Genomic DNA, 280,851 nt, shown 5'->3' with positions numbered 1-280,851 from the left:
AGGCCTGTAAGTAGAAGAATCTTTCCAAGATGATGAGCCATGCCAGGACTTGAAGAGGAGACCATGAGTCTGTTTCTTGGGTCCTTGACATAACCTAGAAGGTCGGTCCCCCAGGGGATCTCCTGCAAGGTCCTTACTCCCCCCACCTCCCTTGGCTGCTCTTGGGAAAAGGGCCTGCTTGACAGAACCAGAGCCCGAAGAGTCCCCGGAATCCCAGGCAACCCCACCACAGCCACCAGATCGGTGAATTCTTTTCAATGGCTATTGGTGGGAAGATGGCATTTGTGAGCCCAGGGCCCCTCTGCTGCACAGAAGCACTGAGATCTGGGCCAGTTTGTCAGTTAAGATGAGGCCCTGAGCTGTCTCCCTTCCCCAGCTCGACAATGACACAAACCAGCCTCCCCAGGAACCTCCACATCAAAGGGACTGACCAGGAGGGGACTGGAGAGGAAGGAGATGGGGCCCTCTTTCTCCCTGTTTCCTCCAAAGGGGGCTGGGAAGGGGGAGATTCTGATGGATGCAGAGAGCCGTTCTCAGGAAGGAGGGGGTGTTCCAGCCCCACCTCCCAGAGCATGGTTCTGTCTGGGCTGCTGTCCTGAGCACAAGCGTGACAGGCTAACAGCAAGCCTGGCGAGTTCTCCCGGGGCAGGCGTGCTAACCGCAGTGAAGGGAGGCCCGGAGCTCAGGCAGCCTTCCCTCCCTCCCTGACGCATTGAGTCATTCAGCAAACATCTGAGCCCTACTCTATGCCAGGCACTGGGCACTCTGGACACAGTGACTGGCAAGAGCAACCTGTGCCCCTGAGGAGTTCATGGTCCAGTGGGAGTGACAGGCATTGATCTAAGAACGCCGCAGTTGCAGGTGCGACTGAGAAGAGCAGTGAGGGTCTCCTAGGTGCTGGAAGAGAAGAGAAAGCTGACCTGTCTGGGAAGGCTTGCCGAGGCTGTGACTCTTTTTTGTTGTTGCTAATCCTCACCTGAGGATATTTTTCCATTGATTTTTATTTATTTATTTATTTTTGATTTATTATTTTTAGATAGGAAGGAAGAGGGAGGAGAGAGAAAGAAACATTAATGAAAGAGAAACATTGGTTGGCTGCCTCTTGCACACCCCATACTGGGGATGGAGCCTGCAACCTGGGCATGTGCCCTGACTGGGAATCGAAGCAGGACCTCTCGGTGCATGGGATGATGCTCAATTCACTGAGCCACCCTGGCCAGGCTCCACTGACTTTTAGGTAGAATAGAAGGGAGGGAGAGAGAGAAATATCGATGTGAGAGAGACACATCTATTGGCTGCCTCCTGCATGATCCAGCTGGGGCCGGGGATCCAACCTGCAATCCAGGTACTTACCCTTGACCAGGAATTATGCCCGTGACCCTTTGGTTCATGAGCTGGACCTAAGCTTGCTCGCTCTAACTGCTGAGCCAAACCAGCCAGAGCCAGAGAGTGACTCTTAAAGTGAAAGCAAAAGGGTGCACAGCCCAAATGAAGAGGGGAGAGAGTGTTTTCTGAGTTGGGGGAACTGTATGTGCCAAGGCCCTGTGGCAGAAGAGCCTGCTCTGCATGAATGTGGGAGGAGGCCAGAGCGACTGGAATACAGAGGAAAGAGAAGCAAAGTGCTCAGTGAGGCTGGAAGGCCAGTTCAAGGGTTTGGTCTCCATCTTAAGAGTAATGGGGAGCCAATCAAGGGTTTTAAACAGGAAATGGGAAAGAATCCAATTAGCATTTTTAAAACATCCTCTGGCTGCCCTTAGAGAATAGGAGGGCCTCAGTGAAACTGTGGGAAGCAAGACAGGACGGGAAGGCAAGTTTCGCAGGAAAGAGCTGGTGCAGCTTGAGTAGTGAGAGCGCAGGGGACAGACCTGGGAGCTTCTCAGACAGTGTCCCTGGCTCCTGGGTGACCGACCACTGGGAACCAGGAGAGTCAGGAAGAAGAAAGAAGAGACAATGACCTTGAGATGAACATTATAGCTTCGATTCTTCTCCACGTATGGAGAGAAAGCCAAGCCCACCACATACGCTATATTCAAATTTGATTTTCACTCCCCTTCTTCTGTGAGAAGGTCGCTTTTGCTGACTGTCTGGCCTTCCCTTGGAGATGCACTGTCATTTATTTAACCAGCCTACCGGCCGCTGGCCATTTAGCTGTCTCTATTTTTGCCTTTGTAAACAGTGCCACCGTGGTAAAGATTTGTGCCCACACTTACACATTAAATGTGCTTGCAGACTTCCTTGTGACGGCTTTCTAAGAGTGACCTGTCTTTGTTTCAGCTGCACTTTGCCAGGGTGCCCTGCAGGGAATTTCTGCCCCTCTGCCATCAGAGGTGGGGCTGGGATAGAGAAAACCTTCCCAGCGCCCATAAGGTCAGAGCAGTGCATCTTTAATATCCGTTGCCTGAAAAAAACACCATATTGACTGAAGGCCGTTATGAATTCCACAGATCATTGAAATGAATTTGTACCTCATTTGCTCTGCGGTCTCCACACTGCCACTTGATTCAAGTGGTACCTGTCTGGGGAAAACATGTGGATCGGAGCACCCCCTTGCCTTTCTCTGAGACCCCTCCCCAGGGTCTGAGATGCTGGAGAAGTCATCTCCCACTAATCTGCTCATGCCCTGGAAGGCCCTTGCATCTGATGAGACCCAGGAGGGCTTCTGAGCTGAGGGTCCTGGGTAAGGTGGTGAGGGAAGATGTAGGGAAGTGGCCAATCCTCTGGGAGAACTGACCATGACTAAAGGCAGGGGTGCTGTCCTGGGGACCCATTCTGTGGCTATTTCCTGAATCAGATTCATCCCTTGACCACAAAACCTGGTGCAAAATGAAAATGTGGGCCCCCCTTTAAAAACTAGATAATTTCAAGATGCAACAGAGCATTATACCAAGTGCAGAGCCCTTTGAAGTGCAGGCCCCATGTGACTGCCCGGCCCACGCCCAGGAAACCCGCCTTGCTTGGCCAGTCTCTCCCTTCCAGAAAAGAGGCGTCAGGAGCACAGGGAGGCAGAGACGGGGAGGCCAGCTCAGGGGCAAGGCAGTTATGAAAGGGCCAAGGGCCAGGCAGCCCAGCCCTGGCCCATTTTTGCTGCTGCCAAGGACCCTCTGGGGCCTCGTTGAGGCTGCCTGTCAGGCTGATTAAGTGGATGGATGGGGTGGCAGAGAAAAAGATACATCCAGAGACCTGGCAGACAGGTGCACACAGAACACCTCTGTGGCCACAAGCTTTGCAGGAGAGCATGGAGGCTGAATCAGAGACATCACGGAGGGAGGTGGAAGGAGGTGGCCAAGGCTATCTTGGGGTGGGGAGGTAAGCCGCAGAGCCAGGAGAAGGAGCCTAGACTTCTTGGATTTGTACTCAAAGCCACCCCTGGAGACAGATACCAGTGTCACCCCCACTGGACAGATGAGGAAACAGACCCAGAGAGGAAAGTGGCAGAACCTAGAGGTCCTGACTCCCACTCACCTGCACTTCCTTGTCTACCTCTAGCCCCACCCTGATAGGGACAGATGGGTACAGAGGCGTGGAGCAGTGGGGAATGGCCTCTAGTGGCAAGGGGGACTCGGGGCAGGGCTCTACCTCGAAGCAATTGTCCCACACCCCCGTGGCACTCACCTCCTCCAAACTTCACCAAGGCTGTCCACTGGAGCAGGCAGGTGTGTGTGTGCGTGTGCGCGTGTGTGCGTGCGTGTGTGCGTGCGTGTCTGGGACATGCAGGGTCATCTCTTCCTAGACTCAGAGTCAAGGCCAGCTCCAGGGCCATGTCACCTCCCCTGGTCGACCCCCAGATGTTTGTCCCTGGCGCCTTGGTTACTGTTTTTGAAGCAGCCCTTCCACTCTATCTGGGTTTGATTGTCCATAAAAAAATTAATGGTCCCTGTGAATAAAGAAGCATAACAACAGAGGAAGGCTTTTTAGACAATCAATTAAAAGCCTAGGAGAGGGATTATCTCATTGAAATATCAATTTTTAATAGCACTGCATCTTTGAATTTCCTCTCAAAAAACTTTGCACAGTCCATTTGCCTGCCCTGGTTTATAACTTCATCTCTTGCTGCCTTTGACCGACCTGAGCCTCTAGACTGGCCTTGGGCCCAAAGCAGGGGCCTGACAGGGAGCACAAAAAGTCATTCATTCATTTGTTCATCCACTCAAGTCATCCATTAATTTATCGAATGCTTAGTAAGCTTTTGGTTTGTGTCAGGCATAGGTACTGGGGGCACCAAGGTGACTAAAAAGGACCAAATTCTAGCCTTCAGGGAACTCACAGACTAGCAAGGGAGAGGAGTCAGCACCAGCCAGATGAGTGCATTGGTAAAAAGGAGAAGCCGCCTGGAACAATCAAGGTCGAGGGACTGAGACGGAGGTTAACGGGTGTGCTACACTCCAAGTGCAGAGCCTCTGGGGCAGTGGTCACCAGCATCCGCTCTGGAGAGCAGCGCCCAGTTCACACCTGCTTCTCAGCTGCTGTGGGACCTCAGGGTGTGCTAAGGGTCTCAAGCTTGGTTTTCTCACCTGTAAGGTGGGATCATAATTGTAACCACCTCACTGGCTGTCATGATCATCAAAAGAAATAACAAGCAGACAACCTGGCGTGGCATCCCTTTTTTTCTTTCTGAATCTACCCCCCATTGCTTGGCAGCTTCCTCAGTTTACCCCTCAGGAACTGGGAGATCAGATAAACTTTATCTGATAAAGTATTCTCACCAGCAAATTCCCAAGGGATTTTGTTACCTACCTAACTCCAATTTATCAGCCAATAGGGTGGGTTGGCGGGGAGGAGATGGTGGTCCAGGAACACAGGTGCCTTTGATCTCCCAGTGGTACCCCCAAACCACAGTCCATCCTGCAATTAAGATACCTGGGGGAATGAGATAATCCCTCTCCCGTGGAGGCTTCTGAAACTGGACTGAGAGCAGGGAGCTGAGTGTGACTGAATGGAGGCCACACAGGCAGAGTTAGGTCTTGGACAAAGATCCGCTGTCCAGTGCGGACAGTGCACTTTTCCTGCCTGGACAACTGGTCTCCACACAGACATGACAGGCGAAGTGGACAATACTGCTGGGTGTTGACCCCCATGCTGTGGGCTTGACAAATGTCCTTTCTAATCTCCACAGCACCCTGTGTTACACACATGGAAACTGAGGCTCAGGGAGGCAGAGTTTCTTGCCTGGGTAGGGGTGAGGAAGATCTACGTGTGTTTGGTTGCTCTCTCCCTTGAGCTGTTGTAACAGAGGTCAAAGGAGTGAAGGATTAAGACCCTCTTGAAAGGAGCTGGGGCTCCCAGGACACAGTCGCCAGGTGCTCACTGGACCTCAGTGTACTCATCTAGGGAATGAGGCCCCACCTCCAACCTGCAGGAGGACAGGATCTTGCTGAGTGACCTGCAAGGAAGAGGCTGATGAGAGCGTTCTCTCCACCATCAACCACTCTTCTCTCCTTCCCTTGAACATTAAGAGCCCCTGCTCTGAGCTGGCTCAGACCTGGGTTGAGGACTGTCATGGAGAACACGTAGCCTTTGGAGTTGCCAGATTCTATCCTGGCCCTGGCATTTACCAGCCAGCCCCTTTCCTCTCTGGGCCTTGATTTCCCCATCTTGTTGTCCACCTCCCAGGCCATCATGAAGATTACAATTCAGTGGCACTACTGAGAAGCATGGGCTCTGGAGGATCTGCTCCTTTCCTGGGGACATCAACTCCTGGACCCCGGCCCCCAGAGCTTCAGGTCCAGGTGCTAGGGATGAGGCACAGCACAGTCACTGTGAAGTTGTCATCCAGTCTGATCAGGCCCCTGCTGCTCTGCGGATGGCAGACATAAGACAGCGCTGGGAAAGCCAGTGGGGCTAGGAGAGGCCATAGCAAGGGGCTGTCTGCGCTGTGGCCTTGATTAAGAGACCTGAGACCGAGGCCACGTGGAGAATGTGCTTAACAGTGAGTCTGGAGCACTCCATGCACCGGATGTGGAGTGAGACTTTATTTGCTAAGCAGTGGGAGCCTCAGCTAGTTCCTGAGTGGGGGAGGGGAGGCCAGGATGCTCCTCTGACGTGGGGGAAGCCTGGGAAATGGGAAAACCAGAAGGAGGCTTTATGTTTACACCTTTTTGTTTTAAATATGTTTTTATTGATTTTTTTTTTTTTTTTTTTTTTACAGAGAGGGCGAGAGCAATAGAAACATCGAAGAGAGAGAGAGATACATCCATTGGCTGCCTCCTGCACGCCCCCTACTGGGGATCAAGCCTGCAACCTGGGCATGTGCCTTGACCGGGAATTGAACCTGGACCAGCAGTCCATGGGACCACACTCAATCCATGTGTTTATACCTTTTTAGGACCCCTCCCTGGGGCCAGTGGGGGAGTCTGAGCACCTTGGAGAGCACCCCCAGCTGAATGTGACTGTGGAGCTTGAGAAGGACTGGGAGGCTTTCCAGGGAGACTTTGCTCTATTGGGAGGTGCCCGCCTGGGGCCTGGGAGGCAGCTGGCATCTTGTAACCCTGCAATTAGCAGGCAGAGGAAGTTGGGTGGTGATGGTGGCAGTCTGGGTGGGGGAGGGGGCAGCTGACAGCTACAGCTGGTGCTGCCTCTGCCTCCAATCCCCCCTCCCCACACTGCCCCCTAAGGGCCCAGGGGGGTTGGTGGGTCCCCAGGCAGACAGGGCACTGGGGTCTTGGGAGGGATGTAGAGCACAAGGAAAGCCAGAAAAATACTTCTAACAGTAAAGTCATAATTGGATGTAGGTTTGGACAACCCAATTGCTTTGGCTCCCATTTTACAGATCAGGAAACAAAAGCCTAGAGAGGGCCAGGAGCTTGCCAGAAGACACACAGCCAATCAGAGAGCAGCTGGGTCTACAAGCCAGGCTGGCAAGGAGCTCACTCTAGGGTATGGATTTCAGGGCAGGGAACCCCAGGGTCTGCCGGGTAGAGTCAGACTGGGCAAAAACAACCTCAGCTGGGGAGCTAGGGGAGGCCAAGCCTTTGGAGGGCAGATTCCAGGGCCTTGAGCTTCTGGATGCAGGAGGAGGGGCTGGGTGGGGCTGCATCTGGCTTAGCCGGTTCTCCAGCCAGTCCAGGCACCGTGAGGAGGCGGTACCTGCTGCCCCCCCCCCCCCCAGGCTGCTGTGGCTTTCTTGGAAGATTTAGCTGACCAACAGAAAGGCCCATACAGAACCAGTCCTGCAGGTACTGCAGTGGGACTGGAGTGGGGAGCAGGGTGAGGTGGGCTGGTTCCGGCTTTAGGTCCTTCCTTCCTTCCTTCCTTCCTTCCTTCCTTCCTTCCTTCCTTCCTTCCTTCCTTCCTTCCTTCCTTCCATCCATCCATCTTTCCTTCCTTCAAGGATGCCCACTAGGTCCGGGGCACTGTGCTGGCTGTTGGAAGGACTTTTTTGCCCTCCAGGAAGGAGAATCTGGTGGGGCAGGAGAAGCAGACAAGTACACAACCCACTAATGCTTTGAAGGGCTGTGGGACGCTCATGGGGGAGGGGCAACTCTGGGTGGCAGCCAGGGAATCCATCATAGCTGGAGCTCCAGGTCTGTAGAGTGGGGCAGGGGTCGCACACATGGGGCCTGGCCTTGGAGGGGCATCATAATCAGGAGTCTGGGTCTGGCCTTGAAGCCCAGAGCTGGAATGAGGGTGTCACCACTAACCAGTGGCCTGGGGATGGTTGCTGCTCCTCTGAGCTCTCGCACCCTCATGTGAACTGAGATGACAGTAGCACCCGCCTCCCAAGGGAAGCACATTGCATGGCTTAGTACGCTGGCTGTGACCCCGGTGGTGATGAGCAACCTGCAGGAGTAAGGTCACGAGTGACATGTGTGTCCTGACTACACTACACACTGACTTTGGCCAGTGCCTCCCTTCACTCTATTTCCTCAGCTGTTCAGAGAGACTGGACTAGGTCAGAGGAAAACCACTCACATGCTTCCAGGGGCCAGGCCGTGACATAAACGAGGTGGGTGTAGGGTGAGGCTGCAGGGAGTGGGGGCGACTGCAGCCCACTGGGGCACCTCTGTGCCCCACAGCAGGGAGCACTGGCCTCTTCGCCCAGCAGCTGTGCCCATGTGGGGTTGTGAGCTCAGTGTCACCTAAGGTGCTGACTTCTCAAGAAACCTACATTTTTATGAGTAAATCCCATTACTAATATTAGCAATGTATTAAATAGTTTTTAAAGCATCACGTGGGCCAAAGCTGACACTTCTGTTGGCAGATGCTGCCACCACCACGACCATTGGGACGGAAGGGACGCAGCAGGGAGGTAGCCTTGTCTGCTGCTGTGCCTCCCCTCCTGAGACCTGGGTTTTCCCTGGATAAAGGAGGTGGGAGGCCAGACCCTCTCCTCACTGACATTCTCAGGAGTGGTCCCGCCCACAGACAGGGGCTATAGTGGGGCCCCTGCTCAACACTATCTTGCTGGAGGTGCCAGGGAGTCTGGGGGAACCAGCCCATGGGTCTGCTCTGTGTCTGGGAATGGCATGTCTGCCCGGGGCCCTGGGGAGGCAGCTCTCAGGGCTGCTGTCAGTGAGGGCCTGGCTCTTGGCTCCCAAGGGTCAAAGGGCAGCATTTTCAGCTTCTTCTGGGGGCAACTTCCTGTTTGGGAGAGAAAACAAAGACCCTTGGCAAGTAATGGTCTTCTCCCTGCAGCCCCTTTTCCAATAGCCCTGGCTTGTGGGGAAAGACCCACTGGGGGAATCCCCATGGCTGGGTGTCCTCAACTCCATCCTCTCCCCTGGGAGCCCAGGAGGTGACAGGGGCCTCCCTGCCATGACAGAAAACCCCACCTCACGAGCACTGTTAGTTTAGGCCACAGGCAAGTGTTCAGTGCCTGCATTTACCACCCCCAGCTGGGCTCCTGGGCCTGCCTCCTCCCTCCTCTCAGCCCCCACAGCTCATGGCATCGGCTGGCTGTAGCCTCTGGGGTCCCTCAGACTGGGCCACAATAACAAAGTCCTTGAGTGCTGCTCCCCACCTCTAGCAGGGAGCCCCAGCCTCTCCTTGTACACCTCTGAACACAGGGAACTCACACCTTCCACATGTTAGCACAATTCTCACAGTGCCTCCTTTTACAGAAACCAGGCCCTGGTGCTTCACCTGAACAGGCAGGTGTCTTGAATGCTACCTTGACTTGCAAAGATTAAAAAATGTATGCTACTGTTTTTAAAAACATTTTTTTATCCTCACCTGAGGACATTTCTGCATATTTATTCAGATAGAACGGGAGGGAGAGATGGAGGAAGAGAGAGAGAGAGACATCGATGTGAGAGACACATCAAGTGGTTGCCACCCACACGACCTCAACCAGGGCCGGGGACAAACTGCAACCGAGGTACGTGCCCTTAGTGGGAACCGAACCCAGGACTCTCTGGTCTGTGGGCTGACGCTCTAACCGCTGAGCAAAACTGGCCAGGGCTATGCTACTGTTTTTAATAACATTTTCCACCAGATTTACTATAAGTCTGTTGGTTATAGAACACTTAGAGATTAAGTATCAAAAATAAAATTAAAATTACCTGTAATTCCACTTCCTAGAGCAGGGCTAGCAGAAAGATAAAAGAATTTATTTATTGTGTTTAGACCTACCTCTAGATAAACTACCAGTTGCCCGAACTTCATCCCTGTGGCAGAACCCACTTGGCAAATCCCTCCTCTCCAGGGCATTCCTTCAAGTACTTCAATAATAACTAATCTTTACTGAGCTCCAGATGAACTCATCTAATCCTCAGGATGGCTCTGTGAGACGCTTAATTTATAGGTGGAGAAACTGAGGCTCAGAGAGGGCAAGTAACTTCCCCAGAGTTGCACAGCCAATAAGGGGCAAAGCTGAGATCTGAATCAATCTGGTGCCAGACTTAAGTCTCCTCTTCTCCAGATAACACACGTACCATACTTTCTTCTTCCCCTCACAGGAGCTGAATTCCAGACCATTCAGCAGCTCAGATGTTCACTCATTCTTTCTCACATTCATTCATTTACTAAATCACTTGATGTTATTGAACTCAGGTTCGGTACCAGGTGTAGGCTGATGCTATCCCCCAAACCGCCTGCCCAGATCTGCTGCATTCTCAGGACTCCACCCCAAGAACCTCAACTTATTTATTACAAAAGACTGGATTTATCACAATTCACTATGAACAGCTCCACCCAACCCTCAAGGCTCAGAGAGGCAGCCTGGGTTGGGGACTCAACAGCCCTCTCTTGACATCCCCCTCCCCCTACATGAAAGTCCTGGGCGGGGCGGGGAGCTTAGACCAGGCCTTGGAGCAGTATTGTGTTTATAACACCAGGCATATATAGATACATAAAATCTCTCTCTCTGTAAAACATAGGCCATGGCTTCCCTTCCATGCGGAGTTGCAGGGTGAAACATGGACACCCACTCTGGGAGAGAAGGGGTCGTCTGCGGCAAGGAGGGGGTCGCTCCTAGAGCGAGCACAGGCAGCCACCTCAGTTCAAGTGGCCAGTCAGTCTGGGCACCCCGGGGCCTGTGGCCTGGGCCAGTCCTGCCAGCCCTGGGAGCTCTAGGCCACCTGGATCTGCAGGTCTTCATCCTCATCCAGGTCGCTGGCTCCATCCCCGGTTTCCTCAGTGCCAAAGCGAGCACTGCGGATCTTTCCGAAGAGGGGGGCATTCTGCTGCTGCCTGCGGAGCCTGCGAGGTGGGTGACAGCGGGGACAAGGCACAGATCTCATCAGCTGGGCTGACAGCAGAATCCCCCTGCCAGGCACCAGGTTGGGCCTTTTCCCAACATTACCTCATCACATCACCCTCCCAGAAGTCCCTGAAATGACAGAGGTGCTACTGTCACCCCCATTTTACAGACAAGGAAACCGAGGCACCAAGCAGGCGAGTAATTTGCCCAAAGTCCCGGACAGTAGGGAGTGGGCTGGCTCCGGAGTGGGTGAGTGGGCGCGGGCTTGGAGCGCTGAGCTGCTGCTCAAGATCATGCTGCTGGGATTCAAGCCCGAGCCCTGCTCTAAAGACCACAGAGAGAGAGTTTGGGGGTTAGGGGTCTGAGTCCCCACATCCCTAGTGTCAGTGAGAAAGTGTTCTGCCCTAGTCCCTCCCCACGTTAAAGTTCCTAAAGTCAAAATGTCTCGGGCAAACTTGGACCCGAGAGCCGTGGAGGAGAGGCCCCTCCCCCACAGCGGCCCTGGCGGCATCTTCCTGGAAGGCATGAATTATTAACGCGGCGGGAGGGGCGCAGGCAGGGGCCTCCATTACTGCGCTGTGATTTAGTGCGCTGTCCCCGGAACATTAAAGCACAGAAAGTTGGAAAAGAAAATGAGGCATCGGTCCTGGGCAGCCGCGCCCTCCCTGATGGAAGCGCTTGAGAGGCTGGGGAGCGCCTGCCTGTCCATTTTGGGAGTTTATGGCTCCCGAAGAATGTAGCCAAGGCGGTGGGAAAGCCCTGGGGCTAGGCGCCTTTTATGGGGTGTGTGCTGGGGCAGGGGGGCAGGGGGCGGGAGTGGGCAGAGCTGGCCAGACATGGCCTGACGTGGGCTCATGCCTGGACCCCTGCCCAACTCTTTCTGGGTACATCCCAGGCAGACAGGGAAACTAAGGCTTGTTGGCCGTCACGTGGCTGTTAGGTCTGGCTCCAGAGTGGGTAGTCTTCACAGAAACACACAGCTGCACACAGCGCATGCTCCGTAAGTAGGGCTCCAATGGCAGGCGGCCAAGGGTGAGGGGCGTGGCCGTGGAAGGACTTACCCTCCTGTGCCTTAGTTTCCTCATCTGCCAACTCCCTAGCAAGAAATCTTTGCCTCCACTTTTTACAGGAGCACAATTCTTGTAGCACAACATCTGGCCCAATATAAGTCCCCCCACTCAGGGTTAGTAATAACAGCAGCAGCTGACAGTTATTCAGCATTTATGATGTACCCGGTACTTTCAGAAACACATACCAGCTCATTTAATTCTATCAACCACCAAGAGGTAAGAACTATTATTGTCCCCATTTTACAGATGAGGAAACCAACACAGAGAAGTTCAGTGGCCCAAGACCACACGGCTTCAAGCTCAGAGCCAGGATTCCCACCACCCCGTCAGCCTGGCTGCAGAGCCCAGGCTCCCTCAAGTCCATGAAATAAGAGGATGGGAATAAGGGCTGCCCAGGGCCCAGCCCAGGAAGAGTCGGTCAGGTAGGGAGCTTGTGAAGTGGGGAGGGGTTTGGACCTGATGTTTTCTGGTTTCTCGTGGCTGTAAGGGATATCAGAGTCACAGGGTGTTGGAATGGAGAGGGGGGCAGAAGAGAGACGTAGAGTGTGCTGGTGGGTCCCCCAGAGATTCTGTGGTCCTGTCTGAGGGCTCGGGCTCATCAGGCCGGGGCTCCTCCAATTCCTCTGATCCCAGCTGACCTGGGGTCAACCCAGCCTGGGGACCCTGAGGGCTGCTTGTTTTAGTCAATGGCTTCCCAGGCCCATGGGCCCTACCTATTGCCCCAAATTGGCCCTGACCTGTTTGGCCACCCTTCCTGATCTCTGGCTATAGGAGACAATTCCAGGTTCCCGCTGGTCTCACTTCCTGCACTCCCTTCCCTGGTTTCCTGGCCCTGGCCCTTCCTGTCCGAGGGGACAGGATTTTGGCTCCAGGGAGCCCAGCCCTCTTCCTTCTCTGTCTTCTCTAGCCTGAGCTCCAATCCTACCCGGAAGGAGGGAAGTTTCCTTTGGCTGGAAGGCTCTCTGCTCTGTTTCTGTGCCCTGGCCAGGAGTCCTCACCCGGCTAGAACCCTTCCCCCCAGGGGTGCACGTGGGGGCCCACCTGGACTGCACATGCTCTAGCTGCACCTGCAGGTTCTCGCTCTGCTCCGTCTGCTCGTCCAGCGACCGCTGCAGCTTACGTGCCTGGTTGTGGGCCTCATCCAGCTGGGGGGTGAGCAGGGCCAACAGTATGGGAGTCACCTTGGGCTGGGCCAGCCTGGCCTGCCATTTGCCATTCTTCAGTGGGAATGTCTTTCCTGGAGACCAGGCCCTATCTCTCCTCTGAGGCCTAGACCAAGCCCCCCCCCCCCCCCCGCCCCCGGGAAGCATTCCTTTTGCTCCTCTCCATCCCTGTTGCCCCTCCCTTCTAAATCTTCCCATCCTCCAATGCTCCAAGCTACTGATGATCCATCAACCCACCTACCCATCTATCCCCATCAATCTGTCCATGTGACCATTCATCCATGGAAATATCCATCTGCTCTCGGAGATACCCACTTACCCACTCACTATTCATTAATCTACTTGGCCACCCGTTTACCCTATCTGTCCGCGTGTCCTTCCACTCTCCCAGACACACTTGTTTCCATCTATCCATCCTTCTGTCTTTTCCCTGCCATTTCTTCTTCCACCCACTGATCCAGTCAGCTTGTCTATCCCTCTTTCCACTGTCCACCCAGTCATCCATCTTTCCATATACTCATCCATCTATCCACCCATCCAACCATCCACCTATCAGACATCTGTTGTCATATCTCATCCATCCATCCTCCCTCCCTCATCCATCTGTCCATCCATCCATGGAGTTGTCCTTCTGTTTCCATTTAACCACCTGCACAGCTACCCACTCATCTACCCATTAATCTATTCTACCTCTCATCCACCTTATCTGTCCATTTTTCTTCCCACTCTCCTGCACACACACCTATCTACCCTCCATCCATCACCCACCCACCCACCCACCCTACCCTGTGCACATCCTGAGAGTCGGGCTCATGCCGGGGACTGGGGACTCAGCATGGAGCGACACTCCTTTCCCAGCTGAGGTCTGGAGGTCGCCCTTCGGGCCCCGGCAGGTGCTCACCTCATCCTCAGCCTGGGCCAGCTCCTTCTTGAGCTCCTCCACTCGCAGCCGCAGCTTCTTCACCTCTGCCTCGTGCTGCTCCACCCGCCGGTTGGCATGTGCCAACTCTGCCACCTTCTCCTGGAACTGTTTCTTCAGCTTGCCATGTACATGCTTCAGGTCCGCCAGCTCCTACAGTGGAGCAGAGACGAGGGGAGGGCTCAACCTCAGAGCACACCATGCTGGTGTCCCTTCTTCCCAGAATCTCTCCACCTGTTGTTGGAAATACCAGCAACAGAGGTTTGGATGAGCAGCTGGAGGCCAGAGGCGCCATCTAGTGAGGTGAGAAGGCTTGGGGGTCAATGAGGGGAGAGATCTGGGTAGGTGACTTGGTGGCTCCATTTTGAACATGTAACTTTGAGGTGCCTACCAGAAATGACATGGGATGTCCAGCAAGCTACTGGAGCTGAGTCGGGTTTTCTGGGGAGGGATGAGGTCTGGAGTCTTTGGTGTATACATGGCACTTAAAGGCCTGGGTCAGAGAATGAACTAAGCTGGGAGTGGGTGTCAAAGGAAAAGAGACCAGAAGCCAGAGTGGCTGAGAAGAGGATGAACAGCCAGGAAAGGAGATGCCCATCCCTGAGCTCTGGGATTTCTCCAAGCCTCAGTTTTCACATCTGTAAGATGGGGCTAGGCGCTGCCTAAAGGTCTCTGGAATCCATCCTCTTTGTTCCATCTCCACCAACCTTGGCCTGGCCTAGGCCTTCATCACCTCTTGCTGCCCCAGAAAAGGCAACAGCCTCCCCACAGGTCTGCCTTCCCATCCACCTTCCACACAGCAGCCAATGGGAGCTCAGAACTTGATTTACACCCATCTTGCTCTTCAGAGGTGGCCCACAGCTTCTGAACATGGCCTACACACAGTCTCAATAAACATTTGTTGCATAAATAAAAGAGCAATTGGAGAATTAAGTGATATAATGGACAAAACACTGGCACAAGGCCCACAGAAGGTGCTTAATAAATGCAGGTACTGTAGTTATCACTGAGCCTGACCCAAACTGGGTGCCCAGGAGGAGCAGCTTCTAGACAATCATCACCTAGTCCTTAGCTGTTATTTCAGGGGTCACCGGGTCCCTGTGGGCTCATACTGGACACACGGCAGCTGCTCTGCCCTGGCTGGCTGGGGAGGCAGGGCTGCCCCAGTCCTGGCCACATCACCTACTGCCCCACCTTGTTCTTCTCGAAGAGTGCAGCCTGGCTGGCCCGTAGGTCACAGTCCAGCACGCTGGCTGTTTGCCGCCGCCGCCGGGCCAGGGCCTCCTCCAGGTCCCCGACCTGTGCCCGAAGCTTCTTGTTCTCCCGCTCCAGGCCCAGCTTCTCAGTCTCCAGCCGCTCTCGGCGACCCCACTCGGCTGCATTCTCTGCCTGCAGTCGCTCCATCTGGAACAGGGCAGGATAGGGTGAGGGCCCCTGGGAAAGGAGGGCACGGAAGGGCCTGAGCTGGATGCTCCCCCCACCCCAACCCCGTCTGGAGTCATTTTTTGGCTCCAGAAAGCAGGCCCAGCTGCAGTGGCTATAATTAACCTGGGCTTATTTCACGTGTGCAGGATGTGAGGGCGCTTCTGGTCTCTGCGGGAGACTGCCTGCAGATTGGGGTACCCCCCGGAGTGTGGCTGGTCCCTCTCAGAGCACAGGGACCCTGGCTTCCCAGCCCTCCCAGGTCCCAACAACAGCCCCACCTCGCCCCTCAGCTCAGCCATCTTCCTGTCCATGCTGGACCTCGCGCCCAACTCGTCCTCCAGGTCTTCAGACATGCGGCCCAGCTCATCCTGGTGAGCCTCCTTCAGGATGCTGAGCTGCAGGGTACAGGCCAGACTGGTTATGTGAGCACCACCCAGAACCAGCTCTGGGGGTGGGCACTGGTGAGGAGTGCTCAGCGAGGAGGTGGTATCCAAATGGGCCACCGGGTATCCAGAACTGACCTTGCATCTGACCACTTGTGCCGCTTCCACCATCTCTCATTCCCTACCTCATTACCATCTAGCCTCCTCGTGTCCACTCTTAGCCCCCATCAACCCATTTTCCACAACAGTAGCCTAGAGTGAGCTGTAAAAAAGAGAAATGCAGTCATGTCCCCATCCTGGGTTCCTTAGGGTAAAGGCTGACTCCTCCCTATGGTCTCACAAAGCCCTTCCACCTCATTCCTCTTGATCACTGTGCGGCCTCCTAATCCTTAAATACACCCTGTCCACCCCAGGGCCTTTGCACATGTGGCTCCCTCTGCCTCATACACTTTTTCTGAGGTATTTTGCAGCATAGCCTCTTCTCATTCTCAAGCCTTGGCCTAAATGCTCCCTTCTCAGGAAGGCCTCTCCTGTCCTCCCCACCTGGAGGGGGTGCCTCCTCTACTTGCCATCCGACTCCCCACTAGAATGGGAGCTTGGGAGGATAGAGAGCTTGTCTGTCTGCCCATCTCTGTACCCCTGTATGTACACTGGCTAAATGCATCCAGTGGATCTGAACATGGTCTGCGTGTGGTTGCAGGGCTGACCACGTCAGAGTCGCATGGGACTTTCGACATAGTGCAGAGTGGCTGTTGACAGCAGGGAAAATCAACAAACTACTGCTCCGTGCAACGACAGGGATGGGCGTTAAATACATATGTTGAGGTCAAGAAGTCAGATACAAAAGCGAATTTTTTTTTAATTTTATTTTTTATCCTCACCCGAGGACATTTTTCCATTTTTTGTTCAGATAGAGCGGGAGGGAGAGAGAGGAAGAGAGAGAGAGAGAAACATCGATGCGAAGGGACACATCGAGTGGCTGCCACCCACACGACCAACCAGGGCCGGGGACAAACTGCAACCGAGGTACATGCCCTTAGCGGGAACCGAACCCAGGTCTCTCTGTACCGCAGGCCGACGCTCCAACCGCTGAGCCAAACCGGCCAGGGCAAAAGCGAATGTTTATAACTCTCTGTGAAACCGCACATTTGTGTTTTATTCTCTTTTCTGCAAATGATTACACTTCACAATTTGAAAAAATTAAAAAGGCCTATTACTAAACCCAAGCCCCAAAGATGATGATTCAGGAGGGTGAGGGTGGAGTCTGGGAATCTATGTTTTAGAAGCTTCCCTAAGACAAGTGTCAGTCCCTTTCAGGGCAGTTTCAGGCTCCCAGATCTGTGGTCCCACTGCCTTCTGGAAATGCAGCCAATCTAGCCAGCTTTCTTTGGGTGGCTGTGCCCCCTGGTGGCCATGGAGGCCTGCACAGGAGGCAAGAAGGGCTGCCTAGACTGACCCCCACCTGCTCTGAGTCCCCAGCACTGTGGTGGTGAAGCTGAATCCCTTCTCTGCCAGCTGGAGCCACAGTTTCCTCATTTATAAAATGAGGAAGCCTCCGCCCTGGCCGGTTTGGCTCGGGCATGTACCTCGGTTGCAGTTTGTCCCCAACCCTGTTGGGGTCGTGCGGGTGGCAACCACTCGATGTGTCTCTCTCTTCCTCCGTCTCTCCCTCCCGCTCTATCTGAAGATAAATGCAAGAAAAAAAAGTGTCCTCAGGTGAGGATAAAAAAATTAAAAAATAAAAATAAAATGAGGAAGCCTCCTGACTGCCATGAGGCTTCAAAAGATCTTGCACACACTAGGCAACCAATGAAGAAGCATCATCCAGACTCCTTCCCTTCGTCTTGGTCTACAAAGCTCTCCTTGCAACCTCAGCTCTCACTCACTACTCTCCAGCCACACTGGCTTGTTTTCTGTACACGTTAGGTTTGTTCTGGCCTCAGGACCTTTGCATTTGCAGTGCCTTTTGCTAGGAACTTTGCCATTATCTTCTCAAGGGTGGCTTCTTCTAATCCCTTTAGGTCTTGCCTCAAATGTCACCTTCTTAGAAAGGCCTTTCCTGACCTATCACCCTATCAGTCTTATAATGCTGTGACTCCTTCATAGCTTATGAATTTATTTGCCTAGTTCCTGTCGGTCTTCCCTGCATCCCCTCCCACAGGTGAACTCCTGAAGGCAGGGACATTGCTCACCCCAGTACTCAGAACAGTGTGAGGCACATGGCCAATGCTTGACAATGAATGGATTCCCTTCTTTCTTCCATTCCCACTGCTAAAATTCAGCAGCACAATGCCGCTTCCTCCAGGAAGCCCCCCCTGGTCTCCAAGACTCACTTGCTTGAGCATCTCCTGTTTTGTCTTGCTCAGCTCCTCGTACTTGATCTTCCACTGGCTGAGTTCCCCCTCTAGCTTCTCAATGTTCCTGCTCAGTGCCAGTTTATCTCTGGGGAGAGGACAAAGAGAGCCGACATGGGGATGAGCCTTCTGCTCAGAGTCCTTCTAAGCAGTCTGCACCTGTAGAACGCATGGCCAAAGTTCTTGCCTCGGCATTCAAGGCCCTAGCACCCCACACTGTGGCAGGTTTTGCATTTCTCCTGGAACTGTACCTCTCCCACAACTGCAGGTGCCTAGCTCATGGTGTGGGGAGGTGACAAGGCCTCCAGGGCACTGGCCACTCTTGGTAGGTGCTTCCCTCTCTCTGGGCCCCAGGACCATCTGCCAAATATGACCCCTGCTCCTGTTTCATGTACTGTGGTTCCCTGTAAGGCTTGGTTTGAAAACATGGTTCTGCAGTTAGAAAATACTGCCCAGTGATCCTTGGACCTAGGGGTTCCCTCTTGTCATCATCACTGGAAGAGATTCCCATGTTCTCCCATGACCCCACCCTGCACACGAATGAGGTGTCATAGGTACCAAGCAGAGCACCAGTGGCTGAATTTGGCATTCCATTCCAGCATGCTGCCCCACACCACGCCATCTCCCTTCTGCCAGTCTACCATGTCAGGCCTCTAACACAGGGTCCTCAGAGGAGACAATGCCACCCTCTAGGATGCATTTTAGAAATCTGTGAGGCCGTTTTTGGTTATCATGACAGGGTCATTTAGTGGGCAAGGACCAGGGGTACCCGGTGCCCTGCAATGCCCAGGATGGACATCCTGCCCATCCAGGAATTATCCTGCATCCCAGTTAATGTGTACATGTCCTGTTGGACATCCCTGGGGGTGAACATGCGTTGAGCCTAGAACCTCACCCCGATTTGCACATCAACAGGAAGTGCCTTTGTACTAACAGTTCTCCAGGAATGGAACTGCTGACACATTGAGGGAAGACTGCACTGTGCTGTGTTCAGAACTTTACCAAAGGCAGTTCACCGCTCAGGAAATCTCATCACCACAGTGACACCGCCGGGGCATTTGCGTTGCCAACCCCGCACACGTGCACCTGCTGCTTATCTAGACGCCCCAGCAGGTGACTTAAATGGGCAAATGCTCATAAAGCTTCAGCATATGCCCGACTCAGAGTACGTGCTCTGTTAGTACTTGTCATGGTCATCATCACTGTCATTCCACATAAAGCCACCAGATTCTCACCACCTTGTTTCTTCTAGTAGAGCTGTGCCCAAGCATTTCCATGTCATGATACAGTTGACCTTTAAACAACTAGAATGTTAACTGTGCAGGTCCACTTATATGCAAACATTTTTTCAATAAATATAAGGTTGGCCCTCCGTATCCCCAGGTTCTGTGATCTTTTTTTCTTTTCTTTATTGATTTTTTTTTTAGAGAGGAAGGGAGAGGGAGAGAGAGATAGAAACATCGATGAGAGAGAACATCAGTTGGCTACCTCCTGCATGCCCCCCACTGGGGATTTGACTCACAAACTGGGCATGTGCCCTGACTGGGAATCAAACTGGCAACCTTTTGGTGCACAGGTCAATGCTCAACCACTGAGCCACACCAGCCAGGCTCTGCAGTATTTTTGATTTGCGGTTTGGAATCTGGATGCAGAGGGCCAACTATATGCACTGTATATGACATTTTATATAAGGGACCCAAATGAGCATCTGTGGATTGTGGTGTCTGTTGGGGGAGGGGTGTCCTGGAACCAATCCCCTACAGATAACAAGAGATGACCATGGTTATGTTTTGGGGGAGTCAAAGTTCTACATGGAGTTTTTATTCCAAGGAGCTCGGCACCCCTAACTCCTGTGTTGTTCAAGGGTCAATTGTACATATATTTTATTTTAAATTCTTTTCCTTTCTGCTTTATATTTGTTAGTACATTAGGTTGATTTTTGATTTTTTAAGTGAATGTTTATTGTCCTATAGTTCTGGAGGCTAGAAGTCCAAGATCAAGGTGTGGCGGGTTGGTTCCACCTGAAGGCTGTGAGAACCTGTCCCATGCTCTCCCCTGGCTTCTGGGGTCTGCTGGCCATCTTGGTGTTCCTTGGCTTGTGCAAGCATCACCCTGATATTTGCCTTCATGGTTATACGGCAACATGTTGATTTTTAAAAAATTATAAGTAGTTAGTTTACTATGTATTTAATTTCTGGATGGAAAAGGGGGAGTTACAATATTCATTATCATCAGGCTTGTGCCCTGATGAAGGTGACCTCCATGTTCTGAATCCACTTTCCTGAGCAGCTGATCACGCCTTCTGTGAATGGCTTCTCCTGGTCTCCGTGCCTCTCCCTGGCCCCTTCTCCCACCTCCTTTGCTGCCTCCCTCTTCTATCAGGGGTGGGGAACGTCCACCGATATGAAATCAATACCACTAACATCACACATCTCACCAAGTTAGCCTGACCAAATACAGCAGGCTAATTTTTAAGTTGATAATTGTGTATGGCCTGCGAATGATATAAATATCCATATGGCCCTTGGCACAAAAAGGTTCCCCAGTAACTGATCTCTAAACTTGGTCAGCCCAGGGCTCCATCCTCTGACCTCCCGCTAACCACTCTCACCTGGCTCACAGCTTTCACTATCATCTATTCGCTGATGACTCGCAATTTTTACCTCCAGCGCGGACCTGTCTCACCAACTGCAGACTCATTCACATACCCAGCTGCCACCCTGCCATCTCAGACTCAACGCATCCAAAATCAAATTCGTAGCCGCAACCCCTCAACTTCTCTGTCCCTCCTTCTCTGCTTATATTTTTGTCCACAGCACTCTCTTGCCACTAGAACATAAGCTTCACAAAGATGGGGATTTCTGGTCTCATTTATGGCTGTGTCCTCATAGCCAAGCATAGTGCTTGACCCAGAGCACAAGCCCAGTACATATTATTTGAATTAATTTTTTAAAAAGTGCACGGGATCCTCAGGAGGAGCACTACTACTCTAATGTTGCAAGACTCGAGCCCAAGAAGTAGCATTCCCCTTCAGCGAGTCACATTCTGTGACACTGATTTTCATCCTGTGATGCTGAGGGTGCTCTGGATCGCCACCTTGCCACCTGCCTGTCTCCCAGGACTCACTCTCGTTCCTTGAGCAGCACCTTCTGGGACTCATCCAGCCGCAGCCGTAGGGCAGTCAACTTGGAGGCATCCTCCTCGATGGCAGCTGTGTCTTCCCAGGGCAGCCGGCTGCGCTCCTGGCGGCCCGAGCTGCCCCGTGGGCCCCCGGCCCCCACACTGCGTGCCTCCCAGCAGCCTTCGGGCTCCTCTGGTCTGCTCTTCAGCAGGCTCTCCACCAGCTCCAGCTCCTGCAGGGATCAAGGCACAAGTTGGACCAGTGGCTGCTGAACCCTCTTGGCCTTTGCCAGGTCCTGAGTCTGGAATCAGCTTGGTAGGTAACCTTGGGCAAGCGACACAGCCCTCTGGGCCCCAGTTCTCCGTTTTGTAGTCTGCCCCTCCATCCTAGAAAGGGAGGGACAAAGCCTCCTCTGGACCTCCCCTTTCTCCTCCTGGAACTGCACACAGAGTCAGCCTCCAAGGTCCCCTGTATCCTGGAAGATTTCCCAGGAGAAATGGTGAATTCCCTGTCACTGTAAGTATGCAAACATATGGTGGGACATTGGTGTAAATCAATGTAGAAGCAGAGGATTCCTACAATGAGTAAGAACTAAATTCCTCCTAAAGGAATTCTGGCTGTAAGATCCCCTTTTCAGGTGCAAACACTAAGGTACCAGGAAATAAGGGACATGGTAAAGGTGAATGGTAAGGCAGCCCTTTGAGCAGAACCAACTCCCAGACAGGAAGCTATGAGGGATTATTAACCCAATGCCAAGCCCCCTTTCCCTTCTTGATCCTCCCCTTCCCTCTTCTCCTCTGACCTGCCCCTGTCCACCCTCAAGGCTGCCTTGACCACAACCCGAGACACCCGGGGCCTCTGTTCCAGCTTGGCTTCCCCATGACCTTTCTTCTTTTTTTTTATCCTCACCCGAGGACACTTTTCCATCCTTCGTGCAGACAGAGTGGGAGGGAGAGAGAGGAAGAGAGAGGGAAACATCGATGTGAAAGGGACACATCGAGTGGCTGCCACCCGCACGACCAACCAGGGCCGGGGTCAAACTGCAACCAAGGTACAGGCCCTTAGTGGGAACCGAACCCGGGTCTCTCCGGACCGCAGGTGGACGCTCTAACCGCTGAGCCAAACCGGCCAGGGCCCCCATGACCTTTCCAGAGGAGTGGCTAGCCCCTTCCCTTACTGGCTTTCGGTTTCCCTGCTAGACTGGGACACTGGCTCTGAGAGCTGCCCGAGGAATAAGATTCTACTCCTCTTGTGTCTCCAAGTCTGGGTGGGGGCCTTAGGTGCCACCTGGTCCAAAGCCCCGTTTTACACATGGGGAAACAGGGAGGCAAGGGACTTGTTCTGGGTCACAGACGAAGAAGTGGCTGGGCTGGAAAGCAAACTCAGACTGCAACCCCCGGGCTCTCACTGCTGTACCTGCTACATCCTGGGCTGGACAGGAACAGACTGTGAGCAATGAATGCCACCTCCAAACACCAGGCAGGCCTGGGAAAGAGGGAGCTTCAGTTCCTAGGAGGTGGCAGTGCCTACTCTAGGCTACAGGAGTGAAGGGAGTTGGGCAGGGGAGGGGCAACCAAGAATCTTAGCTAGAGTTTGAGGATGGAGCTAGGAGCAACCAGAGCCTGGACTCTGCCCCTAGATGGCTTTCTGGTGACAGGCCTGTTGGTTCAGGGGGAGGCTGCCCTCCACACCCACCAATAATACTCTGGCCATACTGGTTATCACCAGTAAGTTGTCACCAGCTGGGAGACATTGGGACTTAACCTCTCTGTGCCTCAGTATCCTCCACAATGCAAATACCCCCTGGGGCTGTTGTGAGAATGAACGAGATAACGCACACGCAGAGCTTAGCACTCTGTGCAGATGCCCAGTGAATGAGGGGAGCTGTTATTGCCAGTGCCCAAGCTCACCAGGCGCGCTCTGCCTCTGTTTTGCGTGGGCCATTCCCATGCCTGGAGTGCCTCTCTCACTTTGCACAGCCAATTCCTCTGCATTTTCCTAGTCTCAGCTTAAAAGGAACCTCTTTCAGGAAAGCTTCTGTGAAGTCCCTCCCCAAAGCCTGGATCAGGGACTCCTTCGTGTTCCTAGTGCCCTCACAGCCTCCCACCCCTCAGTTTTGTTTTGTTTTATTTCATTTTTTGTTTGTTTGTTTCTTTAAATCCTTACCAGAGGATATTTTTCTATTTATCATCAGATAGAGTGGGAGGGAGGAAGAGACAGAGAGAGAGAAACATGGGTGTGAGAGAGACACATCGACCAGTTGCCTCTGATGAACGGCAACCGAGGTACATGCCCTCACTGAACTGAACCCGAGACTCATTGGTTTGGGGGCGATGCTCTAACTGCTGAGCCAAACCAGCCAAGGCCCACCACTCAGCTTTAATTGATGCTTGTTATATATGTTTACCTCTCCTCCCAAATTCAAGTTGAATGAATGAATGGATTCAACTCTGCTATTGATGATGCCCTTCCAGGCAAGTACTTACTTAGACCCTACTTTCACAGGAGTCGCCTAAGACCATCGGAAAACACATATTTCCAATGGCGATTCATAACAGTAGCAAAATTACAGTTATGAAGTAGCAATGAAAATAATTTTATGGTTGGGGGTCACCACAACATGAGGAACTGTATTAAAGGGTCGCGGCATTAGGAAGGTTGAGAACCACTGCTGTAAAGGGATGATTCCCTGGTTCTGTTGACTACTCAGGTGTTGGAGTGGGGACCACCAGAATCCAGGACTCTCTGTCCTAGCGGTCTCCAGAAGGGAGGTGATTTGGGGCCCTACCAGGTCCACCCATAGGAGTGAAACCCCTTAGGGAACCAGGCCCTTAGCACCCCCTTTCTGAGCCGGGCAGCTTCCACTTCTGCCCATATCAATCTGCCCCTTCCACTTTCGGACCCAAGAACTAAGGCCCTGCCCAGCAGCCCCACCTCCTCCACACACCTGGCTGCTCTGCGGTCTCTCTGCCCCGACATCGCGCACAGGCTCGTGCTCCCGCTCAGGCTCTGTCTCGGGTCCATCGGGCGTTGGGTCAGCGGTTCCCCGGGCACCCCGCAGCCGCGCCAGCTCCCGGCCCCGCGCCTCGCACTCGCCCTGTGCCTCCTGGCGCTCGCGGCGGGCGCCAGCCAGCTCCTTGGTGAGCGCGTCCAGGCGCTGGCGCAGCTGGCGCACTTCTTCACGTGCGCGGTTGCGCTCTGCGCGCACCTTGCTCCACTTCTCACGCCAGTTGGCAGTGCAGTCCGACCACCAACGCATGGTCTTCTCCATCTGCGCCGCCCGCGCGCGCGCCTCCTCCAGCTCCCGCAGCCTCAGCTCCTCGCGACTCTCCCAGTCCCCATCGGCTAGCAGCACCGGCGCCGGGGGCAGCGGCAGGCCGGGGGGCGGACCCGGGGACGGAGTGCCGCTGGGCGGCGTCGGTGGCAGTGAGTCCGCTGGCCCCATACGCTCCGGTGATGGGCTGCCTAGGATGGTCAGGAGGCTGCCTTTGGACAGCTGCGGGGACTCGGTCAGCCGGGGGCTCGGCCCATGGCTCATGGTGCAAGTGGGCTTGTGGGCGCTGGACTTGAACTTGGGCTGAACTCAGGGGCAGCGCGGGGCACTTTTGGCAGATGCGATACCACTGTGCATGATGGCCACTACCGCCACCCTCTGCTCTCCTGGCCGCTGGATGGGGGATGCCTCCTGGGACCTGTGGGAGAGTACACCATTATTAGGCTGTGGCCACCATCTGTCCGTATCAGTAAGATCAGCCTTGGGAAGGTTATAATTGGCAGGAGGCATGGGCAAAGGCAGGAGAGAAAATGGTCTGCTCCAGGAGAACCCCTCCTCCCCCCGCAGGCTGGAATGATGGGCAAGGGCCTGCAACCATTCCTCACTGGCCTCCAGACTCCCCACTCCAGTCCCTTCAATCTGCAGCAATGGCAGCTGATCTGCAACCTTGATCTGCTGTCCCCAACTTTCAGGTCCCCTCTCACACACTGAGTACTACTTCCCCATCTCCATTCTGAACACAGCATGCTTCCTGCTGACCCTCCTGTCTCTTTTTTACACTGGGCTAACTTCTCATCCTTAAAATTTATGCGATATCACCACCTCCTGGAAGTCCTCCTGGACCATCTCAGGTCAGGTGGTCAGACCCTGACTGTCTCCATCACTACACTAACTAACCTTGCTGTACCATCTATTAAACTGTTAAGAACAGATACTACACTTGGTCTTAGCCAAAAGGCCGAGAAAGTATGCTGTACCATTTATGAGTCCCTGTCTGCTCCCCATTTTCACATCAGGCTGTGAGTTTGCTGAGGGCAGAAGCTGGTTCCTGGCCAGTTTTACTTTTAGCACATGATAACAATGACAATGATATGTGTGGAGGGCCAACTACAGGCCAGGTACCATGCCTTATGTGAATTATTTCATTTATTTGCCTCAACAGACTCGAGGGAAATTACTGACATTTACTGAAGAGGAGAGGGAGGCTCAGCAGGGTTAAGACCAGGAGCTAATCCAGATATGGTATCTAGAAGTCCAAATGCAAACAGTGGGGAGGGTTTGGTGAATACATGCAAACACTGGTAGTATGATGGAAATAAACCAGTGTCTGTTAGATGGTGGGGGTGCAGTGAGGTGTCAGGATCTGCTATTCATGGGCTGTACACCCTTTAGACTAAATGAGACACATGTCCTTCTGTCCCTAACCTGCCACATTCTCTCTCCATGCAGCTTCATTCTGACCACCTCCAGCACCCCCTGGAGACATATGACCTTACTTCCCTACCAGCCCGGAGGCCAGGCCTTGGTCTCTATTCTTTCTTTTTCTGAGTAACCAACCAGAGCACTGTCTCAGTGTTGGCTGGTCCCAACACTGCCTGGCCAACCCTGTGTTCTCTCTTCACTGTCTTCCAGTCTCTAACCCTCCCACTCTTGGCAGGTGATCTATTGTCAGCATTGGCAGTGAAAAGGTAAGCCATCAGATTGGCACTCCCTCCCTGTCCTGCCCCAAGCCCCGAGGTCCTCTCTTCTCTGCCCCTAAGAGGACAGTTGCTTTAAATACAGTCTCCTGGGCCCCACCCACAGAGAGTCGAGTTCAGTAGATATGAAGCTGGGAATTATATTTTCATAGTCCAAGTTTAAGACATTTGGGTATTTGGTGATGCCTTGTCACCACCTATATGTCCAAACACACAAATGTATATGCTCAACTCCAGTAATATCTGCACAAAGGTTTGCACCCAGACACAGCCAAACAGATGTAGGTTCCATTTCCCAGAATACCACAGACTCTCCAAAGGATCCTTGGAAGGCTGAGTGCCCTCTCTGTGACTCAGTATCTCCACCTGTGCAATGAGGTAGCTGGCCTTGATCTCATGTACACTCACAGGCATCTGTGCATACCCAGGCACATTTGCAGACCCTGCCATCCCCCCCCCCCCAACCATCCCATACACATAAACACAAAGAAACACAGGCAGGCATATGTACACTCAGAGATAGACCCAATGCATGCACAACTATACAGATGCACAGAAAGGTGCTCACCTGCAGATACAGAGTCCCAGACACACCTGAAAACATACACATGCCAACACATGGATGGATACACACAGGAACATGCTAAGATACTCATCACTAAGCATATACACACACTCATACACACAAACATGCACATGGACACTCACTCTCCTCTCCCCATTTTCCTGGCTGGGCTCCACGTGGAGAAGCTCTTGGAAAAGAAAAACAATGTGAGAGCCTGAGGGGGAAGGGAAAGAGGCCGGAAATCCAAGTACCAGCCTAGCAGCCCCAGCTGTGCTCGGAATGGGGTTGGTGAGGAGGTCCTGGGACCCAGGCCCTGTCTGCTGGGCCCTTCCCAGGGCCCCTAAACTGAGAAAGTAACAGGGAGGGGGCCATGGGCACATGCTCTCTGCTTCTGGGCCTGGCATGGGCTCAGCAGGCAGGAGGCGGCCTGCTCCATCCAAAAATCCCAAGCCTGTCGCACAATGGGGCAGGGCAGGCGCCACCCAGGCCCCTAATGGCACCCATGCTAAAGGCACGAATGGGCTCCAGACTCAGCTCCTGTGCCCCTTCTCAGCAGTCTGGCCTGGCCCTTCCTGGGGGCTGGAGGAGGAGGAAGGACAGCAGAGGGGACAGAGGGGTTCTGAATGGCCCTCCTGCTTTCCCTCCAGCAGGCCCAGGGTCCCTTGAAGGGTGCGTAAGCACATGTGTGGGAATGAGTGGGGTGCAGGTCCCAAGGCTGGTTTTCTGGAGAAACCCATCTCCTAGCACACCAGGAACCCTGCACACCCACATAGATTCAACCAGACCCTGCCAAGCAATGCACACCTCTCCTCCACCCCACCCCACCTCTCTCACATAACACAGCCTTGGGGACAAAAGCTCACGCATAGCCCTCACACTCACAGAGTCAGATGTAACAGCTCCAGCTCGTGGTTATACAGACAGGCTCCAGCTGCCCTGCCCTGCTGCCCTCACCCACCAGGCTCAGTGTCTTCTTCCCATCGGGTGTACCTTTATGTGTGCAGGGTGGCTTCCTGACTCCTCCAGGGTGTCACTGCCCCCCCAAAGAGCAGGTCCAGGAGGGACCAGCCATCACAGGTGCCTCAGGGACACTTCCTCACCCCACCTTGCCCTCTCCTGCCTCCCACCAGCCAGATGGGTCTATTCCTGCTCTAACTCTCAGGGTTTCTGCTTAAGCTGCCCCCTACCCCAGACTCTGAAACTCCCCACCCATCCTTCAAGCTCAGTTTTACCACCTCAAGGAAATGCCTTCATCTCCCCAGCCCCACTGCACTACACAGGGAGCACAGCCCTAGAACCTTCCACAGCCAGCTCTGGCCAGCTGCCTTCTTGCAGCACAGGCTTCCGCCCACCCAGGCGGTACTCTCGTGCCCCCAGAACTTCCAGGACAGGCCCTGCATAGAGGATTTGCTTCAATTTGGCTGGTGGGTAGAGAGCAGAGGCTGAACTGTGACCTACCTTAGCTGGGGAGCAGAGCGGAATGGAACACAGAGCTTCTGAACCCCAGCCGCACAGCCATCCTCATGCTCCAGGCAGCTGCTGGCCCACTCTAGAACAGAAACAAGTGTGTTTCATACGGTACTTGCCTCAGGCTAGGCCGTCATCAGGTTTGCCCACAGGAAGTGACCAGTGGGTCCTGCTGCTTGTGGACCAGTCTGGAATATCTATTCCTTCTTTCTCTATCAGAAAACACATCCCTCAAGACCCACGTGGAGTCTCCAGTCTTCCCTCCTCTGGGATGCCTTTCCTGACCTCATACACAGATTATGTTAGTGCTCCCAAAGCACATTGTGAAGTCCACAAGGGCACCTTGGTCTTGCTGGCTGTCAGCACAGGGCCTAGCCTACAGCAGATGCTGCATAAATGCTTCCCGGCTATGGATGACAGGTGGACAGGTAGGGGTCCCCTTGCAAGCAGGAAGGGTTGAGCCATCCTAAGGATCAGGAGTCACTTTGTGGTCAGGCTCTGAGATAGGTAGGTGTCTTAGCCTGTCTGTGGCCAAGGTCAGGGTCAGAGGTCATCTCATGGCCAGGTCAGTGGTCAGGCCTCTTATCTGAGGAATCCTAATGAGCCCATAGAGGGACAACTTTGTGTTTTGTCTTAAGCATGTTTAGATGACTCTCAATATTCAATGAGAGGAGTAAGCAATGCTGAGGCCTGGATGGGGGCCAGCTAAAGGGATTGGGGGTGTGCCTGGTGGCCCAACTCCTCCCTCCAGCTCAGAAACCCCCGATGTCCTCCCAGAACCTTTCAGGTGGGGCTATGGGGCTGGCCCTTGGCCACAGGCCTGGCTGTGGGCAGGGAGCAGAGCCCAGCAGGAAACCGCAGAGGACAGCCTGATTGGATAAGTGCAGGGTCCAAGGCTGGTCAGCCCACAAACTGTGGGCACCTGTCTCTCTGACCTGCTGCCTGGGCTCCAGCCACTGGACCTCCAGGAGAGGACTGAGAGGGAGGAAGGATGAGAGGCAAGCTGGGCCTGCAGGCTGGACCTGAGCCCTGGGGTAGGCATCCCTGGACTGTCCCAGATACCCCCATCTCAGACAAAGCAGCCACAAAGCCTGATCACTGATTATAACTTCTTTCTTTACAAATGGCCCATCTGAGGCCCAGGGGAGCAGCACTTGCCCACATCCACATAGAGGACCAGCAGCAAAGTGGGAGGGGGCGTGTTGGGGAGGCTGGAGTGCTGGATGTTTCTCCTCTGGGTCATGTCTATTTCAGGGGCACCTCTACAATGGGGTTCTCAGGCATCTGGCCAAGTGGCCAAACATAACCGATATGGGAGAGGGTAGGAGTCCTCAGTAACTCCTTGATCTATTCATTCTCGCAAAGAAGACACCCCACTAGTCGCAGCTCTGCCACTGTTATATTGTGTGACATCTGCAAGTCCCTGTCTTCTCTGGACCTGTTTCCTTATCTTTATTGATGGAGAGAGGGACTAACAAGATTCTTGAAAGCTCTGTCCAACAAGTGGGCAGACCTAGTATCAACCTGAACCAATCCAACGCCACAACCCTGAACAACCCCCACTTAAGATAGAGAAACTGAAGCCACGGCGGGGGGGGGGGGCAAGATTGCCAGGTATCACCCGTTGATACCATCAGAATGGTGGGCAACTAGAGCACATTCCTTTGCACTTGGCCGTCGCCCCACCTACCCCAATCCCTTCCAGAAATTCGCTTTCTGTCCTTCCACGACCTGAGTCGCCTTAGCCCGCACTTCCTTGCCCCGTCCAGGGCCGCCCTGGTCCAGCGAGCCACCCCGCACCCCCTAGCGGCAGGCGGAGGGCGGCGGGGGGCTCCCGGGCCCGCGCGGCGCTGTCCCGCCTACCACACCGCGCGGTCCCCATTGGCAGCCTAGCTGGCCCGGGAGGTGAACCATGCACCGATTGGCCCGTGCCGCCCGTCCATCCCGCGCTCGCCATGGTGACTACGTTGGGTCCCCCGGGAGAGTTCCAAAATCCGCCCCCGCCCGATGCCCCCTCCCGTCCGGCCCGGCCCGCGGATTCCGTGGGGGGCCCTGTCTCCCCCGACCCCGCAGCCCCTCCACACCGGAGGCCCAGGGGCCCAGGAGGTGAGGGAGCCCGGGGAGGAGGCTAGGAAGTTCTACTCTGAGTTTGGGGGTTGCTGCGGACGCAGAAGCCCCCGCTGCTCCCCTCTCTCCAGCACGCCTCCCCCCAACTTAACTCCTTCCCTCCCGCGGAAGATTCGCGGCCTGGAGGGGATTTCAGGGACGTGGTGGCTTCCTGTCCCTCGTACTGCCGCCCCCGCTCACCTCGGCCAGGAACCCGCGGGCTCCGGACGTCCGACCCGCCGCGGCTGGGCGGAGCGGGCGCCGGGCTGGCTGTGGCCGCCGCCGGGAGGGCCGAGGGAGGGCCACGGAGTCTCCTCCTCTCTGCCGGGGGGCGGGGGGAGAGGAGCCGGCGGGGCGGGGGGCGCCCGCAAGCTGCAGCTGGGCTGTGACCCCGGCCGGCTGAGGTGCTGGGGTGAGGGCACCCGCCTAACTTCGGGGCGAGGGGCGCAGGCCTGGGCGGCTGGCTCTGCGACGGAGCGGGCGGGACCCCGACAGAAGCTCCACCCCCGCATGGGGGCCGAGGGCTGGGCGGCGAGAGGCAGAGGCTGGAGACCCCGCGGGGCTCGGCTTTCCCGCCTCAGGCTTCCCGAGTGCCAACCAAGTGCTAGGTGCCCCGCAGCAGAAGCGGGCACCGCCTGTCCCGGGCTCAGCACGTGGAGCCCTCAGGATGAAGCTCACTTTTGTTAACTGCTTCTGCCTAGTGCCAGCTCTGCTACCGAGTGGACTTGGAGCAGCAAGTCGGTGCCCCGATAGCGCCCAGACGCTTTGGGGTTTCCTGCCTTGGGAGGGGCGGGGGTCTGCGGTTTTGGCGGGAGGGGACGGGGCAGACTCTGGGAGGGCCTCTCACCAGACACTGTGCCCTAGAGGGCAGTCTGAGGTGAATACATCCAGAAAGAGGACAAACAATTCAGAAATACTGGGGGTAAACCTGGCCAGATTGAGACTTTACCTCGAAAAATAAACCAAAAATGTTGAAGATAAATTAGTTTTAACCCATGCTTAACAATGTTTAGATTATGATTGCAATCATGCACCCATTAGAACGATGGAAGAACCGGCTCTTGGCGATAAAAGGGTCATGTTTGCAAAAATATTTGAGGGTTTCGAACCCAAGGGTCACTCTGAATCCTTTAATGATCAAACAATCCTCTCTGGAAGGTCACAGTCATTTCTCTTACAGAAGTTCCCTTCCTCTGTGGTCAGTGGCTGCTCCATTTCTATGGCATTACTTCCATCAACTTCATGAAATCCCACACTTTTTTGCAAGATTTGCAGTTTCGCTCTTTTTCAGTTGCTTAGCATTTGCATGGTTAAACATTGATAAAATCTGACATCTAGAGACAGATCTTTGTGGGGATATGTGACGTGTGTGAGCAAATTAATCTGTAAATGTTGCTGCCCAGGCTCCAAGAGCAGCTTAAGGTGCACCTCAGACCTGTGAGATTCACATATAGAGTACTCAGAGCACTGGGATGTCCCCATTTTAAAGCTGGGGAAATGCTCAGGGAGGCTGTTGGCTCAGACATACCCGAAGCACCATAGCCACCAAGGGCTGCCATGGACCAAGAGCTCAGAGTTCCTTCCATAGTTTCCAGAGGTGGGGTAGGGAGGAGGTGGAAGAGGCTGAGTGGATGGTGAACCTAAGCTCCAATTATAACACCATCACAGTTGGGCCTTCCCTCTAAAGACAGGAAGAAAAATACTTGTCCTAGCAGTGTCTCTTACAGGGTGTGGGGTGGGGAGAGATACCCACTCTTGGAATTAAGGTGGGTGCTGACTGTAGACTTGGTTCACATGAATTATGTTTTACACTTACCCTGTGAGCTGGGTGTTGTTAATACCATCTCATAGTGAGAAAAGTGGGGATTGGAAGTCTAGAGGTAGGCCCAGGGTCACATAGCTGGGAGGGCTCAGAACCCAGATCTGACTCAGTTTACCATTGTCACTCTTGTTCCTAAAACCACACCTCCATGCAGCCTTCAGGACATGCTAATCTGGTGTCAGCCCCCAGTGCCCACCCCCCAGGGGTTTCTCTCCCAGTCTCGGCACAGTGGGTTTTATTTTTTGTTTGTTAATCCTTACCTGAGAATATTTTTCTATTGATTTTTTTAGATAGAGTGGAAGGGAGGGAGGGAGGGAGAGAGAGATGGATTGGTTGCCTCCTGCACAACCCTGTCAAACAGGCCAGGGATCAGCACAGTGGGGTTTATTCCCCCCCCCTTTATGATTTTAGAGAGAGGGAATGAGAGATAGAAACATTGATGATAGAGAACATCAATTGGCCACCTCCTGCATGTCCCCCACTGGGGACCTGGCCCACAACCTGGAAATGTGTCCTGACCGGGAATCAAACCGGCGACCTCTTGGTGCAAGGGTCAATGCTCAACCACTGAGCCACACCGGCTGGACCACAGTGGGGTTTTTATTGATTTTTTTAGAGAGAAAGGAAGGGAGAGAGAGAGAGAAACATCGATGTGAGAGATACATTGATAGGCTGCCTTGTGCACGCCCCCTACTGGAGACTGAGCCCGCAACCCCAGGCATGTGTCCTAAGGGGGAATGGAATGGGATCTCTCAGTCCATGGGGTGACCCTCATTCCACTGGGCCACACTGGCGGGGCCACAGTGGAGTTTTTGATTGAGGCTTGTGTCAGTATTTCTTACACTTCAGCAGTTCTCTGTCCTGTATCTCTGCTACCATTTTGCCATCAACACTTAGTGCTTGTGCCATTATTTGCTTAGCAGGTTTTTTAGAAGTCATTTTACTTTTTAGAACATACATGTATTTCAGGAATAGGAAATTTGTATCAGTTGACATAAATAGAAGAAAATCATAAAAATAAACGTCATGTAAACAAACATCTTTAATCCAGCTAGAAACTTCTTTAAAAGGGACATAATATGTACACCAATGTTCATAGCAGCATTACTGTATTCACAATTGCCAAAAGCTAGAATCAACCCAAATGTCTGTTGGTGGACACATGGAGAAATAAATATGGTCTATACATTCAAATGAATATTATTCAACCTTAAAAAGGAAGGAAATTCTGACTCATGCTACAGCATGGATTAACCGTAAAGACATGGTGCTCAATGAAATAATCCAGTTACAAGAAGACAAATACTGTATGATTTATGTGAGGTACCTAGAACAGTTATATCCATAGTGACAGGAAGTAGAATGGTGGTTGCCGGGAACTGGGGGAGGGGAATGGGGAGTTAGCGTTTAGTAGGGACAGAGTTCAGTTTGGGAAGATGGAACATTCTGGAGACGGATGGTGTGATGGTTGCACAGCAATGTGAATGTGCTTAATGCCACCGAACTGTACTTAGAAATGGTTGAAATGGTAAACTTCATGTTAAGTATATTTTGCCACAATAAAAGATCATTAAAAATAAGATATTGTGCCCTGGCCTGTTTGGCTCAGCGGTTAGGGCGTCGGCCCGCTGTCCAGAGAGACCTGGGTTCGGTTCCCGCTAAGGGCACGTACCTCGGTTGCAGTTTGTCCCTGGCCCTGGTTGGTCGTGCGGGTGGCAGCCACTCGATGTGTCCCTTTCACTTCGATGTTTCTCTCTCTCTCTTCCTCTCTCTCCCTCCCACTCCGCCTGAACAAAAAAAATGGAAAAATGTCCTCGGGTGAGGATTAAAAATAAATAAATAAATAAGATATTGTTTCTATGTCCAATAAAAAGTTGAAGAATGGGCGGGGGAAGGCATAAGGCAGTGGTAGAGACCAGTTAGAAACAAGTGAAGCCTCCATGGAGGCTTCTCCCCGATGTACGAAAAGTATATGACTTTTTCAAGATGTGACTCAGTTTATCTAATGTCCTGTCGAGGATCCTACATAGTGTCTTGTCACAGATCACCAGTGTGAGTAGCCCCCACGTGGAATGGTGTGTGGCTCTCCCAGGGTGGGGAGTGGGAGGTGGCTTGCCCTCTTCCTTGCCCTGGGCACTGAACAAGGGGCTGGCATGCCTCCTACAGCTGAAGCATCTGGAATGTTTTATGGAGGAAAGGAGGCAGGGAAGCCTTCCCAGAGGAGGCAGGCGCCCTAAGGAATGGACAGGAGCTGAGTTGCTGCACAGGTACTTGTGCATGTCACAGCTGGGACATAGCGGGGAAGTGGGTCTTGAAGCACATCCAGAACCGGGTGGCAGTAAAAGTTAGACGGGGCTAGGCCATGAGGCAGTAGGGAATGTCAATGTAAGAAACATTCAAACCCATGGAGAATTTTTGTGAGTTTATTTGAGCCAAATTGACAATTGCCAAGAAGCAAAATCTCAATGGATTGAGAAAATGTTCTGGAGAATTTGTTTGTTTTTAAATTGATTTTTAGAGAGAGGGGAAAGGAGAGGGAAGCACATCGATGTGAAAGTGCAACATTGATCGGCTGCCTCTTGCACCCCCACTGCGGGATCTGGCTGGGAACCCAGCGGGCAGCCTTGCAGTGCACAGGATGATGCCCAACCAACTGAGCCACACCGACCAGGGCTGAAGAATGGCACTTTTGCATCTTATTTTATACATCACAGTCAAAAGAGAAGACAGATGTAAGGGGGTTACATGAAATCCATTGGTGGTAGACTAGGGAGGTGGAAGAAAGCAAAGCTGGGGTGGGGGGAGGGGACTTCTGGGATTGGATAAAAAGTAAAATGATAAACATATACATCTTTTCCATAGGTGGATGCAGGAGAGTTAACAGTCAATAGTTAACTCAATAACGATGAAAGGATTTGTGGTCTCTGTTCTAGTGTGGGACCTGGGAAAAGGAAATTACTTAGACATCCCGGATGTATGTTATTGTAGATGCAAAATGACAATAGACAGGCTCAGTTAAGATAAAGATTGACTTTTATCAGGGAAGATTCCAGCCTAGTACATGACTACCTGCCATAAACTGCTTTTAGATAAAAAGTTACCATCCTTTGTAGTTACTTTAGGTCCCTGAGTTTGTAAGGCCACCACACAGGCCTCCCCTGAGCTTGTCAGGTTTAGTATGTGACTCCCTTTCATCCACAGAAGCCACTGTTGGCTTTTGAGCTGGGGAGTTTCTTGGCAGAGAATTTCAGGTACTGGAGTGCAGGCGAGGAAAGCAGCATCCCCAACTGAGGTGAGGCCCAGTGAAGCTGGCACAGATCCTGGATTGAAAAATAGAAGGGCTTCGGGCAAGCAGGACGTCCTCCGTGGCCCTGAGAACAGCCACCTGGGTGCACACACAGCTGGGGAGGAAGGCTGCTGGTGCCGGAACCTGAGGTAGCCGGGAACCTCAGAAAGGAGGTCAAAGCCAGGGTGGTGGGTGCGGAAAAGTGTAGACCAGCAGTTCTCAACCGTGACCCTTTAATACAGTTCCTCATGTTGTGGTGACCCCCAACCATAAAATTATTCTCGTTGCTACTTTATAACTGTAATTTTGCTACTGTTATGTCTTAGGCAACCCCTGTGAAAGGGTTGTTCGACCCCCAAAGGGGTCACGACCCACAGATTGAGAACTGCTGGTGTAGACCCAGCGAGGATGTGGTTGAGGGCTCAGGATACAGGTGCATAGGGGGCCCTGCAAAGCCTTTGCACTGCAGCTGGGATTGGGGGGCCTGTTCTCTCCCAGAACCTTCCTGCTCTCCAAGGAGCAGCTCCCCTCTCCCTTCCCACAGAGGCCACCTGAGCTACCTGTGGGCTGTGCTTGGGCTGATGCTAGGTCCTCGGGCAGGGGGCAGAGAAGAGACCGTGTTGGGACCTGCCTTCTTTCTCCTTGTTGCTACACCCCCCACTCCCACCCACCCCACCCTCAGGGGAAAGGGAGTACATTCCTCGTCAGAATTTTCCCAGGGAGTCTGGTTGGGGCCCAGACAAGAGAGAGCACTGTCTCCCCACCTGCACACACAGACCCCTGCCCCTGTTCCTTAGGGGCCTCTGGAGGAAATGGCTGGTGTAGGACAGGCTTGTCCAGACCCCTGGCTCAAGGAGAAGATGATCAGCCTTCCAGCCCCACTGTTCTAGCCACGTGTTCTGAGCTCTGCTCTCAGTGAGTCCCTTCCCCAGAGGGCTCTCCACCGGGTATCTGGGCCCGGCCCTTGTCCGCCCCAGGCTTCCCATCTGGGAACACTGAGTGCTTTAGGAAGCACTTTCTGTGATGTTGCAGCATTGACTCTTATAAACACACTACCCCATGAGGTGCTGCTGTCACTGTGTCCATTTTACAGGGGAAACTGAGGCTGCAGCGTCAGGTGCCCGTAGTCATCCAGCCTGTGGGCCTGGCCTTTGAACCTGGCAGTCCGACCCAGCCCTTGCCTGAGGTCCTTGTCATCATCAATCTCTTTGACTGTCAGGTCAGGCAGGGCTCCTCCTCCCTTTCATACAGATGGGAAAACCGAGGCCCAGAGAGGTGGCATCCCTTGGCCCAGGTGCAGTGCTAAGGTGGGTCTTGAGCCCTGCAGCCTTCCTCTGGCTCCATCTGGCTCCAAGCACTCCACTGCTGCAGGCCCTGGGCCTTGAGCGCAAGGCTGAGCTGGGCATGGCTGTCAGCGCACAGGAAGCAAAAGGCTCCTTTCGGTGAAAGAAGAAGTGAAATGAAAGCATGGTGTGCGGGCGTGGGGTGAAGAGGGCAGAGAGAAGTAAAGGGGTTTGCGGATGTGGGGTGAACAGAGCAGAGAGGCTGTTCCGACGCAGAGGCTCCTGACTTCTCCTTCCTCTTGCAGAAGGCAGCAGCGCAGCAGGCAGACAGCAGCAGCTTCACAGGTCAGCCCCTCCCCTGAGCCTCTCTACTCCCCATTCCCCCAGCCCTCTGTCCTCCTCTTCGGGTTCCCCAGCAGGCACTGGGCATGTCCCTACCCAGGCGGCACCAGGCTGGGGACTTCCCAGGAGCAGCAGGCTGGTACCCACCTTATTCCGTTCACCAGTTTCTGGGCTCCTAGTGGCAACTTCAAATTGTGAAGAATGTAGAGATCTATGCTCTTGAAAAAAGGCAATTTAAATTAAGGAGTCATTAGGTGCTGGGTTCAAATCTTAACTGCCCTCATGTGGCCTGGGGCAAGTTATTGGACCTTTTTTTTCTGGACCTCAGTTTCCACATCTGTAAAATGGGGCTAGTTCAGTTACCTGCACCTCAGGTGACAAGAGCAAGTGCCTGGCACAGAGTTTGTGCTGGGCAAATTGGGGCAGGGGCCGTTCTCAGAGTGACCTGGACTGGAGCCTGGGGGACAGAGTGTGTCAGGGAAACGGCTCTGGTGCTGGCTTGGTCTCAGACTCCCTGTGGGGCTTTGGCATGCCCTTGCTGTCCCTACCTATGAAATGGGCTAATAATAGCATCTGTCAGGGCTTTTCTCCTGAGACCTTGGGGTCAATGTTCACCCGGGTCAGGGTGAGGCCGGAGGTGAGGCTCCAGCCTGTGGTTGGCAGGAGCAGCTGTTTGGAAGGGACAGGTGGGGCCACTACAGGAGCATGGCTGGCTCAGCAGGCCCTGCTGCTGTTGGGGAGAGGGTGCGCTTTGGGGGTACCTGGTCAGCTCCAGGAGGAAGGCAAGGGTTCCCAAGTCTGGAGCTCAGACGTATTCCTGGCCAGGGACTTCGGATCAGACCCTATTCCTGGGCGTGTAGCTCATGGAAATGGTTGTTCGAGTCTCTCTCTCTGGGAAATACGTCTCGTTGGCCTCATTTTGCAGATGAGAAAAGCACAGAGAGGTCAAGTTACTTGCCCAGTGTCATAGTCCAGGCGCTAAACACCGGAACTGCTGATCAAATTTGCATCCTCCACAGGCTCTGTTCTGTATTCTGAAGGTCTCCTTATCTCTCTGTTGGCTAAATAGGGTCTTACTCATCCACACAGCAGCTCAGCCACTAGGCCACCATCGAGAGGCTGCCAAGTGGCAGGGACAGACTTCAGCTTGGAGCCTGGAGCCCTGGGCTGAGTCCAGCTTGGCCGCTGGACTGCTGTAGAGCCCAGGCACACGCCCTCCTGGGAGGCATTTCGTTTCCCCACAGTCCATGGGAACTGTCCTGCAGGCCAGGTCAGGGATGCCTGTTTCCCAGGGACCCTGTATTATGAATTGCAGGGTGATGAGTTGATGGAGGTGGCCAAGGGGGGGAGGGTAACGGGTGGGTGGCCTCTGGAGGGATGGAGACAGGGATGTTGGAGGCTGCAAGCAGAAGTGGAAATGGTGGTTTGCTCCTGGGAGCGGTGGAAGCCACAGCTTCTTCGTGGAGTGCTGGGGAGGTGCCACTTCTGCTTCGGCCTGATCCCCGCTGGGTGGTGAGGCCAGTCTCCCCTTCCCTCTGTGTGTGCCGGGGCCCAGCCTTACAGTCCAGAGACCCTGAAGGTTGTTTCCCCATTCATACTGTGAGAGGGTGGACAAGCTGGCCCAAGGTCTTTGCTGTAGGTCAGCTTTCTCATCTGAAACGTTTCTTTTCTTCTTTTCTTTTTTTTCTTTATTAATTTTAGAGAGAGAGGAAGGGAGAGGGAGAGAGAGATAGAAACAGCGATGAGAGAGAACAGTGATTGGCCGCCTCCTGCATGCCCCCCATTGGGGATCAGGCCCATAACCTGGGCATGTGCCCTGACCGGGAATTGAACCGGCGACCTCCTGGTGCCTGGGTCGACGCTCAACCACTGAGCCACACCGGCTGGGCTCACCTGAAACATTTCTAACCTTTCAGTGGCTTCATTGAGTGGCTTCCTTTCACCCCTTTCCCTCATCTCTTCTCTGAGGTTCTGAGAGTTAGTGAATTGCCCAAGATAACACAGCCAAATAAATAAGAGTCCAGCACGCCATGACTCAAAGTCTCGATTCTCTTTTGAAATATACATATATGTTAATAAATAACGTGAAGACAAATGAATGACCACCAGAAAAAAACACAGAATCTGTATCTTACACTGAACTCCAGGTTCAAGGTAAATGGCCTGGAGATTCTGATGTAAATAACAAAACCTTGAAAGTACTAGACAATCCCTCCACAATGTTAGAGTGGGGAAGGCCTTTATAGCTGTGATTCAAAATCCAGAAGCCAAAACAGAACATAATGATAATTTTTATTACAGCTGTTGAGAGGGTGGGGGGTGGGGTGGGGGGAGGAATGGGGGATAGAGCAAAAAAGAGGAAAAGATAAAGAAAAAGCTCAGACATGGCCAAAGAACATGATATATACTTTCACATGGCAAAAAGACCATTTGTAATGTCAAAAGACAAAAAGGACAAACTAGGATAAATATTTGCAACTCAAATAGTAAACAAAGAGCTAATTTTCCTATTAGGTAAAGATTTTCTAGGGGTTGATGAGGAAAAGTTTAGATTGATATAAAAGTGGGCAGCTCCGGCCCGGTGACTCAGTTGGTTGGAGTGTTGTCCTATATACCAAAAGGCTGTGAGTTCGATTCTTGGTCAGAGTACACACCCAGGTTGCAGGTTTGATCCCTGGTTGGGGAGCGTATGTTTCTCCCTCACGTTGATGTTTCTCTCTCTCTCCCTTCCTGTCTCTCTAACATCAAATAAAAACATATCCTTGGGTGAGTAGTAAAAAAAAAAAGGAAAGATGATGAACTTAGACATACAGGAAATTATTCAAGTACAGCTACACTGTCTGTTAGAGCAAGAGACTGGAGCCAACCCAACGGGCTCTTACCAAGGGACTGGTTAAATAAATCCTTGCTGTCCCTACAGTGCTTGGCTAGGTACTGTTATGAAAATCTCTCCAAGCTGTATTTAAAAAAAATTTTTTTAATTGATTTTAGAGAGAGACAAAGGGGGAGAGAGAGAGAGAGAGAGAGAGAGAGAGAGAGAAACATGGATGAGAGAGAACATTGATTGGCTGCCTCCTGCATGCCCCACTGGGGATCAGGCCCACTACCTTTTGTCTCTGTATGCACCCTGACCTTGACCAGGGACTGAACCCACAACCTGAGCATGTGCCCTGACTGGAAATCGAACTGGTGACCTCTGGGTGCATAGGATGATGCTCTGCCAACTGGGCCACGTGGGCCAGGGAGCTGCTGTGCTTCTCTTCTACATGGTTCTTCACATTATAATTTTAATAGTGAAATGAAAGTCCATTGCACTGTATTTTTAAAATTTTTAAATGTTGAAAAATGATGAATTCACAGAAGGTTGCAAAAAAAAGTAGTATAGAAAGGTTTCGTGTATGCTTCACCCAGTTTTCTCGAGTGGTAATATCTTGACTACCTATAGTACAATATCAAAACCAGGAAATTGACTTCAGCACAATTTACACACTTTATGTATTTATTTACTTATTTTTATCCTCACCCGAGGACACCCCCTCCACTTTCCGTTTAGATAGAGTGGGAGGGAGAGAGAGGAAGAGAGAGAGAGAGAGACATCTACGCAAAAGGGACACATCAAGAGGCCGCCACCCCCACGACCCAACCAGGGCTGGGGACAAACTGCAACCAAGGTACGTGCCCCCACCGGGAACCAAACCCGGGTCCCTCCAGACCGCAGGCCGACGCTCCAACTGCTGAGCCTAACTAGCCAGGGCTACACACTTTATTAAAATTTCATTAGTTTCATATGCATGTGTGTGTGTGTGTGTGTGTGTGTGTGAGTGTGTGTGTGTGTGTAGTTCTATGCAATTTTATGATGTGTGTAATTCTTGTAATCAAAACCGCAATCAAGATACAAAAATGTTCCATCACTACAAGGTTTCCTTTGCAGACACACACCCTTCAAACCTCCCTAACCCTTGGTGATCACTAATCTGTTCTTCTTCTCTATACTTTTGTTATTTCAAGAAAGTTATCTAACTGAAATTGAACAGTAGGCAACATTTTGAGATTGGATTTTTTGGGTGGGGGTCAGCATAACTCAATGGAGACCCATCCAAATTGTGTGTATCAATCACCCCCCACCCCCGATTGCTGAGTTGTATTTCACAGCATGGATGGACTTCAGTGTGTTTAACCATTCCCCCATTTGGGGTTATTGTGAACAAAGTGGCTATGTTCATATTGTGTGAACATTTTATTTATCTGTGATAAATGCCCAGACATGCAACAGCTGGGTCATATGGTAAGTGTATGTTTAGTTTTATAAGAAACTGCCAAACTGTTTTCCAAAGCAGCAATGAACTGTAATTTATTTAACTATTTATCTATGGATAGACATTTATGTAGTTTCCACTTTTCTTTATGATTAACAATGGTATTATAAATATCTCTCTATGTATAGATTCCCGGCTTGCCCTATTATTTCCATAGGATAAAATAGGTTTCCTAGGTCAGAGGATAATCAGAATGAAAAGTTTGTACGTGTCACCAATCCATTCCCTTGAGATGTTAGACTCTGTATTTTCACTTCCCTAAGGACTTCTCTTGGGGAGTGGAGTGCCTCTTACCAGGTGCTATCATATTTCAGATCTTTGCAAATCCAATGGTGGAAAAATTAAAGCCAATGCTTTTAATTACTTGCCTCTCCCCCACCTAAAATAGGTTTTGAGTTTTGTGGTTCTCCCTCCTTGAAGCCCCGGGAGGGGTGTGTGTGTGTGTGTGTGTGTGTGTGTGTGTGTGTAGGGAGATTAGCTCTCCTGTCTTCACCCTGCCCCCTTTCTTTTTCCTCTTCCCCGTCCTCTAGGACAGAGGTTCTCAACCTGTGGGTCGCGACCCCTTTGGGGGTCGAATGACCCTTTCACAGGGGTCACTTAAGACATAACAGTAGCAAAATTACAGTTATGAAGTAGCAACGAAAATAATTTTATGGTTGGGGGTCACCACAACATGAAGAGCTGTATTAAAGGGTCGCAGCAATAGGAAGGTTGAGAACCACTGCTCTAGTATGTTTTTGGGTTGATTTTGTAAGTTCATTTTATAGAGCTATAAATTTACATGCTATGGAAAGCATCCTTTTGGAGAGTAGTTTGACAAATGGATACAGTCATGTATATATACATAGTTATGTATCATAATCAAGATATAAAACGTTTCTTACCACTCTGAAAAGTTACCTTGTGTCCTTTGCGGTCAATACCTTCTCTTGGCAACTACTGATATGTGCTCTAACACTATAGTTTTGACTTTTCTGGAAGATCACGTAAGTGGAATCACATGCTTTGTGTCTGGGTTCTTTCACTTAGCACAATGATTTTAAGATTCATCCAGGTGTTGCCTATATCAGCTCCCCATTCTTTTAAAAATTGCTGAATGGTATTCCACTGAATGGATTAAACCACAGTTTATCTTTCACCATTTGTTGGATATTTGTATTGTTTCCAATTTTGGCTATTGTGAATAAAGCTACTATGAACATTTGCTTATAGGTTTTTGTGTGGACAGATGTTTTCATTTTTCTTGGGAAAATATCTAGAAATAGAACTGCTGGTTCTATGGGTGTATCTTTAACTTCATAAAAAATCAAAAACAAAAAAAACCCTTCCTACCAGTTGTAAAGTGGTTGTCCCATTTTGCATCCCTCCAGCAAGTGTGAGAGTCCCAGCTGTTCTATAGCCTCAACAACAGTTGGCGTTACCAGCCAGTTTTATTTATTTACTTATTTTATCCTCACCAGAGGACATTTTTCCATTTTTTGTTCAGATAGAGTGGAAAAGAGAGAGAGGAAGAAAGAGAGAGAGAAACATCCACATGAAAGGGACACATCAAGTGGCTGCCTCCCACACGACCCAATCAGGGCCGGAGACAAACTGCAACCGAGGTACATGCCCTTAGCGGGAACTGAACCCAGGTCTCTCCAGACCACAGGCCGCCGCTCTAACCAACCGAGCCACAGCAGTCAGGGCACCAGTCAGTTTTAATTTAGCCATTTAAATGCTGTGCACTGGGCCTGGCCGATGTGGCTCAGTGGTTGAGCATCGACCCATACATCAAGAGGTCATCGGTTCGATTCCCAGTCAGAGCACATGCCCAGGTTTTGGGCCAAATCCCCAGTGAGGGGCATGCAGGAGGTGGCCAATCAATGTTCTCTCTCATCGATGTTTCTCTCTCTCCCACTCCTTTCCTCTCTCTCTAAAAATCAATAAAGGGAAAAAAAAAGGTGTGCACTGGTTTTTCATTGTGGTATTTATTTGCATTTCCCTAATGACTAATGATGTTGAGCATCTTTTTATGTACTTATTTGTTATTTATATACTTTTTGCTGTAGTGATTGTTCAAGTCTTTTTCCATTTAAAAAAAAAAAGTTTGTTTGTCTTCTTATTTAGTTGTAAGAGTTCTTAATATAGTCCAGATACATGTTTGTTTAAGAAAAATCAGATATGTGTTTGTAGGTATTCTTTTCCAGTCTAGGACTTGTATTCACAATGACCTTCAAAAATCAGAAGTTTAAAATTTGATCAAAGCCAGTTTACCAATTTTTTCTTTTATGGGTTGTGATTTTGGTGTTAGATTTCTAAGAATCTTTGTCTAACCCAAAGTCAGAAAGACTTTCTCCTTTTTAGAAAAGAAGTTTCATAGTTTGTTTTGATACTTCAATCTATGATCCATTCTAAGTGAAAAAAAATTTTTTTTTGAGAGAGAGAGGTAGAAACATCGATGTGAGAGAGAAACACCAATCAGCTGCCTCCTGCACGTCCCCTACTAGGGGTTGAGCCTGCAACCTGGGCATGTGCCCTGACCAGGACTCCAACCAGGATCTCTCAGTCCATGGGACTACGCTCAGTTCATGGAGCCACACGGGCAGGGCTTGAGTTGAATTTTATCTATGCCACATGGTATGGCTGCAAGTTCTTTTAATTTTTGGCATGGAATAGCCAATTATTCCAGAACTATTTATTGGAAAGATTATACTCTCTCTATCAAATTAGCTTTGTATCTTTGTCAAAAATCAATTTATCATATTTATCTGGGTATACTTTTGGACTCTCCATTCTGTTTCATGCATCTGTACGTCTATTCTTATGCCAATAACACACTATCTTGATTACTATAGCTTTATAGTAAGCCTTGAAATCAGTAGTGTGAGTTCTCCAACTTTGTTCTTCTTTTTCAAAGTTGTTCTGGCTATTCTAGTCTTTTGCCTTTTAATGTAAATTTAGAATCAGCTTCTCAATTTCTACAAAATATCCTGCAAGGATTTAAAAAGAAAAACAACTCATCTTTATTGTTGAATGTATTACAGATGTCCCCCCTTTTTTCCCCATTGACACCCTCCTCCCTAATCCTGGCCCCCTCCAGCCTTCCCCACACTATTATTGGTGTCCATTGGTTATGCATATATACATAGTTTTTTGGTTTATCTCATCCCACCCACCCTTCCTGCTTCCCTTTGAGGTTCATCAGTCTAACAACCTATTTGTACTTCTTAATTCCTTCAGCTTTTTCACCCATCCGCCCAACTCCCGCCCATCTGGCAAGCAACAAAAAGTTCTCAGTATCTAAGAGTCTGTTTCTGTTCTGCTTGCTCATTTTGTTTGTAGATTCAATTGTTGATAGATATGTATTAATTGCCATTTTATTGTTCATATTTTTGTTCTTCTTTTTCAAGAAGACCCTTCAAAATTTCTTATAATACTGGTTTGGGGGTGATGAACTCCTTTAGTTTTTTTTTTGTCTGGAAAACTATTGATATGTCCATCAATTCCAAATAATAGCTTTGCAGGATAGAGTAATCTTGGTTGTAGGTCATTGCTTTTCATCACCTTGAAAATCTCTTATCTCTCCTTTCTGGCCTGCAAAGTTTCTTTTGCGAAATCAGCTGACAGTCTTATGGGAGTTTTTTTTGTAGATAACAAACTGCTTTTCTCTTGCTGCTCTAAGATTCTCTCTTTGTCTTTAACCTTTGGCATTTTAATGATGATGTGTCTTGGTGTGGTCCTCTTTGGGTTCATCTTGTTTGGGACTCTCTGTGCTTCCTGGACTTGTATGTCTGCTTTCTTCACCATTTTAGGGAAGTTTTCTGTCATTATTGTTTCAAATAGGTTTTCAATTTCTTGTTCTCTCTCTTCTCTTTCTGGCACCCCTATGATGTGAATGTTGGCATGCTTGACCTTGTCCCAGAGGCTCCTTACACTATCCTCATGGTTTTAGATTTTTTTTTTTTTTTTTGTCTTTTTGCTGTTCTGATTGGATATTTTTTGCTTCCTTATATTCCAAAGTGATGGTTTGCTTCTTGGCTTTACCTACTCTACTATTGAATTCCTGTAAATTATTCTTTATTTCAATTAGTGCCTCCTCCATTTCTGACTGGTCCTTTTTTATGTTGTTGATGTTCTCACTAAGTTTCTTGAATGTCTCACCAAGTTTTTTTTAACTAACCTGTGTTTTGAACTTTGCATCTGACTCATTGCTTATCTCCATTTTGTTTAATTCTTTTCCTGGAGTTTTGTTCTTTTCTTTCATTTGGGACATCTTTCTTTGTCTCTTCATTTTGGTTGCTTCCCTGTGATTGTTTCTATGTATTAGGTAGAGTTGCTATGTCTCCTAGGCTTCGTAGGGTGGCCTATTGTTGTAGGTTTCCTGTAGGATCCAGTGGCACAGCCTCCCTGATCATACCAACTGGGCCCTCGAGGTGCACCCCTAGTGTGGACTGTATACCCTTCTGTTGTAATTGAGTCTTGATTGCTTTTGGCAATGGGACGGATTAACTCAGGCTGATCAACTACAAGGACTGGCTGTGCCCATTGACCACTGGCCTCTGACTACCTTGGAGGTTCAGCTGTGCAGGGCTCACCACACAGAGCAGACTTACTTCAGCAGGGCTCTGGTACCCACTGAGTCCACTCATTGAGTGTGTCACTTGTGGAGGTGGTTGGGTGGTGGTGCTTTGATGTGGTCTGAAGCTGTCCACTGGGTGTGCTGGCTCTGGGACAAGGTCAGCCACAGCCTGTGTTCTCTCCAGGGCCACCCGGCATGAGCTACAGAGTGATCTTTCGATGGCTGCCTCTTGTGCTGGGTTTGGAGGTGTCCAGGAAAAGCCATGTGAATCAAGGCTGGCTGTTTTTAGTGCCAGGCCTGGGGCCATTTAAGGAGAGGTATGGGGCTCCCTGCGACCAGATGAACTTGTTTGAGAAATTTTAGGAAACTCTGAAGCAGGATCCAAGACAGGCCAATCCTATTGTAAAGCCTTTGGAAACAGCTTGGGTGGGCCTGAAAGTTGGGTGGGGCAGGGCCTCAGGGAATCACCAGGGCGGGGCCAACAGTGTGAGCCAGGTTGCTGGAGTTCCAGATAAGGCACCTGTCTGCTGCCCCAGGGAAGGGCTCACCAAAGGAACATTATCCTCTGCCAGCAGGTCTGTCCAGGAGAAAATCGCCTCTCCAGCCCTTGTCCTCAGGCCAAACAGCTCAGTTCTTCCCTATATGTCTCTGGTGCCCCTCAAGCTGCCTCCCCTCCAAGTTTAGAGGGAGCAAGTCTGAGTAAGTCTGTGCGCGGGCCCTTTAAGAGGAGCTGCCTGGGGCTCCAGCTGCCTCAGCCTCCCTGAGCCTCAGTTCCCACTGGTTTTACAGCCAGAAGTTTTGGGGACTTCTCTTCCTGGCACTGGAACCCTGAGCTGAGAGCCTGGTGTGGGACGGGGACCCCTCACTCCTCAGAGAGGACCTTCCCAGTGGAGATGTCCCTCCTGATTTTTATCTGCCACACGTGGGTATGGGACCAGCCTATCCGCACTGCCACCCCTCCTACCAGTCTCAGTGTGGCTGCTTCTTTAATTCCGTAGTTGTAGGACTTCCATTCAGCTTGAGGTCAGGCAGTTCTAAATGATGGTTGTATGGGTAGTTTAGTAATTTTGATGTGGTTGTGGGAGGAGGTGAGACCGTGTTTACTTACCGTGCCATCTTGATCAGAAGTCTCCTCCAGCAGGGATTTTGATTTGATTTATATTCATGAGGGGATATTGATCTGTAGTTTTCTTTTCTGGGCACTACAAAAATATTGGCATAAAATGAGTTTGGAAGCATTCCTGCCTCCTTTATTTTCTGAAGGCATAAGTTTAAGATCTTGTTACTTCTTTCTTGTTTTTTTATTTTTTGGAAGAGTTTTTGTAGAATTGGCATCATCTTTTTATTTTTATTTTTATTGTTTGGAAGTATTAACCAATGAAGCCATGTAGGCCAAATATTTTCTTTGTGGGAAAGTTTATTTTTATCTTTCAATTACAGTTGACATTCAGTATTATATTAGTTTCCCGTGTACCGCATAGTGGTTAGACACTTATATAATTCATGAAGTGTTCCCCCCAATAAGTCTAATACCCACATGGCACCATATATAGTTGTTATAATATTATTGCCTATGTTTCCTATGCTGTACTTTATATTCCTGTGTGGGAAGGCATTTAAACTATAAATTCAATTCCTTTAATAAATAATTGACTATTAATATTATCTATTTTTTCTCAAGTAAACTATAGTAGTTTGATCTTCCAAGGAATTTTCCCATTTCATCTAAGTTATATAATTTATTAGCATAATTTATTAATATGATTCCCTTATCTTTATAAATGTCAGTAGGTTCTGTAGTGAAAGCCTTTCTTTTATTGTTGATGTTGGTAATTGTGCCTTCTTTCTTTTTTTCTTGATCATTCTGGCTAGAGATTTATTAACTTGGTAATTCCAACATTTTAGCCATTTCTGGGTCTAGTTCTGTTGTCTCTTTTATCTCTTTACAATGGGTCATTTCTTTTTCTTGATTTTATGTATGTGTGATCATCTTTGATTGAATACCAGGCATTTGTGTGTAAAAGAACAGTAGTGAGTGAGGTAAATAATATTAATACCTAGAAATGAGCATATTTCTTATGTTATAGCTTTAGTACAGGCCATTGAGTCAATCTAGTCTCTAGTTGATTTGGGTTTAGGTTTTGTTGTTGCTATAGTTACAGACTTCAAGTTTCTGTAGTAGTGGACTGCCACTACTTTGTGCTTAGTGTGAGGCCTTGAGTTCTACAGGGCTTTTTCTCAGTATTTCTGCCCACTGTCAGCTTTGCAAGTATGCACCACAGAGGAAATCCTGCTTTGTGTTCTAGCCCCTCTGGCACTGGTAGACCACTGTTACTGTTACCTGGTAGAGGCCGTGGATTCATGGTTCACTTGCTCTAGCCTCGGTCTTAAGTAGCCTTGTACCTGAGCCCCAGGACTGGGGGTTTCTTAGCTTTTCTGATTCTCCTCCAGTGACTGACAACCTCTGCCTCTAATTCATAGATGCAGGCAGACTTCCTGTCCTTCATCCCCATGGGAACCAAACTCTGTCTTACATTGTTGGAGGGGTCTGGGTGTGAGTGAGGTTTCTGCCTTTTACCCAGCAGTAGCCCTCTGCTTTCTATCAGCGCAAAATACTGGGCACTAGTAGGTTTCCTGCTCCTTGCCAGCAGCACGTGGCTTTTGCCTAATGTCATTGCAGGGTCTGGGGTAGTTTTTACCCCCCTTTGCCTGGTAGCAGGTCAGAGACCCGTGGGATGAGGGTCTCACGTCAGAGGAAGGCCAGGGTGCAGATGTCTGTCTCTAGCAGCAGCCAGTCGCCACCTTGTGCGTGGCCCAGAGCTCAGACGGCTTCTCTAGGTGCTCCTGTTCCACCCTCAAGCCTTGGCAGGTCCTGCCTGCCTGTGGCACTCGGGGCTCCCTCAGCCTCTGCCCTCCTCCAGTCATTCTCATGAGCACACAGAAGAAAACTGCGGGAAGAAATGGACGCCCCTTGTATCTGAGGTTCCCAGGGGTTCTAAACTGCCACTCTTGTTCACAGACTTTGATAATTCATTAAGATATCAGTTGTTTTCTTTTGCTTTTGTGGCAACTTCCTCTCCCTTCTGTGTTCTGTAGAGGGTGAAGCAGCTCATCCTTGAAGGGCTTATTGGGCACTGGAGATCAGTTTACTTGGTTACCTTGTGACTGCAGCTCTCAAAAATTAATTCTGTACATTATTTGGCTTTCTCTCTTGTGATAGGAGCAATGCTCTCCCATGGCTCTCTACACTGTAAATGGAAGTCAAAATCATTTTAAGATGGTTTTACACAATTAAAAAAGTAAATCTTCCAGTCCATGTTTTCATTTTGACTGTATAAACTTTATTCCCGATTAAGTCAATTTGTGTAGCAAGATTACATTTTATTTCTTGTACAACTTGGTTTTTCAGAAATTAATGGCTCGCTTTTATTTTTCATTTGCAAGCTTTTTATAGGGCATGTCTCAAAATAATGTTTTAGATGTTCAAACCTGCCAGATAGTCTGTATATTCTCTTTCCCTTCTATTATTCTTCGGGACTCCCCTCCCCTGCCCCGGCCCGGAACTTTCTCGGGTCTGCTGCCCCCTGAACAGGATGTGCGCGCGTCCTGCTGCCCAGCCATCAAACTGTGCCTTCTTTTTTTTTTTTATCCTCACCGGAGGACATTTTTTGTTTAGATAGAGTGGTAGGAAGAGAGAGAGAAAGAGAGAAACATCAACGTGCAAGGGACACCTCGAGTGGCTGCCACCCGCACGACCAACCAATGCCAGGGACAAACTGCAACCGAGGCACGCGCCCTTAGCGGGAACCGAACCCGGGTCTCTCTGGACCGCGGACTGACGCTCTAACCGCTGAGCCAAACCGGCCAGGGCAGCCTGTGCCTTCTTTTCACCCAATGTCTGAGGCGTAGCCTCTTCGCTCCTCTGGTGGGCTTTCCTGTACCGTGTCTTCTTTCATGATTCACGCCCTCATTTTGTCGGAGCACATCCTCTAGCAGCTTCCCGAGAGAGTGAGTGTATGTTTTAAAAGACCTGCTGGTTCTGCCCTGGCCAGTTTGCCTCAGTGGGAGAGTGTCAGCCTGCGGACCAAAGAGTCTCGGGTTCGATTCCAGTCAAAGGCAGTACCTCTGGTTGCGGTTGGTGCTTGGCCCTGGTCGGGGTTGTGCAGGAGGCAACCAGTCGATGTGTCCTTCTCACATCAATGTTTCTCTCTCTCTCCCTCCCACTCTATCTGGAGATAAATAGAAAAATATCCTCGGGTGAGGATGAAAAGACTTACTGGTCGTTGACTGACCATTCTGGAGCACTGAAGACTTCACTGCTTGGCAGGGCCTGGTGACAGCTGAAGCTTCCGTGTAAGCTTCGTTCTGGCCATTTTATGGAGGAACACCAAAATTCAGTCACTACAGGGTACTGTTCTTGGAACGGTCAGTTCTTCGGACAACAGTTTTCTCCTGCCTTGGACATAATCGGCATGGCTGCTGCAGTCTTCTGGAAGCTGAGTGGGGATAGGGCTTCATTTTCCTGTGCCAGAGTGGCACCCCCTTGCCCTCTGATTCTCTCAGTGAGCCATCTCCAGGGAGTGAACTTGTGCTGGGGTGGGGATGAGGATGGCAGTATGGTGAGGAAGGCACCTGGACAACTCAGGTGCCAGAGAAGATCTGGGGACCAAGGTGGTCGTTTTCAAGACTCGCAACCAATAATCCCGTTTTGAGCTTCACCCTCCTTCAGAGGAGGACCTGCCTTCAGAGGTTCCCGCTGCCTCTGCTTCTCAAGTGTTTCCAAGGTTGTGAGGCTTGAGCTAGCTGGCTCCTCACTATCCCTCCCCCCCCCCCCGGCAGGCACTTGGGTTCAACATTTTATGATCAGCTAAATGTATCAGCTGCTTTGTAGCCCCTAGGTTTTGCTGGTATCACTCGTCTGCTCTTGTCTGCTTTCCCACTGTTGTGTCTACGTGGCTTGGCGTCTATTTTATTCACTTACTCTCCTTTGAGTGGAGCTTCAGCAAATAGCTGCCTTTAAGGAGAAGTTTATTAGTTCATTTCATTTTATTATTTTTAAATATGTTTTATTGATTGTTTTAGAGAGAGAGGAAGGGAGAGAGAGAGGTAGGAACATCGATGAGAGAAACATGGATCAGCTGCGTCCTGCACGCCCCCTACTGAGGATCGAGCCTGCAACTTGGGCATACGTCCTGACTGGGAATTGAACTGGGACCTCTCAGTCCATGGAACGACACTCAATCCACTGAGTCTCACCAGCCGGGCTACTAGTTTATTTTCAAACTGAGGAAAATGAGGGCAGAAAGGGCCTGATCCTTGCCCAAAGTCACATGGTGGGTCAATGACAGGGTTGGACAGGGTTACATGTTGCTTGTTCCTAAGCAACGTCCTGTGTGAGGTCAGGGCCATGGGAAAAGACCCCAGAAAGACCATATTTTGGGGAGAATGGAGTGCCGCAGGCAGAACTGCTAACAGCAGGCATCACCAGCTGCTCAAGGGTTCTGGCTCCGCAGAGACTGGCTGCCTCAAGCAAAGCTGTCTGAGCCTCGGCCTCCTTATCTGTGAAATGCAGTACTAATGAGGATCAAATAAGATGCTGTATTCCTACCCTTGGGACATACCAGACACCGAGAAGTTAGAGGTCACTCTTTGACCTTGATGGTGACAACATGACCCTTTTCCAGGCCAGGAACTGGCTCTGGAGACCTGACTCAGGACATGGATTGCCACGCAGCCCTTTTCCTGTGCCTGTGTTTTGTGACTTCTCAGAGTGGGGCAGCAGGTAAGAGGGCTCTGCTGGGCTGCCGGGGCAATTCTAGCCAGACCCCTGGCTGTGATGGGCAAGGGGAGGCCTCAAATCAAGGGAGATTGGCAGGGGGCACTCAGGTCTCCTGGGGCAGTAGCAAGGTGAACTAGCAATCTCAGGCTGGTGCACTAGCAGCCTCACACCCACAGGCTGTGGGCCGGGGGCAGCTGTGGACAGAGGCCGAGGTGAGGGTCTGACTCGCTCCCCACAGAGGCAGCCCGAGAACCCCTGCGCTGGATGGAGGAAATGGAGGTGGCGCACCGGAAACGGACCGGGACTAATTTTGCTGAGTGAGTTGAGTATCCCCCCTCGCATACCTAGAGGCAACCGTGCCCCCTACTTCCAGCTTGCACCTTGAATCAGTGGTCCAAAGTTGGTCTAGTGTAGACTCTTAATTCATTTATTCATTGTGCGTTTACTAAAGACCTACTGTGTGCCTAACACTAGGCTCTGGAGATGCAGGATAGACATGTCTCTCTGCCCTCATCATGTTTAGTGTCTGGTTGGGGGCCCTTAACCATGGATGTCTTGAAACTATGCAGAATCCTGGGTCTGTGCATATTTATTGGAAGGGGCTCCAAAACTCTGGCTGGGTTCTCCAGAGTCTGCGACCCAAAGGCCAAGCAGCTCTGGGCGAGAGGCCAATGCTGATGACTGGCCAGGGAAGCCTGGGGACTATGGGGCACTTTAATCAGTCAACAGGGAGCAGCCAAGGAAGCCTTCTTGAAGGAGGTGTCAACAAACTGGGACCTGAACAAGAGTTAATTAGGAGAAGGGGATGAGTGGGGTGGGGAGGTAAGAGTATGCCAGGGACACTGTGTTCAAAGGTCCACTGGGGGTGGTGGGGGTGGTGGTGACAGGAGTGTGGGGTGGGGGAAGCCCTACCCTCCCAGGCTGTCAGGAGCCCCTCTCACCCTACCCCCATTCCAGGATCTGGTTACCTTTCTGGCCCTCAGGCTCATCCATGCTCTGGAGAGCAGCTTGCTGAATGTCACCTTCAAGGGCTACAACGTCACCTTGCAGACACGCACCATTCAGAGCCTGGCCTTCAAGCTGGGCTGCGACTTTGCTGGCCTCTCGCTGAACAGCAATGACCTGGAGTGGGCCCCCCAGGTCAGAGATGGCCAGGAGATGGGGCGGGGCGGGGGGCAGTTCCTTCGCCACGGAAATCCTCCAGGGGTTTAAGGTCTGATCTTTCTCCAGGATCCATCCAGCCCCAGACCCACCCATTGGGGCTCTGTCCTAATAATTATGAGTTGTCTTTTCTGTAAAACAGGGCTGGTGTTCCTCATGACAGAAATGGGGATGTTTTGTGGCCCCTCTAAGTCTGTGTCTGCTTCTTGCTTTTGCAGGTGGGGTGGGGGAGGGGACAGTGGCAGCAGCAGGAGAGGCCAGGGACTCTGAGCTCCTTTGATTCCTGCTGACTGCCTAGGTGAGGGGGAGAAGCTCCGTCCTCTGGGGACCCAGTTGGGTGAGGCAAGTAACCCAAATTCAAGGCCAGGGAAGCCTGGAGGGAAGACCCAGATCCTGGGAAGTTTGGCAGGAGGTGCAGCTAGGGAGGAGGGTTCTGCAGGTGGAGGCTTCAAGGAAAGAAACGCGGGGTGAGGTCAGGAGGGCCTCACAGGGAGTGGGGCCAGGGAAGGTGCTGGGGCTGATCCGGAGGCCTCAGACACCAGGCTCAGCAGGTCTTGGCTCTCTACAGACCCGGGCCCGGCACGCCATGCAGTTCCCAGCTGAGCTGACACAGAAGGCCTGCAGGACGAGCCCCAGGGAGCTGCGGCTCATCTGCATATACTTCTTCAGAGCCCGCTTCTTCCCGGTCAGTGCATGGTGGGCCCAGGAGGATGGGCGCCGCAGGCCTTCATGCCACCACCTGGGTTCTGGGTGGGGACCAGCATCAGTGGGTCAGCCCACTGCAACCTGATTTGCCATTGCCCCTCCCGGGGCCTCAGTTTTAGCAGACGGTGGGAGGCACAATTATAATGTGCAGATGAGCCCTGGGAACCTACTTATGAATGTGCATGTCCCCAGGCAGGAGACAGACAAGGTCACAAGGTCCCTGTTCTCAGAGAACTATTAGACTAGGACCTTAGAGACTTAGCTCAAAGTTGAGTATAACCATGGAGATACAAAGTGATGAGTGAATCAGGGAGAGGTTGGGGTTGTTCCCAATGGGCAGTCCAGGAGGGCTTCTGGAGAAGGTGACTTTTAACCTTGGCATTAAAAGTTAGGACAGTGGCAAAGTGGAGGGTACAAGGCTGGGCTGCATTAAACAGAGGGGAGGTAGAGCAGGAGGGTGGTCAGAGGACAGCTTTCCAGGTGGAGGGGACAGCATGTGCAAAGGCCGGGAGGTTGGCCCATGTTGTACATGTGAAAGCATGCTGGTCTTCTTGTCCAGGGAGGAGGGCCTGGTAAGGGGGCTCTGGGACCTTGTGCAGGTCTCCTCATGTCCCCCCAGTCAACCCTTCTGTTGCCCTTCCAGAATGACAACCACTCATCTCTGCTCAATAACTATGTCCTGGGGGCCCAGCTGGGCCACGAACACGTGAACAACCTCAAGGAGCCGATCAACATCAGCTTCTGGCACAACCAAAGCCTGGTACTGTGGGGACACCCCCGTTTCCACCCCATTCTGCCCCTTTAGGACTGTCCTGTTGGACATTGGTTTGACCTAACTCAAACCTGTGGAACCAGCTTGGAAACAAACTGTTTTAAATTCATCACACCTGAGCCCTGGCCAGTTTGGCTCAGCGGTTAGAGTGTTGGACCGTGGACCAAAGGGTCGTGGGTTTGATTCTGGCCAAGGGCACGTGCCTTGGTTGCAGTTTGTCCCTGGCCTTGGTCAGGGTGATGCGGGAGACAACCAATCGATGTGTCTCTCTCACATCAATGTCCCTCCCTCCCTCCCTCCTTTCCTCCCTCCCTCCCTCTCTATCAGAAGATAAATGGAAAAATATCCTTGGGTGAGGATTAAAAAATAAATAAATCCATCACACCTTGAAAATCCCTGCCAAAGAAATAAGAGAGAGAAGCTTGTACTCATGATATTAGTCAGGATTCTTTATGTGATAGAAAACCACCTCCAGCCAAATTAAACACAAAAGAGAATTTATTGGCTCATGTAAATGAAATGTCTAGGGCTGGTCTAGCTTCAGGCATGGCTGGATCCAGGGGCTGATATGATGCCATAATGGCTTAGCCTCTCTCCATCTCTCAGCAATGATTTCCTCCCTTGGCTCTCCACTCTGTGGCAAGATGGCAGCTGAAGTCTTGGACTTTCTTCCCCTCTGCTCAGAGGGTTTTTCTTGCCAGTGCAAACCAGGGTCCCAGAATGGAGTCCTACAGGTCCAGCTGGGTAATGGTCCATCCCTGAACCATCACTGTGCCCAGGAGCATGGAATGTGTGGATTGACTAGGCCTGGATCACATGACCCAGGGACCGGGCTGAATTAATCTGACCTGCCCCTGTGGAAGGGGTGGGTTCTCAGGAGAAGTGCAGATACTGATATGGGAAGCAGAGAGTAGGCCTGCAGGGTGGGCAAGCTCTGATACCTCTGTTCTCTGTCTGGCATTCCTGAAAAGCCCAGAGCCTTTGTGCTCTGGTCCTATCTTCCCATCAGCCTCTTCTCTGCACTCTCAATTTCACCATCATCCTTCCTTTCATTCCTCTGGGCCTTTGCCCCTGTAGTTCCCTTTACCTGGAATGTTCTTGCTCCACTTTCGTTGCAATCCAACGTGTCTTCCAAGGCCTCAGTGCCCCAGCTGTCCCTTCCTTCCGCAGGACTCCTCTGCCCTTCTCCTAAGGTTTTCCACGGCACTGCCTGTGTCCTATCCCCCACCCCTCCACCCACATGGCTTGGTGTCAAGGTTGTCTGTGGATGAATCTCTCTCCACCACTGGGAAGTCTCTGGACCCCACAGGGAGGAGCTGGAAGGCGGTGGATTATAGAGCACCTACTGTATAGGCCAGAGCTGGGCACTCAAGTTTCCTCATTTGCATTTATTTTTCCACTATCCTCATGACTTGGTATAAATGATCCCATTTTATAGATGAATAAACTGAGGCTCAGAGATTCTATGTAACTTGCCCAAGTCACTCTCAGAGTCCATGGTGTAGGTGGGGCTAGAATCTGGGTCTGCCTGATGGCAAAGCCCAGTCAATGCCTGGTAAAATGTTGACAAGGGTGCAGTTGAGTCACCTTTGGCCCCCACAATTTCCAGACCCTGATCCCTCCCCTGCACCCCTTGGATGCATCCAACTCTAGCATCTCCCCTTAGGAAGGCTACATGATTACCTGTGTCTTCTGGAAGGAAGGAGCCAGCAAACGCCACTGGGGGCTCTGGAGCCCTGAGGGCTGCCACACAGAGCAGCTCTCCCCTTCCCAGGTGCTCTGCCGCTGCAACCACCTCAGCTACTTTGCTGTTCTCATGGTATGTGTGCATCCAGCTTGGGGGAAGGTAGTCAGAGCTGCAGAAGACTCCATGCTCAAGACGGAGAAGCAGGGCAAAGGCTGGTGTAAGGAATAGAAAAGCCAGTTCAAGTGAGCTTGGGAGGGGGAGGGGAGGGAAATTTATGGGTTTATGTTCTTGAAAAGGCTGGGTTAGGCTTCAGGTACAGCTTGATCCAGGGGCTCCATATCACCAAGACAGGCTTCATGTCTTACTAATGTTTAGGCCAGTGGAATGAGAGCTTCTCTCACCCAGTTCCACTAGCCAAAATCTTGCAATTGAGTCCCACCAGCCTAGAGTGTGTCACATACCTATCCCTTAACCAATCACTGTGCAGGAGGAGGACAGGCTCTGACAGGCCAGGAGTGGTGCACCTGTGCACACACAGTGGGAGAAGTGGTGGACCCACCCATGTGTACAGACAGCGAGGGAAGGGAGGCTCTCGCAGAGGCAGGGGAGGTCACACAGAGGAAGAGGAGATGGGAGTTAGTAGTGGGGAAAAGCCACTATGTCTGTCATAGCTTTTTTTTTGAGCCAGGACCATGATGAGGATCGTAGGGCAGAGGGGTTTGGAACTGGGGTCTTGGCAGATTTCTCTGATTGAGCCTGGGGGAAGCATTTCCATATGGCTGACCTCCAGTCCCCTTCCCTCCCACAGCAACTCTCCCCAGCCCCGCTCCCTGCAGAGCTGCTGGCACCTCTCACGTACATCTCCCTTGTGGGCTGTAGCATCTCCATCGTGGCTTCCCTGCTCACTATCCTGCTGCACTTCCACGCCAGGTATCCCCTGCCCCAGTGCCAGGCCTGTCTGCCCACGGCTACTCAGCACTTCTTCTTTTCCACGTGGTCCCCAGGGTGGGACGGGTTTCTCCAGAGGGCGGAGGCCGCAAGACAGGGGACCAGCCTCACTGCGTGGCTGCTGTTGGCTCCCTTTCCCCCTCGACCTGTGTCCCCGTCATTGTGTGTCTATAAGCCTGAGGGGGGTTGCTGCCTCGGTGATGTCCCCAGGCCACCAAGGGCCGTGTTCCCACCCACAGGAAGCAGAGTAACTTCACAACACGCATCCACATGAACCTGAATGCCTCCGTGCTGCTCCTAAACGTCACCTTCCTGCTGAGCCCCGCACTGGCCATGCCGGCCATGCCTGGGTCAGCGTGCGTGGCACTGGCCGCCATCCTGCACTACATGCTGCTCAGTTGCCTCACCTGGATGGCCATTGAAGGCTTCAACCTCTACCTTCTCCTGGGGCATGTCTACAACGTCTACATCCGAAGATACGTGCTCAAACTCTGTGCAGTGGGCTGGGGTAAGCCCAGCCTCCCTCACTTCTTGCTTCCTGAGACTTCCTGCTGGTCTGAGAATCTGCTCCTGACTGCCCTTTCTTTTTCACTCCTCCTTCTCATAGTGACCACTGGTCAATCATCCCTGCCAACACTCATCACCACTTCCTACATTACTATTCTTATAGTCACTGCCACCTCCAACACCACTCTGCCTCCACCCCCTCTACCTGCAACACCACCATCACCTCCATCACCATCACCACCTCCACCACCTTCACCTTTATCACCACCTCTACCTTCAACACCTCCACCACCTCCATCACTTCTATTTCCAACACCATTATCACCTCCACCACCTCTACCTCCAACACTGCCATCATATCCACCACCTTCACCTCCACCACCTCTGCCTCCACCACCTCTACTTCCAACACCACCATCACCACCACCACCTCCACCTCCAACACCACCATCACCTCCACCACCTTCACCTCCGTCATCACCTCTACCTCCACCACCTCTACCTCCAACACCTTTGCTTCCAACACCACCACCACCTCTGCCTCCACAACCTCTACCTATAACACCATGATTACTTCTACCACTACTTTAACTACATCCCACCACTACTTTCATCATGGCTACCATCCTCATCCTCGTCTTCACCACTATCTCTGGCATCACTGTCATTGTTATCTCCAGCACCATCCTAGCCCCTCTTTATTGTCTGTTTCTCAACTGTTCCTCAGCCTTCTCTCCCTTTAGCTCCCAGCCACCACCTCCCCAGTGTGACCACGACTGCTGCCACTACCATCCCACCTTAGAGCCCTCACTCACATCATCTTGGAGAACAGCCTTCTCTAAGCTGGGCTATATGACAGAGGCTGGGGCTCAGAATAGGCTCTTTCCCTACCTATCCCTTGCCCAGTGGAATTCTGTTTCAGCAGCCCCAGGGACCCACAGCCAGCCCATCCCTGGGGACTCCTGAGAGATGCTGAGCCTCTGTCCCCCTCCTCAGGGGTCCCAGCCTTCCTAGTGCTGCTCCTCCTCGCCATCAAGAGTTCAGCTTATGGACGTCACACAATCCCACTCTCTGACAGCCAGGGAAACAGCACGGGCTTCCAGAACTTGTCCATGTGAGTACACGCCGGGCTATAGCATGCTCCCTGGCCCTGGCAGAAGGACCATATGGCCATGAACAGGGTGTCCTGCAGGCAGGGCACTGGTGTAGGGCAAGGAAGGACCACTACTTAGACAAAGGGTGGTTTCCAGGGTGCTTTGTCACACCCCTTCTGCTGGGTCCTTTCGGCAGGCTTGAGTTCTATGCCAGCTAATTCTAGGATGCTGTGGCCTGGACTCCAATGTCCACTCAAGGGCCTCCAAGACCTTTGTCTCTTGGCAACACGCAGCTGCTGGCCCAGCCACCTCCAGCTCTCAGGCCTTGCTGTGGGACACAATGCTCCATAATGCCCTCCAGGTCCATCCATGTTGTCACAAGTGGCAAGACTTAGTTCTTTTTTATGACTATGTAATATTTCATTGTATACGTGTACAGTCGACCCTTGAACAACATGGGTTTGAATTGCATAGGCCAACTTATACACAGATTTTTAAAATAAGTATTGTAAATGTATTCTTTCTTTCTTATAGTTACTGTAGGAATACAGTATGTAATACATATACAAAACATGTTCATCAACAGCTATCGGTAAGGCTTTTGGTGATACGTGGGCTATTAATAGTTTAGTTTTGGGGGAGTCAAAAGTTATAAGTGGATTTTCAACTGCACAGAGGGTTGGCGCCCCAACCCCCATGTTGTTCAAGGATCAACTGCATACCACATATTCTCTTATCCATTGATCTGTCAATGGACACTTTAGTTGTTTCCATATCTTGTCTACTTTAAATAACACTGCAGTGAACATGGAGGTGCATAGATCTTTTCAAGTTCGTTCGTTCTTTCTTTCTTTCTAAAATATGTTTTTATTGACTTTGAGAGAGAGAGAGAGAGAGAGAGAGAAGCATTGATGTGGAGAGAAACATCAATTGGCTGCCTCCAGCACACCCTCTACTGGGAATCAAGCCTGCAACCCAGGCATGTGCCCTGACCAGGAATTGAACTGGGACCTCTCAGTCCATGTGATGATGCTCAATTCACTGAGCAACACCTGCTGAGCTTTAAAAAAAAACACAACAACTCAGAAGTGGAATTGCTGGATCACATGATAGTTCCATTTTTAATTTTTTGAGGAGTCTCCATACTGTTACCCATAGTGACTGCACCAATTTACACCCCCATGAACAGTGCATGAGGGTTCCCTTTTCTCCACATTCTTGCTAACTCTTGTTATTTCTTGTCTTTCTGATAATAGGCATTCTGACAGGTGTGAAGTGACATATATATGTATTCCTAGACACAAACAACAACTTAAAAAACTCTTGAAAATAACCCCTATGCCCACTGACCCGACACTAGATGAATAAATGTGGTATTATCTGGCAGTGGAAAGGAGCGGTCCATGCCACGCTCATGGACTTGGATGAAGCCCAAAAATAATGTTCAAGGACCCCTATGACTGCAGTGGCAGGAGCCCGAGCAGGTGATTGTGACAGTCAGGGGCACAGGCTCTGGGCTCAGACCATGGGGCTTCAAGTCCCACTTTTGCCTCTTACTAGTGTGTGTTCCTAAGCCAGAGCCTCAGTTTCCTCATCTGTAGAATGGGGATGATTACGTACCTGCCTCATAGGGTCATTAGGAGCTTTGAATGGGCTAATCTACTGAAAATATGTGACACTGTGTCTGACTGGGGTAAAGGCAACACCCGTTATGAAAGTGTCGTGGGGAGGCAAGGGGCTGGAAAGGGGGCACGTGAAGGTTGCAGGCAGGGGGCTGAGGTGACAGGTGGGTCCTACCATGGTGACCTGCTGGAAAGATGGGCCCAGGACATCACTTTATGTGCAGTCAGACAAAGAACAAGAGGTCTAAGTTGGGAGACCGGACTGGGTTCAAGAAGCCCAAGAGCCTATTGAGAGCCACACCGAGCCTGACACCTCGCCTCTCCCCTGCAGATGCTGGGTGCGGAGCCCTGGGGTGCACAGAGCCCTGGTCATGGGCTATGGTGGCCTCACGTCCCTTTTCAACCTAGTGGTACTGGCCTGGGCATTGCGGGCCCTGCGCAGACTGAAGGCTCGGGAGAAGGCGCCAGGCACCCGGGCCTGCAGAGACACCGTCACTGTGCTGGGCCTCACCGTGCTGCTGGGCACCACCTGGGCCTTGGCCTTCTTCTCCTTTGGCATCGTCCTGCTGCCCCAGCTCTTCCTCTTCACCATCTTTAACTCTCTCTACGGTGGGTCCTGTGGGCAAACTGAAGGAAGCTTTGGGGGTTGTGCACATCTGGTAGGTGTTACTGCTGGAAGGTTCAGGTCAGGGGGCAAGTCAGGGGTTGAAATCCAGCCCCAGGACAAGCTGGTTAGGGGCCACATTCAGAGGAAAGGGCCTTTCCTTGTAATCTGTACAAAGGCACCCTCTGGACCAGCGGTGGCCGGGTCCTCACGCTCATGCTCCACCCCTTCAGGCCTCCAGCAGTAAGAAATTCTGATAATTACTCCTGGGTCTCAGGGAGGCTCAGTTCACCCCAACCAAGGCGGTCCCTGGATTCTGGGAGAGGCTCACGATGCTCCCACGATGCTCCCACGATGCTCTCACTGATCATCCTTTGCTTGCAGGTTTCTTCCTCTTCCTGTGGTTCTGCTCCCAGAGGTGTCATTCAGAGGCAGAGGCGGAGGCAATGATGGAGACATTCAGCTCCTCTCAGATGGTGCAGTAGTTTGGACCTCCTGGCCTGAACACCTAACCTTTCTGGCTGCTTGCATCCTGAGGCCCTGGCTTTCACCAGAGCAAGTGGCAGACCAGCTGCTGGACACTGGAGGCCCAGTGCCCTCAAGGGAGGCTTTCTACCTCCATGGCTTCCCCGGACCCAGAGGGAAATGCCCAGAATGCCCTTGGCGTTCTACTGTGTCAGGTCCAACCTTACTGGGGTCAGCAAACTTTGCCCCGGTGCTTGGGCCCAGCTGGCCAGGCCTAAGGACAGAACTCTGGCCAGGGAGCCAGGAGGCCATGTTTCAAGGCCTGGCTCTAAGTCTTACTCTATGGTAAGACTAAGACTTACTCTAAGTCTTTTCTCACTGACCCTTGGTTTCCACATCTGGCATGAGGCTGACGGCTCTGGTCCTGCCTAGCCTAAGAACTTTGAGAAGCCTGAATAAGGCTGGGGAGGAAGAGGGTCATAGTGGGCCCCATTAACTCCATCTGCCTGTTGGGCTCTGCCACCTTCCTCCTGGGCACAGCCTGGCCCAGGGCCCAGGGCTTAGAGACCCACTGTCTGAGACCTCACCAGCCTGTGCCCAAGGCCGCTTATCCTTTAATTTCCCCAAAACTATGATGACCACAACTTCATGCCCACGGTTTTCAAAGATCAGAAAGTCTAGTCCTCCCCAGAGGCTCCTCCTCTTTCCAGTGCTCCCAAGTCTCCCTGGGCCATTTAGACCAGTGGCTGGGACCAAAGGGCTTCCTGGGGGTAGGAGGGGAATGCCTGTTTCCCCTCCATCTGAGCCAGCTGGGTCTCAGTGACTGGGCTCTTTAGTGACTGGGTAGATCTGAATTTCTGTTGGTAGGCATGAGGGTGTATGTTCCAAATCCAAGCTCAGGCCACAGATGCAGAGAATCACCCTTGCTCTTGACCTGTCAGACCAAATGAGAAACTCGTGAAGCCAGAGCCTTTCCCAGATTGCACACCAGGGGACGCTGTTAGCCTGTGCTCCCAGGCACCAAAACCACGTCTGGAAATGCAGTCACCTGTCTGTGAACATGACACACCAAGGAGAGGTCCTGCCTTCAGGACTGCATCTGCTCAGTGACCAGGGGGAATGTCAGCACTATTCACATAGCCATTTCTCTTTACCCAGCACCGCGGCTCGCTTGGCTCTTGGGGTCTTGTGCTCTGGGAATGCCTGACCCTAGAGCAGTGGGCTGGGACAGGCTCTCAGGGCCCTGCTCCAGGCCCTCACACAGATTTTAAGGACTGAATGGCACAGGGAAGGAATTGGAGCTGGATCCCTTTTATTTTCCCCTTTTCATTTCTTGATGCAAATAGCCCTTCAGTAGGTGGTAAGTGGCGCAGGCTCTGGCACCAGGCTGCCTGGGCTCAAATGCCAGCTCTGCTTTGTGCCTTAGTTTTCCCACCTGTAAGTAGGGAAAACAGTAGGACTTATTTTGAAGGTTAAATGAAATAATCCATAAAGAGGCTTAGCACAGGGTAAGTGCTCAGTAAGTGGTTATTATGGTTATCATTAGTATTTTTGTAGTATTATTAACAGTGTCAGTTGAATCTCAGAGGCCAACCTGTCTAAATCCCAGGCCCAGGTCCTCACCGGGCACATTCTGGGGCCCCTGGGCTTGGCCACTCCTCCCCCTTTCGCCAGAATGGCCTCGGCTATCGCCTTGCTGGCCTTTTGCTATTTTAGGGATACTCCCCACACAATGCAGCCTCCATGTTGTTTCCACATGTCCCCCACTCTTCCTTTCTCTAATCCTTTGCTCTAGTTAGATATCTGGTGGCTCATTTATTACTTCTTCCAAGGAATCTCCCCTACTGCCCCGCAGAAAGTATCTTTTCTGCTCTGACTCCGAGAGTGTATCCCCACCTCTATAGGGTGAGGTGAGCCTCCATTTGAGTCCCCCTGGTTTAGCCCAGCCTTGACTTATACAAGACCCCTAGGCCTTGGGGTGCTCCCCAATTAGGGCATCAAGGGATCATGAAAACTCCCTGCCCCCCCCTTGGGCAGCTTTGGGGGGCTGTGACTGAGGTTGGGTTGGCAACCAAGTGAAGCAAGGCTTTGACTGGGACCTCTCTTTTTACCTCCAACCTGGGCCTGGCCTCTTAGACCCTGCCAAGGGTCTAAGCCCAGGGCTACCCAAGAGGGGATATGGCCACGGTGATACGAAATGAGCCTGGTGGTTCCAGGAAACAGCCCCAGGCATGTGGTCCTGAGTCCCACTGGGGTCCAGGCTCTGGGATGGGGCCACTTCCTGGAAATGCCCCCCCCCCAGATGTAGGGGCAGGGATGAATGAATCGTATTATGTGCAACTTTACTTCAACAAAACTTTTCAACATTTTAAAAAAATGATAGAATAAAGAAAAACTGACAAATCTATCATCAACATGGGATATTCCAAATGTTTTTTTCTTAATTATTAATAGTAAAACTAAAAAAAAAATGGGACCAGTTATAGAAGATTTGAACAACGTGAGTACAAAGCTCGATCTAATGGACATTAATTGAATTCTGTGTCCCACAATCAGATTGTTCTCAAGCACTTATGGACCATTTTAAAAAACTGATTGCATAGTAGCTTCGAAAGCAAGCTCCAGAAAATTTCATAGAATAGACATTATACAGGGCTCATTCTTTGACCTCAATACAATGAAGTTAGACAATAATAACAAACAATAATTTTAAAAAACACCCTGTATATTTAGAAATTTGTTACAGGGATAAACAGATTGACCAGAGGAACAGAAAAGAGAGTCAAATAGACAGGCATGGTGGTCAGTGGTAGCTTGCAGACCGACGGGCAGGGGGACTCTTCGGTCCGCGGAGCAGGTGACATTGGTAATGCGCCGGGGAAAATGTGCACCGGAATCGCTGCTTTCCAGTGTGTCAGGAAAACACAGTGTGATGTGTGTGAACACAAATGTGGGTGCAAAAATGTCACAGTTCATTATTCATGTTTACATCACATTAGACTCTAATAACCCCCATCCCCTGCATGAGCAGGACATTCAGTGTGTCGTCCGTGGACAAGGCCCTGAGTTAAATGCCAAGCTGGGAAACTTCTGTTTCTCTTGGAAGGAATCTGGGCAAAGGGCCTGCAGTTCAATTGCAGCGCTTCAAGGTCACTGCTGATGTCCTCATATTCAAGTCCATGGGGTCGCTTATGCTGGCTCCTGCTGCCCCATCCCTGGCTGCCTGGTCCAGCGGACGTTTTGCTGAGGCTGAGGAGCTGCTTCTCAGGGACACCCCAGACTTTCCTTTCAGCTGTCCCCAACAGTGGAAGCCTCTGGTCTCACGAGGGTCCTATCTTCGTTCCCTCACCCCAGGCACCCAGGCTGTAGGAACACAAACCTCCCCAGAGCCGGAGCCTGGAGCCTGTGGGCTGCTGTTTCCTTAGGCAAGGGTGTTAGGGCAGGGGGAGGGGTGTAACGCAGCCTGGCAGGAAGGTTTCTTATAAGAGAAGACTTCTAGCTGGGACCTCAGTGTTGAATAGGATGGGACAGGAGGAGAGGGAGGGTGAGAAGTGTTTGGGCAAAGGCTTGGGGTTGGGGTGTGAAGAGGAGAGAGAGAGAGAAAGAACAAGCAAGTGGGATTTGTGGGTAGGGTGGCAGTGGGAAGGGCAAGTGAGAAACCAGAGGGTAAGAAGGGACGGAAGGAGGGTGAGGCTCCGAGAGGTGTGGGGAGGTGGAACCCACAGGACGGAATGCCTGACTGGACATCAGGTTGGAGTAGGGGAGTCATCAAAGTTGGTACTTCGGGTCCTGGGTAGTTGGGATGGCCTGTCTCTAACTTGAGTATGGAGCCCAAGAAGGAAGGACAAGTGGCCTGTATGTGGCAGTTTTATTGATGTAATTATTTACTTTTAAACATTAAAAAGATTGTGCACTATAGAGCACACACAGGATATATACACAATTGAACAAAAATGACAAAGCAAATCCTCATGTCATCACCACCCCAGAAGCCCTCAGCCTCAACCTCTATTCTGCAGCCCTTGCTCCAGAGAGGGAAACATCCTGACATTTAGAGGAACCACTTCCTCACTTTTGATGGTTTTACCACCTGAATCTTCATCGCTAAACAATAGGGTTCTGGTGTTGCCTGTTTTGGAAGATTGTGCAAACAGAACCCACCTTCCTTCAACTCACCATTCTATTTGTCGGAGTCATCTGGGTTGTCGTGTGCGGACATCGTGTATCCGTGTTCTTTGCTCTATGCTATTCCAGTAAGGACCACACTACACGTTGTGAGCCCGTCCTGCTGATGGATGTCTGGGACGTTTGCAGGTTGGGCCATTATTGGTAGCAATGCCCCATGAGCATTCTCCTACAAAAGTCATGGTACACATATAGACATATGCAGCTTTCTCCAAGCTATCATCTATCTATCTATCTATCTATCTATCTATCTATCTATCTATCTATGAGCAGAACTCCTGCGCTACAGGTTGTAGGTGTCTTTAACTTCACTGGATGATCCCAGTTTTCTGAAGTGGTAAAACAAAGTTAGAGTCCCTCCCAGCCTGTGTGACTGTTCCATGGTAATCTGCTGATTGTGTAGTGGTATCCCACTGCTATTGTAAATTGCATTTCCAAGGTAATTAACGAGAAAGAGCACCTCTTAGTTTATTTATTGGGCCATTGGATTGCCTCTTGTTTTTGAAAGTGTCTATTCAAATCTATTGCCTGTTTACTATAGGGTTCATCCTTGCGACAGATGCCTCTGGCTCCAGTGTCACTCTGGTGTCAGCCTCTGTGTGTTGGACAAACCTTCCCTTGTCAGAGAGCCAGGCTTTCTACATCCTACCCCAGGGTCTTCACCATTATTGTGAGAAGACTGGAATGGGGGTGCTGGCTGATGGAGAGGTACTCCTGCCTCCTGACCTTCATAGCAACTACTCTGGAGCTCCTCAGAGGTCATGGGGGCTGCCTTCAGCAGTGACCTTGATAGTGCACTTCTCCTGGGGTGTCTGCCTACCTGTCGAATTGTCCCCACCCCTCACCGAGGCCTCTGGCAGTTTCTTCTAGATACACTGCCGCACCCAAGTACTTATCCCAGGTTCGCTTCTCACCTTTTTCTTATTGATATTTACATATTCTGGATACTACTCCTTTGTTGGTTATATTATTGCAAATATATTCTCCCCTCGGTGATTTGTTTTTTACTTTTTTCATCCTTCAATGAATAGAAATTCTTCAGTTTAATATAGTCTAATTGATTAAACTTCTTTATAGTCAGTGTTTTTGTGTTTAAGAAATCCTTCCCTGGTTCAAGGCAGAGAGATATCTTTCTATTTGTTGCCCAGAAGTTTTTTGTTTTTTTCCTTAATCCTAACCTGAGGATATGTTTCCATTGATTTTCAAATAGAGGGATGGGGGGGGGGGGAGAGGGAGAGGGAGAGAGAGAGAGAAACATAGATGTGAGAGAGACACATTGATTGGTTGCCTCACGCATGACCCCAACCAGGGCCAGGGATTGAATCGCAACTGAGGTACATGCCATTGACCGGAATTGAACCCTTGACTCTTTGGTCCACTGGCAAAACCATCCAGGGCTTTGGCTAGAAGTTTTATAGCTTTTTACCTTCACATCTATCACTCATCTGCAATTGATTTTTGTGACTAGTATATGCTAGGATCAAATTTTGATTTTCCCATATAGATACCCAACTGTCCTAGCACCATTTACTGAAAACTCAACTCTTTCTCTAATGCTCAGAAATGCCACCTTGGTCACGAACCAGGCAACTACATAAGTGTGGGACTGTTGGTGATCACTCTAGTATATTTCTGGTTAGATTTATTTCTTATTTGGCATATTTTGAAGTATTATCAATGATGGTTGTAATGATTATCTATTGACATGTAACAAATTACCCCAAAACTTAGTGGTTAAAATAATAAACATTTATCACCTCCAGTTTTTGTGGGTCATGCACCTAACTGGGTGCCTCTGCCTTAAGGTCTTTTCACAGGTTGCGGTCAAGTTGATGGCTGGGGCTGTGTCTCACCTTAAGGCTTGACTTGTGGAAGGGACTTACAGGGCTGCCTCATGACATGGCAGCTGGCTTCCTCCAGAACAAGGGATCAGAGGCAGGGAAACAGAGCACCCAAGATGGAAGCCACAGTCTTTTAATAGCCTAATATCAGAAATGACATCTTATGATTTCTGCCATATTCTATTCATTAGAAATGAATTACTAAATACAGCCAACACAAGGGAGGGGCCTACATAAAGGCATGACCACCGGGAGGGGTGTGGGGGGGGGGCATTTGGGATAAGTTTATAGTGAATAGGACCTTTTTCAATGATTAAAATTTTTGTTATTTTCTAATTGTGCCTACTACATAGTATTGTATAATGATGTTTTAACATTGATTTTTGTATCCAACCTTAGTAAACTCTAATTAATTCTAATAGTTTATCTGTAAACTTATGTACTCATATCATTTATGAATGATGAAATTTGTGTATTCTTTCCAATTCTTGTATGTGTTATTTCTTCTCCTTTCCTTACTGTACAGGCTAGGTCTTACAGAACAATATCAAACAGCTGTAGTAAAACTAGTCTTTCTTATATAGCTACCAATTTCAAAGGGACATTTTTGATAGTTTCACCTTAAAGTATATTTGCTTAAAGTTTATTTGGAGATTATGAGTCAAGTTGCCATAAACATCCCTGACTCTTGATAACCTGCTGCTTCCCTTACTATGAAGTTCAACAAGGCATTACAATTCATCTCATCTGTTTTCTTTACTCCTGCAAAAAAGTATTGGATCCCTGAATTTTTCTCCAAATGATGAAGAAAGGTAAAAACAGGATGACATTACATGACGTGGCCAAAAGAACTTTGCAGGTGTAATTAAAGTTACAGATTTTACATAGCAATATGATTCGGGGTTATCTGTGTGTGCCCAGTCTAATCACGTGAGCACTTAAACACAGCATCTTCTCCAGCTGGACTCAGAGATGCAGAGTGTGTGAGGGACTTGACCTGCTGTTGCTAGACCGGCCGCAAGGAAAGCATGAGAAAGGACTCAGAAAGCCTCTAGGAGCAAAGACCAGCCTTGGCTGAGAGCCAGCAAGGAAATGGGACCATAGTCCTACAACAAACACATGGAACTGAATTCATCCAAGAGTTTCGATGTAGACTTGTTTCCAGAGCCTCCGGAAAGCCACGAGTCCTGCTGAGAGGTACCATGATTTCAACCTAGGCAGAGAGCCAGCTGAGCCATCCTGAGCCCAATGGACTTCAGAACTGTGAGCTGATAGATGGGCGTTGCTGGAGCCATTAAGTTGTAAGAAGAAAACGAATACAATATGTATGTGTGAAATAAACAGACTTGTACCCACTAAAGAAAACACACCCTTAATAGAAAGTGCCTTTCTATTTCTAGTTTGATAGGGTTTTAAAAAAAAAAAAAAAAAAATCATGAGTGGATATTAAATTTTGTTGAACATCTCTTTTGTATATATTTCAATGATCATTAGACTATTCACCTTTGATCTATTAATGTTGCTAATTATATTATTTTTTATAATGTTAAATAAATCTACCTTGCAAAAGTCAATTTTGATTTTTGTTGATTTTCTTTTTTTATTAATCCTCACCCAAGGATATTTTTCCATTGATTATTTTAGATAGAGTGGAAGGGAGGGAGAGAGGGGGGCGGGAGAGAGAGAGAGAGAGAGAAGCATGGATATGAGAGAGAGACACATTGATTCGTTGCCTGCCCCACAGGCTGGGGATCAAACCTACAACCCAGGTATGTGCCCTTGACCAGGAATCAAACCCACAAGCCTTTGGTCTGTGGACCCACACTCTAACTGCTAAGCCAAACCAGCCAGGGCTGATTTTTGCTGATTTTTAATTGTATATTTACTTTCTATTTTATTAATTTGTGCTATTATATTTATAATTTTTGCCTTATATTTCAAGGTTTAATTTATTCTTCTTTCTCTCTCTCCTTGAGATGGATGCTTACCTTTATTCTTTTCTAATATATTTTATATATAGTCTTATAAGTATTACTTTAGAAAAATTTACTACCGGTTTTGATAGGTGATATTTTCATTATTGTTCTGTTAGAAATATTTTTATTTTTAAATGATGATTTCTTCTGTGACCCATATGTTATTAAAAAGAGTGTCTTTACATTTTTCAAAATGTATGGGGATTTCCTAGTTATTTATTTTTTATTGATATTTTGCTTAATTACATTGTGGTGAGAGAAAAATTAAATCCCTTGAAATGTATTGAGCTTTACTTTATAGCCCAGAATATAAGCCGTTTATAAATGTCTGGGTGTGGTTGAAATGTGTATTTTACAATTGTTGTGTGCATGGTTCTGTTCATGTTTATTAAGTCTGGTTTATCTGAGTCCTTCAAGTCTGCTCTGTCCTTGCCTCCTTTCTCTATGAAATTGAAAGAGGTGTCTTAAAATCTCCTGTTATGACTTTTGATTTGTCTATTTTTCCATGTAGTCTTAGGAAGTTTTGCTTTGTGTATTTTGAGCTTATATTATTAAGTATATGCAAATTTAATATTACATCCTTCTAGTCAAATTAACCTTATCATTCATTATCTTTAATAATGATAATTTTTTTTGCCTTAAAGTCTGCTTTGTCTTTTAGGAATGTAGCTACATCAGCTTTCTCTTTACTGTTATTTCTGTAAACTTTTCTCTATTCTTATTTTAGATGGATCTGTTCACTTTCAAACAGCATAATCCCTCCCACACACACCTCTGAAATTCTTTGCCTTTTAACTGGGTAGAGCATTTAGTCCATTGACAATAAATGTAAATATATATGTACAGGTAAATGCAATGTATTTAGAATTAAATCTACCATCTTATTTATGTCACTTCTCTTATTTTAACTTTTTTCTCTTCTTTCTGAGCTTTAAAAAAATTGTCTCTGTGTATTTTATCATTTCATTTTATTCCCTTAACTAATTTGAAATGATATACTTTGTTTCTATTTACTTACTGCAGGGATTGACAAGCTTTTTCTGTAAAGGGCCAGATAATAAATATTTTTGGCTTTTTGGGCCACAGTCTGTCACACGTTCTTTGTTTGAATTTTTATAAATTTTTAAACCATTCTTAGTTTGTAGGCCATATAAAAACAGACTACAAGCTGAATTTGGTTCATGGGTCATAATGTCCTGATTCTTGTTTTAGTGTTTATCTTAAAAATTATAACATGCACACTTGATTTATTAAAGCCTAAAATTAATCAAAACCTTTTTCCCCCTGGATAATGTATTGATTTTAGAATATTTTGGTTCTATTTACTTCCCACTCCCAATTTTATGTTATGTTGTCTGGTATTTCATTAAATTTTAAATTCTACTAGACTTTTTTATTACTATTTTGTACATTCAATGTTTTATACATTTTCCCACATTTATCACTTAGTTTACTCTATTCTTTTTTTGATACCTTTAACCTTCCATCCAGATAATTTTTCTTCTGCCTTAAGTTCATGTTTTAGAATTAAAAAAAATAATAATATGTTATTTTATTTATTTTTTTAATCCTCACCCAAAGATATTTTTCCATTGATTTTCAGATAGAGTGGGAGGGAGGGAGAGACAGAGAAACATCAATGTGAGAGAGGCACATCAACTGGTTGCCTCCTGCACGACCCCAATCAGGGCCCTGGACCGAACCGCAACCAAGGTACGTGCCCTTGACTGGAATCGAATCTGCGACTCTTCCTTCTGCGGGCCTTCCCTCTAACCGCTGAGCCAAACCAGCTAGGGCTAGAATTTTCTTTAGTGATGTTTGCTGGTGATGAACTCTCTCAGTTTTTTTAATTTTTGCCAGAAAAATGTCTTTATTTTGCCTTCACTCTTTAAAGATATTTTAGCTGACTATAGATAACAGATTGGCAGTTATTTTGTTTCATAAGAGTAAAGATTTTATTCTACTGCTTTCTGGTTTCCATCCTTGCTGTTGAGAATGATCTGTAAGTCTAATTGCCATTCCTTTCAAAGTAAGTTGTCTTTTCCCTCTGGCTGGTTTTAATATTCTCTCATTGTTTTTGTCTTTCTGCTAAAAAACAATATCTTTGTATATATTCTGGTTGGGATTTTCTGGGCCATTTGAGACTCTCTTCTACTATGTCTCGTTTGCTGTTAAATGTGTCAACTGCATTTCCATTTTCATTGACAATTTTTTTTTATTTATGGAAGTTTCCTTTGGTTCTTTTTTGAAATATGCCATACCACATTTTAGAATTTACTATTCCTTGCAGATATTTTCAGCTTGTTGTTCACTTTTTAAAACATAGTAAGAATAGTTATTTTATCCTGTTTATTTGATCATTATAATATTTGCAATAACCATGGGTCTACTTATGCTGGTTCTGGTTTACATCTCCTCTTGTCTTTGTATACTTTGTCATCTTTGACCTTGTTGTGGTCATTGGCTTTGCAAACTTTCCTGTGGGTTTTTCCCCAATGTCTAAAATGGATGTGGTTCCCTTCAGCCTTGTAATTGTTTCTGATAGGCAGTTCGGTCACTTACAGGTAGAAACATTTCAGGCCAAGTTCACAGCTTGAGGTTCTTCATCTGCCTCAGAGTGTTGTACTTGGGGTGGCGATGTGCATGAGTGTCAGTGTATAGCTACCAATTCTCAGAACAGGTCCTTTCCCTTCCCCTTTGCTCCTGCTCTTCCCGGCCCCTGTGGGGTCCGAGGGAGGGGCATGGTTTAGTTCTGGTTTACCTTTTTCCTGAGGTGGGGGTCCCAATCCAAATGGAGAGGCTTTACTTTAAGACTCTCCTCCCTTGATTGGCCCTTGGCCTTCACTTCCATTATGTTTACACTGAAAACCCCCAGACCTAAGCCCAAGCATGTGGCATCTGCAAATACTCTTAATATAGAATAGCTTTGGTGGTTCTATTATTTTGCTTACATCTCTGGGTTTAGATTTTCTCCTTGAATTAGTCTGCTGTTTCTCCATGATCTTTTTAACTTTTCAACACTTTAAAATATTTTACTCAGCATTTTAAACTGTGTTCCATGGGAAAAGCAAGTCTGCCATCACTGGCAATGAAAATCTCAAGATCCATTTTAGACTCACTGAGTTTGAGGGTCTAAGGGGACAGATTAGTCAAATGGCCATATCATGTTGAGTTGCATAAAAGAAAATATTCTTCTTATAATGCTAGTTTCTACACATGTCCAACCTACAACTTAATTTATCAAAGCCCAGGAATAGGAATTTCTAGGAATCTGTGTTCTCTGAGATACTGTGAACAGAAATGAACGAGATACAGCAGGCAGAACTCAGGGAAAGTCTGAGTTCCTCCTCTCCTTGGGGAGGCAAGTGGAGTTCAACCCTCCAACTACTGGCACATCTCTCAGGGACCTTTCCTATGTCCATTTGTCTCCAAACAGTTGCCCTAAGAACCTCCTTTCTCCTTCTCCATGGATGGTTTAACTGGGGACAGTGGGGTGAGCTGGTTAAGAGCATGGATCTGAAGGCAGGCTGGCTGGGTGGAACTCCCAGCTTCCTCGTTTAGGAGTTATGCGACCCCAGGGAAGTTGCCTAACATCTCTAGGTCTCGGTTTCCAGATCTAGCTCATAGAGTTGATAGGAGAATAGAGTTAATAATTATAACACCCTTAAGAGAGCGCCTGGTGCGTAAATAAAACCTGTTTTTAAAAATGGGATTATAGCCCTGGCCAGTTTGGCTCAGCGGTTAGAGCGTCGGCCTGCGGTCTGGAGAGACCCGGGTTCGGTTCCCGCTGGGGGCACGTACTTCGGTTGCAGTTTGTCCCCGGCCCTGGTTGGTTGTGCGGGTGGCAGCCACTCGATGTGTCCCTTCACGTCGATGTTTCTCTCTCTCTCTCTCCCTCCCACTCTATCTGTACAAAAAATGGAAAAATATCCTCAGGTGAGGATAAAAAAAAAAAAAAAAAAAAATGGGATTATATAATTATCTCACGCTCCTCTTCAAGTCAACTGAAATAATGGACACAATATCACTGTTGTGCTTGCTCTTGTCATTTAATGCAGCCCTTTCTTTTTTTTATCTGAAAAATTTTTTTCTTTTTTTCTTGATATAGAGAGAGAGAGGGAAGGAGAGGGAGAGAGAGATAAAAACATCGATTGGCCGCCTCCTGCATGCTCTCAATGGGGATGAGGCCCACAACCTGGGCATGTGCCCTGACCAGGAATCGAACTGGTGACCTCTTAGTGCATGGGCTGATGCTCAACCACTGAGCCACACCTGCCGGGAAACCCTTTCATTTTATAGATGAGAAACAGACTCAGGGGGCAGGGACTCAGCCAAAGCCGCCCAGCAGGCCACTGATTCCCTGACCTAGAGAGCGGCGTTCCAGGGTTCTAGTCCCAGCTCTGCCACCACTGATTGGCTGTGTGACTGTGGCCTGGTCTGTTTCCTCTCTGGGCCTCAGTTTCCCCATTGGTGAACCAAAAGGAAGAGGCAGTCATTCTGTCTGCCTGCAGCTCTGCTTGACTTTTGCGGATGGGGGTGTTATGGCCAAGTGCCAAATTCTGTACTGGGAGGTTTAGGGTTGTGGTTGCTCAGGTTCCCCCAAAAGGGCCAAGGAACATGCAATGAAATGATGAGTTGAAGCTGCTTGCAGAACCCACAAACTGGAGGACTACGAACCCAAAACCAACTGTTGTCACACCTATAGCTCTTGAAAAGGTGTTACCCAACAGCTGGCTTGGGTGAGCAGTTTCTCATGGAAAAGGCGTGAGTAACAGCCGGGGCAGAATTAGCTGCAGCCATCTGGCTGGGTGGCCTCAGGCAGGCAGGCCTTGGTCTCTTAGCCTCTGAGCCCCGTCTCTTGCCTTCTCTGAGCTGAGGCAGGTTCTGGCCTCCAACTCTGTCTTTAAGCCAGTCCCTGTCCCATTCTAGGCCTCAGTCCCCCATTAGTGAAGTGGGGAACAGTGTAGATAGGTCTCAAGGTCCCACCTGCCCTGCCCATCAGGCAAGTGTGTGATCATCCCTCTTCGTGTGTGTGTGGGGGACGCGGGGGCCCGGATCTCCACCTCCCCCACCTCTGGGGAAAGGCAGTGCTGAGTGTTAGCGTGGAGGGCCCGGGCCCCAACCACCTACTCTTTGTCCTCTCTGAGCCTCGGTGCTTCTTCCCTGTGCGTGGAGAGCGCGGCCGTGCCCACATGCAGGACTCGGGACTGGTAGTTACAGAAGATAACCCACCCAGGGCCTGGCACAGTGGAAGTGCTCAGCAATGCAAAGAGTAATCCCCACCCACTAAAGCCTCTGCCCTGCCCCTGCCAGGCCTCAGGGGCTGGAGTCAGCTCCCAGGCCCTTCCTGGTCCTGGGTCTCCACCTCCAGAGGGAGCCTGGCTGTGATGGTTCCAGAACAGGCGCCACAGCCCCTCCTCTGTGGCCGGGGCTTCCACACACCCAAACCCTGCCTGCCTCCAAGCCACCCCCAAAGCAGTTCCCATTTAATCAGGACCACCAGCCTGCAGGCAGTTAATTGCTCTTATTAGCAAAATAGGAAGACTTTAATGAATGATTAATTAATAAAACTGGTGACTATGGAACCACTTCTTTCAGCCCATACTTTTATTAACTACTCTGTCACTCGGACGAAAGCTGGTATCTGTCCTTTGCATCCTCCAAGACCCTAGGGGAAATAAAAGGTAACTGGCTGTCATTTACAGAGAGCCAAGACTGTGCCAAGTGCAGTGGTTTACAAGTCCCATCTCACTCAGTCCTTACAATAAGGTATTATTATTCTGCCCATTTCACAGGCGAGAAAACTGAGGCTCAGAAAGGTTTTTTTTTTCTTCCCCAAGGACCCAGAGCTAAATACAAATGGATCCCAGTCTGTCCAACTCCAACGGTATTTTCACCTCGAGTGGCCCCTCAGATATTTCTTTCTTTAATGGATGGAAGGCCCCAGAACCTGTGAGCTAAGGGGCTGTTGCAGGAAGAATGGGTGAGTGTGTGGACTTAGGTCTGTTCCCAAAGGGATGCCACTGCTTTAGTGGCGAAGGAAGCCCCAGGCCCTTGGACATGCTGAGGCTGGCTTGTCCCCTCCAGATGCTCCACCATCCTTACCTTCTGGGCCCTTCCTCGCTGCTCGCTTACCTCTTCCGTATCTGTGGTTCTGCCATGAGGCAATAGCAGTGTGATATTAGGTCATACATGTAGATTAATTTTTCATTTTAGTCTCATTAGTAGCCTTTCATTAATCATGGCATGTGACCCTGGTTATTTTAACACAAAGATATTGTTTTCTTTAAAAAGCAATCATTTTGCATTTTATTTAAAAAGATCCAGAGAGCTAAAAGAACATATTAATTAAAAATTTGGCAGATATGATTTGTAGACTTGGGAAAAAAATGTGAGAACAATCTTGCCTGCCTGAAGTTGGGGAGACCTGGCCTGGGTTGCCCACTTTCTTCTAACCAAACAGGTCCAGGGAGGTGTTTTTCAGTCAGTCCCAAGAGAGAAGTCCTCTTCTGGAGGGGAAGCTGGCCTTCCCTTTCAGCCAACGGACTCGTGGCAGCCCATTTGTTTACTCCTCTGAGAAACGTTATCAATGTTCTGCATGCACACAGTTCACAAAAGAATTATGGTTGCCTGGGGCGGGAGTGGGTGGGAAGTTGACAGCTAAGGGGCACAAAGGAACTTTCTGGAAAGATAAGAATGCTGTATATCTTGATTGGGGTCTTTGTTACACAAGTGCACACATCTGTCAAGTCATCGACCTGTACACTTAAAATGTAGATATTCTACTATAGGTATAAAAAGCTTGTTTGAAAACAAAGTTAAAGCCAACACCACAAATACTTATTTACGTCAGGAGCCACTCAGATCCGCTGTCAGTTCTGAGTCCTGAGACCTGTGCTTTGCTGCCCTGTAGTATATGCTAGTTCCCATTTAGATGTCACTTCAGCTGCTCCCAAAGTCAACATTTACAGTTCTGCCATGTGCCAGTCACAATGAGGCTGCTTAAAATGTCTGACTTATATGTGGCAAAGGGACATCACAAGTCATCAAGGAAAATGATGGATTAATCAATGAATGTTGTTGGGACAATGGCTCTCCACTTAGTAGGAAGTACAATTAGATTCCTACCTCACATCCTATACATACACATGAACATTCCAGATGGATTGAAGAGGGGTGGATTAAATGTTAAACAAAACTATAGAAGTATTAAAAATATATATAAGGGATTTTAAAAATATATACCAACCAGAGAAAGCTAAGCCATGAGAACCAAAACTCATTAAGGAATGTGACATTTGACTACATAATAATGAAAAACTTTCTATGACCAAAGACACCAAGAAATTGGCTAAAAGGCATGCAATAGACCGCTGGAAAATACTCCCTCAGATGTGTTAAAGAATGGATGATTTTAGCCCTGGTCTGTTTGGCTCAGTGGACCAAGGAGTCACAGGTTCAATTCTGGTCAAGGGCACGAACCTTGGTTGTGATTCGATCCCTGGCCCTGGTTGGGGTCGTGCAGAAGGCAACCAATTGATGTGTCTCTCTCGCACTGATGTTTCTCTCTCTTTCTCTCCCTCGCCCCTCCCACTCTGACGGAAAATCAATGGAAAAGTATCCTTGGGTGAGGATTAAAAAAAAAAAAAAAGAAGGATTTTAATATGAAACAAGGTCCTATAAATCAGTAAGAAAATGAGTAAATAAGTGACCAAAAGCCAAATTAAAAATGGGTCTAAGATCTAAACATTTGTTTCACACAAGAAAAAACAAAAATGGATAAGGAAGTTATGAAAAGGTATTTGGTCTCCTTCACAATTATAAATGGGCACATTAAGACAATGACATCACTCCTCTGTAGATGAGCAAGAGTGAAAAATCAGTGGCATTGTAACAGTGGGAATTGTAACCCACCCTACCATTCTTTTGACATTGTTTCAGTAAATGCTGACTCTGACTAATATGTGGCTTATAGATGAACATCACATTTGTATAAAAATCCTAGGAACTAACTTCAGAAGGTACAGACTCCAACCTTCAGTCAACCCAGTTTCAGGAGATTTTCTGACTTTCAGATGTAGAATGAGGATGATGAAGAACTGGGATGACGAAGACCAGGATGATGAGCACCAGACCATCATTCGACCAGCTTTGAGATCCTTGCTGATCTGCATGCAGAGAACTTTTTAACCAACTCCCCTTGATTTTGTTCTGCTTTGTCTCTCCCTCTTTATAGAGACCTCAGCCTGCACTGAGATGTTGAGATGGGCTTTGGGATAAGAGTCCCCATCTCCTCAGGTGACCAGCACTTGAATACAACCTCTTTACTTTTTACCAGCATCTGTCTAACTAGTTTGGTTTTTGTGGCAGTAGGCTGAGCAGACGTTGGGTTCCAGTTAACAGTTTTGGAGAGCCAGCCAGGAGGTTGTGGAAGTCCCCTGCTCCTTGGTAAGACCCTGGACATGGGAGAGGGTTCCCCAGGCTGACTGTGGCTGACTGATCCCACGAGAAAACTTGGGAGTTCCAGCAGCCACCAAGTGATTTGGGGACTGTCCTCTCTCTCTCGGTGATGGTCACCTGCAATGCTTAGCTGGAGAAAGGAAACAGATCTTTGGGGAGTCAATGGACTCCCAAACTAGGTAGTCTCTGCTGTACACAGCAGGGAGGCCCTGCCCTGCCATTTGGGGTTCTTTGAACCATTTGGGATTCTGTAGGAAACAACAGGTGCCACAGGGCTGTAGGCATAGCTCAGTGACTAAGAAAAATCCCAGTTCCCTGGTGCGGGATTTGGTTGAAATGTTCTTTTGGTTTTGGTAGTTGGATTTTGGGGTATTGTTTGCTTTTCTTGTTGCTTGTATCTGTGGGTTGTCTTAATAGATATGTTTTTAATTTGGAATGTTGTTGCTTAGAGAAATTTTCATAGGAATCATACTGTTATATAGTTGCTTGCTTCCTGTTTGTCTAATTGTTATTACTATTTTGCAATTGGAGTTCTTTGCCAAAGTTCTGGTAAATAGGATAAGATCTCGTATGTAAAAGCTTTCATGTTGCTACATCATAAGAATTCCACTCAGAATGATCTAAATTGATAGTTCAAAGATGGAGAAAAGGTCTCACCCCCTTCCAGAGATTAAAAGAAAAATGTGATGAAATAAGTCTTTTAAATACTCTAAATCCTCCTCCTGGAGGCCCAAGATCTACAGAGGTTCCGAGAACAGTAGGGAAATTAACATCACCCCCAAACTCACCTCAATATAAAGGGAAAAAATAATACTTTATTTTATTTTTTTAATTTTTTAATCCTCACCTGAGGATATTTTTTTTCCCATTTATCTTCAGATAGAGTGTGAGGGAGAAAGAGAAAGATAGAGAGAGGAACATCAATGTGAAAGAGACACATCAATTGGTTGCCTCCCGCATGACCCTGACTGGGGCTAGGGATGGAAACTGCAAGCCAGGTATGTGCCCTTGATCCAAAATCAAACCCGAGACCCTTTGGGCCACAGGCTGACTCTCTAAACCCTGAGCCAAATGGGCCAGGGCTATTTTATTTTTAAATTTTATTTATTTATTTTATTTTTATTTTTTTTATATAGAGAGAAAGATAGAAACATCCATGTGAGAGAGAAACATTGATCGGTTGCCTCCTGCACGCCCCCTCCTGGGGATCGAGCCCACAATCCGGGCACGTGGCCTGATCCAGAATCGAACCAGGACCTCTCAGTCCGTGGGATGACGCTCATCCGCTGAGCCACACTGGCCGGGCTGGCCAGGGCTATTTCACATTTATTTTAGACAGAGAGAGAGAGAGGGAAATTGCCTGCATTTCCTTCCGTGAGAGGTCTGGATAAATAAAGTTTACACTTTGCACTGTGGAATTCCTGCTTCAGTTAGAATGAAACAGATCTCCATGCACTGGTCTGGAACAACAGCCATGCTATTTTGGCAAGAAGAAAGAAGGGACGCAGCACAAACTATGTATAGCTGGGTAACCTTATCTTTGGAAAATAATTGCGTGTATGAGTTACAGGTATATATAATAATAATGTCTCACAACTCCACATGCCAGCACCATAGGGTTATTATTATTCCTGTTCTATAGATGAAGAAACTGAGGCCCAGAGTGGCTAAGTAACTTGCCCTAGGTGGCACAGCTCATCAGTTGCAGAGCAGAGACTTGCACCCCCGCACACTGACTCCACAATGGGAACACTTGCCCTTGTTTTGGCTTCATAGGCCAGAAATATTTCTGTCAACAGTGGTGGCCTCTCAAAACACCAGAGAGACCAAAGTCACTTTTTCATAAATACTTTTAATAAAAAGATACTGATCAACCTGAGTGGTAAAAAGGACTCATCGAAAGGTCCAGTTTCCTGCAAACCCCTCCTCCGAGACAGCCACTCGAACAGTTTTAGTTCATGTGTGATTCTGTTCAGAGCAATAAATACCAGCTTCTACTACTTTTTCCTGATTTATTAACCTTGGACATCTCTGTCGACTTCTGCAAGCTCTGAGAAAAAGAGAAACCAGCTTAGGCTTTTTTGTTTTTGTTCTTTCCTTTTCCTGTTGTGCTGTTTGCCACTCTGACTCGAGGCTGGACCCTGGGCTGGGCACTTGACTGTTGTTGCTGGGACCAGGCCCACTGAGGCTCAGGCGCGAAGAGACTTGCCCAAAGTCACTGAGTTGGATGGAAGGGGGACCGGGTCCTTGGTCTGCGTGTCTCCAGGGACCAGCTGTTTCTGTGACAGCCTGTGACCCATCTCTCACTCTGGCACAGGCTCAGCGTGGCCCTGGTGGGGTGGCCCTGGCTGCATGTGCAGGGGGCTGGCCTAAGGCTTCTTGCCGCTTGGAGGCAGACAGGCCCAGACTTGGCTGCTCTGGGGCCTCTGCCTTCCGACCACCATCTCCATGTGCCCTACTCCGGGGAAAGGCTGAGCCACTGACAGAGGCCGATGGAGTGTTGGATGCCTGACCCCCAAGACCCTTGGGAAGAAAGCCCCACCGTCTGTGTTTCCTGACCCTAGAGTCACCTGGTGGGAGAAGCTTGAAACAAATGACCAAAGCTGGGCATCATTGCAAACCCTAAGTTACATTAGAAACTGTGGGGGAGGCCATGAATCCAGCGGAGAGGAGCCCAGAGAAGACAGCGGTTTGCTGGCAGCCACACAGTAACCCTGGGAGGAGGACCTGGGAGCCTGGGCCTGAAGGCCTGCTGAGCATGGAGTGAGCCCCCGAGAGGGGCCCATGAGGAAATGCAGGGCTGGGCAGGCTTTGTGGCTGTGGGCACAGGGGGAGGGAATGGCACCTGAAGGAGGTGGCAGAGCGGTGGCCCTGTCTGTGGGCTTTGGGGATGGGCTTCCTAGCAGGACCTAGCACCACAAAGACAGGGGCAGTGGGCGGGGACAGCCATGTCGGGGTCCCGGAGAGTGTTCCCGCTGAGCCCTGCCCCAGGTCACTTAATCCTCAGCAAGAGCCCCATGGTTTGGGGGGGTTGCACCCTTTCAAGGATGTGGGTGACCTTTTATGTGGCAGGGTGAAGTGTCTGAGGCAGGGCTCTGAGGGAAGGCGTGGAGGGCATGTCTTTCTGACTCACAGCAAATGGGGGCATCCCATGAGCAAACCTGGGGGAGCAGGACCCCAGAGAACAGGCAGATGTGGGGAGGGTCAGGGCTGGCACAAGGGGGCTCTCAAGTGGGCTGGGGTAGGGTCCTGGCTGGGCTCAGCCTCCCCAGGCTTGCCCTCTGTCTGTCTGTCCTCATGTCCATTGGGAGTTCCTGGGGAGCCCTGCAGCTTCCGGGGTCAAGCCCAGAGGGGCCACAGGTTGGGGAGGAGCTTGGGACACACACTTTCTGACCCCTGCTCAGTCTCAGCCTGCCCTGGCACAGGTGGGCTGAGGCACCTCCCGGGCCCCTCAAGCCCCAGACTCTCCCTGGATCCCTGGTGGGTCATCCAGGTGCCCGTGTGCCCAGGGGATATGGGTGGCCCAGTGCTGGAGATAGTAGGCACTGGAGCCTGATGGGCCTGGGTTCAGATCATGTCTCTGCCACTTTCCAGGGCAAGTAGTATCTGCTCTGAGTCTTGTGTTCTGTTTTGTTCTGACTGTGAGATGGGATAATGACAGAGCCTTCCTCATGGAGTCACGGGAAGATTCATGTGGCACCCAGAGTCCTGGGCACTCAGCAGCAAGTGCCTCCTTAAATTTTGGACCCTAGGTGCCTCCTTTGTTCCACCCTGCCCAAGACATATTCACTGGGACAGGAGCTCAGAGACAAATGGAAAAGCAGACTGGGAGGGTATGGCTGCCCCTTCGGGGTGACTTGCCTCCCGTGGGGCTGTGGCAGGGCAGGGTGAGTACTGAGGGAAATGAGCTGTCAGCCTCCAGGGGGCCTGAGTCTGCCTGTGCTGGGCTCTGTGCAGACAGACACCCTCTCTGACTCAGGAGCTATCCCACCTTCTGTTTCCTTAGCTGGAGTTCTGGCTCAGGTTTTAATTCTGATATGAGTGGGCATAACCTCAGAGGCGTCCGCTCAGCCTCCTGTCAGCTTTTCTAAAGACACAGCTCCAAGCACGGCCTGCTTCGAGGCTAGCCACGCGTCTGCGGGCAGCCCACCTCGACCCCACAGCCCTCCACGGGCTTTGAGGCCCTATTTACGTACATCACAATACTTATGGGTTTGGTTTTGTTTTGTTTTTACTGAACAAATGACATTAGAACAGTCATAATGGAAATAATTCTAAAATGGAAAGAAACGACCACATCCTACCTGCTGGCTTTGCTTTCTTTTTTTGGTTAATCCTAACTTGAGGATATTTCCCATTAATTTTTAGAAAGAGTGGAGAGGAGGGAGGAAGGAAGAGAGAGAAACATCGATGCGAAAGAGACACCTCAATTAGTTGCCTCCCACATGACCCTGGGGATCAGATCTGCAACCCAGGTACGCACCCTTGACCGAGAATTGAACCCATAACCCTTCAGTCCGAGGGCCAATGCTCTAACCACAGAGCCAAGCCAGCCAGGGCTGGCTTTGCTTGCTAAGAGCATTACTTAAGTGCTTGTTACACAGAGCCAGGTGCTGTGCTTTCTGGGGTTGATCGCACAACCCCCCAACGAGGTAGGAATAGGTTACAGATGGGGTAACTGAGGCACAGTGCCGTCAGGTCACCTCCTCAAGGTCACACAGCTGCTTTGTGGTAGAGCTAGGACTTGAACCAACTCCAGTGTCCTCAGGATGGCCTCTCCTGTTCCCACACCCCTGCCACCTTTAGGCTGGACCCAGAGACACCAAGTTGACAGCCCATTGTTACCATTTAACAGCTTGACAATGGTGAGGGGCAGGGAGCTCTGCTCTGGCCTGCACTGGAAGGAGGGGCTCAAGGCTGCAGAAGGTTGACTGGTGGATGGACAGACAGGCTGCCTGATGGATGGATGGGTGCCCGCCTTCCAGCTCTGTGGGAACCAGCTACTGTGGGTGGACTGCTGTGTCTCCGTACCGGAGGGGGTGAGAGGCCAGTCGCTCTCTGCCTGGGGGTTTTTACAGGGCTCCTGCTTGGGGCCCCGTTACCTCTGTCTATGGGACCCTGTGGTGTTAACAGCTGATTTCCTGACCAGGCCTGGCCTGTGATACAGGAGAGGCGGCTCGACCCAGCCTTGGCCACTGGCCACACTTACCAGCACTCTGAGCTCATTTCCCTCCCTGAGCCTTTGTACATGCTGTTCCTTCTGCCTGGTGTGCTGCGTCCTGAGCAAGCTTGTCCAAGTCTGGCTCCTTCTCATCCATCAGGACCTCGTTACAACTGTTGTCTCCTCCAAGAAGGCTTCCCTGATAACTGGCTGAGTGAGGCAGGTTCTCTAGTGTGTGCCGTCTTCTCCCTTTTGTTTTTTGGGTTGTTTTCTTCATTGCCCTTACATGATATGTAACTATTTGTCTTCATACTAATTGAATTACTTGATTAATTAATTACTTCAGTGATTTTTCTTTTTATCCCTCACCCTATCTAGCTATAAGCTTCATAAAGGCAGGGGTGCTACCTCGTCACAGAGCCCAATGTGAGGACTGGCACTTGTGAGCACTTTGGAAATGTTTGTTGAATCAACCAATGAAATATGTTTACTGAGAAGCTGCATAACAAAGAGACATGTCATACTCCGGCAGAGCTGTGGGCTCAGTCCTGCATCTGGCGTGTGCTGGCCACGCGCTCCGGGGCAGGTTACTACATCTCTTTGGGCCTAAATCTCCTGGTCTGCAATAATAGCACCTCTTCATGGGACTGCAGTGCAGATTAACTGAATCAATCCATGCAGAATTTAAGGAAAGGGCCTGTTACACAATGAGGGACCAAGTGTATTCTTGTAGGTAGGGAGCTGTAGGACTTCTGAGGTTCAGAGGCTGACTGCCCTTTGGGGAGGATGGGGTAACTCCAGGAGGTCTTCTTGGAAGATGGGGCATTTGAACTGGGCTACACATGGCAGAGATGGGATGGGAGATCAGGAGAGAGGGGTCACAACCTGTCCCAGGAAGAGACCTGGGGCCGGTCAGGCGTGCGCGGCTGTGACACGGTGCTCTCTCTGTTTCCGGCCTGCAGCCTCCGGTCCGGGTTTGCAGCCATTTTCTGTTCCTGTGTTTGGTTGCTACATGGGCAGCCCTGGCGCGGGAGGCACGGGGAGAATCAAATCGGCCGAGAATGCCCCGGGGGCAGTCACCCAGTTGCTCTGATAGAACCCTGGTAGAACTTAGTTGACTCGACACTAGGCAAACCTGGGAGGGCCCCCTGGGCTACACAAGGCCAGCTCCCTCCGTGTCACGAAATGCCAAGGATGTGGCCTGATGCCACTGACTAATGTGGGCGAGTCACTCTGGCTCTCTGGGGTGTCCTCCTCATCTGCAAAATGGGGAAAGACACACCTTCGGGTTGTTGAGCGGGTGAAATGAGTCCTGTGGTTGGCACAGTGCACTTCAGAGAGAGTCCCTGCCCCTCATCTCCTCGTGTGGTTCACTTGAAAACGGAGCAAGCCCTGGCTGGTTTGACTCAGCGGTTAGAGCGTCGGCCCGTGGACTGGAGAGTCCTGGGTTCGGTTACCACTAAGGGCACGTACCCTGGTTATGGTTTGTCCCCGGACCCGGTTTCTCTCTCTCTCTCTTCCCCCCTCTCTCCCTCCCACTCTGTCTGAGGATAAATGCATAAATGTCCTCTGGTGAGGATAAAAAAAAAAAAGGAAAAAGAAAACATAGCAGGATGTGTTCTCTTCTTATCCCCGTCTCACAGCTGAGGAGCTCTGAGGCTCAGCCAGGGTGCGGCAGACCCAGGGCTGGAGCCAGGTCTCCTGACCCAGACGGGGTCCAGATGGTCAGGTAAAGACAGAACCTAGAAGGTGAGTGTGACCAGTAGGCCGATGATGGAGGGAGAACTCATCGTGGGAAGCAGGGTAATGCCCCTGGCTCCCCCTCCTGCTCTTTTCTGAAGAGGGGAAGCCCATCCCAGCACAGTGAGGACGGGGGGCTGATCTAAGGGCTGGCTCCAGGGTGTGGGTTTGTATGACATCTGGCCATGGAGATCACCTTCTTCCAGATGTGGCCCATATAAAGGAAAGTTTCCCTATTGTTCTATTGGAAGGAGCAGTGACCAATTCCATTTGACAGAGAGGAACACCGAAGACCAGAGGACCTTGGAAAGATCAGTGATTTAAGTTCCTCTCTGCATTCGGGTATGGCAAACACCTGTGGAGTCCTCGCCCTGTGCCAGCCACCACTGGACACACTCAGCATTTTCTCACTTACCCTCACAACGTCATGGAGAGATACTCTATCCACCCCCATTTTGCAGGTAAGCAAACCCAGGCTAAGGAAGACAAACTTTCTGGCAAATGGAGCTGGGATCCCCATGCCCAGTCACAGCTCTGCTGCCTGCCCTGTGGGCAGTTTTGTTTTTTTTTTAAACACAAGGTCCTGGCAGCTTGTAGGTGTTCTGCAAATACCAATGAACCAATGCATGAATTAGTAAAAAATGGCCCACATGAACAGAAAGTGATTTTAGAGCCCATTCAGTCCTCCTCATGAATGTGGCAGGTGTCTTCTCTGTAATACTCTGCCTGAGCGCCTCCTTGGTTTTCCCTAGAAACAGGGAGCTCACTCCCTGATTTTGTGGGCAGACTAGCTCTCAAAGGGAACTTGGAGACTGGGCCTGAGGTCCTGCTAGATTATGCAAGGGTGGGGAACCTTTTTTCTGCCAAGGGCCATTTGGATATGTATAACATCATTCGAGGGCCATACAAAATTACCAACTTAAAAATTGGCCTGCTATATTTCGTCAGGCTAATTTGGTGAGTCGTGTGATATTAGTGGTATTGATTTCATGGGCCTCATATGGCACGCGGGCCAGACATTCCCACCTCGTGAGATGTCAGAGACAGGGGCCCTTCATGCCCCCTCCACACTTCCCTCATACCCAGATAAGGAAGGGGTCTGCATTTCCTGATGCTCCTCGCTTAGTGGGAGTGGGGGTGAGCAGATGGAGGCCTGGGTCAGATTGCCTGGGTATGACCTCAGGTGTGTTACTTAACATTCCCCGTGCCTCCCAATCCCCATCCCCACTTTTATCAGTAAAACCTGCATTAAAAAGTGGCTCCTGCCTCATATGGTGTAGTGAGGAGTCGAGGTCCTGGATGAGGGGACCTAGAGACCAAGCTCCCAGCCCCACAAATGCTCCTAAGGTACCTGCTCAGGCAGGGCACCTTCCTGACCCCACCCCATCCCTCTCTTTGCCTCTGAAAGGCAAGCAGGGCAAAGCATGTGTTTCTTAATTTAATAGATGACCTGAGGTACAGAAAGGTTAAGCAACCTTCCCAAGTACACCCAGCAAGTGAGGATTGAGCCCAGGGTTCTAGCCACAGCCCCTGCTGCTCACTTGGCAGGGCTTGGAGATTGCATCCCATGCCAGGGGCCCTGAGGGTGAAATAGGGTGGGATGGGGGATGGAGTGTGAGTGTCAGGGGTGCAGTAATCACCAATGGGTCACTGAGACTCCCCTGGTGTCCTTATCAGGGTCGATGGCATCTCTGGTGCCCTGAGTGCAGCTCTCAAGGCTCTGGAGAAACTCTGGGGTTTAGGAGGCAGGCTATCTTTCTGTTGGCCCCTTTTGCTCTCAGATACTGTCTCTCCTGGTGCCCCCTAATCTGTGCCCAACCTGTGGGAGTGGGGGGACATAGGTTCCTACCAAGCAGAGCAGAGGTAGTATCAGCAGTTAGAAATTTGCCAGGAGGAAGACAGGTGAAGGGGTGATGAGGGGATTGGAAACCCCAGTGGGTCTGGGCTAGCCTCCATTTTACGGGTCTGAGCTGTGGCCAACAGATAGACCCTGCCCTCAGGGTTGGAGCTCTCCGATGCTTCGACCTGGGTCCACCTTTGCTCCCATCTGTGCATCTACCCTTCCTTCACTTCCTTGGATCACCTCTACCTCAGTTTCTTCATTCACCTATGCCTGCCTCCTTCTTGTTTCTTAAACACACCAAGCACCTGCCCACCACAGGGCTTTTGCACATGCTGTTCCTGCTACCTGAATGCTCTTACTCCAGACATTGCAAGTCTACACCCCTTGCCACATTCAGTCTATGCTCAAGTGTCACCTTTCAGAGAGAATCTAAACTAACCTTCATCCTCCATCATTCTTTCCCTCCCCTTGCTTTATTTTGCTCCCCAGTTCTTACCAGTGGATATATTTCATATTTTTTTTTATTAATTTATTATCTGTCTCCTCCCAGCTCTAAAAGGGCAGAGATGTTTGTGTTTCATTCACTGCTGTGTCCCAAATGCCTGGCACAGAGCAGACCCTCAGTAGAGGGTCTTGCTAAATGCATGGCTGAATTCATCCACTACTATTCTTCCTTCCTCCCTTCCTCCCTTCCTCCCTTCCTCCCTCCCTCCCTCCCTCCCTCCCTCCCTCCCTCCCTCCCTCCCTTCCTGCCTTCCTCCCTTCCTTCCTTCCCTCCTTCCTTCCCTCCTTCCATACATCCATTATCCATTCCTTCTTCTTTTATTTCCGCCAGTCACCCAGAATTTCTTGGCACCAGGTCCTGTGCTGAGGTGTGGGTTTGGTGATCTGGCAGGGCACACAGATAAGAAAGAGATAATGCTGACATTGGGGGATGAGCCCCAAGTGATGAACCCAGGCAGCTACCAGAGACACATGGGGTTGGGGGAAATTTCCCAGAGCACACAGACACTCAGTGCCTCTTTGGGGCTGGCACCTGCCTGATACAGATTTTGTTGAATGAATCAACAGCTTCTTGGAAGATGCAGTGACTCAGTTGTCAATGATGGGGACACAGGGGGTGAGGGTGAAAATCAGAAGCCGCCTGGGGGAGTGGGAGCCTGGCTGTGAGAACTGAGAAGCTCCCTCAGGAGAGGTGCTGGCTGTCAAGGCCTGAAGGGTGGCGCTGGGCTAACCGGCAGAGCTGGGATCCAGTGGTCCAGCAGGAGCTGGGAGGGGTGTGGCCACTGTCTCCATGGGGACCTCTTGGGGGGGCAGAGCTTGCCTGGACCACTCCCCTTTGTACCCCCTGGGTTACCTGGAGCAGCTGGCCCCACCCCTTCTCTGCCCCCATCCTTTGTCTCTGTTCTTGCTTTGTGTCCTGCAGGAGGCTGGACGTTCTGAGAGGAGGCACTATGCCCCACTTCCCGTTCCCCATGCTGAACCCCACACCTCCTGCCTCCAGCAATCTGTGGGCTGTTGCCTTGTTTTTATTGCAGGCAGTTGAGTCTGGGCTCAGACTTCAGATGGGGGTGGGTGGCTGAGCTCAGGGAAGAGGCAGGAGGGAACTGGCAGAGTTGGTAATTACATATGGGAGCAGCACCCCCCAACTGCCCTGGGGGTGCTATTGCGGCTCAGAGACATTCAATGGTTCCACCCCCAGGCTCATCCAGGGGCCATTGAGGGGCCCATAGCCCTTGAGTCCCTGGGTGGAGGTGCCTAAAGCCCACGGGGGGCTGAGATGGGGGGTGGGAGCGTGCAGCCTCCAAGGGGCCGGGGCAGCCGCTCCATGGAAACCCAGGAGGGAGAGAGGGAGGCGGCAGCCACGCTGTGGGGCCACCCGGAAATGGTGCAAGGCGGAGCCTCACCTGCAGCCACCTGCCCCCACAAGCTCAGACTGGGAGCGGTGAGCCCTGGGAGGAGGTGGAAGGGGAGGAGCAGTTTCTGCTTAGACACAAAGGTAAGAAGCTGCTGTTCAGTGTGGGGAATGAAAGGTCAGCAGGGTGTGACTGCCCCACCTGGCCCACTTGACCTTGGCTGTCCCTAGGTCTAGTTCAATGACCTGAAGGTATGTATGAGGCCTAGCCCTGAGCCTGCTTAGGGTTCTGGGCTGATTTGGGAGCCCTGGCTGTCCTAGGGTTGCCCCTTGCTGCTCTGAGTGTGAGCTGGCTGCGCACAAGTGGTGGTCATCCTGGCCCAGGGAAGCTGGCAGGGTGTGGGGTGTGTTCTTAGTGCCCAGATAGGGGGACTGCAGGCAGTTGAGGGCCAGGGTGAGGCTGTGCACCCTGATACTTGGATAGGGAGGCAGAGCCTGTGCCTGCCTTCACCCCGGTGCCCTGTGCCTGCTGGGACCCCGCCTATGGCAAACCGGTTTGGGAGCAGGTTGGCCAGGGTTGTTTGACTTTTGACAAGGAGGAGGAAGGCAGCCTCCTGTGGCGAGCTGCGTGGAAGGGCAGGGGCCAGGCCTGGGGTTGTCTGCCCCTCTGGCCAGCCTGGGCCTTCGGCCTCTCCTGCCCTTGCTTCGAGAAGCAGGAGGTGGAAGTCAAGTTGCTTCCCAACTGGCCACTCGCCCCTCTGGCCAGGTCGCTGCAGAGACTCCTAAACCGTGAGCAAGGACACACCAGGATGGAGCCTTCATGAAGGAAAAGCCCGCCCTGCCAGCGCCTTCCGTGGGCTCCTGGGCCAGACCTTGCTTCTCTGGGCCGCTTCCGCATCTACCACGAGTGAGGTGGGCAGGGAAGTGTTCTGAAAACAGAGACTGGAGGATCAGTCCTCCACCCCCAGCCCCAGCCTTTCCCTGCCACCCCCACTCTGCAAACCCTCTCCTGGCCCCACACGTCAGCCAGACAGAGCGAGGTTGCTGGAGTCGGCGGGGCCCTGGCGCCTGACCAGCTCTGCCCCCACAGTGTGGCTCCCTGGGGTGTATGGGCAGCGAAATGGGCCCCCCACATTCCCTCTGTTAATTAGGCCACCCCTGCTGATGAGTAGCTGTCATCCTTTCTCCATTATGCCTCCTGAGCCATCTGCGCCCTAGCACTTAGTGGGAGACCCGGGCGCCCTGGCGGCTCTCCTGGCTGGCACTGTGGGTGTCTCCCAGGGCCAGGCGGGGCGCCCCGTGGGATCCCGCAAAGTATATCAACTCCAACTCTTTATTCACCAAAAGAGGAGTGGTGGCAGCCCCAGTTTTCACGTGAGGAAACTGAGGCACCCTCTTTGTGACTCCCCACCTGACCACCTGCAGCCCACACCTTTGCACAGATCTTTGCTGGGCACCAGTTGGTGTGTGTGTAGGAAGAAGGTTGGGGCACATGGGGAGGTCAAAGTCAAGATCCTGGGCCCTGCGGACCCTGCAGCAGCCCAGTGAGATGGCACACTGTTGCCCCCCAGACAAAGGCAGGCTGCCACCTCCGCACACACAGAGGGCGTCTGAAAACCTGACCGGGCCTCACCTGCCTCCCTTGGCATGGGAGGGACAGTGCCGCACTGCCCTGCCAAAGACACCTGGACCAGTCTTGGGCGTCTGAGCAGCTGCCCCCAAACCTCACGGGCCCAGGCCCAGCAAGCCGCTGACAGGCACAACTGTGGTGACCCCAGCAGCTGCTGGGTGGCCTGTCTGGGACCTCCTGGCCAGGAAGGGAGGCTCCCATGGAGAGTGAGAAGCCTTGTCCACTTCCCTATGGGGAGTTTGCATTTGAGAGAGATCCCAGGACGGTGGCGCCAAGCACCTCCACACCAGACAGGCCCCGTTCTCCATCCACACCTGCGGTGCTGAGGCCGGACAGCTCTATCTGGACAGTTTGATGCCAGTTCACATGCAGTGATATTTTAAGGGCTTTGGGGAAATGCAAGGAGAAATCTAGGTGGGATGGGGGGCAGTTTGGAGCCTCCCAATCACCAAGTCTCCCTTAGGCCTGAGCAGGGTGCCAGGAGTCCCCTTGGGAAGACCAGCCCTGCCCCATCTCCTCTGGAGGAGGGGCTGCACTCTGGCTGCAGAGGCCGAGCACCCAGCCCCAGTCTGACCCTTACAGACAGCTAGGGCCTCACCGGAGAAAGCCAGCCTCTGGGTGTGCGGCTCCGCGCCTGCTTCTCACGCAGGAGTGGCCCAGGCTGACTGCGTGGGAGCGGGGAGAGGGCTTGCGGTCCATCTTTGGTGGGCCCACCCTTGCCTTGGTCTCAGGACTTTGGAAGCCTGGGAGGCAGGAGTGTGGCTACAATGACCTTCCAGGCATGTTCTGTCTGGATCCAACCCTCCTGCCAAGTGCGTGTGTAGGGGGCTGGGCTGAGGTCAGACATTCCATCATGCCTCGGAAGAGGGGGCGGCTGCCCTGTCTACCTTCTATCTCAGGCAGCTGGACACCCAGGAGTGCCCACCTCCTGGGAAGGTCAGCAGGGGTGGCCCTGGGAGGCCAACCAGCCTGAACTCTATCTAAGGACTTGTATTCTGTAGTGCCCCCTTCCCCAGGGTAGGAATCTGGTGACTATAGTGGGGGTGACGTCTGTCTGCCTGCCTGTCTGGGCTGGCCCAAGGTCACTCTTTGTTGGCAAGTGGTCAGGATGCCACTGGAACCAGGAAGGGGGAGGAAACCAGCCTTTAAAGTCAGATCCTGGCTCAAATCCTGTGTGACCTTGGGCTGGCCCCCTCCCTCTCTGAACCTCAGTCTCTTCCTCTAGCAAATGGGGAAGGCTTCCTTGACAGGGTGTAGGATAAAATACCAAGTCATTTGCCTTTCCACAAAGTCACCCTAATTGGTGCTCATTAGGGGACAGGGTCTGAAACCTTCAGGGGAAGGGGTAGAGAGGGGTCAGTGCTGGGGACAGTTGTGGAGACAGGAGCCTGGCTGGCACCAGGGAGTGACTTTTTCTCCCACAAGCCCTAGTGCTTTTGAAACCTGATCCAGGTAAATGTGGGCGGGGCCCCTGCCTGGGCTCCACCCCAGAGGGAGCCAATGAGGTCGAACCCATCCTTGGGGCTCCAAATAAGGTCTCAGAAAACAGGCTTGAACCTGGGCCTTTGTTCCATCATTGGAGCTGCTCCAACTTCTTGTACCTCAGGCTTGAGCTTGAATCTCCATTAGACTTGTCCTGTTTTAAGGGCTGACAATTCCTCCTGCTCTCTCCACATCTTGGATTTGTCAGGCCCTGCTTCTCCTCCAGCTTGGGGTGGGGGGGGGGGGCAACGGAGTGTGGGGGAGGCAGGCCTAGGGCACAGGGCACACAGCTTCCTTTGTGACTGTGGCTGAGTCACATGGGCAATGCCATCTCCCTGGGCCCTGGGGCGGGTATGATGGGAGATGGCGTTATTGTGGGGCTGTGGCTGCCCCCATGCCTGTGGCCAGGAAGCTTTCCCATGGGAATGAAGGAGGTGGCTGGGCGCATTGGTTGAAGAGCAAGTAGTCTGGATCCCAGGATCTGGGTTCTAGTGCTGACTCTGCTGATGACGTACTGTGAAGCCTCAGGAAAGTTCTCTCTCAGCCTCAGTTTCCATCTCTGTGAAATAAGAACTGTCATCACTGTTTTGTAGATGAGCTACTGGATATGAAAGGGCTTTGTAAACGAGTGCTGGGCTTTTGGGCATTTGTGTTGACTTTTTGATAATCATAATGACATTGGCTCAACATTTGTAAGCCTCTACTGTTTGCCAAGTGTGGTGCTCAATGATTTAGAAGGCTACTCAGCTTGCAAGGAGAGAACTTGAACTTGAGCTGCTCTTGTCCATAAGAAGTCATCTCCAAGCAGGCAGTGGTTGCTCGTGACCCTTCCCACAGGTGGCACCTCTCTGCACTGTTTGCATGGCTGGCTCACACCCTGAGTGGGGGCTCAGAGACGGAGAAGGGAGAGGCCTTCAGGAACAAAGCCATGTCCTCCACTTGTCCGGCCTCTGTCACAGTGGGCACATGGGTCTCCTGTTCTCTTAGCCCTGTCCTGGCTTCACACGTGCTCCCAGATGTCCCACCTCGTTGGTGGCCCCATTTCTGCCTCCTTTGCAGGCTGCTCTGAATAATAAATCCCTTGAAGATACATCATTCATGCTCGTTCGTGCCTGGGCTGTGAGCTTTATTATTACTGGTGGTGCTGCTATTGTCCCCAGTTGAGTCACTGAGCTGGCAGAGACGGGAGCAGAAGCCACTTGGCCAGAGTCCAGAGTCGGGGCTTCCCACCTCTGAGTGGCAGCACGGCCCCTCCCCTCCGTCCTTTAACTGAAGGCCTTTCTGCACCCCCCGCCCTGCCTCTGGCCACTGTCACTTCCAGTAATTCTCATGTCCTTCTCTGGTCCTGGGTGACACCAGCCCTTCACCCCAGCCCCTGCAATGTGTTTGGAGCTGCCTGTTGGAAGGCTATACCACATGTCACAAAGTACCACCCCTCCGCTGAGCCCAAGGGCAGCCTCTTCCCTGCCTTTCAGATCTGCACCCCATCCTGTGCCCCCCCATTCTTCAGGGCACTTTATGACCTCTTTTCCTCCCACCTGCACATGTGGGATGGGGGTCCTAGCCCTGCTCTGGTTTTTTGGACCCAAAGCTTTCCCCCAACACCTCCCTCTGCTCCCATACTCCCCAGTGGCCTGGCTGGACCCTCCACCCATCCCACCCCACCATTGCTGGTACATGGCCCTGGAGTCTAGATCAGAGCATCTGCTTTGCCCAATGCCAGAGTCCCCTGGGCATGTTGTTCAAATGCATATTCTCATTCAGCAGGTCTGGGGCACACCTGAGATGCTGGATTTCCAAGTTCTCGGGCCAGGCTGTAGGTCTGTAGACCACATTTTGTGTACTAATCACACCCTCCCTACCAAACACCATCCCTGGTTTCCCAGTGCCTTGGATAAAACTCCATTAAAAGCAAACTCCATGCTTTCAAAATATTCCAAAATCTGCACCTACTCCCCTAAATAGATCCCACTTCCTTCCAAGAACGGCTCCCATGTCCCATCCTTCCTCTCTACTTCTGCTGATGTTGTTCCCTCCACCTGGAAAGCCCTTCCAGCTGGTCTCTGTTTACAGCAGTTCCTCCTGCAAGACGAGCCGGGCCCTGGCTGGTGGCTCAGTGGCTGAGTGCTGCTCCAAGCACCAAAAGGTTTTCAGTTTTGGGCTTGATCCCCAGTACGGGGAGTGCAGGAGGCAGCCAATCGATCTCTCTCCCTCCCCCTCTCACTCTCCCTTCTCTCTCTAAAGTCAATTAAAACATATTTTTTTTAAAAAAGACCCAGCTGGGGCTCTGGGGCCAACACTCTTGGTTCAAACTCGTTTCAAACCCTGGCTCTATCCCTCAAAGACACGGGCAAGCCCCTCCCCCTCTCTGTGTCTTTGTCCCTCTTCTGTGAAGTGGGGTTGTGATTGTTGTGAGACCCAGAGGAGGCGATAAATATGAAGAACCTAGAAGGACCTGGCACCTATAGGTGCCGGTTAGAGCCCACACATCGGGGGATCCAGCCACATACCAACTGTGCGACCTTGGCTACGTTACTTTGTTTCTCACATAACAGTGGGACCCTGGCCGCAGGGTTGGGAGGATGAAATTAGAATGACCCATGCAAAGCAGTGTCTTACACGGTGAACCCTGTGGACACAGCAGCTATTCTCTGTCCTGTCAGTAAGACTAATGAGGGGCAGTATTGTGATTAATAATAATTTATGGATTCTCTCCTTTGACTCCCAGAGCCTTCTGGGAACTACATGCCAATAACTAAGTCCCTGGTATCAGCCCGATGTGAGTCAGACTGGGGGCTGGGGCCTGCTCCTCACCTGTGCCCTGGAGCCTGGCACAGTAGCCAGCACATAGTAGGTTTTTGAGAAGCATGATGGTAAAAGGGCAGCCAGAGCTTGGCAAGCCAACTCCTGCGCTGGCCAGGCTGCCTCACAGGCCTGTCCTATGTGGCCAGAGCAGCAGCTGGCTCCAGGTCTCGGTGTCCCTTGTTTGGGCGTCCAGCTTGGCAGGACCCTGCCATGTGCAGAGCGTAGCACCTGCAACTCTCCACCGGTGCTCTGCTGGCCAGCACCCTCTGGGCTGTGTGTGGTTGGAGGGAGTGCTGCCCTGCGGGCCTGGATCCCAGGGAACAGCTGAGGCTGCTCCACAGCAGGTGGCCCAGCCCTGAAGGACAGACCTTGGGGTAACTGAGGCTTAGGGGTGGTGACTGTGCCTGGAGACATGGCATGTAAGGGGCTCCCCATTCTTTCCTGGATAACTCTCTTTTGCTCCCTTGTTTCCCAATCCCTCCTGCCCTAATAATGACCGAGTGCCCACTTCAGCCCTGGGAGGAAGAGCAGGCCCAGAGCCCACAGTGCCTGCCTGTCCTGGGCATCAGCGCAATGTAGACGTGAGGCTGACCACTTTGAGAGCACAGAACAGCTTTCTGGAAGCTCTGGACTGGGGGCCTCCACACAGCTTTGTTGTGATTCTTATGTCTATATTTATCTCATATATATATGAGAGAGAGAGAGAGACATGGATCAGAAGAGGAAGGGAGAGAGAAAGACAAACATCGATCGGTTTGCCTCCTGTGCGGATCCTGACCCCAGGGACTGAACCTGCAACCTGGGTATGTGCCTTGACCGGGAATTGAACCGGTGACCTTTTGGTGCACAGGACAACATTCAACCAACTGAGCCACCCTGCAGCTTGATTTATGCAGGCAGGTGAGGGGTATCCTTCACCCGCAGCAACCCCGCCCCCGGAGGCTGCCTAGAGAGTTCCATTCATGCTGCATCACGTGACTTTTCTCCTCTTTTAGAGAAGGGACCTACGTGCCCTGAGCACCCCCCCGTGTCCAGGCCCCACTCCGGAGGGTGGAGAGGCTGGATTCCTGAGTGCTCAGGAGAGCCAGTGTGGAGCCAGACCGCCGGCTCCTGTCCCAACTTCACCACTTCTACCTGTGTGACCTCAGGCAAGTTAATTCCCTTCTCTGAGCTTCATTCCCTGTCCTGTGCTCTCCCTTCCTCATCGCCACCTTCACAGCAAATATTCTTGAGCCCCCTCAAGTCCCAGGACGGGTCTGAGCGGCATGCTGTGGCGCGATGCAGTGGCATGAGGGGAAAGTCTGGAGCGCAGTGAACGGTCAGACTGTGATCATTCTTGTCATTACTGTTGTCGGCATCACTTACCCTCCGAGTGTTGTGAAATCCTTGCAGCACCTGTGACTTGGCGGTCGCTTACCCACGTCGCAGGGGTGAGGGAAGGCAGGCCGCCACACCCGCAGGGTCAGCACAGCCATTGGAGCCTCCTGACACCCAGATGCTCAGTAGTGGGAGTGAGCTGCGGACAGAGGCCAGTGACCAGAAAGGCCCTGGGGCATCGGCCCATTTCCAAATTTCTCTGTGAGCTTTCGGAGCCACCAGGAATGGTTCTTCACCTGGGCCTCAGTTTCCTCTTTGGCCTAGCAGATGAACTCATGGATGCCATTTCCAGAAGCCCCTGGTGTCTCAGAACCCAGAGCTGTCTTGAGATGTTGAAACTGTGCGCTTGGGGAACACTGAGATGAGTCCCTTTGCTGGGAGGACCGAGGCTCAGGGAGGGCTCCCGGTCAGGTGGCCAGTTGTGCACGGACTGGCTGGCTGCATGCCAGGTGCTCGACACCCGCCCCCCCCAGAGCCTTCCGCTCCGCTGCTCTGCCAGGCAGTGCAGGCTCCTGTGGGCTGCCAAGGAGGCCGGACTCTCCTTCAGGAAGGGGCAGTTGTTGTCTGGGCCTGGGGGTGGGGGAGCATCAAAGCGCCTGTTGCCCTAGCAACCCTGGCCTCCGCGGGAACTTTGGGAAGAACAGCCCTGGAGAAGCGACAGATGGAGGGCGAGGAGGCAGCGTTATCCCTGGCCTGCATCTGTCCCTGAAGCCTGGCACCTGTCTGCCCAAACGAGAGGTGAGGCTGAGGTGCCCCCTTGCCCAGTGCTGAATCATAGGCATCGTGCAGGGTCGCTTCGCTGCCTCGGCTCTCAGCCCTGCCCCCTCTCAGCCTCCCTCTGAGAAATCCATGACTCACAGTCCGTCATCCCCAGCTGAACTAGGGAGGAGGGAGGAGTCCATCTGGGGCAGGAGGAGGCACCCCCCCCAAACACATCCCAGAACTTCCCCGGGCTCCTCCTCCTGCACACTGGCTGCCGGCAGCCCTGCCCCGCGCAGGAGAGGGGCTGGGAGTCTACCGCTCACGCAGCTCCCTCCGCGGCAGGAACTGCTGGCAGGTTAAGCCTTGGAGGTGGATCTTGGAAGTTGGTTCAGCTGCCTGACCCAATGAAGGACCCTCCACCTGGCTCCAGGTACCAGATCAAAGAAGCAGGAGGGATGGGGGTGGGTGTGGCAGAGAGTGGGGTGGTGGTAGAATGGGGAATTGGGAGGTCTCGGTATCTTGGTGGGAGCTAGCCCAGAGGAGCATTGCTAGAGGGGGGTGGTCTCTAGAATCGGGGGCAGATGGGCAGGGAGATGGCTGGAAGAGGACAGGGCCCGAGAGGACGAAACCTCTCAGAACCTCTAGTCAGTGGTTAGCTGCGGAAACGGAGGCTCTGAGTAGTCTGTTCACTAGGCACAGTAAGCGGGGTCTGCTCCCTGGGCAGTAAGATTACGCTTCACTCCTGCTCCCGCTGCACAGAAGGAAGAACCCAGGTTCAGAGAGGGCAGGTGGCTCACCTGCAGTCATATGACAGGTCTGGGGTAGAGAGCCAGGGTCCAGCCTTCGGGGGGTGGGGAGTTGGGGGGGGGGGGGGCTGCTGCAGGCGGCTGGGCACCGGGCTCTTGGGGGCAGCTTCAGCTGCAGCTACCCTGGGGCTGGGTCCGGGTCCCCACGCGAGCCAGGGCAGTCTGGCTCTTCATCACACAGGTGTCCTTGGGGAGGAGGTGGTCTTGACTGTAGGGTTTGAATGCAGGGGACCTGGGGTGACAGAATGCCCTGGGAACCAGGGGCAGATAGATGGAGAAGCAGAGGCTTAGGCTGCAGAGTGCACCGCCCACTAACCACCAGACCCCAGGGCTCCCACCTGCTGGGCACCGATAGGGCCTTCCCACCCGGGGGGCTGCCCTGTTGCACCCTGGAGAAACGGCTGGTTCCGCTCCTCCCACCTCCCCCGCCAGCCTCCTTCCTGTGGTGCTGAGCTGGGGTCTCCCAGGGCCCCAGGGGAAGGGGCTGGTGCTCAATTTACTGAGGAGGGTGGGGGATATACTCCAGGCAGGGCCCCTCTTGCCCCCCCCCACTCACCCCACTCCCACCCTGCCTGGAGCAGCTCTGAGCAGCTCTGGCCTGGGGAAGGTGGGGGGGGGCGGTAAAAATAGCCTCTGTGGCTCTACAGGGCCAATGATGTTATACATGTAAGCAGTATTGAATACCTACTGTGCGTCAGGTACTGTCCCGGGGCAGAGGGGGGAGGGCACTGAATGAGCCCTGTGGGTACCCTGAGCAGAGGGTTGGATCCCTGAAGAGGAGACTGAGTGGGAAGAAGTCTGTGAGAGCCACTGGCTGCTGAGCAGGTTCCCAGAGTCCAGGGCAGGGCCTATGGAGAGGGCCCGGCACTCCAGAGGTGGCACTCGCTCTCGGGGCCAGGCCTGACCCCTTTGCTGCAGGGACTCTGAGATACGGACCCTCCTTGGTCACCTTGCCTTGCCTCTCTCTCTGAGTCTCAGTTGCCTGGCTGCTAACTGGGTGTGTAAGGTGATAATAGCTGCTCCGTGTCCTGTGGTCCCACAGAGTCAGGTCATGAAGGGAGAGGCGTGGTCTGTGAGGAGAGCCCTCGTGAGGCAGCCTGCACTGCTGCTGCCCCGGGCCACCGGGCGGTGGCCGTCGCCTGGCTGGGACACCCAGCTCCTGTCAGGGACAAACCACAAGACAGTGAGGATCTGAGGCTGAGGAGCGAGATGCACTTGCTGGTGGTGGTGGCTGGGGAGAACTTTCTGACCCGAGGAAGCCTGGGGGGCTGGGCAGAGGGCGCCAGGCTGCTGGGAACCGGTGAGGAGGGACAGAGGTTCAAGTGCGGGGGAGGGGTGGTGGGGGAGTTCCTGGCAGAGGGAGCTGCGTGGGCACAGGTTTGGGAATGGTGAGAGCCCGGGGGGAATGGGGCAGGAGCTGGTACTGGAGACCTGGCACAGGTCATTTCATGGGGACTGGAGTGCCACTGGGCAGTTCTAATCTGCTCTGTGGGGAAGGGGTGGTAGGACCACTTGGGCAGCACTGTAGACAGGGCCGGGCTGTGGCCCAGCAGGATGGGGGGCAGGGTTTGTGGTGTGGGGCTCAAGGCTCGTGCTTGGGAGACAGTGTGTGGGTGATGAGGGCTGTGCCCATTTCAAGGATGTGGGTGGGCTCCTACATGGCAAGGGTGAAGAGTCAGGGGCAGAGCTGGTGGGGGAGTGAGGGGATGTGGCCACATAGCCCCAAACCTTGGTATCACCTCACTCCCAGAGCTTGAGCAGGACCTGCACCCCTGACCCCAACTGGGGTGGCTCTGTGAACCCCTTCCTTCTGACTCACCGCAGATGGGGACATCACGTGAGCAAACCTGGCAGCTGGGGGAGCAGGACCTCAGGGAAGAGGCAGAGGGTGGGTGGGGGGAGTAGGGTTGGCATAAAGAACCCTCTCAAACAGGGTAGGCGGGTCCCTGGCTGGGCTCAGCCTCTTCAGGCTTGCTCTCTGCTCGCTGGTCCTCATGCCCCGTGGTGAGTTCCGAGGTACCTGGGGAGCCCTGCAAATTCTGAGGTCAGGCCCGGGCTGCTGGGCAGAAGGGCCACAGGTAGGGGAGGAGCTTGGGACACACAATATCTGACCCCTGCTCAATTCCAGCCTTCCCCGGGCACAGATGGGCTGCGGCACCTCCCAGGCACCTCAAGCCCCAAACTCGCTGGATCCCTGGTGGCTCGTCTGGGCTAGAAGGGTACTTCCCGTCCTCAGAGCCTGTCAGGCCCGGCTCAGTGCTTCGCGGGCAGCTATCCTCCCGCGGCAGGTGTGCGTGCCGAGCCCACTTGGAGATGAGGACACAGGGCGGGAGGCTTAGCTGCGAGCGTCCTCTCGTGCTCGTAGCTCTAGCGTCTGTGCTCGTATCCACAGAGCTCTCCTGCCCCCTCGGTGGGGAGGGGCTCCTCGGCCAGGCCAGGCTGTGTGCTGGCTGCCCTTGTGTCTCGAACCCCACCGCTGCTGCTGCCCAAATCCTCTAGGCCCCACAGAGAGAGCAAGGCCACTTGCCTGGGGAGAACCCTGGTTTATTCCTCTCTGGTTGTGTGAACTTGGGTATTTGCCTCAGTTTTCTCGTCTGGAAAAGTAGATAAGGGTGGTATAAATGTGGGGGTCTGTGGTGAGGATAAAGGGGTGATTGTGGGGAAGTGTTAACACAGACCTTGGCCCATGTAGATGTTAGCCTTACCATGATCGCCCCATCTGGCAGATGGCATCACTGAGGCCTGGGATTATCTCGTAATAGCTCGGGGGACTTACTCCTGCCTCCCCTAGGAAAGCTGGGGCCACCTGGGCTCTGGGAAGAGCCCCAGCAGCCTTACTTTGCTTTGGTGGGGAGGCCTGTGGGGTGGGCATGTGCTCCTGGGCTGATGGGCTCAGGCGGCTGGTGGTGTGCATGGCAGCCCCCGGAGACAGATCAAAGCTGAGCCTGGAGGAGCTGGGGAGCAGACGCCTCTCCTGCACTGGGGGGGGGATGGCCTCGGGGCGTGGGTTCGCTGTCCGGAAGCCAGCCCAGCTCCAGTCCCCTAAAAGGCTGGAGGTCTGCAGCTAATGGCTCCAGTGTGGCCCCCCAGGCTCAGGGCCACTTAAGTCCAGACGAGCCACAGTGAGAAGCTAGAACCACGCTGCGGTCTCTCAGTCCCTCCCCCTCCCAGAGGTGCTGGCCCAGCGGGGGAGCGGGGGCTCCTGGACACTGCTGCCCGTGGTCCCAGCCTCCCGGACCTCAGCATCCTCACCTACACACAGGGATGGCAGTGTCACCCCTGGCAGGGTTGTTGCTGGCATTTGGGGCAATAAATCGCTGCAAAGAGTGAACTTACTTAGCTGAAGGTTTTGTCTTCAGGGCCATGGGGTGGTTGAATTAGAACTAAGTTCAAATTCTTGAAAAGTGATCATACCAAGTGCCTTAAAATCTCTAAGCCTAACTGCTTAGGCTGTAAAATGGGGGTGAAGAGACCTGCATGTCCAATATGTAAACAAGACCTTGTGGGCTTAACTGTGACAGCCACGTGCTGTAGGGGCCACGGGCAGGAGAGCCTCCGGCGGTTCCAGACCTCCCCTCCTCCATTGCCCAGCTCAGCTGTTTCCCTGGGAGAGGCAGCGCAAGGTGGGCAGCTCTGGGCTGCTTGGTTCTGTCCCAGTTCCATCAGCTGTGTGAAGGTGGACAGGTGTACTAGCCTCTCTGTGCTGTGTTCTCCTCATCTTTAATTTATTTTTTAAGTCCTCACCCGAGGATATTTTTCCATTTATTTTCAGACAGAGTGGGAGGGAAAGAGAGAGAGAAACATCAGTGTGAGAGAGACACATCGATTGGTTGCCTCCTGCACAACCCCGACCAGGGCCGGGGACCGAACTGCAACTGAGGTACATGCCCTTGACCGGAATCGAACCCGCGACTCTTTGGTCTGTGAGCCGGCGCTCTAACTGCTGAGCCAAACTGGCCAGGGCTCGTTTTCCTCATCTTTTTTTTTTTTTTTAATCCTCACCCGAGGACATTTTTCCATTTTTTGTACAGATAGAGTGGGAGGGAGAGAGAGGAAGGGAGAGAGAGTGAGAAACATCGACGTGAAGGGACACATCGAGTGGCCGCCACCCACACGGCCAACCAGGGCCAGGGACAAACTGCAACCGAAGTACGTGCCCTTAGCGGGAACCGAACCCGGGTCTCTCCGGACCCCAGGCCGACGCTCTAACCGCTGAGCCAAACTGGCCAGGGCTCGTTTTCCTCATCTTTAAAGTGAGGATGGTAATGGCACCTTGAGACGGTTGAGTGAGCCACAAAATCTGACGTGCTGAGTCTGCCTGGCACACCAGAGGTGATGTTGTCATTGCCACTGTTCGGGGCCAGCCCCAAGTCCTCTGTTAGAGAGCAGCGCAGAGTCTGTCCCGGAGAGACAGCCTGTCTCCCATGATGTCACTGGGAAAGTCACCAGAGAACATGCTGCCGTGAACACTCATTGAATGGGGCTTGACCCGCTGGTCTGAGTTGTCCAAGTCTGGGACTCCCTGCTGAGACCCAAGGCCCGGCCAGCGTGGCCACTGTCCGGGGCCTGCCGGGGAGGCCTGAGTTCAAGGCGGGCTGTTCCCTAGGGCAGCACTTTGTGGTCACTTCTCTGCTGGGCTGAGTTCCCTTGGTCCCTGGGGGCTGCATGGGGTGGCCGACCCCTTCTGGGTCGCTGGCCAAGTCTGGCCCTCAGGGTGTGGCTCTGTGACTGGCACACTGGATCTCTGATCTTGTGGCAGGGGGACAACTGCCTAGACCCACCTGCCTTGCTGGTGACAAATGCGAGGGGTGAGCCCCAGGGGCAGCTGAGTCATGCTTGGCCTGGTGCCCTCTGTCCACTGCTTCTCTGGCTGTATCACCATCTGAGCATGTGTCAAAGCCTTGGGGCAACTCATAACCCAGCCCCTTCCCCTGGTGCATACCGCTTCAGTGCCAACAAAGACCCTCACTCCGTCCCAGGGGCTGGCAGTCCTGAGAGTTACATTTTCATCCTCATTTCACAGATGAGGCAGCAGGTCCCAGGGCCCCTGGCCAGTCAGAAGTACTGGGGCCCTGAATCCAGGTCTCCTGCCTTCCAGCCAAGACCTTTTTCCCATGACACCACAAATGGTATTTTCAGTTGAGGTAGTGAGTTCACCGTCTCTGCAGGTGTTTAAATTTGGCAGGGAAGTTGTAGAGAGAAGTTGGACATCATGTGGGGTTTTTCACAGTCCCCTCCAACCCTGAGCTTCTCTAACCGAGGGAGAGAGGCACCCTGCTCTCACACCCTTCCCAAGGATGCAGACCCTGACAGCACACTGGTCATCCTAGCAGCACGAGGCACTGTCTGTGGGCAGGTGGTGCCTGCATCTAGAAACCCTCTCCGTAGCCTCGCCTGTCACCATGCCCGGACTTCCACCATTAGTACCACCTGACTGCATCTCCAGGGGCTCCTACCAGCTGCTCGTAGCTCAGATTGCTGGATGGGAAGCCCAGAGGGAGAGAGGGCCTCAGGGGAAGGGGACCAGAGTGAGGCTGCAGGGTCTGAGGGAGGAGTGGGGAAGGGGAGACACCCACCTCCTAAATCATTAGGGAGCTGATGATGCCCCTTGCTGCCCCTGACAGGACGGGCTGAGCCTGGGTAGGGGCATCTGTAACCTTGAGGCACCCGCCACCCGCACGTGACATTGCCTTTGGAGAGCCACGGCAGTGGGCAGGCCGGCAGGAACCCTGCTGTGTTTTCTCAACGCTGCACTTACCTATGTCCGAGGCTGTGCCTGCGCAGCCCCTGGGCTCTGCCACCTATGTGCACACCCCAAACCAGATGGCAGTGTCTGCCTTCCAGCTCCTGGCTGGGAGCGCAGCATGCCCAGGTCCTGGTGCCTGCACTGGGCAGAGGGAGCTGGGCCAGGGGCAGCACCCACTGCCAGCTGTGGTGGTGGGGACAGCAGTACCTCCCTGTGGAGACCCTGCAGCATTCCCGCATGCCCAGAATCCCACCTCCGTTCCCCAACCTGGGCCTAAGGAACTAGACTGGGATGCTGCAGTAACTGCTGTCCAGGTGGAATGGGGCACTGGGGGGAGGGGACCTGCCCCCTCTTCCTGGGCCTCTTGGACCGGCACCTCCACCTCCCTGAGGCAGGAAAGCGAGTGTGCTGGAGTTGGTGCCTGCGCAGAAGGGTGGGGTGGCAGAAGGTGGAGGGAGTGGGGTGGGCTCACTAGCTTGTTATTTTGACAATCATCTGCCCCTGAGCCTGTTATCTGACCTATAAAATGAGCCTCATCATGTTGTCTGCCACCTGGTCAGCGGTGTCGCGGGTGTTAAGTGGAGATTGTCAATCTCTTTGGCAGAGCCTTGGCTCTGGGCAGCAATGAGCTCCGAGCTAGAGTTGGTATTTTTGTTATCACAGGAGCTTCGTGTCTGTGGATGGGACCCGTGATGCTGTGTCTGTGTTTCTGTGCGTTGCTGCGGTTTGCGAGAACCAAGTGTGTGTAAAAGGCCAGGGGTCTTCCATCTGTGCCCTCCCCTGGCTCCCCTGAGCTGCAGCCCCCTGCCAGCTCCGTTTAAGCACGGGATCTTTGGATGCCACAGTGGCTGCCTTTTCTAGCCCAGCAGGCCCTGGAATCTTTTCCAGGACAAGGTTTTACCGAGAACAGCAACTCCTTTCTTTGCTTTCTCTTCCGCTTCCTCCGGGGGCCAAAAATAGTGCGTGAATGGGACTCGCTCTGGGCCAGCAGCAAGACAATAGCTGCCTCCCAGCCCAAGCAGACCTCCTGGCTCTGGTCCACGGGGCAAGGGCAAGGTGTGGGGGAGCTTGGGCACTCGAGTCCCATGGCTCCAAGCCCCTGCTCTCTTTCCCATGACCTCTGCCAGAAATCATCCCGAATCCCCTCCGTGCCTTTGGACTGTGATGGCCGCGGGGTTTTCCCTCTTGTTCTGGGTAGGTGCTTGCAGCCACTCGGAGATCCTGGGCCCTTAGCCCCCGAGCAACCCACCCTGTCTCCCGATCTGCTGCTGGTCTGTAGCCAAAGGCCTTGGTGGAGGTGCCCACCCCTGGCTCTCTTCAGTGTCCTGTCTGGCACATGGAGGCCATCCCATGGCTCTGATGTTCTTTTCCTTTTGACTCAGTGGGACTTTTTAGAGGTCAAAGGGATGTGCCCTCTGGGGAGGAAGTGAGCTCCCTGTTACAAAGGTGATCAAATAAAGTTTGGATGTGCCCAGATGGGGACCAGAATTAGTCAAGCATCAGATGGACATTTAGTCTTGATGTCTTCATGTCTCAGAGGAGATCTCTGTTTGAGTTCCAGACCCCTCTCTTACCAGCCAGGTGGCCTTGAGCAAGTCACATCTCCTTCCTGAGCACCTGTTTCTCCATCTGTAAGATGGGTTCAACAGGGCTAACTTTTGCAGAGTGGTGGAAATGAACCTCTAAAATGCTCGGTGTAGGGCCTGGCACACAGATGGGGTTTCAGAATTTTGGCCTCTGTTCTCCTGCCCCCCAGGACTGGTACTTATTCTGGGACTCAGAGAGGAGAGTTTGACCCACTCGTGGCCCCCAGGGAGCTCTGGAAAAAACAGGGGAAGTCCTCAGCCCCAGGGCTCACTTAGAAGGAAGATTCCTGGTGGGCTCTGGCAATCTGGAAGGCTTTCAGGAGGAAGTGGCTCCTTAAGAAGCTTCCAGCCCTGGCTGGTTTGCTCAGCAGTTAGAGCTTTGGCCCAGGGACCGAAGGGTTTCAGGTTTGATTCTAGTCAAGGGCACATACCTGGGTTGCAGGTTTAATCCCTAGCCCATGTTGGAGTTATGCAGGAGGCAACCAATCGATGTATCTCTCTCACATCTATGTTTCTCTCTTCCGCTCTCTTCTCTTCCCCTCCCTCCCTCCCTCTCTTCCACTCTACCTAAAAAAATCAATGGAAAAATATCCTCCAGTGAGGATTAACCAAAAAAAAAAAAAAAGAGAGAGAGAGCGAGAGCGAGAAGCTTCCATGGAAGTATGGTGCATGTTCTGCACTCAGGGCAGCCAGCGGTGGGGCTGGAGACGTGCCCAGCCTGGGATGAGGTCAAAGCCACAGGCTGGCAGCCTCTAGAGGCAGATGCAGCTGACAATAGGCATTTTGGGTCACAGGGTTAGTCCTCCACTGGGTTCTAAAACAATTTGGGTTTAAAGTGGATGCTGACAAACCTAGGCAAGTGCTCCGAATAACCTGCTGTCCTAAACCCTGCCCCTCTCCTGCCAGCTCCCAGCCTGGCCTGGCCAGCATCTGGGGCATCGGACTTGGGTAGGAGACAAGTTAGGGGGGGTGTGCTGTGTTGGGTTGGAGCTGGGCAGTGACGTAGTTCCTGAAGCTGCCAAAGGTTGCCAGGGAAACGGTTGCCAGGGGCTGCTGTCACCTGCGCCCCTTCTCCCGCGCTGGCGCTGGCGGGCTGGCAGCTCACCGCCCATCTTCCCTGGCTACCCCCTTTGTTTGAAGCTCTGTGAGGGTGAGGGGACAGAGGCTGAGGGGGCTGGGCTTCCAAGTCCCCCTCTGGCCTCTTGACCTGGGGAGAAGCTGACCCAGCACCCCAGCTGCAGCCTGCAAACAAGGTGAACCCTTGGCTCCCCCATTCGCGCTCTTTCTGTATTTACAGTTCACTCAGTTCAGCGGAGAAGGAGTCCAGGTACGATTCTTCCCTGCAGCCTCCCCCCCCATCCCTCTCACTCGCGGTCCTGCTCCGCTCTGGTCCTGCTCCGCTCTCCTCCCTCAGACCACTTCCACTCCCTTCCCTTTTCCTTCCTCACCCTCCCCTCTCCTCTCTGTCTTCCTCCCCTCCCTTCTCTCCCTACATCCCTCCATTCCCCCCATCACCAGGCTTTCTTCCTCCTCTTTCCTCCACCCCCTCCATCCCTTTCCTCTTCCCTTCTCCCCCACACTGATAGCAGAGCTGATGGGTGAGGGGCGGGGATGGCATAAGGACCCTGAGGGAGTCATGGAAGCTGCTCCAGGGTTACTTGGCCTATTAAACAGCCTTAAGCACAGCAAGGAAGTGGTTCGGGGTGAGGTCCTCACACCCGGCCACCCCTCCCCTCAGTCACACTCCAGCTAAAACTATTTTCTGTCTCTGGGTAGCTACCCTGGTCAAAGACCAGCCTCCAAGGGTCCGGGCCTGTGACGACAGAGCGAAGGAATAGAGCTGGGCTGGGGTAACTGGGGGTTCTGACGGCCCCTAGCACCGGGCCCTGGGGCCCTCAGCTAACCCGAGGAAACAAGTTCGTTTGCGATTTTTACTGTGAAGTTCCCAGCATCCTTTGCCGCTGGTTCTGAGGATGAGCTCTTTACGGTCGGCGGGTCAGGGGCAGCCTGGCAGTGAGGCCAAGGGCGCGAGTTCGGGGCCGGGCCGAGCTCACCCCACCTCTTGCTAGCTGCGTGATCTCCAGCAGGTCACCCGACCTTCTGGGCCCTGCTGGGGCCTCAGATTTCTTACTTATTAAGTGGGTATAATGGTACTTTTCTCATAAAGTTTGGGGAGGATCAAATGTGTTAACTTGTGTAAAGCGCTTAGAACCGAGTGTTGCATTGTCAAAGGGCTTAATGTTAGCTGTGTTGCTGGAGGTAGTGAGCACCCTGCCCCCGGGGTGTGCAAACAGTGGCAGACCTAGTGAAACTGTGCTGTGTGCAGTGAGCTGGGATGAGAGCTTGGCCTGCCCTTCCTTGGAGGGGGCTCCGGGTACAGTGTCCCGGGACTTGGGCCTTGAGCTGCAGCCTGGCCCAGGACCCCGGCCTTGTGGGGAGGATGTTGGCTATGTCTCCTGTCTGCCCCTCAGCCAGGGACCAGGGACCTGGAGGAGGAGAAAAGAAAGGGAGGGCTGGCGGCTGACCTTGGGAACACTAAGGGTCCTGTGCTCCAAAGACAGATGTTCTGCCGGGCCCAGGGCAGCCGAACTGCAGCCTCCAGAAAGCGAGAGGGAGGTAACTGGGCTGGGCCTTGGGCTCGGCCTTGGGCAGTGTGGGAGCACAGACAGGGAAGGGGAACTTCAGTCAGACAGCTGAGGTCCGACTGTGGTTCCACAGAGAAGGGAGTCTGGCCAGGAGGAGGAGGAGACAGCCCCGCACCTCGGCCATGCTGCAGCTGGGAGGTGAGCCCTGCCCTGTAGCCTCCAGAGGCCCTGGGCTACTGAGAAGACAGGTGGGGATCAGGGTCATAGTTACCAACTCAGCAGGGAGAACGGAGGTCCAGACAGGAGACAGACTGGCCCGGAGGTCCTGGGACAGTTAGCGGCAGAGCTAGTTCTGACCCCATGCGTCTCACTCCTGCCACCCCCGGTCTGGGAGTGGGCATCCCCGGCGGGTGCTGACTGGGTGTGCCCCGGGGTCCTGGAGTCCAGCCTCAGCTGCTCCTCGGGGGAGGGCTGGGGGAGGCTTGGCCGTGGACTGCAGACTGGCCTAGAGCGTGGAGCTGACCAGGGATGGCACCCAGTCCCTGGACTGTTCATGAAAAGCCCTGGTGCCCCCCCACCAGGCTGGGCCAAATTCTTTCTCCTCCCTTAGGGTCTACATTGCCTCAATGCACGATAAAATTCTAGGAGGCTTTGATTCTCAGTTCCTAAAAGCTCTTGCATCTCCATATTCTCTTTCTCTCTTTCTTTCCTTCTCTCCCTCCCTCTCTCTCAGTTCCAACATTTTAAGTGTCTCAGCCTGAGGTGAGGCCAAGGGCCCAGCTGGCTGCGGTTGACTTTAATGGAAGAGCCAACCTGGGAACGGGGCTGGCACTGCCCTGGCCCTAAGAGCTGGTGATGCTGGCCGAAGGGAGCTGGGATGGAGCTGAGTGTACCCCAGGATCCCCGGGGGCCTCCTGCCTGGAAGTGTCGAGGTTGATGATGAGTTGTCCATCTTGTGCCAGCTAATGGCCTCGGGGACAACTCAGAGGGGAGAGGAGGGGCTGGGGGCTGGGAGGGGGCACGCCGGCAGGCTTCATGTCTGTGTGGGGACAAGGTTTCTGAGAGCTTATTTTCATGCGGATAATGGTTGTCCATGCAGAGAACAGAACGCACCACCACACTGGGCTGGGAGCTAGAGCCCACCAAGCTCTGTGGATTTTCCTCCTACAGGACTTAACGGAACATTTCATGTTCTAATATACAAGACCAAGTAGGCCTGCAGTACTTCTCTAGCCTGGGAAGTAGTCCTTCTTAGAAAGTGCTTTGGCCAGTGACCTCACGGAAACCGAGGGAGGCAGCCCCAGTTCCAGAGCAGGGAAGGGACTCGAGACCACAGTGACGAAAAGCACAGGTTTTAAGGTTGGATGGGCTTGGGCTTGCGTCCTGGTCTGACTGCTTACTTACTGTGAGACTCGGGCATCACCCAACCTCTTTGGATTTCGGTTTCCTCATCTTTGAAGTAGGAATAGAATAGCGTTTGCTTCACAGTCATGGTGGGGGTTGGATGACACTCAGTGCTCCGCATGGCACTGGGCACAATGTGAGCACTCACCCGGAGGAAGCTGTCCGGCCCTCCTCTTCTGGGATTCCGGGGTCCTTGTCATCGTGCCAGAGAGACCCCTGTTCACTCCCATCACCCTGTGTGGCTGGAGGTTGTCGGAGGGGCATGTGGAGGCTGGAGGCTCAGGGTTAGGGTTAGGACCTGCACAGACATGTCACGAGGCTGGTATCCCGGCCTGTGCAAAGGCTCGGAGGTGGGAACACTCAAGCCCAACTCTTCTCTAGTTGGGTGACTATATGTTGGCCTCTCCGTGTCTCCTAAGCAAATGCTCCGGTTCCAGGTAGTGCAGGCTTCGGGGTGGGTGGCCCTGGATAACTGGGTCCTGGGAGAACTGAGTCTCCCCTTCCTAGTTTCCTGCAGGGCCAGGGCGCACAGAGGGAGTCAGGGCCCTAGGACCTGGCTGGACCAGAAGCCGGGGAGGTACGGCAGGGACCGCCCTCGAGCAGGTCCGGTTCGAAGAATGTGAGACTCATCCTGGGCAGTGAGTACGCCAGGCTTTGGCCTCTGCCGGTCTCTGGGGAAGGCTGCTGCTCACTTAATTTTTATTCTCCTTTATTGTAGAAAAATTCCTGAAATCTGAAGTCATTCTGTTTCCCCAGCAATGCCAGATCACCCTTCCCTGGGGGTGCCTTTGTGGGCCCCTAGCTTGGGCCTCAGGTACTCCACTTGCAGCAGCAACAGAGAGAGGAGGGAGGGGCCGAGTGTGAGCTGTGCTCCCAGAGCCCTGGGCTGGGGGTGGGTTACGGCCCTGGGTCCCTCAGGGTGATGGGGGCACCTCCTTTGACGTGCTGGTACAGGTGTTTCTAAGCAAGATTGACTTTTATAAAATAGTTTGGAACCGCTGGTGGAGGGTCCTCCCAGCTCCCCTCCCCAGCCCTAGGGAGGAAACACCGGCAGGTTTGTCCCCCCTGTTCTGATCCAACTGCCACCCCAGCTGGCCTTGGGGCCTGCCTGAGAGCCTCTGGCCAACCTGCCCCCTTCCAGCCCGCCCCCCACCGCTCCCCTGCACACTCGCATAGGCGTGGCAAGCACACGTGTGCATACTTACACTCTCCAGGCTTCATCCTCGCCCTCACCCACCCCGTCCTGGGCCAAACCCTTCCTGCCTAAGGCCCTCTGCCCAGGGCTCAAGGAGGATCGCCAGCTGCTTGATATTGACCCGCCCACCCCCCAGAGAGCAGCTGAGGACCAGGGCTGGAGCAGGAAAGCTAAGCGGGGTCCTCTCCCTCAGTGCCTCCCCCGGAGGGGCAAGACCAGGCTCTCCCAAAGATCCACGAGAGGTCCCTCCCTCCTTGGCTTTCTTCTCACCACCCACACCCTCTTTCTGCCAGCCTCTTCTTTTGGGAGACCTCTTCTAGGTTCCAGAAAGCTGACATGTCATTGCCACCCGGTTGAGAAGAGGTTCCACTTGGACACAGGCCGCTGGGCCCCCAGTCCAGGCGCCGCCATTCACTAGCTGAGTGACCTGGGGCCAGGCCCCACCCCTCTCTGAGTGGCTCTCAAACAGGGCTACTGGTTTCATCCCAGGCTTGTCACCCAGTGCTTCCCAAGCCTGCAGAGTGTCAATCAATGGGACGCTCGTTAAAGCCAACTCCCCAGTCCCAACCCAGATCTGCTGGGTCCTAACCTCAGTGGGCGGGGCCTATGAAATGAAATTTGGTCAGTTCCCTGGGGGGGTCTGACCCACACCACAGGCAGGTTTGGGCACCTCTGGTGTGAGCTCTTACGACAAAGGGGGGGCATAGACGTTGAGTGTGGGCCATGGTACCCCCCGCCCAAGAATTCAGAAGTTAATTCTTAGGGGTGGAAGGGAGAGCTTCACGGACAGGGTTGTCTTAAGTGACTCGAAAGACGAGTCGAGTTGTCACAGGGATAGGAAAGGTGTTCCAGCAAAGGGACACTGGAAGTGGGTGTGGTTCACAATGTTCCTACTAAAGGGCGGGAGAGGCAAGGAGGGGGGGCCGGGCCGGCGTCTTCCTGGAGAGGTGCCTGCCAGGGAAGGGTTAACCCCAGGGCGGCCAGGTCCTGTCCACTCAACTTCCACCTCCATCCTCTGAGGAAATGGGTTTTCCAGGAGCCTGGGTGGGCTGGCGGTGACTCCTGGCTGGACACGGTTGACAGAGGGAGTGACTCAGACCCCCAGGGGAGAAAGTGAGCTGTGCATCCCCTGTCCATTGCCCCTCCCCTGCCAGGAATGGGCCGGGCCGGGCCTGAACTAGAGCCAGACCCCTTCTCCTGGGCCCAGACAAGCCCTGGCACCCTCGGCTCCTGGATTCTTGGGGACCCTGTGACGGTGGCCCCCATTGCGTCAAGCTGGGTCAGGCTGTTCTGTTCTCTGTCTGTTGACGGAAAGCCTGAGGTCAAGGGCAGCTGCTCTGGAAGGAGAGCTGGGGGGTTGGGCTCCCCTGGCAGCCCGGTCCCCCAACCCTCTCTCCCAAGCTGGAATTGTCTGCACTGTCTGTTTTCTCTCCTTTTCTTTGGGGGTCTCCCAAGCCAGGGGAGCATGCACCCCTGGGAGCTTTGCCAGCGCCGGGTCTGCAAGGAGTTCTCTAGAGCGAGAGCCAAGCCCGTGTCTTGACTCCACCCACGGTGACCATGGAGCCGGTAGCCCTTCCCTAGCCTCAGTTTCCTCATCTGCAAAATGGCAGAGCAGTAGGAGCAGCCTGCAGGGTGGCTTGGTCAAGTGGCAGTGTAGAGGTGCTGCTGTGAGGATCTCCCTCTCAGCCACGCCCTGTCTGGCAGTGCTGCGTGAGGGGGGACGAGGGTCCAGCCAGGGGACAGTGGTTGGCTCTAAGAGTATTTGATGGCCGGGGGCCGTCCAGCCCTGTGGGTCCCCAGCTCCAGAGATGGTGAGACCAGGGATAAGGTTCTGGCCACGTGGTCCATGTGGAGGTCCACAAACCAGGTTCAGTCTTTAGAACACAGGCCCCTCATTCCTAGCTGAGCCAGGCAGGGGCACTGGAGTGGGGACCAGGGCATTCTGCAGCCCTGCTGGAGGTGCTGGGAGTGTGTGACCGTCCTCATGGACACTGACTGCACCCTCTGAGTGGGCTGTACGAGGTGGCATGTGAGATGGGTGGGGGAGGGGTGTAGTGTGGCGTGGGGGTGGGGAAGCACAAGCAGGACAGTGCCCTCCCCCTGCCCGATCTGGGTTGGGATCTTCTCCTGGTCCCCAGTCCACTCTCCTGTCCCTCTGAGGGTTCTGTGGACTGACGGCCCCAGGTCCGGGCTGCGGGGAGGGAACTTTTCTGGGTGGGTTTCAGGCTTCCCATTGCACTCCCGGAAAGGAAGTTTCACGCTCTAAGAATTTCCTGGCAAGGTTCTGTGGAGGTTGAGCTGGCTGTGAAGGCCACGAGGGCAGGGCATGGGGGTGAGGGGTGCAGTAAGGGCCTATGAGCTGGTCAGAAAGTACACGGATATTTAGCTGACACCGATGGCACCTACCACATGCGTGGCCCTGTTCTAAGTCCTTTATGGGTATCAGTTCATTTAATTCTCACAGGAACTGTTGAGGTGGGCTTGACTTTTAGTCCTATTTACAGGCGAGGAAACTGAGACCCAGAGAGGGTAAGGAGCTAGCCCAAGGATGCACAGCTAGTTACTGGGAGAATTGGAATTTGAACCCAGGTGGTCTGACTCGAGTCTACTCCACTAACAGTGGATTAAAGGAAGCCAGGCAGCCTCAAATCCCAAGAATGTCAATGGAGACAGAGTTGTCCACCTTGGAGTGGCTGTTCAGTCAGGGTAGAGTGGGGATGAGCCAGGAAGTGTCAGGGTCATGCAGTTGGTCTCTTCCTCATGTGTTCAAATCCCTTTCATGGCACACCATGGTGGTGTAGCCTCTTGTTCCCCTCCAGTGATGGGGAGCTCACACTCTGTCTGCCTTTTTGCTCTTAAAGGCCAATCCAATGGGTTGATCTAAAGTGGATAAATTCTACTCTTACCTGGGATCTTGTCTACAGACACTGGTAACTCACTTTGAAGGTCAGTGTGACAGAAAGATACATACATTCTGGCCAGCTCCGTCCTTGTTTGCTATGTGATGTCAGGAAGTCATTGGCCCTCTCTAGACCTCAAATCTAAAAGCTATAAAATGGAGAATTTGGGCCAAATTCTCAAGTGATTTGTGAACTACGAGTTCACAAGTATAGAGCAGTGGTCATGGCAAGGGAGACTGCCTGGAAGAGGTGACATTTCATTGGGAGTCAGAGGTAGACAGCGACAGAAACTGGCAGAAAGGAGAAGGAAAGATGGGTGTCCAGAATGGACACGTTTCTGTCTTGGATGCTGGTTTCCTTCCGCTGGTCTGAGGTGGCAGAAGGCCATTTCAAAAGGAGCCAAAATGCCCAGAAAGGCCACAGAATGAAACCTTAAACATCACAACCTAGGAAACAGTGGCCGTTCCCTAAAACGCTTTCACATCCTTCTTTTAAGGGGTCCTGCGATGTCACTAGAGCAGGATAATGAGCCTGATTGACCAGTGATTGGCCTGATGAGGCCCAAGAGATTAGGGTTCTATTACACATGGAAGACTAGCTCTAACTTGAGGGGCCCAGGTTAGTTAGAGGAAGGCCAGGTCCAAGCAGGAGACAATAAATTACTGCCCAGGCCACCCCTCCCTTTGACACTACCCTCAAATAGTCAATCCAAAAGCCACCTCTTCCTGGAAGCCTTCCTTGGTTTCTCCCAAATTCAGACTTTTCTTATGTCCCTAGGTTGCCAGGCTTCCCTTTGTCTAGCTTGTGGCAGATGATTGCATCTGTCACCATGACCATATGCAGTTCCCCACAGGATGACGATGCCTGTTCATGTCTGGCACCACCCAACTTGGTCACAGGGCCAGATGGCATTGGGGAAGACCAAGCCACCTGGCATCTCTCTATGTGTGCCAGGCTCACAGGTTCTCTGCCAGGCACTACAGTGCTGACCAGGCATGAAAAGCTCCTGGCTTCTGGATAATCTTGGGCAAGTCATTTAACCCCCTGGACTCAGTACAGCTCCTGTCACAGGGTTGGAGTGAGGATTAACATAGGTGTGAGAGTGGGATGGGTCAGCACAGGCTGACAGATGGTAGGCACTCAGCTATCAGAGCCCACGGTTGGTCAGAAGTGCCCCCTTTATGCTGGGGTAGAGGTGGAGGTGAGGGTAGCCGGGCCACCCGCGATTTGGGCGGTAAATTTGAGTGTCCCGTCTCTTCAGATCGGGACATTCAGCTGCAGTTCCGACTGCCCAGAGCCCTGGAAATTGACTCCCTCTGGTGGTTATTATGGGAAGCGCCCTTTCACTGCAGCCCCTGTAGAGGGCGCCATGGGCGTGCTGATTTTTCCCTCTTCTTCACAAGTTCACCCACCCAGCCTTGCTCCAGCCACCTCCCTGGATCAGGAAGGAACTTCCCTGGCTGGCTGAGGAGGGAACGCACCATCCCGCACCTCCCTGAGAGGCTAACAGAGGGGGCCCTGACCAGTGGTGGGAACCAAAGGAGTCCAGGACCACCAGCAGAGGGCGCTGAGGAAGGCTTCCTGAGGGAGGTGTCCTCTGAGCTGTGTCTCAGGGATTGTGATGGTGAGGTTCCTGGGAGAGAACTCTGACAGCCCCCTTTTCCTGTGTCTCCTCCAGGCCTGGAGGGGGCACGGTAGTCCCAAATGGTGCTGTGTAGCCTTCCCCACCAGATTCTAGCCAAGATTATTACCCTATCACTGCTGGGTCCAGAGGGAGGTACTGTTATTGGCCCCATTTTCCCTGACTTACAGTCGTATGGCAAGCAAGAGATGGACTCAGGACTTGAACTTGGCCGGACTCTGGACAGCCACAGCCTCTTGATGCTCAGCCCCTGGCAGGTCTGGGCGGTCCACAGACTGTTTCCATACTTGCCCCCCACACACACACTTTTCACAGCTGCACTGGCCTCCCCCTCTGCAGGGCTGGCCCAGACACCCTGCGGGGCAGGCCCCTGCCTAACACCCCTGGTATCTTTCAGGCGGTGACTTCTCAGGGTGACTTCTAAGGAAGAAGATGGCTTCCCGGGGACAGGTGCAGACAGTGCCGCTCCTGCTGGGTCTGCTCCTCCTGGTTCAAGGTAGGCTTTCCTGGGACTGTTGTGACTTACATTAAAATTCCCCATGGCTAAGACAGCTGCCAGTACATCCACTAAGCCCTTTGGGTGGGCACAGGCCTGCAGACACAGCTTAGCAGATGGTTGGCACCTTGGAGGAAAGAGAGAGGCACCTCTTTTTTTGCTTTGTTTCTTAAAGTAAACTTTTTCTTTTCTTTTTTTAAAGAATAGTTTAGTGATTTTGAGAGAGAGAGAGGAAGGGAGAAGAGAGAAACACTGATCAATGTGAGAATGTAACATTGATCGGCTGCCTCCTGCACTCCCCTACCAGGGATTGAGTCCGCAGCCCGGGCACGTGCCCTGACTGGGAATCAAACCAGCGACCTTTCAGTGCATGGGTGACACCCAACCAACTGAACTGCACTGGCTCGGGCAAGGTACCACTTTTCTTCTTGCAGATGCAGTTGCCCAGTGCACAGCTTGGGGTGGGGAACACAGATGGGTTTCGGTCCTACTCGCCTCTGGAGCCGAGCACCCCTGTGCGTGCCCAGCCTGCACAGCTGCCTGAGCAGGCATGGCCTCACCAGATACCCTACTGCTATTTTAAAATGCTTTGCTATTGAAATTATTATGAATTTTGAGTTTATTCTTTTCACATTTTGAAACCAATCATTTTTAGCTGGGTAGACTCACATTTTTGTAGACCCTTTGAGGTATAGGCCTTTGAAATGTGTGTGGGTCCCAGGCACTGGGCTCCCGGGGGCCTGGGGCCTGCCCCTCCCATGGCTGCAATCCTGAGTGCCATCTGCAGTCTCTGCCTCCTCAGGTGCCCGTGCGGGAGGCTTCCGGGAAGACTTCCGCTTCTGCGGCCAGCGGAACCAGACGCAGAAGAGCAGCCTCCGCTACACGCAGTCGACAGAGCTGCACATCTCCATCCAGAACTCCGAGGAGGCCCTCACAGTGCACGCCCCCTTCCCTGCACACTCCTCGGCTTCCCAGTCCTTCCCTGACCCCAGGGGCCTCTACCATTTCTGCCTCTCCTGGAACCGCCACATGGGGAAATTGCACCTTCTCTATGGCAAGAACGACTTCTTGCTGAGTAACCAAGCCTCTAAGCTCCTGTGCTTCTGGAATCAGAAGAAGAGCCTGGCCCAGGGTCCCCTAATGCTCGCCACCTCTGTCAGCTCCTGGTGGAGCCCCCGGAACACCAGCCTGCCCAGTGCTGCTGGCGTCACCTTCTCCTTCCACGGTAAGCCAGGAAGGAACAGCTTGGGCAAAGGCCCTGAGGCAGGGAAGGCAGAAGAATGCACATCAGGCTTGAGAGTGGACAGGGTCTGAAGGTTCACTCATGAAACTCGGGCTTGTTCACAGGCAGTGGGGAGCCCCTTAAGGTGGATGAAGAGGGGAGCGTGTGATTCAAGGTGTGCGTCAGGAGGTTTGTGGGAGGGTAGGGGTGAGGTTGGAGGGGGGCCAAGTTCCATCTAGAGTCTGCAGGAAAGGTCCAGGTGAAGGGAGACGGTGGAAACAGAGAAAATGGAAAGAAAAGACTGGCTATCAGAAGACAGAGGAAAAATTCTGTTTCATCAGCATCATTATAAGGTGTTTGTCCCTATTTGACAGAAGGGGAGACTGAGGCACAGAGAGACACAAAGTTGCACAGCTAGTAAGTGAGGGAGCCAGGATGTGAACCCAGGAGCTGAGTGGCATGGGGTGGGGTGGGGGAGAACGAGAGAAGTCCAAGTTCATGAAAGCAGCCAGGCTGACTCTGAGGGTGAAGACTGCATGTACCGCCTAGGGGGTGACAGTGTGATGTGGCCCCTGCCTCCCACAGGTGCTGGATGGAGGCCAGGGAGGGGAGGGTGGCCAGAAGGAGCTGGAGGCTTTATTGGGGAAGTCCAGGATTTCCCTGATTCTGTTCCTTCCAGGCAGCTCTGGTTTGGGGTGGGGGGACTCAGCACTTTGAATATGTTAGCAGCTCCAGGCCCATGAAAATGCTGGGAACAGCTGGGGCGGGCCAGCTTCTGGCCCAGGTGCTGTCTTGTGGAGCAGACGGGGCCAGGTAGTCCCTGGGGTACCTCACCCCCAGGTTGGGATTGTCTTCCAGCCTGGGAGAGTTTAAGGCAAAGTCAGGCCCAGCTGCAAATCAGAACAGATCTGGCCTGGTCTTACTTGGCCTGTAGAGAGGTGGTTTTTGTTCTTTGTTTTGTTTTTCAGTTTTTTTAATTGAGCCAAATGTTTCAAATCACCTAAAAATCAGGCTTTCTCCTTATAAAGTCATATGTGGCTACCTAGGACCTGCCTTCCTTGATGGCACAGGCAGGCCCCCCAGCCCCTAACAGTGTCTCGTCCCTGTCTGCCTACTTCATCCGAGTCCTGTCCGACCACTAGAGACACCCACGCCTGCAGCCTGGGGATGCAGGGTACTCAGGTGGAGGGCCTGGAACCTGGGGTCCGGGAGGCTGGGTATATGGAGTCCCCAGAGCCACCACATGAGCCCCTCGATCCCTCTTGAAGAGAGCTTAGCTGGGCCAGGGCCGTGGAATGGGCCCTCCCAGCTCCTGTATGTAGGCACCTGGGTAGGTGTGTCCCTTGTCACCCTGCTGGAGCTGCAGCTGCTGCAGGTTCCTGTCTATCTGGCTGCATCTCTGAGTGACGTTGGTGAGCCCACCCACCTCATGGAGCCTCGGGTGGGAATGAATCTGTCAGAGTCATGGAAGGATTGAGAGGACCATGAGTGTGACATGGACCTCAACCAATAGCCTTAGGTGGGTCTGCCTGTCCCCCTAGATCCTCCCCAGAAGGCCTCCCACAATGCCTCGGCGGACATGTGTGAGCTGAAACGGGACCTCCAGCTGCTCAGCCAGCTTCTGAAGCCCCCCCAGAACTCGAGGAGGCCCTCAGCCACCCCCACCTCCTCCAGCCGGTGAGTGTGGCTCTCAGCGAGGGGGTCAGGGTGGGCGCCCTCCAGATCTGGACCTGGGCAGGCCAGGAACCTGGAGTGGGAGGCCGGCGTGGACACTTCCTCCCCTGGGGCTGGAACGTTCTCGTCTTTCCATCTCCTCCTGGAGCCAAGCCCCAGGCCTGCCTGAGCAGCACAGACAAACGGCCCGCTGTCCCTGAACAGTGCTTCCAAGCCCTCTCCCCAGCGGTGACGGAGAGGTGATGGGCCCATTTTACAGCTCAGCAGACTGCAGCCCACAGATGGGAGGGCTGCTCCGTGGCCACACAGTGGGTCAGTCCAGGCAGAACTGGGCCAGGATAGCCCCCACCTCACCCCTCTCTTTTCCTGTTTGCTCAGGTGTTCCCACTTCCTCTGTCCCTCCCACGCTCGTTGGGCTGTTTTTCTCTCCTGCCCCTGTCTTCTCTCCCCTGACCCTCTTTCCTCTTCTCGTCGGCCTCTTTCCTGTGTATCCCCCTTTGGCTCCCTGCTTGCCAGCCGGCTTCCCTCCCGAGTGGTCACCACCCTTCTCTCCCCTGTCAGGGAGCTGCAGAGCCTGGAGTCGAAGCTGACCTCCCTGAGGTTCACAGGGGACACAGTGTCCTTCGAGGAAGATCGGGTCAACGCCACAGTGTGGAAGCTGCAGCCCACAGCCGGCCTGCAGGGCCTGCACATTCACTCCGGGCAGGAGGTCAGGGCGCGGGACCCGGCAGGTCAGGGCGGGAAGCAGGTGTGCAGGCTCGAGCACGCCCCTCCCTGGCCTCCCAGGCCAGCTGTGTGCTGACGAAGGAGCCGGGCCCCAGGAACACCCTCACTCAGTGGCTACCCTGTGGCACTGGGGATCCTTCCTGGCACAGTGACGGGGACAGAGCGGGGGTCCTGCTTTCTGCACTAGGGGCTCCTGTGGCATACCTATGTGGACAGAAGATCAACCCCCAAATGCACCCAGTCTTGAGATGGCCTCTTGATTAGCTGGGAGGCACCATATCGCACCACACCAAGATGCTATAGGCAGAGTTGATGTCTGAGGCCCAGGCGACAGGATCCATGTGATTTTCCCAGGCCTGTTAGCCCCTGGGCCCTGGGCTCTAACCACAGCTCTCCCAGCTAATGCTGCTGCCAAACCAGGGAGGGAGTGAGGAGGGCCGTTGTGAGTCAGGCTTCCTGAAGGAGGTGCTGAGAGGTGGCTGTGTCCAGGGAAGTGTGGATGTGGGAGGGGGATGGAGAGTGTCTGGGGGTCCATCTCTGGCTGAGCCCTAAGGACACTTTGGTCTGCAGGAGGAGCGGAGTGAGATCCTGGAGTACTCAGTGATGCTGCCCCGCGTGCTCTTCCAGAACAGAGGCCGGAGCGGGGAGGCTGCAAAGAGACTCCTCCTGGTGGACTTCAGCAGCCAAGCCCTGTTCCAGGTGTGGGACCCTCGTCTGGTGCCCTGCCCTGGGAAGCGCAGTGTCTGTCTGATGGAAAGATGGAAGGAAGGCTTGGGGCCCAGCCTCTGCCTTCAGGAGTCAGAGCCTTTTCTTGTAAAGTCAGGAATTGGACTGCAACATGCAAATCTCCCCAGGGAAGGGCTAAATGAGATTGCTCTTACTACAGTGTAAATGACTGCATGTGCAATAACTGTTTCCAGAAGGAGACCCAGAATGTTAGAGACAGGAGTCCAGAGAGTCTAGGCGACTTCTGGGCCTTTCTTCCCAGCCCTGAGCCCCCTCCCTTCTCTCTTCCCCCACCCCATGTCTAGGATAAGAATTCTAGCCAAGTCTTGGGTGAGAAGGTCTTGGGTATTGTTGTGCCTCACACCAAAGTAGCCAACCTCTCAGAGCCTCTGGTGATCACCTTCCAGCACCAGCCACAGCCGGTGAGTGTGAGCAAACCAGCCGTGGAGACAAGACTCCCCTTTTGGCCGTTTTTCTTTCCTCCCCCTCTCTTCTGAATCACTGGATTTTAACAAGATGGTTGACCAGCTGAGGGCACCAGGCAGTCGGATCCAGATGGGTGCTGGCCAGACAGTGACTCCCTCAGTCTGGCGCGTGAAGGGGTGGACTGTAATGGGATCCACTCTCCCTTCTTGTCCCTACAGAAGAACATGACTCTACAATGTGTATTCTGGGTTGAAGACTCGGCATGTGAGTGTGGAGGGGTCTCTGCATCGGGCAGGTGTTTGGAAAAGAATGGAGTCCTGGGGGGTGAGGGTCATGGGGTTAGTCAGGGGGGTTCCTGGAGAAAGGTGGGCTTTGAAGAAGGAGTGAAGCAGACCCAGAAGAGTGATGAGTCATGTATTTGGGAGCACACTGGGGACTTGGAGGACTGGGCCTGATCAGGCCCCATGCTGTTCGCTCCTCAGTGAGTAGCCCAGGGAGCTGGAGCAGCGCGGGGTGCGAGACCATCAGGAAGGAGACACAGACGTCCTGCTTCTGTGACCATCTGACCTACTTTGCAGTTCTGATGGTGAGTGGACCCCCTCCTGCCCTGCAGCCATACCACAGCCATACCACAGGCCAAGTTCTTGCTGTGCCAGCCACTTGCAGAGAGTACATGATCCATTCCTCACAACAATGCCCGAGATGGCTCCTGTTGTCCCATTTTACAGATAATGAAACTGAGGCTCAGAGAGGTTAAGCAATTTTCCAAGGGTCACACAGCTAATAAGTAAAAGATCTGGTCTCCAGAGCCCTTGTTGTTTATTGCCAAATTTTGGCCCATGATAAAAATGCAGATTCCTGGCCCTATCCTGGAATTCTGGTTCCAAAGAGCTGGGCTGGGGCCAGGAGTATGTTTCTAATGGTCCATTGAGGGGGTACTGAGGCCCAGTGTGGAGACCCTTGAGTGGGCACCAGTGCCCCTGAGATCTCAGAAGCTTTGTGTCCCCGTTCCCAGAATTTTAGGACCCAGCAACTGAGGGACCAGAGTGGCCCTCAGCTCTCCCGGGGGTGGGTACTTTCTCCCTGACGGAAACCTTAATCCTGTGTTCAATGCTGTGGAAAAATGATCGGTGCCAGGGCAGAGGGGGGTTACCGGGTGAGGCTCCCTGCCCTCTGTGGGCTGGACCCATCGGAGAAGGTGGCGAAAGCTATAGGTCCCTCCAGAAAAAGGCGTCAGGGGCCGCAGTGTGCTCAGCTTGGGGAGGTGGTTCATAGACTCCCGAGGTCACCCAGGGACCACTAGTTTGTCGAGGGGGGACACGGAGGCCAGCCCTGACCCGGCCCTTGGACCCAGGTGGCCTCCGTGGAGGTAGACGCCGTGCACAAGCACTACCTGACCCTCCTCTCCTACGTGGGCTGTGTCGTCTCTGCCCTGGCCTGCGTGCTCACCATCGCCGCCTACCTCTGCTCCAGGTAGGACTGGAGACGGGTGGGCAGGGGGAGGGACACCCTCCGTTCCAGGAGACCTGCCCTGGAGCTGTGCGAGGCTGTGGAGCCGGGAGGTCCCAGCCCGGGCCCTGGGCGCTGCACGTCCTCCTCGGATCTGCGGCGTCTGGAGGGCAGCACTGACCCGTTTTACTAACTGCCAGCGTCGAAAACCGGAGAACAACATAGGAACCCAGATTTCTGCCTCTGATCAGATGTGAGACCTCTAGGGCCATTATTTAGTGTGATGATAATGATGACACTAGTTAACACATGAAGCTTCCCACAGGCCACACACTTGCTCTCAGGCCTCTGTGCATCCACTTGGCTCATCCTCTCAAGGGCCCAGTGAAAGACTCACTGACCCTCCTGAGGTCACACGGCGAGGGCCAGGCAGGTGGGCTCCAGGCCCACAGGTCCCTGAGTGGCTGTGGTCGCTGGAGACGGCAGACCCTCGGGAGTTTCTGCAGCCCCCCAGTCTCTGGTGTCTGTTTTGAGGCCTGTTCCCTTGCAGCCATCTATGTTTGATGCCCCTCCCCCTGGGGGCTCTGTCACCCCAGTCATTTGGGTGTCAGGAAGAAGGAGCCCCACGGAAAGCCTTTGGTGGGGTGAGGAGCGCCTTCACGCACCCTCAGACCGGCCGTGCAGGGTCTGGATGGTCAGCGCTGGGCTTGGCCTATATTGAGTCCACCTGTAGTCAGGGCCTGCACCCCTTTGGCTGGAGGAGTACACCCTCAGTTCTGTGGAACACAGGGGTGTGCTCACTGTCCTTGGCTGGGAGGAGGGAGGGTGGAGCCGTGTGCATGCGTGTGCATAAGCGGTTGTGTTGTGTGCTCACAGCTGTGCACCTGGTGGGCTGGAGTAGTTGATGGGGAGGGACAGCTAGAAGGCTCAGTGGAGGGCTGGGGTCAGGGCCTCCCCAGCACCTACCCATTGATCACAAAAGTGCCTAAGGACACAGGGACAGGACCCCTTAGGGACCGAGCCGCTCACCTGTGCCAGACCCTTTGCGTCGGTGTAACCCTCTCCCCAGCCCTGTCGGAGGCCACCCTCCCACTCCACAGATGAGTAAACTGAGGGAGGGGCAGGGCGGGCATGGGGTTCCGGGAAGTGACCCTGGGGCCTGGGGATTCTGCTGTGCCTCTGGGACAGGCAGTGGGGGTGGGGAGAGGGGAGGAAAGGCCTGCTGAGACGGGGGCCATGGAGAATTCTGGGTGGGGGTGGGGCTGGGGTATGCACACTCAGAGTTGCAAACCTGAAGACAGACAGACTCCTGCAGCCTCTGCTCACAGGCTCACAGACACAGTTGTGTAGACAGGAGGACACAACATGGCGGGGGGGTGGATTCTCCAAGCCAACAACAAATCCAGTCTTTCCCTCCGACTTTGGGAGCATCTGGTTGGTTGTAGTGGCTGATTTCTCCGTTTTGCTGTCTGGCTAGGGCTGCTGTTAAATGCGCATACAGTGCTGAGCCCATGGTGCTGGGCACATAGTAGGTGCCCGGGGACAAGTGGGGAGCGGTCTAGCTGCAGCCATAAGAGTGTGTCTGTGTGTAGCCTGGGAAGGCTGCCTGAAGGAGGAGGAGCGGGTATCCCCCACCTTGCCCCGCTGGTCACAGGGTCCCCTTCCCCTTGTGCCCCCTCCATGCAGGAGGAAGACTCGGGATTATACCATCAAGGTGCACATGAACCTGCTGCTGGCCGTCTTCCTGCTGGATGTGAGCTTCCTGCTCAGCGAGCCGGTGGCCCTGACCGGCTCTGAGGCTGGCTGCCGGGCCAGCGCCATCTTCCTGCACTTCTCCCTGCTCGCCTGCCTCTCCTGGATGGGCCTTGAGGGCTACAACCTCTACCGACTTGTGGTCGAGGTCTTCGGCGCCTATGTCCCTGGCTACCTGCTCAAGCTGAGCACAGTGGGCTGGGGTAAGTTGGCGGAGGGTGTTCCTGGGGCCCTAGACCTGCTTCGGCTTCTGGCCAAACACGGGCACCTGTGCTTCTCCAGCGCCCCCTGATGGAGCCTCACTGCCTCCTTTACCCTACCCCACCCTCAGGAGCGCTTTACTGTGGCTGGGCCCAGGTCCCCTTCAGGAAGATGAGGCGATGAGCCCTGTCCCCGAGAAACACACATTCCCCACATCTCAGTCCTTCCAAAGGGAGGGTTGCAGACAGAGCTACAGGCACGATGTCCAGGTTGTGCCCTGCTCAAGGCGCCCAGCTGCGGGATGAGGGGCTGTAATCTAGTCTTCCACTCACCCAGTTCACCCAGGCTGGCAGTGGCCCTGAACCGCAGGTAACATTCGTGTCTCTGGCATTTGTTCTTGGCCAATGACAACCCATTCACCTACGGCCCCGACCTCTCTTACGTCAGATTTGGAGGGCCGGGGCACACACCACCAGTCCCACCAACCTCCACACATCCCTTCTCCCTTCAGCCCTTCTTGGTTCACTACATTGATTTAAATAGAATTCTTTCAGAGGTGACTCTATGTCAAGACTCAGGTGCTTGGTGGCAGGAGACCCCCTCCAGGGACAAGGTCCACCTCATGGACAAGGTCAAGACCTGGTGCAGACCTCCCCTGGGGGCAGAAGTCTGGATGTCCCCTTTGAACCTCCCCCACTCCACCATGTCCTGTTTGCTCCTCCCATTTTCCTGGAGATATCTAGCCCCTTTCTCCTCAGGGCCCCCAGGATGGTGAGGGGTAGGATAAAGTCAGGAAAGATGGGCTTTCTCGATGGAAACCCAAACTGGAGTGGGGGAGGGGAGGGGCCAAGCTTGGAGGACCTGCCCCAGATCGGACTGGGCGGCTCTGGGAGTACAGGCCCAGGAAGTTCGTGCCAGAGGGCAAGGGAGGTGAGCCCCACAGGGTGGGAGATGGAAGTCTGCGCTCTGCTGTCCACAGGCTTCCCCATCTTCCTGGTGACACTGGTGGCACTGGTGGACATTAACAACTATGGCTCTATCACCCTGTCTGTGCACAGGACTCCAGGGAGTGTCATCTATCCTTCCATGTAAGTGGCTGTGTGTGGCGGGGGCAGGAATCTGGGCCTCGGGCTGCTTCCCCTTTGTACCATCTATGTTGTTACTTGCTTATTATTTTTCTGTTAATTGTCTAATGTGTTAATTTAAATATATTTTTACAAACTATCAACTACAAAGAGGAAACAAGCGTCACTGTCAGAGACAGTGAGTAGCCCTGAATGCTAGCCAAGGTGGCGACCCCACGGACGGCTCTTTATTGAGAAAGGGGACTAGCAAGTATTAGAAGCACTAAGAACACATTAGCACCAAACCGAGCCTTTCCCTCGACTAGAGAGAAAGAATGAAGGAGGGTTGAGAAGAGAGCGACCTGTGCCCCCATGAGTCGCCGGTGTTGAAAGCAGGTGCCCTGTAGCTCCCTGTGCCAGCCCAGCCATGCACTGAGTCGCCATCCTCTGTGCCCTCAATGCCTCATCCACAGGTGCTGGATCCGGGACTCCCTGGTCAGCCACATCACCAACCTGGGCCTCTTTAGCCTGGTGTTTCTGTTCAACACGGCCATGCTGGGCACAATGGTGGTGCAGATCCTGCGGCTGCGTCCACACACCCAGAAGTGGCCCCACGTGCTGACACTGCTGGGCCTCAGCCTGGTCCTCGGCCTGCCCTGGGCCTTGGTCTTCTTCTCCTTTGCTTCCGGCACCTTCCAGCTTGTTGTCCTCTACTTCTTCAGCATCATCACCTCCTTCCAAGGTAGGCATGGGAAGACCCTACCCTTGAGCACAGGGTAGGGAAGAGATGGCCCAGGCGACCTGAAGGCACCCTTCTCTGGCCTGTTTTCCCATTGATAAAATGGGGCATCCAGGCCACGGTAATAAGTCTTTTTATTGATTTGTTTTGTTTAGAGGGAGAGAGGAAGGGTGAGAGACATAGAAACATTGATGTGAGAGAGAAACATCAATTGGCTGCCTCCCACACGCCCTGTACTGGGGATCAAGCCTGCAACCCGGGCATGTGCCCTGACCAGGAATCAAACCAGGACCTCTCAGTCCATGAGGCAACACTCAGTCCACTGAGCCACACAGGCTGGGTACAGTCAACAAGGTTTTATTGAGCACCTGCTATGGGCAGGCTCGATGCTAAGCTCTGGGGCTACAGTTGTGAACTGGTTGGGTGAGGGCCTTGCTTCTGTGGAGCTCACCTCTAGTCGGGGAGACTGAGTGGGACGAGCAAGCAGGCAGCCATCAGAGGGGATCTCGGAGGGTAGGGAGTAATAGTGGGTAATGTAATGGACAGTCTGGGCTGGGGCGAGCCACTCTTATAGGAGACATTTGAAGACAACAAAGGGATCCAGCCAGGGAGAGACCAAGGCCTTCCTTGCTCAAGTGTGAAGCAGCAGCACCAGCACAGGAGCCTGTTAGAAATGCAGACCCCAGATCTGCTGAGTCAGAACCACATGGTGACAGGTACCCAGGCGACTCAGACTCACAGGCACACTACAGGCTGGGGAGACCTGGTTTAGGAGAGGAGCACTCCAAGCAGCCGGAAAAGCAAGAGCAAATGTCCTGAGGCAAGAACCATTTGTGTGTTAGAAGAACAGTGAAGATGAGCTGGGCTAAAGGGTAGTGAGCGGGGGCAGCAGGGGAGGAAAAGGTGAGGGGGCAGGAGCAGAGCGCCTGGCTTGATGACAGAAGAGTCCCTTCCCACTCTACCTGCAGCCCTCCACTGCCCCCACATCAAACACACACGCGCACACGCGCACACGCGCGCACACGCACACGCACACCTCTGTCCTCAGAAGGAGGGAGTAGGGAGGCAGATGGGCAGGAAGACAGGGAGAGGCTGTGAGGTGGGCCATCCCCACAGGGTCCCCAGGGGACAAGCATGGGGTGAGGGTGAGGGAGACCAGCCTGTCTCACCTGTGACATGAAGGGGACTCTGTCAGGATTATAAATGCTGCCCATAAATCCACACAAACATCTACGGGCTATTAATAAATCATGGTATAACTATTTGGAGAGGAGCAATGATTAAGCAGATGGGCTCTGGAGCCCAGCCACTGCGGTTTGACTCCTGGCTCCGCCAAGTCCCCTGACCATCCTGGGCCTCGGTTTCCTCATTTGTAACACAGAATAGTATTGAATGGGCCTGACCTCATAGGAACATCAGGAGAACGAAGTGAGATGGCACCCAGTGAATTGCACAGGGCCTGGCACGTTGTAGATGACCCCGCGGTTGCATCAGTGCCAGTAGCCTGTCAAGGGGAGGACAGGGGCATCTGAGTCAAGGTGACTCTGGGAGGGAGATGTTGAGGGGGTGCTGCCTCCAGCCTGCTGAGCCCCATGTCCCTCGCTGCCCACAGGCTTCCTCATCTTCCTCTGGTACTGGTCCATGCGGCTGCAGGCCCAGGGCGGGCCCTCCCCTCTGAAGAGCAGCTCAGACAGCACCAGGCTCCCCATTAACCCGGGCAGCACGTCGTCCAGCTGCATCTAGATCGTCAGCCCGCCATCCCGTGTGAGGAAGTGGAGATGCCGCCTCTCCTCACCATTGCCTGCGGCCCCTGCAGCCGGACCTGGCTGTTGGCATGTCAGCCGGAAACTTGAGTAGACCCGAGAACCTCAGAGTTGGAACTGTCGCCATGGCGGCCTGACTCCCAGGCGGGCCTTCTGAACTGGCCTGCAGACCATGGGGCTCTCAGGTTCAGCTCCCAAGGGCCCCAGGGGTGGGACCATCCTTCTGGCCATCCTAACCTGGGGCTGAAGGCCAGCCCTAACTCACCTGCACTGGGCTCAGCCCTCGTGGCTGGGGGCTGGGAGCCCGCAGGCCCCAGAGTCAGGCTGTGGGCCTTGGAGGCCTGGCAGCGTCTTTGACCCTGTGCCCCTACCCAGGACAGAAATGCACCATGGCTACTCTGTTTTTGGTGCTCACCAGGAGGCTACTTTGCAGCCCCTGCCATTTTATCGCAAGGGTGGCATCCAGGGCAAAAGGGGTTGGACCAAGCTTCAGACCTCTGAAGGAGGACCCCCGCCCCAGCACACAGCAGCTGTCCCGCCTCTGCGCTCAGGGCTTCGTCCTCTACCAGCCTCCCCAGCCCACCCTCCGTCCCCTGTCCTCCACTCAGCTCAGAGTCCCCAGTCTAATGGTGCCCGGTGCCTGCTGTAAACCTTTATCTACTGCATGGGCCTTTGCTGGCCCTGACTCAGGCTTAGTGTATATGTTCCCGACCAGGTCCATTTGTCCATCTGGGCCTCTCTTTAAGCTGCATCGCCACTGCCAAGCCCATATCTCTCAGGGGACCTCAGCCTCCCCAAAGCCTTCTGGTGGCAAGAACTGTGGAGCATAGCAGACTACATTTGTTTCCACCCCAGCACTCTGAAGCCTGGGACATATCTCCCCTGTGACACTGGCTTAGAGCCTATCAGTTCATCCTGCTGGACACAGATGGTCAAACCTGGCCGCTCCCCCTGTGAGCTCAGTCTAGTGTGTGAGGCGTGTATGAGATGAGCTCCTGGAGCTACAGACATAGGGTCAGGGGAGCCATTCTCCAGGCTGGGACTCCTGGAAGACTTCCTGCAGGAGGCAGCATTTGATCTGAATCTCAGCCTTAACCATGGGGAGGATTTTCTTTTTGATTACTAATTCATTTGTCTTTGATGTTAAAAAGAAGTACACGTTCACTGTAGAGAGTTTGGAAACTGTAGAAGAGTGTAAAGAAGAAAATAAAAATCAGCTGTTGTCATCACCTAACAAACCGATGTAAACATTTTGGAGCTTTGCCTTCTGAGTTTTCTTCTCTGCTTGTGTTAAGAGTCACTGATTGCAAAACATGAAAGAGAGAAGAGGTCCATATGTGAAAAACAATCTACTGCAGGAGACTATCAGGACGAGGGGGGTGAATGGCAAGTCGGAGCAGTGTCGGGAGGCTCTGGGAAGCGGTGGGTCTGTGGCGCACTGGAAATGACGAACCCTCACGAGGCAGAAAAAATACTCTCCTTCCCGAGTTACGAAAGCAGTTGAGTTTTATCATTGCTATTAGTGTCCAGGCCTTGAAGGCCTCCAGGCCACCAAGGTCCACATCTGAGCTCTGTCCCCACGGTCTCCTCCCTCTGCTCCTGGCTGCCCTGGGGAGCGCAGTCCGGGAACGAGGCAGGGGTCTCTGGAATTGGAGGAGATGGGGGCAAAGCCACCTTGGCAGCCAGGGGTAGACTGGCCATGCTCCTTGATGGATCTTTGGGGACCTGCAGGGACTCTGCATGTGAAAGCCCCCGCACCCTGCCTTTCTCCCGACCCCTCCTCCACTCTTGCCTCTCGCATCAGTTTCTGCCTCCCCCTTCCTCCAGCTCCTGAGGACAGAGGCAGCTAGTAGGCTCTCCTGGAACCCTTGGTCCCTGCCAGAGGGACCCCCAGAGCCCCACCACTTGGCGAGAACTGAGGGTCACCTCCCCCACCCTCAGAGAGAAGAAGATGACCCAGCCCCCACTGTGGGAGATAGTATTCCTCTCAAACAAGTTCTCTCGAAGAATTTCAAGGACTCTCTTGACCATATAGTTTCTCTTTTTGAGGCCAGCTCAGGTGATGGGGAGGAGGGTCCCGGGTAGCATCTTCTCGTGACAGGTCCTGGACGTACCACCAGACAGCTCTGTGGCTCTCCTTGACCTCGATGGCCCTTATCGTGCACTTCACTGGACTGTGGGACTTCAGACAACAGGACCACTGTTGCCAGCAGGACAGGACTAGATGTGTGTCTGGAACTACCCCTTTGGTGTGGGAGCTGGACTGGGCAGCCGGAGGGGAGCTTCAGCCTGGGACTGTTCAGAGGATTGGAGGCCTTGCCCCTGGACATGGGAGTCCCCCCGGTGCCATTCAGACAAGCCAGGGTGGGAGGTGGCAGAAGTGGAAGCTATAATCCTGTTTGTCCTGCGATTTGAGGTTCCCAGGGCTCTGTAAGTGGCTCCAGGCTAGTCCATGAAGCCTTGGAAAGGGGGCCCTCACTCTGGCCCTATCTGACCCTCCCTTGCCACTTTTCCTGTCTTCCCAGGTGTGTGCAACACTGTGGGACACTCTGAGGGCCCAGGTGGCAGGATGGGTCTCCAGTGGTGGGCTTAGCAAGTGACAATTCACAGAGCCCTTGTCTCCTGTTGGAGATCTGGGGTGGGGAGGCCAGCGGGCTGCAGGGTGGGGCAGGCCCAGCGGTTCCCGTCTGTCCTCCCAGCCTTCCCTGCAGGGGATGTGCCTGGGGCTCATGCCAGATTCCTGCCTGCCACCCACACTCCACGAGTGACCCCGACCCTCCTCAGGCCCAGAGGACCCAGCAGGGGACTGAGTCCTGTGCAGACACTGTGTGGGAGGAAGTGGAAATACAGGCCAGTCGGGGCTGAGCAGGTCCCTGTTAGACCCCAAGCACAGCAGGTCTGGCTTTGGCCCTGTGAGCTGGAGCGGGATATGGTGACTCGCACCTTCTCGGTGGGGTTCCCTTTACCTTCTGACCTCATAGTGGCGGTGGAACCATGCCAAGGTCCCCGGCCTCATCCACAGGCTTCCTTGGGGCCACCAGAGTCGGGGACTAAGTGGCCAGCCCCTCCCTTCCTTCATGCTGCACCCCATGTGTGTTTGCTGCCCCGACTTCCTGCCTGGGCCACTGTGACCTGCTGGGCCATGAAGACAATGATTTCACAATCATAAAACCATAGTGTTGATAATGGCCACACAAACAGACTGTGAGTCCCACAGACATCATTTCATGGGATCTTATGAGAGGCTCAGGGTAACAGACAGCTAGGGAAAGCTTATCAGGCCAGGAAGTGGGCAGGACAGATGTCAGCCCAGGCCTGACCAATCCCCAGAGCCCATGCTGTTGTCCCCGCCCCCTCCTCTCCTGCCTCTCCTGCTATCTAGCCTGGTGGGAAAGGACCAGGACCCCTGGGCTGGCTCCTGCTCTTCTTCTCCCTGGCCCCCAGCAGGCATGGATTGGAGCCTGGACTTGCTCAAATCATAGGTGTGAGCAAGAGGGCATAAATACCATCCACATCTCCATCCTCATCCCTATAGCCAGGCTATCTGCCCAGCATTTATAGGTTTCCTCAAACTCTGACCTGCTCCTGGGAGGCAGCCCATTGCTGTATGCTTTACAGAGGAGGAAACAGTGGCTCCGAGAGGCCCCCAGCTTGTGAGAGGAAAGTCTGAGCTGGGTGTGCCTTACTCCAAAGCCTGTGCTCACCACCACTCCCCAGCGGTCCACTCCTGTGAGAGGCCTCTGTGGTCACCAGCCCCCAGCCCCACCGCACCCTCCCAGGCAGGGTTTGGAGGGGCATCCCTGGGTGGGTTCAGCAGCTCCTTTGGAGTTTGGCTCCCTCTGCGGGTGGTCACAGAATGGGATGAGACCAGGAGCGCTGCCCAGTTCCCCACACCTTTCACAACCCAACCGATGGCGCCATGGAGCAGGAAGGGTTACAAAGAGGCCACAGGAAGCTCTGACGCTGCAGCGGAGGGTGAGGGCAGAAGGGCCCTGCAGAGCCTGGGACCAGAGGACACACAGTCACAAGGCTCCCGCCAGTGTGGACAAGGCTGGCCAAGGATGGTGATGCCCAGGGCCCTGGGGGTCCTGCTTCTCCTGTTCCTCCTGCTCCTGGTCTCAGGTGAGCACCTGGTTCCTCATTCCCTCCTGCCCGGGAGACCCAATGACAGGGACAAGGACAAGTAAGGAGTGGGGGCATCTGGAGCCTATCCTCCGAGGAGCCCACCCTGAAGGTCTGAGCACCTTCACACTCTGCATCTCTCCCTTAGGTGCAAAAGATTCCATGAACAAATCTGAGCAGGCAACAAACCCTGAGGAGCCGAGGAAAGTCTGCCTGGGGCTCATCAATAAGGACATTTACAAACCCTTTGAACTTGAGAACACTGCTCAGTGCTTCACAAAGTGCGGGCAGTTGAGCAGTGAATCCTGTGATCTGGGAAACTTGAGGAGGTAACAAGGCGCTCTGAGCTGGAGCAGGACTTTGGGGTTCCTGCAGGGGTGGGGAGGAGGGAAGGAATGGAGCTATCAGCCCCCATGACCCCAGATGCTGCTCTCATCTTGCCCCTCCACCTGGTTGTTTGACACGTACATTCTCCCTGATCCCGGGACTCTGATTCAGTGAATACAAAGATAAATCAGCCCCTGTCCTGGCCACTGGGAATTGTGGAAGGGCCAACACAGGACCAAATGATAGTGACTCTAGAGTGTGGTTATACAGAATGGGGGACAAGGTACCAAGTTAGCTCAAAGGAAAAAAAGTCTGCCAAGTCTTCACAGAGGAGGGAACTCATGAAAGGACTTTGAAGGTTGCATAGGAGTTTTCCAGTTGGACCCAAACAATGTTAGGAGATACAGGCAACAGAACTTCAGAGAGTATTGAGAAAGAAATGTAGTGCATGAACTGTGAGAGAGTAAAGTGCTGGGGATGGAAGCAACAATGCGGAGGTGGGATCGGTGGTGGACAGAACTGAAAATATAAGTAGGGACCAAAGTATGAAGGGTTGTGTAACCTACACCAATGCAGCAGGGAGTGGGGCAATGCTATATTTTAAATAGAAGAAGAGCATAGTCAATTTGCATTTTAGAAAGATCGCTCAGGCTCCGGAGAAGAACATAAGGGTGGTAATGCAGGATGAGATATGACCAGGTAGGATGGGAGTGTGCTAGTCTGGGTAAGAGTGAGGGATGGACCACCAGCAGCACCACCACCATCAATTGGCATTGAGCAGCTAGAGAGGAGGGATGGACTAGAGAAACTGTATGATGTAGAATCAATAAGACCAAGAGATATTGGACTGAGGGAGAGGAAAGGGCTTAGAATAAAATATCTCCAAAAGTCATCTCCAAAAACATCTTTGCCTCTGTTCCCTCCACTTCCTTCCACCCAAAGTTGCCCATAAATCTTCTGGGATACTCAGGATAGAGTCATAGTTGTTACTCAACACATAGTTGTTGAAAAAGTGCACGAAAAGCCTGTATTCTTAGGTTGGGTGTTAGGACAGTAATCTGATTGAGCTACATCATTGCAGTGGCCTGAAAATGATCCCATCCTCACCTGTAGCTTCTTAGCTCCAAGAAGCTATTCTCTGTGCTACCTTATAGTGGGATCAGCACTTTGAAAAAAGCAGGGTCTCTGGGATCAGAGGATGTGGATTGTTTCTAGCTTTATCACTTCACAGAGTTACCTCTTTTATCATCACAATCCTATTAAGTTAGGTTCTGTTATCAGCCCATTTTTCAGATAAGAAAAGTAAGGCTCCAAAAGGTCAAATAGCTTGGCCATAGTTACTTAGCAGGCAAGTGGCAAAGTCGAACATGAGCCTAGGTCTGGAAGGCATCCGTGGGGAAGGTGTAGTGGCACAGACTGGGCTCAGACTGCCAGTGCTCAAAAGTGGCATTAAACTTTGGGCAGTTACCTTTCACTTTCCTCATCTGTCCACTGGGGCTAAAATAACACCTAACTTGTAGAATTATTGCAAGCACTAAATACATAATTCAGACATGTTAGCTATTATCATTATCTCATTATCAGTGCTGTCATTTTACTACTATTCCAAAACCTTTGCTTTCTTTTTTTAATCCTCACCCAAGGATATTTTTTCATTGATTTTTAGATAGAGTGAGAGAGAGGAAGGGAGAGAGAGAGAGAGAAACATGGATGTGAGAGAGACACAGAAATTGGTTGCCTCCTGCATGACCCCAACAGGGGTCAGGAATTGAACCTGTGACCGTGGTATGTGCCCATGAGTGGGAATTGAACCCAAGACTCTTCAGTCCTCCAGCTGATGCTCTAACCACTGGGCAAAACCAGCCAGAGTCAAAGCCTTTGTTCTTGATCTCGTTTCTATACTTATCTCATGGTGTTGTTGAGATTAAATGAGATAATACATGTAGGTCTTATTAACAAATAGTAAGATCTCAATAAATTTGAGTGTTCTTTATTTTAATAACTTTTTCTGATTATAAAAGTAATACATATTCATTAGAAAATATTTGGAAAACAGCTATAGAAAGGAGAATGAAAAATTTCCCTTCTTACTCTTCAGAGGTAACAATTATTTTCATTTTGGTGTATTTCATTTTATTATTTTATAATATATATAACATGTAAACCACAACTCATTAATCCATTTGATGTTGATGGATATTTGGGTGGTCTCCAGTTTCTGCCAGTGCTCAAAAGTGGCATTAAACTTTGGGCATTAAAATAGTAGGGCTGTGCATGTTCTTATGAATGTATTTCGGTGAACATGACTTGCTGTAAGGTGTATTTCTAGGAGTGGAATTGGTGAGTCACAGGGTACACATGTGATTAGCTTCAGTAGAAACCGACAGTTTTCCAATTTCACCCCGACTATCCATATATAGTTAGTTCTAGTTGCTTCATATTCTTGCAACACTTGGTATTGTCTACTTTTCATTTTAGCAATTCTGGCAGGTTTGTGCTATAACATAGAGTGAGTTTCATTACATTTCCCTGATGACTGTTGAGGTTTAACACCTTTTGTACATTTATTAGACATTTTGATGACCTCTTTGTGAAGTGCCCTTTTAAGTCTTTTGATTGTTGTTCTATGGGGTTGTCTGAACGGTTCTTTAGTGAGTTTTATGGGTTCTTTATATGTTCTGGATACATGTCTTAGCAAATATATAAGCGTGAATATATTCTCCTGAGAGGTGCCTTTTCATTCTCTTAGTGCTAGGTGTTTTTTTTTAATCCTCACTCGAGGACATTTTTTGCATTTATCTTCAGATAGAGTGGGAAGGAGAGAAAGGGGAAGAGAGAGAGAGAGAAACATTGATGTGAGAGAGACACATTGAGTGGTTGCCACCCACATGACCCCAGCTGGGGCCGGGGACAAACTGCAACCAAGGTACATGCCCTTAGCGGGAACTGAACCTGGGACTCCCCGGTCCGACGCTCTAACCACTGAACAAAACTGGCCAGGGCTTTTTGTGCTAGCTTTTGACTAAGGACAGACATTCTGAATACAGTGCAAAATATCATAATTTTACTTTATGGTTAATGCTTTGGGGGCTTGTAATGAAATATTAGCCTACCCCAAGATAATGAATATAGTCGTCTCTGTTTTCTTCTCAAAGCTTTATTGCTTTTGCATTCACCTTGATCTACCATCCACTAAGAGAAAGTAAAAGATGGTGAACAACTCTGCTCTGCTTTCCAGAGTGTTCAACCTAGCCAGTGCCTCTCAGACTACGCAATTTAGTATTCGGAAAGCTATCTGGAGGAGAACTCAGCTGTACATTTGACGCCTTTCCCAGGACCACCACCACTAAGACCACCAAATACCCTGCATAGTTTATAAAGTGCCCTGTGCCCATTTGCAATTCATCCCTCCTCCTGTACCCAGCCACAATCAACCACTGGCCTGCTTTCTACTCTATAGATTTGCCTTTTCTGGGCATTTCATCTAAAAGAACCATATAATAAGTTGTCTTTTGAGTTTGTCTTCCTTAATTTGTCATAATGGTTTTTTAAAAATTTTTATTCATATTTTAGCTTGTGTCAATAGTTTCTTTCTTTTCATTATTGAGAAATATTCCACCAGATGAATATATACTACATTTTGTTTATTCATTTACCAATTGGTGGACATTTGGGTGGTTTCCAGTTTGGGGATATTATGAATAAGTCTGCCATGAACATTTGAATTCAAGTCTTTCATTTCTGTTCTTTTAAACATTTTTTCTTTATTTATTTTAGAGAGAGGAAGGGAGAGGGAGAGAGATAGAAACACTGATGAGAGAGAACCTTGATGGGCCACCTCCTATAAGCCCCTTGCAGGGGCTTAGGCCCATGACCTGGGCATGTGACCTCTTGGTACCTGGGTCCACGCTCCACCCCTGAGCCCCACCAGCCAGGCCAAGTCTTTCATTTCTTTGGGGTAGATACCTGGGAATGGCATTGCTGGGATACATGGCGAAGATGTGTTTAGCTTTATGAACAACTGCCCCGCTGCTTCTCAAAGCGGCTGTAGCATTTGTCGTCTCACTGGCGGTGTAAGAGCTGTGGCTGCAACGCAGCCTCGCGGCACTAGCAGGCTTTTCGCTTATACCCAGTGGGTGTGCAGTGCGTTCTCGCTGTGGCTTTAATTTGCTTTTCACAAATGGCTAATGATGTTGAGCATCTTTTCATATATATATATATATATATATATATATGTTGTTAATTATTATATATGTTGTTAATCCTCCTCACCCAAGGATATTTTTTCCATTGATATTTTAGAGTGGAAGGGGGGGGGGAGAGAGAGAGAGAGAGAGAGAGAGAGAGAGAAACATTGATGTGAGAGAGACACATTGATTGGCTGCCTGCCTCAGGGTCAGGGATAAAACCTGCAACCCAGGAACATGCCCTTGACTGGGAATTGAACTGGTGACCCTTCGTGCTGCAGGCCAGTGCCCTAACTGCTGAGCCAAAATGGCCAGGGCCATTTGTATATATATATATTTTTTGGTGCAATAACTATTCAAATCTTTTCCTCCTTTAAAAAAAATGGGTTGTTTTCTTGTTATTGAGTTTTAAGAATTCCATATATATTCAGGGTACAAGTTATTTTTATCAGATGTATGATTTGCAAATATATTCTCCCAATGTATGTATGTCTTTTTATTTTCCTAATAGTATCTTTTGAAGATCAAAACATTTAATTTTGATAAAGTCAAATTTAAATTTATGTGTTTATTTGCTATCATATCAAGGACATTTTATCTAGCCCAAGGTTACAAAGATTTTCTCCTAAGATTTCTTCTACAAGTATATGGTTTTGGCTCTTACAATTAGGTTATGCATTTGGAATCAATTTTTGTGCACAATGTGAGATAAATGTCTAACTTTCTATTGTTATTACTACTACTACTTTCACATCTGGATATCTAATTGTTTTTGCACTATGTATTGAAAAGACTATGCTTGCTCCATTGTCTGCCTTTGGGAGGCATTCCATTAAAGAGCTAAGTGGAAGCTCCTGGAATGTCTTCTCCCAAGATAGTAAACCAGCAACTGAACTACATCCCTGCAGAGATTATGCCACTATGAAAGATTTGAAAGAAGCAGGGGTGGTGGTACCTATCCCAACTCCGTCTAACTCACCAGAAGTCAGGTGGGTCTTAGAGAATGACTGTGGACCATCACGAACTTAATCACATGATGAGTCCAGTTGCAGCTGTTGTCCAGATGAATATGTTTACATGAATAAAGCAGCACAGTCCCTGGTAACTGGTATGCAGCTATTACATGGCTAAGACTTTTTTCTCCATACCAGTTTTCAAGGACTGCCAGAGCAATTTATTTTTATGTGGCAGAGCCAACAGTATTCTGCCACAGTGTTTCTCTGGGGCTGTGTCAATTCTCCTTGTGGCTGTCATCATATAATTCACAGAGAAATTATTAATCTTGACATTATACAAAACATCACTTGTCCACTATATTGACAGCATTATGCTGATTAGATTTGATGAGCAGAAAGTGGCAAGTACCTAAGATGCCTTAGGAAGACACATGTGAACTAGAGGATGGGAGATAAACCTCACAAGAAATCAGGGGCCCATCACCTCACTAAATTTACTGAGCATTCAGATGTCTGGAGAATGACAAGATATCCCCTCCAAGGTAAAAGACAAGTTGTTGAAAGTCACACCACTTACCATGAAGAAAAAAAAAAAAAGACAAAACAAAAACAAGCACAATGTGGAAAGATATGTATTAGGCAACATGAGACAAAAGAAATCTGAGTAGGTATATTAACATCAGACAAAGAAAATGATGCTTATATTGGTATATCTATGCTTTAGACTTTTTGAAAATGTTATATTTCACAACTAAAATAATTTTAAAAAAATGCTCTGAGAATTAGATGAGAAAAATCTTTTATTGAGAAAGTAAATTGAGCTGTTTTATGAGGTCAAATGATTTTTTAAATGCATAAGGTGAAATACACACACACACACACACACACACACACACACACTCAACCAATGTAGTTCAATCAATGGTTTTGAGCAAACTCGCCCCACTGTTTCTGGCTTGATGGTATTCTAATTGTCTGCTCCACCCAAGCACATTTGCACATATTTGCATGGCTTACTTTTTATATTACACAGTATTTTTTCTGTGGTTTCGTTGAGGGTTTTTTCTTGGTAACTGTGAGTGTTCAAAAATGATGTCAAAATAAAAGCCTCCTTTTGTCTCCCAGCCAAGTCCTCCATAGCTACTCCTTTCCAACAGCCTTGATCTGGCTGTATCTGCTTTTCCCACCCCCATTCCTTCCCATTGCTATCTCAAGCCTAACCTGGGCAGCAGATTTTAGGACCCCAGGTTTAGGAAAACAGACCCTGGCGGTCAGTGATGTTTCAGTACCACGGAGAGCGCTGCAGGATTGCTTCCCTCTGCTATTTCAGCTGAGGCAAGGGGGCCGTGGTAAAATAAATGCCAATTAACTCCTGTGTTCTGTGTGCTGGGACAACAGCTCAGTTCCCATAAGTCAGTTTCCATGCAGCCCAGTCTCCAAAGACTGAAGTCCCAGAATGCAGTTAGTAGTCAATAAATGTGATGAGGTGCTCACTCATGCCAGGCAATTATCATCCCACAGTTTAAAATACTCAGAGGAATTTCTCCAAAGAAGATATACAAAGACCAACAAGCATATAAAAAGATGCTCAACATCATTACACATTAGGGAAATGAAATTAAAACTACAATGAATACCACTTTATACCCACTAGGATGGCTACAATTAAAAACAAAACAAAAAAATAAGTATTGGTCACTATATGAAGAAATTGGAATACATTGTTGGTGGGAATTTAAAACTGTGCAGCTGCTGTGGAAAACAGCTTGAAAATTCCTCAAGAAGTTAAACATAGTATTACCATATGACCCAGCAATTTTACTTCTAGGTATGTACCCAAAGAGTTCAAAACAAGTCTTCAAATAAAAGCTTGTATGTGAATGTTCATAGCAGCCCTATTTGCAATAGCCCAAACATGGAAACAACTCAAATGTTCATCAACAGATGAATAGAAAAACAAAATGTGATAGAACCATACAATGGAATATTATTCATCCACAAAAAAGAATGAAATACTTATACATGCTACAACATAGATTGAACCTTGAAAACATTATGCTGCGTAAAACAAGCCAGGCACAGAAGATCAGATGCCATATAATTAATTCCATTTATATAAAATATCCAGAATAGGCACATTTAAAGAGACAGAAGACAGATTAGTTATTGCCAGTCGCTAGGGGAGGAGGGTAGGGAGTGACTGCTTAATGGGTTCAGGGTTTCCTTTTGGGGTAATAAAGTGTACATTTTAAAGTGGTTAAAATGATAAATTTTATATTGTATGGATTTTATCACAAAAAGACAAACACATGAAATACTCAGAGGGACTGCTGGCTAGAATCCCTTGGGACAAGCTTAGATTGTTCCCACTCCACCCCACTTCTCCTTGGTGCTCCCAAAGTCTTTCCATTGCTATTCTGGGTCACCCCTCCTACCCCAAGAACCTGGTGAGCATTGCCCATGGTCTCTCTCCTCCTTTCATCCAGGTTGGGGACCAGGTGAGTGGGTAACTCAGATGCAAGTTCCTACATTGCCCCTGACTCCTGGCCCCTTGCAGATACTGGCTGGACTACGAGACCTATATGGTGGAGAAGAGTCTGATGAACACAGTGAATTTGTCTTTTTTGAAGACTTTTGTCAAGAACGTCAGCACCAACATCTCAGAAGACCTGCACTTCTCTCTGAGTCCCTCTCAGGTGAAGAGTCCCCTGTCCCTGTTGGCTGGCTCTAGCCTGTTTTCCTCAGGCAAGATCCTGGTAACAGATAATCCAGGTTTCTAGGCTTAGATGTTTGGAAGGTCACTGAACTGAGCGCGAGGAGACTGAGTTCAATGCTTGATGTCCCACCCTCACGAGAGCGGAAATCCCTGGCATCCTCATCTGTAAAATGAGCTCTATGGCTCCTCCAGAGTATGACATTCCCATGAGCTCCTCTGCCCAGGGGCACATTTGACACCAGTAAAGCCACACTTAGTGCTCGTGCCAAAGGCTTAACGGGGCAGTCTCTGAATTTACATTATTCTGGATTCAAATCCCAGCTCTGCCCTTTACTAGCTATTGTGACCTTGGGCAAATCCTTTAACTTATCTTAGCCTCAGTTTTCCCACCTGTAAAGTGATGGTAGTATTGCCCAATTTCAAGGGGGAGCAAATGAGATAATTCATAAGGAATGCTTGGCACGGTGAGGGTGCAGCCTCCTTAAAGGGATGAAGTCACAGGAAGGTCAGGCTGCAGGCAAGAGGAACTTTCAGGTATGTCTGGAGAAGGGGAGATGAAGGATGGATATGGCTTTGCTCAACCCTTTATTATGTCATACAATTGGCTGAGCCCAGGAATCGCCTCCATGTCCTTTTGACAATGGTCCAGACCAGGAAGGAGAAAGCCAGAACCTCAGCTTCAAACCTTAGCTCCCCTGTCCCTCTGCCCAGGGGATGCTTGGGAGGCAGGACCAGGCGGGATGAGGCTGCAGCTCCAGGGGAACAGCGAGGTCAGAGAATGAACAAGACATACTTGGCAGCTCCCAGTGACAGTTATTTCAATATTATCAGCATTCTTAGCTTTTACACAATTCGTTTTCTGGGAGCAGGGGTGGAAATCACATTCAGTGTGACCTCTTGTAGCCTCTACCTCTGCCCTCATTACCTCCCTTCCTGGTGGCCTAATTCTTTCCACTTACTTTTTTAAAACTAGTGAATATTAATTAATTTGTTTTTTAACTCTCACCTGAGAATATTTTTCCATTGATTTTTAGAGAGACTGGAAGGGAAGGAGGGAGAAAGAGAGAGAGAGAGAAGCAGAAGCATCTATATGAGAGAGACACATGGATTGGTTGCCTCCTGCACATGCCCTGACCAGGGCCAGGGATCTAACCTGCAACCCAAGTACATACCCTTGAATGGAAATCAATCCATGACCTTTTGGTGTGTGGGCCAATGCTCTAACCACTGAGAAGTCCTGCCCAGGGCTCTTGCCACTGATTCCCAAGTCAGAAGCCAGACACTATCACCACAACGCCCTGTGGAGCCACAAGGGTTGTCGAGACCCTGGCCACAAGTGCACCACAGCTGACCCTTCACACTTGCAAGCTGAGCTCATCCAGGGGTCATCTTGTCATAGCCCACTTTCAGCCTCACAGGTGGCCAAGCAGGCACCTTGTCACCTCCATTCTCCACGGGAAAACAGGCTCCGTGAGTGCTGTGACTTGTCCAGGGGCTCACAGCCTGGACAGAGCAGAGCTTGGGCTGTGCCCTCAGATGTCCTGCCTCTCAGAGCTAAGGTCCTCAGGTGCTGCCCCTCCACCCAGTGTGCCTCAGTTTCCCTTCTCCACAGGGGAGTGGCAGTACCTGTGTTGGGGACTGGAATCCTTGGGTCTGTGGTTACAGATTCCAGGGCAGGTGACAGAGGACAAGCCCAGGTTTCCAGACAGAGTCCGGCTGCCCAGGAGCCTGTTTGCATCCCTGCAGGGCAGCAGGTCGGCGGTCCGCTTGGCCATATCTGTCCTGAACATCAGCACAGGGGACATCTTCAAGGTGAGAAGAAGCTGGATGTTGGCTCAGGGCAGCTCTGAGGTTCAGTAGGCAATGCTTGCGCTCTGTAGAGTCTTTCCCGAGGAACCCAGTGGCGATGGAGGAGGAGATGAGCCTCTGGAGTTTCTCTAGCAGCCCCCGGTCATCCCAGGCCCCAGTCTCTAGAATCTGTGGACTTCAGACTTACACTGGTCACACACTGTCAGATGTTCGGACCCCACACACCAGTGCCCTTGGACTTGTATGTATATCCCAAGTGTGCCTTGTGAGTCCCTGTGCATGCGCAAATATGCATATCCTTTTCTGTTCCTGGTGCATACAGTCCACATGAGCAAGTGTACCCATGCCCTTGCAGATGTGGTCCATGTGTCTCCCCACAGGCATGTATCTGTTCACATGCAGACACGTGTATGCCTGAGTGCTGGTGTGGCCAAGTGCTCACCCCCATAGGCACCCACTGCCCTCCATTCTGGGCTGATTTTTCTTCTGGCCCTGTTGCTCTCCAGTTAAGAGAATAGGGGAGCTCTGGAGGCCAGCGATGGAGAGCTGTTGGGTGCCTGGCTTTGTGACCAGTTTGCCTGGAGTGTAGGGTCCACCCTGGCCCAGCCCGAGCAGGAGACAGCAGGGAAGATGTCACCCATGACCCTTGGTCCTCTGGCCCTCTGGTCTCAGACTTTACCCTCCAGGCAAGGACCACAGGTCCTGGAGGCTCCCAGCAGCCCCTGCCACGGTTGAGCTGGGACAGCCCTTTCTGCAGCCTGGCCTCCCCCATCTCCCTCCATAGGGCCCCCAGCTCAGCCTGGAGGACGACAGCAGTGTGTTGAACAATCGCCTGGTGGGCGTGAGTTTGGGCCGTATGCGTGTCACAGGGCTGGCAGAGCCTTTGGAGATCACTTTCTCCCACCAGCGTCAGCCTCCTGTGAGTTACCCACCCAGGCTGGCGGTTACTCAGGGGCAGACAGGTGGGTGGGCAGCCCTGGCACATGGGCAAACAGGCTCAGGGCTCTGCACTGTCTACCCTCCACATCCACCCAGGAGAAGCTATTAGGGCCGTAGACACAATTTTGCCCAGGGACTCATGCCCACTCTGTGCACATATGCCCACATGCCCTCCGGAACCCTCCTGCATGCTCACAGAGGTGCACACAGGACCTGGCACACCTACTTGCATGCACTTGACATTACACACCCACTGACAGACATGAAACCCTTTTACCCACAGCCCATCACTATACCCACGCCCCTCACACCCCAATCCAGGAGCCATCAAATGGTACTATTGATGTTCCCGTGTAACCACGGGGTGAGCCTTTCTTCCTACCTGATGCACACACACACCTAGACAAGGGAGCATGCTGTCTTCTCCCTTTCCCCGCCCACCCTCTTTTCTCCCCACTTCCAACCTCCCCTGCCTCTCCTCTGACTGCCATTCTCTGGTTTCAGAACATGACCCTCACCTGCGTATTCTGGGATGAGACTAAAGGTAGGGCCTGGAGGACCTTCTCTGAAAGACAGGTAGGGAGGGGATGGGCTCCTTAGGGGTGCAGGGCTCCACCCGCCGGGCCCCTCCCCCTCCTCCTCACTCTTCATTCACCTCTTCTCCTCTGCGGTCCCTCTTCTTCTTTTTTCCCTCCACTCCCTCCCCTCCTCTCCTCCCCAGGGTCAGCAGGAGACTGGTCTTCCAAGGGCTGCTCAACAGAGCTCGGAGTCAAGGGCACTGTCTGCCGCTGTGACCACCTGACCTTCTTTGCCTTGCTGCTGGTAACAGCCCACCCGCCCTGATCCCAGCGGTTCTGGAGGTGCCCAGACTCCTGCCCGGGGAGGGGCTTCCTGACAGGGGCCAGGGCCTTTGCAGGCAGGTGGGCCTGCCCTCCAGCTGATGGGGTTCTGGTTGGGGGTGTTGCCCACAGAGGCCGATCTTGGACAAGGTCACCGTGCAGGCCCTCACACGAATTTCCCAGGTTGGCTGCGGAGCCTCCATGACGTTTCTGGCCTTCACCATTGTCTTCTATGCTGCCCTGAGGTGGGTCCCCCTCCCCACTCCCTCCCGTCTTCAAAGGCAGTGGTGGTGCAGGGTCAAAGGCACCCTGGTTTTGCAAAATTATACTCATATCCTCTCTAAACCTTAGTTTTCTCATCTATAGGGGTTGGAGGTTGAAATGTGTTGGGGCCATTTCAGCTACAAGTGGTAGGCAGTCAGCTCAAATGGACTTAAACATAATAAAGAATGTGTGGGTCATATAACTGAAAAGCCCAAGGTGCGCTCACTTCAGGTGCTGTTGGATCCAGGACCCGTCCCTGTCCCCGGGAGTTGGTCTCCCTCTGCTTCTCATAGCTTTGCTCTCTCCTCTTTCAGTCGTGCCAGGAGCTTCTCCACGCACGGGCCCCTGGGAGCCCCAGGCTTGCATCGGTTTCTTAGCTGCCTAGACAACTTATATCCTAAACTGAGTCCCAGAATTGAAGTCTCTAAAATATTTTTAAAATAACTAAACTAATAGGAAGTGGCAAAAATAGTACATCGAGTCCCATGCGTTCTTCATCCAGCCTTCCTTCAAGGTATTTTCTGTAACTCTAGTACAATTTCAAAACCAGAAGATTGACATTGGCACAGTGTCACTAACATACAGACCTCAATGAGTTTTCACCATTTTTTCCGAGTGTGTGTGTTCTGTGCAGTTTGATCCCGTGTATACAGAGTCGAGTTTTTCTGATCTAACCGGGCCAGTGCCCATGACTGCACAAGTCACTGTGGCCAAGGTACAGACTACACTGGTTGTGCCTGCTCTTGGGTTTGAGCTAACAAAGCGCCAGCTCCACCCAACCTCGTGGCAGAGAGTGGGAAAGGGTGCTCCTCGGGGAAACCTGGGGCTGCTTCTGGAAAAAGGAGGGGGACAGGGCGGGCAGAAACAACAGAGACTGCTGCAGCCTGTGCCCAGGCCCTCCTGGGCCCAGGCCATGGCTGATGGGCCCACAGGACCTGCCGGCTTGAAGGAGCCTGGGGTAGCAGCCCCAAGCCCCAGCCTGTCCCATCCCCTGGCCACCTGACCCATGACTGTCCTGGACCCATGACAGACTGGGGCCCTCCCACTGTCCTCTCCATGTGCCTCTTGGCCTCTGTCACCATTTGGCCCTGGGCTGCAGCCCCCACTGGCTCCACCCACTCCATCTCAGACCCAACCATGAGTGTGAGTGGTGCCACCCCTGCAGCCATCCCCCAAGCCCCTGGGACAGCACCCCACCCCCAACAAGCTGAGTGTGACTTGCCAGCTGTCTGCACTGTTGGACTCTGTGAGCCAGCTTGGAGCACCAAGGAATTGCTCAGCTCCCAAGGGTGATACCTGGCACCTTAGGTAGGGCAGACATTACCCCTCTTGCCCCCTACAAGCAGCTCCGGGCACCCATCTCTAGCATGAGAGCGCTCTAGGATCTAGTTTGATAAGAATTCAGAGTGGAGGCTCCACAGAGAGGGAGGTGACCTTGGGAAAAAGCACTGGACCAGGAGCCTGGAGCCCTTGCTCTGCTCTGTGACTGGAGAGTCCCTGTCCCTCTCGGAGCTTCACCCTGCCTGCTGCACCCTAGGCCTCATGCATCCGTGCCAGCTGTCCACTCACCCAGCCAGAGCATCCAGAGCCTGCGCTTGTCTCCGGTGCTAGGCCCAAGGTCACAGCGCTGGGAGAGACAGTGACAAGGGGAAGGTAAACAGCCTGGGATAGGGGTGTTCAGAGAAAGTCTCCCAGTAGGAAGCACCCAAGGAGAGTTTTGAAGACAGAGTAGGGAAAGAGATTGAGAGTGAAGGGAAGAGCATGGGCAAAGTCTGGGAGGTATGGAAAAGCAGAATGCATTCAGGGAATTGCAAGTTTTCAGTTTGACTAAAGCATCGTGTGGAGGGACGAGACCAGCAGGATCTGGGGGGCCGTGAGAAGGCCCCTGGTCCGGAACCTGAAGGGGCTCACTCTGGCTGTGGCAGGGGAGGGCAGAGGAGGTGGGGGCCCATGATGCTGCGGCCTCTTGCAGCCTCTCACTGGCCCTTCTCTCCCTAGGTTCTCCTGGAAGAAGTTCCAGTCAGAAGATTCTCCCAAGATCCACGTGGCCCTGAGCATTAGCTTGTTTCTCCTGAATCTAACCTTCTTCATCAACGTGGGGCATGGCCCACAGGAGTCTGATGTTGCCTGCTGGGTCCGGGGGGCCGTCTTTCACTACTTCCTGCTCTGTGTCTTCACCTGGATGGTCCTGGAAGCCTTCCACCTCTACCTGCTTGTCATCAGGGTCTTCAACATCTACTTCGGGCACTACTTCCTGAAGCTGAGCCTCGTGGGCTGGGGTAGGTGTCACCTGGCTGGGCGGAGGGGATGGCTGGCCGTGAAGGGCAGGGAGGGGAGCGGCCTCTCTCAGACACGCTCAGGTTTGAGGGACGGGCAGCTGGGGTGGGGTTCAGAGGAGGATATGGCACAGGAGTCCCAGCAGTGCCATGCCTCTTTCCCCCACCCAGGCTTGCCAGCCCTAATAGTCATCGGCACCGGCAGTGCCAACAGCTATGGCCTCTATACCATCCGAGACGAGGAGAACAGGACCACACTGGAGCTGTGAGTGGGGACTGTGGGAGCAGGAGTGGCATCAGGTCCCTGGCAGCACATAAGGAAGCCAGAGGGAGGTGGGGAGAGGAGGGAACCCTGGGAGGAGAGACCGAGTAAGTCAAAGCAAAGGATCCTCAGATACACAGTGGTAAACTGAGGCCCAGAGAGAGGAATTGCAATGAGTGAGGGGTCCTGAGTAGGAGAGTGAACTCGCCCAGAAGGCAGGATGCCTTGCTCTAGCCTGGCTTACCACCAGCCCATATGGCACTTTAGGACACATTTTAAAAAGTGCCCCCACTCCAACCTGCCATGCCAAGCACTCAGCTGGATTCGCAGCCCCCACCTGCCCCTCAATCAAGTACCCTTGTCCAGGGTATGACTGGCCCAAGCATCCCCAGCAGCCCTGGTCCTATCTAGGCTTTGCCTCTGAGTTGCTGTGTGACTTTGGGCAAAGCCTGTCTTCTCCCTGGGCCTCAGTCTCCTCACCTGTACAATGGGGAGGGGCTAATAGACATGTTCTTTTGGGTCTTTCACCCCTGCAGTGCTGGGAGTCGTGGGGCAGAGCTGAGCCCCTCCCAGGACGTCGGTCTTGGGCTCTGTGCTAAGAGGGGCTGCTCATGTCCCCTGGCTTCAAAAGCAGGGGCCACAGGGTTCCAGTAGGTGGTAACGTAAGTGCATGTGGTGGCCTGGGTGGGGCTGCAGTAGACTGGTAGTCACACACCCATGTAATGGGCAGCTGCAGCAGAAATCTGCATGTTTATGCTAAACCTCCTACTTTTTTTTTTTTTTATCTTTACCCTAGGACTTTTTTTGCATTTATCTTCAGATAGAGCGGGAAAGAGGGAGGAAGAGAGAGAGAGAATCATCGATGTGAGAGAGACACATTGACTGGCTGCCACCCACACGACCCCAACCGGGGCCGGGGACAAACTGCAACTGAGGTACGTGCCCTTAGCGGGAACCGAACCCAGGTCTCTCTGGTTCGTGGGCTGATGCTCCAACCGCTGAGCCAAACTAGCCAGGGCTAAGCCTTCTACTTTTTGAAGGATGGTCATTAATTTGATTTTTTTTTTAACAACATAATGTGGGGTGAACAAAACAGGTCTTTGGGGCCAAATTGACGCTTTTGCACCCACTGGTCTAAAGAGACAGCAGACCAGAGAGCAGGGGATTGATGGATGGAGGCAGGGAAAGGCATCTTCTTGGCCACGGAAGGTCAGTCAGGGAAAGACTGCCCAACGCTTGCTGGTCAAGGGGTACCTGCCCAGTCCCAATGGCCATCCACCTCCACAGGTGCTGGTTCCATGAGAAAACTGCCGTCTCTGCCCTCTACGTCACCGTCCATGGCTACTTCCTCGTCACCTTCCTCTTCAGCGCTGTGGTCCTGGGTCTGGTGGCCTGGAAGATCTTCACTCTGCCCAGTGCCATGGCAGGCAAGGAACGGCGGCAGAACTGGAAGAAGGTCCTCACCTTGCTGGGTCTCTCGAGCCTGGTGGGCATGACGTGGGGGCTGGCCATCCTCACGCCCCTGGGCTTGTCCACCATCTATATCTTTGCAGTGCTCAACTCCTTCCAAGGTGAGGCTCCTGGCGAGGGAGGTGGTGGGCTGCCTCGTCTGCACCAGGGGGTGTTGGGGGTTGGGGAGGGAGTGGTTTGCGAGAAACAGGCTTCTTCAGGGACCTGCTCAAATCAAGGGTACTACTTGTAAATATCCAGGGCTCTCCCAAGAGCCCAAGGCAGGAAGGCTGGCTGACCTCCGGGAGCTGCTGCCGCCTCAGGAAAGCTGCCCAAAGCAAAGCCGATACTTTCTCCATCCTTTTCTCTGGAGCTGCATGTAGCTCTCACCTTCTCTCCTCCCTTCTTCTCTCCGCTAGTCCATTCCTACCCATGCCCCCCAAATGCTGCCCAGTATGGTCAGCGCATCCCTAGATGACCTTCCAAGTCTAGAGACTACAGTCTGATTCAGTCTTTTTCAGTTCTTAGGAGAGTCAAGGATCTGATTTAGCCATCTTAGTCAGCTGTCCATCTCCGGTCCAACCAGGACCGGAAGGCAGGGTCGTATGGTGTGAGGGCCACATGGCATGGACAGAGTCTCTAAGGAGCTGTGGAGGCAGGAAAGAAGTGATTAGTGGAGGAAATGATTGACACATTTGCTCCCTACCCCCATGGGGTCCTTCCTCTGATATCCCAGCAAAGGGGCAGGCACCCAGGGCGGGGGTCAAGGTTTCCCTGTGTGCACCTGTCCTCCTTGGTGCCTACCTCTCCGTTTCATGCACACAGAAGCCTCGCAGCCTGTCTGTGAGAGAAACACCCTTACCCACGATTTGGTTCACAGTCTCATCCTGTCCAGGGGAGTCCCTGAGAACCCACATGTCCTGGATCCAGCAGGTGCAAGCCCACAGAAACAGGGCTGGCTCCCATTGCCTCATGAAACTGTGCAGCATCACTCTTGTGAGCACTGGGGACAGGCAGACCTGGATTCAAATCCTGGCTGCACTCACAACGCTAGCAAGTCACTCAGCTCCTCGTATCTAGCCATCTGTACAGTTGGGATAATCCCACCCTTACCTCATCAGATTTCATGATGAATGACAGATAATGCCCAGGGAACACAGGAGGCCTTCAGAGGAAAGAGTCTTAACAGCAGAAGTCATTGTTATTAGGCTGTCTGTGCTGATCCCCAGATGAAGACATGAGAGCCTCTGGAAAATCCCGAGGTTCAAGGTTGGAGAGAGAGGCGCCTTGCAGCTGGCGGTTATATCATTATTCTTTCAGAGGTCACCCTTCAGGTTCAAAGCTGAACACTTCACTCTTCCGACTTGTTTCCGCTGAGTGTGTTAGTGTTTCTACCTTCCTCCCAAACTCAACAGTACTCAGTACCCTTGAACTCTTCTCAATATTTTTGTTTGTTTGTTTGTTTTATCCTCAGCCGAGGACATTTTTCCATTTTTTGTTCAGATAGAGTAGGAGGAAGAGAGAGAGAGAAGCATTGATGTGAAAGGGACACATTGAGTGGTTGCCACCCACATGACCCAACCAGGGCCGGGGACAAACTGCAACTGAGGTAAGTGCCCTTAGCAGGAACCGAACCTGGGTCTCTGTGGACCGCAGGCCAACACTCTAATCAAACAGTCCAGAGCTCTTCTCAATATTTTTACTATTGTTTAGAGGTTTAGTTGTAAATTACTCTTTTCAAAAAAATTTTTTTATCTTTACCCGAGGATATTTTTCTTTTTAAATTTTTTTTCCTTTATTGATTTTAGAGAGAGAGAAAGTGAGAGGGAGAGAGAGATAGAAGCATCAATGAGAGAGAACACCGATTGGCCACCTCCTGCACTCCCCCAACTGGGGATCAGGCCCACAACCTGAGCAAGGAATCAAACTGGCGACCTCTTGGTGCATGGGTCGATGCTCAATCACTGAGCCACACCGACCAGATGATATTTTTCTATTTATCTTCAGGTAGAGAGAGAGGGAAATACAGGGAGAGAGAGAGAGAAACATAGATGTGAGAGAGACACATGGACTGGCTGCCTCCTGCATGACCCTGACCAGGGCCGGGACGAACCACAACCGAGGTACATGTCCTTGGCTGGAATCAAATCCGAGACTCATTGGTCCACAGGCCGATGCTCTACTGCTGAGCCAAACTGGCCAGGGCATAAATTACTCTTAAACACACACAAAGCTTTTGTTTTTCTATCAATTTTTGTACTTACTTGAATTTTTCTACCTTACACTTTCCCTCTTCTTACTGAAGCGCAGCCGGTAAAAGCCCTCACAGAGGGGCAGTGGGGAACCCCCGTGGTGGGGCTTGTTGGTGTGTCCGAAAAGTCCTTTATTTTGTTGTGATAGATGTTTGTGTACAGCAGTTCCCCCTTGTCTGTGGGGGATACATTCCAAGACCCTCAGTGGATGCCTGAAACAGCGGATAGTATGAACCTATTTATACTATGCTTTTTTCTATACATAGATATCTATTCTAAAGTTTAATTTATAAATTAGGCACGGTAAGAGATTAGCAACAATAACTGGATGATATAATAATTATAACAATGTACAGTAATAAAAGTTATACCAATGTGTTCTCTCTCTCAAAATGCCTGTTGTACTGCCCTCACCCTTCCTGGGCTGATGGGAGACGAGGCAGCAGCCACACGGTGGGCGAGGTGAGCTCAGTGCAAAGGCACTGGGGCGCGCTAGGCTCCTGCTGCCCTTCTGACGGAGGGTCCGAAGGACGGTCGTCTGCTCCGGGTGATCTCGGGCCCTGGAGCCCTGGGGCCTGACCGCAGGTCACTGGAACCTCAGAGCGAAACCTCGAATGAGGGGGCTACTGTAAACGTTTTCTCAGGGACTCCAGATGCCTATTTGATTCTTTTTCAGGAGGAAGTTTCATTTTTGCCTGGTTTTCCCATAAGTTCTTGAACTTTTACAGTGGGTTTCTCGGCGGGGCGCCTCACCCGAGCCCTCTCCTCCTGCAGGTGTCTTCATCTTCTGCTGGTTCCTCGTGCTCTACTTCCCAGGCCCGAGCGCCGCGTCCTCTTCTGGCACTGCCCAAGCTGGGCAGAGTCACACCGTGTCACACGAATAGGGGCCGCCCTGCACTCTGAACTCATCCCCGACCCTCTGTATGAACTTGGACAGCTCCCTGCCTCCCTCTGGGCCTCAGTTTCCATGTCTGTACAATGTGGCCGGGGCGGGGGTGGGGGAGAGGAAGGGAGTGGGGACCAGGTCAAACCACATGACCTCAAAGGTCCCACGCAGATTCGTCTATGGCCTGAGAGTCCCCCAATCCAGGACTGCAGGAGTCAAAAGTTCCTATAACCCTGAGAGCCCGCCAGCACAGAGCGACACCCTCACCCCTGCCACGATGCCCACCCCCTGCCCTTATAGCAAAGCAGCCTGCCTCTGCCACCACCCACCTTCTGTTCTCAGTAAGGGCCTAAGCCCAAACAGGGGAGTCTGTTGGCACAGTCCCTCCAAGGAGCCTAGCCTCTCCCGTCTCCTCCCTGTCACTGCCTCTCCAGCCTCTGGCTGCCTGTAGTGAGGAGCCCTCAGGAGATGCCACCTCTCAGGCACTGAGGTAGGTGTGAACTGCGGCTTTGTTTCGGGGGTTGGTCCTCCCAGCCCGCCTACCCCTGGTCTCAGCCAGTCCCACCTTGGCCTATCTTCACAGAAGAGCCTCCGTCACTTAGGGGGCACCAGTCCTCCAGGTGTCCAGGACACTGAATTTCAGAGAATGCCACTTAGTGGGGTGGTACCTCAAGCAAAACCCCTGTTCCCATTCTGACTGCAATGTGGGTGGTTTGACCTCTGACCTGCTGTTGTGTGGGCTGGAGGTCCAGGGCTCTGCCCACTTGAGGACCGAGGAGGGGCCAGGGCAGGGGAGGGGGCCGGGCTGGGCAGAAGGAGGACACCCTCCCACCCAGGAAGCTGAGCAGGCACTTTGAGGGCTTTACTCCCCGGGCCAGTCCAGCCCTGGGATGTTTGGAGCCCTGAACAGATACTTGCTGGTCTAACAGGTGGATGTGGGAGCTGGGAAGCGACCTGACAGGCCCTGAGCCAAGGGTGTGTCTCACCCCAGACCGCATCCCAGTGGCTGGACCTCTGTGTCGCACCACATACTGGTTTCCTCAGTAGGAAACAAAAAGAGGCAGAGATAGTAGAGATGGAGGAAGAGACACAGAGACAGAGATATAAATAGAGAGAGAGAATTAACAGATAAGCTGATGTAAAGAAAGAAGACAGAGAGAAAGAGGGACAGATGCAGAAAGACAGCAGCCTCCACCACGCCAGCCTGCCCCACCAGGAGGGCAGAGCTGTGGGACCCCTCCCCTCCCAGAGCCCCCCCCCCATGCACCTTCCCGCTATGGCCTTTACTTACCAGCCCCCGGGAATCTCACCCCCTACCCACTCCCCACCCTGTCCAGTGGGCTCTGGAGACCGTCAAGCACATTCTACAGTTGAGGAGTTATTACGATTAGACCCTCCCCACAGCCCCTGGGCTGCCAGCCTGCCCCCCCCCAGGTGCCAAGTCCTGACATGGACTCGACCAGACGAAAGACAGGAAGGGGGCCCTGGTTTTAGGCAAGTCGCTGTGTTCCTGGAAGGGAACTGCTAGGGTGTGGGTATTACGTCAGCTGAGCCACACCGTTAGTTTTTGTGCACACACTCGGTAGATTTGGAGATTTATCTTCACAGACCTGTTTCTCACACCAAAGGTCTCAGCTTCCTTACCCCAAAGTCTCAGGGTTATGAGCTTGTGCTCAGGAAGCGCAGACACAAACACTGTTAGGACTTCCCGAGGCAGCATGGTTCCTGACGGCGGCCCTTGTGCAAGCCTCCCCACCACAGGGCAGCGAAGACCAGACCGAACCGCCGCAGGACTGGCCGGACAAGAAATCTGCGGACACCAGGAACCACAGCAGCACCCGATCGCACATCCGCATCCCTGCAGACCCAACCCCTGCCCAACCCACCAACCAAGACCCCAAGACCCACTGACTGACAAAACCTTCCCACCAGTGGATGCACATAAGGACGAAACTCCCGCTCCTGGGGGCTGCATCATCCACCCAGCACTCCGTGGCTCGGACGCGTAGCCCTTCCCTCTGGATGTTCCCCCACCCCCATCCCGTTTTCTTTAAATAAACCCAATTTTTCTTCATTCACTGTCTGAGACTGCTATTTAGCCTGCCCGCACACCTCAGACCACCGACTTTAACCTTTCAGACACCAGTGTCTGACAGGCCTGGGTTCAAATCCTGGCTCTGCCACTAAGGGGCTATGTGACCCTGCCCATGTCACCACATCTCTCTGAGCCTCAGTTTCCCCCGTCTGTAAAGTTGAGATAAGTCCTCGCCTCTTCCTGAAAGCATTAAGTGAGGTGATAGAAGTCGAGTGCCCGGCACAACTCGGCAGGAGTTAGTTGGCTCCCCGAGGTCCCCTTCCTTGGCTTAAGGAAAATCCAGGTGGAGCCCTTGTGGTAAGCATGACCCTGTGCAGCCTGGATGTGAACTTGGAGGGGTGCGACGTTAGGCTCTCTCCAGATTCCTTCCACAGTCTGCCAAGCACACTAGCCCAGTGTGGGGCCAGGCACGGAGGCCCCGAGAGGCCCTGCCACCTACACAGGTCACTCTGTGACCCGGGCTGGCACTAGGGCTTGGGCCTTCCTGGGCTGCTGACATGTCATCCCAGAGCATTCCTCGGGTTCAGGAATTATCACCTCATCCCTGGCCCCCTAAACCCTGGGCTGTGGTTTTCCCAGACACGCGCAACGGGAATCACAAACTTCAAATGAGCTGAATTTCCTGGTGCAGATGGAGAGGGCACGTGGGAGGTGCTCTTTTTCTGCTGGTCTTCACCCCAGGGCCAGGTGCTAGGTAGGGGCAGAGGGGCTGGGGTCCCTCAGTGCTGGGGGTTACTGCCAAAGCTGAACATGTGTTAAGACCAGGTGAAACCATGGCAAACATGTACCCCAAGGCGCAGTGTGAATGAACAGGGTTCCCCTGTCACCGAACTATCACAATAGCAACCTAGGAAGTGGCAACACCATGGTTAAGAACACAAACTCTGGCCCAGACTGTGTGGCTCAGTGGACTGAGCATCACCCCATGGACTGGGAGGTCCTGGTTTGATTTCTGGTCAGGGCACATGCCCGGGTTGCGAACTTGAAACCCAATGTGGGGCATGCAGGAGGCAGCCAGTCGATGTTTCTCTCTCACATCGATGTTTCATCCTCTCTCTTAAAAAATAAATTTAAAAAAAGTTTATTTATTTTCTTTATTGATTTTAGAGAGAAAGGAAGGGGGAGAGAGAGAGATAGAAACATCAATAAGAGACATCATCGATTAGCCTCTTCCTGCATGCCCCCCCTGGGGATCGGGCCCACAACCTGGGCATGTGCCCTGACCAGGAATTGAACCGGCAACCTCTTGATGCATGGGTTGATGCTCAACTGCTGAGCCACACTGGCCGGGCTAAAGAAATATATTTAAAATAACAACAACAACAACAATGATAATAATAATAATAATAATAATAAAAGAACAAGAACTCTGGGGTCAACCTGCCTGGTCCAAATTCTGCCCCTACAACGTGCCTTGGATCAGTTCCTCACCTACTGAACCTGTAAAGCAGGGATGGCAGTAGCTGCCTCACAGGGCTGATGAAGGATTAAATGAAATACTGGCCGAGAGGGCTGCCCAGTGCCTGGCCCACCTGGCTGGGCAGCAATGTGACTGGGCCAGAGCTTTGCCTTGGCCATCACCTTAGCAGGACCTGGGCTGCAGTGGTCACTGGTGTGCTGCAGGAAGAGTCCCCTCATCACCACCATGGCTCCCTGATTCTCTCCGTTCTACTTCAATTTCTTCATCCCTGGTATTTTTAAATTATAATATAATAAATATACAGAAAATAAGACTTATTTTCTCTGTGCTCTCAGACAGCTAACAATATAAAAAGATAAAAATTCTTCACAAATTCATCTATGAATACAATGCAATTTCAATAAAGATGCCAAATGATATTTTAGGACTTTCTAAAAATTATTCTAAAATTTATATGGTGGCATATAGGCATCAAATAGCTACGTCAACCTTAATGAAAGAGGGCATAGAAGGAAGACTTGAACTATAGATTCTTTAAGAAGTTATTGCAACGTCATAATGATAAATCCAACATGAGGTCTGTGCAAGGATAGGCATGAAGACCAGTGGAACAGAACAGAGGGCTCATGTACACCTAGGAGACTTGATACATAAGAGTGGCATCACCAAGAAGGATGAATGGTCTGATGATGGTGTTGGAAAATTGGCTCATTGTATGGAGAAAAATAGAACAGGATCCCTACTTCACCCCTCATACAGAGATGGGCCCCAGGCAGATTAAAGATCTAAATGGTATGCCAAAACTATGAAGTTCATATAGGAAAACATTTTGCAACATAAGAGCAAAGCAGAACTTCTCAAGCAAAAATTCATAAGCACAAAAAATCAGACTCAAACCAGGCAAATTTAATTACATCAAAATTCAGATTTCTGTTTAATGAAGGACACCCGGGGATATATTAGCAGACATGTGACAGAATACTGGAGGATGCTGGCAACTCGAAAACCAGAGTAACATCTGGAAGTCCTGCCAATCAAAACAAGGACACATTCCCAGTACAGAGAAATGGGCTGAGGTTTTAAAAGCTAATTCAAGAGAAGGAAACATCTAAAATTAACACATTAGTACATGAAGACACATTTAAAAGCATGAGTGATCAGAGAAAGGCACATTTAATAGGGATACATGAAACTGGCAAACGTTAGGAAGCCAGATGGTATCAACGTTCTAGGCTTCCTTGAACATTGCAGAAGGTGGGGAGAGGGTAGGTTTTACTGCCCGGAGAAAAACAGGGTTCTGCTGCTGACTCAGCAATTCTGCTCCTGGTTATTTACCTCAAAGGAACACTCTTAAGGTCTAAAAGGGACAGAACTGATGACATGTGTGGCATTGTTCATCATGGAAGGGAGTTGATGGCATCCCTGGGAACACAGAGAGGTTATTAGTGTGAACCCACGCTGAGGACACACAGCAATACGGATGGAGCTTAAAAACAGTGAAAACAAACTACAAACAAGCAAAACAGGAGATCTGAACACCACATCATTTACACAAATTAAAAATAATAGCATGCTATTTTGGGGGAAAAATACCTATCAGAAAGGTTGCTTACATGGGGCAGGAAATGGGAGTGGGCGTAGGGATAAAAGAAACTAAATATACATAAGAAATGAGATGGTACATGGGGGGAGAAAGAGAAAGAAGCCTATGTTCCATTCCACCAGCCCAGTATGTCACTGCCTTCCTGTTTCCTCATCCTTCCTGCCTCCACCCTGGTGAATTCCCCACAGAGCTAATCACGGAGTGTACACCAGGAGTGATGTCCACACGCTGTCTCATGAGCTTTCCCTCAGTCTAATTTATCCTTCACATGTTATTTGTCACAACAGCATACTATTCCAACCAGAAGAAAAGAATTATTCTTTATTACTGAGAATTGAGATGATGCCTACCTTTCAACCAGTAACAGCAACGATATAACCTTGTTAGGACACCTGCAGTATTTCTCCAGTATTTCACCCCCTGAATCTCCACAAGGCTGCATTGTGACTTTTTCAGGTCCCTTCCTCCAGAAACAAAATAGAAAATATTATATTTTATCACTGCCCTGGTACAAAGAAGAGTATAATCCAGCATGGACTCATAATTATAGATTCATTGTTAGTCTATTTATATTTCTTCTGAATTTAAAATAAAACATTTTCATGGGCTGCTAACCTAATGGTAAGTTTTCTCTGTCCTAAATCAGAGGCTCGTCCTGGATTAGAACCCAAGACACAGGCAGCCTGGCACTGTCCACCATGACAGGCAACCACTCCAGGACCCACACTGATTTCCATCTGTCCTGATGAGGCCACTTTGACCATGCATTGGGCAAGGGCAGTGGTGTCCTGATAAATTTTTAACAGCTAGCTCTGTGAGGAAAAGATCTGTTCTGCAGCATTTGCCTGTTCCCATGGTGTAAATAATGCCATGGCCAATTTTAAGCCAGTTTTTACCAATGTGACATCACTGAACAGAAGTTGGGGAAAGATGCAGAGTAGCTCACCACTGTATTATATATATATATATATATTTTTTTTTTTCATCCTCACCCGAGGACATTCTTCCATTTTTTGTACAGATAGAGTGGGAGGGAGAGAGAGAAAGAGAGAGAGAGGGAAACATCGATGTGAAAGGGACACATCGAGTGGCTGCCACCCGCACGACCAACCAGGGCCGGGGACAAACTGCAACCGAGGTACATGCCCTTAGCGGGAACCGAACCCGGGTCTCTCCGGACCGCAGGCGGACACTCCACCCGCTGAGCCAAACCGGCCAGGACTGTATAATATTTTTAGTATACAGATAGAATAGGCATAAATAACCTCACGATAATAGTATACTGTAGTAAAACAATTAGGAAGAAAAATGCATTTGGGATTTTATTACCTTTATTTTTAATATAATCTATTTACTTATATGTTTTTATAATTTAATTATCACCAATGGCTGTGCCTGTCAACTGGCTCACCAGCATTCCTGAAATCTTAACAATCAGCTCTTCTAAGCTGGCAGAAGCTGGCTCCAGTCCACCATTGGCCAAGGGACCTGCAGCCCAGGTTTTCAGGGCTGATCTGGGTAGTGACAAAAAACTACATTTCCCAGAAGCCTCCTCTCCCAGGATGACCCTCAGCTTCTGAAAGCTGTTACTATGGAGACAGACTAACAGATAGTACAAGCTGTCCTCAGAGGGTGAGCGGGGTGTAGAGGACTGGGGATGCTGGACCCTGCCTGGCAGGGAAAGAGAGGGGGTGAGGGTACTGGTGGTAAGGGGGCTTCTTTTGCCTGGGGGCTTTGAGTTCTCTGGGGAAGTTTTCGCTCTGTGTGTGTGTGTGTGTGTGTGTGTGTGTGTGTGTGTGTTGGGGAGGAAGAGGTTGCTTCTGGGGAGGGGGTGCAAAATGATCTGTGGAGTGGGGAATGCCTCTGGGACTCTGGACAGAGTAGGGTCCAGGGAACTTTGAGGCCAGACTGCCCTCCCCAAAGTGCTACAGCTGACAAGGCAGCCTGATGTGGGGAAGGAAGTATAATGTTTCTGGTCCAGCTCCGCCGTTGATGATGTTGTTCTTGGGCTCAGGGCCCATCACGGTGCCTGCCCCAGTGGTAAGACCCGCTGGCCACTGACATCTCGGCTCTCTCCGTGTCCTACTTCTTTCTTTACTGCCCACGCCCCACCCCCACTATCCTTCAGGGACTTTCCCATCTCGTTAGGCCCCAAAGTGCATGGGTTTCAGAAATATATGGGTTCAAACCCCAGATCTGCTACTACCAAGGTCTGTGACCTTAGTCAGTGCTCTTCACCTCTCTAAGCCTCAAGCTTTTCATCTGAAAAATGGGGAGACCCTGCTCTTTTCTCCGCAGTCCTCATCACCTTCCCCCACCACATCCTGTGCATTGGATCGGTTTTCCTCCTCTTTGGACCTTTGCCCTGTTTGTTGTTAAAAACAACAGATATTTGAGGTGGGGTAATGGAAAGACATGAGCTGGGAGGCAGGAGGCTGGTGGGTCGGCTGAGATGATGTAACAGGAACCTGCTTAAACAAGCAGAGGCTGTTTCCTCATATGATGGGAAGTCTGAAGGTGGTACGCAAGGCCTCCATGGCACCTCCTGGGATTATGGCTCCACCTGTCTTTTCACTGCCGTCCTCAGCAGGCAGCTGTGGTCCCCATGAGTGGTTATCTCATGGTCATGCATTGGTTGTACCTCCTGCTTTATGTCCCTATCCCCGGCAGGAAGAGGACAAAGGGTCTGTGCCAGATGGGCTCATCCCTTTAACATGTAGCAACTTCCACTCACATCTCCGTGGCCAAAACTGGATTCAAATCACAGGGCTGACTTAGCTGCAAGGGAGGCTGGGAAGCTGAATATTTCAAACCAGGCACATTGCTGCCCCCAATAAAATTGGGGTTCTGTTTATGGATGTGGGGGCTGGATTTTTGGGTAGGCAATTAGCAGTCCACCTCAGTGAAACTTGGCTCTGTGACCACAGTAAGGCCTTCCCTAGGGCACACGAGCACATATGGCATCTCAGTGTGGCTCCCAAATGACCTCGTCCTGGGATGACACAGGGCTTGGCCAGAGGAGTGCAAGCTGTATCACGTCTCCCACACACCTGTCCCTTGCTAGGTGCCTTGGCGAAGCCCTGCTTTTGCCTTCTCTGTGCCTCAGTTCCAGTTTTGGTGATGTAACCTTTTTTGTTGTTGTTATATTCCATACCACCACCTTACTATTATGAATAATTTTCTTTAAGCCAATTCACTTATTGGGCTTAATAAATATATTTAAATAGAAAATGTTATAATCCTACAGTGATCCCTTCAGCATTAGCATCACTGGCTGTAAGGGAAGATGCGGTCAGAATAAAGATGTGAGAAGGCAAGCGACGTTAGTAAGTCTGGGCCGTCCCCTCCGGCCCGACAATGGTTCCCAACCTGTGGCCTGCTGTGTTTGTGTTAAGGGAGATTTGTGAGTGCCAGGAAGGTGTTACAGCATGTTAGCACCAAGAAGAGACTTTCTCCTCGATGGAAAGGAAGTTTAAAGGAGACTCGCTTACTCTGATCTAAACCACCGAAAACCATCACCCAGGGACATCAGTGGTCTTGGTGGTCCCCTCCTGGTCTGAAGTTGGCCATTCTGAGTTTATTTATCCCTCCTGCAGAGAATCCATCTCGCGACAACCAGAGACACGCCAGAATGGAGGTCCTGAAGGAAAAAGTGGAGGAGGAGGAGGCAGCCGAGCGGGAGGCAGAGGCTGAGCGGGCAGAGAAGGGCGAGAAGGTGACGAGGCCGTCGGAGGTGCGGAAGGAGGAGCCCACCATGACGCCGGAGATGCTCCGAGATCTGGAGAAGCAGCTGTCAGACATTGAGATTGCCGTCCCAGAGAAGCCCGCGTGAGTGTCGGGTGAGGGCTTCAGGCCCAGGAGCCCTGGAGAGGGTCAGAGCAGGGCTCGGCACAAAGGAGCCAGGCAAACAATGGCACCGGGGCTGGAGGGCAAGCCCAGGGCATAGAGCGAGGCTGCTAAGAGCGAGGGCTCTGCTTTCACACTGCCTGGGCCAAGTCCCCACGCTGCCTCTCACTGACTGCAACCGAGCCAGTCGTTCAACCGCTCTGTTCCTCAGCTCCTTTGTCTGCTCAAAGGGTAGATGCTAATAATGCTACTTCCCTCCTAGGAAGTTGTGAGGATTAAACAAGGAGGGGATAGAGCCCATGGCAGCTAAGGTAGATCAGGGTTCCCTGTGTCCAGGCCTGGACTCGTGGACTAATTAATGCCATCCCTCCTACGGGCACAGGATCGTTACCAAGGACACTATTGACATCTTCAAGCTGCCCTGGTCCTACAGAAGCAACACACCCAAAGAGGAACACCTGCTGCAGGTGGCAGACAACTTCTCCCGCCAGTATAGCCACCTGTGCCCGGACCGCGTGCCCCTCTTCCTGTACCCACTGAACGAGTGTGAAGTGCCTGTAAGGCCAGGTCATGGGGGCAGGGACAGGCGGGCTCGATAACAGAGGGCGGAAGGAGGGGGGCCCACCCACACGCTGTCCTGGACAAGAGCTTATAGAAAGGAAAGGGCAGAGAAATAAGACGAAAAGAGCAGGATAGGCTGTAGGACCCAAGCACTGGACCCCTTTCTTCCAGCCCTGTGACCCAGGGCACGCCCCTGAGTCTCTCTGGGCCTCAGCTTCCCCAACTGTAGATGGCATGGCGGAGGAGGAATCCAAAGGCTGTAAAATGGCAGCCTGCAGGCTGGCAGGCTCGCAGACTGTTCTCTTTGGTCTGAGTGTGATTTTTAACCTGTGTGTTAGCTGCCAGCACTGGAGGCCCAGGGACCCTCATACCCCTTCGGCGGAGCTATGTGAGATCCGGTGCTGGTGGGGCCTCCCTCAAATCCACAGGGAGACCCTGGAGGCTGGCCCGCGGGCCCCAGGTGGCAGAGCAGCTCTTGAAGGGCCCCGTAGCGCTAGGTCCCTCACACTGGGCGGTGGCCGAGAGCCAGACAGACCCAGCTCTGCTGCTGACTGTGAACTGGAGCCAGTTTCCTCTTGGAGCCTCAGTTTCCCCCTCTGTCAATGGCACCTGCCCCACAGGGTCGCTGGGGACCCGGGAGGTGATGCCAGGTCTGGTGGCACTAGGCAGGGCAATGGTGACAGTGAGGCCCTGATTCATCACCAGCACCTGGGGACGGCACAGGCTTATTCTGGGTCTGGGCTGGAAGGGCTTTGAGGAATCCCTTTCTCCAGTTCCCTGGGCACCGGGGAGGAGCCTGAAGCCCAGAGAGGCCGAGAGATCGCCCGCTCCCCCCCGAACTGAGGTGTCTGGCTTCCTGGGAACGCCATGCTCTCCACCCAAGTGGAATGCCCTGCCGGGGCCTTTGGTCTCTCCCCTTGCAGAAGTTTGTGAGCACAACCATCCGGCCCACACTGATGCCCTACCCTGAGCTCTACAACTGGGACAGCTGTGCCCAGTTCGTTGCAGACTTTCTGGCCATGGAAGCCCTGTCTGAACCTCTCAAGCCGGTAAGTGCCACGCTGGGCTGCATCCTCGTGGGCCTAGGACGGGAAGCCAGGCAAGACTGGAGAAATAAGCTCACCCCGTGAGTCTGTTTGGGGAGGCTGGGGCACAGGCTGAGAGGGCCAGCTACTCACCTGAGGTCACACAGCCTGGTCTCCGGCTCCCACTGCTTTGCCTCCTTTGCCTCTTTCGCCTTCAGAGTCTCCCTTTCATGACTCCGGGAGGTGGGGAGAGGGAAGGGAGGGAGGTCCCTGCTACTCACGGCCGCGGCCTCACCTCGGAGCTTCTGGCCAGATCGTGGACTCCTCGCTGAGAAAGGAGGGTGGGAGGGAGGAAGAGATGGGTCCACAGTGGGAACTGAAGAAGGAGAGAAGGAAAGGATGGCGGAAGAAGGTGAAGGGAACTTTGGAATAAAACCATAAAATTGCCCATTAGAGAGCATCAGACCGCAGGCTTCTCCAGTCCACAGGGTCCTCCCCATAAGGAAGTCCACAGCCCCTGAAAACTGTAGGCAAATGTGGATGGCTCTCTCGGGACATGAAGCCTGTGGTTTTCACCCCATTTTTAGCAGGCTCCCCAAACCAAAAAAAAGGTGAGGAGCCCTGTTGGGGTCCAGCCTGCATGGGCACTAGCGCCCAGCCCTGCCGCGTGGGGAGGACGGGCGGGGCAGTGGGCGGCGGCGCTGACCCCCTGCCATGGCCAGCCCTCGCACCTGTACTCCCCGACCACGGTGCTCAAGTACCAGAGGGGCAACTGCTTCGACTTCAGCACGCTGCTCTGCTCCATGCTCATCGGCGCTGGCTACGACGCCTACTGCATCAACGGCTACGGCTCGCAGGACCTGTGCCTCATGGACCTGACGCGGGAGCTGTGCCCGCTCACCGTGAAGCCCAAGAAGGTAGGCTGCCCTGCCCCTCCCTGCCCCGCCCGCAGCAACCAGCTCCATCACCACAGTTCGCACTTCAGAGCCCCGGCGACTCCTCTGACCTCAGCTTCTCAACACAGAGCCCAGGTCCCCGCTGGCTGTCCCTTCCCCTCGTCGGGACTCAGTGGCAGCTTCTATGTTCCCCACGAGGTAAATGTTGTGAATGCCACATGGCTTATACCTTAAGTCAAACTCTTCCAAATGTACCCTGCACATTTGATAAAAGTCCATCTAGCCATTAAAGGGCCCCTTTGCAACAGAAAAAAAAACAAAAAAAAAACCAACCCACCCTTCAGCAGGTGGCAGTTGTTTTTATATCTGTTGACTGAGAGGCCAGAATGACCACAGGCTGCTGTGAACACAAGAACCACTCTTAGGTGAATTCCATTTTAGGAGCCATTAAAGTATCTCTTTGCCTTTGGAAAGTAGCCACACTACAGGCAGAAAATGCTCTTCATGAACTGGGTCGATTTCAAAACTGTGATCAGGGTCAAACCCTGTGGGTGTCTGCAGCTCAGGGATGGGATCCAGCATGACGTGTGCACCTGGTGAGCACCTGGGGGTCCCGGGGTGCTCTGGTGGAGGGAGGCACCAGGTGGGAGCCTCACTCTCTCAGGCCCACCTCCTCAAGGAAGATGGAGTATCATCCAAGGCCTGTGAGCTCTCACATGGGCCTCAGCCAAAATTTTAATTATTAAAATGATACCAATGCTAACAAAGGCAGAGAACTTTCCAGTGTATAAGCCACTTTCCTGTCCACTGACTTGGCTGTCCCTCACGAGGGCACTCAGGAACAAAAATCCAGCCCCCACACACTCGATCTGACATGTTGCCAGAATCGTTGCTGGTGAATGGAGACTTAGGGACTGAGGCCCAGACTGTCTGACTCTAAACCAAGGAGACTCGCTATTTCCCCTCCTAACTGCCACAAGCCACTCTGCAGCTTCTGTGGAGTCTCTCTCTCTCTCTCTCTCTCTCTCTCTCTCTCTCTCTCACACACACACACGCTTTCTTCTCCTTCCTTTCCCAGCAAACTCCTACTTTACATCAACATGAAAGCCTCCAATGGCAAAATCTGGACAATCTGACTGCCGACAATTTGCCCCACTCCCCAGGTCAGATCCAGATCACACCTCCTGTGGGCAGTGGGGAGAGAAGAAGAGAAAACCACATATGAGCACCAGCCCTGATAGGCACCTCCTATGGGCATTGTCCTGTCTTTGCTTCTCAGAACAAGCCTGGACGAAGGTTCTTATTATTCTCATTCCAATTTACAGATGAGCCTGAAGTGTGGGAAGTAGAAGGACTTGCCCAAGGTCACAGAGCAGCTGTGATCTCCTGGTCTGAGGGGTGGCAATTCATCGCTGCTGATCTTCTTCTCTTGTTGGGTGACAGACAGTCCAGGAGAAGGAAGTGGCACCACCTAAGAAGTATGCCGTCAAACCCCCCAGGGACCTGACCAGCAGGTTTGAGCAGGAGCAGGAGATGAAGAAGCAGAAAGAGATCAAAGCTGAGGAGGAGAAGCAGCTGAGGGAGGAAGTGGAGCGCCTCCAGGTGGGTCCACCGCCCTCAGCCCTCAACTCCTGAGCTCAGCTCTCGAGGAAAGGTCTCTAGGAATGGGAAAGAGACACAGGTCATAAGAAAATGTGTTTATGGACCCCTAGTTCCAAATCCCCTCTTCTACCTGTCAACCATCCCGCCTCTGCCTGGCCATGAGGGACCCTTCCACTGGTGGTCAGCCAGCTTCTGGTGACTGACTTCTCAGGTCGGAGCTCTGCTGCCTCAGGTAGCTTGTTTCGTGCTGGGCACTTCTGGTGTCCTCCTCATTCAAGACTCTTTTACTAAAGACCTACCTACATACTCTCTCCCATTCGTCCTCCCAACCATCCTCCCACCTCTCCATCCATCCATCCTCCCAGCTCTCCATCCATCCATCCATCCATCCATCCTCCCACCTATCCATCTATCCATCCATCCATCCATCCATCCATCCATCCATCCATCCATCCATCCTCCCACCTATCCATCTATCCATCCATCCATCCATCCATCCATCCATCCATCCATCCATCCATCCTCCCACCTCTCCATCCATCCATCCATCATCCATCCATCCATCCATCCATCCTCCCACCTATCCATCCATCCATCCATCCATCCATCCATCCATCCATCCTCCCACCTCTCCATCCATCCATCCATCCATCCATCCATCCTCCCACCTCTCCATCCATCCATCCATCCATCCATCCATCCATCCATCCTCCCACCTATCCATCCATCCATCCATCCATCCATCCATCCATCCATCCTCCCACCTCTCCATCCATCATCCATCCTCCCAGCTCTCCATCTCTCCATCTGTCCATCCATCTCTCTTCCCCATCCACATTCCCATCCTCCCTTCCACCCTCTTTTCCTCCCTCCTTTCTTTCCTTTCCTTTCTATGGTATTTACTGAGCATCTCTTTTGGTTCAGGCACTATGGCTACAATACTGAGCATGACACAGTCACCCTTCTCCCAGAGGAAGGAGACTAGGAAACCATATGGTGTCCCACTACTTTTCTTTGGATGAAATCTCACCCAGAAGAATCACAGCAGAGAAAGCCAGTAAATCCCAGCTTCCCTAGAGCTCCAAAGGGCCCAGTTAAAAACCCCAGATTAAATCAGTTCCTGCCATTTTATTGATAAGAAAATGGGCTCAGAGGTGGGGTGATGTTAAGGTCATGCAGCCAGCCAATGGTAGAGTCCGGATCAGAATTCAGCTCTCCTGCTCCCCAACCCTGGGGAGATGACTCCCCCCTTCCCACCCACGTGGCCCATGGTCACCCACCTTTCCTGTGCAGGAGGCGGAGAATGCGAACATCGACCCCCTGCACGGCCTGCGGGTGCACTCTTGGGTGCTGGTGTTGTCGGGAAAGCGCGAGGTTCCTGAGAGCTTTTTCATTGACCCGTTCACGGCTCGTAGCTATAGCACCCAGGACAACCACTTCCTGGGCATCGAGAGTCTCTGGAACCACAAGAACTACTGGGTCAACATGCAGGACTGTTGGAACTGCTGCAAGGTGCCAGGCAGGGGCCTCTGTTGGTGTGGCAGTTATAGTGGGGGTGGGGGCAAATGACCTGTGGGGAGAGCTGGCCACCGGGCCGTGAGGGCCTCAGACTTCCTCCATAGCTGAGTCTCCACAGCCAGCTCCATTCTGATGGGATTATTGTCTCTCTTTTGATTTGTGTACCCTATTAAATGTGGATTGTTAGTTTGTATGAATGACTTAAAAACGTGTTGAAATGCAACATATGTGGCAGAAAAGTGCACGCATCCTAAATGTACAGCTCAATGCATTTCCATAAATGTACACATATAAAAACTCAGAGTCACTTACATACATTAAAAATATATGCACAGCCCTGGCCAGTTTGGCTCAGCGGTTAGAGCGTTGGCCTGCGGACCAGAGAGTCCCAGGTTTGGTTCCCACTAAGGGCACGTACCTCAGTTGCAGTTTGTACCCGGCCCTGGTTGGGTCATGTGGGTGGCAGCCACTCGATGTGTCCCTTTCACATCGATGTTTCTCTCTCTCTTTGTCTCTTCCTCTCTCTCCCTCCCACTCTATCTGAACAAAAAATGGAAAAATGTCCTCGGGTGAGGATAAAAAATAATGTGTATATATATGCACAGCCCGGGCTGGTTTGGCTCAGCGGTTGGAGTGTTGGCCTGCAGACCAGAGAGTCCCAGGTTCGGTTCCCGCTAGGGGCATGTACGAAATATATATATATTTTATATATATATATATGCACACATTTGGGGGGAAGGTCATAACTGGACACAAGGTGACTTTCGGGGGTGGAAGCAATGTTCTATTTCTGGATCTGGGTGCAGGAAACCAAGGTGTGTCCAAGTTATAGAAATTCATTGAGCTGGACACAAATAAAAAGAGAGACAGGCTCTAGGCTCAAGTCCTGTGGGCCTTGGTTTTTTCCAACTTCCCATATTTCCAACCAGGCCAGTTTCCCAAAGGCAGATTCTGGGCCCTTTGCCCCCTACTCCAAAGGGACCCTGTCCGCGGGACTGCTGTTGCCCCCGTGGGGGGCGGGCAGAGTTGATGAGGTACGGTCCAGGGCAGTCACTTTGCCTGCAAGTCAGATGTCCTGAGGTGGAGAAACGTCTGTCTTTAGTGCAGGAGGAACACCCCTCCCTTAGCCTCTGAGCCCAGGGTTGCTCAGCCCTCACCGAACTCACAGGGTTGTGGGAAATACCACCCAGTAGGTGCTTAGAATAGTCAGTCCCTGGACAGTCAATAATGTTAGCTACTATTACTCTTATTTTATGGGAAAACATTTCCATAGCACACAGATGGGGCAGAGCCCAGCCTGCCCTCTCGCAGAGCCCAGGCTCCCAGCCACCATAGTGATCAGTGCCCTCAGCAGGATGATGGCCCTTGGTGGCTGTGACAGTCCTTCTTTGCCCCTTTCCTGTCTTCATCCTCTTCTCAAAGCACCTCTCGGACTAATGCCAGGCGAATGAAATGTATGGCAGGGATAATAGACATGGAAGGGTGGCCTGGTGGGAAAATGAGGCCAGAGGGGCAGCACTGCATCACCAAGTGAGGGCATGAGAAAGAGATCATGACTCTGGCTGTCCCCTTTCCTGCCAAATGAGCAGGGACTCAGCTGCTTTGTTCCTTCAAAGAAAGCTGAAGTGGCATTGGGGGCAGCAGTGAGGCGACACAGGACAGCAAGACACCCCAGGCTCACAGGAGCTGTCCTTTGTCATGCTTTTCCTATAAAAATAGACATTTGAGTAGCAAAATGCCTAACTACTGCTTACTACCCACCAAAGTGACAGAATGGAGGACGTGATTGAGAGAAATACCAACATCGGTACAATTTGGTGCTTCTCCACGAAGCCTTGACCAGACGCAATCACCGTTGCATCCATGAGCAGTCTCTCTCCCTCTCCTCCATGTCCTCTCTCCACCCGCCCCCCAGCTGGAGTAGAGAAATACTCAGGAGCCCTCCAGGGCTCAGACACAACAGTGAGGGTGAGGATTAGGCTGGCTTCATACTGAAGCCCTCATGGGCAGCTGCTCTTAAGCCTTTTCCCTCCTCCTGGGGCATGACTGCTCCTAGGACAAGGAGGCTGGGATACGGTGGGGAGCCTCGGTTCAGCTGGGCTGGGATGAAAAGAGGTGGGGGACGCATGCCATGGAAGAGAAACTCCACCTGCCTCCTCTGTACGATGTCCCATGTGCCTGGCTACTTCCCTCCCCCGTGTGAGTAGACACCGGGAGGAGGCCCCTTTCCAAGCCTTCCATCACCCCTCCCATAAACTCGCACTGCTTGGGTTCGCTCTGCATGCTGCTGGGGACGCCCCCCGACAATGCAGAATGACTCCACAGCCAGACTAGCCCAGGCTGGCGTTTCTAAGTCTTTCACAGAGACCAACAATGAGATTTCTTCACGGGGAGACTGAGCAACAGAAAGGGTGTTCCAGCCCCGCTTGGAGCCTTGGTTTCCTTGTTGAAATGAGGAGGTGGGCGTGGACTCACGGGGCTGCCAAGCTGGCATTCCACCCCTGACCGGGCCCCAGGTCCCTTCTCCACTCTGAGAACAGCTGTTTCCCACCACCCTATGGACAGGAGGGGGAGTGATGGCTGTGGGTGCACTCAGCTGATCCCCTCCCCCATTAGGACTTGGTCTTTGACCTAGGAGACCCTGTGAGGTGGGAGTACATGCTTTTGGGGACCGATAAGCCTCACCTGTCCATGACTGAGGAAGACGAGGATGGCTTGAATGATGACGATGATGTCCTGAACGATGACGATGATGTGGACAATCTGGTGAGTCTCATCCGCCTGTGGGGCGGGGGGTGGGGGGGAGGGCTTCACATCCTGTCTTGCTTCAGGCGGGCTTAACAAATGTCTAGCCGGCATGCATGTGTGTGGGAGAGGACAGTCCAGCTAGACCAATTATAGATTCCTCTAACCAGAAGGGCCTGGACTATGGCTCATTTTTATAGATGGGCAAACTGAGGTTCAGACAGAGTCAATGACCTGCCCAGGACACTTCCCCCCCCCCCCCCATGAAGCAGGGGAGGGCTGGGACTTGCATTCAGATCTGCCCTCCACATGGTCTGTCCTATTCAGAGAGTGCCCCTCGGAGCAGGCCGAGGGAGCCCCAGGCTGGTCCTTCCTCACTTCTGGCCCTTCCTGCACTTTAAAGCCTTTCTTTCTTTCTTTCTTTCTTTCTTTCTTTCTTTCTTTCTTTCTTTCTTTCTTTCTTTCTTTCTTTCTTTCTTTCTTCCTTCCTTCCTTCCTTCCTTCCTTCCTTCCTTCCTTCCTTCCTTTCTTTCTTTCTTTTTTTGTTAATCTTCACCAGAGGATATTTTTTCCATTGATTTTTAGAAAGAGTGGGAGGAAGGGAGGGAGAGAGAGAGAGAAAGAGAGAGAGAGAGAAACATTGATGTGAGAGAGAGAGACATAGATTCATTGCCGGGGATCAAACCTGCAACCCAGGTACGTGCCCTTGACCAGGAATTGAACTCATGACCCTTTGGTTTGTGGGCCTACCCTCTACTCACTGAGCAAAACTAGCAGGGCTACTTCTAGGCCTTTCTTGTCCCTCCTATTAGCTTTCCTGAGGGCCATTGGCCTGGGACATTCCCCAAGTCGCCAGCATCCCTTCTCTGATTTCCTGGTCTTCAGGCAGGTCGGCAGGAAGCCTGTGTGAGCAGGTCAGGGCCCAGAGGCCTTAGGGATCGGCTCTGACACCTTGGGCCAGCTTCCTGGTCACCAAAAGCTTCAGTTTCATCAACCGTATGCCAAGTGGAGGAAGGGGGTCAAGTTTGGTCATAGAACTAATAATAGGTGTATTCATTTGCTAGAGTTGCCATAACAAAGTACCACAGGCTGGGGGGCTTAAGCATCAGACCTTTACTTTCTCACAGTTCTAGAAGCTGGAAGTCCAAGACCAAGGTGTCTTCTGAGACCGCTGTCCTTGGCTTGTAGAGGGCTGTCTTCCCCATGTCCTCACCTGGGCTTCCCTTCGTCTGTGTCCTAATTTCCTCTTAGAAGGCACTAGTCCTACTGGATTATGGCTCACCCTAATGACCTCCTTTTAACTTAATTACCCCTTTAAAGATTCTATCTCCAAAGATAGTCTCGTTCTGAGGTACTAGGGGTTAGAAAATATGAATTCTGGGGGACACAATTCAGCCCATAACAATAGGTAACTCTCATATGGCCCTTACTAAGTGCCCATTGGTGCTTAACCTGAAATAATTTGTCTAAATCTTCACAACCATTGGGCGACGCGGGTACTAGTATTATCATCTATGATTATTATCATCCACTTTACAGATGGGAAGACTTACACACAGGGGACTGAAGTAATTTACCCAAAGTTACATAGCCAGTAGGTGACAGAGCTGGGTTTGAACCTGGGATTTGAGTCTGGTTCTGTCATCTGGGTTCTCAATGGGCGACTCTCTTCTACCTGCTGGGACTGCTTGAGGACAAAATGGGACCACTGGTGTGATGTGCCAGGCGCAGCACTGTAGACATGCCTGAAAATTGTATTGAGCATATTCAGTGTCCTCAGCTCTGGAGACTAGACAGCAAATCTGGGTGCACAGGCGCCCCCTGCTGGCCTCAAAGGGTGGGCTGAGTAGATGAGCCAGTCAGTGGCAGAGTCTGAGTAATGTTTGTGGGCAAAAGGTTTTAAATTGAGCCCTGGCCAGTTTGACTCAGCGGTTAGAGTGTCAGCCTGTGGTCCAGAGAGACTCCGGTTTGGTTTCCGCTAAGGGCATGTACCTCGGTTGCAGTTTGTCCCCGGCCCTGCTTGGGCCCTGTGGGAGGCAGCCGCTCGATGTGTCCCTTTCACATCGATGTTTCTCTCTCTCTCTCTCTCCCCTTTCCACTCTGAACAAAAAATGGAAAAATGTCCTCGGTGAGGATGAAAAAAAAGTTTTAAATTGAGAAATCCTTTTCAAGTTTCTGTGGTCACCTAGTTTGAGGACCATTTGTCTAGGCCAGGCCTGATTTTACAGTTGGGAAACTAAGACTCAGAGAGATAAAACAAACCAATAATGACAGCCAGGCAGTGTTCCCAGCCTTTTACATACCTTCTATCAGTTAACCTCCCCACCGAGGGCTCAGTTGGGAAACTGAGGCTCAGAGCAGTTAAGGGACTTTCCCAGGACCCCTTGAACGGTGTTAGATGGAGAGTGGCGCTTGGGGCCACTTGACTCTGGAAGCCACTTTCTTTCTTTTTTTCTTTTTTTTATCCTCACCTGAGGACACTTTTCCATATTTTGTTCAGATAGAGGGGGAGGGAGAGAAAGAGAAAGAGAAACATCGATGTGAAAGGGACATATCAAGTGGCTGCCACCCGCACGACCAGCCAGGGCCGGGGACAAACCGCAACCGAGGTACATGCCCTTAGCGGGAACCGAACCCGGGTCTCTCCGGACCGCAGGCCGAAGCTCTAACCGCTGAGCCAAACCCGCCAGGGCTGGAAGCCCCTTTCTTAACGAAGGGCCCGTGGCTGTGCCTGGTGCCTCCGACAACCGAAGGCAGGTGGGCGTGCAGGCAAGGGTGCTGCTGTCCTAGCCAGGAGGGTGCAGGGGAGGTCCCAGCCCACTGGGAGGAGACTCCTCCTCTTCCTCCCTCTCCGGGGTCACACCAGGCCAGGTCAGAACTGCCCTGACTTCTGGCTCCCTAGGGAGCTGACAAGGCACCCTGGCTTGGCCTTGGTCGGGAGGTGGGGGGGTGGCTTTGCCTGTACAGTCTGACCAGACCAGCCCACCCTGCCCCCGCCTCTTCCAACAGGGCAAAGAAGAAGAGGATAAAAGCTTTGACATGCCGCACTCGTGGGTGGAGCAGATCGAGATCTCCCCAGAGGGTGTGTGTGTGTGTTTACTCCCCTCCCTAGGACCTGGGTTCCTGGGATGGTCTGTGGCAACAGTGAGACGGGGATGCCAGCAGAGGCTGCCCTGACCCCTCATCCCCTCATTCCTACCCCTCCTGCTTTCGGCTGCCCCCTCCTCATCCTTCCTTCCTGCCACACATGCTCAGCGCTGCCATCGAGGGCCTGGCGTACAGGAGGGGGCTCAGTTAACTCTGCTGGGTGATGGCATGTGGGAGGTGGAGGACGGAGCACCAGGACACAGTCGTTCCCCTCCCTCACCCCACCTACCAGGAAGAGGCTTTGCACAGTGCCCAGATGGCACAGGGGACGGAAGGTGTCAGGACCGGGGAGGGGGGGGCAGGCAGAGAAAGCAAAAGGACAGGGACACTTGTGCCTCACGTCAGCATCTACTGGCTGCTGAGTCTCCCTTCTGGGAGTCCCTAGACCACAAGGTCGGCATAGGCCATTGGCTATTCAAACAGGGTGGGAAGGGCCAGAGAAGGTGCATGAGAACCCAGGGGAGGAGCCCCCGGCTGGGGGGCTCAGGGTTGGGGCCTGCGGGTGGGGGGAGAAAGGGCTTCCAGGAGGAGGGGTCATCTGAGCTAAGCTGTAAAACATCACAAGAAGTCAGGTTAGGGCAGGAGGGGATGGTGTTCCTGGCAGAGAGACCTGCAGAGGCAAAGGCCTGGCAGTGTGTGGTGTGGCAGGGCATGGGTCCTCTGGTTGGCTCAGATCTGAGAACTCCTCCGGGGCAAGAGCCACCCCTTGCGTCCATTCTCCTTGGTCCCCTGGAGCGGGCTTGGGGCCTGGAGGAGCTTAGCACCTGGGTCAGTGGACAATGGCTGAATAAGTAGCTGAGTGGGGTTGGTCCTCCCTTCCCCTGATCTGGGGAGGTCCCTTACCCCAGCCCACTCTGTCTACAGCGTTTGAGACCCGCTGCCCAAATGGGAAGAAGGTGATACAGTACAAGAGGGCCAAGCTGGAGAAGTGGGCTCCGTACCTCAACAGCAACGGCCTCATGTGCCGCCTCAGCACCTACGAGGACTTGGAGTGTAAGGGGGGCAGCTGGGCATGGGGAACAGGTCCCCCGACATATTGTGTGACATTAGACAGGTCACTGACTCTCTTGGTGTGAGTGTGGGCCCTGCTGGCATCTGTGTGTTGGGAATGGTGGGACAGAGGCTGGGGCAGCTGGCCTGGCTGCAGCCAGCACCAATTGGCCCCACAGGTACCAAGATTTTGGAGATAAAGGAGTGGTACAAGAACCGGGAGGACATGCTAGAGCTGAAGCAGATAAACAAGGTCACAGGCCTGAACACTGACTACTTCAAGCCGGGTCACCCCCAGGCTCTGCGTGGTGAGTGGACCCCCTTGCCGGGCCAGCCAGGAGCCCTGGTGGGGCCTCGTCTACTCCTTAGGGCAGCCTCTGTGCCACTGGTGTGTGGTGGGAAAAGCAGTGTCTGTGCATCACAGGGTTCTTTGGGTGGCAAGCAACAGAAACCACCCCGCCTCCCCAAGCAAACCAGATGTGAGAGGTCAGGGGAAGCGCAGGAAATCCAAGGAGACATGACAAATGTTTTTCCAGGAAAGTGGGAGCCAGGCCCACATGCCGATTCCGTGGTTGGGATCAGGCCCACCGTAGGAGACCACATTTATAGAGGGGGTCAGGATGCTGAGCAATGAAACCAACAAATGCCCCAACAAGGGTGATGTAGAGGGCAGAGGGTGTGGAAGTTGTGGACATGATCATGAGCCCTGGGAAGGGAAGGAAGGACACGCCTTAGGAGAGAATCAACAAGAAGTCACAAAAGGAAACATAGTGTACTAAAAAATGGGCAGCCTCACTTGATGATTGAAATAAATAAATAAAACTAGTTCACTAGGGGCCATCTTACAACCCTCATGTCATCAAAGATGAAAAAAGTGGTCCTACAGGAGGTGAGCAAGTGTGCAAAACAGCAGACAGTCGCCTCTGTCACTACTGGCAGGGCAGCAAGTTGGCACGACGTTTCTGGAGGGCATTTGGGCAAAATAAGCAATACCAGCCTTAAAATATTTATGCTTTGTGACCAGCAGTTCAATGGCTGAGAATTTGTCCTGAGCAGATAATGGGCAAGAATTTTTTTTAAATGCATGATGCAGATGTTCATCATGGTGTTATTTATAATAAGAAAAAGACTGGAAACAGCCTAAATACCCAGCAGTGGGGGATGGGTTGCAGACCTAAGGCTCATCCATGAGCTGTGCCTTCTTCCTGGAGTCCGGGGTCACCGTTGGGTTGTCCAGCCAGTGGCCAGGGCACCTGGTACTGACCCAGCCGCCTCCCGGCCCTGCCTCCCACTGCAGTGCACTCATACATGTCCATGCAACCGGAGAGGGAGCGCAGCATGGAGTTCTACGGAACGGCTCGGGGGGACGGCCTCATAAAGCGGGAGGAGACGACCACGACGATGACGGAATACTATCAAGGCCGGCCCGACTTCCTCTCCCACCGCCATGTCATTTTTGGGCCCAGGGTCAAGAAGTTCACTGTGAACAGTGCAGAGTCAAACCCCCGGCCCATGGTGGTAAGGGCTTACTGGGTCTGGGGGCAGGGTGCCTGCTGCGGTGACCGGCCAGGGTGGCCCCAGGATGGGGACAGCCCTGACTGGAGCAGCATCTTTCCCAGAGCCCTTTCCCATTTGTGCCCTCAGCCACTAGGCCAGGAGGTATTATTTCCTTACTGTTATAAAAAGTGTACACTTAGACTAAACATTTAGAATATATGAAAAAATATATGTCGCTTCTCAGCTTTTTGGCTAAGATCAAGTGTAGAATATATGAAAAAATATAAAATGTAAAGAGAAAAAAGTAAAAAATATTTCAGAATTGCATCTCTCAAATATTACTATATAATATAGGTTTGGTTTTGAGATGTGTATGTGTGTGAAGGTAGAATCCCTGTACCACCCACTCAACATTAAATTGTGCATTTTTTTCTTCATATCATTACAAATTATTTGGCAACTGAGTTTAATGGCTGCATACCGGAAAACAAACAAAAAACCTCTTTCTAGTAGTAAGGGAGGTCTAGTGATAGAGAAGGCTACCTGGCGATGTAGTGAGCTCCCCATCTCTGGGGGTGAGTAAGCAGAAGCTTGTGGAGGGAGCTAGAGAAAAAAATCCAGCACCACACATGGCTGGAGTAGCTTGGCACTGAAACTCACAGGGCCACAGAACCATTGCCTGGTTAGAAGGAGCTGCTCTACACGAACCCCTAAATGACCCCAGACTCCAGTGTCCTTGAGTGTCCTTTACTTCTGCTCTCGTGGACACAGAAATCTCCTTTCCCACCGTCCATCCTATGCATGTTCTGGCCTCCCAGAAAATCACAGAGCGGTTCTTCCGCAACCCCGCAAAGCCTGCGGATGAGGACGTGGAGGAGAGAGTGTTTCTGATTTTGGAGGAGCGGATCCAGCTGCGCTACCACTGCCGCGAAGATCACATCACGGCCTCCAAGCGCGAGTTCCTGCGCCGCATGGAGGTGGACAGCAAGGGCAACAAGATCATCATGACTCCCGAAATGTGTATTAGCTTTGAGGTGGGCCTGGGGGTCGTGGCAGGCAGGGGCGGGCTGGTGGGTGAGGAGAAGGAAATAGGGCCTGTGTCTCATCCCAGCAGCTTGGGAGAGCTGGGATGGAAACTCTAGGTTCCCAGGCCAAAGTTCATCTCTGCCCCTTGGGAGAATCAAGAGCTCCCATTCTAGGACCCTTCTTTTTGCAGCTCTTCTGAAAATCTTCCCCTTTCTACCAAGAAAGACTACCCAGCCAGCAAGACCACTCTGCACTGTCTACTTCCCAGCCCTGGGCAGAGCAGCCCCCGCACCCTGAGACCGACACTGTAGGAGACTATCCTCTCCAATCCATGGGGCAGGCTTTCCTAGCTCAAATTCTTGCTTTCCTGGCACATTCTTCTGATTCTCTAGCTTCTCTTCTATTATTACCTATTATTCCATAGATGAGGAAACTGAGCTCAGAGAGGTTAAGCAACTTGCTTGAGGTCACACAGCTATGAAATGGCAGGGGAAGATTTGAACCCAAGAGATCTGGCTCCAGAGTCTGTTCCTGACTCCAGCTGTTGCTGCCTCTCTGTGCCACTGTGGTTGCTATTCCAGGTGGAGCCCATGGAGCACACCAAGAAACTTCTCTACCAGTATGAGACCATGATACAGCTGAAGAATGAGGAGAAGTTGTCCAGACATCAGGTCTGGGAATCGGAGCTGGAGGTAGGGTTCCATGAGAGAGTGGGAAGGTGGGAGGTAGCAGGGGTGAGGGGCGGTGTGTGACTTAACCATACCCTCCCCCACTTTCCAATTCAGGTGCTGGAGATCCTGAAGCTTCTAGAGGAAGAGGAGGAGGCACACACGCTGAAAATCTCCATCTATGACACAAAGCGCAATGAGAAGAGCAAGGAGTACCGGGAGACCATGGTGAGCCTCGCTCCTTGACCCCGGCCCTGACTTTTTCTGGACTCCCTGGGCCTCCAGAGTGATGAGGATGATTCGGGATTCTGCCAGGAATCTCTTTATAGGGGATGAAGTTATTGACACCATTATGGTCATCCTTGCTGCTAAGCTGACCATTTCTATGTTTCACCCCAAAGAGCACCCAGGATCCAAGCCAGGTCTCCCCCACTTTCAGGGGCTGAGGCCAACCCAAGGCCTCTACTGCACACAGAAAGAATGAAAATTGTGAGCCCACCTCCACATGGGGCTCCCATTGAGGCTGAGACCTGGCTGTTAGCCTCAGCACGCCAACTCTAGCCATAGGCATGAGTTCTCCATCCCCTGCAGCACAGAGTGTTCAGGTTACACCCTCAGGTCGCAAGGCCCAGCTTGGTTTCGAAGCCAGCTTCTAAATCTCCTTCACCAACCAAGTACAGATTTCTAAAAATAGTTTGAGGTTGGAGAAGCAAGACAGGGCATCATATGACTGGTTCTCAGACTCCTAGGGATGGGTATCAGTCCCCACATCTCCAACTTCCTTGGCCCTTGTTTGCCAACACAGACATAAGGCTCCAGGGTGAAAGGGAAAAAGGGAGAGAGTTACTAGCAGTTTTTATTTAACGTCATTAATAACAACCATTCATTACCATTTACTGAGCAAGCATCTACTGAGCATTAGGTGTGTGCTGAGGCTCAGGTAGAGACACGTGAATTCATGTAAGACAGAGTTGACTGTTACCAATAACCACAGGTACAGGAGATAGCACACAGGCCCCTCTGAAACCTCAGTCCCAGAGGCACCAAGGACTGGGTTCTGGATTTGAGGCCTGGTTCTGTGTGGTCACATGTCAGTGCAGAGCTGGCCGGGAGGTCTCTGCAGCCCCTGCTGGTCCAGCTGACCCCTCCCCCACCCTCACAGGAGCGAGTGATGCACGAGGAGCACTTGCGGCAGGTGGAGGCCCAGCTGGACTACCTGGCCCCGTTCCTGGCACAGCTACCCCCAGGAGAGAAGCTGACACGCTGGCAGGCCATGCACCTCAAGGATGAGTGCCTCAGTGACTTCAAGCAGCGGCTCATTGATAAGGCCAACCTTATCCAGGCCCGTTTCGAAAAGGTATAGCCAGGGCTCGGGCAGAGGAGAAGACCTCGGCATCCGCATCTTGAAAATGGGCTCAGGGCTGTTTGCCTACCATGTCACAGACTTGTGAGGGACTAATTGCTTGGAGTTTCCAAATGACCAAGTTAAGCAAATGAATGGATGGATGGGTGGTTGGATGAATGGGTGGAGGGATGGATGGATGGATAAATGCACCATGCAGTTCCCATACATCATCTCATTAAATCTTCACAAAGAACTCTCTGTGGTGGTGGTGATGATGGTGGGTATATACAATGATCCTCATTTGGCAGACAAAAAATTGGAAACTCTGAAAATGTAATTTGTCCAGAGCCACATGGTTGTCTCAGTCTTGGATCCTGCTCTGACATCATGGACAAAATATCCCTCTAAACACAACTTTGGTGGCTCCCACTCAAGCTATTTTTTGGCCCTGCCTCTGTTCCTCTGGCTTCTGTGGGTGGGGGTAGCAGAGTCAACCCTCGGGCTGTGTGGTGATCAGGGGGTCTCAGCCCACAGCCTGGGTGAGGGTCAGCTCTCATCAACCCTCCTGCTCTCTCCTCCCCATGCCCACAGGAGACCCAGGAGCTGCAGAAGAAGCAGCAGTGGTACCAAGAGAACCAGGTGACCTTGACGACCGAGGACGAAGACTTGTACCTGAGTTATTGTTCTCAGGCCATGTTCCGCATCCGCATCCTGGAACAGCGGCTTAATCGGTGAGGGGACAGAAGAGCCCGAAGGGACCTACTAGGAAGCTGGAGCACCAGCTTTATAACCCTACCACCACCTCTCCCTACTCCCTCTGATTTCAGACACAAGGAGCTGGCCCCGCTGAAGTACTTGGCTCTGGAGGAAAAGCTCTACAAGGACCCACGCCTGGCAGAGCTCCTGAAAGTCTTTGCTTGATGCCTCTCCTGGGGCTTCAGCCTAAACTGCCAGAGAAAGAAACCTCCCCACAGCTCAGCCTCTGTATTCCCTACACCCAGCTAATGACCGCGGACTCAGGTACCTGGCCTCGCTGCCACTCCACCTCCCTGCAGCCCTGCCTGTTCCTGCTTCTCATGCGTTTATTTTCCTGTAAATAAACACACTTTTAATTTGCAATTTATACCTCATGTTTCACAAGCTCCAGCACCAGCCTTTCATCCTTCCCTTGCTTATCTATAGCCTGGGACCACCCCCTGCACCCACCTTGCCACCTAGGACACTGACTTTCTGTCCTTTCCATTGGAATGTTGAGCCTTTGCAGCACCTGTGCAGATGGTCTCAAGAATTATCTAGCCTAAAATGGCAATAATATGGAGGCTGAGCAACCCTGCTTGGTCTCAGTGGAAACGAACAACAACCACATGAATAACATGTTTGCATTTCTTAAAAATAATATCAAAGATTCCAGATACAAAAAAGTATGTACTGCATGATTCAATTTCTATGAAGAACAAAAAAAAGGCAAAATTAACCTATGGTCTTAGAAGTCAAGGTAGTGGTTACTCTTCGAGGTGAGGGTTAGTGAATGGTAGGGAGCACCAGGGGAACTTCTGGGGCACTGGTAATATTCTTCTTGATCTGAGTATGTTCAGATGGTAAAAACTCATCAACCTTGTACACTTTCAGTATACATGGGCTATGTGTATTATACTTCAGTACTGACTGTTTCAAAATGGTGATCATGACTCTTAATCAAACTTTAACTTCCATTTAAAAAGAAATTCAGGCCCTGGCCGGTTTGGCTCAGTGGTTAGAGCGTCGGCCTGTGGTCCGGAGAGACCCGGGTTCGGTTCCCGCTAAGGGCACGTGCTTCGGTTGCAGTTTGTCCCCGGCCCTGGTCGGTTGTGCGGGTGGCAGCCACTCGATGTGTCCCTTCACGTCGATGTTTCTCTCTCTCTCTCCCTCCCACTCTATCTGTACAAAGAAATGGAAAAATGTCCTCGGGTGAGGATAAAAAAAAAAAAAAAATAAAAATAAAAAATAAAAAGAAATTCAGGGGAAAAGGAATAAGGTAAATGACACTAGAAGGGAAAAGTCAGACAAAATTATAATATGGAACAGTCTACAAAGTAAATGGCCCAATCTCTTCAAAAGATCAATGTCAGCCCTGGCCGGTTTGGCTCAGCGGTTAGAGCATTGGCCTGCGGTCCGGAGAGACCCGGGTTCGGTTCCCGCTAAGGGCATGTACCTTGATTGCAGTTTGTCCCTGGCCCTGGTTGGTCGTGCAGGTGGCAGACACTCGATGTGTCCCTTTCACGTTGATGTTTCTCTCTCCCTCCTACTCTATCTGTGCAAAAAATGGAAAAATGTCCTCGGGTGAGGATAAAAAATAAAAAAAAAGATCAATGTCATAAAAAATAAATTGGGAAAACCAAATAGAATGAGCTTAAAAGAGCCAAGTGTGTGGAATCTTGATTGTTTCCTAGTTAGGGAAAAAAGTTATTAAAAATATTTGTGGGATGATTATGAAAATTAGGACTGGAAAAGAATTGTTAGTTTTTTTAGGTGTGGTGATACAATGGTTATGTAGGATGAGGGCTTGCTTTTTAAGAATTAACATGCTCAATAGTAGTTAGTGTCAGGGTGAAATGTCTTGATGTCTACAACTTCCCAATGGTTTGAAGAACACAGACGGATAAAGGAAATACAGCAAAATGTTAGCAAGTGTTGATATTCACACTGTCATGATTATATTAGTGAAGCATTATACATCATTGTAGTATTCTCTCAAGTTTTCTCTATTAAGTTTTCATATAAAAAGTTGAGAAATACAGGCTGGGCAGTTTTGATCGGATTTTACTCTGCTAATCTAGTCCTCTTTTTATAGTGCCCATGTGGCTCTCCAGTCTGCTTCCAAAAATACAGCGTGAGGGTGGACCCTCTGCCTCTTTCTGGCAGAGAGGGTGCAGCGCAGTGGAGAATAAGCCCCCCCACCCCCCCACCCCCCCGAATCACAGATGAAGTCGGCGTTTCTCCGATGCCTAGGCGGTGATGCCTTTAAGGCGGCGGCCCACTCATCCCTCCCCCGAGACGCCGGCTGTGGGGGCAGCACTCCCGGGCTTCGCGCCTAACTCGGACCCAGAATCCGACTCTCTTTCCCTCTGGATCTCTTCTGGGGGATTCAAGCCCGTGTTCGAGCAAAAGAAGAGGGAAAGGTCCTCAGGCCACAGCGGAGCCGCCCGCAGGTAAAGGGAACAAGCAGGAACCACAGCAAAACGCTGACTAAGTGCTCCTCCCGCTTCGCCCCACTCCAAGATGGAACGTCCGCGGCTTCACTCTGCTCTCGACGTCTCCTTCCCATTGGCTATCTGGAAATTGGTTTTCCAATAATGCGGAGGCTGATTGGTCGAGCTGAGACAGTTGCTAAAGCAATTGGTGCAACCGCCATTGGAGGGCGTCTCGCAAATTTTTCAAACGCAAACTAGGTTCGAGGAAGAGAAGGCAAGGTGAAGGAAAGGGAAAGTTGAGGCGGAGGCGGGACCAAGGAAACGGCAGCCCGCATTGGTTCGTTAGAGGCCGAGGGGCGGCTCTTGAACGCTCCTTCCTCGTGATTAGTCCAACTCAGGAAAAGAGGGCGGGTACTTGGGAAAAGCGGCAGAAATGCCTGCTTCGATTGGTCAAACCTGGCGGGAGGAGGAGCGCTCGGGGCGGCTGATTGGTGCAAGAGGTCAGGGGGCGGGGCTATAAGCTGGAGGATTTGTTGTGAGGGTCGGTTGTCAAGCAGCGACCAATCAGGGCAGGGGATGGAGGCAAGTGGGGGTCGCCACTGGAGCAAAGCCTAGGCCTCCGGAGCCGCAGCTGCAGGTGGAGTGGGCAAGGGGGCGAGGAGGCGAAGGTACGTACGGTGGGCCCTGGACCGGGCCGAGCCATGCGGGGCGGGGTTGGGCCGGGCTGCGGCGGAGAGGGCTCCGGGCGCAGGGTGGTTGGAGCCCGTCCCCGCCAGCTGAGAGGAGTGGGAGGATCTGTGGAGGCCAAGGGACCAGCCTTAGCCTCCGGAGGGGCGGGACCGGCGTGGAGGCCTGAGGGCAAAACCTGGGAGGCCGGAAGCCGAACTGGGGGTCTGCTAGAGGATGGATAAAGAATGGGGACACTAGAAGCAGGAGAGTGAATGAATGGGGATACTGGTAGCAGAGGGGAAAAGGGAGTAAAGTTCTGGCGAGGCAGGGCCAAGTTAGGGAGCCCAGGAAACAAGGTGTATATGAATGGGGGGCACAGGAGGCAGGGAGGAGTGGAGGACTAGAGAGGCAGGGCTGGGGAACCCAGGGGAAAGGGGATGGAAAGGAGAGGTTTCATGGGGAAAAGGCTTAGAGGAAGTAGGTAAGAGGCTCCATAAGGTGGCCTTTTAGATTGAGTCATATCGGCTTATGCTCAGGCTGGAGACCTAGTTCCCAGTACTGTCCTTGGGAATTTCAGGGACTGGAGTGGTTCGTTTGCCACATACTCGGGGGAGGGGGGGTTGGGATCCTCAGGGCCCTGTTTGACATTCTCCCCAGAGGTTTCAGAACCTGTCTCTGGATTGCCTCTACTGGGCCCCCAGGTGCCTTGACTCCACCCCTTTCCCACATGTCAGGTAAAACAGTGACTCTCAGAAATCTTTCTGAACCACAGACACGTGCTCTCCCGCCCCACTGCGGCTGCTGCACCTCAGGCAGCCTGCCTCCTGGAGCAGGACCTCCTCCCATCATCCTGGCCTTGGGGAGGGCCTACTTTTTCCCTAGATTCCAAGTCACCCTGCCTGAGGTGTCTCCTCTCCTGATTCTCAAACCCAGTTTGCAGTGCAGCTTCTGGCTCTTTGATGGGTGTCTGTCTTGATCAAGCCTGAGCGATCCAGGGAACTGCAGCTGCAGTCTGCAAATCAGGGTCCCCCTGAGCTCCCCCTGAGTGTTTCCTAACAAGCCATCACTTCTGTTTGTGTTCCAGCCCAGTGTTGAGCTGAGATGGCTCAAGCCTGACATTCCATGATCCACGATCCCAACAGGCGTGCACAGGCTGCTGCTGTGACTGCTGTGGATGATTTAAAACTAAGAGTTGGTCCAGAGCTGGGAGAAAGGCATTCCCTCTATCTGGATGTGTGGGAACTCCCTGCCAACTTGATTGGCGGATCTGGGGGGGATCCACCCCCACCCCTTGAGGAAAGCACAGTCTGTTTTGTGGGTGGAGCTTCAGGTGCCAGACAACTGAAGGATGGCCACCCCTGTGGTCACCAAGACAGCCTGGAAGTTGCGTGAGTGGTTTTCTTTTTTTTCTTTCGCACCCTATTTATCCTGTTAGCTATTTGTTGCTGGGGTGGCCTGAACCCCTAGCTATGTCTTCTATTTTTGGCACAAAGGGGAGACTCTCAGGCCTTGGAGTAAGATAGACCATGATGCAAATCATGACTTCGCCACTTAGCTGGGTAACATTGGCCAAGTGACTTAACCTCTCAGGGGCTTAGTTTCCTGTGTGTACAATGAGATAATCACATCTATGTTCTAGAGTTGCTGTGAGATTCAAGTGAGAAAATGAACATAAGAAAGCACTTAGTGCAGGATTTCCAGTTAGGCTGGCAGGCAGAATGGGGTGAAAAATCCTGAAAGATATTCTTGATATTTTCAGACATCTCACATCAAACTTGTGAGGCACCTTAGGGCAGGGGCCAGGGTGAGAGGGTAGGCAGAGGAAGGTTGACAGGGCCCTGGAATGTAACTGATCGTGAGCACAACCCACACCCGTCCTTACTCTACATAGCAGCTCTGAACTCTTTGATCCGAGGACCTCCTTATACTCTTTTTTTTTATGACTTTTATTTTTATTTTTTTTAATTAATTAATTTATTTTTGTTACAGATGTTTCTCCTTTTTCCCCCACTGATTCCCCCCACCCTCCTTATACTCTTAAAAATTACTGAGGACCCTGATGAGTTTTTGTTTATGGGAGTTATATCTATCATTATTTACCATGTTAGCAATACTGAGACATTTTCTTTTTTTTTTTTTTTTATCCTCACCCGAGGACATTTTTTCCATTTTTCACTCAGATAGAGCGGGAAGGAGAGAGAGGAAGAGAGAGAAACATCGATGTGAAAGGAACACATCGAGTGGCCGCCACCCACACGACCCAACCGGGGCCGGGGACAAACTGAAGCCAAGGTACATGCCCTTAGCGGGAACCGAACCCAGGTCTCTGTGGACCGCAGGCTGACGCTCTAACCGCTGAGCCAAACCGGCCAGGGCAATACTGAGACATTTTCAAACAAGAATTCACAAACATGCCATTAATGATGATATCATCAGGTCATGTATCTTTGGGAAAACTATCATAGGAGCAAACAAGAGCATAAAAGTCAAATACCATCTTAGTATTATTATAAAAATAGTTTCGTTCTCTTGAACCCCCTGAAAGGATCTCAAGAATCCCAAGGTTCCTCAGATCATATTTTGAGGACTGCTGCCCTACTTGTGGGTGTGTCTATGGGCCATACCCCACCTGTAGTAACTGATTGGCATACATTTGGTGCCCAAATTGGTCACCCTGTGCTATGAGTTGTCCTTGAGCTGTTTTCAGAAGCTGGAGCAAGGCTCCTTCACCTGAGGACATTTTTCCACTTTTGGTTCAGATAGAGTGGGAGGGAGAGAGAGGAAGAGAGCGTAAGAGAGAGAGAGAAAGAAACATCTGTGCGAACACATTGAGTGGCTACCTCCCGCACGACCCCATCCAGAGCTGGGGACAAATCACAACCAAGGTACGTGCCCTTGATTGGAATCGAACCCCTGACCCATTGGTCCGTGGGCCGACACTCTAACTGCTGAGCCACGCCGGCCAGGCAAGGCTCCTTCACTTTTTTTTTTATCCTCACTCAAGGACATTTACATTTTTGCATTTATTTTCAGTTAGAGTGGGAGGGAGAGAAGGAGGAAGAGAGAGAGAAACATTGATGTGAGAGAGACACATCGACTGGTTGCCACCCACATGATCCCAGCCGGGGTGAGGACATACTGCAACCGAGGTTTGTGCCCTTAGCAGGAACCGAACCTGGGACTCTCTGGTTTACAGGCTGATGCTCTAACCGCTGAGCCAAACCAGCCAGGGCAAGGCTCCTTCACTTTTTAGCTGGGAACTTGGGCAAAGCTCTTTGCTGGGCCTCAGTGTCCTCATTTGTAAAATGAGAGGTTTGGACCATTTTCAAATTGTTCCTCTAAGCCCAAGGGTTCAAGGAGAATCCTGTTAAAAGGTCTCCAAGGAGGGTATACTTTGAACAGAGCAGCTCTGTATTTACTGGGGTTATATCCCTTCAGCAGCTGGTCTTTCCTGAGCATAGAACCAGGCACTAGGAAGGCAGTAGGGAGCAAAATAGACAAGGTCCCTGTGAAATAGGGTGTGGAGCCTGGGAAGAGTGACAGGCAGGAATCAGATTGCCACACCCCTCAGTCTCTCTTTGAATTCTAAGCTGGGACGGGCTTTGAATGAGTTAACTCAGTGATGGAGAATGGGGAAGGGGAATATTGTAGGCTTCCTGAGCTGTATCTCCAAAGGCCCCGAGGCAGAAAGTTCAGTGCAGAACTCAAAGGAGGTCATGGACACAGTCTTGGGGAGAATATGGTGCCACAGAGGCTGGTGAGGACCCCAGCCAGCCCTTCTGACACGCTTTGCTTTATCTGAAAGGCAAGGCCAAGCCATGAAAGTGTTCAGGTGGGAAGTGACGTGCTCAGGCACATGACAATTTAATGCACACAGGGTTTTAGCTGTCTGAGGCCTTCTAGTTGCCTCAGGGCATTGGCGTGGGGTTTTCCTTCCATCTGAGTGGAGAGACCTGTCTTGTCTACCACTCCCTCCCAGGAGGAACTTGCTCAGGGATGAGTCTGGAGACCTGGACTGCCTCTTGGTTCCTTGCTTGTGTTTTGTTCCCCTTGGAGCATTGATGCCCCTGGGGCTTAAGTCGACTGCCCCCACTGCTGCTCCAGCAGTCCAGGCCAGGGACCCTTGTGGCTGCTCACAGTGATCTCACCTCCCACTCTGTCTGGTCAGCCCTCACACCCAGACCTCTCAGTCGGCTGCCTCCTGCCCCCCTTCATGCAGCCCACCCTCCTGTGCCCATGTGGGCCCCAGTGCCCACTGTCTTCATGATGACTCGTCCTTAGCCTGCCTAACAACCACGGAGCACTCACTCCCTACCCAGCCGCTCAGGGGTACCTTCTCACCGAGTCCTCAGCAGCTCAGTGAGTCAGGCAGTGTTATTGTTAACCCACTTACCAGACGAGGAACCCAGTCCTCAGAGAGGGTGAGTGACTTGTCTAAGGCCACACAGCCTGCAGTGGCAGAGCTCAGATGAGAACCCGGTCTGTGATTCTGAAGCCGTGGGCCAAAGCCCTAGGTGAGCTCCCCTGGGGACAGCTTGTCTAGAGTTGCCATGAATGGTTCTTAAAGTGCCTTCTCCAAAGAGGGGTTTGTGTGCACAGTGAGTGGCCATTTGCAAGGTGCTTAGGTGGTACATAGGTCAATATTTTTTATCCTAGTAATTGTTTTCTATTTTCTTTTTGTATCATAGAAAAAATATAATGAACACATCACATTTGTAATTTCATGGATGTTATTGTTTAAAAGACAGAGCTAAATAAACATAGCAAGTTAATTTAAAAATTGAGCTTAGTAAGTATATAATATTATCAGCCGATGTACAGGAAAAGGAAGAAAATCATGAGGTCTAAGGGTGAGACAGGAATGACTGAGACTGAGAAAGTCATTTCTGTCTGAGGCCCAGGCCTTGCCTGGTCAGCTGGTGCCAGGAGGGGTGTCTGGGCACCAAAGGGGAGCTGAAGGGGTAAGGCCCTCCCCTCCTCCATGTGGCCCATCAAGCCCCCTGACTGCCTTCCCCCACTGCCCTTTCCTGTGCAGAGGAGATCGTCGCCCATGCCAGCAATGTGTCCTCGCTGGTGCTGGGCAAAGGCTCGGGGCGGCTGCTGGCGACAGGCGGGGACGACTGCCGCGTCAACCTGTGGTCCATCAACAAGCCCAACTGCATCATGGTGAGCCTCAGCCAGCCAGTGGGGGCTGGGGCAAGGGCTGGGAGGGGCCTGTGGGCACAGCCAGGTTGGGGGTAGGAGGAGGCACCCTATCCTCTGGGCTCCCATCCTGGGGGGGGGGGAGCATAACATCCATGCCTCCCCCAGCTGTCTGCTCAGCAAGGCCCAGGACAACTCCAGATGGCAGGGACAGTGGCCAGTCCTCAGGAATGGGGATGTCACCTGGCTGTAAGACAGCACTCCAGGGAGCTTGCATGAGAAGGCTCAAATGAGTTTGAGCTTGTCCTGCCCTGCCCAGGGCCCAGCCGCCCACCCGTAAGCTATGTGTGGGGGTGACTGATATGTTCCCTACTTCATTCCACTAAAAGGATTTCAGGGCGCCTGGCTGGGGCTGGGTAGAGAGCTGGTTCTTTAATAGCACTTTCCTTGGTCACATGACTACATTCAATGCCGATAGCTGCTTTCCGAAACAAGAAATCATAAAGGAGGAAAAAACACAGGAATCAATGATACATAGTTCCATTATCCAAAGACCCTGCAGTTGATATTTTGGTCTGTACCCTTGTAGGTGCTGATATAGATACACAGACATGCACACGCACACATATGCAGACTTGTTGTGCGTTTTATGTACATGTACGTACATGTGCACACATGAACATATATAACAATTTATTTCCAGAACGCTCTCTTACTGTTCTGTGGCCTGCTTTTTAAAATAACAATATGTGACAAAAAATATCCTTTTTTTTTTTCCTCACCCGAGGACATTTTTCCATTTTTTGTTCAGATGGAGCGGGAAGGAGAGAGAGGAACAGAGAGAGAGAGAAACATCGATGTGAAGGGACACATCGAGTGGCCGCCACCCGCACGACCAACCAGGGCCTGGGACAAACTGCAACCGAGGTACGTGCCCTTAGCGGGAACCGAACCCGGGTCTCTCGGGACCTCAGGCCGACGCTCTAACCGCTGAGCCAAACCGGCCAGGGCGCAAAAAATATCCTTTAACGACAGGATTTTTAATGGCTTCGTGGTATGCCGTTGTAGAGATGAACCAGAATTGGCTTAGCCCCGCCCTGTTCCCAGCATGGAGGTCACTTGCAGCCTTTTGGCTGTGCTCAGCCATGCAGTAAACATCCTCATCCACTACATCTTTGGGCAGATCTGTAATCTTTGCATTAAATCTAGGTGTGTACTTTTTCATAAAGCTTTCAAAACATGTTGCCAAATTGCCCTCTAGAAATCAATTTACTTTCCCACTGGGGGCACTGGGACCTCTCTCTCCTCCAACGCAGCCTTGTAGCACAGGGTGCTTTGGATCTTGACCAAGTCAGGATAAAGATAAAACAGGATGGGAGGTGAAATTTATTAGTAGAGACTTAATCAACTCATTGATTTGGAGAAATTCAGGGGAGAACCGAGAGCTGGTCCAAACCATAGCCAGGGTTCCAGGCAACTGAAGTTGAGCTCAGAACAGAATTGAAATTGTTTTGTTTTGTTCCCCTTTGTTTTTAAGGTTTAAATGTGTTTTTCCCCCTGAAATGCCTAAGTTACATACACAGTTTGAAAAAACTCAACAAAGTCTGACATAAAATGGACATGAAGTGACCCGAGGCTCTTGTTCCCAGAGACGCACAGTGGACAGTTTGGGGTCTGGCCTCTAGACTTATCTTCTCACACCAGGTGCAGCCCACAGGGCCCCACAGGCCTCAGCCTGAGCCTCTCTCCCCTGACTCCCCACAGACCAGGTCTTCCAGGGCCTCAAGCTTGCCAAGTTCTTTCTCACTTCAGGTTTATGCAGTAGCTGCTCCCTCTGCAGGCAGTCCACTTTGACCTGTTTCTGTGCATTTCTGAGTATTTGTGGGCCCATATAGTTCAACATCCAGATGATTCTTGGCCAGCGGTGAAACATCTTCCTCCCCTGACCCCCGTGCCTCCCTCCCTGGAGACAGTCAGGCTCCTGATTCCTCTGTCCTTCCATCCTTCCAGAATTACTCATACATTCGAGAGCGAATGTGTACGTCTAGTTCCCTCCCCTCCTCCTTTTATACTGCTGACGGTATATTATACGCACTGTCTCTATCTTTTTTCACCTGAAAGTATCATGGAGGTCAGTCTTGATCATATGCAGAGTTTTGCCTCATTCATTTCATGATGAGTGAATAGCAGTCCATTGCATGGGTGACCATGATGACACAGTTTATCTACCCAGTGTCCTGTGACAGACTTTTGTATTGTTTCCAGTCTTTTGTCTGAAAGAGTCACTGCAGTGAGTGACCATTATGTTGTCCACGTGTGTCTGCACATGTGCAGAAAGGTGCATTTCTAAATGCGGTGGATATGCCCAGTTGCCCACCACGGAGTTCGGACCCAGGTATCCTCCTGCCAGCGATGTATGGTAGTTGGACCAACTGCTTGTAACTTGGGGTAGTTCCACCGAGGAGCAGTTTTCCCTACTGTCCCCAACCCTCATGGGGAACAGTCTTAACAAACACTGATGATGGAGTCACTACTATGCCTTGAGGTGGCCAGTGCTGGGTGGGGAGTGACAGACACCATAGATTTCAGGTTCCAGCCTGTCTCCAAAAAGCTGGAAATGCCAGCACTTCCGGCCTCACTTCTGCCATGGCTTCCCTCCCTGAGGGGCTTGGGCCAGGCAGAGCGAGAGGGAGCAGAGCCCAGGTGGGCGGCAGTTTGGACTCAGACTAAGGGTCAGCTGCTCCCTCCAAGGGGCCCAGGGCCCTTTCTGCAGGTGGCATGTGTATCTGGAGCACAGTGAGCAGTGGGAGGGGCTGGAGCATGATTGGGGTCTGGCCCCCTTCTAGCCTTGAGGCCGAGAGAGGCGGCTGCTCAGCTGTCTATGGGAGAGCCTGGGTGTGGCTCTGTGGCTTGGGCCACTTCTCCCTGACGCACTTCCTGGGGACCCATCATTTGGGGCAGCAGCTGGGGTCTGCCGACGAAGTGCACTGAAGCTGACCCCCTCTCCACAGAGCCTGACAGGTCACACATCCCCAGTGGAGAGTGTCCGCCTCAACACCCCCGAGGAGCTCATTGTGGCCGGCTCCCAGTCTGGATCCATCCGCGTCTGGGACCTGGAAGCTGCCAAAAGTAGGTGTCCGTGCTTGCCTTCCCCAAATGCTTTCTGCGACCCTGCAGCCTCAACATCCTGTCTGGTTGCTTCCTCCAGGAAGCTCATCCTGACTAGGTTGGGTGCTTCCCTCCTAGAGCAGTGACCAGACAGTGTGGTGACCCTTCTACCGCACCCCCAGTAGGCTGGCAGCTGCGACGTGCGCTCCTGTCTCTGAGTGCTGGCACCAAGGAATCACCTAGTAAATGTCCGAATGGACAGTTGTGTGGATGGGCAGGTGGGTGTCTGTGTGGATTCAGAACCTGGTAGGACATCAAGTGCCACCAGGGACCACACAGGACACATGAAGGACTGAAGTGGCTGTGTGTGGCATACTGGGGATTGGGTGGCCTGACTCGGGGGTGGCCCCCACTCAGCTTTGGATAACTGTTATCTGCAGGAATGGGGCTGGGGTGGCCAGACCTTTTAGTTTCTTTTGCTTTGTTTGTTTTAATTTAGTTTTCACCTTTATACGGGTTTACGGCATTTAAGAAGTCAGATACTGGTAGTTCTATAAAATTCACAATGAAAAGAGGAGGCCTTTTTCCCACTCCTTCCTGTTCTCAGAGGCCTCAACCTTCTGTCCTTGTACCTGGTGTTTTTCTCATTCTCCCCATCTTTCTGAAAAACATGGTCACACTGCAATTTCTTTATAAAATCATTTTCTACGTTAGCACAGAACACTGCGCAGGCTAACACTGAGCGGACCAGGTGAAAGCCGCCTGCTCACTGTTCGCTGCCAGCCTGCCTGGCCCTTCCGGCGCAGCCGCGGGCGGCCACCGCTCCCTGAAGGGCGGGAGAGGAAACGGCCCCGTGGGTCTCGCCGAGACTTCCAGGTCTTTGGGCCTCTGCTGCGGTGGTGCTCTGCTCCTGCTGTGGCCGTCAGCCACACACAGCCAGTGGCCAGGCCGTTCTGTCCCAGAGCAGTGGTCTTCTTGGTGTAGGTGGCCCTAAAGGAAAGTGGCGCCCCTGGGCCTCATGGGTGATGCTTGCCCCCTAGTGGTGGGCTGCTTAAGAAAGACAGACCCCAGGATCTCTTAGACATCAAACAGGCTGCACGTTTAGTATCTCGGCACGCGGTGCCGCTGCCTGGCCACACACACAACCCACGGCATCTGTGCTGGGGCTTTGCTGGACTCGAGGGGCCAGGACAGAACAAGCCCCTCTGGCTGGGCTGCAGCTGAGAAACCAGAAAGGCTCAGGCATAAGGCAGTTCTCCATCTGGAAGCCTCTCCCTGGACCCCGACCCCAGGGCACGGCACCAGCCAGTCACCATGCACTGAGGAGCAGGGACAGAAGAGAAGACAAGGGCGCTCTGCGTTCTCAGCCACGACTGTTTCATGTGTAAGGGGAACGTGAGATTCCTCAGGGGCAGAGAACGGACACTGAAGATCTCTGTCTGGAATTCCTGGGCAGCGGACTCCCAGAGCCGGCTGCTCTCCAGGACGCCACGCGCAGTGAACATGACTCAAGTGGGGTGGGCCCAGAATCTGGCTTTTTGGTAAGCTTCCGGGTGATTCCAATGCAGAGCCAGGCTGGCAAGGCCCCCCTCTTTGTCAGATGGCATGCTGGGGCTGAGGGAGGGCACTGTGCTTGGTGGGGACCCTGGGGCTGGGAGTGGCAGAAGCCAGGACTCGAATCCTGGGATCCGAATTCCCATCCCAGTGCTGTCCGCTCTGGCACGTGCTGCTCGAGTGGGGGGATTTCTCTGCTGGGAGAGAAACTTGCCCTCAGCAGGAAGAGCCAAGCCCTCAGGCTCACCTCCCCCCCCCCCCCCCCCACGGCGTGAGTGAAAGTGACAGGCCAATTGGCCCACCAGGTACAGAAGGGGTTCTGGAAGAGCTGCCTGACTGTCACAGCGGTTGCGTTGAAAGGCAGCCCATCGCTGGGGGGTCCAGGCGGAGGATGAGCAGCCACTGTGCTGGGAGGGCTGGGAGGTTCCTCATGGGGGACACAGCCAGGGGCCCTCCACTCTGCAGCTCCCAGCTCCTGTGACAGGCCTTCCCTCCTGGGACAGAAGAGCACCGGCAGAAGTCACACCAAAAGAATGTGGTCCTGCCTGCTCTCCATGGCACAGCCAGAGGGCGAGGGTGGGTCACCCGGATCCCACAGGAAGGGCCCACACAGGGCGGGACTTGCCACATCCTCTCAGGGCAGGGCAGCATTTTGGACACCTTGCTGTGGGACACAGAGCCAGCTGGCTGAAGCAGAGCCATCATGAGTCTGCCCCTCCAGGCCCTGGACTGGGCAGCATGTATCTGAGGCCTCCTTGACTAGAAACGCATTGCTGAGCCCCTGGTGGCATGTGACAGCTACAGATAGCGAGGAGGGGCAGCCTGTCAGGTTTGGGTGTGATTGGGGTAGATACTCAGTGGATAGATGTGGCAGGTGCCTTGTCACACTCTGTGAAAGATATAAAGGCAGCTCAGCCCCAGCTCAGAGCCTGACAGGGCCTATGCCAAGGGACACCTAGGAGGATGGTTGGATGTGGTGGGCAGTGGGATGGACTTGGTCCTCAAGGCAGATAACAGAGAGACCAGCTCGCTTTTATCCTGCTCTCAGCTGTGCCTGTCCTGTCCTGGGAGCTTTAGACAAACGTGACCCAGGTAGAGGGCCATACAGTAAAGCAAGCTACTCAAGAGTAAGTGCCTGGTTTAAATTCTGGCTCTGCACCCTGCTGATTGGCTTTAAGTGCACTTTTACCCCCTCTGAGCCTCTGATCCTCGCCCACCTGGCCTGGCCAATGTTGCTCAGTGGATTGAGTGTTGTCCTATGGACTGAGAGGTCCCGGTTCCATTCCTGGTCAGTGCACATGCCCAGGTTTTAGGCTTAATCCCCAGTGGGGGGCGTGCAGGAAGCAGCCAATCAATGTTTCTCCCTCACATCAATGTTTCTATCTCTCCCTTTCTCACTCTCTAAAAATCAGTAAAAACATATTTTTAAAAAAGAAATCACTCAACCTATTCTGAGAACACTGGAAGTGCTCAGCAGATGTCCTGGGACCAGGGAGGTGCCCAAAAGGCCATGGCACTGAGTAGTGGGTTGTCACTGGGCCACAAGATGGAGAACCAGGGCAAGCGTTCTGAGCCTTGAGGAGATGAGAAGGCCCAGCCTGGGAGACAGGGAGGAAAGGATGGAGGCAGTCCTTGAGCAGGAAGACATTACAATGGGATTTTTTTTTTAAATTCTCACCCGAGGACATTTTTGCATTCATCTTCAGATAGAGCCAGAGGGAGAGAGGGAGGAAGGGAGAGCGAGAAACATCATCGCTGTGAGAGAGACACATCGACTGGCTGCCACCCACATGACCCCAACTGGGGCCAGGGACACACCGCAACCGAGGTACGTGCCCTTAGCAGGAACCGAACCTGGATCTCTCTGGACTATGGGCCGACGCTCTAACCACTGAGCAAAGCCGGCCAGGGCTACAATGGGAATTATTATAACTGGCATTTATTCAGCACTTACCATTTGTCAGACCCATACTGAGAGCTTTATGTCCATTTTGTTACATATTTCTGACCATGACCTCATATGAGACTCAGAGAGGGTAAGGGATTGCCCAGGGTCACACAGCAAGCCAAGAGCAGAGCCAACATTACCCCTAGTTCTGTCTGGCTCCAGCCCTGGACCTGGGCGAACCTGGAAAGATGCAGACAATCATACACCAGTTTAATTCACCCAGTGCTTGGAACTGTACTCTTGTTTCTAAAGCATTACATCTGGAGTCTGCTTGAACACTTCCTTCAGTAGAGAGCTCACTGCCTCTCACAAGCACCCTTTTTCGCCTTGGCTCAAACCTAAGGACGGCTGGACTCCTGTACCACTTGGCCCAACACTCATGGGGTGATCAGTTTCATTCAGACAGAATGATAAATCTTTTAAAAAGCAAGACAATTGAGGCCAGAAAGAGGAGGTAAATTTGATTGGTACCAGAGACACAGTTTGCCCGCAGGCAGAGCTGGGCTGGGCCACAGAGCTGCCTGCAGAACCGTGAAGGATGGAAGACATGGTTTCCTGGGGCAGCAGGAGGCGATTTGCCCCTCACCCCTGAGTTTCTAAGGCGCCAGCATGTCCTCCCTGTGTTCTCTCAGTTCCCACAGCTTGTCCTCACAGCCACCCTCCATTCAGGATCCCTGGGACAGACGACCAGTGTGAGCACCGGGACCACCAGGCATGCCCTCCACTGCCCTCCTTGGGGCCTTTGCCCACCACTTCCCTCTGCCTGACATCCTCCCTCACCCTTTGCTCTCACAAGAACACACTGGGACAAGCCCCGAGGCGCACGCTGGGGGGGGGCTGTGTCACACTTTTCTGGAGGCTCAGGTACAAACAGAAATGGCTGTCATCTCAGGAGAAAAATAGGAAAATTAGTTGTTAGGGCACTAGGACCCTGGTTGATTTTTCCCCCATTTAAAAAATCTGCGTTACTCTTCAGTTAGTATTGAAGCCCCCACACCAGCACACCAGCCTTGCTCTGCCAGCCGTCTGTCTGCCTCTGAAGCTGCCGTCTCTGCTCTGTCTCGTTAGTTCTTCGAACGCTCATGGGACACAAAGCCAACATCTGCAGCCTGGATTTCCACCCATACGGGGAGTTTGTGGCCTCGGGTTCCCAGGACACAAACATCAAGGTGAGATGCCACTCTGAGCCCTGTGCCTCCCGCTGGGCTGGCAGTGGGACCGGCCACGCGTCCCACCTGAGGGGTGGGTTTTCCGCTCAGTGGAGGCGTCTCACGTCTGTGGCAGCGTCTGGCAGGCACTCCTGCTTGGAATTCTCGGCTGCAGAGAGCAGTTTCTAGAGCCCTGTCATTTTGGGGTGTAATGACTCGGAGGTGTGCAGAGCCCTTCTCTGCACAGCCACACTGTGCCCTGTGGCCCAGGCTTTCGGCCTCCTCTGCCCAAGCCCACCCTTGGCTGTGACCTGCCCTGACTCTGCCCCTCTGCCCCTCTCCCCGCAGCTCTGGGACATCCGGAGGAAAGGCTGTGTCTTCAGGTACAGGGTAAGGAAGGCGCCCTCTGTTGGTCATCCCATAAGCACCGTGCAGGCGTGGAGCATGGGTGGTGCCCAGACTGGCAGGGGCCGGAGGGCACTGCTGTCCAACATGGGTGAGAACGTGAGAAACCAGAGTCCCAACGAAAAACATGAATCTGGAGCAGAGCAGGAGTGCTGTGGGTGGTGCACCTGGACCCCAGCTTTCCGTGAACCCCCTCAGAGCCGTATTTACCTAACTGCTCCATGCTCTGGTTTATAGACAGGCAACAGGGATCGTCAGGTGAGGGGGTGCCTATTCATATGAGTTCAGAAGCACTGATTTTAACAGAGTTGTTTTTAGAGGCTTTTAGACCCTTTGACATTAAGAGAGGGCATTTAACTCTCCAAAAAGCAGCCTAAGACTCAACCACGCAGTCTTGATTTCTTGGAGCATCTGCAGGACTGGGAGCCCATGACCACATATGGGGAAGTGTCCCTGTGCGGCATCTCCCTCACGTCTTCCCCTTATTGCCTGCTCCTCAGGAAGTGCTGCTTGTCAAGCAGGGGTGGAGTGGGGCAGTGGGCAGGGAGGCCCCTGGGGTGAGCCTGGTGCTCTGCCTTCTCCTCAGGGGCACAGCCAGGCTGTGCGGTGTCTCCGGTTCAGCCCCGACGGGAAGTGGTTGGCATCGGCTGCAGATGACCACACGGTGAAGGTAGCTCCCGGCCTGACCTCGGCCCAGGGCTTGGGGACCGGCATCTGCTGATCACACTCAGCTGGGTCCTCACCTCCCTTTCCTGGGGTGCATGTCCCAAGCCTGTCCAGGTTGGAAGGTGGTGTGTGAATAAAGAGCTCAGGCTAGAGAGCGGGCAGCTGCGGGGCCCTGCCTGGGCCTGACCTCCACCCTGCCCTGCCCCAGCTCTGGGATCTGACTGCGGGCAAGATGATGTCCGAGTTCCCTGGCCACGCGGGACCTGTCAATGTGGTGGAATTTCATCCCAACGAGTACCTCCTGGCTTCGGGCAGCTCTGACAGGTGAGGAGGAGTAGGCCCTCGCTTGTGGCTGCTGTTCCTCACATCTCTGCCTTTGAGGGCATGTATACCTGTCTCCAGTCTGTCTCTCTGTCCCAGGGTGTCATCTGCCTGATGAGCCTATGTAGACTGAATACTGCCAGCCAAGCCAAGATGGGACCCTGGTCCTGGACATGCCTTCCAGGGCGTGTCCAGATCCAAGGCCCATATTCACCTCCTACCTGCTGAGTTCCCTCTCCTTTCCTGCCCTGGCCCAAGGCATTGCTCTTAATGGCCCTGAGGGGTGCGGGGTGGGCAGAATCTGGCTGTGCCCGCTTCCCAGCACAGCCTGGCTGCCTTTGCAGGACTATCCGTTTCTGGGATCTGGAGAAATTCCAGGTGGTGAGCTGCATCGAAGGGGAGCCAGGGCCTGTCAGGTATGCAGGCTGCTGAGTGGTAGGACCAGCCCTTCTCCTGGGGAAGTGGGATGTGCATGTGGGTGGGCTTTTCTCTTCTTGCTTCTACTCCCTCCTGTCCTGGGCTCCCTGAAACCTCTCCGAGTTTCTTGGGACCCACGGCCCACTCTCCTGGCCCAGGAGCATCCTCTTCAACCCCGACGGCTGCTGCCTATACAGTGGCTGCCAGGACTCATTGCGTGTCTACGGCTGGGAGCCCGAGCGCTGCTTTGACGTGGTCCTAGTCAACTGGGGCAAGGTGGCCGACCTGGCCATCTGCAACAACCAGTTGGTGAGAGTCGCCTCCCACCCAGCCGCCCCGCTGCCTCCGTGAGCTTTTCAGGCCCCCACTCCTACCTGGGCCTGCGGGGATTTTGCCCACTTATACCCTGGCCATTGCTGGGAAGGGTCTCACCCCAGCTCTACCGCTTCCTGCAGATAGGCGTGGCCTTCTCCCAGAGCAACGTCTCCTCTTATGTGGTGGACCTGACACGGGTCACCAGGACAGGCATGGTGGCCCAGGACCCCGTGCAGGACAGCCTACCCCTGGCGCAGCAGCCGCCCCTCCCCACCGCCCCCCTTCGGCGCATCTATGAGCGGCCCAGCACAACCTGCAGCAAGCCTCAGAGGTGGGCTCGGAGCACTGGAGGGCACAAGAAGCAGGGCTGTCTGGAGGAAGGCTTCTGGGGGCCCCGCCTGGCCTCACTGGCCCCGGCCTCTCTTCATCACCCTGCAGGGTGAAGCAGAACTCAGAGAGTGAGCGCCGCAGCCCCAGCAGCGAGGATGACCGGGATGAGCGGGAGTCTCGGGCAGAGATCCAGAATGCCGAGGACTACAACGAGATCTTCCAGCCCAAGAACAGTATCAGTGAGGCCTGGCACCCGCCCTGTGACCCTGCAGCCCCATCTGTGAAATGGACACAGACGATCCTTTCTGGGGATGGCATCCACGCAGCTCCCTTAATTCCTAACCCACATCCAGCCAGGCTCTGCTCCCAGGTCCTCCAGGCCCCAGCAGAACCTTGGCAGCCACCCAGTGCCCTGTCCACCCTAAGCAAAGGAAAGCCCAAAGGGGCATGTGGGTGGGAAAGGGCAGGCCTGAGGGTTTGTAGGCCGAGACAGGGTTGCAGGTCTGCAGCTACATGCCTGGGAACCACCTCCCATCCCCCACATCCTGACAGGGCCTTGGGTCCCAGGCCACCTAAGCCCTAGAGGCTCAGACAGGAAGGAGCCTTGGGCAGCCACCATGGGTCCCCAACCCCTTTCATCTCTACAGGTCGGACACCACCTCGAAGAAGTGAGCCCTTCCCAGCACCCCCAGAAGATGGTGAGTTGGGGGATGGGGCAGAGCCTGGCCTCCCAGTTCCTCAGTCCTCTCCAACTCGCACAAGAACACCTACTATGTGCCAAGCCCCAGGCTAGTCCCAGGTGAACAAGGCAGGCAGGTGCTCCCCTCGGGAGCCCACACCCTAAAGAGGAAGGCAAACAATAGACGGCCACACAGAGGGGTCAGAAACATGACAGTGCTGTGGAGGAACAAGCTGGGCCCACTGGGTGGGGGCTTGAGGCTGTCCGCCACCCACTCCCCACCGGTGCCCCTGGCGCACACTCCCGGCGAGGTAATAGATTGCCGCTCCCGGGTCCCCTCCACACACGGTGCTCCATGCCCGCTTTCTGCCAGGCCTGGGATTGAGTACGTAGAAAGTGGGGGACAACCCCAGCCCTTAGTCCTCCCCGTGACCCCCATGGCTGATGTCTCCCTCCCTGGCTGCCCACTGGCTCCTGCTCGGTCCCTTCAATTACAGATGTTGTCCAGAGTCCCGTCCCATGCCCTGCCTTCTTTCTGACCCAGAGGTCTTTTCCTTTTGCCTCTAGACACGGCCACAGCCAAAGAGGCAGCAAAGCCCAGCCCAGCCATGGACACACAGTTCCCGGTGCCAAACGTATGTCCGGGTAGAAGGGCGTGGTGTGAGCCTCAGAGGGGCTGGAGCCCTGCACCAGGGTTAGGGGCCTCCTATCTGGGGGGAGAGAGGGAGCCCTCACGCTGGCTGCCCACTGAGCTTCATACCCCTCCAGCTTGAGGTCCTGTCCTGGCCCCAGGTCATCACTTCCACCCCGGTACCCAAGGCTGAGCCTGCCATCATCCCTGCCGCCCGGAATGAGCCCATTGGGCTCAAGGCCTCTGACTTCCTGCCTGTAAGTGGGGGCCCAGCCCAAGGGTGGGGTGGAGGCCCATGGGGCAAGGGCAGAGCTTTGCTGCCAGCATGTGGGCCCCTTCCCACCAGGCTGTGAAGATCCCCCAGCAGACAGAGCTGGTGGACGAGGATGCCATGTCGCAAATCCGCAAAGGCCACGATACCATGTGCGTGGTGCTCACCAGCCGCCACAAGAACCTGGACACCGTGAGGGCCATGTGGACCACAGGCGACATCAAGGCAAGTGCCTTCTCCTGCCCCAGGCTTAGGGCCCAGCCGAGAAGAGGGCCACAGGAACTTGCAGGGGGTGGTGGTGGCCCCTATCACCACACTATGGTTGACTTGATTTCTTCCATCCTCATCATCGCAAGCTGCCATTTACTGAGTTCCTGGTTATGGGCCTGGCCTCGCACTGATCGTTTTAAGTGGTCTTACTGACATCCCACAATAAACCCCATCATCACACCCAGGCAGGGCCACTCTGTCCCCAGTCCTCTATGTGACAGGTGCTCTGTTTGCGCAGACGTCAGTGGATTCGGCCGTGGCCATCAATGACCTGTCAGTGGTAGTGGACCTCCTTAACATCGTCAACCAGAAAGCGTAAGTGCCGCAGCGGGGGGAGCGGGCACAGTGGGCAGGGCTGGGTGCTGAGGGCACCTGTCCCTGGGCCTCTCCCCAGCTCCCTGTGGAAACTGGACCTGTGCACCACCATTCTGCCACAGATTGAGAAGCTTCTGCAGAGCAAGTATGAGAGGTACGTGTGGAGAAACCCTACTTGCCTTATAGCAGAGGGGAGGGCAGGGACCATGGGAAAGACTGGGGTGGACGCGAGGTGGCTGTGCAGCCTTGCTCTACCCTCCAAGTTCCAGAGGCCACAGTGGAAACGAGCCTGTGCTGTTTCTGATCCTTTCTCTGCCTGTCTTTGTGTACTTGCTGTGTATACATCTGTCTGTGGCTCCATCCCTCCATCTGCCTCTACAGCTATGTCCAGACAGGCTGCACCTCCCTGAAGCTGATCCTGCAGCGATTTCTGCCCCTGATCACTGACATCCTGGCAGCCCCGCCCTCTGTGGGTGTTGACATCAGCAGGGAGGAGAGGTGAGGGGCCAGGCAGCGGGCCTTTGTTGGGGGCAGGGTTCCATGCCAGGCATGGACACACAGGTCTGGGGGCCCTGCTGACGCAGCTTCCAGAGGTCACTGTGCCTGGGACAGAGACCTGGCTCAGGTGTAGGGTGGGGGTAGCCGGAGCACGAGTTCCTCCATGGCCTGGCATGGTCTGGGGCAGGGGCGGGAGTGGTTAGGACAGGACAGGCCCCAGGCAGGTGGGGGTCATGGTGTCTGTGCAGCCAGCTACCTCAAGTGCTGCCCCTCTGCCCACAGGCTGCACAAGTGCCGGCTCTGCTACAAGCAGCTCAAGAGCATCAGCGGCCTCGTCAAGAGCAAGTCAGGCTTGAGTGGCCGCCACGGCAGTGCCTTCCGGGAGCTGCACCTACTCATGGCCAGTTTGGACTGAGGAATCCAGTCGTGGGAGAACCGGGCAGCCCTTGGGGCCTGGCTTCAGCCCCCACTCCTGTTCCCTATGCACCCACGGGTCCATGAGTCTCTGCCCTGCCCCCACTGCTGCCCTGTGGCCATCCTGGAGGTGGCAGCGCTGGCCCACTGGCCACCTCCACAATCCTGAACTCTCAGACTTCTGTCCAGCAACAGCTGCCCAGCTTTGCCCAACTCTTGCTTCCTGGGGCAGCCAACCACGCCCTGGGCTGCTGCTGTAATTTATAAGGCAAATTTTATTAAATTTGTAACTATTCCCTGGTTTTCTTGTTGGGAAGGGCATCTGCCCCAGGACTCTCCCAGGTGCAGGATTGCCGGCCTGGCCTTGGCAGGGGCCTGCACCAGGCTGTGTGGCCAGAAGGGGGCAGCAGAGTGCCAGGCCAACAGGAAAGGGCCAATTCAGACTTATTGTGGGCTGGGGGAGATGAGGAGGAGGCACCAACACTTCCTCCACGGCTGGTAGACAGGTGAAGAGTGGGCCCCACCGTCCCCTCTGTCGCACTCCCAGATGTCATGTGGACGCCTCCAAGGCCAACAGCTGTATACTGCAGGATGCCAGGACCCCGGCCTCACAGGCACGGCCACCCCAGAATCCTCCCCTGACCCACAGGAAGCCTTCAGAGCCAGGCTGGAAGGGTAGTTCCCCATCCTGAGGGCTCTGAACAGATTCCACTCCCTGCAGCCGTCACGCGGTGGGTATCCCTTCTGCTCCTGAGGCAGCTGGCAGTTCAGCCCAGTTGGAGGGAGGAGTCCACCGAGCACAGGCTCCCCCAAGTCTAGGACCAAATTTAGGCCAACACAACCCCATGACTGGGGGGTTGCCCTGCACTGGAGTGGGGATCCTGGAAGCCCTGGGAGGAGCACGTGCTGTCCTGTGGCCGGTTCACTCATGGGGAGAAGCCAGGGCCCCAGCATGGTCTTGCCGAGCCTCGGAGGGGCCTTCCTCTCCCTTCTGTGACAGGGAGCTGACAGCACTGTTTAGGGGCCAGTTAGGACCTGTGGTCCTTTCCGAGGGCAGGTCTAGGGCTGCAGGTGACCAGCAGCACACCGGCGCCTTGCTCCTGATGACCGGGGGCAAACAAACCCGTTCTTTCAGACCATGCTTGTGTAAAAAGGCTTTTATTTTAATAAGTAAAAATGGCTAAGCTTCCAAAAGTTCTTAAATAGGATTTCAGAGGAAGGAAAACGTCAAGAGGCCAGTGAGCAAGGAGAGCCTGGTGTCAGGCGGATGAGAGGAACAGCAGGATCCCCGCCCCCGCCTCCTGCCAGCCATAAATACAGTCCGGCCGTGGCAGGCTGGGCCGTGCTCTTATGTACACCAATGGACACTATATACAGCCCCTGGGTGCCCACCAACCAGCCCGCTCCCATGGTTCCTGTGCCTCCCAGGGGCTTCTCGGCCACCCACCACAGGGGCACCCCGCAGGCTGGGAGAATGGGGCCAGCTCGGGCCGGGGCCACCCTCCAAACACTGCTGCCCTCCCCTGAGGGTCAGCCTGCCAGGTGGAGCAGGCCAGCCCCGCCCTTCCAGCCCTCGTCATTTGCACCAAGAGCCACAGCAGAGAGACGCCATTTCCTTCTGCACGTGTTTCTCATCTCAGGGGAGACAGTACAGGAGCCGCCTCTCTGGCCTCCGCCTCCCGGGCTCCCAGCGCTGCAGTGGGAGCAGGCCAGTGAGGCTCAGGCCCGCCTCTGGCACACGGTCCATCACACAGGCAACGGCCTCGACTTCCCTGCAGGGGAAGGGCACTCATTAGCCTCGGTGAAGAGCAGGCAGAGCAGGCAGAAGCACACAAGACAGCAGGCAGCAGCAGGACAGACCCAGCCCTGAGCAGCAGCTCCCCAGCACAGCCCTGCAACCCAAGGCGGAGGTCAGGTGGCAGGTAGCCCTGGGCCAGTGGCCCCACACTCACCTGGAGACCGCAGCCTCAGCCTCAGGCTGAAATCAAAGCAACAGGCGTCTCACTGGTGGGCTTGCCTTGGACCAGGACCCCTCAGGACCCTGCTGCCCCTATGCCTTGATACTCAAGAACTTGCTGGGCCTTTCTGTGAGTGGGGCCATGTCGGGGGCTGGAGGCCTGGATTCCAGTCCTATGACCAGGTTCACTCCTCCTCTGGGACCTGGGGTGAGCTCTGCCCTTTCCTCCCCTGGAGCTGAGGCCCAGGGCTGGTGACGCCAGACCTACTTTGAAGGGCATAATGCATGAGCCCAGCCTGGGTCACTCATGTCCTAGGCCTCAAGTCACCAGTCCAGCCAGGAGCCTTTGGAGAGGGGTCTTCGACTTCCTCTCTGGCAAATGGAGGCAGCACTACCTGCCCTAGTTCCCAGGGCCCGGGAGGCTGTGAAACAGGCTCTGGAGGTTTTAGAAACTTGTTTTTAAAAGAAAAGAAACCCAGGTAAGGACAGCCCAGGGCCGTGACTGACCGTGGGGGAGGCTCACCTACTCACCCACCCACCCACTCCCTACAGGCTCACCCGAGGGCTGCAGCCTCCTCCGGATGGAGCCTGGGCGGCTAGAGGTCCCAGAGCCTGGGGCTGAGTGGGCTCGTGCCGAGGGCTGTGGCATCTGGCAGGCTGGCTCCCACTGTGGGCAGGGGTGAGCAGGTAGGTGGGGGCCATGCTGCCCTGGCCCCCTATGCATCCCTCCACTCCCCTCCCAGCCTCCTGAAACTGTCTCCTCATCTGCAAAATGGGCACAATGATGATGCCTGCTCAGTTACTGCAAGAGTTCAATGAGGTAATATATGTAAAGTAGTGAACTAGCTACTACTGGGCACCTGTGTGCCAACCTGTGACCTGCCCACCCCCAAACCAGCTGATGATCCCACAAATACCTCTACGGCCAAGAAATACTCCCTGGACTAAAGAGGCGACTAGGTTTGGGTTCAAGTTCTGGTTCTAGCCCCTCTGGCATCCCCACCCCACCCCATCTAGACCCTCCCTCCTGCCCGACTTGGAAGTCTGACCCAGTGCCCCCGAGACAGGCCTGTGCCATCCCCTACCTCCAGATGCTCCTGGCTGGACCAGGACCCCAGCTCTGCCCTGCGGGACCCGGGGCCCAGCTCCACAGAGCGGACCCTCTCAGCAAACTTGAGGGAGTAGAGGGTCTCGCTGGTGTTCTTCTCCACAGGGGACACCTAGGGGACATGAGGGCTCACTCCCCACCCAAGCCAGCTGCCCCCTCAGAACCGGAGGGGGCAGCACGCTCACCAGAGGGCACGGCCAGGGGACCCTAGCCTAAGTGAAGGAACTTGTGAGGCACAGGGGGTGTGGCCAGGTTGACTGGGGGAGGCTGGAGGGGCACACATCACTGACACTGGACCTGCTGAGGACAAGGGCCCCTTCCCTGCACAGCCTGGGTACCCGGTAGGGTCCTGTCCTGGTGCTGGCCAAGCCCACCCGGGGCCCTCACCTGCACCACCATGAGGGTCTTGCTGTCCCCACTGAGCGAGTCCTGCAGGAGGTAGGTGAGCTTGGAGTTGCGGAAGGGCACGTGGCCCTGCCGGGAGCGCAGGGCAGCGATGACGTCCCCCAGGGCCGACAGGGACTTGTTGATGTGCTGCGCCTCCCGCAGGCGGCTGCCCTCAGCCCCAGACTTGCCCACACGCTCAGAGCCAGCCAAGTCCACCAGGTTCAGCTTCCCTGTGGGGAGGGCACCAGGCAAGTCAAGGGCGCCCAGGGCAGGTGCCTGGGGCGCACAGGCCAGACTGCCCTTTGCCCTCACTCACCGGTGGTGCGGAGGCCGGTGCTGCAGTCCACGCCACGCACCGTGACGATGAGCAGGGCGTGCGAGCGGGAGCTGTGCTCATTCAGGTTGGTGAACTCCGTGGTGCGGTTGGTGTGGCCGAACTCAAACACCTGGGGGCAGGGGCAGGGCATGGCAGAGGCACAGGGTTCGCAGTGGGGCCTCGGAACCACCCCATCCCCGAGTACCCCTGTGACGGGTGTCACCCTCTGCACTGCATGGAGGAGGAAACAGCTCAGAGAGGTGTGGGGACTTGGCCAGCAAGAGCAGCTCCGCTCTGGGCGGGGTCTCCCCGCACCTCCCCGCCCCGACTCCCCAGCCCCACACCTTGTTGATGTCCTCCACACTCTGCACCTGGAACTCAGTCAGCCCTGGCACGTACAGCTGCCCGCTGCCGTCTGGGCACAGCCGGATCTCCAGTTTCTCCTGGGGCTCCTGCCCCAGCAGGTCCCTGCGGAAGGGAGGGGGTTGTCTCTCCTCCCAGGTCTGCCTCTGCTTGCACCGCCCCAAGCCTGGAATGTCCCCCACCCACCCATCACCCCAGGAAGCCTTCCTGGACCACTGGGCGAAGCCCCTCCTCCTCCAGCTCCTCCCCTGCACGCAGTCTACAGAAGGGCTAAGACCAACCATTTTCCGAAAGGCTTGTGGTACTGCTACTGCCCCCATGGTGCACTGCCCCTGTGGGCAGGGCCCCCAAACCGCCCCCTCACTTATCACCACCTGGGGCCGCCTGCAGGTACGGTGAGGACACTTCCAGAGGAAAAGGAGGACCTTGACCTGGGTGTCCCAGGGAGTGCAGAGAGAGCCCTCTTCCCCTGCCTGCTGGCTGGCAGAGTGGCCTGGGACCAGCAGACACCCTGGGCTGAGGCCTGAGATACAGCCCCCAACTGCCCTGTTCAGATAGATCCCACTTACCACCCCACATGGCTCTACATGGTCCCGAGTGCCCACCTGAGGGCCGCCCACCTGAGGGCCGCCCACCTGAGGGCCGCCCACCTGAGGGCCGCCCACCTGAGGGCCGCCCACCTGAGGGCCGCCCACCTGAGGGCCGCCCACCTGAGGGCCACCCACCTGAGGGCCTCGTTGTAGATCTCAGCGGCGCTGACAGAGATGGTGTACTCCCAGTCGGATGCCTTCTCCTGCACCTCAGAGAAGAGCAGCTGCAGGGCCCGCTGGTTGATGCCCGGGTTCTCAGGGGTCCCCTGGGGCAGAAGCAAGGCCCCAGTGAGCTAAGCCCCTCCCACCACAAGGGGTGGCCCATGCAGATGCTCACAGGGTGTCTGTGGCCCCGCACCCTTCCAGCTACCCCTCGCAGGCCAGCCCCTGCCTGAAGCTGCTGTCTGCACACTGGTATGCCGCCCAAGCCCCTCCACCAGCTGCAAGAACTTCATTCACCTCCTTGGGCCTCAGTTTCCCACATTTAAAATGGTACCGGAGCCCTGAGACTTAAAAGCAGAGCACCCAGGTGAAGTGCCTGGCAGGGGCTGCACACGGGCTGCTGAGCCCCGGAGCTGCACCTGCTCTGGTGAGCTGCTGGAGGGAGCACCTGGGACCCAGGATTTCCCCGCCTCCATGGGGGCCCAACTCAAGGAGACCCTGAGCCCAGGCTCTGTGGGTGGTGGAGGGGAGGAGCCTGCGTGCCCTGGGGCCCGAGGAGCACCTGGTCTTTCTGAAAGAAAATCTCACCTGGGATCTCGCTTCCCCTTTGATGGCCCCTCCCACCAAGGGCCCTCTCCGCTCCTCGTCCAGACAGCAGGACACTTGCTCTCCTCTTCTACCCGGGGAAGCCCACAGCATCCCCCAAGAGCAGGGAAATGCTAACAAACCAAAGGCCAGCCTTCCATTTTTATCTACAGTCAAGATGCTTCCTCTTCTAAATACCCTGGCTCCCCGAGGAGAGGAGACAGCCCTGCCCTGCCGGTGGCAGGTAGGAGCCGGGCACCCCCGACAGTCTGCACCAGTCTTTGTGGCCAGTCTCTCCCACTGCCCGGGATCTCCTCTAGGGTGGAGGCCTGCCCTCATTGATGCTGGTGGCCCAGGCCAGCACGGGGCAGCCATACGGAGAAGCCCAGGAAGTGCACCATGAAAGCCGGTCCTGAGAGACCGACTCAACTTCAGGCCGAGACCCTTCTGCTGCTGGTTGGTTGTCGTCACACCTGCCTCTCCTACCCACTGGGACCACCACAGGCGCATTTGGGCAGGGTGCCCCCTTCAGGCCCTGATGACGGGGGTGGGGGGTTGTGAAGACTGAGGCAAAACACACACCATGCAGAACTCCAAGAACAGTGAGGGGAGCCCCCACCAGTGACAGCAGGGTGGTCCTCACTGTCCGGGCGCCTGCCCTACCCAGCGGGCACCCACCTCCATCGTGTACGTCTTGCCGGCACCCGTCTGGCCGTAGGCGAAGATGCAGACATTGAAGCCGTCTATGCAGGAGGTGATCAGGGCCTGCACCTCCTGGAACACCTGGGGAGGGGATGTGGGATGGAGGGAGGGGTTGCCAGGGCTGCTGGGACCAAGGTCCCCCACTAGCTCCAAGTCCAGCCACGTCCCCCTGACCGCTCTCTCCTTCAGCAATAACATAGCACCTTATTGTGAACAACCAGCTCACTGTGGAGCAACTCGGGACAAATAAGGCACTTGCACTAGCTATCCGTGGTAACCTGGCTGCGGAAGACGGAGGGAAGACAGGGCAGTCTTACCGCCCAGCCCTGAGCCCTGAGCCCTGGAGCCCTGAGCCCTGGAGCCCTGAGCCCTGAGCCCTGAGCCCTGGAGCCCTGAGCCCTGGAGCCCTGAGCCCTGGAGCCCTGAGCCCTGAGCCCTGGAGCCCTGAGCCCTGAGCCCTGAGCCCTGAGCCCTGAGCCCTGGAGCCCTGGAGCCCTGGAGCCCTGAGCCCTGAGCCCTGAAGCCCTGAGCCCTGAGCCCTGGAGCCCTGAGCCCTGAGCCCTGAAGCCCTGAGCCCTGAGCCCTGGAGCCCTGAGCCCTGGAGCCCTGAGCCCTGGAGCCCTGGAGCCCAGGAGCCCAGGAGCCCAGGAGCCCCTCCCCTACATCCAAAGGGCGCAGCAAAATGAAGGCAGAGACCAGTCACATGCGTGCCACCTCCTCTGCCTGCTTGCCTGCCAGTGGGCTGAGGACGGGGCAAAGGTAAAGCAGACATATAGACAGCAGAGTACAGGCAAAACAGGCCTAGCAGGATGGCCCTGGCAGAGATGAGACTGAGCAGGGGCTGGGACCATATGCCTCTCACAGGCTGCAGGGACCAGGCTGCCGGCCTGGGTCATGTGGATCTGAGGGGCCACGTGGGTAGGCGGAGCTTGAGTAGGAAGGGCCGTGTGGGTGGGAGGGGCCACATGGATGGGAAGGGCTGTGCACCCCATCTTCCCTTCCCAGTAGAGGCTCCTAAGGTCCTCAGTATTAGCTCTCCACACTCTTCTGACCGGAGAGGAAGGAGAGAGGGACCTGGTACCCAGGCTTCTCTACCCGTCTCCCGCACTCTCAAACGTCTTCCTGTCCGCCCCCCACCTCTCCCTTTCCTGGTGAGTCTGAGTCCCTCTCTCCACTGCTCTGTCCCTTCCCCCTCCCCACCTAGGAGCCACACTCACGTCCTGCTGCGAGGCCCTCGGGGAGAAGACCTTGTCCAGCTCGAAGGACACAGGCTTTCCTTTGTGCACCAGGTGGATGATGGAGTCATCGTCGGGGTCGAAGGTCACTGCATTGATGGCCTCAGGTCCTTCCCCATCCTCTTTGGTGACTGGCCGAACGCGCGCAATCACCCGGATGTTCCCTGGATTGGGTGGGGGAGGAGAGAAGTGTACAGGCCAGGTCAAGACCAGACTGCTTCCATGCTGGTGTCCACTGGTATCCTAAGCAGGCCGGTGGTCAGGGGCCTCCTGCCTTCTAAGCAAGGCCTCCCAGGGCCACAAAGCTGTTATCAGTTACTCACACTATAGTATGAATTCACTTATTGGTACATTTTCTTCCTGAGCAAACCAGTTGAGGGTGGGAACTTCACCTTGGGGACTGGGAGAAAAGGTCAATTGTCGGGGTCAGGTGATGGGAGGAGGGGGATGCCAGTCTGGTTGGGATACCATAAAGGACCCCCTCCTTATATGTCTGTACTTCAATTTTCTCATCTACACAGTAAGGAGCTTGGGTCTCCGCAAGCTAAGGGGCTGGTCCTATCATTCAGAAAGGGCACTGTGAACGCCAGGATGGCACTTGGGAATCAGAAGGGCGGATGGGACTGGACAGCAGGTGGATGGCTGGCAGCACGCTAATGAGCACGGGCACGGGGCAGCCCCAGGGGGCTTGGAGGCATGGATCAGATCGCACCGCCCCCTGCTTCAAGCCCAGTGCTCCTGAACGAAGAGGAAACTCCCCACCACAGCCAGTATGGACCTACCCCCACTTCACCTGTCCCCCCAACTCACAGTCCAGGTCTCAGGTCTAACTTTGCTCCTCCAGGAAGCCCCCCAACATCGCCGACTGTCAGATACCCAGGGGCTCCTCCCAGCCTGGGTTATCAAACCCCTGGGGCTCTCTGGCTGATTAACCATCACCGGGTGCTCTCCCAGCTGAAGTGAGCACGTGAGGGCAGGAATGGTGTCTGTGGGGCCCCACAGCCATATCTCCGTCCGGACCAGCACCTGGCACAGGACAGGTGCTCCCTAGACCTTTGTGCAGTGAACAGATGAAATCTCAAGCTTGACCTTGTCCTAGGTCTGAACAAGTGGCATTGCAGCCACTCACCACCCAGTTTTAGTGCCTGACCCCATGGCCACGGGGGTGGGGGTAGCCTGCTATGGACACGGGGCAAGGGCTTCTGAGTTGGACAGCTCCAAGTCCCTGACTTCTCTGTTGCCTTCTTCTCAAAGAAGGAATGACAGACTCCTCAGTGACAGGGCACAGCTCCAAGGAGGGGTGCTGGGGCCATGGGCAAGGGCAGGCTCACCTCTGAGCCAGGTCAAGGACTCCTATGTGGCGCATCACCACCCCAGCCCACCCAGCAGTCACCTTTCAGCCGCACAAGCTCATTGTGGCATTTCTTGCGCAGCTGCAGCTCCCGGCGGTACTTGCGCAGCAGCTCCTGGTTGTTGTTGTTGACCTCCTCGATGGCCTGGCCAATCTGGTGGGGGACACACAGCACCGTCAGGGGCCAGCTCTAATAACTGACTGCCCCCAGGCAGGCTCAGCACTGTCTCCTGCCCTGGGCTGAGTCCTTGACATGTGGCATCACATGACAAAATTTCCTAGTAATTCCTCTCTGGGTATATACCGCTACCTGTCCCATTTTATAAAGAACTGAGCCCCAGCAAACCTAAGCCAATACTTCAAGGTTGCCCTGCTAAAGAAGCAAAGAGCTGGGACTCAACTTCACTCCACAGCACTCACACTTGGCTACAGGTTTGGCTGGACCCAATCCCAGCTCTACCCTGAGTAGCTGGGGGCCCTGAGGCAACAGGCTCAATGTCTTCAAGCCTCAATGTTCTCATCTGTAAAATGGGGACAACACCGTCTAACTTGTGGATCTGTAGGAGCTGGTAGGTAAAGATCTCCAAGTTGCATTTCACAGGGGAAAGAAGCAAGATGCAGACCACATGTCCATATGTTGCCCTTGTGAGTAAGAAGGTACAGACAGTACATCTCTCACGCTCTGAACGCCCTGGGAGATGCTGGCAGAGGCTGCCTGTGGGGAGCGGGTGGCAGAGAGCGTCCTTTCCTTTTCATCGGATGCCCTTCTTTCTACTATGTCCAGGTATTACTCACATAGTATTTTAAAGAACAATTTTTGCCCTGGCTGGTTTGCTCAGTGGTTAGAGAGTCGGCCTGTGGACCAAAGGATCACGGGTTTGATTCCCGGTCAAGAGCATGTACCTCAGTTGCATTGGCCCTGGTTGGGGTCATGTGGGAGGCGACCAATCGATGTTTCTCTTTCTCCCCTCCCCGTCCCCCCTCCCAATCTAAAAAAAAAAAAAAAAAATCAATGGAAAAATATCCTCCAAAAGCCCAGCTGGTGTGGCTCAAGGGACTGAGCATCATCCCATGGGCTGAGAGGTCCCAGTTCAATTCCCAATTGGGGCGCATGCCTGGGTTGTGGGCTCGATCCCAGTAGGGGATGTGCAGGAGGCAGCCAATCCATTTTTCTCTCTCATCAATGCTTCCATCTCTTTCTCCCTCTCCCTTCCTCTCTAACAGTAAAAATATATTCAAATATATATATATATATATACACATATATATATATATTTAAAAAGAGCTATTTTTTACTCCTAAAATACATCAGTCTCTCTACCCTGTAGAGCCGTCACCAGACTCAAGGAGCCAATGGCTATAAAAGGTTCAGCATGCAGGAGGCACTTAAGAGACACTGGCTATTCTCATATTGAACAAGCAGAGCTTGAAAAAATTAAATTAAATCTAACAGATGTGGGAATATAGATAGCATGTTTGAGATAAAAGTATCTGTAACATGTTTGGGTTCAAGAGTCATAATAAAACAAATGCCCAAATGCCTGCCCCTGACCAGGCTTTTTAAAATAGTGCGTTGGGAGGCCGAGGGGCAGTTGCGTGGCAGAGCTCCATCTGCATTTTGGAAGAGAGACCTGGGTGGATGCTGCCCCTGCCCAGGGGCTCCAGGGCCTCTCCTAGCCCCACCCGCCACAGCCTGCACTCACCTCAGCCTTGACGCTCTTGAGGGCTTCCTGCAGTAGCAGGGGGAAGCCTCGAACCTGCCGCTTGAGCCCATTGTAGTCATTAGTGAGGGTCCGCAGTGCTGGCTGCAACGTCAGCAGGTTGGTCCGTACGCCTGTGGGGACAGGAGGGGTGTGAGGTAGACAGGGTGAGGGCTGCAGCTTGGGGCGGGCCAAGGCCCAGGTGGCCAGCTCACCTGCCAGGTTCTCGTGCACAGCCTTCATCTCCACCTGGGCTCTGGCAAAGGCCTCCTCGATGGCCCGGTTCTTGTCCTCCTCCAGGGACTGCATCTCCTCCAGCATCTGCCCATGTGCCCGCTCCAGCTCCGACTCGTACATGGCGATCTGGCGGCCAAGGCCGGAAGCTCAATACATGGGGTTTGGGAGGGAATGGGGTGGGTGCCAGAAAGTAGCCCTGCCTCTTCTTACCCCACGCACACACCTGAACACACACACACACGACAGGACGGCCATCACTCTCCCCTACAGGGCTGAGCTCCGCGCAGCTACTCCCTGTGTTGCCCCAGCACCAACCTGGGTCCTGGCACATAACAGGTGCCCAAGCCCCGAGAAAGCAGGAAGAGCGTTAAGATATTGACTAGAGCCCCTACTAAGAGCATGTGTGCTGAGCCCTGTGAGAAGAGCCTCTTCCAAGTCTGTCCCTGAGTCCCACTGTGAGGAGGGTTCCATGATCAAATCATCTTATAGATGAGGAAACAGAGACTCAGACGAAACTGGCCCTTAGTCACATGATCAGTGGGAAGAGGAGGGACCAGAACCTTGGTCCTCTGCACTGTACCAAAGGCTGGCCTCTGCTCCGCGCACCTGCTCCTTGGCAGCCACGCACACCCCGCAGCCTGCGCACCTGTGCCCGGAGCTGAGAGGTCAGCTGGTGCGAGCTCTGCAGCTGCTGCTCCATCTCCTTCAGCACCTGTCTCTGCATGGCCACCTGCTCCTGCAGGTGCTGGTTCTGGGTCTGAGACTCACTGAGGGCCTGCTTTGTCTTGGACGACTCCACCTCCACCGTTTTGATGACATACTGCAAGACGAGAGAGACAGACAGGTCCATGGAGGTGTGAGGGCACATTGACCTCACACTGCGGCCTTGCGACCTGGCTGGCCTGGGGAGGGGGCCCTCAGGGACATCCCACCAAGAGTCCCTGAAATAACTAGAGATGCTGCAAGGTCCCAGCTTTCCAGAATGCGGAATCTTCTCATCTGAAGGAGCCCACTATGAGCCTGGCTGTGGCCCCAGCCTGGCACAGAACAGACAAGGGCAAAGATGAGGACAGATTCAGTGATGACCTATGTCCATGCCTGGCCTGCAGCGGGCACCGCCAGCATCAGTTGCCAGATGCCCTACCACGTGCCTGTCCCTGGACAGCAAGAGGGGTAAGGGGCCAAAAACAAACTGAGTGCAGACCTGGAACACTGCGATCAACCTCTCACACCCACTCCCACAGGCCGGCCTCGCCCTGGGCACCAGCGGTCGAGTGCTGAGGCACAGTCCGGGCTCCCACCTTGATGGGCGGCGACTGGGCCCGCAGGCTGGCGATGGTCTCGTGGCTGTCACGCAGGCGCCGGCTGAGCCGCTCCTCCTCCTGCGCCTTCTCGGCCAGGCAGTCCTTGAGCCGCAGCTCCACCTCGGCCAGCCGGTCAGTCTTCTGCTGCACCTCCAGGTTCAGCTCGGACAGCATGCTTTTGTTCTCCGCCACTTCCAGCTGCAGCTGTGACAGCCTGTCCCGGAGCTGGGCGCTTTCCTGCAGATAGGAGACAAGGCCAAGACAAGTGTGAAGCAGACAGACTGACAGCCAGACAAGCAGGTAGGGGTCACTGGGAGGAGCTGGGGTCCGTTAGGAAAGGGGCCGCTGGGACCGCCCGGTCCTGTGCTCACCTGGCTGTGCTCGCAGCCCGTGCAGGGGGCGGCCACCGGCTTCGCACGCAGCTCCTGGAGCTCGGCCTCACAGCGCCGCATCTCCTGCCTCAGTCGCTCATTCTCCACCATCAGCAGGTCCCGGTGCTTCTCCAAGTCCGTGCCTCCCTGCAGAGTCAACCCAGGGGGCAAGTGGCCAGAGCAGATCAGGGGGGAGCGAGGAGGGGGGTCAGAGAGAGGGCAAGGGTAGGGGAGAGAGGGGGAGAGGGGGGAGAAAGACATGGAGAAGGAGGAAAGAGAAGGGAGGGTGAGCAAGGGAGAGGGGAAGATGGAGACAGGCTGCGAAGGGCGGCGAGACAGGAACTGCACTGGCGGCGTCCCACCCCTTCCCTTCTATTTTCCCGAGTGTGAAAGTAACAAGAGAAGAGATTTACACAGAGTTCACACTCCCATTTTACATCAGCAAAGGAGGACTCACCTCCCTCCTCCTGGGGGTCACATGGCCTCTGAGGACCCAGTGACTGGTGATCGGTACCCCAGGAGCATTTCCGAAACAGGATGCAACCCCACTTGGGCTGCACGGGGTCACCCCCTAGTCTGGAGGGGCCAGACTGCACACCAGCCCCCCTCTGACCCGCGAGGGATGCAGTGTTGGCCTCACCAGCTCTGGTCGGAGGCGGCTCACTTCCTGGGCCTGGCTGATGAGCTTCCCCTTCAGGCTTCCCACCTGCCAGCACAAACCCGGGTCACAGGGAGCCTTGCTCCTCACTCCAGCCACATCCAGGCCTCAGCTCCAGCCCTCCGTGTGCGAGCATCAGGCCACACCTGGGGCTCCAGACAGCCTTCGGCACCCCTCCCACCGCAGGACCCAGCCTGGGCTCTCAGGGAGTCGGGCAAAGGCCGCAGGGGCGACCCCTCCACCACCCAGCTCACGCCAGGGGCGACTTACTGCCAGACGAGGAGGCCGCCTGCCTTGCACAGGACCCCACAAGACTTGTGCCTACGTTTGTATTTGTAACTTTATATTCTTTTTTCCTAAAAGGGGCCTCAAATTGTATCAACTGTAGGTACTATAAAACCTGGACCCATCCTTGCCCTGCCCCTAGAATTTTCCACTTTGAGTGGTTCCTGGTGAGTCTGCCCACAGAAACAGGTCTGCCTGTGACCAGAGCACATCTGGGACCTGTGTCCACCCCAGCTCCCAGTCTGCCTCGCAGGAGAGTTGTGGCGGGTGAGGCTGTAGACAAGAGAAGGGTACGGGCACCCCATCCGGAGGCAGGGGTGACCTGGCTCAGCCAGAGTCCTGGGCAGGGACACCAGCTCCCAGAGAGCAGATCCCCGCGTGGCAACCCGTCCTGGAGCTGGCCTGCAGTCGGCCCTCCGCAGGCTGCAGGCCCTGGTCCCACAGCAGGACCCTCTCCAGGGAAGATAACCCGGAACGACACAGCCTCTGGCGCCAGCTGGAGCACGTTCGCAGTTCTCGCGCGCACCCAAGCCCAGCCCACGCCTTCGACTCGCCGCGGGGAGAGGGTGGCTTGCACAGCAGGCCCCGGAACACTGCGTCCTTGTTTCTGAACAACAGGGGACAAAGCCCACCGCCTCCAGGGGCCGCCAGGCCAGGCAGGTGAGGGGCAGTGTGGGACTGGACACCCACCATGCACTCCCTGCAGACTGGGGCCAGGGGGAAACAGGCTCCGTGTCACCAGACTTCTGACCTTTCAAGAGAGGCCAGACATTGGGGTTTCCTGCGGGTGTGTGTGAAATCCCCCGACTTTAATGGCTGAGATGCCATCAACAGTCTGTGGGCGGCACGGCCTGGAGAAGGTGCCTGAGCCACAAGTCAGGCCTCTGCCTCTCTGAGGAGGTTGGAGGAGGAAGCCGGCCATCGGCTCCACCCCCTGAGGCAAAGGTCATGACACCAGCGCTGTCACTCATGGCTGTGGACGAGGATTCCAAGACCCAGACCCAGAGACGAGCGGGGAGACCCAAGTCCTCCTGGTAGATAAGCAGGTAACCTAAGGGCATAGTTGGGTGAGCTCTGGACCAGGGTGGTCCCAGAAGGCTATGTTCCTAGCAGCCCTCCTGGCAATGTACTGGGCCACGGACCACGCTGGTGGCAACGTGTGTGCCCCCTCTCTGCACACTCCCAATGTCCCCTTCCGTTAGGAGCCTGATGGGAAGGGTGCTCAGTCCCTTGGCCCCAGAGGGGAGTGAGGGACAATTTGCGCAAGGCAGCGTTTCATTCCTTAGCCATGAAATTGGCACTCACCTGAACACCCACCCCCGGGCAGGGCAGGTCTGTTGTGCAGCTGCACACACAGACCATGGTGTAGTCATTCGGTGTGTTTACCGGGAGTTTTGAATGACACAGGTAAGGTTCCTCAACATAGTACGTCAAAGAAAACCCTCAAAACAACTTGTGCGAGCAGTTCCAAAAAGTGGAGGTCTCTGGATTGTAGAAGTACATTTGACCAATTTTTTATGCTTTTCAGTAATTTTTAAGTCTCAAAAAATATGTATTCATCTTGCACTCTCTCTTCACCCTGAAATAGGTGGGTCTATTTCCTTTTGAAAGACTGGGCTCCCCAGCCCATTGCCCTACCCCAGAAATCACCCCAAGATGGTCCATTTGCACAGAACTCGCGCTCCAGACGGGCTGTGTCCTCAGCACGGCTGGGTGTGCTCTGACCTTACTTGTCCCCAGCGCGCTGCCTGGCACGCAGACCTCCATGCAATGAAAGCAGGGTCTTCCAGTGTTTACTGGGGGGTCAGGTCGGCCGCCTGCCACCTGCCAGCAGCCCAGGCTTCTGTTTCCTTCTTGCATCACAATTGGAACCCTGGTCTCCTGGGCTCTGCCTAGAACTCTGAGGGGTGCCTGCCCAAAAGGAGGTGCCTACAAAGAGGGCAGAAGGTGTGGGGGAGGGGCCGTAAAAGACTCCTTTGTCAGAGATGCCAGACACTCAGTCACCTCCTGGCTTGTCTAGGGCAGCAGGGGGACACAGTTCAACACTGCAGGGTGGCTGGCCAGGTGCAAACCACTCCTCAGGCAAGCTCCTCTTGGAGCTGGGAAATTAGAACCTGTGCTGCCTATGAGTGGGACCCTTCCCCTCTACCCAGAAGCGTCTGCTTCCAGAGGGCTTGGGGGAAGGCGCCAGGAGTCCCTGAGTCAGGAAAACAAGGAGCAAAAGAGAGACAAACAGAGGCACCCAGAGGACCTCAGATGGGAGACAGCAGATAGGTTCAGCAGTGAGGGGCAGAGAGTGGGGGGCTGAGGGTGAACCTCACCCGAGAGGAGGGACTTCCCTAGGAGGGAGCCCCTGAGGCACCCCCTTCGTGCACCCTCACAGCTCTGCGACAGGACGGTGCCTGAATTGGTACATGAAAAGGGGAGGCACCTCCCCTACTGCTCATCACGAGCCCCAGCCCCGGCAGTGACCAGCACACAGCAGTTACTCCATAACCACTTCAAGGACCAGTACAAGGGCAGCATGCACCCTGGGAGTGCAGAGAGCCACAGGCTGCTGTGGTGGCCTCCAGGACAGCTAAGTGTCAACCCCAGGCTTGAGGAAGGGACCAGGCTGGGCTTGGACACCTCTCTCCAGGTGTCAGCCAGAGAACCGGAGTCAGGAGCCTGGTGCAGAGGAACCTTGTAGCTGCAGGGAGCTGGGGCCTGACATTTACACCCCTCGACAGAGGTGGCTCCACGGAGGGTGGGGCTCCCTGCTATCAACGCAGACAATGGGCGTTAACCTCCCACCACGCTGGCCCACCATCCCCAGCTGTCTCCCAAGGAAAGAGGACTCTCCCAGGGGCTAAGGCTGAGGCATCACTAAACTGGGGAGGCGAGAGGGCTTGGGATACCATTGGGCCTCAAGGAACCAGCCCTGAGGCCAGAGGGTCAGCTCCAACATAATCCCTCTCCCCAGAGACCTGACTCCTGGCTACCTGACCACTGACCAGGCCTGGCCTGGTCCATCCGGCCCTTGCCTCCACTGCCAAGGTTCTGCCTTCGAGACCTTCTGCCACTGAGGGGCAGTGGAAACACGGACTCCCAGGCCAGAGTGCCCAGGTTCTAACACAGACATCACCCCACCCTCCGGATAACCTTGGACAAGTCTCAGCTTCGCCATGCCACTTGGTTTCCTCCTCTGCATAGTGGGGCCACGGCTGGGGCATCTACAAGAGGGAACAGCTTGAAGCCACCAGGAAGTCACCTGGGGCTGTTGTTGCCAATGTCCAGGGAGGGTCATCCCAACTAGCCACAATGTCCCTTGGTGGCCAAACCAAGACCAGTGTCCTTTGTGGCCTGGGCCAGCTGGGGGCTCAAGGGCTGAGAAGGTGATCTTTGGCCTGAATGCTCCCACAAAAAGCATGGTGGGCTCCCCGTAAATACAAAAGTCTCCATTTGACATTCATCAGTGGGAGGCCTGAAAAGCCTCCCGCAGCCCTCACAAGCCCAGGCTCCAACAACAGTACGGCAGACCCACTGAACGAGCTGGCTTCACCGGCGGGGCAGGGGATGCTTCACAAGATCAACTTGCCCAGGGTCACCTGACCACCTAGCGGTGGACCACTAACTCGGGTCCCTAGGCCGCGCCCTCAGAGCCCTCTCGTAACCACCCACACTGCCTTTCAGTTAGAGCAACACGGGAACGCAGCCATGTTCAGAAGACGAGGCTGGACAAGGCTGGGAACAAGGCACCGAGAGTACAGTGGAGAGTAGCCCACGGGGGCTTTCTTTAAGGGCCCAACGTTTAGAAGACCAGGAGGGTCCATGTGTGTGAAAACGCAGTGAGGCCGGCAGGATGCTGGAGCAGGAGAGCCCCTCACGAGGCTCACCACCTACTGTCCAGGCTCACAGCTGATCTGCCCAATAACCACGAAGCAACACTTAGCAGCTCGTCTAGAGACTGGGCAATGCAGGCTCGGACAGGCAGCGACTCCCTGTCGCTGAACAGCCAGTGAGTGTCAAAGTCAGGACCAGAATCCTGCCCCAATTCCAATTCCAAAACTCTTCCCAGTCAAGATGGTGGCATCACCAGTAACCCTGGCCCATGTCATCAGGTCCTGGTATTATGTCTGTTGTACAGATGAGGAAACTGAGGTGCAGAGTGATGGTTAACTAGCCCAAGGTCACACAGCTAATGAGTAGGGCCAAGGTCAGCATCTGAACCCGTCCAGGCCCACATGGTTGGCCGCAGCTCCACAGGGTAGGACCCCACAAAGAGTGGCTCAGAGGCTGGAGCTCAGGTGCATCCGCTGAGACACTCCAGGAAGGAGCTGGCAGTCAGAATGTCTGAGATGAACCACAGTGAGCAGAGGCCAGGCACCATTCAGAACCCTCCAGTCCGCCAGGGGAGTGGGAGGGGAGGCGGGGAGCAGGAGCGGGCTGTTTGCAGAGCTGGGGCCGAAAGACACCAGAGGGCTATGATGCTTCACCTTCAACTTCCCCTCCGAGAAGTAAGGAGATTTTGCCAAATAAGGGGAAAAAATGTTTTTTTTAAAACTTGTAGATTTTGCTAATTGAGGGGAAAAAAGCTTTTCTTAAAAAAAACTTGTTTAAAGTCACAAAAAGCCACGTATTATTATGATTTCATTTCCATGAAATGTTCCCAAAAAGGCCAATCCATAAAACAAGAAAGCAGATCCGCGGTTGCCAGGAGCTGGGGAGAAGGGGAGTGACTTAATAGACCTTTTCGGGGTGATGAAAATGTTCTGAAATTAGATAGGGGTGGTGGTAGTGTCACCATCTTCACATACTTAAGACCACTGAGCTGTACACCCATAAACAGGTGACTCTTATGATAAGTGAATTATATCTCAGTAAAGCTCTTTAAAAACAAATCAACGTATTTGAAAAGTGAAAAGCCTGGGCAGGGTAAAGAAAAGGCCAGGGAAGGAAGAGCTGCCGAGAGCTCCCCCTGTGGGCCAGATACGCATCCTACAGTGAGGGCCCAGCACCTGCCACCAGCCCACAGCCCACAGCCCCACAGCCCCAGAACAGTGCCTCCTGCCACCGTGCAGTTACACAGGCCTTGGTTCCACCCGTATACAGCCAGCCCTCAGCATCCTGGGGTTCCACATCCTCAGATTCAACCAACCTCAGATTAAAAATATTGGAGGAAAAAACTGCAGAAAGTTGATCCCTGAACAATACAGTATAACAGTTATTTACAAAGCATTTGTATTAGGTATTATAATTAATCTAGAGATGATTTAAAGTATATGAGAGGCATTGTGTAGGTTATATGCAAATACGAAGCCATTTTATATCAGGGATTTGAGCATCTGAGGATTTTGGTACCCCCGGAGTGGGGGGAAAGGGTTGTCCTGAAACCAACCCCCAGTGGATTCCAGATGTACTCATCTTGCTCCTTCTGCCACAGTCCCTTTGCACTGACTTATTCCCTCAGCTCAGAAAACATTTCTGGGCCAGACCTCATCTCCAGTGTCATTTCCTCAAGGATGCCATCCCTAACCTCCCCAACAGGTCCTGACCTCCTGGACAAAGCTCCTTGTACAAGCCCTCATGCCCCGTGTGTGTGCCCACCCTCAGAGCCCTTGCTGCTCTTCCCACGTGACATGGGCGTGTGTAACCAATGTCCGTCCTCCCCTAGCCTGCAGCCTCCACAGGCGAGGGTGTGTCCGTCTCCCTGGGCATTCCCAGCGCTCAGTTCGGTGTCTGTACATACAGGGCACCCAGCAAACACCTGAGGGAGAGAGGCAGGTGGGCACCGCAGGAGCCAGTAGTGATACAAAGCTGCTGTGCCACATCCTGCCTTGAGGAGCCATTCACCAGGCAGATGGGCCCGAAGGCAGCAAACAATGGGGTCAGCATGTAAGAGGGAGACACCGGCACTAAGGATGTTCCAAGGAGGGCCACCCAACTAAGCACGGAGCTGATAGTGGTCAAGACAGACAGTTCTTGAGAACAGGACACACCTGTAAGCTGGGGGTGGGGAGGGAATGCTACCTTTAAAAAGTGCATAAAAAGAACCTCCTGTCCCCTGGAACTGAGAACAAGTCACAGTACTCAGTGATGTTCAGTGAAGAGAAGAGACACATGCTGGGTGATCACAGAGATCACCCAAGGGCAGGGCTCTCCACAGACCAGGCCCAGATCCGATGAGGGGAGGGTCAGACACAGGCACGAGACAGACATGACAATGAGGGTGGCGCGCTGAACCCAAGGAAAGAGGCCTTGGGGCTCACATTTGGGGAAGGAGACAATAAGGCAGCCAGGCACGCAGAGGAGGGCCAGTGCCCAGCCCACAGGGTGTGCGGCATGAGGGCTGAGAGTCCCCAAATGTCCTCCTGGACAGCGAACCTCGAAAACGATGCTCACAGCATCAACCTTTGGCCCTCCTGGCCTCCGGAGCTCCCTCCTTCCACGTGCACGCACGCCAGCCTCTCCTTTCCTGCTGGTTTTCCAGGGGGTGTCCTCTGCCGAGCAGATGGAGCAGACTCAGGCGGGAAGCATCCCCGCACCTTCCTGCTCCTCTCACGTCTACACGTGCTGCCCATCACTCCGGAGAGGCAGGTCCTGGCCCCTGGGAACCATGAAGAATGGGGCACAAGGACGACCAGGATGGGAGGTCCAGGCCTCTGACTCTCGCCACCTCGAGACTCAGAGCCAAGAGAGGAGACCTCAACTGTCCATTATGCCAGTGGCCTGGTGGGTAGCAGGTGACTGGAGTAATGTCCTCCAACCTGCTCCACGGTGGGCAGTGACCTCTGCCCGCCCCATCCTCCCCAGGTACCTGGTTCTGCAGCTGGGTGGATGTGGCTTGCTGGTTACTGTCTCGGAGGGCCAGCCTCTCCCGTAGGGCTGCCAGCTCCTCCTGCAGCCGGACTTTCTCCTCCTGTAGCTGGGACATGGCCTCCACCATCCTATGTACCATGGGGGCTCCACCTGGTGGCCCTGACAGGCTCGAGCACCTCCCGCTGCCAAAGAGCCGCCCACCTATGAGCAAAGTAGTGGCCGATCAGCAGGGCAGCAGAGGTCCCACCCTGGCCGAGGAGAGGGGGCCGTCCTGGCAGGGCCAACCAGACCATCGGGGCAGAGAGGGAATGCCAGCAGAGGGGCTGTGCAGGCCCAGGGCTGGGCAGCAGCAGGGTGGGCTAGCTCGGAGGAGGCACTGCAGCAGCAGCTTGGGGCGGAACTGCCTGTATCGGGGCTCATGAAGGCAGCTCCCTGAGGACTCCCTTCAAAGCACGGGTTCCAGGTTCGATGGGAGACACCCTCCCCATGCCGGCAAGTCATCAAGGCTGAGAAAGACATGCCTTCTGGCTGCTGCTGCTGAGGAGTTGGGGTTAGCTCCGCTTAAAACACTATTCCTGGGGGAACATGATTTGTTTAAATCCCCAAACCCTCTCCAGAATAGAGAGATGGGGGCTCCCTCCGCAGGGAGCGGTCACCTGCACACTGAGAGGAAGGAACGGGAAGGTGCATGGGCCAGGGACAGACAGACCAGTACACGGAGACAGACACAGCACGTGGACAGGAACAGACAGGCCTGCTCTGGGGCGGACAACTGCCCTCGCGGGACTGAGTGCAGGGACCACACAGGTGGGAGGACATGTCAATACGGGTGGGCTGACTCCACCTGGTCCTCCTCCTCTAGGAGCAGGAGACAGACAGATGGACAGAAGAATCAAGGCCTGTGACCTAGGATGCTTGTCAGAGCTTGTTTCCAGGGCACCAAGATGGCCATGGTCTCTGTGGGTGGGGGGCTGGCAAGGCGCTTGGGAGGAGGGAAAGAGGGGCGGGGGAGAGGGTCAAAGGGCAGGGGATTGCCCCTTCCCTACAGTAGCCCGGTCCAGGCACTGGCCAAAGCCCCCAGAGCCAGAAGGAAGTGTTCAAGAACAAAGTGGCCGGGAGGGAGGGAAGCGAAGGAGCAGCATCTGTTGGCTACGAGCCTCCACTTGACCTCGGAGCCCCAGGGCTTCTGGGCTCTCCCACAAGAAGTCCCTAGAACAACAGCCCTGGGGGCAGGGCTGGGGGCTGCCACCTGCTCCTGAAGTCACACACTGGCTGGCGGCTTTGACCCACGGGAGGCAGTGAGCGTGCTAAGACTGCAGAGAAGCCGCCTGCCTGCCGCTTGCGAGCTGGGCGGGAGCCGGAGTGTGGAGGGAGCAGGGCCCCGCTGGGCAGCTCAGCTCAGAACCCTCCCCAGGAGGGGTGGACAGTGAGAAGTCCCTGTTGCCACTCTAAAGAGAGCAGGCAAAGCACACACAGCCTGGCTTTTCCCTTCCTCCCACCCCTTGGGACAACTTCGACTCAAGACCCTCTAGACTAGAAAGCAGGAGCAGTCACTGGTTGGCTGGTGGCCCTGGCCATATGGCCTGCACATGACAAAGCACGCATGTCGCACACTGTGGGCCAAGCTTCTGCTCTCTGTTCTAGAGAGTGAGGTCACACAGATGCTGCCAGGCCTGCACACGGGACGCCACGGGCAGCATGCGACCGGCATTGGCCCTGTGCAGAATGCCATGGGCGGGAGGGAGGGCCCTGGACTCCGGGCCAAGAGCTGCTTCCGGCACTGATGAGACGTGGGAGAGGCCCCTCGGGTGTGCGGCAAGGACCTCTGTGAAATGGGGACAATGGTCCTTGCCCAGAGGGGCACCCTTGGGACAGGGACCTGGGCACCATGAGGGACGAGCAGGTGTGAGTGGGTGTCACTCAACAGGACATGAAATAGCCCTTCTTGTCCAGGACACTGCTTATATCACAGAAGATTCGGAGACACGCTCAGAGACCACGCCTGGTGGGGTACGTCCTGACCTCAGCAAGTGCGGGTGCTGGGGGAACTCGGTGCCAGGGCCTGGCGCATGCTTGCTGGGGACAAAGGACCTTGAAGAAGCTAGGGGGCAGTGGGAGCTCCAAGGGGTGCTGGGGGACAAGCTACTGAACAGGCCCTGATACGGAGGAGGCTGAGCACCTCTTGGGACGTCAGTTTTCAGGGCAAGTTTTCAGAACAGAGTGTGGCTCAGACACCTTTCCTGTGTACTGCCCCTTGGGAGCTCAGGCTCAGAGAGGCACAGGTGCCCTCTTCTGGCCCCACTGACAAAAGTCAGTCCTCACTCTTGACTAGGACTGGCCTCTCTCTCCTCAGCCAATTAGGCAAGGCCCCTGAGTGGCTGGACGATGCCCCCCCCCCCCCCCAAGGCCTGTCTGCCCAGACCTCGGCCAGACCCCAACACCTGCCTCTGAACACCAGAGACTGACGAGAAGGGTGCGTGGCTCCGGCAGGGACTCGGGGGATTAGCTGCTTCCCCCACAGGCAAGTCAGACACACAAATCAACCTCTGGTGACAGGTGCAGGAAAACAGGAGAAGGACCGACCCTTCCCCCACATGCGTGGCCTCTGCCTGGGGTTCCTTAGGATGTTCCTTCCCGGTGATCACTGGGCTCAGGACTCCCTCTGGGGAATCCCACAAAGGAGGCCTGTAGAATCTTCGAGAGAGAGTCATCCTTGCCAAAAAAGAGTGGAGCCACCAGCTCCTTTTTCCCGGCCTCAGGGCAGCAGAGTGAGGCCCTGTCCCAGGGTGTCTGGGCCCCGGTGGACCCGCAGACACAAGGGAAAGTGGTCAGACCTCCTTCTGCAGGCGGTGGCATCACTGAGACTGCCACCGTCACCCCGCTTTTGACAGGCGCTGAAGACAGACAAAAAGCGGGGAAATTCAACCCCAGCCCAAGCTGGCCAAAGCCTCTGATCACAGAGCGGGGCCCCTGGGCACTGGGAGGAGGGTGGCCCAGGAGGGTGGGGTCTCTGAGTTCCACGGCAAGGCAGCTGGAATCTGGATGGGCCGCCTCCAGGTGAGAAGGACAGTATGTGGGGACAGTTCAGACACCACGAGAGCCTCCCCTCCAGCACCAGCTTTAACCGGGGCCATTCTGGGTCAGTGAGCAGACCTCCTTTACCTGTTCTCTCTACATTCATGGTGCCACCAGCTTCCTGGGCCTCCCGGTCCCGCCCGGGGGCTGGCGCCTGTCTCTTCAGGGGCTTCTCTTCTTTCGTCCCCTGACTCTTGCTCTTGTGCCCCCTGTCCTGCAGGGCCTGCTGCCAAGACACAACCAGAATCCTCACGTGAAGAGCACTGCAGTGGGGAGGGATGCCCCTGATCCTGAGAATGCTGCACTCCTGGAGCTGGCCAGGACCTGGACCGGCAGCCCCTCCCCGCTGTGTGGGTGCAGACAGGAGGCCTGGAGGCTGGAAGAAACCGGCCAGATCCCAGGCCAGACAGTGGCAGTGTGCTTCCCTGGCCCCTCGGCAGCTGGCCCTCTCCACCAGCAAAAAAAAGGTTCTTGGGCATTTAGAAATCCCCAGGTAACACCCACTCGGCCCTACAGGGCATGAACCACCGAGGCAGCAGCTCGCTCGACGACGCAGGCACATGGTAATCTCAGGGCAACCCCCTCCTTGATGCCAACTGCCCACCTCCAGATGGCATTCCCCAGGGCTGCCAAGAAGGGGGCACACGGGTCCACGCAAGCAGGGGATGGTCACAGCCCACCCCTCCGTGGCTATCTAAGGACCATGGGACCTGGTCTCCAGTCGAGAAGGAACTGAGGCAAAGAAGGCTGGACAGGCAGGTAGAAGAAGGGGAGGGGCAGAAAGTCTTTCCTCCAGAGAAAATCACCTGCAGCTCACACAGAAAGCTGCCCAAGGTAAGAACCTCGTGCAAAGTGCAATCCCGTTTGAGGATAATCGAAATAAAATACACCTCAAAAAAAACCCTCTGGGAACTATAAAAAGAGTGGTTCTCTCTGAGAGGTGGGGGGAAAGGAGAAATATGCATCATTTAAACTTTTTTGAGAATAAAAAGAAACAGAGAGAATGTGGGAAGAAGGGAAGGAGGCTTTGCATTTCATTTTGAACCTTGTTGGCATTTGCATTATTAACCTTATAAACATCAACAGCGTTCTGTTTTGTGTTTTAACATCAACAGAAATTATCTGGGAAGAGAGATTCCAGACATGTTGTGTGTGTCTTTGTACCCACCATATTCCAAAGAGACAAAAGCTGTGGTTTTTAAAATACTCTAAGTCTAGAGTCGAAAAATCCTGACTGTGTGGCTCTGGGCAAGTTACTTTCCTTCCCCAAAGCTTCGTTCTCCCCATTATTTTTTTATCCTCACCTAAAGACATTTTTCCATTTTTTGTTCAGATAGAGTGGGAGGGGGAGAGAGGAAGAGAGAGAAACAGCGATGTGAAAGGAACATATCGAGTGGCTGTCTCCCGCACAACCCAACCAGGGCCAGGGACAAACTGCAACCGAGGTTCGTGCCCCCAGCAGGAACCGAACTCGAGTCTCTCTGGACCGCAGGTCAACGCTCCAACCTCTGAGCCAAACTGGCCAGGGCTGTTCTCCCCATTCTTAAATAGGAAAGATAGTAACAACCCGCCTCATAGAGCTGGTATAAAAAGTAACTGGCCCAGCCGTATGGCTCACTGGTTGAGCATCGACCCATGCACTAAGAGGTTGCAGGTTTGATTCCCAGTCAGGGCACATGCCCAGGTTGTGGGCCAAATCCCCAGTGGGGGGCACGCAGGAGGCGGCCAATCAATGTTCTCTCTCATCGATGTTTCTATCTCTCTCTCCCTCTCCTTTCCTCTCACTCTAAAATCAATAAAGAAGTCCGGCTGGTGTAGCACAGTGGTTTGAGTCGGCCCGTGCACCAAGAGGTCGCTGGTTTGATTCCCGGTCAGGACACATGTCCAGGTTGTGGGCTTGATCCCCAGTGGAGGGTGGCCAATTTATATTCTCTTTCATTGATGTTTCTATTTCTCTCTCCCTCTCCCTTCCTCTCTCTCTAAAATCAATAAAGGAAAAAAAATATTTTTAATAAAAATAAAATCAATAAAGAAAAAAAAATTTTTTTTTAATCCTCACCCGAGGACATTTTTCCATTTTTTGTTCAGGTAGAGTGGGAGGGAGAGAGAGGACCAGAGAGAGAGAGAGAGAGAAACATCGACGTGAAAGGGACACATCGAGTGGCTGCCACCTGCACGACTGACCAGAGCCGGGGACAAACTGCAACCGAGGTACATGCCCTTAGCGGGAACCGAACCCGGGTCTCTCAGGACCACAGGCCGACGCTTTAACCGCTGAGCCAAACCGGCCAGGGCGAGAAAAAAATTTTTTTTATAAATTAAAACAAAACAAAACATTTTGCCAAGATTATGGGGGAAAAAAGTAACTGTGATACCTTAGGCAAATACTCAGAGTGTCTGACATACAGTAAGAGCTCCATACCAGGGAATGTTACATTATTTCTGTAGTCTTCAAATTTACTTTTATCATCAAAAGTCCAATAAAGAGAATTAAAAAAGGGAAAAGCCACATTACCAGGTAGTTCGTTCAAAATCCACTCCCTCCCTCTCTTGCCCTCACGTTCTACTTGAGGAGGGAGGGTGGAGAGCCCAGCTCTTGTATTTAGGAAAATGCTGCCAACTTTATTTTGTCCCCACCCTTGACCAACTGCCGCACCATCGCGAACAGGCTTGTCAGCAGTGGGTGGCAGCAACGGCCGGCAGCTGGAAGTTTCCATTTGCCGACCAGAGCAAAGGTTACACTATTTCTGGCCAGCTGGCCAAGCCACAGGAAGGGCAGACAGGCCCCCGGGGGGTTGGGAATTTCTACAGTGCCTGCAGAGGGATGGTCTCAGGTTTAGCTGCTTAAGAGGCTGGCAGGGAGGGTCACCAAAGCCTGCAGTCACCTCCCTGTGCCTAGGTCCCTACTTTGGCCGCACATCCCTGACCTCCAAGCAGAACCATAGCAGAGCTTTGCAGGGCCCAGAAGGACACGACCATGGAAACTGGTTGATGGCTGGAGCTCCTCAGAGATCCTCAGCAGATCTGCTGACCCCAGGACTCGGCTGCAACCACAGCCCTACACCCCATAATCAAAACTCAAGAACAGAGCCACCGCCTAGCTCAAGGCGGCCAGTTTCTGACCACCTCCTGATTTAACTACCAATGGCTCGAGACAGAAAACAAATGGGTTCTCCGGTTTCTTTAACTGTTCTCGCACCAGACCTGCTATGCTCAGAACTCACTGAGAACAGGACCATTTGGTTCCGTTTTCAGATGAACCACACAAGAAGGGCCAAGAGAAACCTTGAAGCCCAAGACTCTCTCTGAAGTAACAGCAAGCTCTGGGCCCATGTTTAGATCAAGACTTGGGACCAGCCCTGGCTGGGTGGCTTGGTTGGTCGGAGCGTCACCTCGTATACCATAAGATGGTGGGTTTGAGTCCTGGTCAAGACACATACCTAGGTTGTGGGTTCAATCCCCAAACAGGGCTCATACAGGAGGCAACCAATCAATGTTTCTCTCTTTCCCTTCCTCTCTACTTTTTAAAAAAAAATTTTTCTTTATTGATTTTAGACAGAGAGAGGAAGGGAAAGGGAGAGAGAGACAGAAACATCGATGAGAGAGAACATCAACTGGCTGCCTCCTGCACGCCCCCCACTAGGGATCAGGCCCACAATCTGGGCATGTGCCCTGACCAAGAATCGAACCGGCAACCTCTTGGTGCATGGGTCAACGCTCAACTACCGAGCCACGCCAGCCAGGCTCTCTAAAAATCAACAAAAATATATCCTCAGGTGAGGAATCAAAAAACAAGAAAAGTGTTATTAATAAAAAGACTTGGAGCCCTGGCTGGGTTGCTCAGTGGTCAGAGCATCGGCCCTCAGATGGAAGGGTCTTGGTTTCGACTTCCTGTCAAAGGCATGACCTGGGCTGCATGTTCAATCCTCCACCCCGGTAGGGGTAATACAGGAGGCAGCCAATCGATGTGTTTCTTTCACATCTTTATTTCTCTCTCTCTCTCCCTCCCTTCCACTCTATCTAAAAATGAATGGAAAAATATCCTCAGGTGAAGATTAACAACAACAACAAAAAGACTTGGGGCCAGACACTGCCTGGGATCAGGACTTGTGTCTGCGTGAGGGAGGACATGCTCAAGGGGCATGTGTTTCCCCCACCCCATTCTGCCCTCCATTTGCATATGTTCCTTCAAGGTGGGCTCTCTTGTGCACAATCTTTCTTGGGAGTGGGGGCTTGCCAACACACCCAGATAACTCTGGGCCCTCATCCTCCACCTCCACATCAGTGGCCCTTGCCTGTTTGCATTCCTACATTTGTGATCATTTGATTCTTCTCCAGCACCTCCACTAGACTGTCAGATCTACGTCCCTTTGCTGTGTGTCAGCACCTAGCACAGCACCTGGCACAGAGTAAGCACTTCATAAATATGTGGTAAAAAACGCATTCATTGCAAAAGTGCACAAGTGTGAGATTACTCAATACTATAACTGCATGAATATATAGGTATTTAAGGATCGTGCTGCAATCAGAAATAATACAGAGGGTCCATTAGAAAATTCCTGGTAAACCTTGAAGTAGAATATTATTCAGCAGTTTAAAAGAACGAGGTCATTTTCTAAATATTGACGTGCATGAAGAAATCATAAAGGTTTACTGTTGAAGGAAAAAGCTAGCCACCGAATAAAAAGTGAAAATAAATAATAAAACCATGTATAAATATAATTAACTGGTTGTATGGGAAAGATAAACACTAAACTCTTAATAGTGGATTTCTCAAAGATACAGAACTATAGGAGGCAATTAGTTTCTAGGTATTACATCTCTGCTCAGTGCAAATTATTTACATTATATGTCACAAAGCTTGTCATATTTAGTGGCTCATATCCCAGGTTGCTGTGTGACCAGTAGCAAGTTACTTAACCTCTGTGAACCTCCATTACTTCATTCACAAAACTTAGATAAAACAGCAACTGTGTTGAGACTGTTATGAAGACTGATGTGAGATATATAATACGTGGTACAGCGCCTGGCACAAAGTCAGTGTTCAATAAATAGCTATTATTACTGCTATTATTCTGTACTATTTCTATAATCAAATATGCATATATATGTAAAATTTGTCTTTTGAAAGTCACTTTGGCGATAACTGCAAAAGAAAAGGAGCCAAGTTTTGGCGAAGTCCTCTGCCTAGCTTTGGATACTGGCTTTTAACAAGGAAATACAAGTACTGCCCCATGGGTTCACATGTCTGAGTGGGATTAGCCAGCTACCCTAGAACCTGCCTATCTTCCTAGTGGCTTCTCAGAGAAGTCCCCACATTTCCCACTTAAACACCTTAGCCAGGGTCATCTCCTGCTACCTCCCCCGAGATAACCTGATAAAGCACACTGCTCCATCGAAGCAGGCTCACAGCAGATGTGCTGTGAGGAGCTTGGCAAAGAGGCACGAGGTAGGTCCCGGCTCTCCCTCCAAGTTTCGTTCCCCGAAGAAGCCTGTAGGGACCCAGCACTGAAGCTCAGAGGGCCGAGGCCCACCCGCCTGGCTGGGCCCCTCATGTTCCGGATGCCCCCAGTGCTTACCTGCACGCTCAGGTAGAGCCGGCGGGGGCTCCCGGGGCCAGTGCAGCCCACGCTGAGGGCTCGGCACTGCGCTAGGGCTGGGCGAGCTGCGCTTCGGGCACCAGAGTCCTCATCTCCACCGGCCAGGGTGTCTTTTCCACGCCCTGTCCCAGGACAGAAAAGACAGGTGAGACACTCTGATTGCTGGTCATGGACCACTGGGCAGGGCCGCGGCTGAGCTTGGCTTGCACATGCTCCAGCCAACGCAGGCACGGTGAGGAGGGACATGCATGCTCTCACATGCCTGCCCTGCATGGAGGGAAGCCTGGCACTGGGCAGGGGCTGCACTCCTTTCTTACTCAAAGCTGCTCCAAGAGTCTCTACAGGAGGGCACCTAAGACCCTGCAGGGCTCCCCTCCCCCCATGGTGGCTTTGGAGCTCACACTTGCTCAGGAGCACCCCCTGCAGAGAGTAGCAAAGGAAGCGATTCCAACTTGGCTGTGCTCATCATCAGAGGGCCACAGCTTTATTACCCTGGCTGCCTCTAGGTGGCAATTCCTCCCTGCCTTCATTAAGACCAACACCACGCTGGGTGGCCTGGTCCCTGCGGCCCAAAAAAGCATCTTCAGGACAAACTAAAATGCATCCCTCATGCCTCTGACACAATGCCTCCCCCACCGGACGGCGGAGCACTGACTGCGGCAGCAATGCCTCTCTACTCCACCTCGACCCCCCCCACAGCCTGTGGGCCAGATGGGGTGGGAGGGGTCTGTGTCACAGGGCACAGGGCAGAGCCACCACCCTGGGTTGTGATAATATCCTGAGTGCCAGTCATGGGCCAAGCGCTTTCCAGGCCTTTATGCCCTACTTGATCCTCAGTTTCCCTGTCAATAAAATGGAGATAAGGAACCAAACTCACAGTCCTGTGGTGAGGACAAAATGGGTGACACACATAAAGTGCTCACACAGTGCCAGGTACCCAGAAAGGTGGGGGCTGATGGGCACCAAGTGGTCTGAGACCCTGCCTTGTGGAAGGCACTATGCTTAGTATTTCATACACTGGATTTCATTTGACGTTTGTCCCAAATTTTAAAAGTGGATGAAAAGTGTGTATAGTCATATAATCTTCATAATGCTCATTTTATAGACCTATATGCACACACGTGCACACACAAGAGTAGGAGGAACTATATAAAATGTTAGTGACAAGCTTATACAAGCATCGCTTTGCTGTGCTCCAGATACTGCTGTTCTTTACAAATTGAAAGCAAGACCCCCTACCAGCAAAAAGGTTATGACTCGCTTCATTGTGATACTCCATTTGTTGCGGTGGTCTGGAACCGAACCCGCGATAACTCCAAGGTATGCCTGTAGGTGATTTTTATTTTCTATTTTTATCCTCACCTGAGGATACGTTTTCAGTGACTTATAGAGAGAGAGAGGAAGGGAGAGAGTAGTCAACTGCCTCCTGTACCCGCCCTGACCGGAATCGGAATCGAACCGAAATCGAACCAGTGACCTTTTGGTACACAGGACGACACTCCCACCAACTGCACAACCCGGCCAGGGCTTTGATTTTCTTTTTTATATATTTTTTTAGGTTTTGGGTTATTGTTGTTTTGTTTTTTAAGGACACGTGTGGTTGTTTTGCTTCTTGCTTTTTTTTTTTCTTTTTAACCAGAAAAACAATACTTGTTCCTATTCCATTTGTAATCCTTAGGACAATCTTGTGGGGTAGGGACTATCTTCGGTCCCTTCTAGACAACTGGGGCTACCTGACCCCAAAGCCCAAACTTTTCCTGGAGGTCCCCAGGGTCATCCCAGCCTCACTGTCCCCTACAGAGAGACCTTGGAGGACATCACTGTGGCTGCCATTGATGGCACAAATGTGGTGGGAGAGGGAACCAAAGAGGGAGTTTGCTGTGGAGTTCTCTGGGCCTCAGTTTCCCCTTCTTTACATGAATGGGCTTGGACCTGATGGCCATGAGGGGTACTGCTAGCTCAGAAGGGCTAGTGATCTAAAGTCCTTTCCCTGTAGGACAAGAACAACAGACAGCAAACACCTGAAGTCATCTTGCCTGAAGACACCTCTCTCCTGACACTTCCAGGAAGACCTGCCCAAGCCGAACTTGGGAAAGGGTCAAGGGCAGCTCCCCAGCCCTGACAATCCTGATGATCCAGCCTCAACCCATAATCAGAATTGCCACTCACTTCTTGCTGTTGGAAGCACCAGGGGACATGACCCAGAAAGAAGAGCTGGTGTTGACAGCTCCCCAGGGGGACAGCGGGGGCCTAGATTCAGGGACTCCTTTGATACCCACCTACTGTGGGTGCCCCTACCAAAGCCACCTGGATGGCACCTAAAACCAAGTGCACAGCACCCAAACCCCGCCAGGCCCGGCTCTGGGGCAGCCTCAGTCCACTCCTCCCGCCATCTGCAGGCCAGCCCAGGCAGGATCAAGTGTCAGCGGCGCGCAGGGAGCCGGGCAGCCACCTCACCTACCTTGTTTACCAGTCGTGGGCAGAAACCGAAGGGAGACCCTGAGCCCTCCGCCAAGGACCGGCTGACCGCAGAGCTACCCCGGCCTGGGCGGCCTGGGACCGCGTGGCTGTTGACAGCGCTCTCCCCCTGCGCTAGGGACCGCGTTAAAGTTTAATCAGCGTCCGCGACTTCTCTGGACAGACAGCGCCGGCAGCAGCCGGCGGGATTGACGCTGACTCCGCGCCTGGCTGGGCTCCTGGCTGCCCGACCCTGTAATTTACCTGACAGCTCTGACTGAGCCTAGGGACTTGCGAGCAACCTCGCTCTCATCTCTGGTATCTGGAGGAAGGAAGGGAAATAAAGAGGTATTTTAAAAATGCGGACTCACCAGTTCTCAACCTCCCTGGGCCGGTGTGTGGGAAAGGGCGGGCGGCGGGGCTGGCTGGGGCGGGGCGAGCCATCCCCCGCTCGGGCTCCGGGGCCCGGCCCACTCTCCACAGGCCGCGCAGCGAGGGCGTGGCTCCCAGGTTCCAGGTCCGGCGAGACTGGACCATGGCCCGGAGCTCAGCAGCCTCCCCCGGACGCCCGGCAGCCTGCGGGGAGAGCAAGGGGAGATCAGATTGAAGACCCCTGGCTGGCCCGCGACAACCCCCATGTTCCCCAAGGACCCATGGCTCACGGGAAGAAACGGGGCCTGTCACCATTCCAGGTTGGGAGGCTGGAAGTGTGTCTGCAGCACAATGTGTGGCTCCACATCTCAGCCCCCGCCCCCTCGGAGCCTGGCAGCTTGAAGACATGCCCCACGTAGAGGAAGCATGAGTCAATGGCATCTCTAAATCTAATCAGAAGGGACCCTGACGGTCGCCTGTGACAAGTTAGGTTTATATGTCAGATTCTCTTAAAGGTAGTTCATTCATGTATTCAAACTAGCCTTCACGGCATGCCTACAACATGGCAGGCAACTGGCTAGGAGCTGAGATCCAAAGATTCATTCATTCTTCATTTAATAATTATTGAGTGCCTGTTGTGTGCCAAGCACCTGCCAGGAGTCCTCTTTTGATCAGGAGAAACACAGCCTCAAAGCTCCCTATGGGGAGGCAGTAAACACTTCAACAAACCTGCAGTCACAACAGGCTGCAAGGGGCACCAGGAGCTGTGGGTGGGGAGCACTGGTCTGGAGGGAAGCTCCATAGGTCCCTTATAAAGGGAGCAAATGAACAAAACAGACTTTCCACATTCATTGCATAAGTTTATATTGTGCACCTATTGTGTGCAAAGCAGCCTTGAGGGCATTTAAGGTGACCAAGATATAGTCCCAGACTCGGACAAATAGTGATGCCACTTACAGATGAAGCCAAGTCAGCTCAGAGAGGCAATGTGGAGTTTGCTTTTGGTTTTAAAATGGAGTTGGAGGCACCAAGGACTTCCTAATGGTTCTACCTGGGTTGAAGACCACTTTCCCTGTCCACCACTACACTACTTTCTACCAGGCAGTAAAGATAGGTTTTGAATGGTGTCCATCTCCCCTGACCCTCTATGGCTCCCCAGGGCAGAGCTCACAGTAAGTTCATCTGTGCAGCCCCAAGACACCCAGCCTGGAACTACAGCTACACCACCAAATGTCCAGCGGTGGCTTTTTGGTTGAATGGCCTGAAATGAATGCACGCAAAGGCTCAGACTGAAGCTTGGAAGAGAGCAGGGCTGGACACGGAGATTCAGAGCTGGGAAGCCACCATGTCACAGAGGAGGATGCAATCACCAAAGGTCAGACGAGATGAGAGGCACCAGGGAGGACAGCTCACTCTAGGTGGGAAGGAAACCTGGAAAAGGAAGGTAGCAGGAGCACCAGGCAGGTGCAGAGTTCTGAGGTGACCAGTGAGTGGGAAGGAGAGGATAGTTACTTCCCAGTGAACCATGCCATAGAGAGGTCAAACTGGAAAAAAGCCCCTGGGGGCTCTTTAAGGGAGAATGTCCATGGAGCAAGGTAGAGGGCAAACCAAGTGGATGGGCAGAGGCTACAAGAAGCCACCACTTGATTCTCTTTGGGGAAGTCTGGCTAGGGTGGGAAGGAGAGGCTGAATCCAGAGGACATGGTGTTTAAGAACCACGGGAACATGCTGGGTCGATGGAGGGGCAGGAATGGTTGAAGCATCAAGAGACAAAAGAAGTAATAGTGCAGGGACAGGTGGCCCGAAGACATGGTGATTAATGTTCACAGAGCTGAACCCTGGAATAATGCCTGGCTCCTGACTAGGGACTCGTGTCCCTGCCTTTCTTGACTGAGGAAGACAACTTGCAGGAGGAGGCTCCTAGGTGCAGTCTCACTGGGTTGGGGGCAGAACTGCGGGCCAAAGGGTGGGGCAGAGGCTAATCCAAGTATGTGGGCCAGCTCCACTGAGGAACTAGAGGTGGGCCAGTGTGGAGTGGAAGGAACCAGGGGGAGAAGACACCCTCTTCTTCAGGCTGCTTGGCACAGAATTGGGCACACAAACAACCTGGATGACCAGCTCTGCCCAAAACACAAGGAGGGAGGGAGAGAAATGGGCTCCATCTGCACAGGGCATTGAAGGTCAATTCCATGGCTGAGGGAAGGGACTTTTAAGGAGATCAGCTAAGTCTGAGGGGCAGGGACAGGAAGAGACAATATTTCTGTGGCTTTCTGGAAAGGAAGTCAGGGAGCCAGCCAGGAAGATATCAGGAAGAAAGAGGAAGGGTGTGTGCAAGATCCTGAAAAGGATAAAGCAGCTGAATTTAGCAAAGGGGAGTGTGAAGGTCAAAGGCATCAAGGACTCAAATAAGCCCAAGGCTAGGGCTGCTACCCACCTAGGACTCATGGGGTGGGGCCATGGGGGCATTGTGTTGGAGTAGCTGTGACCAAGAGCTGGTCCAGAATCTGTCTTTGCCACTTACTAGATGTGTGACCTTGGAAAAATTACTCTGCCTCTCTGTGCCTCATTATCTTCATCTGAAAATAGGAAGAACTCTACCATATAGGGTCGGTATAAGAATTAGATAACACATACATAAAGTGTTCGGAACAATACTAACATATACAAAGAACTCAAACATTTTATTTTTCAGTGATCTCCCTCCAGGGGTGGGTGAACGCAGAGGGGCTGGCTTGGGGAGAGGGGCACTACCTCTCTGGGTTCAGACCATGGAGACAGAGCTGCAGACCCCTCCTCACAGACCAGTGATATTGCAATGACTGAGGGACAGACTTGACAACTGCCCAGACTACTGTTGGGGGGGTTGGGGGGGGGCTTAGTCTCACTGGGAGAGCAGGCAGAAGGTCAGGGAGGTGGGACAGGAGTTAGGACCTCCCCTACACACACAGTCACCCATCCTGGGTTTTCCAGGTCAACCCAGAGTTCAAAACCTCTGCTCCCTTAGTGCCCATAAGGACAACAGAATTCATCACCCTCTGTCCCTTAAGTCCAGTCAATGAAAACCAGGATGCATTCCTTGCAAATACATGACTCTCCCTGGCCAAGGAGAAGGCTACTCTATCAAGGGCATGGGGAATATGCCTGGGCAAGGAAAGCGGCTCACCCAGCCTGAAAGGGTGAGCAAGGGCATGTGAAAAGACCAGGGGTGGCCACCACCCACAGCCTTGAGACACGTGTTGGGGGTTAGGGGAGTTCTTGAGTATTTAAACACAGCTTCCTCTTTAAAATTTCCCAGGACCAGGCCCTTCGCTGCGCCAGAGTTGTGCTCCAACTCACAACTGCGGATTGAAGGAGGTGGCTTCTGGCTTGCTGCCCCTGCTGGGATCCCTCAGGCTGCCGCTGTCAATCGCTCAATTCTCCCACTGCCCAGGAGGGCACCAGCCAGGCCCTCCTCGCTAACCTTGGGGCTGACCCGCATCCCGGGGCCTGCGAGTGGGAAAGCGAACTGCCCAGGGAACGTACGTGGTGGGAGGACCCCGAAACTGCAGCCTTTTCGGGAGCCCTGGGTTGCGGGGGACCTCTGCAAAGGGAGGGGGCGGCGCTGACGGACACGCAGTTTCCCGATGGGGTCCGGCATTCCCAGGCCAATGGAATAGAACCGGGGGTCCCGAGGCTGCTCGGATTCTAGGGGACGTGCCGCCCCCTGCCCTGCTCTGGACCAGGTCCTCGGCTCTGGACCGTGCGGGCGGCGGGGGGCCGCGCAGGGCGGGGTCTCCAGGGCCGTCCTCCCCGCGCCCCTCAGCGGGGCCGGGCAGGGGGATTCGCGGGTAGGGTGGGCCCAGACGCGGTGCCCGGATGAGCGGACCGGGCGGACCCCCGGCGCCTATCCCGCGCCCAGCCCGCCCGGGCTTCCGACTCACCGGCCTGGCGGAGACAGAATCCCAGCTTCGCTGCAGCGCCGGGGGCTCGGCCCGGCCCGGCCAGCCGGCGGGAGGCAGCTCCACGCCGCCGCCTCTTCTGCCCGCCCCGCTCCGCCCCTCCCGCCCCTCCCGCACACTTTCCACAGGAAATGATTAACTCCAGGCGCGGCGCGTTCCCATGGCAACCGGCTCCGACCCGGCGGGGGGCGGCGGTGCGCGTGAGCACACGCTCCCGCACAGTCTCACGCGCGCACTCACACTCAAGCGCGGGGCCGCCCACTCCGCAACTACCCATGCTCCGCTCAAACCGTGTCCTGGGTGTCCGGCTCCGCAGGCCCCGCACACGTGCGCCCTCGCCCACCGACGCATACGCATGCTCATACCTTCGTGCACGGACTCACACTAGTACACAAGTCCCTTTCACGTGCCCTAATTAGTACACTCGAACGCATTCCCACACTGGTGCGTACTTACATACGTTTGCATTTAAACTTAATCTCCAATACACACATCCTCAAACCCCAGTCCTACGAAACTTCCACATGCATAGTCAGTCCTCACATGTACACTGACATGCCTCCTTGCTGTCCTTCACCCACAAACCCGAGCACACGTTTTTTTGACATCTAACGCATGCTTTCACACATGCTTTTATACACTGTAGTTAGTACATGGTACATGTATACACTTGCACATTCTCACACCTTACACATGCACCCACATGCTTTCCCACAAACGCTTCACTGGTGCCGTAGTACACACGCACACTTCCACATGCTCACATGCACAGTCTCTCACACTCTAGTACACACATTCTTTTAAACCAGAGTACACACTTTCACACGTGATCTCACACTAGTGAATGCACACACGTGTGCACTTTCACACATTTTCACACGCATGCTCTTACTAGCAGGAATACAGAGGCCAGACTGCCTACCCAGCCGGGGCACCCCCCACGGCCTCACCTCCCCCAGGCAAGTTAATATCTTCCTTCCCGAGAAGAAAAACTACTTGGGATTTTTTAAGGTAAAGTATTCCTTTAAGCCCCAGTGTAAACGTGGTGGGGAGGGCAGCAGCTCCCAGGGTAGCCCTCTTCATAGATGCCTGGGGGAGCCAAGGAGAGACAGCTGACCGGAGGAGCCACTTTGTTCTTTGTCTCCCAAACAGAGGCGGCATTTTACTCCAGAGTCAGCAGCAAGATTCCCCCTCCAGGGTGCGGAAGGAGGAGAAAGAAAGAAGCTCAGAAGCCAGCCCAGTGCAGGCGGATGGTTCCATGGGTAATCGGAGGAGGGTGGACACTCTGTCTCTTCCTGCTCGGCAGGGGATAGCCCAGGAGGAGCAAAGATGGGAGTGAAGGGGGTCCTGCAGCTCCAGGAGATTCTATCTCCTGCTGCTGCCCAGGCAGTGGGCTGGTGGTCAAGAATCTCAACCAGAGACAGAGCCAAAGTTCCGGGCCTCAGCTTGTTCTGGAAGCCAGACTAGGACATTTACATCCCCCTACAGAGTGAAGGCCCAATAGAGGAGAAATGTCACTTTCCTGGAATGGTTCCCTGGAGAGTTAGAGGTCTCCAGATAAGAACCCCAGATAACCCTCCCAAAGGGAGAGAAGGCATTTGAGAGTTAGCATCTCCGAGCCCTTCTGCCTGCCCTCCAGACAGGTCAGGGGGCTGCAAGGTTGGGTGAGGGTGAAATTTCTCTCTACTCTTGACCAAGTGTCCCCTTTGTTACAGTCCCTATTATTTGATTGGGGGATAGGGGTGGTGTTTGTCTTTAAAATCCCGGTAAAAAACGGATGCCTTGTCTTACTTGCCTGCTGGTACACTGACATTAACTATGGGTTCCTTCCAACAAAGCCATAGCCAGATTTTTTTTTTTAATCCTCGCCCGAGGACATTTTTCCATCTTTTGTTCAGATAGAGTAGGAGGGAAAGAGAGAGAGAGAAACATCCACGTGAAATGTACACATTGAGTGGTTGCCACCCACACAACCCAATCAGGGCCGGGGACAAACTGCAACCGAGGTACGTGCCCTTAGCGGACACTGAACCTGGGTCTCTCTGGACCGCAGGCCGATGCTCCAACCACTGAGCCAAACTGGCCAGGGCGAGATTTTTTTTTTTTTTTAATTTTTTTTTTCTTTATTGATTTTAGAGAGAGAGGAAGCTTTTAGATTTTAGAGAGAGGGTGAGAGAGATAGAAACACTAATGAGAGAGAACATCAATTGGCCACCTCCTGCATGATCCCCACTAGGGATTGGGCCCACAACCTGGGCATGTGCCCTGACCAGGAATCAAACCAGCGACCTCTTGGTGCATGGGTCAGCACTCAACCACTGAGCCAAAACGGCTAGGCAAAAGCCAGATTTTTAAATTAATAATATTTCTTGTTCTTTATCTTTGATTACAAAAGTAATAGATGTTTGCCCTGGCCAGTTTGGTTCAGTGGTTAGAGAATTAGCCCCAGGACTGAAGGGTCATGGGTTGGATTCTTGATCAAGGGCATGTACCTGGGTTACAGGTTCAGTCCCTGGCCCCAGCCAAGGTCATGCAGGAGGCAACCAATCAATGTGTCTCTCTCACATTGATGGTTTTTTTTTTTTAATTTATTTATTTTTGTTACAGATATTTCTCCTTTTTTCCCCTTTGACACCATCCTCCAGTTCCTGCCCCTCCCCCAGCATTGTTGTCTATGTCCATTGTCTCACATGATGTTTTTTTTTCCTCTCTCTCCTCCCTCCCTTCCATTCTATCTAAAAATCAATGGGAAAATATCCTCAGGTGAGGATTAAAAAAAACAACAAAACAAAAAACAATGCACAACGCACCAAGCTGGTGTGGCTCAGTGGTTGAGCATCAACTCATGCACCAAGAGGTAGGTCACCAGTTCGATTGCCGGTCAGGGCACATGCCCAGGTTGTGGGACCGATCCCAAGTGGGGGCATGCAGGAGGCAGCCAATCAATGTCCTCTCTCATCGATGTTTCTATCTGTCTCTCCATTTCTCTCTCTGTCTAAAATCAGTAGAGAAAAAAAAATTTTTTATAAAGAATACACAACGCACCAGAAACTACATACCAATGACTTCAAGGTCCTTTCTATGTTAGAAACGTCACCAGTGGTTTGATGTGGAAACTGTCAATTCTCCCCTAGCTACAGGAAAAGTGGAGGATTTGCCAGGTAACCAAGAGCCGGAGAGTTCTGCTCAGAAAGATGCAAAAGGCATGCATTTGCTTGATCTGATTCTCATAGTAACCCAGAGTAAAGCACAAGTAGGACTTACATGATTTTTCTGTTTTAATGATTTAATTTGAGATCCAATCACCACCAGGCTTTTGCAATGTCGTTCTCCCTTCCTGGAAGTCCTCTCACCTTTACCTTGCTCCTACCTGCCTCCCCATACCTTTACCTAACCGACTCCTGCTTGTCCTTCAAGTCCTTCAAGCATAAAGGTCACCTTCCTGAACCATCCTAGGCTCCGCAGTCAGCTGACTGCTCACCTCCCTGGCCTCCCAGCTGGGCTCTAAGAACCATCAGTTCCTTGAGATCTGGGCCCGGTTCTGGCTGGGTCACAGGAAAGCCTCTGCAGTGCCTGGTATCAACATACGTCTTCACTGAATAAATAGACAGACCAGGCATAAACCAGAGGGGAAGGACGGGGTACGTTAGGCGTATCCAAACAGACTTTCTCCCCATGTAAATTCATGATAGTTCTTATCACAAGGAGGTAGAGATTGATCCTGAAGCCATTGTTTCAATGTGGTTGGTAAGCAGCACACTGCAAGTGTGTATCCTTGCATAATTCTGGGTAATAGTTTCTTGAAGTTGGAGAACAGCATTCTAGATTTACAAGTCATATATGAAGTAATCCTGACTCGATTAGAATCCACATATTTCAACATCCCTGAGTTAGGCCGCGGTGGACAGTGCAGAAACAGCTGGGGAGGAGGGGACAGGCAGGGCTCTGCACCTCGCCCTTTGAGCTCTGGTTAGACCCGCAGCTCCAGGACGTGGGCATTCACCCTGAGCATGGTGAGTGGGCTGCCTGCTGACTCTCAGGAAGCCACGCTCCTCTGTGGACATGAAAGGGTGGGAGGGAGGTCTGTAAACTCTGATCGCTCTCTGCTGCTACAAACTGAGCTCCTACAGTCACTGGGTGCTCAATCGATATTCGATATTTGAACAAATGGTACCTTTCTCCCCTCTCCCCTTCCAGCTCCCTCAGTGCCCTCCCGGTCCCTGTCCAAGGGTGCCTAGTTTCTAAAAGCTGTGTCGACAGGAAAAAAGGTTCTCCCATTTCCAAAGGTCTCTGCAGAGAACCAAGGCAACCCTCTCCCCAATAAAACTGCCTTACTTTCAAATCTCTAGACGGTGATTCCTTTCTGCATTTGCCAGGGAGACTGGACTCAATGGTGCCTCCCTGGACTCTCAGGTGAGGGGAACCTAAAACCTCTTACGACCTAAGAAAGAATTTGGCAGAGATAACCCTCTCCTAGTGTTCCCGGGTGGAAAGCAAACGGGTTTTCCCCACTTTATCATTTCCTCTAGTCCAAAACATGAGAGGAATGCAAACACCGAGGAGGTGTGTACTTAAGCACTAGGTGATAAAAAGTTTAGCAAGAATGAGGTGGGGGGATAGCCCTGACCCCACTCCTTCCTCTGAGTCTGCTCTTCCAAGACCTTCCAGAAGCCTCCTGCGCTCTACCACCCAAGTGCCCCTGGCTTCCCTTCTTGTTGCTAAACCATCCTATCTCCCTGTTCTAAACCAAGGCATGCACTATTAACTGGTCCCCACTTTCTTTCAACTTCCCCATTAATATTCTTCCCATCTGCTGCAAATTCTAGGTGTCTGCGGCTTGGTTTTGTTTTTTCTTTTTCTGTACAAACGTTGTAAACAAAGAGAAGAAAAGGCCCCCAGTCCCACCACTCTTAACTTACTGTCATTGGCCCAGATTTTCCCTTTGGTACTTAACTTTGAACAGACATTATTTCTGTATGAAGGAGAGACAGGATAGAGCAATGGTTAAAACCGGGTTTGGGGGTCAGTTAGTCCTGGGTTTGAACCCTGGCTCGGTCACTTCCTCCATGCCTCAGGTTCCTCCTGTGACCGTGGGAGTAGTACCAGTACCTGACCCATCAGTAACTAAATAAGAGCAAACACATAGGACCCGTAGCCCAGCCTCTGGCATACGGTTGCATTCCACAGACACAAGCTAATTATAGTGGGAGGCAGAGTTTATACAATTTTCTACTCTGCCTTTTCTCACTTAAATTCATGTAATAAGCATTTTCCAAGGCACTTTTTCCTACTAAGGCCTACTTTTTTTCTGACCTTCAGTCCCCCAGACCGAGAATGAGACCCTAGGTCCCATTCTGTGTTGGGGTACTAATATATGAGGACACACCCAGCGCTCATAAAAATAATCGAAAAAAAAAAACATTTTAAATGGCTGCATAATACTCTGCTGAACAGCTTTGCCCCAACTGAACTGGCCTTTCCATGGGGTCGGATTTGTGAGTATCTCCCACTTTTCCTTTTATAAATAAAATTGCTGCTGACATGGCCTCACCTCCCCACAGCCTGTTCATTCCCTGGGCAGGGAGGCGGGGATGAGAGTGGGGTTGTTAATTTCATGTAATCCTTCTGAATAAAGAGTCTGAGCAGTTTTTTTTTACACTTTCTAAACATGTTGCCAGATTGCCACTGGTCGGGCTGTACCAAATTTACACTTTACACTGTCATTGGCAGCATTTTTGACGAGATCTACTTTTCACACTAACTTATAGTTTTTCTCTTGGATCTGGAATTCTTGCCTCTGGTTCCCTGTGAGGCATGAGGCATATAAAAAAGACGTCTGACCCTGGCTGTCAAGAGAGGGGAGTGTCTGGTTCCTTTCCTGGGTTTCTGTCTGTTGGGCTGGGTGGGGCTGAGCACTGAGTCAGCGCATCCCCTCCCTATCTGCTCTTTAGCTCCCAGTCACCTTCTCAGGTGGGTTCTGGAACCTCAACCCTGGAAGATTCTGTGTAGAGGGCCATCAGCATTACTAAGGCTGTCCATGATCTGACACCAGCCTGGCACGTCCTTCTGGCTTTTTGCAATAAAAAGATACCTTCAAGAGGCTCTGGCATCTGCAATCAGCTGTTCGTTCCTGGTGGTGTAGGCAGGGGTGTGCAGAGGCAGCGGCCAGGTGAGGGAAGCTGTGTGTCCCTGGGGAGCCACAACCCCTGCTCCTGACCACCCTGCCAGCCCCTTGGCATGGCCAGCATCACTCAGCCAGGTTCTGGGCCCCAGGGCCTCTTCCCTGACTGCAGTCCTCCTCCTCTGGGGGTGGCCCTTGTTTGCAAACAGTCACTGGAAGTTTTGATGGTGTTGATGAACCAGACTCCCACAGCTCTGGGTTCTTAGTCATCATGACAAATATCAACCTTCTGCCCGCCCTGCCAACATCACCAGCGCCCAGGTGATGGGGAAGAAGTGAGTGGGAGCTCGGTAGTTTCAGCGGCTTCCATTTGTCATCTTCATTGGGAAGAGGGAGACTCTCCATCTATCTCAAACAACTGGGATGCACAGGGCCTGGAATACCAGGATGGGACTTTAATTCGATTTAGCGTGGTTCTGCCGAGGAACAGGTATGTCCTGAGCACTGGGCTAAACTCTTTGCATGCAGGATTGCCTTTGATATCATTTAATCCTCATAACACGCGCAGTAGATATTATCATTCCAGTTGTACAGATGGAGAAACTGAGGCTCTGTTATAAGAATGGCTAGGCCGACGCCCATGAATGAGTAGAAAGCAGCCGTGGGAAAGCAGCTTGGAGCGCTGGGGAAAAGGTGGATACTCAGGGACAGGAGCTGTGTTCCCAACCAGTGCCTGACCTTGGCCAGATGTCTCCCCCTCTCTGGGTTTCCTGTCCCTCCCTCGGTAAATGAGGAGGGTGCGCTGTGACCCCAGCACTAAAGCAAGTTGGAAAGGATGGTTGAAACTGTGAGATTGCGCTTGCTGAAGGCATGGTCCAAGAGAGGGGTCATCTCAGCCTAGTACCTGGGCCTCTGTCTTCACTCTTTACAGTTGCTTCACAAAAGAATGTGAGCACAAGACAGGACATCAGTGGTTGGGGGCGGGGATTTGGAGCACTGCCTCTGGGGCAGATGGCCCAGGCTTACAGGACAAAGGAAACTGCATCTTGGAGACTATGACTGCCTTCTGAGTGTCCCAGTCCTGGGGCCAAAACCCAGTGCCTGCCAAGCACCTGCTTATCAATAATTAGGATTTTCCTCTGCTCTGAAGACTTCCATCCTGGCATCCTGCTTGTGCCCAGCAACTTGTGGCAGCTGGGCACCATTCACCCAGCGGGTCTAGTGTCCTCACAACCTTTGCAGTGGAATTCTTTGAAGGAAAAAGACCAAGGGACACTGGGACACTCAAAGTAGCTGGGGAGTCACAGCCTAAAGACAGACCTGAATGCTCTCCTGGCCTAAAAGCCACACTATACCTGGGAGATAGGCTGGCATTGGGCTGAGGGCTCCTGCCTTCTTCCTCCTTCTGATGGGAGCACATGCTGCTATTGGCCCTGCTCTGTGGATTTGACCCCAGGCTGGCTCCAAAATCCAGGTCTGGATCCCCTGCACCATACTGCCTCTCAAGGGTACAGTCAGCGGGGTCCTTGTCACCCTGTATCAATCCTCAGCATACAATTGAGGCTCTTTACCACCTGCTTGCAGCCAACCTGCCTAGGCTTCTCTTCCACTGATCCCCACAAGGTACTCTTTATCTGTTCCTTGAGTTGACCATTTGTCTGTCCATGCCTCCCCACATTTGCACGTGCCGTTATCTCCATGATGACAGCCCATTCACCTTGTGAGGCCCAATGGAAATATCACCTCTTCCATGGAGCCTCCCAACACTGCCCAGTCAGAACTCCCCCGGGACCACCTACCTTTCCCTTAGCTCACTTAGTGCGCTGGATTGGAGCTTGTGAGGGACTCATCAGTCTCCTCCATTAGACTTGAGCTCCCTGAATTCAAGCTCCATGCTGTGTGACCTTGGGTAAGGCACTTAACCTCTCTGAGCCTCAATGTCCTCATAAATGGCAGCCCTTATAATAATAGTTACTATTATTAGTAGTATTGTGGGTAATGTTTATTAAGCACTTACTGTGTGTCGGGCCCTATATGTTAAGTCCTTTATGTGTAAGATCTCATTTTATCCTTACAGCATCCTAGGAAGTGGATATTATTATTATCTCATGTGACAGATGAAGAAACTATCACTGTTGTTAAGACTAACACCATTATTGTTGCTATTCTTTCTTCTGCCACAAAGCCTAGGATGTAGGTGATACTCAAATCCTGTTTGCTAAGTTCAACTGTGGATGGAGATGGGAGGGGCTTGGATAGAAGAAGAGTTCCAGAAAAGAGCCCCGGTGCACTCCGGACGCTCAGGCCTGCCCTGTGTAATATGGGATGACACCGTCTTGGGAGCTTGACGCCACAGGTAGTGGTGGCCTGTGGCCTGCTCTCACTTTCCCATGAGTTCTGCCTTTACCCATTGAAACAGACTCTGCCCAAACCAGCCCTGCAATGCTCAGAACCCCACGGCGAACAGGCCTCCTGGTAAATGGTGACCGAGGCTCTGAGGTCCTAGGTGGCTGACTAGGGGCACGATTTGTGCATATTTGTAATCAGAATAGCTCAGGGTTGTTTTGCCAGCTCAAGCCTACAGATACAGAATGTCCAGATCTGTGTTTTTAAGCTTCAGCCTGGGGGCCCCAGCGTCCATTCACAGACAGGCTTTTACAACCTTGAACTTTATCCAGGAGTCTGTCCCTTTTCCCTTAGGCCTCCTCGGCCCTGATCTAAATGAGTGGACACGAACAGGAAAGGATGTGGTCCAACCCTCTCTCCTGCTCTTCATGGGCAACGTGCCTGGAGCTGCTGGGCACAGGGGAGGGAGGGTGTCCTCCACTTCTGATAGCTTCTCATGTCCTTACCATAATCCGATTTACGGATGAGAAGCCCTAGGAGACAAAGAGGCCAGTCCAAGAAAGGTGCCAGAACGAGCTGTTCTGAGGCCACTTCTCTCCACGGCCTGCTTGTCCCTGAAGCCCACAGCGTGACACTCCGTGCCCCAAACCAGAAGCCTGACAGGCCCCCGTGGAGTCAGATCTGTTCAGGTGTCTGAAGGACCGGAGGCCTCTGTCCCCTCCCTCCTCGCTGAGGAAGGCCTTGGAAGACCCACCTCTGGTCTCTGAACAGAAGCTGCACAGGAAGCAAGGGTTCTGCCTGCACCGGGGGACTCTGGGCTCCAGACTGTCAGGATTGCAGCTGACGGTCCTCATCCGCACGTTACAGACCGCAGTGGCTATGGAGTGACGGCCAGCTGCTCTGGGTGTCGCAGGAATGTGGCTGCCAGACAGGTTTATGAGGCATCTGTCGAGATGGAGTCCAGAAACCAGGCCTGCGCTCTTGCCACACCAGGCAGCTCCCAGGAGGTTACAGACACGGGGCGGCCGTCACCCCTCCCCTAACAAGGGCTCAGGAGACCTCCCCCCAAGTCTCACCACCCCCAGATTCATGAGCGCCATCTACTATCCCCAAGGGCAGCCACCCATGCAGGCAAGGGCAGGCGGAGACAGTGGCCTGGGCAGCCACGCCACCCTCAGCCCCAGTGAGGCTTGAGGCCAGGGAGATTGCAGGGGTTCTCCCCCGCCACGTCTGTTGCCATAACAACCTACCTTGAAACCATTATTAAGGATAACTATAGTCACACATCGAATAACAATGTTTCAGCCACTGATGGACCACGTATACAACGTGGTGTCATAAGGTTACCAGTGGGAAAGGTGGGGGGGGGACGAAGAGGGCAGAGGGGGTCAAATATATGGTGATGAAGGAAGAGACTTTGGTGGTGGGCACACAACAGAGTATACAGATGTCAGACTATAAAGATGTACACTATATAATCTTATTTAATCTTTTTTTTTTTTAACATCGATGTCAGAGAGACACATTGATTGGTTGCCTCCTGCATGACCTCAACTGGGGCTGAGGATCAAACCTGAAACCCAGAAATGTACCCCTGACTGGGAATTGAACCCACAACCCTTCCATCTATGGGCCAACACTCTAACTGCTGAGCCAAAACCAGCCAAGGCCTATAATCTCATTATTAACCAATGTTACCCTAATACATTTAATTTAAAAATTATAATGGCCCTGGCCTGTTTGCTCAGTGGTTAGAGCATCGGCCTGAGGTCCAGAGAGACCCGGGTTCGGTTCCTGCTGGGGGCGCGTGCCTTGGTTGCGGTTTGTCCCCGGCCCTGGTTGGTCATGCAGGTGGCAGCCACTCAAAGTGTCCCTTTCACATCGATGTTACTCTCTCTCTCTTTCTCTCTCTCTCCCTCTTTCTCCCTCCCACTCTGTCTGAATAAAAAGTGGAAAAATGTCCTCAGGTGAGGATAAAAAAAAAATGTATAATGGAGCTGAAAAATTCCTAATGCCTAGTGACGGCATAGCTGTTGTAAGGTCGTAGCACAGCTCATCACAGCACAGTAATGTCCCGGGCCCGCACGTCCACTCGCACTCACTGACTTACCCAGAGCTACTTCCAGCTCTGCAAGCTCCATTCACGGTACGTGTGCTACACAGGTGTAGCATTTTCTATCTTTTATACTGTATTTTTACCGTACCTTTGCTATGTTTAGATACACAAAATACCATTGTGTTACAATTGCCTACAGTATTCAGTACAGTAACATGCTATATAGTCTTGAGCCTAGGAGCCACAGGCTAGACCATGTAGCCTAGGTGTACAGAAGGCTAGACCATCTAGGTGTGTGTGATGTTTGCACAACGAACTCACCTAACGACGCATTTCTCAGAATGTATCCCACATCATTTAGTAGCATGTGATTGTGTAAGATGATAATGATAATGCATGCTTCCTACATGCCAAATACCGCACTGAACACTTTTTCTGGATTATTGCATATATTAGGTTTCTGTGGCCGCTGTAACAAACTACCGCAACCTGGGTGGCTTAAACAACAAAAATGTATTCCCTCACAGCTCTGGAGTCTAGAGGCTGCAATCGAGGTGTCCGCAGGGCGCTCCCTTTGCAGGCTCTAGGGAAGAATCCTTCTTTGCCTCTTCCAGCTTCTGGAGGCTGCCGGCAATTCTGTGTGTTCCTTGGCTTATCGATGGATTACTCTAGTCTCTGTTTCGGTCTCCACATGGTATTCTCGTCTCTGTGTGTCTGTGTCTGTCCACATTTCTCTCTTTTTTTTTTTTTTTTATCCTCACCCGAGGACACTTTTTCATTCTTTGTTCAGATAGAGCAGGAGGGAGAGAGAGAGAGAGAAACATCGATGTGAAAGGGACACATCGAGTGGCTGCCACCCGCACGACCAACCAGGGCCGGGGACAAACTGCAACCGAGGTACATGCCCTTAGCGGGAACCGAACCCGGGTCTCTCCGGACCACAGGTGGACGCTCTAACTGCTGAGCCAAACCGGCCAGGGCAATTTCTCTCTTCTTATAAGGACATCAGTCATATTGGATTAGGGCTTGTTCTAATCTAGTCTGACTTTATCTTAATTGGATTACATCTGCAAAGACCTCATTTCCAAATAAGATCATATTCACAGGTTCCAGATGGACATGAATTTGTGGGAGGCACAGTTCAACCCAGTGTATCACATGTAATCCTCCCAGCAACACTGGGACAGCTCTTATTCCCACCTTACAGATAACAAAACTGAAGCTCAGAGAGCATAAGTACTCAGTCTCTGGTTCTAGAACCCATGCTATATTGTCCCAGACATCATCCTCATCACCGTCGCCTCACAGGGGCCTAAAGCTTCTCCTGGTCATTGTCATATCTTTTTCTTGCCACTACAACCTGGTTTGTGGTTTATAAAGGAAACAGGCTGTTAATTAACTTGGTCAAGGTCACACAGCTGAAGAGTGATGGGTCTTCTGACCCCAGGTCCAGCACACCCCACTATGTGGGCTCCAAATGGAGGTCTAACGGGAACATTCCAAGCCTTTGCCAGGCCAGTGGAGGCAATTTACCCAGCGTGATCAGTGGCCTTGCTGTGTTTACTGATAACACCCACTTCAGCTACACCTGCCAAGCTCATAAAAGCCATTGTGAATCTGCGGCTTAAATTCACCTCCTCAGGTTTCAGCCCCTTGTCCCTGAGTTCTCTGCCAGCAGCAAAGCCAGCTGTTTGGGTAGCTAGAAGCAGAGAAAAACCAGGTCAAGAATCCACATGGCTCACAGCTGAGCCACAGAACCTGGCAACAGCAAGGGATACGGTAGGCCCTGTTCCTCCGTTGCTCTGGGCCAAGAGAGACACAGACAGTTCAGTGCTGGCCCTATGCCAGGCATGGCTCCAGGCCCAGTCCAGCATTTTCTGGTGATCCTTGCAATAGTACCACAAAGTAGGTACTATTGGTACCCCTACTTCTTCTAGAAGAGGAAACTGAGGCTCAGGCAAGGTCAGGCTACTGAGTGGCAAAACCAGGACTTGGTTCTGGGTCTGCCTGAGTCCGGAGTCCCAGTCTTGATCTATGTAGGAAGGACGTTCAGGGAGGCCTGGCGGCTGCAGAGTGGCCACTATGGGGGACACTGTGCAGTGTGCAGGGACGGTGGGCTGGAGGAGGATTTGAGAAAGAGGACAGGACTGAGGACCAGGAGACCAGGGCCAGCCGGGCACTCTGGAGCCATGCAGGGCAAGGAGGACACAGCTTGGTCCTGGCAGGAGGGTGGGAGCCTTGGGGACCTACTGTCTGATCTACTGCCATAGTCTATAACATGCAAAGGAGACCACATCACCTTCCAACTTTAAAAGTTTCTGTGGCTTCCCATGGAGCTTACAGCAACACCCAAACTCCTTACCGTGGCCAGCAAGGCCCTTCAGGGCTGGCCCCATGACCGCCCCCAGCTCAGCTCAGCTCCAGCTGCACAGGCTTTCTTCTTGTTCCCCCAAACACGGCTGTGCTCTTGCTGTTCCCTCTGCCTGGAATGCCATTCCCCAAACACTGTGATAGCTGGCTCCTCACCTTTACAATCTCAGTTCGCTGTCCCCTCCTCAGAGTGGCCTTCCCTGGCCACCAGGCCACATCGGTGGCCCCAGTAATTCTCTATCTAATCCCCCTGTTTTCTTTCCTTCGTAGCACTGGCTGCACCTGAAGCTGCCCTGTTCATTGTTTGCTCCTTAATCATCTTTCTTCCACAAAGACAAGGACTTTGCCTGGCTCCCTGCTGACCCAGCACCTAGCACAGTGCCCTGCTCTCGGTAGGTGCGCAGTGACTATGTGTTGATGAACAGATGAATTAATTCAAGAGAAATACAGAATCAGACATAGATCACCCAGAGAAAGACTGAGAGAAGAAGGGACAGGCCGTTATGATGCAATCAGAAGCAGCCCGAGAGCAAGGTCTGAGTGGAAGCTGCTTGGGAAATCCTGAGGAAAGAGAGGAGAGGAGTATGTAAGCCACGAGGAGCCGCCCAGCCACAAACAAGGGCAGAAACAGACAGAAAGGAGGCTGTTTTTAAAAGAGCAGTACAAACGAGACCTCCTGGCCAACTAGTGGGCTTAAAGGTTACTGTCAGGGTGACATTGAAAGGTAGGCCCCAAGGCATCCTAAACCCATTCATTCATTCATTCATCCATTTATTCATCCATTCATTCATTCATAGATATCAAATGCCTATTATGTACAGTGGGTGAGGAGGGCTGTTCTGGAAGGTGCAGAGGCAGGGGTGAAGATAGGATAAGGGAGATTGGGCTGCCTGGTGCTGCTGGACCTCAAGCCAGGAGGACTTCCTGGAGAGTGGACAGACCCCGTGAGAGGATGCTCTGCTTCAGGAAGCAGCTCTGGGCACAGGCAAAAGGCAGGAAGGGGAGCCAGGTGACCCCTGCTGCTTCAGCTACAGCCCCAGCCGTAGGGACCAGACCGGAGAAGGTTCTTCAGTCCGTGTCTTGCTCCACCCATCACAGGGACTCAGATGAGGAGGCATGGGTTTTTAGACTCAAAGTGAACTTTCATCCTCTCCAAGTCTCTGAAGGATAATTGCCACCTTGTTTCTTGAAGGTCTGGGGAAAGTACAAGGTTCAACAGTCTTATCTCTATAGGTGCCTGTGGGCAAGCAGGCAGTTCTGGGTAGAGAATGACCTGGGACCTTGACAACAATCTCCTGACCTTAGAATTCCAAACTAAAAAGCAACAATACCTGTGCCCTGGCTGGTTTTGCTCAGTGGTTAGAGCATTGGCTCTTGCACCAAAGGGTCTCAGGTTTAACTCCCAGTCAAGGGCAGGTACCTGGGTTGCAGGTTTGACCCCCAACCCCAGTCAGGGCTCGCAACCAATCGATGTGTCTCTCTCACTCATTCTTTCTCTCTCTTTCTCTCTCTCCCCCTCCCTCCCTTCCACATCCTTGGGTGAGGATTAACAAAACAAAAAACAATAAAAAAGAAATAAACAACACCTGCAAATAGAACACCAAGAACACATTGTGTCCACAGGACACAACGACCCAGTGGTTCGGAGCACAGCCCTGGGACTAAAATCCCGGCCCCCCTCACTGGCCGAACAACCTCAGACGAGCCTCTTAACCTCCCTGAGCCCATTTCCTCCTTTGCGAAATGGGGAGACCGAAAGCCACACCTGAGCTGCACTTCCTTTTGCCATAAAGGACATCACTGGGACAATTGATAAATTCCCAGTACAGTCTGTAGATTAGATAGTAGTATTGTTTCAACATTAATTTGTTGATTGTGATCATTGTGCAGTGGTTATAAGACAGAATTTCTTGTTTTTAAAAATATATATACTGAAGTATTTAGGGGTAAAGAGGCATCATGCCTATAACTTACTCTTCAAGTTCAGAGAGAGAGAGACAGAGACAGAGAGAGAAGGATAAAGCAAATGTAATAAAATGTAAAAAAACTTAAGGGATCCTGGCTGGTGTGTCCCAGTGGATTGAGCATTGTCCCATGGACTGAGAGGTCCTGGTTGGATTCTGGGTCAGGGCACATGCCCGGGTTTCTGGCTCAATCCCCAGTAGGGGGCGTGCAGGAGGCAGCCAATTAATGTTTCCCTTCTTCTCTCTCTAAAAAATAAAGACATTACCAAAAAAAAAAAAAACTTGGGGGAATCTAGGTGGAAGTATCTGGGAATTCTTTGTGTTTTTTTCTTGCAACTTTTCTGTAAATCTGTAATTATTTTTAAATATGTTTTCTTTATTGATTTTAGAGAGAGAGAGAAACATCGATGAGAGAGAACATCAAATGGCCACCTCCTGCATGTCCCCCACCGGGGATCGGGCCCACAACCTGGACAAGTGCCCTAACCAGGAATTGAACCAGCGACCTCTTGGTCAATGCTCAACCAGTGAGTCACACCAGCCAAGCTAAAGTCTGTAATTATTTTTTGAAACAAAACAAAAGAAAGAAAATGCAGAGTCCATGCCCTTGAAAGAAGGCAGAGTCTCCTCTGCCAGAGGAGAGCATGTCCCTCCAGTGACAGGCTTCCAGGGAGGGTTGTCAGCCACCCAGGTTGCCCAGGACTGTTCTGGATTTAGTGCTGAAGGTCTCGCATCCTGGGAAATCCCACAGTCCTGAGGGAACCGGGATGGTGAGTCACCTACTTCCAGGTGAACCTGGTGGACAAACACTGTGAGTGCACAGTGAGCCTCTGCGGGTCAGTGAGCCTCCGTTTCAGCCAGGGCAGGGTTACCACAAGTGGGCAAGATGCCGGCTGGACAGCTCATCTCGCCCAAGAGCCGGGCCAGCAGGTTACTGACAAAATAAGGTGCTCATCTCAGAGAACAAGATTTCAAAGTGGCCGAGTGGCCCTTTGCCTGGATTACCACTGAGGCCCCAGAGTGGAATGAAGCTGATGGTGACCTCAGCCCTGCCCCACCTCTTGATCAGTTCCTTGTGGGCCTCAGGCAAATAGTTAACCTGCATCCGAAGCCTACTCAGTTATCACTGTGCTGGGAACCCAAAGTGTGAAGGCTGGTTGGGCACTTCACGGCCAGGAATGTGGCCTACAGCTCAGCCCACCCCAGCACAGCCTGCCTGGCAGGTTGGCAGCTGCCAGGGGCTGGCCCATGGGCAATCCCAGGCTGCTCTGTCACACAGATGACCTCCTGGGGGACTTCCCTCCTGAGTGTGGAGGGGCAAGGCACCTCTGTCAGCCCTCATGAGTCACCGTGCTGTCCCCTCCGTCTGTCCCTCCCCAACAGAGGCTGAGTGTCTCTGCCACAGCCCTGGCCGTGAAGGGCTCAGAGGAGGGTAAACAGGGTTTGCACAGGAGCTCTGAGCTCCTTCCGTGAAAGCCCTGGACGCAGTGATTGTGGCGAGGGTAGAGCTTGCATGCGACAGGCTGTTGAACACCGTGAAGGAGGACACACTCCACCTCACTCTCGCGGCCACTGCGGGCCAGCTGTGAGTCAGGCCCTGACCTTGGCCACCTTCTTAATTTAGAGGCGCAGCAGCTGCCCACCCAAATTAGCCGGCCCTCAGTCAGTCCCGCCGTTCACATGCCTCTCTCTGCTCGGATTCTTCTGACAGTCAAGTTGGCATGTTGCCCTGTGGGGTTGTTTTCTTGATTGACTGTTTTTAAACCACATGAGTTCAAACAGCACAAAGTTAGATGAAAAGGAAGTCTCCACTCAGCCCTGACCTCTGACCCCGCATCTGTCTCCTCTGAGTCGATCACTGCACCCAGTGGCTGGATGACTCCCAGAGGGTCCCCTGGGGAAGCCCCGGCTGAGAAGCGCCTCGCTCCCCACTCTGCTCCCACGCTGCTCTGCGCTTTGCTTTGCTCAGTTCACCCTCTCGACGAGCCCTCAGCATCTCATCTTTGCAACCACAAACAGTGCTTCCAGGGATGTCTTTGCACCTGAATCTTTGCTCTCACTTGCTAGTAGTCATAGGTCTTCTTAGAAGTGAAACTGCTAGCATTATCATGTCATATTTGGGGGAGGGACCACCAACCTCTTTGAGAATCTCATGAAAAAACCCTCTCTCCAGAAAAAAACCTACACCAGTATTTGGCATTCACTTTCTGGAGGGAGACGCCTTGGAATGGGGGAAGAATGTGTGTAAGACAGTTGCTCCTGACCATCACTGCTGTGCGCGTGCGGGGGTGTGTGTTTTGATTCGGTCATTTTACAGGAAGCAAGCCGTTGGTTCCACTGACAACCAGTGCAGTTCAGTTCAGATTCCAGAAGTCAGATTCTTTACCATGCTCCATCCACCAGGGTACATACCTCTCGCCTCCGTCCTGCCCCTGGACGTCGGGTCCCCAGAGCGGCTGTCGAGCCGGAGTGCCGGCCCGGCTGCCCCTCACCGCGGGGCTGAGGCGCGGAGACCCTGGGCCTGCCGGGGACCCTGCCTGCAGCTGCCGCCTGGAGCCTGTGAAACCAGACCCTGCAGCGAGCGGCTCCAGAGCTCACACGCTCAGCTAGGTATTAATATTTTATGCTGCAGCCAATAAGGACTCGGGGTAACAAAGTCTCTCGAGGAAGCTGTCAGAGAGCACGGACTGCACAGTCTCTGACCCAGGGTCCCCTCAGACTACAGATTCCACGAGGGAAAAGCTGAAAGGAAACCTCTGTGGACAGCCTGTGGCTGCTCAGAGTCTGGTGTCAGTGGGCTCAGGGTCTGACTTTGGTGCCCTCGGGAGCCTGGAGCTGCCCTGGGGCCCTGGCACAGGACATGGCATCTAGCTGGCTCTAAGTCCGAGGGCACTGCCCACAGGGAAGACACGGCAAGAGCTGAAGCCAGAGAGCCAAGGCCCTGGCTGACTGTCTGCCAGGCCTCTCACTTGACGGAGCCTCACGCGGGGCCATTTCCACAAACCCCGAGCTGAGCCCAAGAGCCACTGGCGCCTGGCACAGAGGAGAGGCTCAGCACCTGTCACCCCCGTTCCTTCCCCTCTCCCTCAAAGTCCCTGGGGCTCCACTCTCTCCAGAGACTCACGCTGCTGTACGACACCTCGCAGGGAGTTTCAGGACCACAGCCTCCCTGGTAACATGGTACCGTCTGAAGGCCAGGCTGACAGAGGAATGCCGTCTCTCCCCCGGTACCAAAGAAACACCCAGGGCAATCCTGGAGGCCGAGTGCGCACCTGTCCCTGGGACGGCCACAGCCGCTCAGCTACAGACACTCAGCCTGCTGGCCACTGTCACTGGTGGGCAAGCTTCGTGGACTCAACCCCTGACCTTCTGAAGAAGCCAGCTGTTGGAGCAGAGGAGCCACTTTTCGGGGACTGTCATTGGTGGGGAGACGGTGAGCCCTCCCCTGGAGGTGCCTGCCTGGGCTAAGCAGAAGAATGATAGCGATCATCTGGGGAACATTCCACCTTTTCTTCCTCTCCCAAAAGAAAACCACAGGTGGCTTCCACCAACAGGGGGCAGTTCTGACTTTGAAAGCCCAGGTATAGCCCAGGTGGACAGAGCTCTGCTTTGGCATCACCCAGACCTGGGTTCAGGTCCTCACTCTGCCATTTAGTTTGCTGTGTGACGTCAAGAAAGTTATTTTACCTGCGTGACTCTGTTTTCCCCTCTGGAAAATGGGAATAGTAAAACACACACACACACACACACACACACACACACACACACACACACATTCAATAGGGTTATGGTGAGAATTGCCAGAAAGAAAATGCTTTCTGTGTAGAAAAACAGTTGCGACTGGTAAAAACCAGAGTATTCTTTAAGGGATTGGGTGGAGGAGAAATTGATCCCAACGTCCCTAGGGCTTTGACTAATTGTTACGCTTCCCTGAGACATTGATAAATTTGGAGAAGCCACCAAAGGCATCATAACTGAGGCCACACCATGAGGTTGGCCTCCTTTTCCCTATAAGTCTTTGGGAACACAGTTTAGACAGGACGTAGTGACCTTACTAATGGAAGGGGAGTGTCGCTTTTAATTAAGATGTCATCAGAGTGGAAAATTCACACCTAAGCTTTGCAAGTTCAAGATTGCACAACCTGAGGCAGAAACCATGATATGAGAGCAGAGCTTGAGGGATGAGCAGACCTGGGGTTTCTTCCAGGTGAGCAGTGCTGTTGCCCAGCAGGCGAGCTGTCTGCTACCAGGCTCAGTGCTATAATTAGAGCCACATCTGCTCACACCAGGGAGGCTGAACCCTGGGAACCAAGCAAGGAGTTTCTCAGGCTGGGCAGGAGGCAAACTCCTCGATGACAGTGCCCAGCCCCTCCTCCAGCGTTTTTTCAAGCTGCACTGTGCCCGTGTATCACCTGGAACGTGGTTAAAATGCAGCTTAAGATTTGGTGGTGCTTGAGATTCTGCATCTCTGACAAGAACTCGGGCGACACTGATGCAGCTGCAAGAAAAAGGACCTAGTCCTTCCTCTGGTCCCGCCCACACCACACCCGGGCTGCCCTTCACCAGGTAGACCAGGGAGCCCTGAGCAGTTTGCAGGCCAGAGCCTGGGTTTAAGGAGCCAGCAGCACTCCTGTAAACTAGGTCCTTGTGATTCCTGTTTTTGGGAAGGTGGGGGGACGGGGTACAAAATGAATTAAATGTAAACATTTGTGGCGGGATAATTTACGGAAAGTCCCAGCATACCCACTGGCCCCCACACCCTTGTCAGGAAGCTAGCAAGATCTTTTGGTGCTATCTTGTCACAGAGATTTTCAAATTACAACTAATTGTACTGATCCAATGCTGTCCTTTTGAAAACAGAAGGCTCTGGACAAAGTTGAGTCCTCTCCCATCACCACTTCTCCTAACCTCAACCTTACACCCCTGCTCATGCTTATGGAAAAGTACTTTGAAAGAGAGATTTAAAAAAAACTTTAATCATCACCTGAGGATATTTTTTCCAATGATTTTTAGAGAGAGTGGAAGGAAGGGAGGGAAGGGTGGGCAGAGAGAGAAACACATGAATATGAGAGAGAGCTATTGATTGGTTGCCTCCCACATGCACTCCAACTAGGGCCAGGGATCAAACCTGCAACCCAGGTATGTGCCTTTGACAGGGAGTAGAACCCAAGACCCTTTGGTCCTCGGGTCAACACTCTAACCACAGAGCCACACTGGCCAGAACTAAAAGGGGGATTTTTGCAGAATCATCTTGGAGTGGCTCTTCATTTCTTTTAAAAATACAAGCCCAAGGGCCTAGGATGGGGGAGGAAACAGTGACTCCCCCTTCCCTTCTTGTACAAGTTGTGTAACAGGTATACTGATAGGTCAAAGGGAAGCCCCCCAGCTTCCTCCCCATCAACTCCACCAGGACCCCTCACCAAATTCTTGAACACAGACAGCTTAGCCATAGAACTCTGGGGATGTGGGTCCAAGCACCCGAGGAGATTCCTTGCACCGGGGACGAGCCCCGCACTGGAGAGCAGGGCTGTGCACACAACTGAGGCAGCCAGACAGAGCTGGGCTCAGAGAGGAACTTCCAGACACCTCTCAGGCTCCTCTTCCCAAGCCTGCTCCACCTAGAAGTGGCCCCCAGAGACGGCCCTCACGCCCCACTCGAGGCCCCAAGGCTGGAACAGCCATCGTGTCAACGTCAGAGACTAGGACACTGAAATACAGAGACCCGACCCCTGGGGTTCCCCATTCTGGCGACAGCTGGAGAGGGAGGGGCCCCAATGTTACTGAAAAGGAATTTATGGCCAGCTCTCTGCAAGGGAGCTTGGGGGCAGCACTAGAGAGCACCAACAGTAATTTTTTAAATGGTATCATACCCATTGTATATACTTAATTTAATTTAATGGCATTCAATATTTAGGAAAGTATTTACCATTTTACTTTTAAAGTAATACATGTGCTGTGGTTTAGGAACACATTATCAAATAAATTGATTAGAAAATTGCTGTTAAAAAATCTTAGTGGAGCTCTGCTTGTTTCGACTGTTCTAGGCCGAGGGAACAAGCCTCTCTCCGAGCAGACTGCGCTCCTTGACACCGTTGAAACGCACGTACACGCATACTGCAAAGGTGTATGCATTATACAGTTCACTCATTATTCAGTAAGATATTCACCTTGATCTTTGTAAACAGTGTTAAACTTCTGAGATTTCTGTAAAATAATGCCTTTAGATGTCATCTAGGAGGGTGTCTCTCTGCCACCCCCACCCCACTCCACAGAAGCAGCCAGACCCCAGCAGCGTCCAGGCCTTCTCTCCCTGCCGCCCTCATTCTTCCCCAGGACGAGGATCCGGGGAACAGTGGGAGATTCCCGTCCAGGATAGTACAATTCAGAGCATGAGAAAAGCAACCGAAAAGCCTCCTTCTATCCATGTCTTCTTTGCCAAGACCTCCTGGATCTCGGCGGGGACCCGCCCTGTGAGTAAGTACAGCAGAGGGCTCCTCCTCTTGTCCAGGCTCTCGGTCATGGGAGAAATACCACTTCTCCCCCCAAGGCGCTTCAGCATGGATATCTGAGTTGATGATAAACAATTTCATCATCAGGTTTTGGCAAGAGAAAAAAAAAAAGTTCAAAAACAAACTCATAGATACAGACACAGAATGGTGGTTACCAAGGGTGAGGGGGTTGGGGGAAGGAGGGCAAAATGGGTAAGGGGGTCAAATATATAGTAACAGAAGGCAACTAGACTTGGGTGAGGAGCACACCATCGAATATACAGATAACTGGATTATCATGTTGTATACTGGAAATGTACATACTGTTCTTGTTTTTGTTTTGTTTTTTTTATCCTCACCCGAGGACATTTTTCCATTTTTTGTACAGATAGGGTGGGAGGGAGAGAGAGGAAGAGATAGAGAGAGAGAAACATCGATGTGAAAGGGACACATCGAGTGGCCGCCACCGCACAACCAACCAGGGCCGGGGACAAACTGCAACCGAGGTACGTGCCCTTAGCGGGAACCGAACCCGGGTCTCTCTGGACCGCAGGCCGATGCTCTAACCGCTGAGCCAAATCGACCAGGGTGTACATAATGTTCTTAACCAATGTTATCTCAATTTTAAAAATTAGACACAAAATAATAAAATAAAAATAAAACAAAAATTTTAAATATCAAATCAACTCATTTCTTAACTGGGAAGAAAAAAGAACATTTGTTTGTTGCAGCCGAGCCTGCTCTGAGGGATGGAGCTGGAATGCATCCAAAAGCAGCGAAGACAGGCGTAAGGAAAGTTCAAGCAGGTGTCTTCCAACTATGACAATCTGACAGTACAATTTTCCTTTGTGGGTTTCCTGAATTAACCAACACAACTATAATAAGAGCAATCATTGATTGGGCACTTCCTACGGGCCAGCGTTTCTATGGCATTTCACCAAATGATCAGAACAGCCCGATGAAATAGTACTATTCTTGTCAACCTCGGTTTCATAGACCAACAGAGCAAAGTTTCGTGGCTAATACAACTCGATTCCAACCCAGGCCCCTGTCTCCAGCCCTCGCTCCTCCCCACGCCACTGTGGACTCCAGAGTGAAACCCAGCCTGACCCGTGTGCAAGCCGCTTCTCTCTGGGGACACAAAGGTTGCAGGAACTTTCTCGCACGTCTTATCAGACCCTAGGGGAGGGCTAAGAGAATATTTTATCTTGATAAAGACCTAAACCTCTCACTCAAGAAGTTGGAGAGCTTATGCAAGCTTGAAAAGGGAATGAATAGCAGAGTTTTTCTGGTCTTGGGCTGAAAACTATCTGTAGCTCATTAAACTACCCCAAAAAGGCACCAGAAAAAAAACACAACCCACAAAAATGTGTACTCTTGCTCTAAAAACATTCTCCCGGCGTCCATCTCAGCCCTTTAAAGATGCATCATCTGCTCTGTTAGTCTTTACAAACTAGTGGGTATAGTGTTGAGTGCCTGGGAGTGTGTGTGTGCGCGCGTGTGTTTCGAAAGGAAGACAGAGTCGGGGAAGGAGGCAACTACTGAGGAATTCAATCAACTCCATAGTGAAAAATATCTAACACTGAAAATGTAGCAGCAAACAGGAGAGTGGGTTGCCACAGCAACCATTTAACTGACTTTTTTGTTTTCCCAGCATTTGTTCTGGGCAGGTGTGTGCAGACAGAGTCCTCAGGAAAGAGTGAGGATGGGGGTATGCCCATATGCTGCTTTCATTTTTCATGATTGGGGTGGGGCTGGGACTGCCCCCAGATAAGGCCTTTGGAATTGGGGTCTTGGACAGTCAGTGCCCCAGGAACCCTGGGTCTCTGAGCACCAGGCCAGGCTGAGAAGTGTCACCATGGGACAGAACTGGGGGCAATGCTATTTTGAACTTCCTCATTGTGTAGATGGGACACAGGCTCAGGAGCAGGGTCATGCCGGGCCACCAACTCCTGGTGGCTGTTCCACACTGGCGTGCTAAATCAGGCTCAAGCTGGGGAAGAAAATGATGTGAGGAGGCAGCATAGCACAACTCAACTGCTTCCACAGAGCAGGGTTGGCCTTTTTCTTCCCAAGGAGCGTGTTCTGCACCAAACTGCGCATCGCCGCTGAATCTACCGCCCAAGAACAGAGAAGAGAGAACTGGAGGAAGCATCGCCTCAAGTTCAGTGGTCAGAGACGGAATCCAATGCAGATTCACCTGCAAGAGCAGCTGATGTTTTAACTACAATCCTCCTCCAAGCAGCCTCTGAGATTTGGCATCCGTGTGCCCTGGGCGCTGCCCAGCGGTTCTCCGGGCAGCCCGGCTGGGTCTGTGCAGCCTCGATGCACACGGAATGCTAAGCACACCGAGTTCCCGACAAGGCCACCTGGTTACAGCCCTGCCCGCGCTTGTCTGCAGCAGTTCTCTCCAAGGCGAGGCTTCATGCGGATCTGTTAAGAGCATCTGTAGACAAGACAGTGTGTGGAAAGTGCAGCTCTGCGCAGGAAAATATGAGCCATCAGTACGCTGTTTTCACAGGGGCCGGAAAATCTGTAGGTGGAAAATATTGCTTTGATGACTTCCCCAGGAGAAAAGAAGGGGCTGAAATTGCTATGGGGTGATAGCTTCCTTTTTTTTTTTTAAGAAAGCAAAATGCTTTCCAGAAGCCCATCAAGGTTAGATGCTATCAGAGCTTTGCTTAATCCGTTTCTTCACAGGTTTGGCGTTGTCACCTCTGTCTGGAACCGTGCCTGGTCTTACCACAAATCTCATCACAGAAAGATCTGTAGCATCTGTGTGCGTGAAAGCCAAACAGTAGGCACCGATGCGTGCAGATGAACAAAGGTCTTGGTGGAATGGTGACCTCCTTGGCCTTGCTGGAAGGGTTAGGGTTAGGGTGGCCCCTGGGAAATGTGGGGGAGGCCTGAATAGTCCCCTGCAGAGAAAAATTCTGTGGGCCCTTTCTTAAAAACTGAGAACAGCATTCTAGGAAATAACCCTTTAGGGCTAGGTGGTATCCTAGCCCTAAAATATTAAATATTTGAAATCATCTCTGTGACTGAAAGTAAAAAAAAACAACAAAAAAAAACAGTCCTACAAATTGGACACCTCCCCCATTGTCATTCTCTTTATTTTACTTTAAATTCCATTACAATTTATTTTAAAGCAGTTCCTGTGGCTTGAAAATATAGGCATTTCAGTTCATATTACTATTTCATGCTTCGTCGTACTTAAATGTAACATAAGTGTCAGGTTCATTTACCAAACTTACTCAGGTCTGGGCTTCGGGGATTTTTTTTCTCAAATTCCATGATACTTGAACAACTCATATTTGCCAATTTGACTGTTTTAAGCACTTTCTTCTTCACCACCATCTTTTCCATGGACGATACCACTCTTAGCTGTCTGACGGACTCCAACGGGAATGTCACCTCCCTGGTCTGCTTTCCCAGTCATAGTAAATGGTCACAGTTGCTCAAGTCAAATTCCTGGAGTGAGTCTGTCACACCTCAAACCCACACCTCGGCAGTTGGCAAGTTCACTGGACCCTACATGCGAGACGATGGAAAACCAGACCACCTCCCACCACCCTCATCCAAGGTGTCCAATTTGTAGGCTTCTGAAGTTGTCTCTCTAGGCTCTCTGTGTCCCCAACAACCCCTCCATGAGGCAGCCAGAGGGACTTTATAAAGGCATAACTCACATGTCACTTTATTCAGTCTCGCATTCAACAAATATCTGCACACTTACTCTGCAGCAGACTGTTCTAGCACTTTCCTGACCTTGAGCAACTGCCAGGGAGAGGACAATCAGCAAAATTAAGGACTGAAAGGTGCAGTGTGAGAGGGTGAGAAGAGCTGTGGTGGAATATAACCCAGAGAAGGAGGACCTGGAGTGTGGTGAGTGGCTGAATCTATCCCAGTTCTACAAACTGGGGGTTGTAGCTTTGGGTACAGTGGTCAGGGAAAGCCTCGTTGGAAGGGGCATCTGAGGCGGGAGAGAAAGCCATCCAGTACCTGGGGGGAAAGGAACAACCCTCTGATGGCTCTTTATCCATTAAAATAAAGCCCGAATTCCCTACCATCACCCAGGAGGTCGTGTAGGGTCTGTGCCCTCGACCCCTCTGTTCTCCAGCCACGTAAGCCTCTCTTGGGTCTGTCATCACGCCAGGCTCTTTCCCATTTCAGGGTGTTCCTCTGTCTGGGGTACACCATTCATCCCTTCACACACACATCCCTGTGAAAGGATTTAAATCTGAAACGGAACCAAAGGATATGAAATAGAGAATCTCACACATGCGCTCTCAGAAGAATGGGATTTAGGAACCAAGAGACCCATTTCCTGAAAATGCCCCGTTTACAGAACACCCAGACTTCTCTCCTGACCAATTAACATCCACCAAGAACCCCTCCCATCCTCAAGCCAATGGCCTTACTGCTTGGGCTCTGGCTGGACTCCCCTCTTCTTTGCACGACTTGCCCAGAAATAGTTTACCCCGAATCCTCAACGGATTCGCATGTAGGGTTATAGCATGTGTTTCCCGAATTGCAATTTATCTGCTATTCCCGAGTAAACTCACTTTCTAGTCGTTCAAATCTGCCTCAGTGTACCTGTTTATTTAGACTAACACCCCCACCCCTGTTCTCCTTTTCTCAAGGCTGGTTCCTGTCCATCCTCAGATCCTAAGGATGTCACTTCCTCAGAGAAGCCTTCCCCGACCACCCCCAGCCTCCCATCACCTGCCCTCTTTCTGTGATTTATTCTCATCATGGCTCATATCACCATCTGAAATTATCTTGTTTTCTGTTTGCCTTCCCTACCAGGAATGCAAGCTCCAAGAGAGAGAACAGTGTTGGCCTGTTCACAGCCTGGAACAGGGCCTGGTACAGAGCAAACATTCAATACATATTTATTGAGTGCAGAAATCAATCAAGTAGAGCCAGATAATGAACTTGTAAATAATTAATGCAATCCGGGGCAGCAAAGTGGGAACCACTCAAAAACTAATCTAACCTCCATCTTAGGCTCTGCCATTTTATCAACAATAAGAACAATGACCACAATAGCAATAAAAACAATTCAATAATAATTCAGTAATTTCATTTCCTAATTCAATTCAATGAAACAGCTCAACAATCCTCATAACTTGAGCATTTATTTGAAGCCCTTGGCATTTACTCTCTTTTCACCCTCCTGACAACACAGTGAGGGATAGTCCACCATTCCCATTGTAATGGGTCCAACAGTGGAGGTTTGGGAGATGTTTTGCGACAGCCAGTATGGGACAGAGTCAGGATCCTAACGCAAGTCTACACCATCGTGTATAAATTCCTCTAAAGAAACATCATGAAGCACTTATTGTGCACAAGAACCAGTGTAAGAAAGATTTTCAAAACCAGATTGTCTCACAGGCAACTTGGGATGGTTCAGATAAAAGGATTTTTGATTAATTCTGAACTACTTGAAAGAGATCCAACCAAAGCATCATCAGAAGGTGAATATGAGCCACCGTTTACTGAGCACTCAGTGTCAACAACGCACTGGGTCGTTCACTTTACATGTATTACCTCATTACTATGTATTATCACCCCAGTTTACAAATAAGGAAACGGAAGCATGGAGCCATCAAGAGACTTGCTTAAGGTCCCATGGCCAGGAAGTGACAGAGCTGCGTACCGAGCTCAGGCCTGACTGCACAAACACTCGTCACAGGGAAACCCAGCACTCTGTGGGTTACATCTGGCCAGTGGGCAGGAGCTTCTGGGAGTATAGAAGATAACTAGAAATGCCTAACTGGGCAACCTTCAGGTATGTTTGCAAGACTTGAAGGAAAACACCCATACTCCATCCTGGAGAAGGTTCTTTTCTTTATCTAAAGGCACTGTGAACCCCTTGGCAAGGTCTCCTCCCTCTCTCCTTACCCGTAAGCCATGGACCGCTGTCTCTGAGACCAGGACGCTTCCTGGGGAAGGGGCTTGGAGTTGGGCAGGAGCAGCTCCGTTGGAGGAGCCGGAGCCAAACCAGTGCCATCCAGGGGCCTCCTCCTGGCCTGTGCTGGGGTGTCTCTGCCACTCTTCCCTTTGTCCCCTCCAGAGGGTCCAGCTGGTGGAGCTAAGCCGCACCAAGGCTGAAACCACAAGCATGGCAGCCATGGCTCAGCTCACCCTGTCGGGCTGTGGGAACAGACTCTGTCCAACGGGAGTCTGTGACAGCCTGTGCCCTGGAATTTTCTGCTTGGTTCACCAATTCCTAGCTGGACCTGCAGTGGCTTTGGTGTTGAACAAGGCGGGCATTCAGTCTTCAGTTCAGCAATTAAGAGGCTTTGAGGACAGGATCTCCCTTAGTTTCCAGAGGATGACACAGGTTGAAAGCAAGTCTTGAAATCGCGTCCCCTGAGTTTTCCTAGCTAGCGTGTGTCCTCTCCATACGGCCTGGAGAAGAACTGGAATTGTGATTGGGGGCAGGAGGGGCAAAAAAAAATTAATTAGGCTCCTGACATTCAAGTGGCAACCCAACATTTCCAAAATTGAACCTTGATTTTCAAACCCCCCAAAATCCTGCTTCACCTCCAACCTTCTCATCCCAGCTAATAGCAACTGCACCCTTCACGTGACTTAGCAGAAACTTTGCAGGCATCTGGGTCTCTAACTCTCTTTCAACCCCACACCCTTCCAGTTATAACTCCTTCAAATCTCATCCAGAATCTGGCCACTCCCACTACCCCCCCTGCCCCACGGTCTCTGCACAGATGCCTGCAGTCTCTGACTAGTCTCCCAGCTCCAGCCCTTGACGCACTATTGTCACTTAACTCAGCAGCCGGAGCGTCCTGTTGAATCAAAGTCAAGGCATGTCATCTGCAAAGAGCCTTCGATGGCTCCGTAATCACTCTCGTGAAAGCCCAAGACTGACATGACAGCAGCCCCTGCTCGGGGCCTCTCAGCTTCCAACCTTCTGCTACTCTCCAGTTGGCTCCTGAAATGCACCGGGCACCCTCAGGGCCTCACACAAGCGATTTTCTCTACCTGGTGTTCTTTCCCCAGATCTCCACATGGCTCCCTCCCTCCTGCCTTCACACCTGCTCAGATGTCTTTTCCTCATGGAAGCTCACGCTCATTTATTGAAAATGACAACTGGTTCCTCACCCCTCTTCTCCCACCTCTGCCCCTCAGCCCTCCTGATGCCTGCACCCTGTTCTGGTACTTAACACTCTGGCATGTTCTTACTTGGTGTGCCTAGTGTCCGTTGTTTGTTCTCCCCGTGAAGGGGAGCGCAGACAAGGCCGCTGAGCAGATGCCGGCAGGAGGAAGGTGCAGTACAGGTTTGTGGAATGAAGGGGAGGCCCTGTGAGGCACGGCACTGCTGTTGAACAGAGGAGAAGGAGAACAGGGGGAATGATCTGGACTTTCCTGCTGGTAGTGAGATGAGATGGGGAAGAGGAGTGGGAGGAGGCACTGCCCCCCCCTCAGCCATTTGTAAACTTACACTGCCTCCCCACTCCTACAGAGAGGGGAGGTCCTTGACCTCCAGGGGCCTGGCCAGGTAAAGGGAGAGCTCTACTCCTGACACACACCCCCACACTGGGTCCTCAGCACCCTGAGCACCTTAGGGCTCCTGGCTACGAGCTGGGAGAAGCAGACAGAGATGGAGGATGTGTCTTTTCCTACCTGTGAGCTCCCAGCGGCCTCCAACCTGGATGCGGGGTCTTCCAGGCACTCGGCTTTCTATATACAAACAGTGGTCCCTGAGCACGAGTGACAGAGAGTGATCCTGATAGAAGCGGGCTTGCTGAAGATGCCAGAATGCAGTGTCCATCCAGGGTGAGGAGGGCACTGTGCAGCCCTGGCCAGAGCACATTCTCTCGTCCAGCCGTCAGGACCCACTCAATGAATCTGGTCTGGGTGTTAGCGGGATAAGCAGATTAGCATTTATTTCTGTGCCTGTTTCAGATCACTGTCCACATTCGTTTCATCCTGACAGGTCCGATCTCCTCCCCAGACGAACACTCAGGCTTGGATCTTGAGAAACCTCCTACTTATTTTATTTTTTTATTTTTTTAAAATCTTTATTGTATGTATTACAGATGTTCCTCATTTTTCCCCCATTAACCCCCTCCTCCCCACTCCCACCCCCCTCCCACCTTTTCCTATACTATTGTCTGTGTCCATTGGTTATGCATATAAGTTCTTTGGTTTATTTCTTCCCACCCCCAGCCCCTTTCCCTTTGAGGTTTGTCAGTCTAGCAATGAATTTGTACTTCTTAATCCCTTCACCTTTTTCACCCATTCCCCCTACACCCCTCCCAACTGGCAACCAACAAAATGTTCTCTGTATCTATGAGAATGTTTCTGTTCTGCCTGTTCATTTTGTTTATAGATTCCATTGTCGGTACATATGTATTCATTGCCATTTTGTTTGTTCACATATTTTATCTTTTTCTTCAAAAAGACCCTTCATCATTTCATATAATAACGGTTTGGTGGTGATGAACTCCTTTAACTTTTTCTTGTCTGGGAAACTCTTTCTATGGCCATTGATTCTAAATGACAGCTTTGCAGGATAGAGTAATCTTGGTTGTAGGTTCTTGCTTTTCATCACTCTGAATATTTCTTGCCCCTCCCTTCTGGCCTGCAAAGTTTCTTTTGAGAAATCAGCTGACAGTCTTATGGGAACTCTCTTGTAGGTAATTAACTGCTTTTCTCTTGCTGCTTTTAAGATTCTCTCTTTGTCTTGAACCTTTTGCATTTTGATGATGATGTGTCTTGGTGTGGGCCTCTTGGGGTTTATCTTGTTTGGGACTCTCTGTGCTTCCTGGACTTGTATGTCTGTTTCCTTCATCAAGTTAGAGAAACCTACTTAAATGAATTTCCTGAGCTGGACTACAATGTGGGGTAAACTCTTTTGTGAGCAAGACAAAGAAATGACCAATAAAAAAGAAGTTTGGCCCGGCCAGTGTGGCTCAGTGGCTGAGCATTGATCCATGCACCAAAAGGTCGCCAGTTCGATTCCTGGTCAGGGCACATGCCCAGGTTGTGGGCCCGATCCCCAGTCAGGGGCATGCAGGAGGCAGCCAATTGATATTCTGTCTCATCGATGTTTCTCTCTCTCTAAAATCAATAAAGAAAAAAAAAATTTTTTTTAATAAAATACTCCGAAAAAATCTTGTTGGAACATCTTTGTTATTCACTTAAAAAATAATTTGGAAACCAAAGTTTTATCAAGTCATCATTTTATATCGAATGCCTTGAAGTTGCCATACATTTTGGGCAGTCTACTAAATCCAGAAGCCTGTTTGTCCCCACGGTGTTCGTCTGTTATGATGATGCCCTTGGGAAGTCGGAGGGGGCTGAGCATTCACGTTACTTAGCACTGTTTCCTTTGGTGTGAAGCCGGAAGTAAGGCGGAGCGGTTCACCCACTGCTGAAGGACCACACCGAGGCCCGAGCGCCAGGACCTGCGGGAAGGTGCCTCTGCATCCCACTTCCAGTGCTGGGTGCAGACAGCACGGCGTCTCTCTCCACGCAGAAGCTGGAAACGCGCACACCGTGTTGTCAGTGCCAACAGTTACCATGTCACAGGACTTTATGCTTCGGAGACCTTCAGGCAGCCCTAAGGAAAAACGGCGGAGGTTTAGACATACTTTTTTCAAGGTCAAACAAATTCTGTTAGGAAAAAAATCTAAAGATGTTGGATTCCCTGGAGGCAGCGACCTGAAACCTGTTTTGTTTTTAAGAGAGAAAGTATTCACAGAAAATTAAGCTTTGTGAGAGAATTTCTCTGATGATTTAAATTGCGCCTCTCTTTTTCTCCCCTCCACAAGAGGAATCCCAGAACCTACACGGGTTCTCCTTAGATGTCAGGACAAGTAGCCCACTCCGTGTGCTTTCTAACTAGCAGAAACAACAGCGGGGAGCCATCGGAGGGTAGGGGATCAGCAGAGACATTAGCAATGACTTAAGAAGTTTACACCTGCAGTCTAAAATCGCCCCCTCATCAGAGACAAAAACCCTGTTAACCAGTTCAAGGCCGCTGCCATAGAAGTTTCTTGATAATTGGTGGTGTCAGTCTAAAGGGTCAGTGGTAGATACACACAGCAAGGAAACCCAGTTTTCACTCATCAATTTATTCCCTACAGAGCAACTTAACTGAGATAAATTACCTTGTAGATAATGACAACACACTTACACACAGAGATCAATGGAAATAAACTTCTGGTGTGTATCCAGGGAGGCACCGCTTTGTCATGACTGATGGACTGACTTTCAAGCACTTACTTATTACAGTGCCCGGTGAGCGCATGGTGGCACTTCCCCAGGAATCTGAAAGTCAGTATGGTTTTCCAACCACAGTTAGTGAGTGCCGTTTGTTTTACGAAGGGAAAAACGGAAACTCACTGCTGCTGGACCAGAAGACGTTTGGCCGTGGTGCTTAGGATGAGTGTTGATTGCTCGTCATAGCGTGATGTTAGATTCAAAGGATTTCTCCAGTGGGTCTCTCTTGTTTGTGATGGGAAATTTTTTAAAGGGGACAACTTTATGAAGGGAGGGATAAACTGTTTTCTCCTTCACTTAGTGCTGAACATCTCTGAGTAAAACAGACTGTGAACATGCCTGGGCCTACTTGAGATCCTTGACTCCTTGAAAAATGAAGCATTCATTGTCTGGACACTGAGCAAGACATTTTCAATCCAGAACTTTGTATGTTTTAGTTGAGCAGTTTTCTGTGTTATTTCTTTAATGTTTTTTTGCTCCCCTCCATTTTCTTGATTTTCTCTAGAACTCTTTTGGGCCTGATTTTGGAATTCTTGATTTGATGCTGCCTTGCTTTTCTCTTATATTTTTCACCTCTCTTTGTTTTAGCTCCTGAGAAATGTCCTCAGCTTGATCTTCCAACCCACCTATCGATGCCCCCACATGATATTTTTAATTCCCAAGAGATTATTCTTGTTTTTTTTGACCATTCATTTATTAATAGCATTTTAAGAGCACGATTTCATCTTATCTCTCTGGGACTATTAATTATAGGGTTTGTTTCTTTCCTATCTTTTGATGCCTGAATTGTCTATTTTCTCTCTCTTTTTTCCTGTTTGTTATTTTTAATTTATTCAATTTATTTTAACTAAAACAAAAACATTTCAATCACCTGCCCCTCCTTTCCAACACACACACACTTAGCGTTATGTCCTTGAGGTCCATCCATGTACTGTGGTTTTAATTTTTATTTCCCTGATGACTAATGAAGTGGATCATCTTTTCATAGGTCTAAAAGGTCACTTTTCCTGTATGTTTTGTTTTGGTATCTACTTTTCACTTAGAGACTCCCTGTCAGATTGTTCTTGACTTTCTGTTCATATTTAAGAATGGAGCACCCCAAAGTCAGCTGGAAACGGTCAGTGGGTAGAGCTTGTGTTTGGAGAACTCCCTGCAGGGTGATGGAGTGAAGACCAGGACATTTCACTGCAGGCCTCCGTTGTCAATTTTATTAGGTCTTTTCTTTTGAGCTGATCAATTTCCCAGAAATGAAGAGTCCCATCTCCTGCCTAGGTTGGGTACAATCCTGGCTGCCTACACTCTGAGACCTAAGAGAGGGAAGGAGGCTGGAGTCTCATTGTTCCGAGTCAGAGTTTCACAGAACCCCTGTTTGGGGTTTGGCTCCTATCGGCCCCCATCTCTGTTTTTAAGTCCAGATTCCTTGACACCTCCTTCTGCTGTTGTTTGCTTTTCTATTATCTTTATTCTAGAAGGGTTCTACTTTTGAAATCCTATACAGTCATTTCATTTAGGTTCAGGAATAGATGAAAATAGATCTATGCACTTCAGCCTCCATGCTTAACTAAGAGTCTTACACATCCGTATTTTACTTCAAGGGCTTCCGTGCAATGAGCCCAACTGGAACAGAGTGAAGGCATCTATATGGTGAAAAGATTTCTACGTTCCACTTAAAGTGATGCTGTGTGTGTGGGGGGCAACCAATCAATGTTTCCTTCTCACATCAATGTTTCTTTCTCTCTCTCTCTCTCCTCCTTCCTCTTTCTAAAATCAATAAAAAATGACATTAAAAAAAGAAATTATCATTAGAAATGAAAGAGTGAATGCAATTAAGAAACCCAAGGATATTAAAGAATACTCAGAAAAATTTACCAAATAACTCTACACACATAAGTTTGACAACTTAGATAAAATGGACAAATTCCTTAAAGCCCAAACTACTAAAACTCACCCAAGAAGAAATGGATAGACTAACCAGTCCTATAACTATTATAAGAAACTGGATTCATTGTCAAATTCTTTAGATAAGGAAAATGTCAGGTACAGATGGTTTCACAAGTGAGTTTTCCCAATTATTTGGAGAAGTTACAATACCAGTTCTTCGTAATCTCTTCCAATAAATAGACAAGAGACACCTTCCAACTCATAGTATGAGGCCAGCACTACTAATACCAATGAGCCCAACATGTTGATATTAATAATGCTAGTAAACTGACCACATATCACAAAACCCATCCGCTACAGTTATGTCAAGGCTTTAGTTTAAAGGTAGAGTGACACAGGCCACTCTCCCTGTGTGCTGTGTGTCTTTCTAAGAATCTCCAGAAGGAAAGGCATATTCTCCCGGTTGTTGCCAACCTCCCCAGGAAACAGTGAACTTGAAAGTCAGGCATCACCACCCCTAAGACACCAGCCCTCCCTCCTTGGGAAAACCTTGTTCTGGGTCCCCTGACTTTAGGCTGGCCTTCTGAGATCCTTCCCTCATTTCTCTTTCCAGAGTCTCCTAGGACCCTCCCAAACTTCCCCTCTCTCCCTTTTCAAATTTTCTGATACTTAGTAAGTAAAGAAATTTAGCTTCTTTTAGCCCCAGAGCCTCATTGCACAACCCAAAGGCCCATCACAATGTCTCCCCAGGGTGAAAATAGATCACTCTGCCCCCTCAGCGAAGCGTTCTGTTCCCCAGAAAACAGAGGCAGCTGAAGCCAGTTTTAGGTTTTTGCTTGGTGTTGTTTTTGCTTTTTGATTCATTAGTTTTTATTTTTTCCTTCATGTCACACTTCAGTAGTGGAAAGGCATCCGATGTAACTTTTGTGTACTCCTTACAGAAAAACAAAATGCACATGGTGATAGCCGCATTGTATCTCTGATGCTCTGTTCCATGTGTATAATTAACTGCTGTTTCTTCTTAAAAATAGTAATTACTTTATTGCTTTTAGAGTGAGAGGAAGGGAGAGGGAGAGAGAGATGGAAACATCGATGAGGGAGAACATCAATGGCTGCACCCTGACTGGGAATCGAACCGGCAACCTCTTGGTGCATGGGTCGATGCCCAACCACAGAGCCACACCGGCCAGGCTACTGCTGTTTCTTTCTGTTGCTCACTAATTCACAAGCAGACCTTTTTTAAAAAACCCTACCCTCCCTTAACGAATTTAAATAAAAATACCTCATTGAATTCTCAAAATAAACTTAACTCCATGTGTAGCAAGACAGACACACGCATAGAAAATATTCTATGGCATACTAGTTTTATGACAAAAGAAAGTAAACAAAAAAGGCAATTTGCATTCTTAGTATCTTAAAATAACACATGGACCGTGTCCACCTCTCTATTTCAGAGAGGTCTTAAATGGCGTCTATTCCGGAGCAGTCGGGTTGGATTGCCTTCAGGCCGGCTGCCCTACAACTTTCCATGTGGTGGCAGCGAGGATAGTATTGAAGGCCTGATCCCAAAGAGGAAAGACAAAGCCTTCCCAGAAAGTCTATGCTAAAAACACTTATTTTTGCCCTGGCCGTTTTGGCTCAGCGGTTAGAGCGTCAGCCTGTGGACCAGAGTCCCAAGTTCGGTTCTCACCAAGGGCACGCACCTGGGTTGCAGTTTGTCCCCGCCCCGGTTGGGGTCATGTGGGTGGCAACTCGTCGATGTGTCTCTCTCATGTTGATGTTTCTCTTTCTCTCTTCCTTCCTCTCTCTCTCCCACTCTATCTGAAGATAAATGCAAAAGTGTCTTAGGATGAAGATAAAAAAAAAACAAAAAAAACCCACTTATTTTCCACACACTAAAAATAGATAGTTTACTAATGTATATTCTCTGCTCATTTCCCCCCATTTCGACTTCCAAATTTAAGAAAAGGCTGTGTTACTGCCCCTACCTCCACCCCAATTTGGTTAGAGCATCACATGGCATGAATGACTTCAGGGGGGAGTGAAAAAGGTTGTTAGTTAGATACTAATTATAACTGTTTGCGGAAACTCCACTGGGGGCTCACCCATTGCCACTGAGCTGCCACAGACCCCAAGATTGTGTTGTCTACCCTGACCTTGGAAACTTCCCTCTACAGCTCATTCTGCCCCGGGGGCCTGGAGATAGTTACAGTGGGGAGGGCAACTGTGTAGGTAACTAAACATTCTGAACTACTGGCTTCATTTCAAAACACATTACCTACAAAAACAGAAAATAAATTAAAACAAGGGTGGCAGATGAACATTTTTTTTAAGGTGATTTTTACTAGATAATTGTCTATTGCTGTGTAAAAAAAATTACTGTAAAACATAATTGCTTAAAACATTAAACATATATTATCTCATAATTTCTGAAGGTCAGGAATCAGAGTAGCTTAGCTGGATGGTTCTGGCTCAGGGTCCTCGTGAGTCTGCAAGATAGCAGCTGGGGCTGCCATCATCTGAAGGCTTAACTGGGGCTTGAGGCTGAACTTCTAAGAAGACTCACTCAGATGGCTGTTGGCAGGAGGCCGCAGTTTCTTCTGGGAGCTAACTTCCCCCAGAGCAAGCAGTCAGCAGCTAAAGGAAGGAAATTACATTAAAGCAAAGTAAAATTTAATAAATCAAACTGGGCATGCAAATGAAATTAACTTACTTTTTTTTTTTCACTCACCACTACTATAAATCTTCTATTCGTTCTAATTCTATTGCCATGAAATTTTAAATAATTAATTTGCTGATCTCATCAATGAAGTGGGGTTGACCAGGGCAGATGACAGGCCTGGCCGTTCTTGAGGAGGCCTGGGAGGGGGAGCAAGCAGCTGGCCTTCGCCCCGCGGCCCCGCGGACACAGCGGTCACCACGGTGTTGAGGGGCAGGAGGGCAGAAGAGCGCTGTGTGATCAAAATAACCTTTTATTACAGATACATGTTTTCAAGCTCCAGGAGCAGGAGGACCGGTCTGCAATGTGTACAGAGTATCAAAGAGGGAGGATGAGCTTCTGGGCGCAGCTAGGGGCAGGGCAGGCTCACCCTCAGCAGCCTGTGCCTGGAGCTCCTTTGTTCCCTGTGAGGGGCTCACTTCCCTCCTGCAGGTCTCAGCCCACGGCACCTTTTCGGAGAGGCTCCCTTAACTTCCGCATCAAAACTAAGTACTTGTCTAATACGAGCATCGGTAAGCCTGAGCTGTGCTTTCCTGCGCTGAGCTGACACAGAGTGGGCTCTGGAGGGACAGTGGGCAGCCAAGGAGGACATGCAGCCAAGCTTCCCTGGCAGGGGAGGAGCAGGGGACCGGAGACAAAATACTACAAAGGCCTGGCAGGTGGTAAGCTCTCAATAAATGGGAGCTTTTATTACCTCTTTAAAAAATCCCAAACTTGGAAATCAATGCAGACAAAATAATTATCACGTGCTTAAAACATTTAAAGGGACCTCTTTTTACCCGGGACTTTGCTGCACCTCTCTGTACTCACAAGTCCCTGGACACATTTGCAATACAGTTCAGTCCCCAGAAAGGTTAACTTGAGTTGCCGTTTGACATGAATAGCAACCATGTATGTAATTAGTGCTTGAGTGACACAAGAAAAACAGGATGGTTCTGGACTTGGAAATTCTTAAAAAGACAAGGTCCTGAGGTGGGGGGAACGGCAGTTTGGAGGAGTCCCCCTCAACAGCCCCCAAAGTTCTCTTCCTCCAGCCCTACGCCAAGGCACCACTCCCCACCCAGCAGGCCACTTGGGGCCGCTCCTGGTGACTGGGTCCAGGAGAAAGAAGAGTGTCCTCAGCCAGCATCAGCGGAGGCAGCCAGGAGCAGAGGGCTCTGGTAGACAAAGACTTTGGACAATTAGAAGGAGAGCATCAGTAGCGTGTCCCAGAAGAGGAAGAGGATGGGGAGGTGCCAAGGAGACGTCTGTTCCTTCCTAACCCTAACCGTCAGTGCTGGAGGTGGGGGCGAGGTGGCTTGGAGAGCCCAGGAGTGTGTGCGTGGGGGGATCTTCTATTGGAAGATTTTATGTACTTCTGCTTGAAATGCCACTAAAGTACACTTTAATAATAATCTCAAAGATGCTATCCAAGTAATATGTGCATTTAATTAAAACTTAATTTTTTTCAAAGCTTTATAAGTGATTCAAGCACTGGAATTGTAACAATTTGTCTAAGGACTTTGGTTCCATTCCCAGTCACTGGTTTTCAAAGAGAAGCCTGTTGCTTCCACTCCTGAAATTTCTCCCCCACGTGCCTTCCTCTCCCGTCCCCGCTGCACCACCCCCACCTGGCACTGCTCTGTGACACCAGCCTCCAAAACAAGCCTCCTTTGCCCCTGAGCCTCCGCGCAACCAGGGTCTGTCCGCACCGTTCTCTGAGACACGGTACTTCTTCCTGGGCTGTCCCAGGGCCTTCAGGATAAAGGGCAAATTCCTAAGGGTAACACCTCCAAAGACCTTCGCAGTCTGTTCCCTTCTTCCAGACTGCCAGCCGCCCCTTTGCCTGTTCCCCTTTGGGCATCAACCGCCCCTTTGCCTGGCCCCCTTTGGGCATCAGCCACAACCAGCTGGTCTCCAGCAGGCCCTTCTCTTCTCTGCCTGGAAGGTCCTTCCTCTCATTTCTCAGCCCCCCAGACCCCACGTGTCCTTCAGCCTCGAATGTGATCTCACTGAAATCTCTTCTTTAAATGCCTCATGCAGCTGGTTTCAAATTCCTCTAAGTGACCAGTGTGGCCTATAAGCAATAGCCTCTATTGCAGCATCTTTGGCTTAGGGTGAGATTTTCCCCCATTTCTATATTCCCTAAGAAAATGTGAGTGCCTAGCACTGTGCAAAGCAAAAAGTACATATTTAATAACTGCTTTTTGGATGGATGGATAAGTCAGTGAATGAATGAATGGTGCCCTGCAGCTGCTAGAGAGCTCTTTCTGCAAAGCAAATCTGATTGCATCACTTGAGTTGTATTCCTTCCTAGGCTCGTTCTCAGCCGAGGTTACACTGGGGGCTGTCAACAAACAAGATGGAAGAAGGAAGAGGTGGTGGAGGAGGAGGAAGAGGAAGAGGAAGAAGCAAGGGGACAGGGAAGAGGGGAAAGTTCTATGGGACAAATTATTTAATTTCACTGAGTTTCTTTCCTCATTTGTGAAACAAACGTGCTGCTCAGAAGAGCTTTGAAGGGATCTTCCAGTTCCTAAATTCCAGCCCCTGGGCTCCAGAAACACCGGTGTTCCGGGGCCTCTAGCAGCTATAACCCGAGTCTTGGCGTCATCTAGTGGTGAACAGGCACAGAAGCAGTGGGGAGAAAGGCGGGGAGTGGAGCAGGTAAACAAGGAAATCCTAAATTGAAACATATTAGGTGACAGCAGAAATTAGGTCAAATGTGAAGTTAAACCAAGAGGCCTAACTTCAGTTTTGTGAGTCCTTTATCCTCATGACGAAATAACTAATGAAACTCAGCTCATGTATGAAGCAGTCAAAGAGGATGCCTGGAACAGGCAGATTCTGTGGTCCTCTTGTTCTCTGACCAAGTTATTGCTAATTATCCTGATTACATCCTTTCTTCCAGAGGAAAGGTACTTTTAAAGAACCTATGGCATAAAACTCTAGTAATCCAATAAAAAGCACAAATTAAGTACTTAATTAAGAGTGTACGTGTATTTTTTCAAATTCCTTCTTTTTAACTTCATCAGAGTGTGGAAAGAAATATTAAAAATCACATATGGCCAATGAACATTATTGAAAAATTTAAGGATGATTCTGAGAGAAATATCAGAACAGTCACAAAACACTCGTGTCTAAATAAGCTCCATTAAAACTTACTTAAAATTTTTATTAACCTGATAGTTGGTTTCTAAATTACATTCTAATTGCCAAAAATAAGAACAGCCAATCAATTGAACAAAACAAACACGTTTTTAATTGAACATGTACTAAAGAATGAGACTGAGGTTTGCTATAATCTATACCCAAGGATCATGCTCCTGAGACCACTTTGTGGGTGAAGGTAGGTACTAAATAGTCACTTAAGTAAATAGGGCCTTTGAGTGGGGAAAGGAGACAAATCAGTCCTGCATTTACACCTTCTCTAAAGGGAGAAGCCATTGTAGTGCTTAATTACATCCGCAAACAATAGTAACCCGAATTGAGCACATGGCTATATAAACCTGTTCTTGTACATTATACCTCCTCCGGGTCTGATAGGATCCCAGTAACTATTTGTTGACCAATGTCTTACATGTGCAGTTATGACCCCAGAAACATGTGTAGCATAACGCCGAAACTGGACCATTTCACTGTGGGAATCATATTTTCCAAACCAAAAATAAGGTCACTTATATTGACAAGAATGTGCACATAGAGACAAAGGGCAAACTGACACTGCCAATACCTATTGCCTCCAGATTCTCTCTGTCTTGGGAAATTTATAATCTAGACGTATTTGAAAATGGCAGAAACTACAGAAGGAAAAACAAATCAGCCCTTTTATGACTGGAATCAGAATCCAGTGGGAGCTTTGAAGGAGGGGGTGAGCCTCTGGCCTCAGGCGGGTCAGGCGTTAACAACACAGAAGAATGTAGCCAGTTATGGAGGTGGACTCGTGAGGCAGGTCTGGGCCTGAGTTTTATATTCTACCTGCCATTAAATATCTGCCTCAACTTGTAAGCTTACTAGATGCACCTCTTTTATGCCCAATACAGTTACATAAAGGAGGATATGTTCCATCTGGATCAGCTGTATTTTATCTGACAAAGTCAAAAAGAGTTTTAAACATACAGAGTTGAAAAACAAACTTTTAAAATTAAATTTATTGGGGTGACATTGGTTAATAAGATCATACAGGTTTCAAGTGTACATGTCCATGATACATAATCTGTATGTATATTGCATTGTGTGCCCACCACCCAAAGTCAAATCTTCATCTATCACCATATATTTGGCTCCCTTTTATGTATTTAACAAATTTTAAATGAATAAAAATTTTAAATTCTAATCATGCTTAAATAGGTAACCAGAGCACTTGGGAAGAAGGTCCATTAGCCCAGTGCAAAGTCATCAGTTTCATAATAAAATCCAAACAAGGAAAACACCTGCAATTAATTGCGTGGTGCTTTAAAATACATTAGGTTATTGTGAAAAATTACGTTCTAAATTGGCACCCATTGAAATGTAAATGTGTTCTAATTTTCAAAATCCTCCTTTTTCTTTTTTTGGTCCTGAGATTCCATTTGGAAATTCTGAGTATCCATAGATGTCACAGTCACTGCCTCTGTTATGTAGATAAGGGAGCTCTGCTTAGAGGTTTTCATAAGAGTTATTTTTCCTCTAATGAATATTCAGCCAATGAAGCCTGTCTTTTCAGCTGGATGGAAGTGTCCCTTGATTAATGGACCTGTCAACTCGATGAGCTGATATCACACAACAAAGGCTCAGCTAAAAAAATGTCACTTCTTATCCTGGGTGTTCAAGCACTTCCGTTATCCAAGCTCTGTGCACCTACCCGAGGTACCTAGTATTTCCTTTTGGGTTTGGTTAATAATGAGAAAAGTCACATTAAAGCAGATAATTAAATTATTTAATTCAATAGAAAAAATTTCAAATAAGTGCTTCACAGGTGGAGTATTTTTCCCTATTTTTAATTCCATCAGCTGAGCTGCTTCCCTACCATTGAAATCAATGTATAGATCAATATAAACAACATTGACTTTTTAAAAAAGAGATCCAATTATTTCTTTTTTTTTTTATCCTCACCTGAGGACATTTTTTGCATTTATCTTCAGATAGAGCGGGAGGGAGAGAGGGGGGAAGAGAGAGAGAGAAACATTGATGTGAGCGAGACACATTGACTGGCTGCCACCCATACGACCAACCGGGGCTGGGGACAAACTGCAACCAAGGCACATGCCCTTAGCGGGAACCGAACCTGGGACTCCCTGGTCCGCAGGCCGACACTCTAACCGCTGAGCCAAACTGGCCAGGGTATTTATTTATTTTAAATATATTTTTATTTTTTTATTTTTTTAAGAGAGAGATAGGAAAGGAGAGAGAGCTAGAAACATCTATGTGAGAGAGAAACATGGATCAGCCGCCTTCAGCACACCCCCTACTGGGGATTGAGCTCGAAACCTGGGCATGTGCCTTGACCAGGAATTGAACTGGGACCTCTCAGTCCAAGGGACTATGCTCAATCCTCAGAGCACACCGGCCAGGCAAAACAGCATTACTTTTTTTTCTAGATTAGCCTGGAAATAAAAGTCTTGCAACAGTAGAGTTGTTTGAGAGGGAAAAAAATAAAATCCTTAAATGAAAATTTTTGTTTTAGTAAGTCCAAGACATAGGATCAGTTCAAAGTTAAGGCTGTATGTGCTTAAGCGGTATATGTGTGTTTATGTTGTTACATTCCATTTCAGTGGAAGAATCCAAATACTTATGTTCCAACGTGTCAGGGAGATCACCAGAGATGCACAATTAGGAGCACTTTATTACACTGGGCTGGGGGTACAGCTTCCCCAAATCCTCAGCCCCAATTGTTCTTGCTCTTCTGCTTTTAAAGACAGAGGCCACATTTCCTTTTGGCTTCCCCTCAGGGGACCGGTACAATAGTGGGTGTGACAGAGATTACAGAAATCAAAATTAGCCAATAATCACTGTGCTCATGATTTTCAGTTTCCGATATGCAGAAACTGCAAGACACCTCCCAACATGTAGGGCAACTATAACCTTAGGCAAAATCTCTTTATTTCTAGGGGTAATTAACCAATTATTGAAAAAATACCATGGAAGGTCCATTGATAATAAAAATGAACTCATTTAGCGCCTTAGCCAAGGGGCCTACATAAGAATGGAATCCAGTCGCCTTAGCCTCGGGGCCCAGGTCACTTACATTGTAAGTGCACAGAATTGTGACCTACCCCAAAATTGTAGATAGACAATATTCTTGAAAAGTTACATGGCCATTTGGGTAGAATAAATTTCAAGGGGATTATGAAGACTAGTGGTCCCAAAGTTATGAAACAGTGGACTATCCCAAAAAACATATTTCACAATGTGAATAAAGAAAAGTACCAAATATTATGCATGGTCCAACTAAAAAAGGAAAGCAAAAAATACTTTTTTAAATGCCTGGGGATGGATATATATATATATATATATATATATATACACACACACACACACACACACATACATATATATTTATATATAAGAAAAACAATAAGGGTTAGAGTATAGGTACATGCATATATAATTTCCATAACCAAAAAAATCTAAAATGTAAAACAGTAAGAAAGGGAATGTAAACTCAGAGCCAAGGAAGTTAGACGCAGCATCCAATGAAAAGGAAGTAGAGGGGCCGTTTCCAGGGCTGGATGAGGCTGCTGGAGCAGGGAGGTAGACATCACACATAACAAATCTGAGCAACAGCAAGACTAAAGGTCAAAATTCAATGAAGAACCAATGACGATGTAGGGGGCACTGCGGGTATCATTCATAAACATTATAGTGGCACTGAGCACAGCAGTTTTGTGCTAAGCACAAGTCATAAAACACTCCATTGAAAGCAATAAAAGAAAGTTTATTGAAGATACTGCACACATGCAGATCCCTAATCCATGGAATACAGAGATTAAGCAAACTTTCAGCAGAAACCGTAGTTTAGGCAGCAATCAGCGGAGCACACCAGTGCCTGTCCCCACCCTGTCCCCAGAGCGTTCTCCTGCGCGCTCTCCCCTAAGCTCCAAGGACCCTTCTTTTGCCTCTGTAACCTATTTCCTGAGCACATTTCTTCTACCACTCACTTCTACCTCTGTGACTTTTTAAATGATCTTTCTCTTATAAAACAAAAACAACAAAAAAAGGAACCAAAGTTTACGATGAAACAAAGCATTAAACAAAGGCACAAAGTCTCTATTGCTAACCACTTCCTTATTTTGTTTTCTGTCCTAAAAGAGTAATTGTCTCTCTGAAAGATACTCTACAAACATCAAAAAGGAATTGCTAAGTAGGACAGCTCTGAGTGCCCAAGCGTACATGGCTTTGAGGGCTGTTTGTTAGCTGCCATTTAACATCATCATATCTGCTGACAAATTAAGAGAACTATTCTTATTTTCTTTCATATTAGCCATCTCATGCAAGGCCTTGTTATTAAAGGTGGGTGGGTGCCCTTGGGTTCCCTTCTAATACGTCTGAGAAATGCTGTGATTCAACAAGCATGACTCTTTATTTCAGTGCATTGTTTTCAGGGCATTAGTCATGTCGGGAAGAATCACCCCAGATCACAGTAGATCATTCAAGTCTGAATCATACAAAGTTTCTAGTCTCTTTTTCTAGTCTTCAAATTTTTCTTCTCCGTGGTCATCATATAATGTTTCTCAGGGATAATTTTTAAAAAGGATCTACCTACATTCTCAGTTCTATCCTTTCAAGTAAACTTAGATTCTGACAGCATGCAAAGTATTATTTTGGGGGACCAACTTTTAGGGCTCATCCTACTTCCTGGCGGGTGCTATTCATTACAAATCTGCTGAAAATCATCCAATATATTATCCTCCATGAAATTGAGGTGGATCTGATTTTATTTATTTATTCATCCTCACTCGAGGAGGACATTTTTCCATTTGCTCAGACAGAGTGGGAGGGAAAGAGAGGAAGAGAGAGACAGAGAGAGAGAAACATCGATGTGAAAGGAACACATCGAGTGGCTGCCTCCCGCACAACCCCAACCGGGGCCGGGGACAAACTGCAACCGAGGTACCGTGCCCTTAGCGGGAACCGAACCGGGTCTCTCTGGACCGTGGGCTGATGCGCTAACCGCTGAGCCAAACCAGCCAGGGCGAGGTGGATCTGATTTTAAAGCTGTTTACTTATGTTAGGCTTATATATGGATGTTTTCAGTATTACCTGACTTACTCATTTGATCCTGTCCAGAAACACTTCAAGTTCTTTTTTCCCTTTCTCTAAGGAGCAGAGCGCTTTTGGTTTCAGAAATCTGCAAATGCGAGAAGTGGATTAACCGTAGTCTGCACGCACATTGTTATGGAGACTGACCTTGGGAAACACAGTGTCCTGGATTTCTCAGGGTTCCAGGGAGAAGCCCCAGCCTCCCGCGACTCTGCAGGGACTGTGATAATTAGATCTACAGCCATTTGTCCTGTTAATTGGTCTCTGAAAGGATGATAAAGTTCCTCTGATCTCAGGGAGAGGGCCAGATGGCTGCAGCTGGGCCCAGGCCTTCTGGTGAAGCCCCAAGGAGCTGGAAGATTCCAGCACTCACCATAGGTACTGACATCAAAGGGGGTGAAGTCCCAGAACTTGGAGACTCCATTAGGCAGTGAGCGGAGACACACCGGGGCTGTCTAGCTCCAGGAGAGATTATTTACAGCCAAACGGTAGAGGATAGGTGTCAGGCCCACCAGGCTTCCAAGGAGAGTCCTTCAGGAAGGGAGGGGCATAGTAACCTCCTTCCTCCTTAGAAGCAGACAAACTATTTTTCCTCATCCTTCACCTGCAGAGCGTTTGGCTGCTTGCACAGCACATTTGATCCTTAGCCCCGGGGAAAGCCTTGGATGAGCGGGTGGCGTGATGCACTTACTATTTATGTTAAGGTAATTGATAAGGAATCTGTCTCTGATGCAGAGCACCTCGTGTGCATTCGGGATAAGGTTAATAACAATGAATATTAAAAACCAAGTACGGTCCGGCAGGTGTGGCTCAGTGGTTGAGCATCAACCCGTGCACCAAGAGGTCACCGGTTCGATTCCCCGTCAGGACACATGCCCGGGTTGTGGGTCCAATCCCCAGTGAGGGGCATGCAGGAGGTGGCCAATCAATGTTCTCTCTTATTGATGTTTCTATCTCTCCCTCTCCCTTCCTCTCTCTCTAAAATCAGTAAAGAAAAAAAAATATTTAAAGGATCATTAATGAGGGGTTCATCCCAGGAGCTTTGCTGTGTGTCCTCTTCAGGACTGGAGGGAGCTGGGAAAACCATGTGGAAGATGAGGCTCCATGCCCAAATTCTCCTGGGAGATAAGTCACTCTCTCCCAGTCAGTTCCCATCCACAGAGAAGTATTTGAACTTGATCCCCGTCAAAACAGTCTCCTCCCTCCTCTACTTCCTTCTCCATTTAGAAACCACAAGCACCTGTGCTAGACCAAAAATGGCGCCCAGAATGAGGGGCCTAGATCTTGAGTTTTTAAAAAATCCTCCCCTGAGAATATTTTTCCATTAATTTTTAGGTAGAGCAGAAGAGAGGGACGGGGGGAGAGAGAGAGAGAGAAACATTGATGTGAGAGAGACACATCGATTGGTTGCTTCCCGCTTGACTCCAGTTGGGGGGGGGGATCAAACCTGCAACCCTTCGGTCCTCAGGCTGATGCTCTAAATGCTGAGCCAAACCGGCCAGGGCTAGATTTTGAATTTTAAATAACCAGGAAACTCCCAGAAGTACCTTTGTCTTCATCGGTGAGGTTTCTATCGTCCTGAGCAACAGAAACCAGCTGACAGACTTATGCTGAAGATGGATATTTTCAAAATGCACAATTAGCTCGTGGAATTAGGGAACAGCAGAAGACCAGATCAGGACGGACAGGAACTCAGGGAGTAAGAGAATCTGAGCTCCATCCGAGTGGTCAGGATGCTGAAGTTGAGATACATCTGCTCCCACTTTTCCCCTTTCCTCTGGCCCCTCAGCTCTACTGCTGGAGGTTTTCAGCCACAGGTAGCAAAGATCGAGACCGAGAATGGCTTAAGTAGTAGAGGTGTTTCAGTGTCTTGCGGAGAGGAGTGGTTGGGGGTTGGTGAGCCAGTTCCCGCATGTCACCGTCTGCATCTCCAATCGTCGGCTGTTCGGTCACGTGATGGCCACCGCAGCTCCAAATACAGTCTCTCTGTATTGCAAGCGGGAAAAGAGCCGGACAATAGGAATAGGGGGTTCCTTTTAGTAAGGGGGCCTCCCATCATCCTTCCCTTTATAATTCATTGGCTGGATTATAAAGGCCACCTCTAGCCACGAGGAGGGCTGGGAAGGGGAGGGTCCGGTGTAAGGGATCGGAAGAGCAGTGACTGGCTTACCCCGGGGCCTCCTTTCCAGGGCTGAGCACGTTGCTGCCCCAAATCAGGTTCTGTCAGCCAAGAAGACGGGGCAGTAGCTCTCAACATTCCACACCCAGCAAAGAGACTAACTGAGAGCCAATGGCCTAGCTGGGTGGCCACGTTCGTCACAATGCCTGATAAAGGGTAAGGCTCCTAAAGGAAGCGGGATCCTGAGGCTGGAAGATGGGAGATGGAAGCTGTGTCAGAGGCTCCGCCCTCCCTCCCTCCCTGACGACTGGCCTTTTCAGACAGCAGGTGGTATGCCGGGAGAGGCTATACCATGCATGGGGCCCAGTGCAAATAAAAATGCAGGACCCTATTGTTCAAAAGTTAGCAAGGATTTAAAGATGGTGACAGCAGAGTGTTAAACAAGCAGGGGGCCCTTGGGAGCCCCGGGCCACTTGCCTCTGCACAGGTCACAGGCTCTCTCATTAAGCCTGCCTGTCCTCTCCCGGAGCAGATTGACCATCCCAGGACCGTAAACTTGGGTCTTTTTTGGGTTGTATGAAATTGGATTAAATACATTCATGGATGGTGAGGAAAGCTATGATTTGTATTGTTATAATTAACATGCATCTAGGCCTCAGTACTAACTCTGTTAAAGAGCAAAGAAAGAGCCCTGGCCAGTCTGGCTCAGCAGTTGGAGCATTGGCCTGTGGACCAGAGTCCCGGGTTCGGTTCCCAGGTTCCCACTTAGGGCACGTACCAAAAATAGAAAAGAAAAAAAAAAAAAGAGCAAAGAAGAGGTGTTCACACCCTTTCTGTGCATATCGGGGAGGCAGAATTCAGAGAAGACTGAGTTCTCCAGGCCTTCCATCCTCCTCCACACGGAGCAGAGGAAGGGATGAAGTCGCTTTGCCTTCA

The 280,851-nt window shown here is 52.1% G+C and overlaps 7 protein-coding genes and 1 pseudogene across 20 annotated transcripts; 5 read left to right on the top strand and 3 right to left on the bottom strand.

Annotated features, from left to right (window-relative positions):
- Window positions 1-9,595: 9,595 nt before the first annotated feature.
- CCDC102A (coiled-coil domain containing 102A) lies at window positions 9,596-30,438 on the bottom strand. Of its 2 annotated transcripts, none has more exons than XM_036275088.1 (10): window positions 30,382-30,438; window positions 28,066-28,156; window positions 24,019-24,763; window positions 21,077-21,303; window positions 17,930-18,038; window positions 15,492-15,608; window positions 14,983-15,192; window positions 13,771-13,941; window positions 12,748-12,851; window positions 9,596-10,635 (listed from the first exon to the last, which is right to left on the bottom strand). In XM_036275088.1, the coding sequence occupies exons 3-10, from the start codon at window positions 24,607-24,609 to the stop codon at window positions 10,506-10,508; spliced, it is 1,659 nt and encodes a 552-aa protein (XP_036130981.1). In that variant the 5' UTR covers window positions 24,610-24,763; window positions 28,066-28,156; window positions 30,382-30,438; the 3' UTR covers window positions 9,596-10,505. The 2 variants fall into 2 exon arrangements, with proteins under 2 accessions (XP_036130981.1, XP_036130982.1); XM_036275089.1 differs by lacking the exon at window positions 30,382-30,438 and adding an exon at window positions 29,765-29,815.
- LOC118639697 lies at window positions 25,200-25,315 on the bottom strand (annotated as a pseudogene).
- A 6,374-nt stretch (window positions 30,439-36,812) lies between the features above and the next one.
- On the top strand, window positions 36,813-66,390 carry ADGRG5 (adhesion G protein-coupled receptor G5). Of its 4 annotated transcripts, none has more exons than XM_036275599.1 (12): window positions 36,813-36,916; window positions 51,475-51,572; window positions 51,808-51,886; window positions 52,553-52,709; window positions 53,299-53,415; window positions 54,079-54,195; window positions 55,874-56,026; window positions 56,703-56,824; window positions 57,082-57,350; window positions 58,346-58,463; window positions 60,474-60,674; window positions 61,054-66,390. In XM_036275599.1, exons 2-11 carry the CDS (start codon window positions 51,509-51,511, stop codon window positions 60,661-60,663), a joined length of 1,386 nt encoding a protein of 461 aa, XP_036131492.1. In that variant the 5' UTR covers window positions 36,813-36,916; window positions 51,475-51,508; the 3' UTR covers window positions 60,664-60,674; window positions 61,054-66,390. The 4 variants fall into 4 exon arrangements, with proteins under 4 accessions (XP_036131492.1, XP_036131490.1, XP_036131489.1 ...); XM_036275597.1 differs by having other exon boundaries at window positions 60,397-60,674; XM_036275596.1 differs by having other exon boundaries at window positions 60,397-61,145.
- Window positions 66,391-96,501: 30,111 nt separating this feature from the next.
- ADGRG1 (adhesion G protein-coupled receptor G1) lies at window positions 96,502-127,512 on the top strand. Of its 2 annotated transcripts, none has more exons than XM_036275529.1 (14): window positions 96,502-96,621; window positions 114,453-114,551; window positions 115,354-115,776; window positions 117,315-117,450; window positions 118,009-118,156; window positions 118,744-118,872; window positions 119,205-119,321; window positions 119,544-119,589; window positions 119,808-119,911; window positions 120,680-120,798; window positions 122,461-122,729; window positions 123,707-123,815; window positions 124,265-124,533; window positions 126,143-127,512. In XM_036275529.1, the coding sequence occupies exons 2-14, from the start codon at window positions 114,488-114,490 to the stop codon at window positions 126,271-126,273; spliced, it is 2,064 nt and encodes a 687-aa protein (XP_036131422.1). In that variant the 5' UTR covers window positions 96,502-96,621; window positions 114,453-114,487; the 3' UTR covers window positions 126,274-127,512. The 2 variants fall into 2 exon arrangements, with proteins under 2 accessions (XP_036131422.1, XP_036131423.1); XM_036275530.1 differs by lacking the exon at window positions 96,502-96,621 and adding an exon at window positions 98,236-98,297.
- Window positions 127,513-130,269: 2,757 nt separating this feature from the next.
- Window positions 130,270-149,645, top strand: ADGRG3 (adhesion G protein-coupled receptor G3). Its single transcript, XM_036275391.1, has 12 exons — window positions 130,270-130,415; window positions 130,564-130,744; window positions 138,443-138,581; window positions 140,267-140,413; window positions 141,195-141,329; window positions 141,854-141,893; window positions 142,071-142,171; window positions 142,321-142,433; window positions 144,451-144,731; window positions 144,900-144,993; window positions 146,278-146,561; window positions 149,466-149,645. The coding sequence occupies exons 1-12, from the start codon at window positions 130,355-130,357 to the stop codon at window positions 149,573-149,575; spliced, it is 1,686 nt and encodes a 561-aa protein (XP_036131284.1). The 5' UTR covers window positions 130,270-130,354; the 3' UTR covers window positions 149,576-149,645.
- A 7,024-nt stretch (window positions 149,646-156,669) lies between these two features.
- DRC7 (dynein regulatory complex subunit 7) lies at window positions 156,670-176,680 on the top strand. Its single transcript, XM_036275760.1, has 18 exons — window positions 156,670-156,735; window positions 158,292-158,523; window positions 158,924-159,098; window positions 160,026-160,151; window positions 160,850-161,044; window positions 162,467-162,625; window positions 163,919-164,137; window positions 166,760-166,909; window positions 169,898-169,970; window positions 170,900-171,028; window positions 171,205-171,333; window positions 172,323-172,543; window positions 173,341-173,556; window positions 174,130-174,240; window positions 174,334-174,444; window positions 175,379-175,573; window positions 176,153-176,292; window positions 176,389-176,680. Exons 2-18 carry the CDS (start codon window positions 158,327-158,329, stop codon window positions 176,480-176,482), a joined length of 2,640 nt encoding a protein of 879 aa, XP_036131653.1. The 5' UTR covers window positions 156,670-156,735; window positions 158,292-158,326; the 3' UTR covers window positions 176,483-176,680.
- A 2,585-nt stretch (window positions 176,681-179,265) lies between these two features.
- On the top strand, window positions 179,266-198,127 carry KATNB1 (katanin regulatory subunit B1). 2 transcript variants are annotated; one of them, XM_036275656.1, is made up of 20 exons: window positions 179,266-179,399; window positions 180,485-180,788; window positions 184,436-184,566; window positions 187,554-187,671; window positions 192,221-192,321; window positions 192,649-192,690; window positions 193,292-193,375; window positions 193,580-193,695; window positions 194,037-194,108; window positions 194,268-194,418; window positions 194,565-194,755; window positions 194,863-194,993; window positions 195,402-195,452; window positions 196,001-196,068; window positions 196,202-196,321; window positions 196,411-196,560; window positions 196,844-196,920; window positions 197,000-197,074; window positions 197,302-197,418; window positions 197,701-198,127. In XM_036275656.1, exons 2-20 carry the CDS (start codon window positions 180,749-180,751, stop codon window positions 197,831-197,833), a joined length of 1,968 nt encoding a protein of 655 aa, XP_036131549.1. In that variant the 5' UTR covers window positions 179,266-179,399; window positions 180,485-180,748; the 3' UTR covers window positions 197,834-198,127. The 2 variants fall into 2 exon arrangements, with proteins under 2 accessions (XP_036131549.1, XP_036131550.1); XM_036275657.1 differs by having other exon boundaries at window positions 196,226-196,321; window positions 197,701-198,091.
- An 847-nt stretch (window positions 198,128-198,974) lies between these two features.
- KIFC3 (kinesin family member C3) lies at window positions 198,975-260,684 on the bottom strand. 8 transcript variants are annotated; one of them, XM_036275059.1, is made up of 22 exons: window positions 260,633-260,684; window positions 229,445-229,649; window positions 226,596-226,738; window positions 221,104-221,242; window positions 217,940-218,142; window positions 210,841-210,906; window positions 210,201-210,347; window positions 209,827-210,066; window positions 209,172-209,345; window positions 208,504-208,651; window positions 208,292-208,422; window positions 206,631-206,742; window positions 205,220-205,401; window positions 203,979-204,083; window positions 202,689-202,819; window positions 201,945-202,068; window positions 201,601-201,730; window positions 201,285-201,514; window positions 200,875-201,009; window positions 200,348-200,456; window positions 199,785-199,810; window positions 198,975-199,604 (listed from the first exon to the last, which is right to left on the bottom strand). In XM_036275059.1, the coding sequence occupies exons 2-21, from the start codon at window positions 229,608-229,610 to the stop codon at window positions 199,806-199,808; spliced, it is 2,820 nt and encodes a 939-aa protein (XP_036130952.1). In that variant the 5' UTR covers window positions 229,611-229,649; window positions 260,633-260,684; the 3' UTR covers window positions 198,975-199,604; window positions 199,785-199,805. The 8 variants fall into 8 exon arrangements, with proteins under 8 accessions (XP_036130952.1, XP_036130950.1, XP_036130951.1 ...); XM_036275057.1 differs by lacking the exon at window positions 199,785-199,810; XM_036275058.1 differs by lacking the exons at window positions 199,785-199,810; window positions 260,633-260,684 and adding an exon at window positions 233,366-233,421.
- Window positions 260,685-280,851: the final 20,167 nt, after the last annotated feature.

The sequence above is a fragment of the Molossus molossus genome, unplaced genomic scaffold, assembly GCF_014108415.1.
Source record: "Molossus molossus isolate mMolMol1 unplaced genomic scaffold, mMolMol1.p scaffold_m16_p_21, whole genome shotgun sequence".
In the NCBI taxonomy this organism is placed as follows: domain Eukaryota; kingdom Metazoa; phylum Chordata; class Mammalia; order Chiroptera; family Molossidae; genus Molossus; species Molossus molossus.
This window is presented reverse-complemented; position numbering and strand designations above follow the sequence as displayed.

What these genes read in the sequence shown, in the direction of transcription:
- CCDC102A (XM_036275088.1), bottom strand. Translation starts at nt 24,609, where the DNA reads ATGAGCCATGGGCCGAGCCCCCGGCTGACCGAGTCCCCGCAGCTGTCC. An exon ending in GTGCTGCTCAAGGAACGAGA is followed by an intron (nt 18,039 to 21,076) that starts GTGAGTCCTGGG and finishes TCCTCTCCCCAG; the next exon opens with AGATAAACTGGCACTGAGCA. An exon ending in CACTCTTCGAGAAGAACAAG is followed by an intron (nt 13,942 to 14,982) that starts GTGGGGCAGTAG and finishes GCTCCACTGTAG; the next exon opens with GAGCTGGCGGACCTGAAGCA.
- ADGRG5 (XM_036275596.1), top strand. Translation starts at nt 51,509, where the DNA reads ATGGATTGCCACGCAGCCCTTTTCCTGTGCCTGTGTTTTGTGACTTCT. An exon ending in CTGCTGCACTTCCACGCCAG is followed by an intron (nt 56,825 to 57,081) that starts GTATCCCCTGCC and finishes TCCCACCCACAG; the next exon opens with GAAGCAGAGTAACTTCACAA. An exon ending in ACTCTGTGCAGTGGGCTGGG is followed by an intron (nt 57,351 to 58,345) that starts GTAAGCCCAGCC and finishes CCCCCTCCTCAG; the next exon opens with GGGTCCCAGCCTTCCTAGTG.
- ADGRG1 (XM_036275529.1), top strand. Translation starts at nt 114,488, where the DNA reads ATGGCTTCCCGGGGACAGGTGCAGACAGTGCCGCTCCTGCTGGGTCTG. An exon ending in ACATTCACTCCGGGCAGGAG is followed by an intron (nt 118,157 to 118,743) that starts GTCAGGGCGCGG and finishes TTTGGTCTGCAG; the next exon opens with GAGGAGCGGAGTGAGATCCT. An exon ending in AGTGTCATCTATCCTTCCAT is followed by an intron (nt 123,816 to 124,264) that starts GTAAGTGGCTGT and finishes CCTCATCCACAG; the next exon opens with GTGCTGGATCCGGGACTCCC.
- ADGRG3 (XM_036275391.1), top strand. Translation starts at nt 130,355, where the DNA reads ATGGTGATGCCCAGGGCCCTGGGGGTCCTGCTTCTCCTGTTCCTCCTG. An exon ending in CCTTCTTTGCCTTGCTGCTG is followed by an intron (nt 142,172 to 142,320) that starts GTAACAGCCCAC and finishes TGTTGCCCACAG; the next exon opens with AGGCCGATCTTGGACAAGGT. An exon ending in AGTGCTCAACTCCTTCCAAG is followed by an intron (nt 146,562 to 149,465) that starts GTGAGGCTCCTG and finishes CTCCTCCTGCAG; the next exon opens with GTGTCTTCATCTTCTGCTGG.
- DRC7 (XM_036275760.1), top strand. Translation starts at nt 158,327, where the DNA reads ATGGAGGTCCTGAAGGAAAAAGTGGAGGAGGAGGAGGCAGCCGAGCGG. An exon ending in CACCTACGAGGACTTGGAGT is followed by an intron (nt 171,029 to 171,204) that starts GTAAGGGGGGCA and finishes TTGGCCCCACAG; the next exon opens with GTACCAAGATTTTGGAGATA. An exon ending in CTGGAACAGCGGCTTAATCG is followed by an intron (nt 176,293 to 176,388) that starts GTGAGGGGACAG and finishes CTCTGATTTCAG; the next exon opens with ACACAAGGAGCTGGCCCCGC.
- KATNB1 (XM_036275656.1), top strand. Translation starts at nt 180,749, where the DNA reads ATGGCCACCCCTGTGGTCACCAAGACAGCCTGGAAGTTGC. An exon ending in CAAGACAGCCTGGAAGTTGC is followed by an intron (nt 180,789 to 184,435) that starts GTGAGTGGTTTT and finishes TTTCCTGTGCAG; the next exon opens with AGGAGATCGTCGCCCATGCC. An exon ending in CCATCTGCAACAACCAGTTG is followed by an intron (nt 194,419 to 194,564) that starts GTGAGAGTCGCC and finishes CGCTTCCTGCAG; the next exon opens with ATAGGCGTGGCCTTCTCCCA.
- KIFC3 (XM_036275057.1), bottom strand. Translation starts at nt 229,610, where the DNA reads ATGGTCCAGTCTCGCCGGACCTGGAACCTGGGAGCCACGCCCTCGCTG. An exon ending in CGAGGGCCTCGCAGCAGGAC is followed by an intron (nt 204,084 to 205,219) that starts GTGAGTGTGGCT and finishes TCCCCTCCCCAG; the next exon opens with GTGTTCCAGGAGGTGCAGGC. An exon ending in GTGTGGAGGACATCAACAAG is followed by an intron (nt 201,731 to 201,944) that starts GTGTGGGGCTGG and finishes CCCTGCCCCCAG; the next exon opens with GTGTTTGAGTTCGGCCACAC.